The sequence below is a fragment of the Anser anser genome, assembly GCF_964211835.1.
Source record: "Anser anser genome assembly, chromosome: 1".
NCBI lineage: Eukaryota > Metazoa > Chordata > Aves > Anseriformes > Anatidae > Anser > Anser anser.
Window position 1 is genome coordinate 83727595 of NC_139720.1, and position 288358 is coordinate 84015952.

The window sequence follows — 288358 nt, forward strand, 5'->3', positions numbered from 1 at the left end:
TGTGAATTAAAGCTAAGTAAGATCCAGGGGCATTTCAGTTTTTGTTTACATGTGAGTACTTAACAATCAAAACTATTGTACAGAAACAGCAGAATAAGCTTTGCCTACTGGGCATGGGTCCTGTTAATTCCATGGTAAACATTTACTGACATAGAGGACACTGTCACTCACAGCTATTGAGGGTAAGTAGTGTACTACACCAACCTGTTGAATTATCTTCCTCAACAATATTCATTGTCCTTCCAGTCTGCCTCAAAGACCATTTCTCATGTGGGAAATGAACACTGGTTCTCTCTTTGGATAGGTCTGTCTTATAATTTCTATCCCCTGTGAAAATGGACAGGTAGTTACCTATAACTTCTGTTACCTGTAATGGATGGGTTGTTAAAAAAAGCAGACCCACTTGCAGATGGCATATTTACAAGAACGATAAGTCTTAATGTTAGTCTCATAAAGCTCGAGTGACATGACAAAATACAACTTCAGATTGCATTTTGTTTCTGAAATGGTATTATATAACCTCAAATCCCACTGGTACAAATGTGAATGTCAGGCGATAGGCAAAAAACTTTTCCAAAAAAAATCTTTTCCATGATCTTACACCTGATGATTTGTGTTACACTATAACAAAGTATTTAGATGCTATGATTTGATTTAAACCAGATTGTGCTGACTCTGCAATTATTTATAACTATAAATAAAAGAAATAAATACAATAGGTAAGACTTGTAACTTAACAGGTAAAATCTGTTTTCAATAAGGGTAACTGGACAAATTAATCACATTCCTACACCCATTAAAAGGGCTTGAAGAGCTGATCTTCACCCTAGTTTTTTAATAAGACACCAGGTACCATCATTACCACTGCTATAAAGAACATTTGTCTTACCTAAACAGAAGTTAACTATAAATTTACTAACTTTACTACTACTACTAACTAAAGTTGCTAAGTTATAAAGTAACTTTTGCAGTCTAGACTGCACTGCAGTCACACCATCTCTTACTGCTCTGTTTCCAGTAGCAATGACTGTCGAGGTGAATTATCCTGACATAAAAATAATCAACAGAGCTAACAAAAGCATACTTACAAGTTTATGCACATAATAATATACATACTAACATGTAATGTTACAAACAAAACAAAACAAGACAAAACTACATTAATGTGATGAAATTGAACATTCATCTTCAGAGCAGATTTAATGTGGCTGTTTAAATATGGATTGTAAAGTAGTATATCTTCAGATGGGGACATTTAGATACATAAAATAGTACATATTTTAACATTAAGGCTTTACAGTTACTACAAAACACTGTTACTACAAAATAATATTTTTTATTCAATTAATTAAGAAGATGCCAATCAACATTCTTTACAGTTAAATATAAATGCAGAATTCACACAACACATATAAAAATCTTTTTCCTACTGTGCCAAATTTGTGTTTTACAAGAGGACATCATTGCATCACAATGTCACACTTGTAGTAGGATTATGCTTAAACCTGCGGAGCTAGATGTTGTGTGTGGGCAAGAGAAGAGATGGCCAAACAGTAAAGGAAAGAAAATCAGGTAAGATTGGCACTAAATTAAAAAGATTTCATTTAATAAATTAAAAGCAAAGATTGATTTTAGTTTTGAGAATAAATATTTCAGTTTTATTTTCAATTGGGACATAAACAAAATGCAGGAAACAAAATTTCTAAAGGCTGTTTAATTTGCTCATATTGGGTCTGGAATACCTTGTTTCAGTTTCTTCTCCAGCTTGACAAGTCTCAAATACACTGCTACTATCAAATTCTTTCAATGGTCAGGCTATTAGGCATCACAAAGACCTATCCTTTGTCTTTCATTTTGATTCTGCTCCATTTTTTATAAAACATTTCTATAAGGGAAAAAAAAAATCATTTACTTATGATTTGGATACTTCTTTATGATTTAAAAGGTTATATGAAGCAAAAGGCTCTAGGATATTCACAGATACACATTTAAAATGTCTATGCTAAAGCCATTCATGTGGGAAAAGAAAAAAAAAATCTTGGTCCAAAGGCAACAAATGCTTGATTTTTCTAATCTGGCTCTTTTAACTGATACTCTCATGATTTTGGTCGGTCTTTGAACTTAAGAATTACACTTTAAATTTTTAAGTTTTGAAAATTATGCTCTTTTTGTATGTGGAAAATACAATCTTCTTTTCATTATAAATTTTTTTATGCAGTACACTAACTGGATAATCACTTGCAGCCAAAATATCAGAGGTCTAAACTGCTATTCTTTAGAGTAACGGAACTTTTATATTCCAAAAGAGTATGTGATTTCTTCACTATGAAGAACATCAGTGAGTTGGATATTTACTGCAGAAGAATGTATATTTTTTATTCAATTTGTTAAGAAGATGTTAAGAGCTAAAAAAGTATGTAGGTGTATTATTCATACAAAATGCAGTTTTATTAAACCATTCAAGAAGTTACACTTCTTCTATGAAGAAAGAACAAAATGCCAAATAGAAAAAAAAAAAAAAAGCTAGCTCCAGGAGCTACACCTATAACATAATGTAAAACTTGAACTTCAAAATAAGTTAAGACAATCTTGTCTTCCTTACAATCCTACCTAAAAACAAAAACAAAAAAAAAAAATGTGGTATGTTCAGCAAGATGGCAAAACATCTTAATTAATCTTAATTACTACATTTTTTCACTTGCTATATAGTAGTATTAGTGACAGTTGAGTCTTTCATGTGTAAAATAACATTCAACTTTCCCATCTGATCTTTTCCTTACAAAAGCAAAGATGAATCACATGCTTTATTAATGTAATTAATTAATTAATTATCTATCTATCTATAGCAAATACAGGTGACAACATGGAGAAAATATTTCACAGATAATGAGAATTTTTCTTATTTTAATCTTCAGATTAGAATATGCAACTGTGACATTAATTTTCTCTTTTTTTATTTTTTTCTTTTTTCTGCAACTTCTGTGACATAACTGTAGTTCATTTTTTGGAAAATACATAATGGAGTAACTTTCCTGGGCTACATTAGATATCTCTGGGACATCCTATCCTGTTTTTCCCTCTCTTTCTTATCTTGCAGTGTGGCATTGTAGGAGACACACACTCACTATCAAGAGACAATGCTCAGTACCAGGGAAGTTAGTCATGTCTGCTAGCTGCTAAACTGAAAAAAACTTGTTGGCAGTAGATTGTTAGATACTTTGTCAAAAGAAAATTGAGGGAAAGAGAGAATGATCAAAATAATGATAGTTAAAACAGTTATGATGACATGGAATTACCTTCAGGGTTGGTAATGACTCACCATTTTTTAGATTTCTAAGCCTGTGTTCCTCTCATTAGACTCTCACTGAAGTGGAATTTGCAGAGAGTGAGGCTTTTTAGATTTCTCCTCATAACGTAATCCAATACATTAATATATATATATATTAAAAATTATGTGGTATTAATTTATATTAAAAGAAGTAAACACAGATTCGAGGTGTTTTGGACAGAATGTTTTCCTAATTAAAACTGCCATCCAATGCCATATATATATACACTTACATTTTCAGTTTTTAAATCTATATGAGCCTAAGCAGTTCATAAATAGAACACCTTCAAGGATCCAAAAGAGCATTGCTTCTGTAAGAGTTCTTGCAAGGTGTACACGTTGTTCATGTTGCTAGGATTATTTGAAAACTGCGTGTGTCCTCCTCGAAATCTGAAAGTATGAAAAATAGTCAAAAAAGAACACTTCCACCACTGATGTCTCTAAGGGATACGGCTGTAGATAACTACCTCCTGGTAAGAGCAATAACAGCTTCATGTGTCATTCAAAGGCTAGTTATATTCAATACTTCTGAAACCTGCTTCTCCCAGAATGGTGTTGATCGGCTGATATCGTGCACACATCACTTGTTAATGAGTTCACATGTAGTGTGGTGCCAGCTGTTTGATCTGGAATGACTATACCAGGAGATGAAAGTGAAAAGTGATGAGAGTGATACCTGAAGTGAATCCAGATATAGAGCTATGCTGTTCAGCTACACTGAAATCTCTGAAAAGAAACAACTGTTAATTCAGTGAATCCAAATCTGCTCCAAATCTCACGTTGCTGTTTAGATGGTGTCACAGCATTTTATCTTTCTGACTTGTGCGTTCGACTTCACTCCCTTTTTATCCTGTTCTCTTCCTTCTAGTCCTGGCTACCTCAGAGTCTTACAGTTTTCTAATTATAAAGAGCAAAACAAAACATTGCTTTAACAGAGCATTCAGAACATTGCTAGAGAAGTCTTCTGCTAAATTCCTGAGAAAGCACTGTTCATCCAGATTAGTGCTTAATGAGTCTGTTAAATCTGTTCTGAAATATGGCATATGAGTGCTGGACACAACTGTAGCTTTCTGTTTGGCTGTTATATTTAATATTTATAACCAATATTTCTTATAAATGAAAAGTTTTTGAAGAGGATTATGAGGAATTCCACGCTGCTATATAAACTCAGAAGCAAACAAGGAATATTCTGGAATACATTTCCCTCGGGAAAACATACTATATTACACAGTGGCAGGTACACTTGAGACTCTTTGCATTAAAGATCTCTGAACTTGGCATTTATCAGATGCTATGACAAATCAGGCTCTGGGAAGTCTCCTGGTGAACCCTGCAGCATTACAATGGTAACTGAGAAAGAGAAGGAGAGCATTATAATGAGAAACAAACTAAGAGCTTTCTTCCACAAAGGATCAAGATACGACTTCACTTATTCTCCATTTCAAGTTATTCACAAGTAAAATGGGAATAATGCACAATTCCAAAGAAAGAATGAAATCTGTAAGAATGTCCTTCTTGCAGCTTCTATGTTTTATGCTGCTACAATGATTTTCTTTTCCCTGATTATTGTTCTTACACTAAGATCTGGTTTCATTAGTCACATAATTTTTTTCATGATTCATCTAAAGCTTTATAAAGATTCAAAATGAACACTTAGTGATTTTAATTTTAACTAATGTGAAAGATGATAAAGAGAGCTTCTTTAGCATACAGAAAAATCCCTGTTAACCTCAGAATCACAGGTATGTCTATCTTCATCACAACTGTAAATCACTTGCAATGTCACAGAAATTGACAAGTGCACAGATGTCTTCAATCTTTTTAAATGACAACTTCTTAATTGATAAAACAAGTAAATACCTCACCGTTTCTGAGATGTGATGAATATTTGTAAAAAAATTTAAATATATTTGAAAAATTTGATTACATAGTCTAGGATTTTATCAAATTGCCTTTCTTTAAAAACAAAAGTAATTTCCATATTGCTAAAAATTCAGTTATGCAGTAAGGCTGTGCTTTCATTCCTTCTGTTGCCCTACTGTTCTCCTAAATGTTTTGAATTTTCTTTTTATGTAGGGTACGTCTTCATTGTCTTGAAACATTGGTTATATACACCTACACTGCAAAGATCAGAAGCGACAGGTCTGATTGAGGCAGGAACTATTTGTTTTTATGTAATCAGTTCAGTAGGCTTTTTCACCAGATTTTCAAGAAATGTATGCATACGTTCATTCAAATATATTTTATATATAAATATATGCATGCAGTCCATGCACTTTGTAATAGTGCATTCATATATTCATTTATATATACTGTGTGCACAGAAACACACAAGTATAAATATAAATTAGCCTTTATACATATCCATACCTGTTTAACATAGCCTATCTGACCAAAAAAAAAAAAAAAAAAAAGCCATTCACAAGATATGCATTTTGTCCTATCAAGAAAATAGAAGATAATAAGTTTTTGAATTACTTTTCTGTTTTGTTTTTCACTCTTAACAATTTCTGAGTGACTATGTGCCAGTGAACAGTGGGTTCTTTGAATAATGGTTTCTTCTGTTTTACGTTTGTGGGTAGTTGGAAAATTCTGTATATCACTTCTACAAGCATGTTCCTGGTGAGCTATTATCCTAGTCTTCAGTTTTGCCTATAGAGCACTTGACCTCTACTGGAGAAGAGCAAAATATATTTTTAACATTAATTTTTTTCTGGTCAGCAGCTCTGGTATGGTGTTTTGATGTTTTTTGCTCAAGCTTTCCAGAGATGCTTTGATCACTGGCAAAATTGCTTTTTAATCCCATTTTTAAAACATCATTTAATACACAGAATAAGCTTCACCACCAGGTGCCATGATTTTCCTTCACTGAGATTTCCCTAAGGACATTCTGGCCTTTGTGTAAATCTTCTTGTGACTCCTTTGTTCTTCTTCAAAATGTAGGGTGTGCTGAAACTCCTAATTCTGCATTTGGAAACCTTTCTTCTGTGATATTTTTTTTTCCACGCAAGATGCATGCCAACACCTTTCCTTCTTCTACACAAATTAGAAATGCAGCTTCACTGGCTGTCTTCCATAGCCAAATTCTTTACCCTAGGATTTCCCAGAACAATTTTCCTCTGCTCAGATTTTGCCTCCTGCTTTTTACTCTGTCTTTTAACTGTATACATCTAAATGAAAGCTTTGCCTGTACAGTAATGCAATCCTTCTCCCTCTGAGAGACTTTATCTTTCTATAATGTATTCTGTGTGGCTGAGCATTCCTGAAGTAAACTTCAACCTTCTTCAAAGTCATAACTGATTTGCTCTCTCTCATCTACTCTGTTGAATCTAAGTGGTAACATGTAAAGCAGCACTAGACACATGGAACAGTACACAGCTAGGTGAAGATGTTTGCTCAGGTCTCCAAAGTCCAAAGGTCATGCCAGCCCAAGCAAGGCTGAGCAACTGAGGTTCAGTACACTGGTGTTGTCTCAGTAATCTGTATTGCATGTGTCCATTGCTCTAGGTAGGCATATTATATGGATCTGATTTACTTAACTAATAATTGGTAACATTATATTTTCTCTTCTAAGGTGGAATATATGACTCAAAATACTTACTGCCACATCTGAGGCACTAACCAAAAGGTTTGTTTTCATGCACAATGCTTAGTCTGTGCTACTAAAAAATACCATAGTTGGCAATACAATACACAGATGAGGTTTTTTTTGCACATCCTCCAGTACAAACACACCTCTTTAAAAAATAATTAAAAAAGGCCTTCATTATGTAGGATGAGAATTAAACTTTTGAAAAATTAAACAAAGGACTTGCCTTTAGGTATTAATTAACTTTGAATCGGCTGTCCTGGTATTGACTGAGATAGAGTTCATTTTCTTTATAGAGGCTGGTATATGCCGGGTTTGGACTTAGGATAAGAATAATGCTGATAACTAGCCAGTGTTTGAGTTGCTGCAGAGCAGTGCTCACACACAGGCAAAGATGTTTCAACTCCCGGTGCTGCCCTGCCAGCGAGGAGGCTGGTGGTGCACCAGCAACTGGGAGGGGACACAGCCAGGACAGGTGGCCTGGGCTGCCCAAAGGGATGTCCCATGCCATGTGGCATTGTGCTGAACAAAAAAAGCTGGGAGGGTTGGCCGGGGTTGGGGAGGGGGGAGGGGTTGGGGGAACACGGCTGCCTGGGGTCTGGCTGGGAATCGGTTGGTGGGTGGGGAGAAATTGCATTGTGCATCACTTGTTTTGTATATATTATTGTTACTATTTCCCTTCCCTTTCTGTCCTAGTAAACTGTCTTTATCTCAACCCACGAGTTCTACCTGTTCTTTTTTTTTCCCCAATTCTCTCCCCAATCCTACTGGGGAGAGGAGGGAGTGACTGAATGGCTGTGTAGTACTTGTTTGCTAGGTTAAGTCACAATATCAGCAAATCCTATCCTGTCAGATGCCTTAAATCTGTTGGTTCCATCTGTTTTAATTCAGTAAACCACTGTCAGCACTCTTGTAACTTCATTAATAAATGAACTGTTCAATAAACTTGCATTCCAAAAGCAAATGGATTGAAACATGTACATTCTCCTAACAATAGTTACTTCTAGGTATTCAAAGTGAACAAACCTCCCTCACTGAAATTACCATTGCAATGAAAATATTGATTTTACAAAAGTAGAAAGTTACATTATTGAAATCATCTTCCTGACCTACCCAACCCAGAGAAAATCTAGGAAATTATAAGTGCATTTTGTAAGGCAAAATCTTGATGTTTTTAAGACAAGTCTGATAAGAAATCATAATGTAACAATTTATGGGTCATAAAATATGGAGTGAGCTTTTCCAGAGACTCCTGCAGGAATTAGCACAACACAATTTACAGAATGCAGTCTCAGCATCCTCAGCAAACTGAGCCCCCTAATTACTGCCAAAGCCAGGCTTTGGTCCCTGAAAGAGTACTGTCTGTCAGCTCTGTGAAAAAAATCCAGAGTCCAAAGCATGAAGATCATGAGCCTCAACAAATGTTAGCATTTCTGTTGCTGCAGAGTTTTTCTGTGTAGAAAGAAAACAGCAAGTACCACAGCAGTGCTTAGGTGCTGAACGACCCATAAAGTTTGTACAGTGACTATTAGGTTAGCTGGCACACAGGTTGTGGTTCTCCTGAGTTAAGATCCTGCAAAGCTGCATTTTGAACTAAAAGAGCTTTGTGAGCCCTGGTGCAATCTCACTACTTGCAGCAGCCTGATCCCACGGGAGCTATGTAATACCAGTGAGTTACATGTTTGCACCTTTGAAGGTTACTCTTAGGGACTCTCTGTCAAAAGCAGAATACTAACACTTTTTATTCTACATCCTTCAGGTTCAGCACATGTTGCGAAGAGAACTGCCTTGTACTTGTGAATACATCTGCCTGCAGGTGCAAGAGATTTCCAACAGGAACAAGAGAAGAAAAAAATGTGAAAAAAAGTCCACTTCAGAAATGATCAGCCGCTTGGGATATTATACCAATAGGCATGTGTTGTGGATTAACCCAGCAGGCAGCTAAGCACTGCAGAGCCATTCACTCACTCACTCATCCCCTCATCCCCTCACACCTAGTGAGATGGGGTAAAAAATCAGAAGGAAGAAAAAAAAAGTGAAAACTCATGGACTGAGATAAAGATAGTTTAAAGTGAGCTTATACATATATACATATGTAAACAAGTGATGCACAATGTAATTGCTCCCCATCCACCAACCAATGCCCAGCCAGACCCCAGGAAGCAGTCCCCCTGCTCCAGGCCAACCCTCCCATCTTTTATTGTTCAGCACAATGCCACATGCCATGGGACATCCCTCTGGGTAGCCTGGGCCAGATGTCCTGGCTGTGTCCCCTCCCAGCCTCCTCTCCGGCAGGGCATCACCAGGAGCTGAAACATCTTTGGCTCTGTGTGAGCACTGCTCTGCAGCAAATGAAACATTGGCATGTTATCAGCATTATTCTCATCCTAAATCCAAAACATGGCACACCCCAGTCAAAACCAGGTCAGCATGAAACAAACAAACAAACAAAAAAATTGCATTAATACTCCTGTAGAAATATCAAATATTATTTTACTGATGCCCAAATGTTGTTGCACTTGGATACCTTTGGCATTTCCACATAATATGGGTATATTATAGTATATATATATAGTTGTATATATATATATATATACATTATATATATATAGTCTATATATAGTATACTATATAGTATGTATATATAGTATATATATTATAGTATATATATATAGTATCTATATAGTTGAGGTCATCTAAATCCTGCTTCTGTTTCTTCCAGTTACAATTTAGGCAGCTTTGGTGGGTTTTTTTATTTATTTTTATTCTTTTAACTCTCACATACATCACAGTGTACATAATAGCTTTAATGTAGAATTTTCCAATGTTGTTCAATGGACATGTTTTCAAGAACCAGTAACAATAATAGCAGTGTATTAGGCTAGGAGAAAGCAGTTTATAATGAGCTATGGCACAATGAAGATGGAATTCTTGCTTTTAGGTGTAGGAATAAGGTGCGTGAAATTTCAAGTGATAGGAGAGTGTGTTGCTCTGAAGTAATCAATAAGAACAAATTTTAGCTTTGAAACATCTGCTTGTTTTTATAAAATTCTATATTAAAAAGATAGTAATATTATAAAGAATATAAACTGTGCTAAAAAGAATTAAGGGAAGGAGGAAAATACGGTTTATTTTTTAACTCCGGTGATATAAATAGTGAGTGTTCTACTGGTGTATCACCTAGGTGTGTAGGATGACTGATGTATTTTACCCTGAGGAAATGAATATATTATTACTGTCACTGCATGCATTTTTCACATTTTCATCTACATCACATGGAATGAGTGATTTATATATATATAGTACAGATAAGATAAATAAATGACATAATACATTACTCACTTTAAAAATCACAACCTGTGGTATGCTCCTTTGCAGTTACATGAAGATGTAACTGAGTGAATAAAAGCGACATTAAAATGGATAAACCAGTAAAAGAAAATCATTTAAATACCCTTTTTCAAAAATAACGGTTAAAAAAAAAAAAAAAGAGGTAAGCTATGTTAGTGCTTACAAGAATATGCATGTGTACACAGTACTTAATGACAAGTTGCAACTGTACTGCATTGAGAAGACATTCAACTATAATTCAAAATAAATATAAAAATGCATTAGAAATCTATTCAAGAAAGAGATGTCAGTTTGAAAAGAAGTTGAAAAGACTACAATATTATGTAGGGATGCTGTTCGTGTTTGTAGGGAAAAAATTCGTATGGCCAAAGCCCAACTAGAGCTGAAGCTGGCCATGTCTGTGGGAGACAATAAAAAAGTTTTTTTTAGATATGTGAACAGAAAAAGGAAAACCAAAGAAAACTTAGGTCCGCTACTAGATGGGGAAGGTCTCCTCACAGACAATGACATAGGCAAAGCAGAGATGTTTAACGCCTTCTTTGCCTCTGTCTTCAACACTGAAAAAAAAAAAAAAGAAGAAGAAAAAAGAAGAAGAAGAAGAAGAAGAAGAAGAAGAAGAAGAAGAAGAAGAAGAAGAAGAAGAAGAAGAAGAAGAAGAAGAAGAAAAAGAAAAGAGAAGAGAAGAGAAGAGAAGAGAAGAGAAGAGAAGAGAAGAGAAGAGAAGAGAAGAGAAGAGAGAAAGAAAGAAAAGAAAAGAAAAGAAAAGAAAAGAAAAGAAAAGAAAAGAAAAGAAAAGAAAAGAAAAGAAAAGAAAAGAAAAGAAAAGAAAAGAAAAGAAAAGAAAAGAAAAGAAAAGAAAAGAAAAGAAAAGAAAAGAAAAGAAAAGAGAAAAGAAAAGAAAAGAAAAGAAAAGAAAAGAAAAGAAAAGAAAAGAAAAGAAAAGAAAAGAAAAGAAAAGAAAAGAAAAGAAAAGAAAAGAAAAGAAAAGAAAAGAAAAGAAAAGAAAAGAAAAGAAAAGAAAAGAAAAGAAAAGAAAAGAAAAGAAAAGAAAAGAAAAGAAAAGAAAAGAAAAAAGAAAAGAAAAGAAGAACTTATTTTTGAAGGATGGCATAAAGTCGTGGTCCTCAACCTAAAATTCCCTCTTAAGGCAAACAAGATGCTGGAGAAGAAAGGTGCAAGTTAATTACATATTGTGCTGCCTCCTCTCCATGGTAATCTGGAGTTTGTGAGACCAACACAGTTTTAAGAGACTTAATTCATTTTTCCTTGCTCCTTGCTCAAAGAGCCTGAAGAACATACATCCTCAGCTTCATTGATGGTATCATGACCTGGAAAGCATATCTGACTCAGTTTTTTAGGGCACAATGGTGTGTCTCATCTGCACTGGCTTTGCAGCGTAACTCAGTAAATTAACAGAATAAAAAGAGGAGAAACAACATGATGGAAAAAATAAAAAAATAAAAACTTCACCAAGACACCACAGGGAAAGGATACTGCTACAGGAAATACATTTGTTTCTTAATTCTGATGTGTAACAACAGCCCTAGTGGGGCCCCTTCAGTGAGGCACTGAAAGAGGTTGCTCAGAGAAGCTGTGGATGCCCCATCCCTGGAGTTGTTCCAGACCAGGTTAGAAGAGGCCTTGAGCAACCTGTTCTAGTGGGTGGCATCCCTGACCATGGCAGAGGGGTTGGAACTAGTTGATCTTTAAGATCCCTTCCAACCTGAGACATTCTATGATTCTATGATTTCTGCCAAACAAGGGAACAAATTCAGATTTTACGTGCAAGATGCACTGAATGTAATAATGAATTTACATGACTCTTGCAAGAAGGTTAATGGAATTATTGGCACCATTTCTGAAGAGAAATGAAAGGATGTGAGGGAGCTCAAAATGGCTGGGGATTGATTGAGATGTTGATTTATGATTCTTGGTTAAGGTATTCACATGAATGGTGGAAATTATTTAGAAATATTTGGCTCATGATATTTTGTTATGGCAATAAATGAAGCAGACATTAAAAGAAATCGGATGTAAGAGCACAAGTAGAAAAGAAGACAGCACACTGCTAAATATAATATAATATAAATATAATGAATACATTCCTTAGTCAGGAAAAAACAGAACACAATGTAGCAGGAGATGTTTCCTACTTATACATTGGAAATAGAGTGGTAGTATGAACCCCTGATGAGTCTTGGAATGCCTTTGCCTTGGAATTACTTGGTAAAGGTACAGAATAAGACCATATTACTTTCATCCCAGTTTAGTTTCTTTTACAAAGAACTAATGATGACAGATTTCAGGCACTAGTGTCATGTACCATCATAACATCACAGAGAGAAAATGAATATTCTCTAGATAATGTAATGAGTGTGTTGATAGAAGGATCATGTGAAACATTTCCAATGGATTTTAATTACCTCAACCAAGGCCTGTGTGAGTAAAAGATAGCTGGTTCATCTGGGACTGGATTCCAGATGCACGTCCTTCCTACTGAACAGAGTGTGCTCCCACATCAATGAGGGAAACTGTTCCACTATGTACAAATTGCACAGACACTGTGAAAGGAAGCACCAGGAGATGAGTGAGACAAGACCTAGGTCATTCCCATGAGATACTTAAAACACTTAAAAGTTAGTTCCTTTCCAGCAAATGTTTATTAGTTTTATGCATGTTTAATTTATTAGGACATGCTAGTCAAGGTTCAGTCTTATAAGGGCATTGACAGAGGTTCAAAGCAGAAACTGTTTCCAGAGAATGACTAAAGAAGCTATGCATCTGTCCACGTTGATCTATATTGACATGAAATTGTTAATAGTTTTAGAATCTTTTTTTTTTTTTTTTTAATTCTTGGTACAGTTGTCAAACTTAACACTTTCAGAATATTCTTCATCTTGCTTTCTTTCTATTCTAATATGTAAGATAAGGTTGAGTCTGAGGTGAAACTGTTATTACCATAGGATGGTGGTGCAGTAAATAGAGATTTAATTTTGTCTACCTTCATATCAGCCATCTATGCAGTAGACACTGTTGCTCAGGATTCATTTGTCCAGAGCTCCCATGTAGTATGAAGGACACCCACAGTGGAAGAGAAACATCCTAATGCATAAAACAGACCTATAAAGGCAACACAGAACAGGATGATGAAGACATCCATAATCATCATTGGTTATGTAAGAAGCATACCTTTGGGTATGTATTTTTGTTGTGGATTTTCTCTCAGTGCTAAGAAAAATATAAGAACCTACCTTTTATTAATCTGGCTTTGTTGCCTTTCCGTGGGGATGGGTTTTTCATGACTACTACCTTTGAAAACATCTTGTACATGTCAAACAGAAGATGACATGACATTTTATTTCTTAAAAAAAAAATAAATCATTACTGTCTTTTTCAAACAAAAAAAAAATCTGAGGAAAAAGAAGTGAGAAGGAAAATGCAATTGATCCATTTCCTCTCTTTTATTGATAATTTCTTTAAACTTTTCTCAGAGTGAGTAGCTCACATGAGTTAGGAAAATAAAGGAAAGCTTTTGTGAGGCAATTTTTGCCTTTCCCTAACGTTAGTCTTCTTTTACTTTTACACAGCAAAGGCCCTGTTAGCATACTGTCACAAAATGGAGGTAAGTAATATACTGCAAAAATTATGCAATTAACAGTGAGATATGTTCTGTATCTGCAGCAGGGAATTGTTTCCCCTTAAGTTTTTTGTTTTGTTTTGTTTTGTTTTTCCCTTAGACTTGAGGTGTCTATCTTCAGCTTACATACTGCTATGATAACCATCCTTTCCTTACTCATAACTGTTGACTCCAGCACCAGATGTCAGCTGCAAAGAAGGGGCACATCTTCAGGCTTTGCTTGTAGCAAATGAATTAAAAAAGAATGTGGTCTGGACTAACAATAATATATTTTCCTTTATGAAGTTAGGCAGCTAATAGTGAAATGCTAGTAAGGAATATGGAAGAAAATTTGCACCATAAATGCAACTCAACTGGATATGAAGTTTCACTGGCTTCCTTTCAGAGTGTGTTAAAATAATGTCTGTATTTCACAGATGAACCTGCCTGCAGACCATGTAGTTGATTTTAATATAAAATCAGCTTTGTTTGATGGACACTGAAAATGTACCTGCAAATGTAATGACATCTTAGAGTCATTATATCTCTCATAACCCCAAATTTCCTGGCTTTCTTAGAGACAAAAGCAAAAGGTATGACTTATTTGGTTTGGGTCCTTGGAGAATACTTCAGAACCACTTACATTCTTAAGAGACTGGATCATTCAAATAGGTATAATAGGAATATTAATCTGATTAGCACTGGTCCTGACAAATACAGCTACAAGTTCACTAGGCCAGTTACTGGAGAAGACAATATTTTTGTGTCAGAATCTGGCTTTAAATTGGTAAAATGTGATTTTATTTTTCTCCCATTACTATCCTGATCTGTCAAGACTCAAACTCTGATTTTGAGTCTTACACAGTTTGCCCTCATTATATGGCCATTTGCAATGGTCTGCATCTCTCTTGCTTTTGGGAGACAGTCTGCGTTACTTTATACTGGTTTATGGTGCTATATGAGCACTGTGACACTGCCTAACATCTAGTCTGTAATGTTCTGTGAAGCTTTGCAAAATACGGCCTTCTGGGAGGAACATTAATCCAGCAGCCAGCAGTCCTGTACTTCATTCTCATGGTCTGACGCAACTGGGACAATGACTGTGACTTGAACTCAGTACACCTCCTAACCTTCCTGTTTCTAAACACACAGTGTCTTATGAATCAGCATTCAGACAGTCAGTCAAAGTTCATATAACATTTTGTAATCTCCATTTCTGCTGCTATGATCCTGATTTTATGTAAAAGAAAATTAATATAAACTGTTTGGAGAGGTCCCTAAGTTGGTTAAATGTTTAAAATTTGCACAGATCTTCTTCTCAAATGCACCAGATGTCAAAGTGGCATGAGCATAGCCAGAAACACAAGATGAGCAAGATAACTGGGGTTTTATGACAGGATGGTAAGTGATAAACTAGTTAGCAGCATTACAGTGTAAATGGTAATGGAAATAATTGGGCTTCATAAATGACACCCTATTTAAATTAATAGGTAAAGTTCATGTATTTCTTACTCTGTTGCTGAAATATATGTGACCTCTGAAGGAGATGGCACATCATTTATGTGAATAAATAAATAATTACTTTAGAGCAGCTAATAAAGTGGTTTTTCTTTTTTTTTTTCAAATTATAAATGGTGTTGGTTGTCATTCTGTGTTTTTATTTATTCTATTTATTTTTTAAATATAGGAAAATTTTAACTAAATACATCCCTAAAAATGCAATAGCCTTCCACAGACTTCAAAGGAGACAGACTGATTTTGCAAGTTAAGGACATAGCGTACTTGATTTCTATATTTTCTGTTTCTTATATGTTTATTTTCTCCAGTCTGTTTTATCTTTATGAACAGAAGCCTTAGACAGCTAGACAATCCTTTCTACAGGTTCATATTTATGCTCATCCCCCTTGCTTTATGGTACATGTTCATTTCCAAGTAGCAATATAACTGAGAATTACTGAAAGCATATTTTGTGACTGTTATGCATGATTTACTGTTGGAGATAATGAGAAAATATGACTCATTTTAATTAAACAACAATAAAATAGTACTGACGATTTACTGAGGATAATTATTCATTATTAAAAAGTAGAGTGCAATATGTGTTGCTCTTTTCATGCATCATCAACTTCTTTCTAAGCAGTCAATCTTACACTTGTATGGTTAGTGTTTGCTTAGAGTTTGCTGTAAGGCTGAAAACAACCAGTGATTAAAAACAGTGTCCGCTATGTTTTTGAAGAAGCTAATGGCCCCCTTTGGAGTTGCTAATTGGCAAGTTCTGCAACTCCAGCTTTTGAGGTATGGTTGCCATGGAAAAATTGCTTTGAAGTTGGCAGTTGTGAATATCTGACCACAATTTTTCCTAGTTTGGAAACTGGATGAAAAGCACTGTCATCTCTCCCACAGGGCAAAAGATATCTGGAGAAACTGTGCAAAATGATTACCCATCAGAATGGGCAGAACAGTGGCAGATGATGACAAACAAAGTTTTCCCAAAGGATTTCATTTTCCCTGGCTGTCGCGTATTTGTTTGGAGCCTTTGCTGTTTCTTTTTTCTGTTGTTCTTGTATGGGGGGAGGGGGTGTTGGTCAGTCTTTCATCTTATTACAAGAGCTGTGCATGAATAAAGGTTAATAACTTCTGTTTAACCTAAGCATTTGTAAAGGAAATGCACCATCCATCACCAAGAGATAAGCTGACATTCTTGCAGTAATATGTATGTATATATAAAACAACATTCTTAAAAGTTATTTTGAGAATTCACATCATCTATATTGGGAAAAAAAAATCAGGCCAGCTTATTCAAGAACTATTGAGATGACTGAGATGTATTTTTGTATATTGCTTTTGTTATATGACAACATCAAGGAAAACAATATACGGCTTACTCCTTCGTGCAATATCATGTCACAGTTTGTGATGTTGTCCAATGATGTATCAGGTTGCCTATTGTCTGCCTGACAGATTTTAAAGTAATCTTTTTTTAAATCAGTTTGCCAGTTTGCACAAAATTTAAGGTGACAGTTTTTGACCTTAACCAATTTATGCCCTGAATGCAGTAAGTACAGAGATTGATGTTACATATGAGAAAGCAGCTTCCTCTTGTTTTTCTAACATTATTTTTCCTGTATTATTCTCGTAAAACTACAAAAGATGTGTTGATATCACTGGACACAGGTGAATTGTGGTCTAAGAGTTTTGTTTTTACTTCACTTTTTACTTCAGTTTCCTCTAAACAAAACTACCCACTATGTTAAATTGTGTGCTGATATGGATACTAGGTACCAACCTGAGCAAAACAAACCCATTTCATGTTTTGATTGAAGCTTAATTTTGAGAAACTGTTTCAAGAGGAATTAATAGCTTATTGTGTGTGGAAATATTTATTTATATATCATTAAAAAAAATCTTTTCATGGCACACTGACAGAGTGCTTATGATTCTCGTACATGTAGAAGATGAATTTTGAAGAAATGTTTATAATAGTCACTAAAACACTAAAAATGAAAGAAGGATCATGTGTTTACATGATATAAATATTATCACAGAGTCACAGAATGGCCAAGGTTGGAAGGGACCTCTGAAGACCATCTAGAAGACCCCCCTTCCAAGCAGGATCACCTAGAGCACATTATGCAGCATGTCACCCAGGAGGGTTTTGAATATCTCCAGAGACGGAGACTCTACAACCTCTTTGGGAAGAGAAATTATGTGATGATAAAGAAGAGAAAAACTTTTTTTTCCAGTTACATATTCTAACCTAAGGCAAATCAGGCTTTCCAAACACCTCTTGGAAAATGCAAAGTTTTTGAGGTTAGGAAGACTATGCTGAAAATTTAGTTACAAGTAATAAAAATGTATGCTTTTATAAAGAGTGGAATTCTGATGTAAATTTCATAGATGTCTATTCTCTTTTTGTTTGATGTAAACAAGGCTTAGTTCTGGGATGAATACCTAAGGTTCCTGATACCAAAAGAAAATATCCAAATGATTACATCAGGGCATGGATTTTAAACATATTTTGGGATTTTGGTATTTAAAATAACTAGTTCAGCTCTGTCTGGTAGAGTTGACTGTCTTCTTGGTCACATTGAAATTTGGCTTAAGATATTGCAATCCACTTTACTTACTTTTTAATATATAATTCTCCCCTAAAAGGGCTGCTTTGTATGCTAAATTAAGTTTTATATATTCTTTTAAGTCACAGCAAGAACTCTTTCATGGCTCTGTGGCTATTATATAACATTGATTAAAATTAACCCTTCCCTAATCTTCAGTTCTATCCCACTATCTGAGTGGTAATGTTTAGTATACAACTTCAGAGATGTTAGTATATTTATACACTGTCACGGAATATTTATCTACAGTAAGTATTTATAAATCAAATAAACCTATAAAGAAAATGAGTCAACTTTTAAATCTGGCATGGCACACCAGTATTGCATATCACAGCAAAGAAAAAGAACAGTGTGAGTACTTGTGCATCAAAAGATATTATAAAATAGATAACATTCAATATTGAGATTGTATAGTTTATATATTAAGTATGAAAGAATGAAATTACAGATTAAAGAATTAGAACCTGATCCTAAAGCTACTGAAGTCAATGCAAAATACTCTTATCTCTAGAGCAGCAAAGATGACATAAAATAGAAAGACCACACTCGTAGTTACAAATCCAGAACTCTCTTTGGCATGTTTCATATTTTCCTCTTTGGTATAGGAGATGTCAAAACCCACTATTTCTGCAGACGAGGTGTGAAATGCCACTCATTTCTGTGTTTAAAAAAGGGTGAAAGACTAGTTGATGGTAAAAGTAGAATGAGCCAGAGAAAAAATATGTTCCTCCACAGGAAGCAGATTTTAAGGGAAAACTCACCCTATATTTTAGTCTGACAGTAAATATGCTAGATTTAGGCTATAAATAAACTAAAGGTGTCATTGCACTTTACAGTTTCTTCATTTGCAATATGTTTTTTCTTTACTATAGAGAGGACCATTTCATCAAATTTCTCACTTATTTGCCATGTAAATATTTGTAATTTGTTTTAAAGGACTGGACTCTTCTCAACCATGACATAGTATTCACCATGCAGGACCCTTGCATTTCTTTCCAGTGAATTCTAACATCCCCCTATTCATATTGGCAAAACATGATCTGACTACCAAACTGTTTATGGGAATGACAACTCCTAGCTCACTGAGAAAAAAAAAATACGTAAAGAAAATAAAAAATTGTGAAGTGATCATGTCTCTTCAACATGACATCCAGGGCAAACTCTGGAAAAAGCTGTGGGCTCAGCTTACAGGCTCATCTCCAGGGACTGCTAAATCATTATGCCTGATTACAAAAAATTCAGAAATGTTGTACGAACATAACTGGGTCCTTTACAGGACATGTCATCATCATCATCAGACTACAGAATGATACATATGCTTGCACAGTCATCCTTGAAATAAAAATCATTAATATTTTTATTTTAAGAAAAAAATCTTCAACACGCAGAATGGGAAATTCCCCATCCTCCCTTAATAGGTGCATAAGCACTGCTGAAGTTTCCAATGCCTTGGTAAATTGATCATTTTTCTGTGGCAAGGAATATTTGAGACTACTAAGCAAATGAGGGGATTTAAACTGGGACCCATATATTCTACATGGCTATTCTAGCCACTGGGATACTCCATAAAAATAAATAAATACAGTAATTAATTAATACACAAACCAAACCAGACTCCATCTCTTTCTTATTTTAAAAGAAACCAATCATGGTCATAATCCTCAGAGAACTGCAAAGGATGTGCATGATAAACAAGAAGAGAATCTGAACTGTGAATAACAGGTAAACTGAGACACATCTCAGTAGGTTTTTTCACTTTTAATGCTTGTCATAAGGAATGAGATTAAAGACATTACTCTTAGTGGCCTCCATTCAGCTTTAGATGGCTCCAGATTCAATTATTTTAGAACTCCTTCCAAAACAAAGTAACCCCACAAGCCTAGGAAACATCAGAGAGCACATGGAGACTAGATATTTAAAATTTAGGTGTTTCTGCATTCAGTGTTACTGTTTGCTAAATTCCTTTCTAAGTGTAGCTTAGCCACATAATTTTTTCTTCATTTTTTAAATGTCTATTTTTCTCTCTGCTTTTTCTTTCCTGCAATATACCATAGGTTAATCTTGCAGGTTCTTTATTCCTTTTAATTTAAAATATGTTTTGAGGAAATTATATTTTGTTATTTTCAAAATGATTTATATTTTAAAGAGTTATGTAAAATATCCAATTTTCTTTGGGCTCATTTTATTTTAGTGAACATAGTGGATTTGTATGCAATATATATACTTGGTTCTACATCTACAATACATTTTGCACAGCTCTTCTTTCTCTTTCTAAATCAACACAGCTCCACTAAATTAATTGAGGAAGGATAGACAATGTTATTCAAGTGCAATGCCACATCAGTGCTTTCAAGATGTAATGTTTATTTTTCTTTTCCAACAGTAACTCAAGGCAGGCTAATAATAGGTTTACGAGAATTTAGCAGGCAGGGGAGGTGAGGCCTGCAAGATACCATAAGCACTATTGATTTTTCTTAAGTGCTAGAGCTTTTAAAGAGGTTCCCAGAAAGAAGCATGCTATATAGAACAGGACTCTGTGCTCTGTCAATTTAGCTGGACATTGAAAGGTAGATACAGACTAGAAAAGCCAAACAAATGGAAAGATCTCTGGAGTTAATAAAAGTGAAGCTACGTTCCTTCAAAATTGCTTTGTAGGCAATTGGAAAGACATCACAACCATTCAGCTTCACTTCAGTGGAGCACCTTATGTGGAAGACATTTCAGTCCTAGTCTTCAAAGGTTAGAAGAGAGAGTGAGATAAATTGCAGGTTAAGTTATGCTTCAGAACTCTTCAGACACCAGGCATATGGCCAATTCACCAGTTATAGCCTCAAATCAACATTGACCATATGCATGACAAAAATATCTCTCACAGTGTCAAATACACAATTAATGTGACAATACTAAATGATCATTTTCAGCCATCCATTGCATTTGCTGTTTGCTTTCTGACAGATTACTGCATATGACAAAGTGTAACACAAAGAGTATACTTTCCCAAGGCCAATTGCTGAACAAGAGATCCATCAAGGCTCTTGAAATGCATTTTCCAAGTTGAAGTGATCTGGTGATCTGTTGAAGTGCTTTTCTACACAGAAAACTGAAGTCAAGAACATAGGAATTTAAAATGAGGGGTAGAAAGTTATTTATAACATATTCTTCCTGTAATATCAAAAGCACATTGTGAGACTTTTTGTGAATAATTCAGCAATTAGAAATGATTAATAAATGAAATTGAACCAACTCACTGACTTTTCAACTTCACAAAGGGAAAATACCAATCAGCTTTCAATGCTGAAAATCTGAGTATTTTGCTCCTAGACAATTTACAAGTAGATTAAAGAGATGCAACAGCAACCTAGAAACATGGTGCTTAGGTAGTCTACAAACAAATTCTTCATCAGTTGAAAACAAGCCCAGATTTTTGCCTCAAGCATGCTTTAAGCTGTATAAGAACAGCAATTTCTGTTTTGGTTTTGCAAAAAAATACAGCACTACAGAAAAAGATATCGTTTGTGTAGAAATTCATGTTTCTTAACCTCTGAGGGTATAGAGAAATTTGCATGTAAAGTGAAATTGGGTATTTTCAATGAACCAGTAAACATCAGAAATTCACACATAACTTGTTTTTATTTTATTTACTTTAAACAAGAGCAAAATTCACAATTTTTCAGCAGTAAAGTATTCCAGTAAAATCTAAATGCTGGAAGCATTGTGTAGGCTAAGCAGACAGTTTACTGCATGGATTTTTTCCCTGATCAGCTGTAGAGTACTGTAGGAGCTATTACTGAAGTTTTGAGTATGTAGCAAGACTGTGTAAACTCTAGGGGAGAAAAGGTTAACACTCATAGGCTGGTTAACTTCCATTTACCTAAATTTTGATATATAATGCACATAGCAATGAGAAGCACAAGTCTTGAAAATATCAACGAACTGTGGAATTAGTAACCTATAATCACCAGACTATGGAGCTGGACAGGCTGCACACATTCAAATGTTAGATGAGAACATGAACAGCATGTATCTGGTCATGCAGCTGAAGAATGTAGAGGTAAAAGAAATGTTTATATCCTGGATAAATATCATGATATCTGAAATTCTTACTGCTTTTCTGAGAAAATTGATTTTATCTTAACAAGTTAAAAAATGTCCAAAGACAGAGAAAAAAAAAAAAAAAAGTACTTCCTAAAAAAAAGGTTTTTAAGGTTTTTATTCTCATATATAGCAGGGAGCAGTCTTTAGCAGAGAAAAAAAAATGAAGAGTGGCTTCTTTAAGATTTTGTAAGCTAAAATAAAACTGAAATTAGTTTTCTAATTAGAAAAAAAATGGGTTTAAATTAATCTGTTTTTTTCTTTTTGATAAAAGCTTTGCCAACAGAATGAAAACTCCATTGTTAATGTCCTCCAAATTATGGAAGAGTGTGTACATATACACTTGTATGTTTCCTGTTTTGGCTCTCTCCAATTATCTCAGCTGTACTTTGGATCTTTGACACACCTACCTTATTTTCATGGGGAAAAAATAAAGAAATAATTGTTAAGAGGGCTACAGTAGAAAGGAGTGCCAATCAAAATGGAACATATTGAAAAGGTCAAATATTTTCCATTAATACATTCAGAGTCAGAGCTCTCTTTGTTCTTCAGCTTCTTCAGTGCTACAATTAATTCAATTAAACTAACTCTGAAGCTAAGAAGTATTGTCATAGATCATAACCTTTAAAAATGTCTGCATTCCCTCTTACACATTTACCTTACTTAGCATATTTTAATGATATCTCAAGGAAGAACTGTGTTAAATGTTCCTGGCTTTTTTTTTTTTTTTTTTTAAGCAGAAAGAGCTTTGGAGGTATTGTATTTAAAGATCAATACCCATCCATACAGTGAACTAGACATGGAAAGATAGAGTCATAAAAGAAATACTTCTCAAAATTCTTAAATATATATCATTTATATATATTCTGCCCATTCCTTCCCTGTCTTTGTATGTCTCAGGAAAGGATGATGGGTTGAAGGAGATAATAGTATGAAAAAAAAAAAAAAGTGGATGAAGCATATATTTGAGACTTTGGGTGGCTGTCGTATCGGAACAGCTAACTTCGTAATATAATGCTCAGGGATCTTTCAGAAAGTCTGAGGTAGCTTTGGGTCATTCCATCATTTTAAACAATAGTAGCATGGGAAGCCTGTATGACAATCAACACCTAAAAGATGGTAGAATAAATTGTAATGCAGGCAACATACTTATTCTGGTCCTTGCACCCTTATACAGGTATCAGAAAATGTTAATATTCCCAACTTATCTGTGCAGAGATATTTACTAAACTGCAATAATTAAAACTAGTTTCATATTCTTTTCCCTTTCTGATCTTATAAAAGGAAATTACTTCTGGTATGGGTCTCTTGCCTTGTCCATAGATAGACTCTTGTACCTCTTAGATGCATAGACTGGTCAGTGAGTAAGCTCCTCTAAACACACCTCTGGTCTTAAAGCAAATTTTTTACATTTTGGTGTTTGAACTCTGGAGAAATATCAACCTGTCACTAGCAACCAACATTCAGATAGTCTCTCTACATATACTTGTGTGTGTGCAAAATTTGAAGCTCTTCCTTTTCGCTTGCAAGAGTAGAACCAAAGCAAGTAATATTTTTATAATCCACTCATATTTCTCCTGTAATCGTGAGTCTATAAACTAGGAATGCGCAGTACAAAAAATATTGTATAGAACCAGATGGTAAGTTATCTTTCATAGCTAATGTCATGTCATGTTACTGATATTGATACACAGCCTAGATACACTAGCTACTAATTTAGATGTTTCTGCTCAGTCCTGAATCGTACTGAATTATAGGTGTACACTGAAAATGCCTCTTTTTTTTTTTTTTTTAATGACCTGTCCCATTCAAACTGGACTTGATGTTGATATAATAGAGTTTGACTCTAAACTGTACTTATTAAACAAACTTTTGTTTTTTTGGTGTGTGAAGAAGAGGCTAACTTTGGGGCTAGACATACAAACAAAAGTAAAATAACCCATCTTATAATTTCTGTATGCAAAGAAGGAAAGAAGGTTATGGTTTTGATCTCAAGATACTTAAGATGGTTCTTGAAGGTGGTACTTCAGAGGAGCAAGAGAAAATAAACAGTGTTGCAGGACAGAACCACATTTCCAGTAGTCTCCTCCCTAAAACCACACCTGGAAACTCACAATCCCCAAAACTTCCAAGCTGGGCCCAAGGCTTGTGGTCGTGCCTGGGATTAGCCAGGCTGTGGTTGACCTCAGTCATCATCCCGAGCCCATGCTGTCTCTTTGCTGGGGCTGCAGGAGGGAGGCACTGCACCATCCTGCAGCCCTCACCACCTCAGGCCTCACTGCGCTGCCCCTGCCTGCACTGAAGTAAGGCTTCAAATTCAATGAAGTGAATCAAAAGCCTCAAAGTGAGGCTTCAATGAAGTGAGGCTTGGCATTGCAAATAATTACAAAATAATGCTGAGGCACCTGTGAGGAAGGGCATTTTGCTGTCTTAGGTCAGGTTTCAAAAAAAAAATTAAAAAATAGTCCATACCTCAAACATCACTGTTAGACAGATGAAATAAAACTAATGTTAATTTAAACCCTTGTTGTAGTCCATATTCTACTTAAAAACTATCACTGAAGCCCTTAATCCTGTTTTCTTGTCAGAACTCTAACCCTCTTGAATACTAAAGCTTCTGAAAATATTAGATGGCTGCTAGGTGTATGTGCATAGATAACTCATATATTATGAGTTATGAATTTATCCCACTAACCTGATGACTTAATGAACCCCAAATCTGCCAAAACTGCAAAAAAAATCATTTTTCATGCAAGTATTATTTCATATTTAGGTGAGAATTATATCTAGTTGTATTTAAATACATAAGTAGCTTTTTACTTCCCTCCACTATGCCAAAGCCCACAAAGCTCCTGAACACCAAATCAAAACAAGATGAAGTATGGATAATTATGCTCATTCTCTGTATTTTTTAGAAGCAGAAGTTTTTTTTTTTTTTTTTCCTGAGCACTTTTTTGGTACAATTACCAATAAAATTTACAACTTACACAAATATACCACTATTTGTTCAAACATGGCATTTCTGCAAGGCATTAGTTCAAAGATACTGCATTGATTTAAATTGAAAAGAATTACCTTTCAGGGAAGATGCATTAACTTCAGTGAAGAGACATGGCAATGAATATAAATGAAAAATATATATATATATATTTCAGTAGACTATTTTGGCCTCAGTTCACATGAATTGTTTATTTATTTATTTATTTATTTATTTTGTGAAATAAATTGAATCCAAAGCAACAGTAGCTTATGACAATGTGTATGTATGAATTTCAACAAGGATTAAAAAAAAAGAAATAGAAGAGATATGAAATATGAATCAGATGGCCTTAAGGTCCCCCTTTTCCCCAAGGATTTTACCTACCTGCCTTTATTTATTGTCTGATTTAATAGACACTTGAGGAATTTTATTTTATTATTTTGGGATAGAGAAGAGTAAATCAATTTAAGCACTTAATGGGATTTCTGATTTAAATAGTCCTGTGAGCAGACTGATTAATGCTTTTTATTTTGTGTATCTTCCAAAGTAATGCAACCATGTGCATTACCTTGTGTCCTGTATTGCTTCTCATATGAAATATTTTTATGAGCATCCCCAGTAAAGAATATATTTTTCATGTCAGGATTTTTCTTTATTTACTAAGACTGTATTTGCATCTTAAGTTTAGAAGTAAGTCCTGTTGTACCAAAACCCACATTTTTATTGTGAGAATCACAGAACAAAACCAACAACAAATATATGTATATATAAAAAATACATGTATGTACATACACATATATGCATATAAATCCTTTGGGGTAAATATGATTCACCCACAAAGGTAAAGTGATTAGAATATAGTGACAAATGTGTACTAGTCAAGCAAAATGTTCAGCTCTATTGACTTTCATCAAACTGAAAAGGACTAGGGTCTTTGCTACAATTTAGGTCATTATACAGCCACTGTATTATACTGTAAGTTTACCTGTAATTTTTGTATTGATACATATAAATTCAAACAGTAAACATCCAATATTTCCTATGTGCTTCTCAGCTACTATTTTGACAACATTCTGATGCGTCTGAATTCTGTAGTTCCTCTTTGGTCCACATAAATAGTATATTTAATTGATTTCATATTGAGTTTCTTTTCCCTAGGTAACCCCTGTTGGAGGCCATCCAAACAACTGGGCTCAAGCAAGCCCTGAAGCAAGAAGCTCTGTCATGATGCTGAAGGAGAGTGGCGAGTTATCAAAGTCATTGCACTAGTTTTGAAGGACTGATGACAGCAAACAAAAAGGTGATGTGATTGTAGAAGAGGAGATGAAGAAGTCATTTAATTAAAAAAATAAGTTAAAGAGAATCTCACACACTGCTGGAGAAAATGCACTCATAGGAAAATTGTAAAATATATATCTTGGTACTCACAAACCAGTCATGGACTAGAATCATAGTTGTAAGAGTTAGAAAAAGAACTTGCTTGCATAAATTTTTACGGAGTATTTTAAAGACAGTAGCCTACTGTAAAACACATCAAACATATTTGTTATCTTAATAAGTATGTGTTGTCATTAATCTGGAAAAAGCAGTTAAAGTTGTAGATATTAACTTGTTAACACAGTTGCAAAAATGCTATCAATCAGAAGATAATTATCACACTCCATTTTCCTTACAAGCGCACACTAGCTGAGTAGCCAAGATATATTTTAACGCAATGTAGAAGAGAGTAGTTCTGATGATTTCATACTGAGTGTTGTTTTTCATCCCAGTGTCAGTCACTTGCATTTGAACTCTACCACAAGAGTGAAATATGACTTTTTTTTTCATTAATGATGTTTAATGATACAGAGTGCAATGATACACACCCTAATGATAGACCTAAAATTTAGATTTTCATCCATCACATGGAATTGGGAATTCACTAATGTAACAGAGAAGGTAAGGTGTTTTTAATATTACCTGCTAGTAGTTCTTTGCATTATTCTCTACCCCAACATCTAGATTGTACCTCTATATTATGATATTTGCAGGGATCATTTATTTAAAAACTTGTCACCATAACATCACAGAAATATTGCTCTTGATGCACTAATGAGGTGTAAATAAGTCATTGAAATAGAAATGTTTAGAATTAACATTTCTGTCATTCAACATATGATCTAGATAGAGGGTATACATAATTACATTATTATCCTCTGCAGAAACATAGAGTAACTACAGAAAACCTTCTTTGATGTTTGCTCTCAAGATTACTTTTAGTTAGGCAACTTGTCTAAGATGACAAGAAAGAACGAAAACTATTGGTGAGGAAGGAAAACTGGCAACAGCAGTGACTGTGAGGAAGAAACAGAAGAAGACAGAGGCTTCTTTGGTTCAGACATATTTGGCATTGCTGAGTAAAATTTCTTTTTGTTGCTATTAGAGACTGCGAAAATATATTGTGCACTGGTCTGGAAAGTTTTTTGTATATATGAAAATGAAGATTTTCTGTCCAGTACTATGATTCAGTTCATCAAAAGGATGAAAGCCTTTCAGTAGTGCAACAAAGGCCCAAACCCTGCCTTACTTAGAAAGGTCACTTGTTAAAAATGTGATGTATTCAAAAGTGAGATATTCTCTGAATAATATTTGTGCACATTTCAGTAACACTAATAGGTGTCTCTATTTCCATATATAAGACTTCATATGATTGTAATGTATGGCAATAAATGCTGAATTAGCAAATATCACAGGAAAATAGATGTTGGATTTAATGAAAAAAAATCACACAGAATATGGTAATTTCTGAAACAAATTTTTTAATTTATATTTAAAAATTAAAAATAAAGATCCAGTAACAATTTTTATTTCTATGTTGAACTGTAAGAATTGCTGAAGATAGACCAGAGCTCTGTTTTTCGCTACTGATTTATTTCAGAAGGAAAAGAAAAAAAAAAAATCCCTTTCAGTCAGATCTCCCTTTTTTCTATCTCATTTTACTTTGACTATGTACAATTTCTCCACTTGAAACCCCTCCAAAAATTCCTTAATAAGAAACCATCAAAAAACTTTATTACCTGGATCTTTTGAATTCTTAGAGGTGTATTGGGGTGAGGGTAGAACAAAGGCGTTAAACTTGCCTTAGAAAGAACGGTGACACACTAATCTTGTAGTGAAAATTGTGTAACTAGGCTTTGTACACGGAGAAAATGAGAGTTTGAGAAGGGAATGTGAAGATGCACCTGTGATTTTCCTCTTCACCTTCTGAATTTAAGTCTTGAAAAATTTCTTCAAAAATTGCCCAAAACACTCATTGCTTTCTCTTAAAATACAAATTTGGGAACAGCTAACTATGGCCTTTCTCCTTCTTACTGAAAAGAGGATTTAAACATGAAGTTATGCAGCCAGGGTTGCTATAGCTGAAACATCTTACACATTAATGAAAAACACGCCAGCTTCAAAAGGAGGAAATGGGAACTTTTTCCAAAGCTGAAACATCACCTAGTAGACTGACAGAATTTCCAGAAACTAGATTTTTGAATATTGTCAGGCAGAGAATTAAAATGAAACTAGCAGCCCACATACTCTAAGAGAGAAATTGAACTAGTGAGTCATTGTTTAAATAACTAGCAGATGGAGGGGGAGGTAGCCTGCCATGTTTCTATTTAAGAAAACTATTATTGTGAATCATGGGACAGTGACTGTAAGACACACTCAGAAGTTCTATTGAATTTATCATTTCAGGAGAAGCAGAAAAGTACCTTGCTTGCTTTTTCTACCAGGGCTTGTATATTTACCTGCTTGGGGAACTAGGGGTTTAGGAAGTTGCACTCAGAAGCAGAACATGGGGCAGCTGGAGAGCTTGTGTCACTAAGACCTCCAGCCATGCTCCAGATCAGATATAAACTCCTTTAAAGTTTTGCAGGTAATCAATCTAATTACACACTACTTAAGCATGTAAACTTTTTTTTTTTTTTTTTTTTTTGAGTAGGGTATGAACATCTAATTATGTGTGGATGTAATATCACTTGACCACCAGGGAAAAGATTTTTTTCTGACTGGTGTTTTGAGAACAGATCATTATCTGGTCATCTGGTCTAACTTATCATTGCACAGTAACTTCAGTGTAGTTAATAGCAATTTGTGGAATAGTAATTTATGTGGAATATGCAGCTCTGGTGGCTTCATATGCATACTCACTGTGTATTTAAGCAATCCACTTAGCTTTGAAAAGCAACTCTCTCTGGTCACTCAGCTGCCAAAAGACTACGATACCTCAGATATAGATGACTGACTTGTCTGTGTGAATTATCATTCTTTAGCAAGTGAATCAGCAGTCCAAAAGACAGTCAAACTGATCAAAATTTAGTACAGAACATACTAATATAGAAGAAAATAAATCACTCTAACCTTTAATTTGGCATTCTGGCTTCCAGTGGGATCTAACTTCAGCTCCTTCACTTTTAAAAAACTTTAACTAAGAGCTTGTACCCAAGCTAATGAAAACATGACAGGCTGAAAGTTGGCCAAACACAGCCAGACTTAGAATAGCAAGACCTAAAAAAAAAAAAAAAAAAAAAAAGACTATTAATATATTTTATATTAATATTATTATATTAATATATTTTTATTTATATGGCTTTATATTGCTTTTCCTGTCCATCCCTTTGATTTTGGTTACAGATGTTTATCAGATATGCCAAAAAATATATATAGAGAAATGATTGGGCTTTGGCATCTTTGAGAGTGTAACGATGATGATCTTTTACTTACCTTTAAGCATGCACTATCTTCCATGACGAGTATGTAAATGATTTAGTGATCTACACAGCACAGACATTGATGCACTTTCTCAACTTTTTTCTTGTCATTGTAAAAGCAACTCAGAAGAAAGAATAAATTAATGGCCAGTTATATTTAAACTGAAATAGTGTCTCTAAAAGAAATACATAAAAGCTAATGGGGTTGCTATTATTAGTTTTACTTTCATTAAGGTGGCTTTTTTTTTTTAACTGTAGTTGTCTGCTTGAGTGTATTTTACTATTGTACTTCACCTATCAAATGTTGCAATTAACATTTTAAAGAGCAGATCCAATCTAGGCTATAATTAATGCAATGGTTTAATTCTGGCTGTCCTACTCCAAAACATAAGATTTACAGAAATGATACAAATTACAAGGAAAGAAAAATATCACTGCATTAAAAACAAACAAAAGCAATAATGTATTTTAGATCTTGCTCTTAATGGGCACTATACTTAATGGTCTGTCAGTATTTTCATTATAAATACAGTTATTGAACGGTTTATAACTCAATTTTATCAGTGTCTAGCTGAAACTGTGAATCTACTTTCTGTACAAATTGTCAAAGTACATTTCTGGCGGGGTACAAATTAGAATAAATCATTATATGTAAGTTGTTGGGCTTTATTTATTTTATGATTCAAAAATACAGCTGATGTTTTCAAGACAATTCATCTTCAGGCCCTTTACAAAAGAAAAAGTAAATGGCAGTCTTCTACCCTGGAATTTTTACTAAAATAAGGATGAGCAGTAAATGTGCTTGATAATATCCAACTGTCATTTAGCATAAGATAAAGTCAATTTGAGTCATATCAGTTTCTGCTCAGCTGGGAACTTGTCTTATTTTTTCTCTCCAAAATTTATGCTATACGGCAGTGAGCAATTCTACACACAATATATTTAAGCAATAAAAGCAGAAGAACAGGGCTTTTTCTGAGAATTAACCACCTCCTGGGAGCCAATGATCCATAGCCCTGGAAAGGGTCATTAACCCCAAAGAAATGTCCACTGTTGCAGTTGTTATTGATATGAGCTGAAAGAGTGTACACATTTTTTTTTTTTAAAGGGGGGGAGGGAAGGTAGATTGTTAGGAATTTATATTTTTATATATGAAAATATCCTTAGTAAAACAACTAGATGATGTTCATATAATAAGAAAAATGTATTTTGCAACAGTTCATCATATTCCAGAAATTTTAGTCAGTGGTATAACGTGATGAAATGTATTTGATTATACGGTTCTTGAAAGACTCTAGTAACATGACAGAGAGAAAAGGTTTAAGAAAAGAGCATAGACAAGCAAACTAAATAGATGATGAAGCAACCTGATAAACTGAGAAGACAAAGGCAGAACAGGGAGGAGACTAAAATTAGAGACAGCAAAGAAGTTGGAGAGGAAGAAAAAAATAAAATTTGTCTAAGTTTGTCTGCAAGTGTTTCACACTTTGATAGTTTTTTTGATAGAGTGCAAAAACAGAGGTATTCAGAAAGCTAAGATAAAGAAGGGCCTAATAGATATATTTCAGATGAAGTTTATGTTTGGATCACTGACTCCATTCCAACATTATCCGTGTGGATAAATTTAATATGCTATTTATTTATTCATTTATTTGTTTTCTGGGAACAGTGTTTTGTCATGGAGAGGTAGAAATTCAGCAATTTCTGCAAGAAATTGGAAGCTACAATATACTTCACAGACTACTGAGTTGAGGTAGACAAGCAGAGTAAGGATATGCTTTGTAAAGGGCAGAACATTTAAGAGGTATTGTCCTTCTCTGTATGGTTTATACATCTGTTCGGTTTATACCTCTGTTTACAGTATCTGAGGGGTTTTAGGCATTCAGAAGCAACTTTCTACTGGATAACTGTTTTTTTAAACTCCAAAAATATAGAAACTTTACTTCTAAGCAGAAGTTATGTCTTCAATAAAGGCTTAAATTTGAATTTTTGTTGTTCAATTTCTCTATAGATACTGTGAGATGATACTCCAATGCAGAACAGGAAGCTAATATGTTGTTAATAACTGTTTTTCCTTTGGTAACTATGGGATATTGCTCCACCTATCTAGAACAGATTTAAACTCTTTGACTCTGGTATTTGCCTTAAGGGCATTCTTTCAGGTATTATAGAACTTCAAGGTCTAACAGCCTAGTTTTCTCTAGTGTTGAAGTAAATCGCATATTGGATGCAATGTCAAACTACCTAATCTGAGAGAAAAACATGATCCTAGTTTTTTTGTTCTGCCTAGGGCAATATGAAAAAGAAAGCTCTAAGACTAGACCAAGCTCCAACAAAAGCTGTTTAAATAACTGGTAAACTATTATGTTTGATATTATGAAGTCCAAGTTCTTAACATAAAGGTTGTAAAAGTGCAATAAGAAAACAGTCATATAGATGGAAAATGTTTTCCAGTAAACATTAGGCACTGGATAAGACTATTTTTATACATTCTATGCATTACTGTAGTACGATACAGTATATGATATCAGGTGTCACACATTTTAGAGTCAAATCATTTTCATTCAACCACATGCAAGGTTATGACCATCAGTACACATACACATGGCTATAAAAATGTCCGGTAAATAAATTGCAGATTTAATTTCTAGTCGTGGTAAGAGTAGTATATATTTTACCTAATATATAAAATACCAAGCCTTGGAGACACAATAAAGGATATTAGAAAAAGATAAGCTGTTCAAAAACCTAATGTTTTTTATGGTTAATCATAAACCATGAATAAAAGCATTCCTGTATATTTCACATTGCTTATTGCCACATCACTAGTGTTATCAGTTAAAGTTTTGTATCAGTAAAACCTAAACATAATTCAAAAAGAATCAGCATGAATTTATGGTCACTAATAAAATAAAAAAAAAAAGTGGAAAATGTAATTTTCTATCATGTCTCACAGGATTTATAATTAATTTCAGATAGGAAATGAAATGAAATTAAATTATAGCCAGTAGGTCATTTTTTCTGAAGGGTATATTTACAATTGCATGTTGATGAAATACATGCATTCTAATGCAAATATAAGTTAAAGGATCTGGAGAGACCTGCAAGAGCCATGGTCTCTTCACAGTAAGAGCATTCAGACTATATATTCTTAAACTATCAGGCACCCTTTTCATGAAAACATAATTACAGGTGCACTAAGGTTCTTGTGAAGATTATTATTACTTTCAATGGTTTTATACAAGGCCTTGAATTAACAGAAAAATCTTTTATTACAAGGTGCAAAAGACTGTTCCTATCTTATTTACTCTCTTTTTTTTACAGAATAGTTAATAATTTAGTGCATAATCAAATATATTTTTCCTGATTTTACATTTCAGTCTAATTCCACTGACTTGAGTGAAGCATATCCTGATCTATGCTGCTGTGAAGAAAGTTATCAGAGCACAAGTTTCCAGAACTTTTGACACGATTTTGGCTTATTTCTCTTCTCTTAATTTTCTGTCTTCTACTCATTCTTACTGTATAGCTTTCCATTCTAAGGTTGTGCTGTAAGTATCCAGTAGAGTAATTAAGTTTAAGAGAACATTAAATATGACCTTATTATTTTTAGAGGACGTAAACATCCTTAAATTGGATTAGCCAAGAGCTTCAAAAAGGTGCCTGGAAATAAGCTTTTCTGAACTGTGGCTTAAGGCCCAAGCATTACACGTAACCAAGATACTATCAAATTCTCTGTCTCTGTTTTCTGTGCTTGAGTTACTTCTGGGGGAATTGTGCATAGCATACTTATCTCGGAAAGTCTCACTTGGCCACTTCTCCACTGAGTTTGGGGACAGGAACTGCATGTCCAATCCATCTGCAGAGTTTGGTCTGTTTTGAAATGACATCTAGCTAGCTAGCTATATGCATGCATGTGTGTACTTTTCCCTTTCACAGGAGCAGGCATCTCAAGTCCCACATAATCTCTGAAAAATTAATTTTATGGTTCAAAGGATTCTTGAGCCACGTTCTTCCAACTCTGCAAATAAACGCTTGTCTGCTTGTTTGAGCAGGAAGAAGAATGCTTGCTAGAAAGGAAGTGGGTTTTCGATGACTAGTTTAATCCCTCAGTTTGGAAGAAGTTGGTCCAAATTCACAGTTCTCTGAGTTTCTGAAGTGCTCAAGAGTTACAGAACCACGGATGAGTTTACTGATGATATTCACAGAAGGAATATCTTTCTTTAGCAGAAGAACCTGAAAGGCCAATTCTGCCTTGATATTTCCCTCCTAGTATTCTTTCTACCTTCTCTTCTTCATCTTTTCTTCTATTTTGGGGGGATTTCATTTTTTTTATTATTGGAATATCATCTTCTGTTTTTGTATCATTTTTGTAAAAAAGCACTTTACTAAATTGTTGTCCAAGTTCTGAAAGCATAAAGTTCTTATGATGGAACAGTATAAAAAGCATGCGCTTATACTACTTAATATGTTGCTATTCCAGCAGAAACAAACAAATAAACAAACAAAAAACAAAGGAAAATATTTTTAAATAAATAAACAACTATATAAATAATAAATCTAATTCAATTTACACCTTTTGAGTATGTGAAAGCATCTACCTTACTAACATATTTTTTATATGTCATTTATCATTATTGGTGAAAAGAGGAGGAATATTTGAGGTTTGTATTTTTTAAGATTTTCTAGAACTGGCAAGTACTTATGTATAGTGTGTACATTTTAGTATATTCTTAACATAGATATCTTTTACAATTTTTGTAGTGACAAATGTCATTTTCTCACAAATGCCAGAAATAGGACTAACAGCACTGAGACTATTACCAATTCATTCATTAATGTGGATAATGCTTTTCACTTCCTTCTAACTAAAATTTATGTAAAGGAAAGGTAACTTCCTCCTTCAGGTCCCCTTTTTCTCACAACTCCAAAACATTCACTGTTTCATATTATGCCATATTTTCTTGATAACTGATCAATCTTTCTGCTTTTTTCCTGACATTATCTAATGGGTCCAAAGTTTTCTTTAAATATAGTCCCAGAGCTAGGCAAACTACTTGTGATGTGTAAAGGTTGTGGAAAGGTTATGTCACAGAGCTGACTGACAAACTTACATTTTATATTCTAGTAGCATGTCAGTCTTTCTGAAAATGTGACATTGTCACACTGAGGTTTCACTACATTCTCTACTTACAGGTCTTTTTTGTACAACCAGTAATGTTGCAGAGGTAACTATTCACAGTGTAAGAATTTATTATATGCCTATGCAAAGGGACTTTTTTTTTTTTTAAATAAGCCATACATTGTTGGTTTTTTTCAACTAATTTCTCCATTCTGACAATTTGAACCAACTTCCTAGAGGGTTGCCACCTTACAAAATGTTTGGTATCTGTAAAATGAGCAAGACTATTCTATCAGTCAGCTCATACAAGAATATTGAGGCTCAGAACAAACTTTTTAAGAATTATCAATATATTATTCCAGTTTGATTGTGGGTCAATTTTAAGTGCTCCTTGAGTATGCCTTTCCAGCTGTTTTTTTAGCACATTCGGTTGGGTCATATTTTCTTATCTTGCTAATAAGTACAGCAAAAAAAGCTTTACTGAACTCAAAACAAAAACAACTCATCTTCTCCACGGTCCTATAAGCTACCACAGAAAGACATTGGATAGATTTAACATCATTTGCTCTCAAACAATCTGTATTGCCATTTATTGTTGTCCTAATTACCACTGAAGTGATTACTTTTCTCAAGCATTTTTTCCAGTATTTCCCTAGAAACTGAAGATAAGGGAAATATAATTCTGAGGGTCTTATTTTCTTCCTTTAAGATGAAACAGGCTATAGTTGAAATTTTGCACTCTTTCAAAATTTCTGAGAGGTCTTAAATATTTCTGCTTTAGATAATTTTATAATTTAAGTGTGTTGTATTAAATGGTACCATTTAAAAACATTCAGAATATCTGAGTACATTATACCTATCCTTTTTCCTACCTATTTCCACATCTTTTTCCCCTCTGTTCTCTGTGCTGATAAACTGCTCAGAGTTGACCTTTGAAATGTGTGATTTATGTTTGATTAACACTTTATTTTGTTATTTATATTTACTAGTCAAAATTAATACTTTTGTCCTTGATTAGAAGTTTGATCCATGAATTGTACCAACTCAATAAATAGGAACAATGTGGATATGGTATTATTTAATGTCTATTTTTCCACTTAAAATGACAGAATGTGGTCCTGAATTTTAGATTTTCTGAAAAGGGAAAAATTATTATTTTTTGAAAAATTCAACTATGCACTTAATTCATTAAGGATCACTTTTAAAACTAGGTTTTGGATATATTGCTTGGGCACTTGGCTGTCAAAATAAATAAATAAATAAATAAAATAAAATCTTTTGGATTTCCAAAGGACAAAAATATTCAACTCTCCACTTTACCTGCATTTAACACATTCTTTACACATTTTATTAACCCATCAGAAGGAAGAATATCACTGGGCCTCTTGCCTGATTAAAATACTCCCCATCTGCTTTGTCTCCCAAGCTAGATTCATTGGAGAATTTTCTGTCCTTTTTATTCAAGCAGCATATGAAAATTATAAATCATAAAAACTGTTTTAAACCTGTTCTTTTACCAGTTCAGTAATTCCACCAGAAAATATTTTATTAGCCATTTTGCCCTTTATCTTTTAGCTTTTAGTCAGCTTTCCCTTATTCTCTCATTTCCTCTATGCGAAAAAACTGCAACCTTGACAATAACATTTTTGAAAAATACTGGTAACTTTTACTTAACTCATGCATTCCACTCATAATTCAGAAGCAGTCAATTCAAAATAAACTATTCTCTTTGGTAAAAAAATAAATAAATAAATAAGTAAATAAATCTGGCCTAATAAAGGCAGTTTGATATCTTTTACTGATTTTTTACTGTAATTTATAGTGTGGCTTCTGAAAATTTAAGTATGGTAAATTGTATTCTCATTCTTTCTACAATAATCATATTCTCTTTGCAGGGTATTCTAGGGAAGCAGTGAAGCATGATAACTCATCATGATTTCTTTTTAAACTATACTAAACATTCAATTCACTGAGTGGAAAGATAACCTTAAACTGTATATACTGCAAAGCTGCCTTTTGAGAGGAGGGATGGCCCTCTGGAAAACAACAGTCGTGTAAATATAACCCTTAATTTTTGGACTGGATTTCTGCAAACTTTCTTAGATTCTGATAAAACTTCTTCCAGCTGGAAGAGAACAGAGAGAGAACAGAATGTTCTTGAGAGAACAGAATGAAATAATGAAAAAATAGATTACAAAATATTTTCACTTAAATTGAAAAGGAAAATTAATCTCTAATCTAGCAAAGACTTGAGCAAACTCAACACTGATTCACCACAGAGAAAAACCTGAGAATGCTACCGCTTCTTTGCTCTGGTGCCATATGATTTTAAATTTGATAAAATTCTACTCAGGACAGGGACATTAAAGCAAAATTTCAATCAGTACTTCCAGTCTCCTTGAGAGAGTGAAATATTTCTCAAATGGATAATCTATTTGAATTAAATTAGGTGAATCTAACATTCATTTCAAAATCTTTTGTTTCTTTTGTCAGCCTTGCAATGTAGGGAGCATAACTCTTGTCTTCTGGAAGCTGTTGCTATCAACATAATTTAGATCAGTGTAGATGACTGTTGTTAAGATGTACAAATGAAGCTCAGCTAGCCTCAGGATTGAGGAATCAGTGCTTCTTTTACCAGTTTGGCTCTATTTTCTTCCCCATTATCTTGTAAAATCTAATTTTAGAGCACCAAATGGAGTAGCTTTTATCATTTCTTTTTTATTTCATAACTCCACAACCTCTCATTCTGAATTTTGTGTATTTTCATAAATTTTCCTTTCTTCTGCTGTTTATGCTTCCAAATCATGTACAAAATAGTCTCTCTTCTTGAAAGTCCCTTCAAATACTGAATTTAAAGGTTTCTCCATAAACCTAATCCCATTTTTTCACTCAGAAATCTGTATATACTTTGTAATTAGGCCAAGTGGCTGGAAGTGTGCTGCTTGCATCATCATTTATTTATTTATATTGGTATTCACCAATTTATTACATATATATTATTATAGAATATTATTACAGAATAAGTTACAGGAGGTTCATAGACTGCTCACAGAAGCAGGTTGAGCCATGGGCGCAAGGTCTCTCCTACCTTGATCTGCCACTTCTGCGTGGTAATCTCTGGCGGAGCAGACTGCCATGTATTCACCCTAAGATGCCAGAGCAAGATGCACTGGAATTAATTTGTCGAAGACCATTTCTACATGATAAATGCAAGATTAATACTCAGGGCTTCTTTGTGGGAGGACAGTTTCTCTGGTGCTCTGGAGAACCTAATGATGACAAACAAAAAATTGTATGTCACCAAAGTACTATGCAAATAGGGCAAAGTAGTTTTTCAGACAAAGTAGAAATGGTTCTGAGTCAGGAAACTATTTGAAATTAAGCAGTCTTTAATTTACCTGGGCAATTAATTTAAGCTGCCATAATTATAACCTATTGTGTCTGAGAAATGACTTTGCTCAGATGGTCGTATTTAAAAGTGCTAATACAGCACAAGTTTAGAAGAGGAAAATTTGCTTGGAAAGATTTAGAACTAGCTCTTTAGCTGTGACAGATAGGAACAGTTCCATTATTGCCTGTAGTTAGCTGGATTTATACCTCGCAAGGTTAAGACTGACAGTGTCTAACATGATTTTCCAAAGCAAAATTGTGAATTGTGATCCTTGTCTTCTCCTGATTTTTTTTTTCATATGCATGCTTTAAGATTTCAAAATGTTATTTATTTATTTATAATCTGGATATTTATTCTTTTTTTTTTTTCCTAAATCAATGCATTCTTGTTATAAGCTTTTAAAAATCTGTTCAGAAAAACTGTCACATGCAGCTGCTCATCAGATCCATCCAAGTGCTAGAATGCCAAATCAACAAGGTTACTTGTATTAGTAGAAATATTGTAGATCATTTCTACACCTACAAAAATAGCACTTGAAGACATTATTCTATTTGAAATGTAATGAATATCTATATATATTTTACTTACAAATGTTTTAGAAACAATATCTGCATGTGTGTTTCCATTCACAGATATGTACATGTCTGTGTAACAGACAAGGAGAGGAATTTCATTGTTTCCTTGATTTTAGCTCCATATAGCTAAGTTTGCTAAAAAGATAGTTTTAATTAAGTTGTTTTATCAACCACATAAAAACATTACTAATTGCTAAAATAAATAAATAATATAAATAATTTAAATAAATTCAAATGCACTTTGAAAACTAATCTTTATGCATAGTCTCAAATTTCATGCCATAATGTAGATCCTGTGTGCTGTATGAAAAATGTTGATATGTCCTTCAATTCAGTTCAAAATTCTGAATCAGCAGATTGTTCAATAGAAATCATATTCATCTGATCCAGCTATGTACAGACGAGTCCAAAAAATGGCTGAATACAAACTTCAGGAAAATGTTTATTGTGAAGAGACCATCCTCACTTAAAAAAAAAAAAAAAAGTATTTTTAAATATATTTTTTAATGTTTTTAATTAATATTAAAAGTGATCCATTTTACCTCTTTACCTCTTTACATTGACTTAGTTTTTTAATTACATTTTCTGTAATATAACAAAAATTTGCTTTTTGGTCCACAAGACACTACAATGTTTTTAGCATTAAAGACATTAGGATACCTTCAAAGTTGATAAAGTGTTTTTCTAGAAAAATAAAGCATTTTAAGGACAATGTTGACAAGTATGAAATATGCTGCTATATCCAAAATGTTTACTGTCATTTTCCCGTCTATATAAAAGCTAAATGATTATCAGAATAAATTTGCCTTGACAAGTTGCTAGGTCTACACCTCTACCAGTCCAGCTGGAACAGATAAAATTAATCTTAAGACATCCTCCAGTTTTATATGAGATACTACTGCTGTAGCATTCTCTTTCCCTTTCCTTTCTCTTTTGCATAAGAAGTGCAAACAATAAACACCAGTAACTCTAAAAATTACATATTTAAGCTCCTCTGAATGTCTTCTGTTATATGGGAGAAATATCATAATACTTATTTTTAAATGTAACACCATTTTATGCTAATGAACTGAGTTTTTGTTCTTCACTGAAAATTAATATCTTCATATTGTTCATAATTTTTAACCAGTCAGATTCCTGTCATTTTAGAGAAATAACATTTTAATGTTAAAATGCTGTTTCAGGTGGTACAGCATTTCAGGGTGAGATTAGGATATTAAATGACAACTAGGCTATTTATATACAAAATAGACATATATGATATAAGTAGCTTTTTGTTTACAATATATTTAATGATATGCATTGTACAGTAGATATAGCTTGAAGTAAATATAATTTAATTTGTATTTGAACTGCCTGAAGAATTCTGTGGTAGGTAATTTCAGTATCAGAAATTATGTTTTACCTTAAATAGTTTCTTACCTTAAATAGTTTCTTTCCATATTGAAAAACAAAGAATGTCTTAGAGAAACTTCACTTCTATAAACAAAACAAGACAAATTAGTAGAGGACAAGCCATTTTGCTAGTTCTGGAATGATTCTATCATACTATTTTCTTTACAAAGATTTCCAATCCTAAACAGTTTATGAATGAAAAAGAATGGAACAGAAACAAAGATGGATATAAAGAAACAAATAAAGATGCAATTCCATAAAAATAACTATATAATGACAAAATGTAGTGCCTAGCATATAAATGCATACTTCAGGACTATAGTTTTTTTTCTTTCCTTCTTTCCTACAATTTCCTTATGGAAATTGATTAGATGCTTTTAATGCTACAGCTATGTGTGAGAATATTGAAATATATGGATAAACAGATTATTGTCTAGTCCCTAAAAACATGACACAAACTACCTTTAGGAATAAAAGTACTGTCTGTTTGTAACAACCATCAAAAGATAGAAAACTGATTAAATATATTCCAGGACTTAGTGATTCTTAATCCCTCTTAACTGAGTTTTAAATGTATCTATCTATAGATGGCACTCTTTTAAATAAGTATTTTTGTTTTGTTTGTTTGTTTGCTTCTAATCTTTAATGCTTCTGTTTTAACAGACCAAATATCTAGGAGATAATTATGCAATTTACAATCTGTGTATTGTCTAATTTTCCCCATAGAATAATCTGCTTCATTGAATTCTATTGTTCAAAGAGCAATTTAGTACTTATTCCACTTCTTCATTATTAAACATATTTATTGTCATTATCAAGTTCAGAGAAAAGTTAGACAATGATCCTTCTCTTCAGTTCATCAACAGTAAGTTATGATCTTACAGCTATTTCTGTTATTATGTTATTAGTACTTTTTTCTTTGAACTTCCCAGGTATGCTTTGCTATAAAAAAAAATAAAAAATCTCTCTTTAGCATTACCATGTTTTGGAACTCTGATGTTCTCAATACACATATCAAATTGTATTTCTGACCTTGGGTAAGTCCTCTCTAGCCAAGATAATTCATTACATGTAGTGAAAAATATATATAATTCTTTATGTGCTAAAAGAGGGAGAGTGAGATAGAGAGACGTGACTCTGGTCCTCCTCTCACTTACAGCGTAAATTTCTAAAAAGTGCTTCCAGCAAGTCCCTGGAACCAGCTTAGCACATAATTGCGAAGTGGGCCAGCTGGCTGGAGGTAGGAATGCTGCATCCACTTGGCAACAATTAAAATTTCAGAAGAAAAAAAGCAGGCCAATTTTTCCACATAAAAATTCAGGCAAGTTTTTGATATTCCTCGATATCAAACCAGCAAGTGGAGACTGACTGTACAGCATACCTAGCAAGTCAATGAGTTATGCCAGATTTGAACTGAATTCTGGGGGGCCTTCTTTGGATTGAGAAACGGCAAGAAGCCTCAAAGGGAATTTATTCCTTATTGACCAATAGGTAAGGTTTCAATTTTGTCAGAATGATTTATACATAATTTTGTGTAAATGAGAGGTTAGTTTCAAACAAACAAACAAAGCTTGTTTCCTTATGAACTTCACTAAATAGATTTTACCCACATCTTCCCACAAACAGTATGGATTATTGCATCCTATGGAAAAGAACATAACCTTTAGGTTAATTATTACTGCATGTGACTCTTCTCTCAGGTACATTGCAACAATGCATCTTACATTGGCCTTTGAGTGATTAGGGAAAAAAGGGAAAAATATGTAATTTGATGAAACTGATTGAAGACTTCCTTAAGATGTAAGCACTCTACTGAAATTTAGGTTGGATATTAGGAAGAACTTCTTTACCGAAAGGGTTGTTAGGCATTGGAATAGGCTGCCCAGGGAGGTGGTTGAGTCACCATCCCTGGAAGTCTTTAAAAGCCATGTAGATTTAGAGCTTAGTGATATGGTTTAGTGGAGGACTTGTTAGTGTTAGGTCAGAGGTTGGGCTAGGTGATCTTGGAGGTCTCTTCCAACCTAGACGATTCTGTGATTCTGTGATTCTGTGAAATTTCTGTAATGTAGCATTACTTGATTCACTTCTACTATCGGGTTGAATTTGATAACAGAAGGAATGGCAATTTTCATTAAATTCTAACTGTTTGAAATCCTTTAAAGAATCCCAAACTCCTGACAATTCAGGAGATAAGGAGAATAATAATAATTAGATCTGTTCTTGATGTCTTTTAGTCCATGACCTTGGGCTTTGGGTCAAAATGGTCCTTCAGGTCAGGAGGGATGCTGTCTGGTGTTGGACTGTTGCACGCTGAAGGCAGCTCTGGTTCCATCACCACAGAGTTTGTTGTGTTCTATCACCACTGCACTTTGCTCGGTTCCATCAAAATTCATTCTTCATCAGTTTGGGTGACTCCTACTGTAATAACATTAACAGAGTAGTGATGACATTCAGCATTATATAGATATAGCAACTGGAATATTATAATTCAAATCACAGGCTATTCTCACCCCAAATCAAATCCCCTTGAGGAACACATTGGAATTCCCCATCTTTCTGCATTACCCACAAAGTGTACTTGGGTCCCTGAGCAAAAGCAATCCCATGGATGTTTGCCTTTGCCTGAGGCTAAAGGAGCAGGAGATCCTGCTCCGAAAGGTGCTTTCAAACCCATTCTCTATATTCTTGATCATAGAATCATCCAAGAAAACAAATTTACTTAGTGATTTGGAAAAAAAATAAAAAACAAACAAAAAACAAAAACAAAAACCCCCAACCAACCAATCAAATAAATAAATAAATAAATAAACTTTCTATTCCAAGTATAAAAAATTAACAAAACTGAAAAAGCTGCATAGATTCAATAACTAGACTTGCACAGACTTTTCAAATGAAGTTTTACCTTTGACTGGCATGTTTAGTAAGATAGTTCACATTATAAATTACTTTTGTATAAAATACAAAATACAAAACAAAAATACTACTTTTGTTCAGACAGGCTAGGAAATATGGGCTGAAGCTCTTATTACAGCTGAGGTCAGGCTACCACTATCCTACTTGACATTTTTTTAGCTATTTCCTTCAGTTATGGGCCATCCATGGTATGAAAAAAGAAGATGGATATACCAAAGCACCTCCTGGGTAAGCCTAGATTGCTATAAAGATTTCCCTTCTTATCTCTTGACCCTGACTTCTTTGATTATTGTGGAAATTTCTCATGTTCCTAAGATGTAGACTGGTATTGTGGTATAACCTGGCAGGCAGCTAAGCACCACACAGCCATTTGCTCACTCCCCAACAGCTGAAATGGGGGTGCAAATTGAAAAAAGGTAAAAGTGCCTGAGGCAGGAATAACCGAGTCTTCCCCCGTATGTTTTTTATGTGCAATACAGGGACTTTATCCCCTTCTACAGTACATAAAAGTTTTGATTGGGCAAGACCAGCTTGGTTGGCAGATCCTCTAGTGGTGATTAACCAGGTGGCCTTTGCTAAATGGGTACTCCAGTATTTGAATGTCCCATCATTTTCAGTGTACTCTTTAATAGTCCATTATATTGTTCAATTTTCCCAGAGGCTGGTGCATGATAGGGGTACCCACTCAATGCCATGCTCTTTGGCCCAGGTGTCTATGTAGTTATTTCAAAAATGAGTCCTTTTGTCTGACTCAATTCTTTCTGGGGTGCTATGTCACCATAAAACTTGTTTTCAAGGCCCAGGACAGTATTCTGGGTGGTAGCATGGGAGAGGGGGTATGTTTCTAACCGTCTGGTGGTTACTTCCACCATTGTAAGTACATGGTGCTTGCCTTGGCGGGTTCCCTGTATTTATATTTCAGACATCATCCTCCATACCAGAGAGTTTTTAACCAATTGGCTTGCTTGATTGTTGTGCATATTTCACATTCATGGATAACCCATGCAATAGTGTCCATGGCCAGGTCCACCCCTTGATTATGAGCCCATCCATATGTTGCATCTCTGCCTTGATGGCCTGAGGTGTCATGGGCCCACTGAGCTATAAATAATTCAACCTTATTTGGCCAGTCCAGATCCACCTGAGCCACTCCACCTGCTGGTTGTTTTGATGTTCTTCAGTAGCCTGACTTGGATACATGAGTATCTACATGACATACTTTTACAACCAGGTTTTCTACTGGGGGGGGGGGTGGGGGGGTGGGGAATATCTTGCCACAATGCGGCAGCCCAGATGGATTTGCCTCTGTGCTGCCAGTTGCTCTACTTCCATTGCTGTAACTACCCACAGAGGGCATTGGACATGAGTCAGTATAGAGCTAGATCACTGACCACTTTTCTCATTCAGCAATATCTAAACCAGCTGGATGGCCTTCAGTTCTGAAAATTGGTTTGATTCACCATCTCCTTCAGCAGTTTCTATGACTTGTCATGTAGGACTCTATACAGCAGCCTTCCACCTCTGATGCTTTTGCACAATACAACAGGACCCATCAGTGAACAGGGCATATTGCAACTCATTTTCTTGTAGTTTATTATAAAGTGGGACCTCTTCAGCATGCGTCACCTCCTCCTCTGGCAATATTCCAAAATCTTTGCCTTTTGACCAGTCCACAATCACTTTCAAGATTCCTGAGTGTCTGGGGTTTCCTACTTGAGCCTGCTGTGTGATCAGTGTGACCCACTTACTCCATGTAGCGTCAGTTGCATGATGTGTAGAGGGTACTCTCCCTTTGAACATCCAGCCCAGCATGGGCACCAGGGTGCCAAGAGGAGCTTGCTTCAGTAGCACATATACTAAAATTAGAACCATACAAAAGAGATTAGCATGGCTTCTGTACAAGAATAACATGCAAATTCATGAAGCATTCCATATTTTTCAGTAGAGCATGAGACTCTTGTTCTCAGGGTTGGGAGTTCAGGCCCCACAGTGGTGCCAGAAAGACTGTTGTACCCAGCGGGCAGCTAACCACTATGCAGCCATTGGCTCAGTCCCTCCCAGTGGGATGCCAGAGAGAATCGAAAAAAAGTAGAAGTGTGAGAACTAATGGGTTGACACAAGGACTGTACTGTCAAAGGGCCCGTTACAGAGTTGAGACATTTAGGCCCAACAATACTATATAGCACACATATATGGTTCTTAGTATCATACACTATTTTTATGAGAATACTTACCAGAGAAGATTTGAAAACGCTGAGTATGTTTCATAATTGTATTCAGATGGAAACACAAAAGAGTATTAAGAGAAAATAGTATCATTCTGTACATTTAATGGGTGTTACATGAGAAAAAAGAAACCAAACACCTGGACCTATCTGTAGCCTTGAAAATTATCTGATAATGAATGAAGATCACTGTTCTCTACGAAATTGATAGGTCAGGTCCATTTTTTCATCCATGAAAAAAAAAATGAATCCTTTTAGCTTCCACTGCAGAATTCATTCAGACGATTTGGTCTCTTCATGTATCTTGCTAGGGAATAATGAGACGTAAAGCCTCATAAATTATAAAGCAAGCATTGTGTTTTAAGTGACATGACTTTTGAAATGCTTGTAAACTGTCAGAAAACAAACAAAAAAACAAACAAACAAAAAACACTCATTCTACTCATTTTCAACCAAAATCATGTATTTTTCTTACTTCATGCTTCAGAAATCACTTATGAATAGAACATTTTGAGCCTGTGTGGAGGCACAGAATTTTGTAGATTGAGGCAGACTAAGGGTCCTGTAGTTCTGTACTATTAACATCATCCACTTCAGCTCTTCAGTCCTAAATTTCCAGATATTTAGAAATCCTGCTTAAGGCCCTTATGTCCTGAAGAGATGGCAGAGTTTAAATGTGTGGTGTGTGCACAGAAACATGCAAGAGTGCTCCAGTCCTGCCATGCATGCCTTGTGCTAGATCCATGTGTGATACACTTAAGCCCCTTGATTATCTCTGTTTCACAGAAGATTATTTGCAGAGTCAGTCTATGATAAAGATGCATTGGATTCACCGTGCACATGCTAGTTATTTGCCCTGTACAGGTGTAATAGTTCTGGTCTATCTCTGTACGTCGTTATGTGCAGGATTTTCCAGAAAGAAGGATGGAAGGTCTCAGCACATAACTCCCCATCACATCATGTTGCACTCGTGTTTTGTTTCACTATTTGATAGCTATGTGTGCCTTGGTATTTTCACTTTCATTCTTTTGTTCCGTCTCTGAAAATACAGCTTTGAGGACTTCATCCATCTGGAGATAATTGGATTTTCTTATTGTCACTATTTCTTACTGGAGCATACCGAGCTTAGAAAAACTGAAAGAAAAAACAAAAGCAACCTGATAAAGCAGAATTAATATGGATGTGGGGGTCATGGACTTTATTTAACTTTTATGGACAGTTAAGAATGAACAGTTCTGAGGACACATCTGAGTAGACAGCCAAACTTTCAACCAGTGAAAATGCTGGTAACAAAAAGAACCCAGTCAGTTTAAAGAGTTCATGCTGCAATGAAAGCCGAAATCTGAGAACTACCTTGAGCAGTGTTAAAGCCAGAGCCAGTGATACTGGGTAAACAGCCTATTGATACCTAGAAAGGAAATTACTGGCTTTGCTCTGTTGTATTTCTTTATTTCCTGCTAAATTGCTTTCAAGTGACTTACTAGTGTTAGTGTATTGAATAAATGAATATATATAGCACAGTGCTCAGAATTACCAGTTCAGTTTCCCTACCTTGAAAATATTTATGTTTTGTACAGATTTCAGCTAATTAAAAATGATAATTTATGTGGTTACTATGGAGCAGATAGGCATGGTGATAGCTGAATTTTCCAGGTGTGGATCACACAGGTAGCAAGGGACTGTGGTATAGATACTTGATGTGATACTTAAAATAGAAAGATGTCTACAAAACTAACTCTGGAACATGAAGAAAATCTAAGAAAAAGACTGGCAGATCAACAGGAGATTAGATTGCCTAAGGTAAAGCTGCTCTTTGAACTATGGTCTCCAAGCCTACAGAAACAATCTTTGCGTAACTTCTTTCTAACTGAGAAATTATTTTTCAGGGACTCTTCACCAGGACCTCTAAAAGAATGCTGAAAAAAAAAAAAAAAAAAAAAAGAAAAAGAAAAAGGCCAAAGCATGCAGTACCATGTGTATACTTATTATATAAACAGAAAAACTTGGCTTTTCATTTCTTACTGGAAAACTGCTAAGTTTCCATAGACTTCTCAGTGTAGATACACTAATAGTATTTTGATGTTTTTTTTTAAAGCCCTTTCAATGAGAAATAAACCCTATATGAAACTGTGTTTCTTTTTCAGATTAATCTCAAGCTAGAGTTCAATGGACTATTCAGAATATTGTAGCCAATGCTGCTAAAACTTTTCAATTAATATAGCTGTAGCAATTCTCATCTTACAGTCAGTTATCTTGTTTAACAGATTTCTCTGTTCTGTGCCAGCTCGAGAAACACTACAAAAAATACCACTCCCAGGCTGTGTGGATCTCTGTAAAATAGAGCAGAAAATAATTATAAAATTATATTTATATATCTAAACTTCTAAAAATTATAAATTTATATCTCTGTAATATAATTCAGCAGAAAATAAGTATATGTGGTAGGAAAAAAGTTAGGAAGTAATACTGCACTCATGCATAACAAAGCCCTATAGACCTATAGAATAGCAGATGTTTATAACTCTGAAAAACTAGATGGAATTGATTGGTACAATCATGCCACTGTTTTCTTCTTACTACTGTAGTTCTGAATGCAAGTCATACTTGCTTTTCTGCACTCACTAGATTAAAAAAAACAAACAAACAAACAAACAAAAAAACGATTACCAGCTTACTGTTTTACTAAACCCTTCATAAACATATCAAAGTGTTTTTTTGTGTATTTTGTATTACCCTGTTTCTGAATGTTCCTTTTCACCATAAGAAATCAAATTTCAGTTACCAGTAATATCTTCAGAAAGAGTCTTGATAGAACATAGCTTACTCAACTACTGAAATTCTGTGCTGAGCCTACAGATAGACTTTCAAGTAATTTAACAGGGAGAGAAAAGATTTAATACATGCCTTTTCCCCTTTCATTTTAGAAATAGTTCAAGCAGTATCTAAATCAAAATTTGCTTTAGCAAGTACCTGTTTGCTTTCTATTCTCCATCTGAAAATTTCTGTTTAGCTGCATATGTCCCCTTGGATTCTTTTGTCAATGAAGTATGTTATTACAATGGAAGAAATAAATGCAAGCCAACGGAAGGAAATACTCAGATGAAAAAATGTCTTTGAAAGCACAGATTGAGTATATGTAAACACAAATAGAAAATATTCCCTTGGAAACTTCCTGGAACTGGAGGCCAATGACCTCCTAGACCTGGAATCTTGCAATACTGTAGTATCAGGCAAACAAATGAAAAATACTGTGTGGTAAAAAAATCAACAACCCACCCCCCAAACCCTGAAACAAAACACAACGTAACACAAAGTTGTGAGAGTGTATAGTATGCTGGGGACACCTTGTGATTGTAATGTAGGATTTGGAGGAAGGACATTAAGTCAGAAGTTAGCATGTTTTAAATATTAGTATGCATTCCGAAAATATAACAAAATGACACACAGTATGATTGGAAGAATCATCAGCATGATCAGTTTCTGCAGTGTTTTTCTGTTTTTTCTTTAACTGAAGTGCTTGATTTTAATAAGAAAATGATATGTTAGAGAGGAAGAAAAATATATAATATTGCCATTCAAATATATTCTACAATAGTAGTCTCTTTTACACAAAACCTGTAACGTAGAAAAATGTGGCATAGGAAAGGTCTTTAAAGATTTAATATTTCTCAGGTGACTGAGGACCTAATAGCCAGCAAAACTTGACAGCCACATTCTGAATTGTGTACAAAACTTCTACTTCTTAATCCACTAAGTCCAACTGTGGGATACAATGCAGAATTGAACAAGCATAGAAGAAAATGACTCACAAAGGAAATTAGAAATGTTGTGAAATTCAGCATATTACTGTAAATGATTCGTAGTGTAACCTGATTCTTTCATTGTGACATCAGTCATTTTCAATACTGGGTCTGCAGACAAAGTGCTACATTTTTAAAAGAAATATTGGTAAATCTGAGTAACATAGAGACTCCCTTTCCTGAAACAAGGGCTGCTGGAGCACTATGGAGTATCTCCTAAACTAGGGGTGCAAGGAAGAGCTCTCAGAACCTCTTGGGTGGGCTCAGCGTGGTGTCTCAAGTTGTAGATTCCCATGTTCCTGGACTCTGGGATGCCACCAAAGGCTGTTCTCCTTACACTGACCCTAGGATCCCCCCTGGTGTTCCCACAGAAAGCTTCTGACAGTTTAATTTAAATATGTCAAACTGCAGTGATCCTAGCTCACTGAGACAAAGTTTGTATGCCTAGAGGTAGAACCATTTTTCCACTACTTATTTTTGGAGCTAGGAATATCCCACACTGAAGATCATCATTTGCCACTAACCAAGAGAACAGTTCTCTAATATTACCTTAATTAGAAAAAGCCACTGTGTCACTGTATGTGCAGCAAACATAATTTCTAATCTCTCAATTGCCATTCAATGGCTGTAATAGAACATCGTTGTTCACTACTGCAGACTGGTAAACTGCATGTGGCAGCTTGTTTTTCTGCCACTCATATTATATTTGGCTTCAGACAATGCTATAAGTCACTTGCTCCCAGAAGCACAAAAGCTGACTTCTCTCACACCAGTACAGGCTGGGAAGAATAATTTTTTCCTCCCTGGAGATTCAAAACATGAAGTATAATTGGTGGTGTACAAGGACCAGGAGAAAGCCTGACATTTGATTATTCCATTTTATGTTACTATTATGTATCATTAGTTATTTTTATTATTTTCTACTATATATTAATCCTATATGGTTATTATATACTACATCTATTGTTATTATATACTTTAGATTCCAATAGGCATTTAGAGACAGAGGTAAGTACTGCTAAAATGAAATATGAAAAGAATCCTTCAATGACAAATAGAGGTATACCTTAAAAGGATCTTTGTTTCATTACACAAATAATTTCAAATACATTATTTCAAGGCCACAGTGTGGAATAAGCTTTCAGGCTCTAACCTGCTGCACCCAAAATTCATTTCTGCATGGTCTTGAAACTTGGTACTGTGTAGCCCATCTGTACAACAATGACAAGCATCATAAAAAAAATCATACACCTAGTGCTACGAAATACGAAAATACTTTTGGTCCTAGAGGTTTATGAACTGTAATTTACTGAAGACTGCAAAGAGTGTTCATGGAAGGTATCATACCATCCTCGTCCTCTTAGACTCTTTGTTAATCACGTCTTTGCCTATTGCTGGAGACAGGGCAGTCTTAGGCACACCTGGTTGGGCTATTCTAGTGTGGCAATCATTATGTTCTTCCATTCTGGTGATGATGACCAGTAATAGTGACAGTCTCACCAGGTGGTACTACAAATTGGGGGTGAGAGGCCATAGGATCCAAGAAGCAAGCAGTGAGTGAACAGCTATTTTGTGTCCTAAGACTGTCAAGAGACACTGGATTTCCTTCCACTTCTGCATTGGTTTTAACAGTTTTGTTGAAAGAACCAAAGAGGAGGCATCATAGCTAGACAGGCGAAGATTAAAGCAAAAAAAACTTGTCCCCCTTCATTGCAATTAAGGTTGTCTTCTGTAGTAATGCTACCATAATGAATTCCTTTCCTTTACTTCATGCTTCTCATTCATGTCCAGACTTTACCAAAAATACTGGCCAAGCTAATAACTCTGATCAGAATAAAATGTTGAGACTGAAATCAGTACATTGACCTGTGATTTTGTAAACTATGTTAACCGCTATATGGTAGATGAAAACTACCTGAGGCTGTCATTTGGTGAGTCAGTATTGCTGCTGGAGCCAGCAGATTGCCCCCTAAAAAAGACAATTCTACATACTGATTTGTTCTTTCTTAAGAAAAATTCGGAGGGTTTTGATGGAATTTCTCTTACAGAATTACCCCGTGTTTGATATTGTCCTCTTTTTTTTCCTCTTTTTTTTTTTTAATCTGCTTTACTGATTATTATTCTCAAAGTGTGTCATAATTCCTATTTTCCATGGGCTTTTGCTGGCCCAGGCCAGGACTTCAAACATCAAACCTGGTTAGGTTCCTTAGCAGGGTCTAATGAAAGAGTTACGATAAAGACACTGAGCCAGCCATCCATTCCATCATGATTAGGAAAACTTTGCATATTTATGTATATTTCTGAACTGAGGGCTGTTAGTAAGAGTAGAAGTGCAACTGGCTAATGAGGTAATCCAATGCTTAAAACTTAAACATATATGCCAGTGCTATGCTGAACTGAGACTTTGTCAAGGTGGATGATCAAAGTTGGAATGAAAGACACAAAAAAGGTGATGGGATGAAAGCAGAGAATGACAACAATTACAGTAGGAATGTAACATTAAGGAACTTGGTGTTACGATCATCACAGAATATAATATTTCTTGTGTGAGTTAATTAGATGTCGATTGTAATTCTTCAAATCTCTCAAAATGTAAATATTTTATAAGGTCTTTTCCTATTGAAATGCCACAAATCATAGTTCACTCACTTATGTAAATGAAGAATACACAGATGTCTAAAAGAGAGCTAGCTCACTGCCTCTTTCATTCTGTGATTTGGGGGGGGGGGGGGGGGAACAGAGGGAAAACACAGAATTCTGTCATGCAGTTGAGAAAAGAAGGTAAGCAAAGAAACAAGAAAAGAAACAACATGAAACTATCTCTAGATACTAAATAAATCCTCTTAACTTCTTAACACTGGTTACATTTATCACTTGGTGAAAACATTAGCAGACTTATTCTCCCAAATGCAAAGTGCACGTAATTTCTGCAAACAGATAATATTAATAATAATACACTGTGGATGAACATATGCAACAAACAAAATTCTGATCCGTATTCGCAAACTACTGCTAGTCTACAACAGCTATTTGACTACTGATTTCACTAAAGTTTTTGAGGTTTTGCCCCCAGACAAGCAAGAACTGTCATATAAATGACAGTGCATTTATTCAAATGTTTCTCACTCTTGTCTTTTCCGAACACACATGCTTACTAGATAACAGCATGTTGGGACGGAAGAGCAAAATTTTAGCTTTCGTGCTGCACAGAAAACCTGCTTTCAGACAGCCTTCGTTCTGCTATCTAAATAACTATGCGGTACATGGCAGAAGGATACAGCAAGGACAAACTTCTATACCCACTGAGAAAAGATCCATTTTCGCTTCCACTGAGGCCTTGATAATGCTTTTAGTGCTGCTTAGCACACATCTGTACAAAATTATGAAACTCAAAACTACAGAACCACTCATCTGTACGCACAAATGATTTTTAAGTCTGTTTCTTTTACTGATAAGCTACTTCAGCACAGTAAACATACCTGGCTGATGAGTCATTCTGGTGCTTATTTTCCAGGTTTGGAAAATGAGATTCTGTGTGTCCTTGAGCTAACACAAAGCTTCACTCCATTGTCCTGGTGGCAGTTATCGTCTGCTTGTCTGGACTTCAGGGAAAGTTACGCAGAATCGTCAGAAGTCAATGTGTTCAGCTTCAAGGAAGAAAAAATGTACTTGATAATGGTCTAAAAATTTAAATTATTTGGAAAATAAAACAAAATAAAAAAGTGTATTAGATGCTGGTGGTGACATAGTGCAGTGTGGATTAAATTAAAAGACTTAGCTATAATGTGAAGGTAACAATGCATCACAGATGGAACCAGTATAGATATTCTTGCATACATAGAACATGGACTCTGGTTCAGCAAATTACTTTAGTGACATGCTGAACTTAAATCATATGTATAAAGTTAGCCTCCATGAAGCTAATCATAGCTTTTGAATTAGACACGTGCTTAAACTTCTGAGTCAATCCCTAGAGAATTAAAAAATAAATATATTTTTTTTAAAAAAAGCTTTTTATAGGAACATTTTCTTATTCAATTTGATACACAAATATTTTTATAAGGAACTTTCTCTAATTCAATATACAGAACAGAATATGATCTGTTTAGAATGATAAAGTTTTCAAAAATCTTTCTCATTGCTTCATGTTCATGATGTATGTGCCAACGTACTTTGCAAACTGCAGTTAAAATCAAAATTTCTGGTGTTTGCAGAACTGAATGTACCTACTGAATAATTTGTTTAGGCCAGCTTTACTTACTGACGAGTCCTTCTCATTCTGCTCGTCATCCTTACGGAAAATTAAACTGCTTCCACTTAAAAAAAAAAAAAAAAAAAAAAAAAAAAAAACCCAAAACAAACAACAACAACAACAAAACACTATATAAGTTACTCCTGGGTTTGCGATTCTTCTCAGATTTTCTTAAAGGAATCCCAAATTTATTATCAGCTTTTCAAAAGCCAGATGTTCTTGGCAAAGAAGCATGCTCTCTGAGTCCACAGAGAGCATGCTACATCTGATGAAAGGCATGCTGGCATGTTATAATTTTGTTTTGGCTTGTTTTCCTAGCTAAAATAACCCTAGAGTCACTAATTGTCCTGATAAACATCTCTCCTGAACCCTTTATTATGAAAGCAAACAATAAATAAAAAATTACCTACCATCCTAATGCAAAAAACAAGGTGTAGTATTGCTACTGCTAATTAAAAAGATCACTTTGGCTCATATCAAATGATTAATCATTAAATATAATTATATAACTGCATGTAGATAAACAGCAAAGGAAAGCTTGGAAAAGACAGGGAAAAAAAGCTTTGAAGCTTTGTTGTTCACTGTAAATGAATACTTAAGTTTCTGAAAATGCAAGACTAAACCATTTTCCAAGTAATTCAGTGACTATAATCTTGTTTACCATACCTCTTTTCTGAAGGTTTATATCTACAAAATATTTTGAATACATACAGATACATTTTGTGCTGCAAAACAGGGATAGAAAATAATAAATATCTCTTTCAGAAAGGAATGTATTTTTTATAAAAGTAGAACCATATCTACTATCTAATCAGGGTACACAGACAAATGTGTTTATGCTCTGCACACCTATTTCATTCATAAACATAATCCAGGACTTTATTTTCATGTTAATTTTATATTGCTGCAGCTAGATGTTCAGTCAGGCTAAATATAAGTAAAGAGTATACATGTCTAATGTAGGCAATACCTTTTCCCTGATGTGAATGTCAAGTTGCTAGATGTACCTACCTTTTCATTTACCGGTGTATCAGTGGGTATGATTCTAGCAATTCAAACATTAATGAAAGAAACAAAAAAAATGTGTAGAGTTAATCATAATGTCACTTTTAGCAATCTAATAGATCTGTGAAACTACTATTGTTCCTAGATCACATGTAGGTACAACAAAGATGTGTACATATCTTAATAAAAAGTTCTGCAAGGAAATTTGAGGCAGTCTTCACATACCCAGTTAATAGATTCATGTCCTTGACACTTCAAAAAATCTAAGTGTAGAATTGCTGTCTTACAAATACCAATGCAATAAAGGTAATACTGACCTTCTTCATAAAACACAGCAGCAGAAGTGTGTCGGCGTTGTCACTTTACCCTGGTGGTGCTCTCCCAGTGGTGATTAATACTCTCTAAGTCAGGAGCCATAACTCTGATGAGCCTTTAATACAGTAAAACAACAGAAGCAGTTAAGGGCATTGTCTGAGAGAAACGGAGAGGAATTTAATCAAGTTGCTAATATACTTTGACCAGAACTCTCAGGTACTCTTAACTGAAATTAAAGTCTTAAAGGGACTATTACATTTCAGCTCATGCTTCTTTAGGGGCTAGTTACTGTTACACCCTGCTGAAAACAGAGAGCAGTACCTTGGTAAGCATCCATCACTTTTGGAAAGAAAAATAATTTTTTGCATTCACATGAGTATTCCATTTGGGTTACATCTAAGCTATGACTGTGATAGGATGAAGGACGGAGGAAATAACAGCAGTGTTCACAAAGACTAATTTAGTTTAGCAAAGTTAATTTCCCTTCCTATAGCTAGTAGTCCATAGAGAATTCTGCACAAGGGATAATCAAGCTAAAACCTCCACTCTGTTGTTAAAAATGATTTTACAACTGAACTAGGAACAATAATAGGGATTGTGCAAGCAAAGCATTGCCTCTAATACTGAAAACATTGTAATCCTGAAATGTGACAGCATTGCAAATCCAGATCCTCAGCACTCACTCATCCAGATGGCCAACAGTTTATGGAATAAAATATTAATTGTATTCATTTATGCTTATTAACTAATTGTGTTTGGATCTTAATGTCCAAAGATGAAATATTCACACATTACTCCATGCTGGCCGCTGCAAAACAGCATACTGGCAAAGAAAAGACTTCAGATCTGTCAGGAACATGACCTACATTTAAATAGATATATGTTGTACATCTAGCTGTTAACCTCTGTTCACTAATTCTGTTAGAGAATACACTCAGACACAAAAATAGCCAACATTCACTGACATTGACAATACACAAATAGCAAGCAGTGTTAGAGACACTTTTTAAGGTATTCTTTACTTTTTTTTTAGAATATATAAATGATCCCCCTCAGACTGTAAATCAGAAGGGGATTTGAAAACCGTCCTATTTCCCCTATTGCCCTGGGGACATTTTGCTAATTAAAGTGGTACATCTTAATCAAATTACTTTGTCCTTTTCTCCATTGAATACAATCTCTGTTTATACAGAGTACAGATGACTCACTTATTACTAAATACTAAATAATTCTATCAAAGATAATTTTAAATTTTAAACTGCAAAAATGTACTGAATTAGCAGGCCTCAAAGTCATTGGCAAAATTTTCAGCTGGGATCTATAAGTGAGCTCTGCACAAATGATCTCTTACACATCTTCTATGACATTCTAATAATGTTATAGTTATTCTCAATGGATTTCAGAAAATGAGAGGATTAAATATGGGACTTGTATGAGACTTTGCATGGTAAATCCTATTATTTAATAAACAAATCGATTTACATGTCTCTTCTTTCAATGAACCAGGAACAGATTCCTTGTATTGTTGAAAATTTGCTTGTAAACCATTTGCTAGAGTCCAATACTCTTTGACCAGCTTCTTTCAGATATTCCACATGTGGAAGGTATAATGTTTAATATCAAATTCACTTATTTGAAAAAATTTCATGTTACGTGGGATTTTTGATTAGCAGATTGATAGAAAATATACTGAAATGACAAAACAAGTGTAACACTTAGCAAAATATAGTGATTGTGATATGCAGTTAAATCACAATACCTATGTCATCCCCATCATTGGTCTCCACAATATACTCACCATCATGATACCGGCTGTTCCCAGTCACCAGGAAGGAATACATGGGTTGAAAACAGCTCAAACCCATTGCTCTCTTAAAAATTCTTCTGCTAGTTGTCCTGTTTTTATACTCTATGTTGGGCTGAGCCAAGTATACTACCTTCATACCGTCTGGTTAACTCAGGGAGATATTCACAGCCTTTTAATGAAGTCAGGAAGAAACTTTTACACCGCTAGCTGCTCCACTCAAATGACATAGCTGTTTATCTAAAGCAAAGGCCACCATCCAGTTCCCTCTATGTCGATACAAAGTCAGCTTTCTTTGCAACAGCTCTGGTCAGTCACACCTTACATTATTGCCTGAGCTTTTTGGGCACATTGGCCATTTCCTCTGAGCCTTCTTCCATTGTAGGGGTCTATTGGTCGGTCACACCATAATATGAGATATGCCAGAATTAGTTGCTAATCTAAATATCAACCTAGTAATCAAAGAAAATGAAAAAGAATGATTAAGCTTTTGCAAAACAAAAATTTCTTCCTCCCTTTCTTTATACTAATATGAAAAAATTTCTCACTATTTTAAACAATTTGTTACCAATGTTTAGTAAGTGAAGATAACAGCACTTGTTCAAAATGCTTAATTATTTTTAGGAAGCAGCAAAAGCAGCCTGCCTTAGAAGGGGGACAAGTAGGAGCTGAGGTGACCCCAGACAGGAGCAAGTGGGGCCACAGCTGCAAACTGCCACCCCTATGGGCACTTACTTGTTGTCTCCTATGGGACAACAGTTCTGGGATGAGCTGAAATGGGGTCCTGTGTGCACGGGCAGGGCTGAGGAGGCCCCAGGGGAGCCTGGACAGTAAGGCTGGCTGGTGTCTTTAGGAACCTGAAATGGTAATCATTTTTATTACTTTGACAATTACATTTTCATTTGTCAGATATGGTATAACAAACATATGACCTGTTTTTTTTTTTTTTTTAACTACAGGCCTAAATCCACAGCTAAATCTACAAAACTTTAAACCTTACATTCTTCAATAATACTGTCTCAGCTTGGACAAATTTAGGATTATTCAGGTGCCTAATTGCACTGAGGACAAATATTTTCAGAACATTTTTATTTAGAATTTAAAAGCCTCGATAACTCACTAGTCAGGCAAGGGTCTTACTCTGCATGATATATAATACATATTTTTTCACTGAAATATAAGAGATCAAACATGAAAAGGTAAAATCACACACACACAAAAAAAAAAAAAGAAAAGGAAAGCTTCAGCTAAGTAGTCAATATCTCTTTAGGCTATTGACTTTGTTAGCACTTCACCTTGTAGACAATAAGTAGACTAAATTACTATACTGTGCAGTTCAGTTTTGTGAAGTCAGTTTAGCTCTTCAAAATGCCTGCCAGTATTTGAGGGGCAAGCTTGTCACTCAGTTGTCAGTGCCTTGCATAAATTGAGTGAGACTACCAAGAATACTGTGAAATACTTCATTGTTATGGTGATTTGTGTGTCCCATGTTCATTCATTCATCTGTCAATCTGGTCAGCAACATGGAATGTTTCCTTCTCCCCACCATATAGGAGACTCATTCCACCTCTTTCCACCATATGCACAAAGTAACCTCTTGTTTCTTATCAAAAGAAATTGAGTAAGACTTGGATTTTACATCTTGATTAAAGTACATATATGCCTAGCAGAGTACATTGGTTCAACAAGTTTCCACAATTTAGATCCTGAAGAATCATTTATCATAGTGTATCATATTCATCTGGCACAGAAAAACGTAACTTTCTTTTATTTTGAGCTGTCTTTTAGTTTGAGAAAAAAATAATGTGCAACTGAAATTGCAAAAAGTAATGATTACAGTTATACTCTCCAGTAAAAAACAAACTCATCCTAAGCCTGTAATCACCAGAATTAATCTAGAATTAAGCCATTATTAGCTTTGCAGAATCAGACACTCAAAGGTCAACAGAATTTATCTAAAATCTCTGAAATTCTAAAAGATATCAACAACTTTTTTTTCTGTTAATTTTGTTCATGAGATACTAGAAGTTTAATGTGGAATAAAATTCTTTTTCCTTAAAATAACATTCCTCATTCTGTACGTTTAAACTAGCATAATAAACATATGCACACATGCTTAAGTGTTATCCCTTATCCCTTCCTAGGAAGTCCTTGCTTGTTTTAGAAAAGGAAGGATTTTATGCTTGTTTTTTCTCATCCTTGAGAAACAAAATATTTTCTGAAAAACAGACATGAAAACTAAATAAACTCCTTACACCTCTTGTACTTGATTGAAAGAAGTAAAAAAAAATAAAAATAATATCTTACAATCTTTAAAAATACTTAGCGGGTTGTTATATACTTACTCCTCATTATAATAGCTTCGATGGCTTAAATATACTAACAAAGTTAAAAGTGTGGGCTCTACACATAGTTCTGCAAAAAAGGCTAGTGGGAATTTTTGGGATGCATTAGAAGTGTTGCCAGCAGGCCAAGGGAGGTGATCCTTCTCCTCTCCTCAGCTCTGGTGAGGCTACACCTGGAGTGATGTGTTCAGTCCTGGGCCTTCCAGTACAAGAAAGAAATGGACATTCTGGAGAGTCCTGTAAAGGGCCACAAAAAAAAAAAAAATAAAAAAAAAATTAAGGAACAGAAGCTTCTCTCGAATGAGGAGAGGCTGAGACAGCTGAAAGTGTCCAGACTGGAGAAGGCAAGAGGAGAGCTTGTCAATGTATACAAAAACACGTAAAAGAAGACAGAGCCAAGCTCTTTTCAATAGCCCCCAGTGACAGGACGAGACGCAATAGGCACAAAATGAAACACAGGAGGTGACAACTGAACATCTCAGAACACATTTAATGTGAAAGTGACCGAGCAGAGGCACTAGTTGTTCAGAGAGGTTGTGGAGTCTCTCACTCTGGAGACAGAGGAAAGCTGTCTATGAACATGGTCGTGGTAAACCTGTGCTAGGTGGCCTTGCTTAAGCAGGGGGATTGGACCAGGTGACATCTAGATATCCCTTCCAACCTCAACAAGTCTGTGCTTCTGTGTATCTGAAAAATGCCAAGTGATTGTGGCAGTTTTACACTCACATGTAAACATGGCAGTTTTACACTCACACCATTATAGAATCATAGACTATCAGTTTCTTCTCCATTTTCATTTGTTCTCACAAGCAGTTCTGTCTTCAAAACATCAGTGACATTGCTGAGGCCCAACAGCAGTGCCTCTCACTTGCTCCCTGCGCAGCCACAGCTGTGAGGGGGAATGTCTGGGCCTGTGCAAAATGGCCACCCAGGCTGTGCCAGTCCATGAAAATCAATGACAACGCTGGCTGCAACACCACAGTCATCCTGGGTTGCTGAGCTGGAGAGACTGTCCCACCAAGGACACTGCCTCTCTTGGCAGCGGGCTGCTGCACAGGACTTTCTCTCTCCTTTCTGTCTGTCACATCCTGTCCGCTTCTTAAATCCAGAACAGGTCATCGCCTGCCACCAGCTGGGAGTCCCATAAATGCAGTACTGTGTGAGAAGACCTCTTTGAACGTCAGTGGAGGAAGAGCCTTCTTGTGACCTCATCTCACAGCTCCTGGAACTCACAGTTCCTTGGAGTGGGCAGCCAGCTCCTGCACTTGGAGCTGGAAGAGGCTGAATAGACCACCTGTTTGGGAGGATAGGCACAACACCGTCTACCTCCTCGAGCACTCCCTCATTGCCTAAGAGAAAGCGGTTGAGGCATTTCATCTCCAGGCAGCAGCAGAGGTGTCACACAAGGTCATCCAAGTGCAGAGGACAATCTTTCCATTGTCAGGCTTGTCAGGGCTTCAACCAGCTGTTCGCCCATCATACTATGTCCTTGTCTAGCTGTATGCTGGATATTTTGTCTGGATGGATACTGTGAGAAGCAGCATCAAAAGCTATGCTGAAATCCAAACAGATTCCATCAACTGGCTTCCCTTTGTCACCTAGATGGGTAACCTTGTCGTAAAATGAAATTAAGTGAGTTAAACAGGACTTTCCCCTTGTGAACCTATGTTGGCTATGACCGATGAGTGTGTTGTCTCTGAAGAGTTTTTCAATAACTCTCAGAATGGTCTTCTCCGTAATTTCACCTGGCACTGAGGTGAGACTGACAGGCCTGTAATTAACAGATCTTGGGCATAGTCTTTGGCAGCCTGCTCTAGGTGGCCTTGCTTGAGCAGGGGGGGTGGACCAGGTGACCTCCAGAGGTGCCTTCCAACCTCAGCCAGTTCTGTGTTTTGGAAAACACTTCCCTATTCTGTGGCAGCAGTGCACTCAGCACCCAGTGCCCATGTTCCCCCATAAAGTTCTGTGCAGACAAAGTCAGAGCATTTGTTTACCCAAGCTATTTATTGGCATCAGTGCATAGGCTGAAGCTCCTGGAGGGAATGGACTCTCTACAAGAGTTTGGGTGCTCACTGCCTGGAAGAAGTTGAGCAGTCCAGCTGTTTGGGAGGCCAGGAACAACACCATCCATCTCCTCAGGTACCCTCTCGTTGCCTTCCCTCTTGAGGAAGTGGTTGAGGCATTTCTTCTCCAGGCAGCAGCAGAGGTGCCGCAGGAGGTCATCCAGGCGCAGGGGGCAATCTTTCCTTCGCCAGGCTTGACAGGGCTGTGGCTGTCAGGTGGTGAATCACAGCCGTCTTCAGGGCATGGGGGGAAAAGCCTTTGCTCACCAGCATACGGGCGCAGGTCTGCAGATGTTTGAGGTGGAAGCTGTGGGGTCGGGCATGCCTGGCCGTGTGCCCGACAGACTGCATCTCTGCCACAGCTCAGCTCTTTGGCGGCGCCGTGCTGCTGGTGAAGCTGGCCGCGGCTACTCCAGGCTCAGGAAGGTGTCAGAGTCATCTAGCCGCACCCCAAGCGTGATCTCAATGGAGAGGGTGCTCTCAGAGGCGTTGGCCAGCCTGAGCTTGCAGGAGCGGTGGGAGGGCAGCACCGTCAGGCGGCAGTGGCGTGACTGCAGCAGAAGCTCCCAGGCTGCTTTCACCAAGGCCTGGAACCAGCGGGTGGTTTCCTCCACATCCAGGTAGGAGCCGGTGCAGAGGGTGCGCAGCAGGCTGGGCTCCTGTCTTCTCCTCAGCTCGTCCTCGGGGTGGTGGAGGAAGCACAGCATGTCCCCCACCAGCCGCTCCCTCGCGCAGGCGCGCTCCAGCTCCACGCGCAGGCCAGGGTTCTTCGCTGGCGTCTCCCCTGCGGCGCCCAGCTCCGTGTGGAAGGCGTGCCCGGGGGGAGGCCTCAGGGGCACGAGCAGGTGGTACAGGACGTTGTCCTGCCAGGCACTCCAGCCTTCATAGAGGCAGCCTATGCCAATGGCAGGCTGCAGACGTGGCTTGAAGAGGGATTTCCCGGAGAGTCTTTGGCAGGCACCAAGAAGCTCCTCCACCTGCTCCTCCACCACCTTGCACTTGTCAGCCATGTACGGCACTGGCCACTGGGTCCAATCGGCCCAAACCCTGCCCAGATCCCAGGTGTCATCGGTGTCGCTGTCGTCTTCATCCTTCTCCTTCTCCTTCCTTGTGGAGCTGCCCTGCTTGCTGCTGCTGCCTGGCTCACGATTCCTTTTCCTGAGCCACTGGCAGAGCCCAAAGAGCAGGACAAGGAGGTCAGCAAAGGTCCAGAGCTGCCACTGCTGCAAGGCAGTGAAGAGCAGGGCTCCCAGGGCCACCCCGCTCTGCTCCTGGCTCCTCTCCTCCATCTCATGCAGCAGCTGAGCCATGCCTTCAATCAGCTGCTCTGCATGCTGCTGCATTCTCTCATTTACATCCGCATCCATGTGATCATCCACCAGCCACGGCTTCTGGGCAATGCCCAGCACAGCCAGGGCGAGGAAGATCAGCCAAGCCATGGCCTGCAGGAGGTGCGAGCTGCACTCACCGATGGCCCAGGCCACAGTGTGGTGGCGCTGCCTGCTGCTGGCCCTGATGACAGCTCCCCCGCTGTGACTCACCCTCTGTGCTGTCACAGGCACCACAGACGCATCACAGCAATCCCTCTCTCCTCTCCTCTCCTCTCCTCTCCTCTCCTCTCCTCTCCTCTCCTCTCCTCTCCTCTCCTCTCCTCTCCTCTCCTCTCCTCTCCTCTCCTCTCCTCTCCTCTCCTCTCCTCTCCTCTCCTCTCCTCTCCTCTCCTCTCCTCTCCTCTCCTCTCCTCTCCTCTCCTCTCCTCTCCTCTCCTCTCCTCTCCTCTCCTCTCCTCTCCTCTCCTCTCCTCTCCTCTCCTCTCCTCTCCTCTCCTCTCCTCTCCTCTCCTCTCCTCTCCTCTCCTCTCCTCTCCCCTCTTTGCTTTTTTTCCCCCTTGGCTCCCCCCCCCCCCCCCCCGTTTTCTTCTCCAGTTTCATTTCTTCTCCATTTCTTTTCTTTTTTATTTTATTTATTTCTGCAGCCCTTGCAGAATATCACCATGGAGCAGATATCCACAATGCAGCCAGTGGAGTATACTGTGCCTGAACACGTGGATGCTCCTTGAAGGGCATTGTGCACGTGGAGACCCCACTGCTGAGCAGCTTTATCGTGAAAGACCACAGTCAATGGGAAGGATGCTCCCACACACCCTTTTAAAAAGCCATATACCATTCAAAGCGCATATACCATTCAAAGAAGTGCAGAAATATTCTTTTCCATTTTGAAAGTTGTACTAGTTTTTATTTTTTGGACAATCTGACAGTAGTAGCACATTCTAACTACGGTCTTTGATTACTGCAATTTTGACTTTGAAAGTGTAATTTCCATGTTTGCAGGTTGACTACTAAAATAAGCCTTCTAAAAATGAGTGGCCCCGTAAATAGGAAAGGTATTTTTAACACTGATTTGATAAACCCTAAAACACTAAGTTAGTTCTGCTTAAATTGAGACCTTTCATTGGTGTAAATACTGACACAGATCATTTTTTACATATCATTCCATGCTTCATACCAGTATCAGAAAATATTTGGAAGCCATTCAAAGAGCTATGAAATGGGCCATCACATAAAATCCTGCCTGTCCTCTCTCAGTAACAATAACAAAAAATCTAATTTCATTCCACATTAAAAGTTAAGATTTTTCCTTCTGCTTACCATGACTGGATCTACACTTATTTACACTGACCTTTTATTTCTTAAACTGAAGCCCAGGCTTTCTTTTCTTCTCTGAAATGCCGATGTTCTATCAAGTCTGTATTCTGTGTGTGCTCAGATTTGAACTAGTCTGATTTAAAAGCTTATGTAGAGCCTTAAAAAAAAACTTCAAAGGTTTTCATATGAAGAACATCATGTCAGAGCTCTGGATTAAGAAAATACTAGCTATATCATTTTTTTAAACTTTGCTACATCTCTGAGAAATTGTCACTGTGATGGGTTGACCCTGGCCAGCAACTAAGCACCCACTCAGTTTCTTGTTCATTCCTCACTCAGCGGGATGGGGGAAAGAATCAGTGGAACAAAGTAAGATAACTCAAGCGTCAAGATAAAGGCAGTTTAGTAAGTGAAGCAAAGCTGCATGCTCAGTCAAAGCAAAATAAGGAATTTATTCACTATTTTCCAGGCACATATTTATACGTTTCTTGGCAAGCAGCGCTTCAGCATGCATAATGTTTGCTTGAGAAGTGTCAACAACTAAGTGTCACAACCATGAATACTCCTCCTTTCTCCTTCTTTCCTGAGCTTTTATGATTGATCACAATGGTACACAGCATTGAAGACGATTCGATAAGTTCAAGTCAGCTGTCCCAGCTATTTCCTCTCCCAGTTTCTTGTGCACCCCCATCCTACTCGTTGAGGGTCAGAGCGAGTAAAAAAAGAAACTCTTCATGCTGCATGCACCACTCAGAAATAACAAAAACATTTGTGTGTTACCAACACTGTTACTGCCCTTCTGACTCCAATCTGAAGAATAGATTCAGACACAGTGGTTTTATTTTCCTAGTGGTAATTAAGTATGGGCTAAATTCACAGGTGGAAGAACTCTCCCCACCTTTGCTAAAGCATCCCAGGTTAGGTATCAGAGTCCAAATTTTAAGTGCCATTTAGGTCCTGAGAGTCCTTTCTTGTACTAGTTCATAATACTTTTCTTTATACAGGAGTAATGACCTGAGAAACAGCTGCATCAGCAGGACTTTTCTCTAAGGTGTAACTATGTCCTTGCACTCAGCTTTTCCATATACAACTAATTGTGAAGAAACAAAATGTATATTATTACCTAAAGAAATATATTGGATTCTACAGTACACATTGGGATTTATTTATTTGTTTGTTTGTTTGTTTTCCTGAGAAAGAAGGATTTTCAGTTCACATGTTTACTGCTGAAGGGAAATGAAGCTTAGCATAACAAGAAGAAATAGTATGTCCAAACTCTGCAAGCACTATACTAGGGAACAGTTTCCCTAATACAGGTAATCTTACTTGCTGTAAAAGCTATTCACTGAAGTAAAGCTAGACAACAATGTAAATACTTGAGTGATTACACTCTGATAGTCACTCTAAGTTTCTATGAGTATTTTCTATACACATGATACTGAGATAGATATCTTTTGGCTCTAGCACATGCTGACTTTTCAGTTTCAATTTAAATGAGTTTTTTATGTCGAGTAATATGACATATAAAGTCAAAGTATCTGTGAGTGATTTCCACACAATTGCAGTAAGAAAAGGAGAGAAAGTATAGATCAGGTTGGTAAGACTAGCAGTTTGTGTTCTGGGGAAAAATATATATATATATATATATATATAAATATAAATAATTGTGGAAATACATTTCAGATTAAGTTCAATGAATTCATAAACCATTAAAATGGTATGCAACATCAGCAAGAATAATTTTTGCTGAGTAGATTGCTAAGAAAATAGTAGTGATTCTAGAAAAATATATTTTAAAATACACCAAAAGCGAAATGAAATCTGTTTCCTGCTGACTGTGTGACATCGTACAGTTTGAACAGAATCAAAAGAATATGTGCTATTCAACTACATTGAATCAATGAGGCCAAGAAACTATTTTAAATCTATGAATGCTTATCTTCACAGTGTCCATATACTTATTAATTTATAGTATTTAAATATTAATTTTGCTTCTTCAGAGGTAGTACTCTAGCAGACCACATTTGAAGTGTAGAATATCTGCAGAACTGCAGCCAAGATGTATAGTATACATATCATCTCTTAATCATGCCAACCCAGGAGTATAAAAATCATTTGCAGATGGAGTCTTTATTCTTGATACTGGAGTCTGAAAGTAACCACTATACAAATTGATATATGTCATATCTCAACGTTGGATTAAAGTTTCCTGAATTACTTGGCCACCTGTAAATTTTGGTGCCATATCTGAGTCTATCATCATTAAGTACAAAGAATCACAACATTAAAAATTGTTACTGAAGGCTACCTTCAATTAAACATTCAGGTCCCAATACAAAAATGTATCCATTAAAAATTAACTTCTACTTCTGCAGTGTAAGAAACTGATTAATGTGCATCTACATATATATATAGTAGTACTAAAGGTGTTTCTAAGGTATTCATTCAAAATTGGTTTAGTTGTAAATGGAAAAAAGCCTCACAAATACGTTAAGACATGAAGCATTTTAAGTGGGATAGACGACTGAGCCATTAAGCCATTAATATTTCACAGACTAAAAAAAAAAAAAAAGAAAAAAGAAAAAAAGAAATACATATTTCTATTCCTGTTCCTGTATTATTTCTAAAACAATGGCTTTCTACACTTTGACCACTAGTGTATAGTCCATAACGATACTCAAAATGCGTTTCTATCCGTATCTGTGCCATTAAACCCTTCATAATAAGTTAATTTACTTCCACCATAGAAACGCATCAGCACTTCTTATCTGCAGAAGACCTGTCCATCAAAGGCAAGTGGGGAAGCCTCTGGAAGAACTGTGCTCTGAAAAGCAAGAAAGTCTAAAGGCTCAGCAATCACTAGTTTAGAAGTGGAGAAACCCTAAGAAAGTCTGTTAGTGTTAACATGGTATTGTATCTACTGAACTTTGCAAATACAAGCTTAAATGTTGTGGGACTCTCAAGTTGCTGAAGATACATCTGTAATCACTGGCATCATCTGGAATGATTTAATGGGCTTCTTGGACAATGATTGTGGATCCTGATGTGGCAGCAGCTGTTCTCTCTCTGTCCAGGGAAACACTGATGAGGACAACTCTGTCTCTGCTGCCTGCCAGACCTCGTATCTCCAGACTTCCCTACCTCATCAATACCAGCACCTTAACCTGTCCACATCCATGCAGATCTCTTTCCCATTTACCAGCTGTACCCCTTGAGGTCCTGGGCAAAATCCTAAGTCATTGGGAAGATTGAAGGTGATTGAATGAGAGATTTCAATCATCTTTGATTATCAAAAGCAACTGATGCTACCCAGTAGATTAATCAGGTAAAGGAACACAAAGTTCACCACCAAGTAAGTTTGGTAACACTCACAGAACTGTCTTTACAGCTCATACATGCAGGTACAGACTCTCTTCATGAAGCAGTATTTGAATGTGTGAAAAGTCTAAATGCAGGCATATAGAATTCATAGTATATATACATTTGAAAAATGCGTCTCAAATTAACACTATCACTATTTAACTTTCACATATATTTCCACTTGGGCAGAGATGCCACCTAACCTAGTGGGAGATGTATGTCCCTGCCCATGGCAGGGGGTTTGGAACTAGATGATCTTTAAGGTCCCTTACAACGCAAACCATTCTATGAATCTATGGTATACATCTACTCATTTTGTAACCTGGTTGTTCTTCTGGCTATCATGTATTTACTCATAGTAATGCACAGATTTTTCTTCTGTGCTAAGAATGTCGTGAATTGAATACAAATGTTGCCTTCTCTTTTAAAGAAAGCAAGGGTGTTGTTCTTCTGACTCCTTGATCATAGCATTTCTCAGACTGGAGAAGCATTGTTTTCCATATATTTAAAGAGAGGTGAATAACATTTATATGCTATAACTACATTAGGTTAGCATCAGGATAACAGTTATGTCTAATTTCTGATTCCAGTAACTTATATTAATATAAAGATATGGGAGCATGATTTAAAACCTTTTTGAGGAAGAGGTTTTCTCAGCTATAGTGTGTAATATACCATTTTAATGCACAGTTTCATGTATATACCTATCCAGTAAGTACTTAATACTCTAGGTAGTTTATTTCAACTATATCTCCTAGTTATTAGCATGATCATTAATTAATTTGCAATTATATTAGCTACTGAAATATATTTTTATGTAACTCTGGTTATTGTATGGATAAAAAATAAGCTGAATAAATGTGAAAATTTACATGTGAAAGACAAGTAAAATACAACTTTAATTCACTCATTCTGAAGGAAGGATTGTCAAAATTCATATTCTTGTTTACTACAAAGTTTAAAACTGTATTCTCAGAGGCTGCATTTGAGGTCAGTAAATATAGTCCAATCTTTGTCCCCAAACCTAAATCCCTGCTGTTCAGACTGGTGATATATGGGGAGCTTTGGCTGTTTCCTCTTTGTAAAAAATGGGGTGCTAACAGATCAGCCAGGTTGGGCATGGCCTACACAGTATCAGAAAACAGGCTAACACTGCTCATTCAGAAGAAAGGAATATTTTATCCATTTAGAAAATAAATAGATAAATAAATTTTATTTTCAACTTCTATGGCTGCATTTCCTATTTTTGCTGTTGACGTACCTAGCTATTCAATTGGTAGAATTTGAAATCTGTATTTGTACAGTACCTGTGTAATACGATCAAATATTGTCCGTGTTCTATGAGGAAAAATAATAATAATAATTGTTATTATTATTAACAGTAACAACATAATGAGGTGCTTCCTTGAATTGAAATATAAAACAGAGTTGCCTGTCTTATTTGTTAGGGGCAAAGTTCAGGAAGCACTTCAGGGAAAAGTTTAGAACAAGACTCAGAAGTAAAAAAGTACTGAGCTCTTCTGACTGAGCAGTGACAGTAACACATGAAACTTCTGCATGGATCCTGCACTCAGAAACAGCCTGCCCTTTCCCTCTCTCCTCCCCTCCCCATGCCCCAGCTCCCCTGCCCAGCTAGGCACTAGCTGGATAAAAATTATATTAACACAGAATTTTAAAACTCCACTTTGACTTTGATATGGGTCACTGGATAAAATTATGCTAATCAGAAGAGATGCATCAATTTGCCGTAAGTAGAGCATCTTCAGAAAATGAGGGAAAAATTGTCTGTTTACTGCTGAAATAACTTAAAACATATATGAATACATACATACATGAATGAACTTTGCTTTTAGTTCCATGGTTGTTCCATGAAGTGATAATGTGTGACTCTAACAAGATGAAAATGGAGAATGTAAAGGAATGGGGAAAAGGCTGAAACTGTATCTGCTTACCACTTCCTCCCTTCCCCCCACCCCCCCAAAAAAAAAAAAAGGTTTTAAGTAATTGCTATAATGTCACTCACAGAAAGGTGGCTCAAGTACAATCTATGTTATCCCACTATGAACTAGAAACCCTCTAACTCGTGATGAGAAAGGGTTATGAAAACCATCTTTTCTTTTTGTGTTCCAGTTGATCATTTCAGGTCCAACTGCCTTTTCCCTCTCATTTATGCAAAGCAGAGAAGATTTTGCTCTGGTTAGTGGCTTATTTAGCATACAAGGGTAGCGAGTGACTTCTATTGCCTACTACTAGAGGTCACTAACTTTTATCAGTCATACTTATATATAGTCTTCCTGAATCCTTAAGTTTATTATCATCTTTGCCTTTTTTATTTTTATTTTTATTATTTTTTTTATTTTTTTTTGTAGAATTCGGGTTCCTCTGCAGCACAGTTTATTGTGTTCTGTCTCATTTACTCCAAAATTTCCACTTTTCCTTTCTAGGGCAGCATCAGGCTAACCAAGTACTATAGTAACTCACTTTTGCTCCTCCAGCCAGCTAGGGTTGTTATTAGAGGCCAGAAGCTGCATTTTGTCTATTTGGCCTAATCAGACACACCACAATAATCATACAAGATCGGGTTTGAATATCATCTCTTTTGGTATCCTGCCTTTGTCAGCAACTTTTACCAAGCTATCAGAAGAAATATAGGTGAAATACATAGAATTATTAGACATTCTCCCATTTTGTAGACACAATAGAACTTGGTCATCATGACTAACCAGTAGTTTGACTGTCTTAACAGTTAACTTCAAACTGTATGCCTAAACTTTCATTAAGAGCCTCTTAAACACTACTTGAAATTACTTAGGCATATAAGGAGGAATTTGCAAAAAGCAACCTACAAAAAGTGAAACCAGCCTCCTGGTTTCTTACAGAAAATTTCAAACAGGGAAGGTTACTTAACTTTTTTTCCCCTTTTTTCCTTAACTTCTGATTTAATTGCAGCAAGGCACTTCCCTCCATGTCCAACCCCTCAACCCAGTCACAGGATTATGTTCCCAAACAGTTCTTCATTTCAAATGACAAATAGCTTATTCGCTCATTTTGAGATGTAAAGCACTTAGTCGTTATTGCTTCAGGAGAATCTGTTTTTACAGGAAAGTGCCCTAAACATTCATTTATGGGTGTTCCAATGCAACCGTCTACAACCCACTGAAGCTGTCACAGGCTGAATGATGAACTTTATAGCTGCAAAAAGAGAACAAATTACTATTACTCAACAGTCTAGCAGTTAGCTTCTCTTTCTTGGATAGGACAATCTTTTGCAATGAATATTTTGCTCTTTCATAGTAACTATTCACGATTTTTTTTAATGTAAGTAATGCTACCCTTCTACAAATGAGGAAACAGAAAGGCAAAGTGATTAAAAGCTTGCTCTAGTTCCAAGGCTTAGATCCAGAAGGCTGAAGCAGCTTTGCCCACTCTCTGAGCTGGCAGAATTTGAGCCATTTTGATTCAAACATAATTTACACACATTAGTTTAAAGCACCCCAGCAGTTAAGTCGCCTATCAGCTTTTCAGAAGATGAGAGTCAACATTCATTTTCTTAACCTCTCCCATAATTCTTGTTAGCTTTTTGTTCTTAGAATTTAAAATCTCCTTTAGTTTCTAATGCTCTACATACAATATGTATGCAGCAGACTGACATCTAAAGCTTTCAAGTATCTGTTCTGTTATCAGTTAATTTTAAAATTTGCTCTGCGTGTAATTATCAAATACATTTGCACAATGAGAGTTTAGCCAATGTCCTGTTCCCTGAAATCTCTTTCGTGTTACATATAGATTCTATGAATATACAACAAGTTGAAAGATAATTGAAAGTGTAGCATAATAGACCCCATTTCGGGTATGGGATTTGTTACAGGTTGCAAAGCCAGATTTAGATACTGTAGCTTTTGACATCTATGAAGGTAGTTATAGTTGAAATCCAGTCATGGTAATAAACTAAGTAGAAAAGCAACATCCCAAAGAACCTTCAATAGCAAAGCACAGTGATCTGACAGGTTTGGAAAGGGCCTATTAGCAATTTCACACACACCAAAAACAAACAAACAAACAAAAAAAGGATGAAAAATTAAGTAGGGGGACTTGTAAGTTAAAAGGAAAGTTGTGAGCCCTTCCCACACATTTTCTTGCTTTCACCTTCTGGGTAGAATGTAAGAGACAGGTTCCCAGAGGGTGCATCCTTGCCTCATTAGCAACCTCCAATGTCCAAGGTACTGATAAGTGAGTCATTTCTTCCAAGTATTCAACCAAGACTGCACCCAAGTTACTGCTCAGAAATAGACAAGGAAATCAGAACCCCCTGGAGACTGCATCTCATCAATTTTTCTACATTTTTTTTTTTTAATTTGTAACCACTTATTCTTCTCTTTCATTCAAATCACATTTGTATTTTCTCTGTTAAGCCTGGAGTAAAGCTGACATACACAGTACATTATTCCTCTAGGAATGATAGACCTGTTTAAACCAAAATATCAAACTGATCCACCTCCATATTCTCCTCTTCTAGAGGGGCTTCCAGCCTTGACCCAGGAGTCTCAGGTGCCTGAAGAGTCTTCAGCCAGGCTCCAGCACTCAGTGCTCACAAGTCTGCAGTTAACAGGCTGTAGGAGAAGGCAAAACAAGTCTCATTTCAGTCTAACAAGGAGACATTGACTATGCTGGCCATAATTTCAGACTCCTCTCACATCATCACAGTGTACCCATAATAGTCTTGAAGGCGGCTGCCCCAGTGGTCTTCATCTGCCTATACTCAAGAAGTGCATGTATTTCTTTCTATTTTCTGGTCAGCTCTGCTTGTACAAAACTAAGTTTCACATAATATCCTGTGCACTCTACTGTGTCTCATAACTTTGGATTAATGATGCTGTTGTCTTCCAGACCAGAAAAGGCTCAGGTTTGATTGGCTTGAAATCTGAACAGAGTATAACTGTGTCCACCATATAAATGAAGATCTTTCAGTGTCATGATATACCCTTGGCAGGGCCAATGGAAATGTAGTTCTTGTAGCCCATGCCAAAGGAAAGCAGAATGGGCTGCAGAATCGTTTGGCAGTCAGCAAAGAAACATGTCATAGACCTGCTTTTCAAACATGACGTTACGTAGCCCAAGTCATGCTACCCCTCACTTATATAATGTGCAGCTCAGAAACTCTGTAACAAATGTATTGATTAGTAGATGGTAAGAGTGAAAAGCACCATTATGAATTCACAGTCTGACATCTTCTAATGGCACCAGTCGTCAAACTTTCTGCAGTGACTTCTGCCCTATGTTCGCACTGGAAAATGCCTTTTTTCTCCTTTGGGGGAAAAAAAAAAAAAACTATATGTGAAAATTGAGGGAGACATTCTTTCCCTCTTGAAAGCCTTAATAATTAGCCATTAGCTTTGATAAAGCCAGAAATCCTCCTTTATCTCTATTTTTTTTTCCTTATTTTACTTTTGCCCCTTATGAAGTGGCAAAGCCTCACATTGCAGAATTTTCCCATAGAATATTCTATAAAATAAGTTCTCTGTTAGGAAATGTACTTTATGTTCACATGTGAGCAAGAAAAGCAAAAACCACCCTATTATCACACTCCAGAATGCTACAATTTCAAGAGCAGATTTGAATTGCTGTGCACAGCTGAGTAAAACTGAGAGGAGACAAGGAACAGACAGGGAGAAGGAACATACTTCTGCTCACATTGTTATCATTGGTACATTTGCACTGACATCCAGTGAAAAAGAGTTGGTGTTTTACACAGTCCCATTCATTATACTTACAAGTCAAATTTTACTTGGAAAGATAAAAGTACGGTCTTTGTTTTTTGTTTTCTTACGTTTGCTTGGCAATATAGGAGTTACTTGGGAAAATATTGACTGCAGTTTAAAAAGTGAACAATGTCCACCCCAAACAATGCCTCTCCACATCTCTTTTCCTTTGTGTCAAATTCATTTGGTCTAGTATTTCACCCTAGGTTTACTGAGGATGGATGACTTAATAGATTACTGGGATACTGATATGATGCAATACCAGTATTACAGATTTTTATCCTGATAGCTCTCTGATTTCACACCAACCTAACAGACAAAAGAATCACTTTCACAAACTCAGCAGCTGATCTACAGTAACTGTCCACTGTGAATTCTTTTAGCCCATGGCAAATGCAAAATAAATTGAGTTTGCTTAGCCTTTTTTCATGCTAACTTAAATTAAGTTGCATTTGCCACAGGCTAAGAGCACTCAAATAGATATTTATTGTGGACCTGCCAGCACACAGTAACTTCTTACCCTGCAGTAATGTGTTTGTTTGATGTCTCAGGCAGAGAAGTTCTAATGTTGCATGTTTTCATATTATGCAATAAAATTAATAAACCCTTTACAATATAGTGCCAGGTCCCATCAAGTGAGGCAGGAAGGGGAGCCTGGGTAAATTTAAATCTGAAATTCTGAAGTCCTTCTGCAGTAAGGGGATGCAGAAGCTAAGCTGGTAACCTGATATCAAACACAAGTCTATTCAATTCATAAATAAAGGGAAAGTAAGGGAAAAAATAGGTATTGATTTAGAAATCTTTTAAAAGTTTCCTTATTTGAGTATTTGAAGTAAATTTTGGATGATTATCCAAAACTGTTAATGATATGCTTTCTCAAAGTGTGGTTGTATTCTCCTTTCAGAAAGTAAAAATTCAGTGACCGTTTTCTGCAAAAGTAGTCTGACACTTTATAGCATACCTTCATACTCCCATACTTCATCCTCTCATACTTCATACACACTTCTCATACTTCACACTCTCCCAGATTTCTCTAAAACTGTTAGATAATGTCTGATCTCTAGATCTGTGCATTTAAGAGCACAATAGCCTTCATTACAGAACTTCAAATTCAATAGCATATTTCAAAGCTGTAACAGCAATTTGTTACTAATAAAAAAATAAATATTTTTTTAGGAGAGATTTACCATCAGGAGGTTTTATGTAGACTTGTCAAAATCTACCATATTTTTGTATTGCTTCTTGAGCAACTCTGAGCTCTGTTCCCTGCCAGTTACTTGGCACATGGACATGCTTTCTTGGTACACAGAAGAACAATGAGAATGGTGAAAGAGCTTAGCTCCCTCCACTCATGAAAACAGATGAATGGATGATAGACTTATATTCTTTTCTAACCTTTATATTCCACTGGAGTCCCAAAATCTGTGGGCTTCTTTATAGAAGTTGGCTACATGCTGTGAATTCATAATTTTCCATGACCAGGTTAGAAAGCCTGAAGCCCCAGAGAATAACTGAGTTATTCAACAAGGTAAACCAGCAGAAAAAGAACATACAAGGAACAAAACTTTTGTTCTAACAGCATTGCAGCTTTTGTGTAGCTTTTCCACAGCAAAGATTTATGTTCTAGGGCATCCAGCCTAAGAATAAATAAATACTAGAACTAACCACAAAAAGAGACAAAAATATTTAAAATAAATATATTTATTTGAAATTGCATGCTTGTATTTTTTCCTGTGTACTTATAGCATGACTATATTTTTCCTTTTTTGGAGGAAAATTTGCATTTTTGGAGAGTGAAAAAAGTGGTTATTATGTTTTAACATTCTCAATAAATATTGGGAGAACTACTGTGAAAAAAGCAGATTTTCCCTCCTTTTCATTTTAATAACATTACTCTCTTTTTACTTTTGAGCATCAAGTTTTATTAACTTTAAGCATGATCCAATATCTAGAGATCTATGCTTAAATCCTTTCTTAGATAATCACTGTTTAAAAAATATCTTTATGGGAATTTGAAGAGTTCTAAAGTAAGACACTTGACCTTTCTCAATATTGCTATTGTAAAATGTTACCCTCTGGCTTAGCTCTATTAAATTAGGTGAGACTAACCAAGTAAACAAATCATGCAGTGTCCCCCAAATGCCTAGTAACCTTGTATGGTGAAATTGAAGCCAATTAACAGTTCTTTGCTGTGAGTGCTCACACTTGTGTATTCTGAGTTATGGGAGACCAAATACTTAGGTTCACTAATAGACAAATGGAAGATTTTATATGGGGCTTCCTGGGCTATTCCTAGATTTAATGAGTAGCATCTGTCTGTTTATGAAACAAACAATTTATCTGTGTATGTTTTTTAAGAGTAAAATGAAACTTAAAGCCGAATTGGTGTGCCTCTGATATTTCTCCTTTTAATACCGAAAACTTGTTGTTGCCTTAGACCTCCTTAATTTTGATTTCCTTTTTTTTTTCAATTAAAAATAAAACAGGATAATACAAGGAAGACCTTCTCCATGTTGTTTCTTGATGCTTGGATTTGGTATTTAGCACAGCTTATTCACAGCACAGAAGACAGACTTTCTTCCCACCTATTTTTACTGTGTTACATACAGGTTTTTTTCTAGTAGAGTTTTGAATGTTGGGTTCAAGAGAAGGACCACAGCATTAAAATTTCACAGAACTCAGTGAGGACTTGGGGTCAATCTGCTCATTTCCCCCATTGGGCTTCCTATTAGAGGTGAATTTGTTTTCTGAAGTTATCCTTTTCCAGCAGTGCAAAGTGACATTATTAGGCTTGAGGTCATAGCTCTCTATATTTCCTATTAAGTGGCATAAAATGGCTCAAAAGCCCACAAAACAGGTATTATTCTTAATGGGGAGGTACTTGGTATGATTCTAGAAATTTTCATGATCTGTAGAAGCAAAGTCCCATTCACTTTTAAGGGATAATCTCAAGTTAAACAAATTAAAATCTTAATTATTTTCAACTTGTATATGAGATGGTCCCAGCCATCCATGAAACATTTATAACTGCTTTGTGTGGGGATTTTTTGGCATTTTCATCTTGCAATATTCAGAACTGCCATTTTGCTTAAAGCAGAACTAAAATTCATCTTTTCCATGTGGCATAGATTGGCACAACTTTGGCCTCAGCTGGTGCTGTGTCTCTGCTAGAGAAATTGCTGTTTCCTTTCCTGATACTATTGTGATGTGCCAGCTACAGTATGAATTTGTCAAATATAAGTTCTCACTTCTTTGCTTACAATAGTTGTAATTGGGATAACCATGATAATCTTTTTAATTCTAAGTTCATTAAGCCATTCACAGTTTCATAAATTCTAAATATTGGTTATGCAATAACTATTCCTTTCAGATTAAAAAAAAAAAAAAAAGCGTGTGTTGATTTTAATCACTTGTTTCTATTTTTTCTTACCCTTGAACACATCCATAAAGCAAATAGTATTTTATATCTACATGTATTCCCCAATGGATATACCCAGATCTGACAAGTTCTCTCTGGATACATAAGTGATGCTTTAATCGGATCCTGGGTGGCATCATCCTTTCCAACTGTGTTAATATGACAAGCCAATTTTCAGTTGATATTTGCAAGTTATCCCCCTCTAGGTATCTTTGCTAGCTGCTACTTAAACTAAAACAGCTCCTTCCTGAAGTGACATGATTTCTGCTTTCCAAGGCAAAGGGAAAGTTCAATCTGCCAGTCACTACTTCTCAAACTCTATGCAAGTCCACTTTTCTCAGCCACAACTTGCAGAGGCTTAATTCTGTAGTGCTGGTGTTGAGAGACTCCTTCCAAAGTTTCTCTTTCCAAAGAGTTTTTGCCTACTCACAAACTTTCTGTTGTTCTAAATTGCTCCCCCCCCCCCCCCCCCCCTTTTTTCCCAACAGTTTAATATTCATCTATCTGATGTTAACACTAGCCTTGAGGAAATAACCTTGTTAGGAACACCATGTCGGTGTTCTGCAGTGACTGGTTCATCCTTGTTTCTGTAAAAACATTAGCATTCCCTCTACAGATCTCTCTGCAAGATATTCACTTCTTTTCTTTCTTTTTCTCCCTTACAGCTGGTGTTTTGACTCCACGAAGTCTGCTAGAATAGTAACAAGTAGCCAAGCTAAGGCACAAACAAAAGAAACACAGCAATGGATCTAATTATTTACACAGCATTCTAGATAGGCTCCTGCACAACTGCAGTGACACAAAAACAAGATTTGCCTCAAAAAATTCCAGGGAGCATTCCCAGGCACTGGAATGTGGTCCACAGTGGGCATCTCTGCATTAGCATGCTAGTTATTATCAAAAGTCCACTTTTCAAACAAAACTTCCAGTCATCCCCACCAGCCACTCTTTGATTCTCACTGTGGAAAGCAACAGGAAAGGGTGAAAGGAATTTTTTTGGAATGAAATTAAAGGTGGGTTTTGGATGCCAAGGGACTTTCAGTTCTGGGGACCAGATACTAGTCTGGTCCAGATGACTTCTCTGACCTTGAAACCCATATGATGAGGAAGTCAGGTCCTTGCTACCAACTATTCTTCTCTATGGACCCTTATGTTGCATTGCTTCCAGAAATTGCCCAGACTTAAACACTCTTTTGTCATGCCAATAATCAGTTATCCATGTGCAAACAATTTGGGGAATATTTTAAGAGACTCCACAGACTAAGGATCACTGTCAACAAGCAGTTTGCGTAAGGCTGCCCTTTTTTGGGGGAAAAAAAATAACATGGACCATTTCAGTGCACTGGTGGATGGATTCCTCACTTTGCAGTGACAGGGAGGAGCACTTTGCTGCAAGAGAAATACCACTTCAGTCAATGTGACTATATCTTAAGATGAACAAAAGCAATGAAAAGTGACCATATATTAACTGAAAAATGCTCTTGGATAGGTGATGAAAAATATTCTAGGTACAAATCTAGAAAACTCTTCACATTTTTCATCCGTCCTCACCACAATGCAGAAACCTGCTGTCTACCTTGGGTGACTCAAGTATTTATAGCATCTTATAGTCATTCTCTAAATTGTGTGGGACACATGCCAGATTAGCAATAGCAGAAAACTTTAGTGCATAAGCCTTATGAAGTGTTGTTGGCACTGATGGCTAAGGCACTTAATTTAATTAGATGAGCTTGCCATTGCTGAAACTGCTGAATGTAGTATTTTCAAGAGAGACAAGAAAAAAATCTAATTCATTAGACCTCTGAAATAGTGTTCAGCTCTTGTTGTTGTCCTCTCTCACAGCAACTGCACCATTTTGAATATAAATACAAAAGGCCACAGAACGTAGTATTTCACTCTTTGAATTTGTACATATTGCTGTAAATTCTCATGCAACAATGAAATACATTGTATTGTCTTCCTGGCTGCCACAACATAGCATGTGGTTATATACCTGATACCTATAACCAACAGCAAAATACACAGTTATAACATGTTACTATTGTCCTCTGTAATGACAAATAACAGCATGATTTTGCAGTATGACGACTTGTCTCTGCTAATATGGAGACACATTTCTAAGAAAAGGAAAATAAAAAATATATTGCCATCGTTAATAATCGTACTGTGAAATGGGGAAAAAATAGATGATAGCCTTTAGGAAAAATTATCAATCCTCTGGCACACGCATTGATCCATTTATTTTGTAAGAGAAAGCAGACGTAAAAGAAAATTATGGCTAAGACAGTGAGGAATTAAAATCTGAAAATTTATGGAGTTGAATATTGTCGTATTAAACTTCTGATTTAAGATAACAGCATTTCTTCATAATATGGTACAGTATTTGTCAAATAATATTAAATAAGAATATATGGCTAGACAAAAAAAAAATAAAAACATTTCTTGTATAGAACCCTGCAAACAGCCCAGTCATAACTGCCTCGGTTACAGTTATACCTCCAGCAGCTTTATGGTAGTATAATTCTACCATAACAGAGGATGAATTGTGTGAACTATACCTGCAGCTTTTTCAGTTTATCTCACATTTCAGTTGGTCATTACTACATTATATCTTTAGAAAATTGAAGGACAGAAAATCAGTGTCCCACATAAGGGGATGCAGGAAGTCTGCACCTAGACTGCAGTGAAGTTCCATCTGGAGGCCAGCCTCCGCACTCTTTAAAGTTGGCAAAACTCCTAATCCTGCCCTTTCAATCTGTCTAATATTGTTTTTAATTTGCCTCCCTTGCGCAACTATTCCTTATCCTACCAGACACTCAGTATCTCAGGAGTTAGGTGCCTCCCAGAAGATAACACAGAACTTCAGATTAATGTACAGCACCAAAATATTTTAGATATTAAAGGTTATTTGTCTCTTTTTCAAAGTCTTCATAAATCACTTGTTTGCCAGTTGTGACTGTGTGCGTATTCCAAGGTTTGTACTGCTTATAAGATTCTGACTTCTGGCTCACACTATATGCAGGGTATGGTATATGCATGCTGTGCTCTCTTTACTTCCTGTCTGGCTAAAATGTTTAGAAAAAGAATACAGAAAAATCAAAATAAATAACTCACTTCATCACCATATTTCTGAGATCTAGTTAAAGACACTCATTACTCAATGTTTGGAGATATTTTTCAGACCAGAAAGAACCATTTTGTTTAGTCAGTGAACTTAACACAGAGTATGCGATTGACTTTGGCAGATAGAAGTGGGATCCGGTAATGTCTTTATGAGCTAGGATAAAAGGTTGTTATCTAGTGCTATCTTATATAGTGCTATCTATAACAGCCTCATGAACTCACCAATGCATTATTTGCAAAAGGGCATTAGGCTGATCCCCAAAAAGAGATGTACTGGTCTCTAAAAGTTCCTGCCATGTAAGTGGCATCACTTACTGGTTAGCTGTTTAGAGCAGAATCCTACCTGGAAAGACAATTATTTTTCTATAGTCACTGAAATCAAGGGCCTCCCACAAGATGCCACAAAAAGTTGAGTTCTCCCATGACACTGCTAGTAAACAATAATATGGAAACCATTGCGTTGAAAGTTATATGCTTTATCTTCCTTTATTAAGTTTTCATTATCTTGTCTGTTAAGTTGCCTTGAAAACTTAAAAACTTCCTGATAGTTTTACTTTTGAAAACATAAGACCAAAAAATGTGTATATGTACATACATATCAAAAAATTTTAACCTGGGAACAATGTCCAGAAAGACTTCCAAATGTGCTTAGATGATGAAACCCCTAATATGCAGTAAGAGGTAAATGCTAACTTCCTTAATACCTTATCAAAATGTTTTGTATTTAATAAGTACCTTATCTTCCTTGAAATAAACCTTCATGATTCTTTTTCTCTCTCAGTTCCTGATTTAAAATATGATAGTTGAGTTTCACTTTGATTTTTGAGGTACACTAAAATATTCTGTAGCAATTATGAAGGGCCAGAGTTGAGTAAACCTACAGAATTTTAATGAGTTTGCGATGGTAATTATTTTTAATTGCTTTCAATCTCATTAGAGTACCAGGTGGCAGCTATGTAACCTCACCATGGATGTTGATTGTCTATATGGCCAAGTATTTCTCTGCAGAGACTAATGAACAGGCTGTCCAAAGCCTCAGTAGTGGTCTACTAACAGCAACTTGTTAGTTCCTTTGAACAAGAGGAGTCTGATTCTGGCTTTACTTGCACTACATAACTGCAAATATATCACCGCATATGAAATATGGATATGAGATATACACTTTCAGCATACCTTTTTAAACAAAAATATATGAACATATAAAGATGTGAATATATTATGCTTCATTTTCTACTATAAACTGTTTAAAGGCTTTTACATTTATGTATCACTTTAGAAACAGTAAGAATTGTGTCATTTCCTGGTTCACACAGGAAGATAACAAAATAGGAATGGCTCCCCTATACTTGCTTCTCTTCTGCTAGACTTTTGTCCTAAAAAAGTATTATTACTAAAAAGAGTTTGTTTCTTATGAGACTGAGAGAAAGAATTTTAAAAGGACAGTTAAAAGCAATAATAATAATAAAGTTTTACCTTATGCATCTATTGAATGCTAGAGGAATTCGCATGTGGTTCTTTCCTGAGCACAATCAAGAAAAAGAAAAAGTGAAAGCAAAAAGGAAAACAGAGAGGGAAAAAGAAAAACAATAACAACTAACTTTGGATTAAAAAGAAAATATGACACTGAAGTTAATTCCATAGCTATGTAAAAAGGTATGGCTCTGCAGGATCAATAGTTTTTAACATATATTAGAGACTTGATAATGAAAACAAATACTACAGAAAAAAATCTAATCAATCAAAAACCCTTTCTTTTTACTACTGGAATAGAATCTTTGCTACACCCTGCTAAGAGTGTAACGGTTGTTCTCAGACTGCTAAGAGTTCTAGCTTCAGGATGCTTGAAATCAAAATGATCTATATTTAAATTAGATGGTATCAATGAAAAAAAAAATTAGATGTATGCTAAGTACAACCTTACAGTATATAACTACTTGTGATGAACTACATGTAAAGTTCTGACATTTCCTCCAATATTCTGTAACAGAATGAAGCTCTAGGATATAAAACTTGTAATACAACATCATCAGGGTCTCTTCTTTCAGTTGTTGACTTCTTCATACTGTTTTTTATTTAATAAATTCAACAGAATATCGATCAATTTATTCAATGTGTCCTTTTTTTTTTTTTTTTCCTTAGCTGGATCTTTTACTTTCTTCACAGATGTTTATTTCACATACCTCAATTGCAGAGTCATAAAAATTATGCATTTTACCTGTATTATATTAATAATAAACAAATATTTTCTGTTCGTTATCAGCTTACAACTGAGCTGTATAGACACTGCTTCTTTTAATTAAAATACTTTCTTCCTTGGTACAGTGGATAGCCCAAAGTAACAATGTCTCTAAAATCATAAGTTCCCACAACAGATATAATTTAGAAAAAAAATGGATTTTATCTTGACCTAGAGGATTTTCTTAGGCTCTAAACCGATTATCTAAAACTGGATTCTTTAGTCAAAAATGCCTCCAGCCTCAGAGTGTCTACACTATGACATGACCAAATAGCCAATGGTGTTTAAAAAAAGCTATACACCAAGCTTCTGGAAATCAAGTTGTAGCAAGCTGGTTCTGTTACCAGTATTTAAAACAAACAAACAAACAAAAAAAATCTTTGCATTTTTTGTTTGTTTGTTTTATATTGACTGAAACTATATACTTCCTTTCAATACTGAAGAAACCTTTTGATTTTTGTATATGCTGTTTTTTCATGTCAGGAGTATTAGAAAACTAATCATAACAAACTGAGTTTCTTGTTACTTGACAGTGGTCTATAGGATAGATCTGTCAAATGTGTTCCTCTTTATCCAAAAGACTAAGTTAAGCAGTGAAGATTAGATTAATTTTCACAGCAATATTCTTTTTACTAATTTTAGTGGAGTTGGAGAAGAGAAAAGGAACATGTGTGAACTACTGGAGTTAAAGATGGCTTAAAACAAGAAACTCAAAAATAGATGTTACCTAAAAAAATACAAACAAATAATGCTGGCTGTCCCTATAGTAAGATTAGCGTGGGTGACATTTAGTAGCTGTCTTCACAGCCTAGGAAGACTGCCTGCATACTCAGGCTTATTGTCACAACCTACTTGATCATATCAACGTAATTCATCAAAACTGTTAATTCATAAACACAGATAGGGATAACTCCAAACTCAGACAAATGTTAAAACATCCTTAAAGCCAATCAAACAATCAATCAATTGATTTAGCTTAAAATGCTCACACTTTAAATAATATTGATGTTGATATGCATTAAGAGACTTAAAGTCTGCAATTGAATATTCTATGAAAGAGGTTTGGAAAATGTAGTGAAGCTTCCATATAATAGACTATAGGTGCATTTGCATTAATCATGGAAGGTTTCATAGTTCAAGCACTATTCTTTCCTTTGCAAGCACATACTTTTTCTGTTACTACCTTACAATTGTGTCAGGACTTTCTGTATCAGCACAGCTTGAACTCATCAGTGGCTAAGCTTGTTATGGATAATCTTATTTATTCTACCACCTCTCTGCAAGATAATCATATTATGGTTTTCTCAAGGGCTTATCACCTTGAATCCACCCAGGACCTGAAACATGCACAGAAAGAGCAAGAGACAGAAAGATATACAGATGTATGAAAAACTTAGCTGAAGTTCTTTCTTACTTCTTTATGCTCAGAATGATTTAATCAAGACTAAAAATAATTACCGCATATATTAAATCCTTCAGAAGAATAGATTTAATTGGCAGGAAAATTAAATAAAAATGTTATGAATGACACTTTTGTTAAGGAATAAGCATTTACATTTTCTATTAAAAAGTATAGAATATATTGTATCAAAAACCTCTTATCTGTACTGAGTTAAAGATAATCACAAAGAGTATAGATATGAGTTCTGTAAGAAGACCAAGACCATATTTGCCTTTCAATAAGGTGCAGTATGAAACGGATATTTTCCTCCAAGGTTTTAATAAGCATATAAGAAAATGCAATTCATTTGCTGAATTACTGAAAACTAGATATTGAAAGGAACTTTAGAAAACACACAGAGATGCTGGACAATGCACAGATATTTGAAGAGACAGAATTACCTATTATTGCATCATTTGGACTTTTAACCTTGATTGGATTAAATGTACTGCCCATAAGACAATCTTCCACTGCCAAAGAAATCTATTGTGCTCCTATTTATACAATCTAATATTATGTACAAAAATATATCATAATTGTTATGAATTAACTGATTTTCTTCAAATGCATACTATATGAAAGTGTCAGAACATGTCTCTTCATATACTCAGGCAATATTTGCTTTACAAACTTAATCCAAATTAATTTTTGCCCAGGGAAACCACTGAATCCATTACGGCTTCTCTCTGAAGAGAGACTTTGACCCTTTGAGTTACTTGATCCAATATTATGACTAAATCAGTGAAATTAAGCAATGGTTCTAACTCTTCATTGTGTTTACAGATTGTCATCTCACTTGCGTCTATTAAGACCACCTAAAATACATCAGCTTAGCTACACACAGTTCAACACAAAACTATCATGTCCACTTTTTGTACATTGCTAGTCCGCTGAAGTTCTCTGAAATGGGGGATTCAGTTCTGTCTTCAGATGCACTCATGCATCAGTGAAAATTTGGTGTCCCTATAAACAAAAGATAATCCTTAAAGTTTGAAGCTTTTTATTTGGCTGCAGTCTTGTGACCCACATGGGTATTAGTTTTTATTAGTAAGTGTCAAATAATTCTTCATTCCCATGCATGTAACTGCTTCTTAGATAAGCACAAATGTTAGCACACCCTGTGCAGTGTGGAAGGTGATTAAGTATGAGGTGCTGTTTTGAATTTCAAGTGGCTCCTTCTGCATGAAGTGTAACATGCTGTGCAAACTAAAAAGATTTGAGTGTTTGATTTGGTCTTCATTTCTTTTCTCCACAGAGAGTTTTTGCTGTTGAGAAAAGAAGGCACTCGCATGTCTTAAATCAGACACAAAATCATGTTACAGAATTTTTCAAAAGACATTTTGCACTTTATATGTAACCCTTTTAAATGTTTATTTTCACAGTATTCTCTTGTGACGTAACTGTTGATATATGGCAGAAAAAAATGTGCAATAATGAAATGAGATTCTTGGGATTTACTTTCTTTCTTTTTCTAAACATTTGCCAGGAAAAGAAAAAAAAAAGTATCTAAAAATTCATTAAATTTGTATATAAACAAAGGTGTGGAATACTTATACAGTTGAGCTAACATGAATGGGACCTGAAAAACTGGATGTTAGAGTTAAGGAGTCAAAAATTGTGAGATACCAGCGTAACTTTAATTCACCTTCCTTGTGCACATGCATTATTAGGCTTTAATTTCATATTTTCATTTTGTATTTTCCACTGAATCCACCACTCATTTTGCAGCTTCTGGGAAGGGGTTATAACCACCTTATACGCATTTCATGGAGAATGACTTAAGAAACATATAAGCTTCCTAATTCATTCATGGTATATGAGCATCTCACCTTACATAAATTATTGAATTTTTTTTTCTTTATTTGGTGGATCTCTGCCCCTTGTTAGCCCCGTAATAGGAGAGATGAACCGTCATCAAAACTTTATAATTACAATTGGATACTTAACAGCTTATTCGTGAAAAAAGTCACTGACCCTAACCGTATGGCTCTCTCCCCGGGTGCAGAAATTGGTTATCCCACATCTAGGTTACTGAGCTTTAAAATAAGGCTGGTAACATTTATAGTACACTCTAAGAAAAGGTAAATTTAGCATTTTTGAGAAGAAGGATCTTGACTTTTCAACCCAAAAGAAAGATTTCCTATCTAGACTTCACTACTGAGAAATGAAAATGTTGGTAAAAAGAGCTAACCTGCCTCTCCACCTTATTCCCCTGTCACAGTATCTCACTACTTTTCCTTTAGGAAATGGAAAGTCTGAAGTGACTAAAGGGATTGTTAAAGAATCATTTATAGATCCCCCATATGCTCCACAGTGTACTTACCTTCTCTTTTTCTCTATTGAAAGCTCTTTGTTCCAGACTTCACCTTCATTCTCCCCTCTACTCTGCTCTTGAGAGACCCCACCTGGAGTACTGAGTTCAGCTCTGGGGCCCCCAGCATGAGAAAGACACAGATTTGTAAAAATGGGTCCAAAGGATGGCCACAAAGATGGTCAGGGAGCTGGAGCACGTCTACAAAGACAGGCTGAGGCTGAGGAAGTTGAAGATCGGTCTAGAGAGCGGAACGAAGACCTTATACTGGCCTTTCAGTACTTAAAGGGGGCCTACAAGAAAAATGGGGAGAGACTATCAGGGAGTGTAGCAATAGGACAAGGGGTAATGGTTTTAAACTAAAACAAGGTAGGTTTAGATTCGATATTAGGAAGAAATTATTCGTGATGAGGGTGGTGCAGCATTGGAACAGGTTGCCCAGAGAAGCTGTGGATGCCCCATCCCAGCAACCCCCTCTAGTGGGAGGTGTCCCTGCCCATGGCAGGGGTGTTGGAACAAGATGATCGTTAAGGGTCCTTTCCAACCCAAACCATTCTATGGTTCTATGATTACATGATCTTTGGAGTCCCTCCCAACCCAAATCATTCTATGTTTCCATGATTTTATGATTTATGCCTGGAAGTAAGAATCCCAGAAATAATTTCAGTAAATAAAGGATACGTTACTATTTTTACCTGGTAACAGTTGTAAATCCTGTGGTACTCTCCATCATGCATCAAACATTATTGTGACTACCTGTTGGTCTGATACTGCTTGGTGCTGTAAAAACAAAAATTCATTAGGCTTTGACCTAAATTAATGGAACTGTTTCCTTTACTTGGGTCCAATCTGCTTAATATGATTTAAACAGACCAATTAAAACCAAGCAGTCATTCAGGCCCTTGGTTCTTCATCGTCATTTATGTATATTTCCTCCTATAACCAGTATATACAGTACTTATGCGGCTTCTTTCAGCTACTAATCTGCTGAATTTCTGTGAGAAGGAGAAATCTTCAGCAAGTGAAAAAATTAGTAACATATTACAATCAATATGGCTTTGTACTGAAGTGTAGATTGTTTATTTTGAATCTAACATTCTCTCAGCTCTCGTTTATTCAGAAGTCATTTCCCATTTTTTTCCATGCTGTAATCTAGAGTAACACCATTTCATATGCTATTATTCAGTATACTTTGCTCACATGTTGATATATAATGCTGAAAAGAATTTAGAAGGATGAATATAATTAAAAATAAAATGATCTATTGTCACTTCCAACACTTGAACTAAAACAGAAACATATAAAATATATACACCCAAGTAAGTTTTTACTAAATTTGGTGGTGTAAAGTGCAGAATGGTAACTTTTACACAGATTTTAATGTATGATATTCTTGTAGTTCAAATGTTTTACTTGAATATAATACTTATGTATCAAAAAGGCCACATCTGCCAATGTGAATATTGTCTCACACCATAGGCATATGATTGATCAGAATTAATAGTCTATGCTTAAGAATTTAGACGTTTCTTTAGTGAAATTCAGAATACACTATTTTTCTTGTTTCCAGAAATACATTTATTTAATTCACATATGCACACGGCTTAGAAATCTTCTCTGCAAATATATATATGCATATGAGTGTTTACAGGTACCAGTTAGGGAAATATCACTATGTCAAACTTTTATTTTTGGTACCCGTTATTGAAAGTACCCATGGCAATCACAGGAAATAACTGCAGTTGCTGTGCAAGAATACACTGAAGAAAGATCAGCTAGAAGCCTCAAATATTGCTGTAGTCTCCTACAGAAAGGAGAGCCTCCTGGCTCCTTTATGTAAATATTGTCACATAAAAAAAGCAATATGGGTCATAGTTTAGTCTAGAAGCTGTGAATTTATAATGGATTCTGTCTAATTGAGGGAAAAATCTCCTTTGCTTCTCTCCTCCCTTCAGACACCTTTGCATATCAGCTCTAACGCATAGCTCATAGAACCTTGTAAGGTTACATACCCAGGTTTCAACACTATCAATCATCCTGTGTACTCTTGCAAATTCTGTGTCACCAGAATAGCCTCTAAATAAATAAAACAAATGAAGTTCCCAGACTGCTCTTAAGGTGGACCTTCCTCTGGGGCTGCTCACATGTACTGGTGGGGTCTGCATGATTACCACAGTTAAAACTGCGGGCTCTTACAGAAGGAATCTTGTCTGTCCTTTGCATCCTATACACAATTTAATACACTGTCAATGCTTGATACATAATTAATAGCAACATTAACAAATTAAAAAGCTTGACTCCTTAGTTTCAGTATGCTAAATAGGATGCTTTAATTGGTCACCTTGGATGAACGAGGAGCAAGCAATGCTTCTGCTCTGCATGTTTCCTCTTTCTGTCAAGACTGCCAACGGATTTTCTCATCTTCAAAACTGAAGTGCTTAGGCAATAAAAGCATTTTAGACTGATCTAGTCAATCCATAATTAAGTAATCAGTAGGAAATATTCTTGTACTAGCAGACAAATGAAAATTACGTCCTTTTCATATTTTCAGTCTTAAATGTAGCACTCTTTTCCTCAGCAATGAAATTTTTGCGTGGTAAACAACCACATTGATTCCATGTGCCTAGAAGCAATTTATTCAAGGCATTATTTACAAATACTACATCCTCTTCTAAGAAAGACAAAACCAAGTCCCACAAAAAAAAAAAATAATCCAAGACAAGTGACCATGTTTTAAAGTAAGAGATGTCAATTACTTCCAATATTTCTTAAATTTCCAATCAACAGTAGACTGAAATTTCCACCCAGCACCTAGGTTTTTATAGATGTGACTACAAGTATCAAAGCACAACAGGATGTACTATAACAAAGAATCATCCCTCAAGAGTGATATGGCCTACCAATCCAGCAATCCAGTGACAGATGTGGAAGAAACCTGAGTGATTATTTGGCTATGATCCTTGCTGCCTTGGGATAAGATTTCACTATCTCTTCTCTCTGGTTCCACTATTTCTTGTCTACTTAGATTACAAAATATTGGCTTAAAGACTGTCTGTTACTGGTCATCTCTATTGCATCTGACACAATTGCTCTACAAGCTCCACAGGGGTCCAAAAGAAACAGTGCATAAATACACTATTTAAACCTAATAATAAAATACTATCTATATTGCCTTAAAAATATTACAGTAAATCAAAGATCAGAGTCTGTCAGAATTTGATAACAGTCCCAAAACAAGCTCCTTTATAGTAAAATTAGGAAAGCATTTAGCATGCATTAGAGGGTTTACTATCAAGGATTACAGATTATTTTCTATTTTGATCCAGTAGTACTTTACTGCATCTGAGCTTTTTATTCTCTAGGTTTTAGCTCTCTGTGAATCTGTTGATAAGCTCTACTGGATGACTGTGCTAAGACTCCAGGTGTTAGTGTGTAAATTGCTAGCCCACTCAGTGGTGCTTTTAAAGGCATATCAAAAGCAGAAGTTTTAAATATTTTGTCTGTCTTTTGCATTTAATCTATTAAATATTTTTCTTTCTATGGACAACCATACACAGGGAGGTGAAACCACATCAAAAAATATTACCTTAGATTTTTTTTCAATTATAATTTCATGTTTCACATAGAAAAGGTCCTCAGTGACATATTTCATTCTGCAGAAATTTTATGTTTTTGGCAATCAAGTGCTCTGAACTACCTGGAGAGTTGTGGTGGGTTTTATGCTTGATTTCAAAAAAAAGGTCTGTACAATATAACTAGGACATAATCCATGAAGGTGAGGGTAGCAGTCTATACTTCTTTACATCATCAGAGAAACAAATCTTGAAGACTGAAGACAATCCGCAAACAAACAAGCTAATAACAAAATGCAATTTAGCCTAAGCCATATAGGTTTGCAATGTTTCAACAACTTTTTTTAACAGACCCCATCAAGTCACAATCACCTACTCAAATCATTCAAAATCTGTCACTAGCACTAGAGTATAAAAATACTGCAATCAAAATTCTCTTGCCATTACTGTGGTTCAGAGGTGGAAGAAGAATTAATGAAAACTAAAACTGATCACTTTCACAGCCCCCTAGCTGATATCTTCAGTATAAACCTACATAATTCTGCTTACCAAACTACAACACAGACCAGTTCATAGTTACTTAAGATCAGTCATCTAAATTTAAGGATTTTCTAAATATTTCTGTTATTTTTGGTGTATGGATATTTCTGTGTATGTAAGCAAGCCTAGCACTTGTGAACAGCAGACTAGTTTGTTCTGTAACTTACTATTTAGGATTACTTCTGCTAGGATGTAAACTTGATGTAAGAAGTTTTTTGTACAAAGCCCTAATGGCAAAAATCCATGTATCATTTAGCATACTTCATTCACAGAGGTAGTGCATTTACTATACTAAGATAGCCTTTTAAGGAATTACCCAATTTAAAAAATTGAATGAAGGAAATACAAATATCTGGCACTTCAATTTAATTGTAACAGAAAATGCTGTGTTAACTGCTGATCCTCAGAGAAATCCAAAACCAGCAAGAGGAAAATATTACCACTCAATAAAAGTCTTGGCAACTTCCCACTGAAACACAATATGCACACATTAAACAATCACTAAGTTATTGGATCATTAGGTAAAAGCTGAAGTCATTTGAAGAGAGTGCTGCCCTCTTTAAAGCAGAAATATTTCCTGGTGAAATAAATAAAGCAGAAAAAAATAATTCTGCATAATAGGAATTCTTAAGAATAGGAATTAGTTAGGAAGGCATCTGCTAAACTTTCTTGCTTTCAGGTTTATTCTGAAGTTAACTTTTCTTTTTTATTATGCTCAAGAAATTTTACTAATCCAAACAATGTTACTTTTCTATTCTTGCAAATCCAGAAACCAGATTTCCAAGGACGTGAAATTCAAATCTTTCTCAATGTAAATGGAAGAATGCAGAAGGAAAATAAAGTATCATCTGAAAATGTTCTTGCAAATACTTTCCATTTCATAAATGTACAAATAATTGCATTTTTTTTTTCTATTTTTTTTCTCCCTGGTCTTTAAGTGAGCAGTGTTTTTTACCTATAAATGGGAGTGAAAACACAGTTGTGTCATATCATGTAACTACCCTAATGGCTTGAATTAAGAAGAAAAAAAAATAATAACAAAAAAAAAACAGCTAAAAGATGAACAGATGAGTAACTTTGTTGATTTGGTCATAACATAAGACAACATAAAGATATGCTTACCACAGACACTTAGTGAACTGGTTTATACCTAACATTCACACACACAGAGACTTTTTTATAATAGTTTTGGCTCCACCTCTGTTGATAAAACAAGTCTGTGAACCTGTGCTTTACAAGGAAATTTACACTGGTGGAACCACATTTCATGCTGTTTTGACCTAAACTAGGTTTTGGTCTAGAGCAATTTTCTGTGACTGCAAACACTTCACTTAATCACACCTTCAAATCAGACGGATTTCCATTCCTGTAAGTTTGTAAGAAACCACTTTGACAGTCTGGCTACGCTTTTTAAATCCTACAGCTTAAGTGATTGGAAGTTCATGGATGACACTGCTATGGCATATGGTAGGGCTGTACAGGGATGTTTCACAGAAATTTGGATATCCCTACAAATCATAACTTTCTCATTAAAACCAACCATTGGCTCTGTGATGGGTTCACTATACTCCCGCACTTGATCTAAGTCTTGCTCAGGCTTATAAACCACAGTAGGCCTTGATGGGACTGCTTCTTGCACATCAGAGTTCCAGAACATGGTAAGGAACCTGAGTTTGACTATGAGCCAATGACCTGAACTTGTAGCAACTGAAGAAAAGCCAATTTGAGCTCTCCAGGGATCACAGCAGGCTGTAACCCTTGATCTCTGTGGTGGGGTAGCCTTTCCCCCAAGTCAGCTATGGTTCAAGATTGATTAATGTTATATCAGTCCTCCATTGTCAATGGACAATGTCCATAACAGGTGAGTATGAGCAGGCACTCCCTGATTGCATCTCCAAACCTGCAGCCTGGACAGTAGCCTGATCTGGGGAGTACCACAACTGTACATTCTGGAAGGTATGGGAATAGCAGAATTGATGAAAAATACCAAAATTGCCTTATCTGAACAGTAGCCAGGATGGAAAAGTATGAACAGTTGTCTCACAGTCCTATGAATGGTAGTCCTAAGCAACTAGTTGCTTAGTAGCAACTAAGTAGTCCTAAGCCCTTTGAGCTTTCCAGGGACCACAGTGGACTGCACCCTCAATCTCCCCTTGAGCCAGGATGCCTCTCAGGGTACCCCTGAGGGGAAGTGCATCTCAGGGCTGACTCCTTGAGGAACAAGCTTTTCTGTGGACAAAAGCTGACAAGAGAGTAGAGTGAGTAATTCACTCTAAGGGGAATTTTGGAAGCATGCAACTGGATTTAGAACCCTCCCTAAGGACCCTGCAAAAACGATACAATCTACACTTGTTATTTATCATAAAAGTATAAAATAAATCCTAAATTGCCGCTATATTAAAGTTGTGTAAAAACAATTCCACAACATGCTCTTCTCAGGGTTTGCTACATCTATACACCAGGGTATAACTCTATATTATGCTGCAATTATTTAACTCCATGTAGAATAAAGGCAGCATCTCAAGAAACAGAAGAAATGCTCTATCTCTGTCCATCACCTCCTCTTTGGTATGTAGCTTCTTTTGTTTTTCACTTTAGAATGCTTTGTTCCTGCATGTCCCCTTTAGTGGTTTTCTTCTTATTATATTCCTAAATTTTCCTTCCCTCTGTCCTGTATGTTTCTGTCTTAACTCTGTCCTAACTGAAACTAGGACACCCCTTTTCTCTCCTCACCAAGTAATCTGAATTTCACACACCCCAAAACATCTACTGCTGTTACTACTACTATTACTATCTATCTTCAGGAAGCCTTCTGAATTTACTTCATTGATGCCTTCCAGTCCCTTGTCCTTACTTCCACTCCCGTTTAACAACTTAGCATCATGTACATTGCACAACAATTTTGTTTCTGCCTCCAATTCCCTTTCCTGACTAATTCCTCAAGCTCAGTTTCACATCCTTACTCTCATGCCTCTTCTTCTGAGTATTTTTTCCCCTCTCTTCTACCTCCTCCCTTTTTCTCCTTGCTGCTCATGACTGGGAGGTGAAGATAACCTCTCCTCTGACCTAGGGAAGACAATCCCTGAAGATCCTCTCCAGGAAGACAGTCATATTACAGCAAATCAAGTAGTATCTCAATGAGAAGAAAAGTTCCATTTTCCCTCAGACTTACAAATTTTCCCTGAAATTCTTTTAATGTTTCTGCTAGACATCTACATTAAAACATACAAACAAAAATCATGCTGAAAAACTGTAAGAACTAGATTAATCAGGGATCGGTAACAGAGAGTGCGTGATGAGGTAAAAAATTCCCTGGCTTTTACAATACACTGTATAGGTCAGCTGGTTTAAGTAGTTGTAGCTCTATTGACAGCTGGGGACCTATGACAATTTATGCCAGCTAAAGAACTACTCCTGTATTTGCAATGAAATAAATTTTTTTTAGCCCACACAAGTCCTGTTTTAAGCCAAAGTCAAATAAAGGACCTACTTTCAACAGCATTCTTTCATGCAGAGCCAGGAACACAGACATTTTAGCTGCAAGCAATTAATGTTTTATGTATTTTTTCTTCTCAAAGAACAACTAAATGTGGGGCTCTTACATAGCTCTCATTTAATAGTTGTTTTTAATTTGTATTTGAGAATTTACTTCCAGAAGAAAAAATATGAAGTGAAAATACTACCTTGCATATATTTATTTTAAAAGCAAAAACTATTTGCTATTCATCCCACACTGGTAAACTCCTTGAAAGCTCTAAGACACAAGTGACACATAAGCTGCAACATTACAGCATTTGAAATTAACTACATTTGCAAGACTTGCACAGAGAACAAGGAAGTGTGCAATATTTGAGTCTACAATTAACTTGACTATCACTGTGTGCATCTGTGAGTATAAATCTTTACTTCTTTATTTTTTCTTTATTTTACTTCTTTTTTGCTGGGGGACGACCTGCTGGAGAGGAGCTCTGAGGAGAAGGGCCTGGGGGTCCTGGTGGATGACAGGTTGACCATGAGCCAGCAGTGTGCCCTCGTGGCCAAGAGGGCCAATGGGATCCTGGCATGCATTAAAAGGAGCGTGGCCAGCAGGTCAAGGGAGGTGATCCTCCTCCTCTACTCTGCCCTGGTCAGGCCTCACCTGGAGTACTCTGTCCAGTTCTGGGCTCCCTGGTACAAAAAAGACAGGGATCTCCTGGAGAGTCCAGCAGAGGGCCACAAAGATGATAGGGGCCTGAAGCATCTTCCCTATGAAGAAAGGCTGAGAGACCTGGGTCTGTTCAGCCTGGAGAAGAGAAGACTGAGAGGGGATCTCATCAATGTGTATAAATACCTGAGGTGTGGGAGACAGAGGGATTCGGCCAACCTCTTTTCAGTGGTTTGTGGGGACAGGACAAGGGGTAATGGCCACAAGATGGATCATGGGAAGTTCCGCACCAACATGAGAAAGAACTTCTTCACGGTAAGGGTGACGGAGCACTGGAACAGGCTGCCCAGGGAGGTTGTGGAGTTTCCTTCTCTGGAGATATTCAAGGCCCGTCTGAAAGCCTACCTGGGCAGCCTGCTCTAAGGAGCCTGCTTTGGCAGGGGGGTTGGACCCGATGATCTTTTGAGGTCCCTTCCAACCCCTACAAGTCTGTGATTCTGTGATGTGTTGTCTATTACACCCTATTCACCAAAAACCAGTCACATTAAAATGATGGCATACTCATCAAGTTTTCTTCAACTTAATGGTGAGGAAAATGTTTTCATCATCTCATCCTGGATAAAGAAATTGTTGGGATATGAGGAAGTATGACAGATTACTTGCACATGAATGTTTCTGTGGGGTAATTTACGGTGATTGTGTATGCTCAAGAAGAGGTGGGTTTCAGAAAATTGGAAGAAGGACTTAAGCCAGGTTTCTTTCTGTACATCTGGATCCTGTGTTACAGCACAGTTCAAACGCAGGGGGCCTGACTGAGAGACGCCTAAATGATGGAATTATTCTTTTTTTGGCTTCTGTTGTTGTTATATGGGTCAAGGAATCAAAGAGACCACCTACTCAAAATAACTTGGGAAAATCTGGGGTTTACATCTTCTGAATATGCTCTAAAAAAGAAAGAAAAAAAAAGGTATTTGTTAGGATGCTTTCACCTCTTCATTGTGCAGTATTCTCTTTGTCACAAACTCAGTTACACTGCATGGACACTCTCTAGGTGTTTCAGTGTAAAGTCTTGCACTTTTATTTAAAATGTGATAGAAGTTCTCAGTCTCCCAGAACCTTCTGTAAGGGTTTAGGGGTGTTGATGATGCTCAGCATCCAGTAGAGCTACATATCAAAAAAACTTCTCTGGAATGCTGTGATTGTGGGCCTCCAGCAAGGAGATCAATAGACACCAACATTGCAGGCTCTTTGCCTTGGGAAAAAAAAAAAAAAATCACATAAGCAGAATCAATGGCAATGTAATATGGATGGCATTTTATGTGACCAGGGACAGGGAGAAGAACAGTTATTTTTATGAAAGTACATAGCCAACTGGATTTTATTCCTCACACGATGTAACATCATTCCCTTTTATACTGTGCAATGCTGTGGTTTTGATTTTTTTTCCAGACAAAGAAAATTTATCTTCCTTATCAATCACTGACATGCCAAAATCCCTACAAATTTATGAGATATAAAACATGGATGTAAATTTGCAGTTTAGAAACATCTTCGATTCACGGTACTCTTTCTAGCTCCCCAGATGCAACATAAAGTCAGACGGATGTCTCTAAATCAAAATTGCATTTTTCTGACACTTCATTTCTTTGTCATGTTGTCTCCTCATAATAGCTGTGCTACAAAACTCTGCTTCTTTGCCTATTTATAGCACCATAGGACACACATCAATTTTACAGGTAACAAGACTAATATATATAGAAAAAATCTTATAAATCGCATTTGTGGGGAAGAAAACTGTGTTAAACACAACAGTCATTTAAAGAAAACCAATTTGTTTTGCAATTTTTTCAGCTGAAGTGTAATATTTTGAAGTGTCAAATCGGGCTATGTTGGACATATTTATTGTGATGCTATATATGATATACAATGTATACTAACATTGACATGTGATAGTGCATCTCTTTCACTTGAAAGGAAAACAGCCTGGTTACAACCTCAGGTGCTGAAATACCTCTTTAAATACTGTCTGGTGATCTTTCACCACATTTTCCTTTTACCTTTTGCACCTTATTTGTTCCCTCATTGCCAAAAAGGGGTAAGTGTCTTATAATTCTGACAACTGCCTTCTTCCTCCAAATACCTTCTATGAATTTGGGTCCTAACATCCTTCCTAATTGTGTATAGCACTGTGAGTGACTCAGTCTCTCCATATACACATATACATATGCTCTCTTTCTGCTGTTATACAAATTTGAGACAAAGGATATCACTGTTCTCTACTTAGTCAATTTTAATAACCCAGAAGACACAATAACACCAAACAATTCTTTTGAGACTTGCTCATTCAGAAAAGATTTCACCCCTCAAGAATATATTCCTTTTAGCCTTCATTATAAAGAAACATGTAAACTGGATCAAAAATTTTAATGTATCTTCATCATTTGTATGCTCATAACTCAAATGAGTCTAGACAGACAAGTTGAAGTTAGCACATAAAACAAACTATCCTTATTTTCAGAACATTTCAATTAGCCAAACTGTTTCATGTATTCTACTGGTAGTTCTATCAGGATAATGATTCCACAGAAACAAGCATGTTATAGAGAAGTCCCTGGACTAATAAAATGGAAACAAACAAACAAACAAACGAAAATTAAAAAAAAAAAAAAGACTTTCATTAGCCAATCCCAGATAAGAAAACACAGATCTGTCCCCTTACATTTCAACTAAACCTGACAGACTTGCATCTTGAAGCACTTCATTATTCCTTTTGGAAGAAGCCATATCTTTGATTCCATATTCAGTTTGACACCCATCCTTTCATCCATTATTCCTCTAGGCTTGCCTGCTAAACCTCCACAGAAAGATTAAGAGAATATCTTCCCATTCTAGTAACGGCTAGCACAGTATTGGACATAATTCTCTGCCACTATTAAGGGAATATTAGGTTGGATTTAGCGGTCTAGTAAATTAATGTGTTTTATGTTACTGTTTGTAAGACCTATGGTATTTGTTGTTTCTACTTTGCTTCTTTAACAATATTGCTTTGCATGAGTGTATACACACTTGTATCCTCTAATATTGCTCCTCTGGAAACGTGAGGCTGTCATCAATCAGTAAAATTCTCAATTAAATTAAGTACTTTCAAAAGCTGAGGATCTGGCTTTTTGATGTGAGGCTGTTGCTGGTCTGAAGTCTTAATAAGAGGTTATGATAACACACAAAAAGCATGCAAGAACATCAATTTTTAAAAGAGGAAAAATCGTAAAGACTATTGAAAATGTAAATTACATTCACACTCAAAGTCAGTTGTTCTCTGAGTTAATAATGAAATCCCAAATCTGAAGAGCCTTCTGATGTTATAATTACCCTTTAAATCTTTTTGTATAGCTGTTATATCCTGTGGAGGGGGAATCTGTTTATCTCAGTACAGATGCACAGCAAAATAACACATTTAAATAACACACAGGGTTCTTCATACTAGTCTAACTCTATTGACATTCAGGTCATTAAAGTCAGGTCATTCATACCAGTGCTCATGGCCTGCACAAGACCCAGGCATCACTTAAATCCTGCTTAAGTTCTCTGAATGAGACTTTAAAAGGATTTATGAGGTGTGCAGCCTTTTAAGCCTTCTACACAAAAGGTGAATGTCACCACTAATTTGCTCATCTCTGCAAATCCTTAAAGCAAAGTTACAGTAACTTCAGCTGCTGTTTTTCCTGAAACAGGTTCAGCAAAGTTTGGCAGGACTCTTATGCTATCTGAAGAACTGTGCTTGATCTTATTGCTGGAGTATGACATGAAACAACATGACAAGATTTTTAAAATTTGCTAAAAAATAGCACCTAAAAGAACCACTGGTATTTTTATAGAGTGAAACAGAACATGAGAAGAAATAAATAAGCCATTTGTGAGTACTTATTTTACTGCAACATCCTTCAGTTTGTGAATAAAAAGTCTTCCAAACATTTTTCGTTGTTATGACTAATTAGATTATATTGTATTACAATTTTGAATTGCTTAGTTAAAATTTTTGGGACGTAGTAGCTTCTGTAGTCTTTCCTGTGGATTATCGTTTGACCTTTGCTCTTTGCTTCATGTTTGCAGAGCATGGGAGCTTTCAAACCCATCTTATTCTGCTTTTCATATTTTACACTGTTCTAAGTTGTTTTGTTGTTGCCATTTGGTTTGGGGTGTTTTTGTTTTTTAAATACATCTTTCTCCTTGGATTCTGTACTAGTTATCTAGTATAAGACAAGAACAATTGATGGCCAGTCATTGAAAGAGTAAGATAGAGACAGCCATTTTTGAATCTGCCTTGCCTAATTTAATTTGTCTCATTTCAAACATAACCTAACCAAATCTTCTAAATGCAACTAATAGCAAAATTTAATACCTTTTTGGATCATGCAAATATAGGCTGATCTGGCAAGCTATGTATTTTTCATCCTTGATGAAAATTTCAATCAACATTTCCTATTAGTAAATGACAGATTCATATATATATACTCTTCTATGGGAAATCTTTGAAAATTTAAAAAAGATTTCAATCACTTGAACTTGGGATCAGATTATGACCTTTTATGCTGAGGAGCTGTTACTCACCTGACATAACTCTTTGGAGTAAATAGATTGACCTATTAATGCAATGCTTTATCAGTCAAATGAATCAGAATATTGGCATTTTCTAAATTTGTGTTAGCTTTACGTATGGTCTTGCATGTAAAATTCTCTACATAAAATAAACACATAATGGAAGAACAGTTTCCACAGTTCTTCAGTATTCACTGTCTTTTAAAAGAATGTGTGATGACTTTAATCACCAGTACCTATACATACTTAATATCAAATCATCCTACTTCTTTTTTTTTTTTAAGAAAATGACATCTACACTAAGAAAGAGAAAATTTCAGAGATTTTTCTTTGTAAATAGGATATTTATCAATTGAGAGATTAAAAAGCTAATTTAATTCCTTCTTTTGTAATCACTGCTACTGGGGCTCTGGACCATATCAAGAGGGATTCTGACAGCTTAGTATTAGAGGGAGAAGGAAAGAAAAAAAACTATCAGCAGTGAATGACTGTATTTAAGGCTGACAATGATGAAATAGTAGAGGCCGTGCTACAATTTCTGCTCCTTCATTTGTCTTTGTTGATAAAATGAACACTGTCAGAGGCTCAAGCTCACAGCAAATTTAACGTGACTCTGTTTATCCCTGCACTGAACAAGGTTTGCACATGATCAGATGATAAATGCACAAAGTTCTGGGACATCCTTTCTTTCTGCTTAACAAAAACAGGCAATTTTCCTAGCTTCTTCTTCCTTGACGGAATAAAGATGGTGAAAAGCTAAATAACATTTTCCAACAAAATATCTAATGTAGCACGACATCCAAAATTAACACAAAAATACACTATAAGCAGTCTTTGAATACCATTCTTCTAAAATAGTCTTCTGTCCTTGTTAGAAAAAAATACCTCTAAGAAGTGAAATATGCCAGGCTATGCAAGAGAAAACATTTATAACCATACGAAGGTATGAAAATTGAATTTTATTCATGAAATTTCTAATGACGGAAACAAGCATACTAAGATCCTTTTAATTATTTCACTGAGCAGAATTTTCCACAATAAGTTGAATTCTTTCATGACATAAGACTCTCCACAACTTCTAGTAAACTATGAGTACGAGTACCCTGATTATAAGGTGTTTCCAAATTTGTTTGCAGAGAGAATATGGCCTCAACTATATTTCATACAAAATAAAGGTTTAAATTTGACTGGTATTTAAAGTAGTGTAGCATGCTAAAACAAATTGTCTTTATGTCGTACTGTTGTTTATATCATGTCATGGGAAACTAAAGTAAATCAAAGAAGCAACTCAAACCCAAAGTCCACTTATTGTCTGCTAAAATTTGTATTTTATTTTTTCCTAAAAATCTTTCCTTTTGAAAAAGAGCTGAAAGCAGTGACTTATCAGGTAAGTTTCACTTTTTTTTTTAATTTTAACTCTAATGCAAATCTCCAGCTGAGTAGTCATAGTCCAGGTATCATATGGTAACTATGGCATTATAGCTGATAAATTACAGAGATAATACTAGTCTGAAATGAAAGGAGTTGGTCTTAGAATGGGTTCTTGTCCTGCACTGACTAAAAAAGTTATACTTCTGTAGATTAACAAACTACTTGAATAGAAATGCTTTGCTTTATTTTCTGAGGAATGCTGGCAGAAGAATCTTAAACAGTTGTAGTACCCCCTGATTGTAGTTCATCCACTGTCTGAATGCTTTCCTGCATCCACAAGCCTCATAACAGTAACTCTCTTAATATGTGCAGCGATTCCTACTTTTTAATAGACTTTCTATTCCACACTATAAGCTTCTCACCTTGTATTTCAAAGGCCCCCCTTCAAAGTATAGGCTGAGAAAAGGTTGCTGAGAAAACTGAAAATGATAATTTGAGAGGGACCTAAACTTAGCAGCACTTTTTGAAACAACACAGAAGTTTGAATTCTGGACAGTCTCTTCATCACACAATTAGATTTTGCTTTATGCAAAACTGATTTTTCCAAAACTATTCTATGGCAAAAAAAAAAGTCATAGCTAAAAGATAGATGTTTAAATACCTTCTACATGATACATATATAAAGATACATAGGGAATGTTACCCAATTTCATTAACAAAGTATGGAAGTACATCAACAAATACTGTACTTACCAGATTTCTATGATATTCTGCAACCCTTGCCCTTCATAGCTTTATGCTGATCAAATTGTAACCTGAAGTCCACATGACTTAATACTCAGTAATCCAAAATTCACATTTCATACTTGCAATGTCATTTTTTCGAAGCATTTTTCAATGTTAGAACATGACAAGGTTGAATACATTTCAACAGTGATATGATTTGAAGCTGCAAAAATAAACTATCTGAATTCACTAGAATTTTCACCAAATTTTTCCTATGGTGCATCTCTTGGATTAGAATGTTTGAATGTCAAACATTCAAAAAGACAAGCTGTCTTTATAACTCTCTCTCTCTCAAAAAAAAAAAAAAAAAAAGTATTAAATTGAACCACATCAGAGAATTAGTGTTTTCATGTTGTGAGAAATAAGTATTTCCTAATCCTTAAGCAGAAAAAAAATAAAGTGCTAAATTACTAGTCTTATTGATTCCAGTACCCTCCCTGAAATAATATTCTTCCTGATTTAACAAATATATTTCTTGTACTTCTCAGATACACAATTTTATCAGGAGATGTGAATCTGGAGAGAATAAAAAAGTAGACCCAGCCACTTTTTTTCAATAGCATTATACTGACTGGTCCTGCTAGCGTAAGCCTTCCTCCAGGGCCCACCACAGCTGGCCATGCCATGAGAGTCATTGTGGGTCATTGGTCCATGTTATTAAGTCAGTTTTACTCCAACATCCTTTTTTCCAGTGAGCTGAAATTTATCAGTGATGAAATTTTCCCTTATTCCTCGAGAACCAGCACCTATTTCATGTCTCATTTACCATTTACTTTCTTGTAAATACCACTATTTGTTAACACAATTGATCTTTCTTTTACAATTACAGTAGCAATAATCCTCTGATTTTTACAGGTGCACCAGCAGATGGAGAAGAGTCAAAGGACGTATATAAACTTAAGCAGCTTTGCAAGAGAAAGCAAGAACTTGACATGTCAGCTAAAAGTTTACATCCTAAGATGAGACTCAAAGGGTCTTCAACACCACAAAACAGAACTTAAAAATAGGGTAGACGGCAAGGCAGCATGCACAGATGAAACTAACGTGGGAACCTGTACGTAACATCCTTATCCGAGCAGCTGCTGCTCGGCTCACACACTGCACCCAGAGGCCTCAGCATGGTGGTGGCCTTGGCGTGGTGGAGGCCGTGCCTGGCCTCCTCCCTGGTGGGCATGGCACTGCTGCTACCGCTTCCCGGGCAAGCAGTGCCCATGCTGGGAGGCAGCCTCCGCAGAGCCCCTGCGCTCGTGTCAGGCGAGCAGAAGGCTTTCACTCATCTCATCCTTCCTGTGTTCATTTCCTTAGGAAAATGTTTATCCCAGGACAATCCTTTTCGTTAAAATACTAATCTTCAGATTTGTTATTTTTTTTTATTTAGAGATGTTATCATTCTTTTCCTCCGGTTTAATCAGTGAGGAATGTCTCTGGCAGCAAAGCAGGTGGAGGGCATAAATTTACCTCTTAAAAGTTTTTTCCATAGAACACTGAAGCTTCGTTATCTGTCTTTGCTATTCTCTTAGACAAATTTAAAGAAATCTCTAATACAATAGCTAGTGAAAAGGAGGAGCTAAAGTTCACTTTAAATCCTTTTATGACATGATAATAAACTGACATGACCATAAAAACTATCCTGTAGCACTACAAGTTGCACTTATGAGAGATTTAACACTGAAGCAGTGCACCAGTGGTTGTAGAAGCTGAGGTATGTGCTTCAGCAACACTGTACTCCCATACATTTGTAGAGAGGGCTTAAAGTAGCTCAGAGGAAAAAGATGGTTGGTTCCTAATGGTTTTACTTCCTTCATGTAGGCTGGAAAAGGGTTTGCCATGCAGCTCAATCACAGAGCAAACAAGTAGGGTTTGTCCCTTCACTTCCTGTTAGCTCTCTTTTTACTGCACTTGGGATTGAGCACAGCAGCAGCCCCCAGAACGCAGTCCTGCCAGAAATCTCCCCAGGGCCAGGCAGTGCAGGAAACTGCAGCTGAATCACTCTCCAGCTGCATTTCACTCACTAGTCACAGGCTGCAAATCCCCAGGGTAAAGGAACAGGTAAAACACCCCTTTAAAGCTTGTTTCTATATGTTTTATTTATACATATATATATATATTCTAAAGCATATATATATATTCTTTAGAGTAGACAAAACTGCTGTATTTGGAAAATATTAATGGAAATAGTGTGTTCCATTTGCTATAGATACTGCCTTACCTATATGTTAATATTGTTTAAAAGACAGCACAGACAAATATTCAACATACTGAGAACTCTCCTGACAGGTTTAAACACCACAAACTACACATATCATTTCCATCATAATCAAAGGGTTATTTTTCAGGATAAACTGTCTAATTTTTGGTACTGCAGACAATTTTTAACTAGGAATAGTGAAGTGTTTGGATTTGAAAAGCAAACACAAGATACAATCTGTGTTAAACAATATCCTCTAACACAAATACTAACCAACTAGAACAAATAGCTTCAGGCAAACTAGCAGAGTAAACAACAGAAAGCAAAGAGAACAAGGAAAGACCAGAGAGAAGCTGGGTTGCACTTTCTTTGGAGGTAGAGGTCTTAGAGGGTTTCAGAGACTCCCAGCTCCATCTGTGTACATGAAATTATTTTTTGCCACTGGCATGAGAATTAAAATTCTACTGCGGGACTGGGAGAGATGAAGTTCATAGGGCTTTATAACTCCTTAATTATTTTCTCTCCTGCCAAATAACACAGCATCAAAATATTTTAGTAGCCTCAATTTCTCAGTCAGTCTTTAGGATTTGATTTTGCAATTTAATCCACTGATACCAGCTTCTTTCCTGCTGATTTCACTTGAGCTCTGTGGATGCAAGAATCAGCTCTTATTGATCACTTTGCACAGCCAGGGCTTTCTTCTGTCCACACTTTGCAGAATATTAAACCACCGGCAAAGTAATATAGCTCCTTCCACATATATGCTTGTTTTTGTTTTTTGTTTATATGTGTTTATCTACTAGAGTGCCTGCTAGTTAGACTTTTGTCTTGAGGCACTTAACCATCAGTCAGTACTTCATTACTCTTGCTGTTCTGGTTTTGTTTCATCTGAGATTAAAATCTTTTTCAAAAGGTGGGCTGCCAACTTGTAAACACATATGCTTAAAACACTATTGTGAGTTAAACTGGGTAATCCATGGTTTTCTATTTCTTTAAGAACACACAGTAAGAAACATTACCTTGATTTCCATGAAGCTTTGATGTAGAACCATTAGCTTTTTCAAAAAAAAAAAAAAATCTAGAACACACAACTGAAAGAATTGCATATATTTTAGTAGTAGTAATGTTATATTAGCATGTAATTTTGTGTGTATTTGTGTTTGTGTGCTACTACAGTCAAGAAAGCTTAGTTTTGAAAGACATTCAGCATCTTTTAGAAACACAAGCAAACCAGTAACAAAAGGTCTCATTATTTTCTATCTTTTCTATTTTATTTTCAGACCTAATGATTTTCAGATGTCATTGGGGTTACTAGGGTCAATAGACAGTGTAAGAGTGCATTAGGTGTAGAAGAAAAGAGAGCTATGAAAAGCATCTGCAATGAAAGACAGAAAGACAGAATTATCCATCAAACATTAGGATCATTATTAAGAATAGATGCTGTTTTAGAAACCAAAGCATCTGGTACAAGGAGAAATATTCTCACATTCTGCATTGGCCAATTTGGACCTTCTTTTTTACCTTTTAGGGCTCTGGAAAAAAGCTCAGCGTATGAATAGGAAAGATCTATTTACAATCAAAATTCAGATTTGTATGAGCAGAAGTGGGCTATACCCACTACTTCATCTCCTTATTTTCCCTGGACTTTGCAGTTTGGCTCTACAGCCAGCCTATGTGATGGTGGCACATGGTATTCTTCCTTATACCTGCAAACTGCCTTGGCTCTTTCCTATAACTTGGCCCTGTTCTTTATAACTAGACTTACAAATTACATCCAATCTGCCACTCCTTCTTCCTCACACTTCTTCCCTACTCTACCATGGTCTCTCCAGGGGCTGCAGGACAATCTCTGCTCTGGCAGCCGGAGCACCTACTTCCTCGCCCTCCTCCTCCTCTCCCCTGGATGTCCTCAGGGCCGCTCCTCGCACCGCTCCCCTCACCGCCCCCTGCCATGCGGTGTTTGCTGTCCCTTCCCCAGACTGCCCCCGAGGCACCGCCATCTTGGCTGCGGGGCCCAGCCATACCCTGCGGTGGGGCCATTGGGGCCAGCTGGGGCTGGCATGGGGCAGCCCCCGCATCGCCTCACGCAGCAGCCCTGCAGGCCTCTGCCACTGTTTGGGCACTTACATGCAATACATTAGTTCTGAAGATTTTATGTTATTTCTCAACTGAGGGTGGTCCTGGTCACTTCAGATACAATAAATCAAAGTTTTACAAAACCACTCCTCTAGCAGGCTTTTCAGCCTGATGAACTGCATTGGTAGGATCAATTTTTGTAAGGGACCAGCTTTAGACGTTTCCAAACACAGATGTGTGCTGTTCTCCAGACACTGCACTGTTGTGCCTCTGGTGGGCTAAGCCAGCAGCCTAGATCACTGGAATGATAAAACGTTTTAACCATTTTCTCCCTCAGTTGAGAGAGGAGGAGGAGCTACTGTCCCTACAGTTTCTGTGATTTGATTGTCAGTACAGCCACAAGAACAAGTTAGGGCAGCAAAACCAAGTAACAGGAGACTGTAATCACAAAATCACAGAATCACAGAATCGTCTAGGTTGGAAGAGACCTCCAAGATCATCTAGTCCAACCTCTGCCCTAACACTAACAAGACCTCCACTAAACCATATCACTAAGGGCTACATCTAAATGTCTCTTAAAGACCTCCAGGGATGGCGACTCAACCACCTCCCTGGGCAGTCCATTCCAATGCCTAACAACCCTTTCAGTAAAGAAGTTCTTCCTAACATCCAACCTAAACCTCCCCTGGCGCAACTTTCGCCCATTCCCCCTCGTCCTGTCACCAGGCACGTGGGAGAATAGACCAACCCCCACCTCGCTACAGCCTCCTTTAAGGTACCTATAAAGAGCAATAAGGTCGCCCCTGAGCCTCCTCTTCTCCAGGCTAAACAACCCCAGCTCCCTCAGCCGCTCCTCGTAAGACTTGTTCTCCAGACCCCGCACCAGCTTTGTTGCCCTTCTCTGGACTCTCTCCAGCACCTCCATGTCCCTCTTGTAGCGAGGGGCCCAAAACTGAACACAGTACTCGAGGTGCGGCCTCACCAGAGCCGAGTACAGGGGCACAATCACCTCCCTAGACCTGCTGGCCACGCTGCTTCTTATACAAGCCAGGATGCTGTTGGCCTTCTTGGCCACCTGAGCACATTGCTGGCTCATATTCAGCTGCCTATCAACCAGTATTCCCAGGTCCTTCTCGGCCAGGCAGCTTTCCAACCACTCATCTCCCAGCCTGTAGCGCTGCTTGGGGTTGTTGCACCCCAGATGCAGGACCCGGCACTTGGCCTTGTTGAACTTCATAGAGTTGACCTCAGCCCATCGGTCCAGCCTATCCAGATCAATGTGTGCAAGGAAGGAAGTGGGGACAGAAAGAAGAAATGAACTGCTGCCTTTGGGAGGTGGCTGGGACCTCTTGAGGTGATTTTGCTGTGAATGCCAGCATCCTTTACAATTCACATCCACATTTCCTAAAACTCTTCTTGAGTTCCCACAAGAGGATGGGAAGCGATTTGACAACTCATTGCTACCAGTTCCTCCACCTCCTTTCCTTTTGCTCTCCCTGCTCTGGCTACTTCATACCCCCATCACCCACAAGAGCTTTCTGTGAGCTAATTTGACTTGCTAAAGTTTGTGAGGAATACCTGCAAATTAGACTCTTTTAATTCACTAATACTGAAGACACAGATCAGGTCATATAACGGTCAAGGGGAACCTCAGATAAGGAGAAAAAGTGGGGGCAGGACTGTTACCAGGAACTGGGAGAGAGGCATAACGAGAAGTGAGAAACTCACCTCTTCCAGGAACAAGGAGTCATTAGAGTACCCATGCTGTCCTGAGACTATGCTCCTTCATCATTCTCACTCTACCACTCCTTTGAGGTGGCAGCTGGGTTTTAAAAACACTTAATGCATCACCACTTTTCCAAACATACCACTGCATCATTTGGTTTATTAAACAAAAATCTGTTTCCTGTGTATAGCCATATTAAGTGACATTTGGATCTTTCTTCATTCACTGAGTTATCATGAGCTGAAAGCTCAAGTTTTGCTTGGATATACTTTGGGAACAAAGTTTCTGTTCTTCACACTTCAAGGAGTACTCTTTTTACATTGATTTTGCAGTAGACTAGGTAGCATTCATTCAGAAAACATGACTTTTCAGAGAGATCTGAAATCACAGACCAAACTTACCTCACTGAACTTATCATCTATTTGTGAACACTGGTGATCTTGGAAACTTTGCCTGTGCAGATGTATTGCATTTCCTGCTTGTGGACCTACCATTAGCACACCTACGTGAATATTATTCTAATATATGTCAGGAGGCAATGTGTGTATAAAGACAACAAAGAAACAAGATTTTCAGTTTAACAGATGTCCAAGCTATGAAAAAAAAAAAAAATTAGAAAAATAAAAACAAAGGCCAAATTCCAAATCTCTGTCTTCTTTCTTTCTTTGACCATTTGTTATAATTTGTGATCATTCTTTTTGTGAACTGATTGCTGCTTTTCCATGCAATCCTCCTATGCCAAAATGACAATCAAGGATGGATGAATGCAAACCACTCATATTTTTCATGTGCTTTAAGTACAGCAAGGCCAGATTTCTCTACATTAGGAATTAAAAATGAGGAGAAAGAAACAGACTTTGTCATTTTTGAAAAATTATCAAAACGCAAGTCTGAGGCTGTCCATCCATTCTAAGAATCCATTACTAAGTACTAGATTAATTCTCAGTTGGAACTGAGAGAACCAATGCACACCAACCTCTCATCTGAAATTCAAGCTTAATATTTATTTTTTGAAAATGTTCACCCATTATTCATAATTTCATTCATGGTAGTTTTGCAGCAATCCATATTTCCCAATAGCTCTGGGGCTTGAGCACTGAAATAACATCCAGCAAAGATTTTTCCTCTCCAACTTTCAGGCCAGCTGGATGTAGGATGCACCTGGGCAAATTCCTATAAAATACTGTGCATCCCAGAAGATTTACATAGATTGGATAAGCTTCAGGTAAACTTTTGAACCAAATTTTAAATCTTTAGAGGATTACCTATAAGCTATTATTGATGATTCCACTGACATTATTAATGCATTGCATTATATACAGTTAAATTCTTTTGTGCTTTTATAATGGAAGAAAAAACAATTTATTTAATTTTGCGGAAAGGTTGTAAAGGACTGAGCACTTTCTGACTATGGGGGTTATGCCCTAGGTTATTTGTCACACAGGAGCTGAACCATGTTGGTATATCCAGAGAGGTGAGACAAACAGGAAAAGGAGTCAGTGTCAGCCTTATTGTTAGGGGAACCTTTGCCAAGTGTATAAGGTGATTTCAATCACAGGTTGCAGTGTATGAATCACAAGAGAAAGTAATACACCAAAATGCCTGGATATCAATTATGTCAAACACCTGAAAACATCTATGCTTGCACAACTCTCACCCATACTGGTAGTTCATTAGGTCAACATTTTACTGTGTTTTCAAGCTAAGCAACTTCATAGCTAGATAATAAGGTAGATTTGACTCCGTTATCTTGGTTCCTGTTGCTATTGTTGAAAAGATTCAGATCTGAAAGCTGAATGCATGTCAGTCAAATGAGTAAAGGATGCAACATAGCCAGTTCAGTTCAGCTCCCAAAGCAGCAGGACTGCATTTGTTCAGCATTTTTCCTTTGACTGCTTGCAGCAGTGATAGACAAGCAGCAAATTAATGTTGTCCACTCACAGCAGCAAATAATTTCAACAACTTGAACTCTAATTCAATGACAAATCCTTTTGGAAAGCCCTTTTCCTTCCAGCAGTAGGTGCACTGAAGTAGAGCGAATATTTTTCTGACAGCCAAACTACACACAAAAAAACACACTAATTTTTTCAGATTTACTAACAATATTTTTGTCTGTTACACCTGCAATTAAAAAAAGAATTAAAAAAGAAGAATTAAAAAAAAGAATTAAAGGAAGGTGCTCTTGTACTGTAAAATAACTAGAGGGTAGCATTGTATAGTCTAGTTGAAGCAATCCTAACTAGAATGCTTCACATTTACTTATATAGCTGCTGAACTTCAAGGAAATCCATCACGAGTCAATAATTTCCTAGATTTCCATGACAACCTAATGAAAACAAACGAGATATTCAGAAAATTATACTTGGATGCATCAAAAGAATAGCACTAATTACAGTAGCAACACATTATTGGAGGGAAATGTTGAACTGTATAAACAATCAGCATCCATTTGGTGTCTTATAAAATGCTATGTTGTAAAGGGGAAATTCAACAATCAAACCTGCAGATGTACGTCTCTGACAAGTAATTTAAGTAAAGCTCATTGTGGTCTCTGAAACATTAAATGGATTCTCTTTGGGAACCTCTTAGGCTCCCAAATGTACTTACCTCCAGATGCAATATTCAGCTGGTGTCTCCCGGGGAGAATGTGATTTGGGTAAAAATGGTTGATTTTAGCACAATTCTTTTTTTATTTTTACCACCTATCCCTTCCTCCCTTTATCACTGTGAGGTTAGATGTTGAAGCAGGAATGGGAGGAGAAATTGCAATAAACCAGACTACGTTCTGGGGGCAGCAATTCCATTTTGTCTAGTTTTTAAGCTGTTAGACCACTGATACATTACAGGAGAGCTAAAAGGGTACCAGAAGAGGGAGATATGTTTTTTAATACAGAGTGCACCAAGAAATTACACGATCTTATCAGATAATTTGTATTACAACTACTGTCTCATTGTAAGTACTATTATACTTCACGAAAGGATTCTGGAATATATATCATTATATAACGATTTAAATGCCAGCCTACCATGAAATACTTTTCGGGAATAACTCAATCTCAAATGGAGATAGAATTTTCTTAATCTGTTCCTCTCCAGTATACTGCATTTTGATAGCGTCTGAGAAACAAGCCATATTACCAAACAGTGTCACATGAGCAATGCGCATTAGAGTTGCATCACAGTATTCTTTTCGTAAACGAATAAATAGATTAAAAATTCAATGCACTTTTGCTTGTAAGTCGGGTTTTGAGGTAACTCAGACAAATTCATCTGAATTGTGCCAATTTCTGGGTCAAAGCAGAAACATTACTTATTTCTGTAGCTAACATACAATATACATTTATGGTAAAATTTGGGGAAAACATTTATCTCTATATTTTATGTGCTTTCCATATGCCCAGCCCCATTTTAAACAGGTAAAATGATAAATTGCTCATTACTATTCCAAAGCTCTTCTGTGAAGTATATGCAGGAAATAAGATCTGTGATTCAAGGAGCAAGACGCATGTTAATTCTTATACAATGGAGAAATCAATATTAAAATCAGGACTGCATTGCTTCTGAGGTTGTACTCCCAATGATAACAAAATATTGACTTACTATTCTCAGCCTGGAGCAAAAAACTAAGAGAACACTGAACTTTAACTAATACACATATAATGTAGTTGCAGCTTATGTTGACTGCCTCCCCAAGAATACATAAAGTTATGCCATACGTTGACATTTATCCAGACTTTGAGGGAATATTAAATCAAGTTGCAAGCTTTCTAGGGCCAGGACCCTGTCTTACTGTCTGTCTATATAATGTCTGGCATGCCTGTGGCACCACATAAATAATCGTAACAGTAAATGAATATGATCAAACAAACAAGCAAAAAAATCATCCAATCAGATTCTTAATCAGATCAGATCTTTTAATAGTTTAGCCACTAACTCTTTCAGAGTCCCTACTGCTACCTTTATCCAACTGAGCTGTCAAGCCTTACTAATCTATATTGAAGAAAGGGCATACTGCTGGTGCTTGTAGACAGTTTGCTTCCGAAGATATGAACCAAAGAACATCTCAGTGGCCTTTTCCAGTGGCAGGACAAACAATTCAGGCCATGTTCATGACCAGCAAATCTACATGCATTAAGTGTAGACAAAAATGCTAAAGCTGTAGAACTTAGAGCTTCTGATCACACAATTGGGCTAGCGTTTTCAGAAGATACTGGTATTAGTACAGCTCAATTTCATAAATATGTGACCCTGCATAAACCTGTATATTCTACAAAGCCATTAATCAAAACATTATTTTTTTTTTATTGCTATCTATCCTAATTCACACCTACTCAAAGAGAATTACAACTATAGGACAGAGTCATCAGTCACTAACAGCTATCACTACAGCAAATTTCTGTGCAATTCAGTAGCATCTAAAATCTGTTTATAAAATAAAAATAACAAAACATCTTAATTCAAAGAATAAGCCAACTGAGATGAATAACAAATTTATATAAATCATGATTTGATTGCAATTTCTCTAATACTAGGGGGGAAAATAAGGATAAAATTTTTTTGAGTGTATTATTCACCATGTATTATTCACTCAGTTTCACTTAATCATCCAGTCTCTGTAGGTGCCCAAGGAAACCCTTCAAACCTTTGATTTATTTTTGGTCTCATTTAGAAGCTGTCATACAGTTGCAATGTATTAGTTCCAAACAGCAACAATTTCAGAAACATGCAGAACAGAACTGATCAATTCAGTTACCCTCTATTGGAAGAGGAAAATACCCTAAGATGTGTGAAATGTTTGAAACATGAGATTGAACATGCCATAAATAAATTAAATTCAAATTGAATTATTTTTAAAATATTCCTATAGTTCTAAGTCTACAGTTCTTTTGATTCCCTGTCTTTAGGTTTTCTAGACATGAATGGGAATTCTTACAATACAATAAACTTACACTTCACCAAATAGGTGGTGTTGTTTTTTTCCTTCATTGCTAAGTCTCTGCCCAAAATAATATTTTCAATTTTTTCCCGACATGCAATACAACCTCCTATCTACATTATTTAGTGTTTAACCTATTTCTTTTCCTTTCTGTAATCTCCATGACTAAGTACCTCAAATGAAACTCATTTAAGAAATGCAGAGGGTCAGGAAGCACCAACTAGGTTTTGAGACACCAAACTGCTAGGTAAAATTTTGTTCAAGGAACAAGGTCAGCAGTATCACACAGGCTACTTTTTTTTTTTTTTTTGGCTTGGGGGTTTTATCTTTGAAAAGTTTTATCTGACTTCCAGCCTTTGTCTTTTCCCTTGAGATTTCTACACAGGCTGTAATCCTGGTTGAATTAGTTCCAGATATCTCAGCCAAATATTCAACAGGCATGTAAAGATTATATGGATGTGCTAGTAAAGATCTGGTCCCTAGGCTCCTGCTCTTGTGTAGTCTGATACATTTGGGAAGCTATGAACAAATTGCACATGTATCACACAGATGGCTTGCACATGGAAATCCAGTAGAGAAATATGGAAAATATAAGCTCCATTCCTTCTTTTACCTCAGATTACACTCATATTCAGTTTCCAGGAAAACACCTTTGCCCTGCACTCTTGTTATTGGGAGGGAGGGGAGAGAGCAACCCTTTCATCTAGTAGACTAGCTTTTTTAATTTTCCTTTTCTGATGTAAAATGTGCAGGATATAGAGCGGCAGAGAGATGAAGTTTGCTTAAAATGAGTATTCTTCCCCAAAACACAGTGGAATGATCCCATTAGTCTAAGGGGATAAAATATACACTTGAGGCAAAGGCATTTGTCTTTAAACAAAGGGCTGAAAATGGCACCCTGCATGGTCTGCAGCTGCAACTCTCATCCTGTCTGATTCACTCAAATACTATTTACTCCAGTGAGTAGGATATTCACTTGAGAAGCAAGTTACCAGGGTTTCTAATTTCCATTCCCTGTGACTACTCATGGTACAGAAAAAAACAGTGTCAGCTAGTGAGATTTATGGTGGGTGGAGGAGTGTAGCTGGGATGCCAGTGGGCAGGGGACCATCCTCAGATGGAGGCAGGAGAAGAGGTGGGTATAATCTGCCCCCAAGGGCAGAGGATGGAACCACGCTTCACTTCCAGCATTGGATGCCAGAGGGCAATCCAAAGCTCTCCATCTCTTTCTGGGGCTTTAGATCTTGGGGGAAGAAAAGGAGAGCAAGATAATGGTTTTCTTCACAAAAGCCTTAATATGATTCTTTTCCATGCAGAAGAAGAAATAATAAAATTAAAAAAATAAAAATAAATAATAATAATAAAAAAACATTTCAGGGAAGGGAAGCATGGGAAAGAAAAGTAACTTCTATTCATATTAAACTAAGCTGGAGTTATCTTCCCAGTGTCTTAGTTCAGATGCCACTAATGGCTTATTTGCCTAGGCCTGTGATTCCTTGACTTAGGGCTGAAGAGACACTGTGAAAATAAATACATAATACTTATTTCTGCAGCATGGAATATTGCATTTGACTCATTTTATGGCTTGGCCCCAACTATTTCACAACTGGTATTTGACAAGAGAAGATCATACAACTAACTCAATAAGAGGGGTGTAAAATCTGACAAACTGTAAGATAGTGGTATAAGTACAACAGGGTTACGAAGAAGTGGGATACCAAGTCCAATAACCCAGAAAGCTATTCTTACGGGTACTGAATGAAGCACGTATAAGGTTCCTGAAGAAGTTTCATACATTCATAAAATCTCAAGTGATGGACTGTAAGTATTGGAAATCATTTTCTCTGATTGTTCTGGCTGTAGGAAAAGAGAACTCACATGATGTACTTTATTACTGAAAGAGGCCATAGCTGGAAAGGTGGAGGCAGAGCCATGGTAACTCAGCCCAGGGTCTCAGCCCAGGCATCTGGTTCTCTGGTGAACTTTCTCTCATTGTTTATACCAGCTTACCTTGTTTAATTAATTTTACTCACAGTTTGCATAATCACTGACAACTATACATGCTTCCCCCATGACAAATTGAACACACGTCAGCTTACTATGATGCTTTAAATATATACATATATATATATATATATATGTTTATGTGGTGGTAAGAAAGAGCTCACATCAGAAGTGAATTTCATGCCACTTGAGACAGGGAGAAAGTCAACTACAAGAAGAAAATCAATCCTTGAAATTTATGTCTAAGAAATGTGCTTGGCAAGCCACTCGTTGGCCAAATCAAGCCCCTTTTGAAGCTTGACCATCTGCAGCAAGTGGGGATATCTGGAGTAAAGCACATTTTAGAATACAGAAAAAAAGCCCACAGAGCATCAATTAGACATTCTGACCCATAACATGTTTTAAATCAATTTTCAGAAAGTAGCATGTGTGATATTGACAGTAGAATTCTGCCCATATGGTTTAACATTTGGTTGCCTCCAAAGCAACTTAGAAAGTTTAAACTATTTGGTAATACTTCTGTAATGTTATCTCTCCCTCACATTTATTTTTGAGAGGTAAGCTTTAAGAAGTTCTCCATTTCTTCAGCTGGAGAAGATGTATTACACATGGTTTCCGGATATGGAAACATACCTGAAAAATATGACTGTTGTACCTATGTGATTTCAAGTAGCTTCAGTTGCTTCTTAACAAAGAAAATCTCTTTTTACAGGAGCTGAGAAAGAGCCTAAAAGGAAAATTATCCTTCTGGCCCCAGTATCTATGATTTTTTGCCCTTTTCACTTTTGGGGTGATTCAGATGACAAATATCCCCAGCTGGTCCTGCTACAGTAAATTTTCTAAAATTAAGTTAAAACCAAGCCTGCTACACTCATATTTATTCTGTAATGTTATGCTCTATAGGGGCACTGGCACACAATTTTATCTGCAACATTATTTTTCCGGCATTTGTGACAAACTATAAACCACAGGTCTGAATTTTTAAACGGAGGATTTTCTCATTATGAAGCAAGTGAAAGTAGGATTCTGCTATTGTAAACTAACAGCAAACTTGCTCTTAAAGCATATTTCTAGTGGTTCTCATTTTACTGCAAACGTAAATTCAGAGAGATGGATGTTTCTATCAACCCAGCACCACCACAGAATTAAAATATCAGCAATATCCATGAATTAAATGGGCCTCATCAACACTTTTTACAGCAATTGAGATAGCATTTTATATTTTTTGTATACAAACAGCAATAAATATACTCATGAGTGCTGAACTTTATTATTGCTAAGATTTATTAAGCAGCTCTTATGCTCTTGACCTTGCACAAAAGAAAAAAATCACGAATTCTTAACAAGGAGTTTCTACAATAACCACCACTATATTTAAGAAGTCATAATCCTGAATTTTTGCAAGGAACATATTGAACTATGCATTCTTGGGTGGACATGAGGACGTCTGGGAACAAATTCAGTGTAAATGTATCATGTTATTTGTGAGTTCCAAAGCACCTGAAAGATGCTATCTACTACTACATGTATACATCTTTTAAGACTAGACCTCAGACCACTAGGAAAGGGCCTACCCTTAGGCGGTAACAAGAAAGTAAGGATGCCCTTTACTCTTTTCTGGCTTGAAAAAAGTAACATAGAATTTGAAGGAGTCTGTTCTTACCTAGGATGCACTTAGACTACAGGTCTCTCTTCTGAAGAAATCAGGACCAAGCTTCCATGAACGATTCCCAGGAGACGGATATTCACTGAACACTGCAACACACGTATGCATTCTTCAGAAGAGATGACAGAAGCACAGCAGATTCAGAATCATTCCACTGATTTTCAGAAATGGAAAGATTCTCTACCTAAGGACTAAAAGGACCAAGGAAAATGCCAAATGGCAATTAAAACACACATTTATTTTTTTTTTAATCATCTTTTTCTCTTCTCCATTCTATGGAATTTTCTGATACCCACATAACAATCTGGGAGCATTTAATTGATGATCTATCTACAGGTTAAAAACAAACAAACAAACAAAACCCTGAAGTTTTCATTCATCAACTGATCATCTGTTATCTGGACGAGTTTATACTAAAAAAAAAAGAACAAACAAACAAAAAAAAACCACAGTGGTTTTCAATAAGGCAAAGCTTTGGCTCAAGTTCTCACTAATTTTAATGTGGCATGACATACCAGTAACTAGAGGCAGAATCTGATCATTAATTTGGGATTAAAGCCAATTTGTTCTTACTTTTAAGTATTTTATGCAGTCTCTCCTGTCCAAAACATTATACCAGCCCAAATTAAGTTGGTTCAAGATTAATTTAGTTAAAGTGGTGCAAAACTCCTGTGTAGATACACTTAAATTGTTTTAAAACTGAAACATCAGCCTAGGTTAAATTGATTCCTTTTAAGATTAAACAAAATCAATATATCAGCGATCTTTAACCTGTTTAATCCACTAGGTAAATTAGTTTTAAAACCTAATAATTTAACAGCACGTGTGAGACTAGTGTTTATCATGATGATCACCATTCTCTTCCTATTTCCTGGTAGCTGCCTGCTTCTCAGCCTGTGTCCATCTGCCATATTTCTTGCACAAACTCCTGTCTCCTTTTAAACCTGTAACTTGGACCTTGTACAAGATCTGGTATTGCAGAGGTGCTGTCAATGAGAGGGACTCCGAGGGATAATCATGACAATCATAGCATTAAAACTGCATAACACTGCATGCAATGTTGGCCTGTTTAGACAAAAAAAAAATATATATATATTCTGAATTGGTGGGAAGAGTAAAATAACTTGCAGTCTTCTTGTCGGTGTTTTTAAATTGCTGTCTCTAAACTATAAATCCATATATGGTGAATTAAAGATGAAAAAATGACAAGAATCAGTATGAAGGTTTAAGCTTCTAATGGATTAAAACAAAATATAAAAAAAATCACCATTTCCAAGGGCCTTATGTTCAGAGAGAATGAAATTACAAGTAACTAGATGATTTGTAACTTCAAACAGAATAACGTTTTCCCAATTAGGTGCAAGAAAGCATACTGTTTCTTGTAGTTGATTCTCAAGGTCTCATTCCTTGTAAGTGCAAAAACCCACCAGATAGCAAGAACTGTGAAAAGGGATCATATGAGTTTGACAGCTCCACTAAAGAAACATCATAAAATTGCTTTCTGGTTGCCATCTTGTAGCTAATAACCGGCACAAGCTTGGGAAGGGGAAAATAATTAAATTCTTATGATAAAATCTAAATTTGATTTTACTATGGAATAACTTATGATTCAATTGCTCTAATCTTTACACTACCACTGTAAAAAAAAAATAGAAAAAAAAAGTGTTATATCTTATTTATTTCATATTTTTGAAAGCAAGAAGCCTTTTGAAGATATGCATGAGTAATTTTCAATATTGAATTAGGAAACTCTTGTCTTTGATAGCCACATAATAAGTGAAGGATACTGAATCCTTTTGCATGACTTATTCCAACAAAATATACCAATCACCAATAAATTCATGCCATCAAATATTTCTTTCTCGCAACATTTAAAAGCAGCCAGCAACTTAAGGAAACATGGCAGGACAGAAATATTAAACTGTAACATTTCAAAAAAAAAGGTACTAGGAAATATTTTAGGAACATGGTAAACGATGAGAAGAGCACGAAAGCAGTTATTTCCCAGCTAGACAAGCCTGTACTTCTTGTAAACATTATGCAGACATTGCATTAAGATGTCTCCTGTCATAGCATGGAGCGATTGATAAAAATGATTCAGGGTTCAGACAGCAATAGTACAGAGCAAAAAACATGTGGGGCGGGGGGCGGGCAGAGGGCAGAAATCCTTTTAGATTGACCTTTAACTGATAAATTGATGATGTCCTCATTAGCAGCAACCCTGCTGCTTGCCCTCAATAAAAGATAATGTCCTGCTGTTAACACTATTCCCGTTTCTGTGATTTAACACTACTATTACAGTTCAGATTCTATTTAAATGGATTAAGGTTTAAATTAAGATAAAATATTGTTGGGTCTGCAGCGTTTGTCTCTGAACCAAGCAGTATGCTTTCATTGCCTGTGACTGGAAATCAGCAAGCTATAGGGGCATTTATCAGATGACATTAACGCCAAGGTTTTCACAAGGTAGTACCTATACAATATCCAATTTGTTTAGTATGCTCTCGGTAATATATCACAGACGGTCTGTTTATGATTAACTGTTTAATGCATAGTTACCCACAGTTTAATCCTTCCTGAGGGAAAAAAAAATACTAGAATTCCAGTATTTTCTTAGAATGCAAAATTTGTAGGGTTCACAACGTAGTTAGATAATGAATCAGATTACCTATTATACATAATGGAAACACCACGCAATTTTTTATTTTGCATGGTTATCAGTTCCATCTGCAATGATCAAAAATACAGAAAGAGATGTGCCATTATTAATATGTGACTTGATTTAGCAATGCATTTGTGATTTTTTGAAAAATCATTTTAAACAAAGAAGCCTAAGCCTTTCAGTTTTATCCCCAGATGTGCTTACCTTTCAAAACAGTATTCTATAAGTCAATTTATATTTTAAAGACAAAGGACCAAAATTCTATAGTATAACAAACATATTTAGAGATTTGTCTAATTAAACATAGTTATTTTAATTACTTAAATACATGCTGATCCAGTGTCTAGGCTTACTTATTAACTCCAGACAGATAAAAATTCTCTACATTGGTTTGGGTCTCCTATATCTTAGATAACATAGGGACTATCTCTACAGAATGGAAAGTGTTGTGGTTTAACCCCAGAGGGTAGCTCAGCACCACACAGCCACTCACTCGCTCTCCCCAGGTGGAATGGGGGAGAGAATCGCAAAGGTAAAAGTGAGAGAACTCAGATCAGAGTTCAGATAAAAACCATTCACAACGTAAAGGAAAAGCCACATGCACAAGCAAGGCAGAAGAAGGAATTCCTTCGCTGCTTCCCTCTGGCAGGCAGGTGTCAGCCACTTCCTGGAAAGCAGGGCTCAGCACGTACGACGGTTTCTCGGGAAGACAAACGCCATCGCTCCGAACATCCCCCCTTCCTCCTCCTTTACCCCGTATTTGTTGTTCAGCACAACACCACGTGGCGTGGGATATCCCTTTGGGCAGCCCGGGCCAGCTGTCCTGGCCCTCCCAGCTCCTGGTGCACCCCCAGCCTCCTCGCTGGCAGGGCAGCACCAGCAGCTGGAACGGCCTTGGCTCTGTGTGAGCACTGCTCTGCCCCAGCTGAAATATCGGCGGGTTATCACCGCTGTTTTCATCAAAAGTCCCAAACACAGCATCATACAAGCCTCTACAAAGAAAATAACTCTATCCCAGCTAAAACAGTGACAGAAGGCAACATTGTCACAGGAAAGAGCTGCATGATTTTAAAAATCAGATCTTTATTTCAATGCTTTTCTTTGTTTCCACTGGTATATATAATCCACCACACAATCTACCCACTTTGATCAAATACAAATACACAGACTAACCTGAAGGACACAATCTCTTTCCACAAGACCTCTGGTACACCTTGTTTAGAAATTGATGCCATCCCAAGGGCAACCTTCCACTGTAGGGAGGTTCTTGCATATGAAATCTGTTTCCAATTCAAGAAAATAAATATAAAAATATTTTGGTTTCCAGCTATGTACAAGTGAATGGGTATTATCCCGATCTCACAAGACATGATATTGTGGTCCCTGTTAGCACTAATTGTCAGTGTGTTTTTTTGGAGCTGCTGGGAGTGACCACCTGGGTGATGACACAGGGGCACTTGTGGGCCCCACCCTGGGAATCGCACTGGGGACAAACAAGAGGCAGGTTTCCTTCACCCTGCCCCTACTCACTGTGGGGAAGCCAGAAGATAGGAGCCAGAGCTTCAGCATCTGCCTTCCTTGGAAGCATGCTCGTGACCATACGGTGCTGAGAGAGACCAGAGCGGGAAGGTCAACGCTCAGGTGGTGGGTGGGCTCCTGAAGTGCTCTGGCACAGGGTCTTGCCACACAGGGGTCTCCCATTCCCCTTGTCTTCCTTCATGTAGAAGAGGGGAAGGCAAGTGACCTCCACTCTCTCTCCAGGCTCCTTTCCTACGGTTTTATGAGCCCTTGGTCCCCCTGGATCAGCTCCCACAAGTGCCCTTTCTCTTCCACTATGCTAAGCAGGGCTTTAATCAAAAGGCTCGCTACTTCATCCCGGATTCTTTCAGGAGGGACGAAGGGGAGGGTGGGGGTGGTGGGAAATCACACGTAATTGCAAGAAACAGCTGTCACTGGAGAAAGGTAGGCAAGTAACATAGGGAGTGACTTGAATAACAATATCCAAAAGACTTGAATAATGTGAAATTATTCAAAGTGAACTTTCAAACAGAATTCATATCAGTTGAGAAATTTGTGGGGTTTGCCTCTTATTGTAAATTATTTTAAAGAGCATCTTTCCTTTCTTCGAGGAATTTGTACCTGTCATTGGGCTTTTTTTTTTTTTTTTTTATCTTTTTTTCCAGACAAAAGCAGAGAAGCTTTTGCAAGTGTTAGCAAGTAGCACATGTTTGCAAAAAGCACTTGGGCAAGATTATACAGGATTCATAATCCCATGAAAGTTTGAGAAACTTCATTAAATTCCATTTTGCCACTTTCCCAGGAGAATTTCAGATGCACATTAAATGGTCTAGTACTGCTACTGGATGTGGAATAAATTTATCAAGAGGAATGGCAGCAATCAGTCTTTTGGTGCTGAAAACCAGAAACTCAAAGTCTGCATAATCTGAATCAAAGTTTTCATTTAAACTCCTGTTTGACTTTTGCAGGTATTTTGTGAACCTTAAGCAAGAAAGTCTATTTCTGTCCCAATCTAAGTATGCAAAATATATTTATGTAGCCCCACAGAAATTACATTTTTTTTAATATTACCTCAAGCTGATTGCAACATTTACAACTACATATTCCATGCCATGTGTATTCACATGTAAAAATTGTATTTATTCTCAATATCCGTCACTTCAACTAGTATATAACTGACTTCACTTGCATTGCTTTATATATATATATATTCAGGAAAAAGAGTTATTAAAATAAAAATAATGGATTAATAACTTAACCTTTGAAAAGTTAATACAGTGGATTAAGAGCATACTTTCAATTATTCAGTTACATACACATGATTTCTTTCACACAGTTGTTAACAGTAGGAGGCTATTTTATAATTTTATGAGCTTAGTGGGAATGAGAAAAAAATTATCTTTAGATTAATACTGTAATTACTATCTCTGTTCTATTTCTGTAGTAACTCGTTATTTTTGTTCGTGAAAAATAACTTGAAAATTTCAAATATTTTGATGTTGCAGCTTTTTTGAAGCTACGAAACTTTATAGTGCCTTTCAGCTCTTCTGTCCATAAATGTCAAATAGTGCTAAAAGTAGGAAATTTTAGAGAATGTGTAAAATAACTTTTCAGTGTTAACCTGAATCCCCAGGGAACACTTTTACAGGTTCTTTACTGTTGTTTGTTTTAAAAGTTGATGAATACTGTAATTAGTGATAATTTTTGGAGGACTGCATTGAAAAACACCTAGTCTTGGTTAAATTAATATTAATTTGTATGACTAGTCTTTTCAGAAAGCATTACTGAGTTTAGTGTGTGTCAGCAGGAATTAAAGATGTTCTGAACTGGTTTTAAGATCATCTAAGCATGCGTTATAGTCAGTATACACCCTGGCTCCACAGAAATCACTAGCAAGATTCCCACTGATTTGTTCTGTTCGTGCCATACAGTTCTTTATTCCCTAATTGTTCTGCTGTTGGAAGTCTCTTACTGTAAATGCTACTCTTGCCCTTTCAAGCAGAGTTGAATGTATTCCAGTTGTCCTTAATATTTTATTATTACTTGTATAACTCCATCAGCATGGGGTGAATTTCCAGTCGTTGGTTCACAATGTCATTTACCCACACTCAAATTCTAGAAAGCATTTGATGGGATTTCTTTGCTATGTAGGATTATGGGTTGTGAACACAACATCAACACAACTAAAGGTCCTCAAATACTGTGATGTACTATTTGTCAGGTACTTTAGCAATTTATGTTGTGGCCCTTCTCATTCTTCTGCAATTATTTTTGTTTGAGTGACTGTTACATGCAAGTTGGGTAAGCTTTACAACATGAGAAGACAAAAGGTATAAGAGTAAAAGCAGAAAAAAAAAAAAAAACACAACCAAAACAAACCTGTCTCCACCACCTCCCCACACATCATATAAGAAACCACGTAGCTACATGTACATTTATACTGGACTTGAAAACCCAGACTATTAGTAAGGCAGGGTGGTGCTGTACTAGTTTAGGGTAATCACTAGTTCATCAGCTCCATAGCAGATTGCCATCGTGGTAACATCTTCAAGAAAATCTGTATGCAGAGGGAATATAACACCACAGCCACATCATCCTTCCTTGAGCTATGGAAATAACACTCTGACGTGTGAAGAGGGGAAGTAGTCCAATAGTCATCATGTTGCAAAGGCAACATTTTATAATAATTGCTAAAGCAGAAGGAAGCAGACATAACTCACACTTAAAGAGGTCTCTGTTGAGATGGAGGAGTAGGAATGCAGGAATATGTATAAGAGGACATGCAGATATGAGTTTGTTGATGTAAGTTAAATACACAAGAGCTAAGAAAGGCATGAAAATATACGAATTTAAATATTTTTAATTGATTATACCTACATTCTGCAAGGATACAGCTATTATCCAGGAATAATTGGCTATAATGTTGAACACACATATGACAATAGCTCCTGTTTTAGATATTTTAGAAAAGAAACAAATATGAAGAGAGCAAAGAGATCAAGAGGAATAAGAGTAAAAAAAAAAAAAATCAGACAACTCACTTTATTGTGTATCAGCAACAAATACTTGAAAATATTAAATATTTTTAGTTATGGAAGGTAGAAAATATTTTTTTTCTTCTCTTCTTTCTCTTTGATGTCTTGAATCCCTTCTGGGTTGCTTCTGTGACATTAGTCTACTAATTCAGCTGCAGCACTTGAATTTCTATTGAGATGAGTCCTTAAAAAAGTTGTATGTATATGCATGTACTCTGAGTACAAGATAGGAAAAACTAGTTGTTGTGGTTTAACCCGGCTGGCAGCTAAACACCACACAGCCGTTCGCTCACCCTCCCCCCTCCCTCTCTGGGATGGGGGAGAGAAACGGGAAAGTGAAGCCTGTGAGTTGAGATAAAGACAGTTTATTAAGACAGGAATATAATAATAACAATAATAATAATAGTGATAATGATAATAGTATTAATAATAATAATGTGTAAGAAAACAAGTGATGCACAATGCAATTGCTCACCACCCGCTGACCGATGCCCAGCCTATCCCCGAGCAGCCGGCCCCCGACCCCGGCCAGCCACCCCTATATATTGTTTAGCATGACGTCAGATGGTATGGAATACCCCTTTGGCCAGTTTGGGTCAGCTGTCCTGGGTCTGTCCCCTCCCAGCTCCTGCTGCACCCCCAGCCTGCTCGCTGGCAGGACAGAGTGAGAAGCTGAAAAGTCCTTGGCCTGGTGTAAACACTGCTCTGCAACAATTAAAACATCAGCATGTTATCAGCGCTCTTCTCATCCTAATCCAAAACATAGCACCCTACCAGCTACTATGAGGAAAATTAACTCTGTCCTAACTGGAACCAGGACACTAGTATAATAAATGCTGAAGAAAAACAGAAATCAGAAGTTCATTCTTTGGAGACAGAGTTCTATGTTCCAGTGAAAATCACCTCCTCTTTCCTTATATTTCCTTATAGTTTTTTGTTGTTGTTGTTTGGCTGGGGGTGGGGAAAGGTATTTGTTTTAACCAAAATATGTCCTCAACTTGACCAAGATCATTAAAAAGACATATGGTCTTCTGAAAAGATAGCATTTTTGGAAACATAAAGGTGTTAGATTCTTTCTCTCTCTAGAGTTAGTTTTGGAGATTTAATTCTGATGCTGCATTAAGTGTTTCAAAGGTCACAACACCATAAGCAAAAGCAACAATCCACATGCAGTTTTTTCCTAACAGTTGCAGCAAAAAAATCTCACCTATGATTCACATAGGCCTGTGAATCCTTATGGAAAACCCCAAGCCTCATATGTGAGCACCTCCTGAGGGAAAATTAGTCATTTCACATAGCGCTAATGATAGCTTGCCAATGTTAAATTAATGGCATCCTTGGGGAAAAAGGTAATAACATTTTTTCTGATTAACCTAACTGGCTGCAGGACTCCACTGTAGTTCTGTTCAAATTCATCAGCAAAGCCATTTTTTGTATAGTGCCTTGTGTTGGAAATCTCGATTCTCAGAGCTGAAAGGGCAAATGGCAGTTTCTGGTGTTCTGCTGTTTTCTGTAATTACTTATGATCACAAACTACATTTATTCTCATAAGATTTAGCTAAGATGTAAAATCCAATGGTATCCCATAAATCCTCAAAATAACTTTTTACATCAACAAGTCATTTGCTTGGTTTTCTTAAGTCCATCAGTCACTTCCAGTATGAAAGACACTGTAGGAACTGAAGATGAATTAGGAAGCTGAAACACGAAGCAGTACACACAGGTTACAACAATGCAGTTGTCCAGGTGAAGAGTTTATATACCTATTCATTTAATATGCACTGCATTTTTACTTCACAAGATTTCAAGATTCTTATTAGAAGAAACTGAATAAAAAAAGAAAATGAGTGCGAACATTTTCTTTCAGAATTTTCTTTTTTATAATCTGCTATGCTATTTATGTGTGCACAATCTTGTATAAAAGGAGTAGGCAAAATATTCCTAAGGAATTCTGTGCAATATGATGGTAAAATGGAAACAAAAGGCGTACATGACGACAATAACAATTAAGATTTCAGAATGCAGTAAGGACACATTTGTTCTTGTTCCCTTCAAAACATCTCTGTACTACAGTTCTTTAACACTATGAACTAAGTTTTGTATCAATTTATTATCAATTATAATAAAGTTTATAGATAGATTACGACACCTGATGCAGAAAGTTGCATCACACGAAATATGAGTGTTATCAACAAACAACAAGGTTACCTGTCAGAAAAGAGAATTGAAGATGAATTTTATAAGAGGAGTTAAATCCTACTCTTTTTTTCTGCTGAGGACAGATCCTCTGGGCCACATCCTCTTTCTTTTACTTTGTGTTTGAGACTTCTTTAGGACTTTGCCTACACAAAGATGAAATACAAGCCTCAGCAGTCAACCCACTTGATTCAATTACAGCCATTACTGAAATAAGATGAGCAATGCTTAGTCCACATGTGAAAAGTGAGCAAAAATTTACTTTGGTGAAATATAGTACCACTACCCAGTTTGGAACTCGATGGTAAGAGTGTCAGCTTTGTATAGCAATATAAACTGTGGGAACATAAATGAAACAAGACTTCTAACACTAACTCTGGAGAGGTGTATTTAGAACTTTAATTCTTTTATTAAGCTAATTCTTTGCTAAAGCACCTTGCATTTTTCTTGATAAGTGAATATGAGTCACTTCACACCCTATTACCCATGAAAACTCCATTTAAAATTCATGGGAGACTACTATCTAATCATTCATTTCATTAATAACTCGTATCCCTGGTTTCCTGGCCACAAATGCTCCAGACTCTGAAAGCTTACCCCAGTTGTTCATAAGAACATTTTAATTGCCTCATTTTTAGCAAACACGGAAGACTAGATCAGTCTCTGAAGTTCACGGCAATTGTGTCAGAGAAACCTTTAAGTGCGTTCAAAGAGAATCCACATGCACTGCTGATACAGGGTTGTCCCTGCTGCCATCCACAGGAAAGCAACGTCTATTTTAAACTGTCACCTCATTTTTTGAATATATAGTAAGAGAGGTAGCAACAAAGATTTGACAGCTGCAAATATGAGAAAATGAGAACTGATGACAATTTAAAGAATGACAAGGAGGCTAGGCTCAAAAGACAAAATGAACAAAACCTTAACCATGATTCTCCTATAAGTGCGGATAACTCAAAAGAATTTTTGTTTCCGTTCTCAGGTGTGTACTTCTAAAAGCAGAGCTTTGTGTGAAGACTATCTCAGTTAATGCCCAATTTTTGATATACGTAGAACTATCCTGATGTGCACATATCCATGCGAGAAGTTGACAGATCAAGGTTACTGCACATACTTAATACCTGAAGCAAAAAAGCCCCAAGTGCTTAACATTGTGCATTCCTGCAGATGGTCTCAAGGATGACCCTATAAAGCACACCGTGCTGTTTGGGCCACCACTGCAGGGAGCTCTGCATGCAGCAGCTGGTGTGACTCCTAACCAGAGAGTAGGTTGGGGTTTACAAATACATTCCACCTGATCCAGGGCTTCCTTTTACTGGTAGGTGTTTAAACTATCTAGTCAGAGTTAATTACATGTTTAAACTCAGAATTACCACTAAAAATGGGCTGAGTGAAACATCTCATATACTCTTTTCTGTAGCAAACATAGCAGTTCTGCTTTCTCTGCCAGGAAGTACAGCATTCACTGCAAGTTTTTTAAAAAGATATACAGAAAGTTCAGTCATGTTACTTCTGAGACAATCTCATATTTGAAATTCCACTTAACTCTTATAAGATCATCTAAAGACAGCCCCAGCACAGCATGTCATGAGCCCCAGTTTTCCAAGCTAACAGAAGAACAGAAGTCTTCTGAATGTCACCCAAATGACATTTGGATACTGGCGAGGAACTCTCAGAGGTGGTATACCAAATATCCTTTTCATCCCTCTAGTCATTTTAGAGGTGACAAGATCCATTTCAGTCTGCAGATCCATTTATGTCTTCGAAATCAACTGAATACGCAATGCAATAAGCTTTTCAAGTGGACGCAGTTTAGATTTTTCAGTGGTGCTGAACGGAGCCCCATGTACTCTCTACTTTGTATTTGGTCAGGAGTTAGATACATTCTGCAGACTTTCCCTTCTCTTTCATTTCATGTGAGTTTCAGCAGATTATCTAACTGAATAAGTATGTCGTTATTCAAAGAAACATAGTTGTAACATGCAACAGTTATATTTATGCAGTGCAAATAAGCTGGATAAAAAGCCTTACATGGTAAATGCATTTGAATAACATAGAAAAAGCACGAGTATTCAGCCTCATCTTAGGTATCTAACTGAAGCTTCTCATGATGCTTCATTCCCCTATAGTAACTCAAAAGTGAATTAAAAGCCAAGAAATTACTGTTTCTAAATAAATCATTTCTGAAAAAGACCGTCTCATAACCAGAGGAAAGTCATTAAGCTGAAAATCCATGCTGAGCTGTAAAGTGCATTATATATTCCTTGATGTATTATCAGCAAAGGAGTTATTAAAGCAAAGTATCATAGAATATTCAATAAACTCTACATCAATAAAATTTACATTTTTCCCCAGAATTGAATGCTTAGAGAATTTTTCAAATTTATTTATTAAGAGAATTTAATCTTAAACACAAACAAACAGTACATAACTATTTCTTGAAGGCAATACAACATCTTGGGGGGTGAGTGGGTGAGGGGGTGAGTGGGAATTGGGGCAAAGAACTTTGGGGAGCTATGTGATATACATATCAGAAGAAACAAATCAAAAAAAAAAACACAAATGAATCTTCTTACCTTCACAATTAATCACCGTCTGAAATCATTCTAGAGGTCTATTTGGTTTTTGTTTATTTGTTTGGTGTGGTGTTATTTTTCCCTAAAGAAAGAAGAAAGTAATTGTTTTCATTACTACTTCTCAGGAAACGTTATGCTGTTTAACAGCAGGAACATTATTGTTTATTGATCTTTCATTTAATTTAGAGATATACTTAAAGACAATTGATTTACGTAAAAAGAGAATAAAGGAAAGAAAAAGAAAGAATAAAATCGTACTCTGGTTTCCTTCCATAGTTTGCACATCAACCATGTTCTCCTTACAAATGAATTAAAGCATCCCAACTCTATAACTTATCTTACCTAGAACTACTAAAATACAACTGAAATCTGTCCATTGTCATCTGCTGGAAAAAAATAAAAATAAAAAAATAAAATAAAATAAAATAAAATAAAATAAAATAAAATAAAATAAAATGTTGTTTGTTTGCTTATTACACCCCTCCACACACACCCTGACCTTTGAGATGTATTCACCTACTAATTGAAAAATGACACTAAGTTACAAATCTCAGATGAGAAATTTCTCTTATATAGGGATACCAAAATTACATGACTGAGATACTTTTCCTAAACAAAAGGTGTACTGCTCAGTAATGCCTTTCATGTAGGAAGGCAATGTTCTTGTGTAAGAGAACTCATTTTGCCAGCTTGGAAAAATAGCACCCCACTCCTACACATAGTCCCTCCTTCCAATGCCTTCAGAAGGCATTTGGAAATTATCTGAATGCCCTAGAAAAAGCCTGGAAAAAGATATTTTTCTGTCTATTACATTCAAAGAACTCTTAAAACATACACGAAAAGATGGTGGGAAGGAGTTCTTCCGAATACTTCTCCCTCCCTCTGCTGACAGCCTCATCTAGCTTCTAGATGAAAAGTTCCTAAATGATAGCTTAGAAACCAAACGCCCTCCTAAGCACAAAGGTATTGTTGTGTTTTTTTCCAAGTTTTAATAACTTGTTTCAAAATTCTTAATCAAGCTAAATTTTTTATTTAGTTTAATATTAAATAATAAGTTTGATTCTATGCTGTCAAAAGTTTGGGCTAGTAAACCCCATGCTCAGCTATATGGAGATCATAAGTCCAGTTTCAGCATTGGATGGAAGCAACCCTCCAGCAGGCTACCAAGCAACATGAATCACTGCAAGAGCTGAGCACAATGGAAGCATTCTTTACAGAGAAGATGGGAAGCAGGGAGGGGGTGGTGCAAAGAAAAAGTAGAATTTTTAAGTTCTTTGTAACTTGTCAGATCACCACAGTCTATGACACAGGCACACTGTTCAGACCTTCAGAACACATATAATAATACCTGGTAGCGACGCCCACTGTTAATGTAGTACTAGAAGTCTTAGGTGAATTTGGCCCTACGCTTTTTGAGTTCTACATTTAAGTAGAATTATGAAAATGGCCTTTTATTTCTTTTTTTCTCTTTCTATAAGCTTATGCTATGATTTTCTATCTGAAGTCAGAATTTTGTCAATAGACTAGTAACTTTATGCTTAACTGTGCCACTCAACCTAACATTCAATGCCTGTTATATTCTAACAACAACTAAAAAGAGACATAAAAACATTAAGATAAATATACATATATTTCTAAAGCATATTTTGGGATACAATGAATTAAAAAAGTGAGATATTAGAAACCCCAAACCAAAAATTCTTTAAATCACAATTGCATCTGAGTTACTTTCCATTTCTACATTAAAAAAAAAATACAAATGACTATCTTCAAAGCTGCCAGCATAAATACATAAATGATTATTCATTTAATTTTAGTAAGTGATTGCATTGTAACCAGTCTGCACAGAACCTGAAAGCAACCTTTTTCCTCTAGCAGCAGCCAGAAAGGGAAGAACCAGCCCTACACCAATAAAACCTTCAACAGTAAAATGTCTGCTGATCCAATTCCCTTCATCCCCTTGTACCAGGTGGGTGAGAAATCAGTGCAGACGCTCCTCTCTTTTGAAGATGTTCACTTCCAGCTGAAATTTGCAGGGTGCTTAATTTTGGCTAAGTTACACCCTTTTCCATGACTCCTTTTGTACTTTTCTCTGAAGTGAAGTGTTTGAACATGACTACAGATCCTCTTATTACTGCATATTTAACATGTATCAGGAGAGATTTAAAAAGAAAATAAATATGTAGTGCAAATGAAAGAGGATGAGGGAAGAGGCAAAGGAAAAAAGACTAAGTTGGTATTTCAAGGGTTTGTTTAGACTTCACCATACTTGAGTATGGTAAAAAAAAAAACTAAATATATATTTACCTAAATATTTGCCTTTGTTTTGAAAAGGTAACATGGAGTTGTACAGGCGAGATGCTTGCAAGTAATCCTTTACTCAATCTTCAGTCATTGCTGGTAGGTCTCTTCTCTATGCCTCTCTCTGAGCCAATCCCATGTTAGGGTTCTCGGCACGTGCACAGCAGAACCAGGAACAGACCCAGCTGAGGTACATGGCTCTAACTGCAGCAAAAACAGAGCCACTGAGCATGTAAAAGAGCCACATGCATATTCAGCGTGTTCAGCTTTTCAGGGTTTACATTCAAGATACAGTGTACAGGACATCATAGATGTTGGGTCTATGGGAGCACTCAGGGAATCCTTGCAGACTGGAAGATCTGGTTATGTCACTGACAAGTAGTTGTCTTAAAAACAGGGCTATTTGTCAGTAAGTAAGAGTAAACCTTTACTCTTTGAACAGAAACCACACAGCAATGTTACAGAACACCGTATAATGGAAAAGACAATAAAAACGAAAGAAAACGAATTATTATAAGATGCATCCAAACTCTAGCAGAGTCATAATTAGGACTTTCTCTGACAAGACAGGAAAAGAAAAAAGATATGTAATTATTTTCAGATTGCGTAGCTGATGCAGAAAATTTCAGAAGTAATTGTACATTTATTAGTAGTTTGTAAGAGCAAGAAACTGCAACTCCATCTGTTTTTTTTTGTTTTTTTTTGGGGTGGGGGTGGAAACTGCCTTCACTATCAGATTTTCTTTTCCGAAATTGTGGGTACATTTCATAGCATTTTATACATTAGAACATATTGCATGCTAAGCAAAAAACTATTTTGTAGTGTGCATATTTATATTCCTCATGTTTGTATTGATGTGTTTATTTGTAAAAGAGATGATTTCAAATCTATTTTTCTTCCATATATTGAACACAAAAGATCTTATTGTTGTGCTCCAAGATAATAAATTTTTATACATTAATTTTGATAGTCTATCAAAGTCTAAAGCACTTAAATTCATTTTAAATGAAAAGAATAAATAAAAATATTTAAAGCTAAAAAGGTCTTAAAGATGAACAGATTTTTTTTGATCAATGCTTATAAAATTATTATTGTCAGTCAAACGTGTGATTTTTATCACAAGATGAAAACCATACAAAAGATTTGAAAACATACTTCAGCTGCAAGTAAATGACAAATCAATCAAAAGATGATATAAATGAGTGACCAAGCTATAAGGAAAAAAAAAAAAAAGAATGGTTGTACTTTGTCTAACTTATGGATGCTTTTTTTTTAATTAATTAATTTCTTAAATGGAAAAGCTGACCATTCATTTCATCTACTTTTGTTGTAAGTGGAGAAGTTTGACTATTAGAAGTCTTTGTTAAATAACAGCCTTGAGATCACACAGCATTAATACTCTCAATATATTTGCTTAAGAGAAAAAACATAATGGGAGCTGGGCTTATCAGTATGAAAACTAAATATTCTTAGGCAAATACAAACCTAAGTGCCCAATAATATATTTTAAGAGGTTAAAGTACCGTGTCCACTCTAAAAGCTTTTAAAGAATGTGAAAGTGTATTATGAAGAACTGATTTTCTTTCTGTAGTTGTATAAAACAGAAGGCCAGTCATCTTATTCACGTTACCATAAAATTGGCAAGTCCTACTCTTGGACCAAGGCTAGCACTAAAGAATACACAAATAGCTTCAGAGGAATGAGAAAAAAGGGGAGAAAAATTTTGGCGTCTAAGGTCTGTTTTAAATGCAATTGCTATCTATCTACATTTCTTAATTTATTTTTTAAATAAAGGATCTTACTGTTGTTATTGTAGTTGTTCTTACTCTTATTAACGTTGGATGTTTCCATCAGATCCTTGTCATGCTCTATTACAATTTCATGCAAGAAGAACAGGAATATTCATGGCAACTTCCCAGGGACTGTGCACATAAGTACAGTAGTCATTAAACACTTGATTATAAATTTATGATCCTACTAAAGTCAAGATTTTACAAGGACGGAGAGCTGTTGAAGGTGCATGCCATTGCTGAAATGGAGAAAGAGGAGAGAAGAACTAGGAGGAGGTTGGTAGGACCCTGGTGACTGAAATGCAGGGAAACACTAGTCAGAAATGAGAAAAGTAAACTGCATGAGTTTTGTGTCATTTTGTCATATTTAAAATGCAATAAGTTAAACAAAAGGTAAGTTGTTTTTTTTTTATGTTTATTTTAATAAGACCTCACTGTCAAAAGCAGTCACAGAGAAAAAAATTTAAATTGCCTTTGTGGGTTACTTGATCAAATAAATCCTAAAAAAAATTGAAACATTAAATAATCAGCAACTGTTCACATTTTTAAATAGTCTTTTTGTAAATTTCTAGTAGATGGAACACGCAAAATAAAAACTTAGAAATTTGATGTCAAGGCTCAATTTTACTGTTAATGTGCTACAGTTTGAAGTCACCAATACTGAGAAATCTGTCACTGTGTTGGAGCATATCACTGTATTCTTGAAACTATTCCTCTATGCTGACTTTTACAGGTTTTGAGAGCACCATTTTTATATGTGAAGTCAGGAAGTGTTATAGATCCTTACTGATTCTGAAAATCAAATCCGGTACACCTCATGTGAGACACCTAAACTGAAGGAAAGTGAAATCTGCTATAACTTTTGGAAAAAAAGTGCTTAATGAAATATGTTTTACTTTATTCATCTGTGAAAGACGTATACCACTGGGATCAAAGACATTATGAAACTTGATGTTATAAATATATAAAAATGTTTTATTTTCTTATTTTATATATATGTATATATACTATAAATGCTTATTGCACATATATGTTTGCATTTTGTGCGTGTTTATGCATATGTTCTGAAATATTCAACTGGAACTTCCCAAATGAACAAGTACAGATGGGAAACCAATCGTTCCCTAACTATTCCCTAATTTTTAAAATGAGGTGGAAAGAATTCATGAGGTGTTTAAAGTTTGAATTCCTCAGTTTTATCAGTAAGTTAAAGAATGATTATTTATGTCAAATACAATGTGTATGGGTGAAGACTAGCCATATGAAGCTATTTTTGCTTGGAGTAAAATACCAGCTACGGTTATAAAATGCAGGTTTTGAGCGTTCTGCTGATTTCTGTCGTCAGGTGTCCCTACTGAAATTAATCAGTGTCAGAAAGAAAGAATGCTACCTAACATGAGTCAGGGCTCATACTTTATCTCAAAATACCATTAAAAGAAGAACAAAGTAAGCTTTATATTTTCATGTAAGAGTTCATAATCAATATTACAGGTGGTTTTGCAATAGCAAAACGATAACCTCGAAACACTGAAAAATGTGAACAAAAAGGATATAATGCAATTCTATTATAGAAAAGACAGAATACTGTCATTATATTTTTGTTGTTTTTATTTTTTCTTTTAATGCACTGTTCTAAGCATTTGAAAAGCAGCTAAACTGATAGGGAATAACCTTCTTAACAGTCTCCAAGGACACAGAGACTGCAAAAGAGCTGTCTTCTTTTTCAAAGAAAGAAATCCCCAGACTTGCCCCAATGCCACAAATTATCTAATTAGTGAATCTCTTTTAAAACCAGCAGGAAAAAAAAAAAAAACCAAAAAACAGTGCTTTGTATTGTTTATACAATAGCTATGGAAAGACCAGTTAAAAATCCAATATATAGACTTGTGAAAAAAAATAAATTAATTAATGATGGGCAGCACTTACTAATGATGATACCCACTGCTTAGCGTGGGCAGTACAATGTGCAATTATATGACCAATAATGCTTTCTTCTTTGTCTCTTTCTCCTCATAGACCTTTTTCTCTGGTATCAATGAACAGAAAATACCATATATAATGTGTTTGTACAAATGATATCAGCTAAAGAAATACAGATTATGAGAGGTTTTTCATTCCTCCTCCAGACAGTAGAGATTAACTACAGAGTTCATAGGTCACACACAATGCTTTCCGAATGCATTATGGATTTAATCCTCTCCCCCAGTGTCCAAAGTTGTAGGGTAAGATAGGGTATAATGATATAGCAAGGGACTGGCTTGTTGCTCAGTTTTTTGCTTGAAAGTGCATGATTGAAATCACAGTGTCACAGACTAGGTCAGCAATAATTAGCCATATTTTCGTAGAGCTCAGTACAAAACACGAAGAAACAATCCTTGGAGCATCTCCCTTATGGAGGCATAAAGGGCATATGTTCTGCTTATGTTTTCAGTGACATATCATATGTACTGCAGACAGTAGAGACAATTTTGTTTTAGGGAAAACAAGGTAACAATCTACCAAGCAAGAACATACAAATACCAAGCAACAAGAAAATTGAACTGTTTTTCCTCCTTTATATTTAATTAAGCTGATTTAAAGCTTAAGCTGTAAAGACCTCTAAAATGATGTTATAATTAAAAAAAAAAGGGGGGGGGTGGGAATTGTGACATGTATATAGGCTACAGAAACAGGCTAAATTAAATCTATATGAATGACAAACATAAGAACTTCCATGGAAATAAAATCCAATTTAAGGCCTTGCAAACTACTTCAACACAGCAGGAAATCAAATTTTTCTTTCATACTGGATTTTTGTATAAATTGTGTCAGAATGCTCGAGCCTACTGGAAACATTACATGGGATGTGGATCCGGCAATGAAAACTGAGATTTGTGTAGCTTAACTGCACAGCATGGACCTTCTTGCCTGCAATATTCATTGGTCTGCTCTCATCATTCAGGATAAACAAGGGTTCATGTGTATACCAGGGGGCAGATTCTCAGCTGATGCAAAGCAGAGTAGCTCTGCTGGCTTCTGTAACACTATGATGATTTCTATAATTAAAGAGTTATGACTCTATTCCTTTTAGAACCTAATATTTTTATACTAAAAATGCTAGAAACCCTTTTAAAAAAGAAACTGATTAGACAATATGAGAACAAAAATTGACGTTCTGTTGAGAATTTTCACACATTTCCATATCAGTAAGATAGTCATTCTGTAGATGTTTCCTTATTTAATGGTCTTGCATGAATACTCTAGCAAATCAGTTTATTTGAAGGAGTTCCAAGGAAACATTATTATATTCAGCAAATACCAGACAATTTTCACAGGCTACATTTGAGACATCTAAACGTATTTTTATTGGAAAGCTAAGGTACCTGTATATATAAGAAAAAAAGAAAAGCACTTCCTTGCACTAAATTTTCAAACAAAGGTCTTGAAGGGCAGACGTTGTCATACCAATTAGTTAGAAAGTTAAGTCTAAAAACATTGAAAAGAGGGAGTTCTGCTTAACCTTCTAAACCTTATCACTTGGTCTCCACTTTGTCTCCTTAACATCAAACTACCCTCTGGTATTCTCCTTGCTACCACATACTTCAATCCACCTCTGGAAGCAGTCAGGGGCAGGAACAATTTCCCCCTTGTGCCAGTATGGCACAGGGCTCTTTCCACTTCTGGAGTTTGCATTCACACAGCAGAACACTGCCTACTTCTATATGTTAATGTAATCAAGAATAACAGCAAAAAACAGACACACAAAAAGTATAAAGAAAGAATAAAACAAGACCCGCTTGGCAAACATTTAAACTTAGATTCAAGAATGAAGCTAAACTGAGTGGCAACTTTGGCCTGACATGGCAATAAGAAAAACAACAAAAAAAACCCTCCCATTCCACACTGCAAATGGTGTGAGATTTCTGATTTTTTTCTGTCATACAAAGCCATGGCTGGGCTTGCGGGTGGAAGCACTAGAGTTCAAGATGTGCCCATATAGAACGCAAAATGGCTGACATGGCATTCCCAAGTTGATCCAAAATAGTCAGAGGCTATTCACATTTGGTATAAAACCTGTATTTTCACATGGCTTTCTCAGTAGAATAAAATAGTATCTGAACACTTCCTGCAGAGAGAAACTCTGCTTGGCATCTATTTCTGAACCCTTTTTCTAAGTAGCAATCTGTTCATAACAAAACCTTCAGGAGAAAAAATAATGGACAAAGAATTCAAATCCAAATACAAAAAATACAGAAAATCCTGTAGTTTCATACAACCTACAACTAAGGAGAGGAATTCCTTTCCCTAGATAACAGACAATGCCAAAACTTACATAGATTCAAGGAGCAGCAGGACAAGTTCAAGAAAGAGGGCTATTAACTACATGAAAATTATGTCTTACAAAGAAATTTCCTAAGCTGCAAATCAATGTTAGGGGAAAGAATCATAGATATTCGCTCTGTTTTAGGTATCTACTTCTGGCTACAGCACGAGACAGGCTTATGGGTTAGGTAAACTCATATAATTCCTTATAACCCTATTACTGACCAAAGTTTTTTTACATTTTTCTTTCTTTTTTTCCCCCTGCTTAAAATGAGGTATTTTCAGAATAAGAACAACAACAACAAAAACATAGCATATTTTAGGTTTTTCTCTTAAATTCCAAGATTGCACTAGTGAAATCAAACATTTCCTCCTGATTCCATGTTTTGTACAGCTAACTTGAATTATTTGCATAATCCAAAGTATAGGTTTGGAGATTTTATCTCATCTGCATTGCTGTATTATCAGCAAATAGGACCAGGGAATCTATTCTACCAGCCCTTCTCCCCTCCTTTCACCCAAAGTTGGTGCAAAAAAAACTTTCCCCCAAGTTTGTGCAAATATAAAATAATACCAGAATTCCCCAGAAGACTGGTGTTGCTCCTGCTAGCTTTAATAACTCCCCTACTAGCTACCAATGAAAAAAGACAGTTTGTCTTAATTAGAAAAGTCTAACCAACAAAATTAAGGGTGGAAACTCCATGCTATGAAGTATAGAACTGAACTGCAGGCATCTTGCAACCACAATGATAATCTATGCAAGAATTTTCATAACAAACATGCCAGAAATAATCATAATCTGCTCAACTGAAATCAATAATCAGAAAGAGAAGTAAAGAGTAGAGAATACATTATTTTTCTTAAATTATTTATTTAGCTCCAGTGAGAAAAGGAACCACCTTAAAAAGTTCAGTTCGTAATGGAAAAACATCCATGCCACAAGGTTTCTCTTTTTTTTTTTTTTTTAGAAATTTTTTATAGTATTCTATTGAGGATATACAAAATAAGTAATATGTATATATATTTTATATCGTTGTGTACCTGAACTGAAGAATATTGTTTGGATGTAACAGAGCAGTTTGGAGTACTTCTGCCTCTTTGCTTCTCTTCAGGCCTATTCACCAGGCCTATTCAGTCAGCACTTTGCAATTGCTTTGAAAAAAAAAAAAAAAAAAAAAGTTTCTTTATCTTTTGCTTCCAATTCTAGCAACATAAAAAACACAGATGATCATAAAGTTTGAATTAAGTGTTGATTACTACTGACATAAGCAAAGAAAGGCCAAATTTCATTTGCAGTAGCAAAAATTATCAAGGAAAAAAATAGATGATTTCCCAAAAGCCAAAACCATTTAAGCCGGTGTTGATCTTATTGTCAAAAAAAAAGAACAATGACAGTCTAAGAAAGCAAAAAAGCTAACAGTAGCAAAAATCATACAATTCTATGGACTTCCTCTCACCCTCAGCTGCTTATAATGGATGTTGTAGATGCTGAAGATCACTCCAACCTCATGTAAAAAGTTTTAATTAACTTTAACCTAGGATTATGGCATATTTTCTGCTGTTTTTTTGTTCATTTGTTTGTTTTCAACTGCATTATGCCTTTTTTAAAGTTTTGAACAAAATGCAAGGAATGGGAATTAGAGAATAGCTGTGACAGAGTGATGGATGAACCACAGCAGGTACAAAAACAAATACAAAACAACAAAACACACAGAAGACCTTTAAGATTTTTCCATACAGGAACATTTTATACATCAACTATGAACAAAGTATTCAGATGAAAGGACAGAGTTGTTCTGCTCTTGACTGTGGGATTCTCTGCAGGAGTCACACTCTAAAATAGCAGTAGTAGAAATGCTTTTCTGTAAAGCTAGAGCTCCGTCAGTAACATGTTATTTCTGTGTTAATGGTCAGCTGCACCTACTTTCTTTAATAGTAACTCTCAATGGAAACCAGTGTCCTATTTGCTCCTGAGTCACTGTCTGCCGGGGGGGGGGGGGGGGGGCAGGGGGAGGGTAAAGCATCAGCAGCTTTAAATACCATATTTTTCTCCAATGACTTTCCACAACCCTTACCAAATTATTATTCAGGGACATCAGGAATGATTTTCTTTCCTTCCTCCTCAAGGCTAGCCTTGAGTCATTTAAGTCCCAATGATAACTTGATATTGTGGTGTGATGCTACATCAAAGCTCTAGCGTGATGTAGGGACCTTTACAGGACTGTAACTTCCGACTGTGCTAAACTGCACAGTTCACCCTCACTGCACTAGCTGTTACCTTTTTCTGTGTTTCCTTCTATCCTTTTCTACGCCATTCCATGAGTCATACAAGTTTAGAAGCTGTCTTCAAAATGAGCTACTGAATGATATCTTCATGTGTTTTCACAGTGGAATGGGCTGTTGCCATGTCTTTTTTTTCACCAAGCTTCAGCTCAGAAATTGGAAGATCTCCTTTAACTTCTCAAAGCAGCACCTACAAGGGATAAAGATAGTGTATACCTAGACAGAAGCAGCAATGGTTGAACATACATTAAGGGAGGGAAACTCAGGTGAAGATCATATGAGTTAGACTGAAATTCTTTCTATTTCTAGACTTGACGTAAAAAAAAAAAAATCTGAAAGAAATGTGCATGTCAGATTTTCTGACTTCTGCCTCATAGTATGGTGTACACTTCTGTACTTCTATTTATGTGTACCCTATTTACAAATTCTATATTCCAGTGTTTGCTCTTCTAGTATACTCTACAGAAAGGTACAATCATGTTTGACTTTTCTCTTTTTTTTTTTTGTAACACAATTACGCATTCAGATTTCAGCACTATAAAAAAAATGAATTAAAGACATTGAAATGGAAGTTCTGCTTCATTATACTTCTGAAAAAATTTTATACTATAAAAATGAGGGAAAAAAATTACATTTTTAAAGATCGGGAAAATTAAGACAGATTTTAATCCACTTTACAACATTTCTTGTCAGTTTTAGACAATTCAAACTGTCAAGAATATCCCAATAAATAAAACCTAGAATGGCAAATTACCATTTAAGATGAAATCTTATTACTAAGAAACCGTGGTCACAAAATAGTTCTATCTGTTATATTAAAAATTAATGAAGCAATGATTCTCTTGTTGCAAGAGTAACACATGGTTGAAATCCACAATCTAATATAGTTTTAATTTATTACAGTTGAAATTAAATATTTAGATTATACGATGGAATAAATAATGCTGGTGAATTCTCAACTGTATGCAATTACATGTTCAATTATGTACTGAAAGAGCAGTGGGGAATCAAAATCCCCACTGTAAATCCAATTGAAAGCTTTTTATAAAATAATTAGTTGACCACAGAATTTAGCTTCAATGTCTCTATTGTTTTGAAAAAAAGCATCACACTTTGAACTTACGTATATAGACGTATGCACTTAGTATGAGTATATAGACATACAGATACATCATTTTTCTATTGCTTGCATGAGCTTTTCTCAGTGAAGGGAAATCAGCTTCTGAGTAAGCTGATTTTATTTTTTAATGTATTTTAAACAGCAGTACGGCACAATTCAAGACGTTATTAGTTCTCCCAGATAAGAACTAATAGTATAGTTCTCTATGCTACACATAGCCATGAGAAGTAGAAACTCCACTAGTACTCAATACCACACAATTCCATTTAAAGACTACCTTTGCTCTGGAGATCGCACTTGCCAGTAGAGATGTATTTGTCTAAAAAGCTATGTCCATTAATTCTCAACAGAGCTAGAGGATTGACTTCTGTTTGCTAGTTTGTATGGATATATATAACTGTAGAGATAATGTAGATGTTACCTTGATTATATTTCAGCTATTACAGTTCAGATCTGAATTGTAACAAAGAAAAAAAAAATAGGACTGAAGCATTACTGACACAAAACTGAATAAAATGGAATTCTATTTTATAAACAAATACTTCAATAGGTATTTAATAAGATTTTTAATCAATAAATAATGGTTAAAATTACTGAGGACTTGAATCATCTAGTCTCTCCAAAAACAATCCATAAGTCCTTCATATTCCACACATAGGGGAAAAGAAAATTATTGGAAAGCATTTATAAATATATAAGTTAGTTTGCAGATTAAAGACTATTTAAATAGCTTATACTGAAAATAAGACCTGAAGAGAGCAGCAGCTATGTTACTGATTCAAAAACTTTGTTTCAAGAAATAAAAGTATTTCAAAAAACTTTGGTTAATTTAAATGTTAAAACAGGAATGAGTTAAACCAAACTATCTAGATTTGATATAAAAAGCATGATTCTGAGTACTTTTTCCATATTATTGGCACTCTATTAAGGCTAGTTTCCTGTACGTTATACAGGAGGTGTTAAACCAATAGAAGCAGCTCCTGACACCTCTCCTCTAGTGCCACTTTCTTCTATCACTTTTCTATGCACCTCCTTATTTCCGCAGAAGTGGCTGGGTGACCATATGGTGAAGTAAAGCCCATGCAAACTAGAAATAACTTGAAGGGAAGAAAAAAAATCCTAGGTGAAGCTGTACAAAAACTATGGCACAAGGATGAGATCTTCAGTGATTTTTTTAAACTAATTAAACTATTTACTGGGATAATTCTTTGTTTCCTTGGAAATAATATTTAATTTCTTAGTAATTTAAGTGATACTTCTATATAGTATAAAAACACCTAAAGCTTGAATTCTTTGAAGATATGGCAGTGTGAAAATGGTGTAAATGAGAACAATTTAATTCCTTTTAGAAACTACACAACCAGGTGAAAGTTTATCAACAAGCAAAGATGCAGAAAAGTTCAGAATATGCTAACACTAGAGATGTGAATTTTTTAAAACCCAGTGGTACATATTATAATAAAGGGGCACACCTGAATATAATGGCATTAATACAGGTGTGTGTGTGTGTGTGTGTTTTTTGTTTGTTTGTTTTAATCTGTACAGCAATTAAATCTCCAACTATTTGGCAGCTTGGCTTATGTACCTCTTGCTCACTTTGTAAAGAAGATAGCGTACTTTAGCTTTCCTATAAGCTCTTGCTAAAACTGCAGGTTCCCAGGAAGGAATGTGGAGATTTTGCAAAGCCATCTTACCTTGACAAAATGGCTTCTTTTTTCTTTAGATCAAAACTCCTCTTTTTTTTTTTGAACCTGAGGGATATTAAATAAACATATATCATGTAATGTTTCAAAGCAAAACAATGAATAGCATGGCCTTTTAATGTACTCTGAATTATTTAAAATTATCTAAGAAAGTTACAAGATGATAACAGTACCACTACCATTAGCTACTGCAAATTCAATCAACATCTGGTTATCTTCAAACAGACTTTGATCTTCAAACAGACTTTTGTTTTGTTGTGTTTTTTTTTTTTTGTACCCCGAATAAATATTTCTAATTCATGTTTAAATTAACTTCTGTGATTAAGCAAAACCCAAAACTGTATCTTTGGTAAGACATGATAATATAACTCCCAGGAATTTAAGTCACAGTTATATTATATGCTGTGTTAACACAAGTTATGTTCTACAATAAACCCATTCGTATTCAACTTTTTCTTTGTTGTTAATTAAATTCCTAACTCCAGTGTTTCATGGTGAAGAAATCAGGGTCAGTCAATGCTGACTTTCATTTCTGCTGGAGAATAAAGAAGGAAACTGCAGAGCAGAAAGATGGTCTTGTAACTTCAGCTGAAACAACTATTTGTTTGGGATGGTGGAGAGGAGGAAAAAAGGATCTTCTACTGAGAAACTCCAAACATAATCTCTTCCTGACAATTTTCACTAGGATTTTATGATGTGACAGTTAGGCTTTGAACTTAAAATCAAAACCTGAATTATCTCTTGCTGTGGTAATATAATGGAGTGGTTGCACTATGCTGAGGTGTATGGGTTATCCCAGCTTTTAGAGAAGAGGATCTGTGCCAGCACATTTACTGCAGTACCACTCCAGCCTTCAGGAAAGTTATAGGAGAAAATTACTCTACAAAAATGTTTTAAAAAAACACAAAACTCTGTCCTCTGACTGAGTCAGACAGAAGTGAGAAAGTCAGTCTTTTTTTTCCCCTGACCTTAAATGAAACAAAGGCAGAAGAAAAGGTTTAAATTATGACTAAGCTAAAATATTTTAGAATTATCAAAATAATAAACATAAAAATATAATATACATATACTATATGTATATTATTTTATATACAGAGACAAAGAAGGTTGAGGAAGAAAGTATTTTCAAAGATGAGGTATCTCAACAAAACCAGATTAGAGATTTTCAGTCTTCACCTACATTAGAGAATAGTAGAAAGAAAAATGTATATTTCAGTATTTAAAGGCTAGTAACTTTCCTGAGAAGGACAGACATGAACTTTCAACTTAGAGAAATGCTTGATGATGAAGCAGGCTGTCAGCTCTGTGGAATTGCCACAAGATGACAGTTTTTTTATTACATGCAATATTACATTTATTTATTTATATTATTTTTAGCCTTTGCAACTAAAGGCTGCGGTAAGATAGGTTACACTGGAGAAACTGCAGTTCATGTGCAGCCCTTCTCCTGTGAAACTGAATTACTACAAAACTTTAATTTTACTATAATATTGTGAGGGAGGTTAGTCCTCAAAGATTTTTATTTTTTTTTTACTCTCTCTTTATAAATATAAATATATATCTTTTTGTAGACAAGCAGCCCAAGAAGCAGGGAACAGTTCAAAACTACAGTCCTCTGTGTGCAGGGTTTCTAAATAAACTACTGTGTGTGAGAGGCTACACAAATCAAGGTGCAGAGCAGACTTACAGCTCCAGACTGGTAGTTCAAAATCAGGCCCTACAACCCATTACCTTGAATGACTTGATTTTGTAGCCTTGCTAGAACTCTTCCAGAGGACCTATTTGCTGGAGAAAAAAAAAAAAAAGAAAAAAGAAAAAAGAAAAAAAGAAAAAAAAAAAGAACTGGTTACCATTGTCACTGCAAGTAGGCTACAGAGGACTGGACTTGGCTGTTTAGTGAAAGAGAAGGAAATGAAGTTGATAAATGTAGCAGAATCAAGATGCATCAGGACAGGGCTAACATGGTCCTGCTTTTCCTTCAGTTTTTTGATCCCACACAGATCCTTCCTCCTTTTTTTTCACCACAGATTACACCAGAGTTTTAGAGACAGGGATGGTTCTGCAGAAGGATGCTGAGCTCCCCTGCCTGTGGCAAGTGGGATGGTCATGGATGTGGGCAGCCAGTACAGGCTTGTGACACTGAACATTTGAGCAGACAACACCGAGCTGAGCTACAAGTGTATGGCATGGGAGCTGATGGTTCTGAGGTAAGAGGAGGTTTGGAGTGGATTTGCCGGAGAGAGCAAATTACTCAGAGGAAGCATGTTTTGGTTAGACTGTAGACTTCGGTTTGTCAAGCCTTGGAGTGGGACAGAGGAGGGCTGTGAAGATCTCTGACTGGAAGCTGTAAAGGTGAAAAGGATGACAGGGGATTAAATAACGCTGCAGAGCTGCGAAGAGGGCTTGAGCCTTTTTGGAATGGCTGGAAACCTCAGGAAGCTGCTATCAGGAAGGACTGGGCCAGCTACTAGGAGCTACTGACCCACCTGGGCACCTTCATCCAGAACACTGCTGAGAAAGCAAGAGTACTTGCTGTCTCCTTGGCCTCGTTTGCTGTCAGAAATGCAGTAGCTGCAACATAAGTCAGCTCTCACTGCTAATCCTCTGAAATTTGGTTTCTTAGACATTTAAGCAATGAGTAGGAAGTAGACTTACATTGTTTTAACAATTTGTGTCTAAACAAATCTAGACTTACTATCATAAATCCGGTGCTTTCTACAATCATCATCCTCTTATTTTCCAAGAGCTTGAAGTAAGTGTTATAACGATTCATCAAACTCATTTAATTTTGGGATTATTTTTAGGCACTGGCAAGTGAATTTATGAGGAATATATGTTGATACTATAGAAAGGTGAGATGCAAAGATTGGAGAGAGCCATTTAAAATCTATGTGCTAGCCAGCATCTGTGCCATATTTCAAAGGCATATTTAAAAGCTGCAATAAATGAAGTAAGATTTGCTGGATTTTGTTGTCAGTGGTAATAGGCTTAGGGTTTACGTATGTGTGCATGTCTAAGACGAAAAGAGTTCCTTGCCAACAACAAACTGGGAAAAGAACTGTGCCTTCTTATATTTGCTTGCCAATATAGATTACAGCTAGCTTTACAGGTAGAACAATCTGGAAATCTAGGAGTGGCATTTTGGCCTCAGAAGCAAAATTTTATACAATCGTATACAGGTATGTAATCACACAGATGAGACTGCTTTATCTACTTGTTAGTGCTCTCTCATTGAGTTCATTTATTTCATTTATGCTTCAAAACTGAAGAATATGGTTAAAAGCATTCCTGAACTTTAGTTATATTTCTATCAAATTTGCCAAAATGGGGAACTGACCCATGGCAGAGTCTCATAGACAAACATTTTGCTCAAATAAGAATAATACCATGGACATTTAAGGCAATCCAACTGTGTTTAACACTACTTAGGATCTGATTTGTAGTGTATAAAAATTGGATATGCACGTTGAATAACCCAATGACCATAAAGATATTTTTGAAAATGAATGGAAAAATATGCATATATGAAAGATAGAAAACAGACCATGAAACAAAATAAATGAAAGAAAGTGGAAAAATTAATAGAAAAGATTAGTATAACCTTAAGGTGTGAGAAGCAAAGTCTGTTTCCAATAAGGAAAACATGCTTTGTACTTTTGTGGTGCATTGTTCAAACCTCATTTCCTGACAGAATATTATGCTGATGGAGATTCTCTGTTCTTCTCTTCACCTAATCTGTTGTCTCTCCTTCTTGAAATAAACAGAGAAACATGAAGTCACGGTACTGATCACGAAAATACATATTTCAAAAGATTAAACAAGCAGGTGATTTGTGAAATCTAGTTACATCATTTCTCCCCACCATCTGTATTTCTAGTCTTTTCTCTGGAATGATGCCTTTCAATGATGCGTTTCTCTCGTCTACCTCCTCTTTTTTTTTTTTCCTTCCCCAAAAAAAATGAAGTAACGGAAAAAAAAATCTAAAAAATATATCTTTAAAATTTTATCATCACTACATCTTCCTTCCACTTCATAACCATGCCTTACACAGTCTTTCTGTTTTGCGTTCTCATTAAAAAATCACCCCAAAGTAGTTTGCTTGTTGTGGTTTTTGCCACTTTCCTGCAATCATAATAATGTGTACTCATGTATTGCTACAACACCTTATCACTGCTGAAGTGCTTCTGAAAGCACAGCCTGCACTGAGTTAAATCTTCATTGGAATTCCCTCAGGAACAGGCTACTCTTTAGGATTTATAAAAGTTCAGCCCCTATTCTCAGGTCTTATTCAAAAGTAGCATTTTGAACTATTATTATTCACTATTTGTAAATCTGAATCCAACTGCATTTGAGCCAAATTGAGCATTTCCAATTTATTCACTGGGATTTAGCTCAGAAGCAAAAAAGTTCCTGTTCAACACTGAATTTCAGACTCTCTTAACACATTTTTCCAATAACAAGGTCTTTCATACTTTCAAAGGAAATACAACAGTTTCTTCTACTAATGCTGCTGCAAGAATTGCCTTTGACATGTCATCTCAAAGTATATATTATAAATAGAAGAAGTTGTAAACAAAGCTACAGTAAAGCTGCTTGATAGCCTAAAATCTGCACTAAGCTGTAGAAGCTTTACTATGGGAGTTTCAGCTCTCCAGCTAATTCAATTTGTGAACTTAATACTGAATATTAATATGAAATAGAGCATTGTTCTGGTGTATACTGTATCTTTTCAGTTCAAAAATCTTCCAAATATTCAAGTGAAACCAAATCAAACTGTCGCTCTGTAACTTACAGCTAAATCTTATCCATAATGAAATGAACTGTGGCACATATATTAATTAAAATACATCCTTATTTCTCTATTGTCAGTGTTGAAATTAACTTGGGAGAAGCGAGAAACAGTATTTACATGCAGCTGTAGTAGTGATTTTGCTTTCCATTTGCATATTAAAACTTGCATTCCAGCAAAGCAAATGACTTTGATAGATTGCCTTACACATAACTATTGAATATTTTTACACACCTTAAAAGAACTCAGATAACTTTTAACATAAATCTGAATTTCCACACAGGGATAATTTTTATACCCTTTAAATTTTTAAAGCGTTTTCATTTTCTCAGTGAGAGTTTTAATAATTATTGTCATACACTTCTAAATTAAAAAGGTTTTGAAATTAAAATTTAATAATTCTTTTTTCACTATTGACTGATACCACCTCAAAAAATATTGAATATACTGGATTTGACTACTGAATATTAGATTTGTGGTTTTGTTTATTTGTTTTTCTTTTTTTTTTTTTGCCTTATACATAACCTGACTGGAAGTTTATGTTCTATGTATGCCGTCCTTGAGAATAGCCACGTACAATGCTATGTTATGACAGCATTTCTGGTATCAACGCACAAACTTTATTCCATATTCTCTTTGCTGTTTCTGAGCACTCAAACCAAAAACTTGGTCTATCTTCTTGATGTCTTCTGCTAGGTGAGAAAAAACGCAGCAATAGGGTGAAACCAAAGACGTATTTAGCTCCATAACCTGTCTCCACATACTCACAACAGAGGATTTCTAGCAGACAGACTCCTCTCCTAACTACATCTCCTTGCTTCAGAAGCCTCAGCTCTGGACATTTTTTGTTGCATTTCCCTTGATGTACTCAAGCTCTCGCCTTGGAATTGACAGTGAAGGATTTCCTCCCATTCACTTTTGCTGTCCCTCCCATGATTTTATAAATAAAGATGTCATATATCTGCCTTTACATGACTAATATGGACTTTTTATCACATTTTTCTGTCATTTTTTTCCATCTAACAAAATCCTAGTCAGAGTAGCCATTCCTCCCACAGATGCTGCTTTGATAGAGAAGTATCTTTGATACTTCCTTTTGCCATTTCTATCATAACAGTTCTGAATACGGAAAGCAGAACAACATGAAGTAGCCAAAACGTAGGGGCACAGACTTATATAGCACCGTAATGATGTTATTTGCTCTCTATTCCTCTATATCCTAGCAATTCCTAGCATTTTGTCTGTTTAGACTGTTTTCCTGACCTCTAATGAGGGTAAGCAGTAATCCACTGGCTTCCCTGAGTGTTACTAAAGCTCCTACACAGCTTCTTCATTATCAGATTTTCCTGTCCCAATCCCATTTGGAAAGTGGGCAGCAGCAGAACAGATTGTAGCTCACTCTGGTACACAAAAACAAGGGATTGTTCTGATGTCGCTGCATTACTTGCCTTTATGGGCAGGAAAGCACAAAAAAAATGCATGGGTCTTACAAACAACACTCCTGAAAAAAAACTGCTTCTCCTGTTCCTCAACAAGGCATCCTTCACACCCTCTCATGGAGTGAAGCCAAAACTTCCTCCACAGAAAGCAATTGCTCTTTCACCTGTCCTCTCCGCTTGATGGAAATACATGAGAGCTGTGACAACTGTGCAGTAGCTGACAATCCTGGACGTGTCTTATTTTGGTATTCTTCCCAGTAGAACGTCAGTTATCTCAAAACTGTGCCAACAAACCGAATCTCGTATCAATCTCCATTGTAAAGAATGAAATATTTATTCAGTTAAGAATTGAAGCAACTGGCTTGTGTCATCCTTAAAGACACTTCACAATCCTACATGTCTGAAACAGGGAAGGAAAAAAAATACAGTACTACAATTTTTCCCCTGAATGTTCTGAAATGTTGACTGACATTTTGCACATACAGGCATTGCTTCTGACCAAAAGTCTTTAGGACAAAGTCCTTGTATATTGTAGATTTCTGCCTTTCTTTTCTTCATTTCCTTTGTCTCTCTTAAATCCCTCACACTTCTGTCTCTGCTGACATTTTTTCTGTGGCCTAAGGATGTCAGGAAACTAATTTTTTCACTTTCAGCTTTTCCTGCATGACTACAAATCCTGTCTTACACCCACAGAGCACAAATGGATTGAAAGGGTCTAAACACAATGATAAAAGCTTAGACAGGAATAGAAATTCATAAACACATGAGAAGAAAATTTTCAGGGGTCTTTTTAAATAACAAAATTTTAAACAAAATGTCTCAATTTTTTTTCTCTGAATGCAAACTAATCTTCAGAGGGTTTTGTTGTGTTATTGTTATTATTATTATTATTATTAAATTGTTAACTTAATACTTAAGATTTGATTCTTTTCAGATTTTGGCTACACAGTCAAAATCGCTGCTGGTAGGATTTCTACATCCCTCCTTAGAGATATCCAAGAAATCTCTAACATCTCCTTCTCTACCCTCTCTTCGCTAAACATTAAAAGGTTGTTGTCAGTATGGTAATAGAGATGTCAAAAATGAAAATCAGTTAAACAGTGTCAAAAGTACAAAATTTGTGATGTCAAAACTAAAATCATGACATTTAGTTTCTATTGTTTGTAGGAACTGAAACTCATAGACATTTTATGGTACTACCATTTTCTATTGCAGGTCACATGTAGATAAATCTTCTAAAAGATGACTTCAAAGGCTTAATCTTTGAAAAGGATTACTTTTAGTTAGGCTCTTTCATAGACATTGTCTAATCCAATCTGAAAAATGCATCCAATACTTTAGTGCGAAAACTAATATTCTCACACAAACAAGTGCTTAGGTCATGGTTTCTCTTGCAACCACTTTTTCCCCTCAATAATAAACAGTAATTTTAGTACACAATTTTTCACTAATAGGTGTAATCTATAGAAGGTTTTGCACTTGAAGGTTCATAAGACATACGGGATATTGTTCTCAATATTCTGTGCACCATTTTTAAAAATTAAAAAAAAAAAAAGAACTAGATGATTTGTAAACTTTGCTGGTTTATTTTTTCTATTTTTCTGAGAAAGTTATTTTTTCATTCTTCTTGTAAACTCCTCCATGAAGGGCAATGAGTTATTCTGCATTGTTCATCAAACATACTAACTTTTCCAACAGAAAATTTGGGAAGTGCCCCCTCCCTGCCTCCCCACCCTTTTCCAGAAGGCCTATGTACCCTAACAAAAACAGTCAGTATGATAGCCTTTCTCCTCTCTGTCACCAGACTATAGAACTTGCCATTCTGATTCAAAACATCCTTTCCAGGACTCATTATTTATTTATTTGTTTACTTTAATGATGGCAATAAATAGATGCTTTGGGAAAAAGCAAATTGATGTTAGTGTATATGACACATCCCTGAGTATTCTTTTCTTCTCTGCATTTACTTACAGAGGTTAGGAGACTTACTGAATCTGGTAAAGTCTAACTATTTAGTAACTTGGGTAATGTCATTCTTCTCCTTTAATTCTAGTGGAAATCTGCCATACCAGTACTGAGCAATATCATCAAACATATCAATACAGCATTTACATAAACCAGAAAGTTGCAGAACATGAGAAAGGTGCATTGCAAGGAACAGCATGGACAAGGCATTGGTAATATGCTGGACTGGCCAAATACATCTATTTATAATACTGCACATAGTCTAATAGCACACATTCAATTTTGGCAAACAAACTAGTTCTGTACAGAAAAGCAGTGACAAGAATACTAATTTTAAAAAAAATGGTTGTTGACGTCTGGCTTATAGAATGAGTACTGAACTTTTGTTATGTTGAATTAATTCAGGTGACTGTGGAAAAATAGAATGCATATGTACATACATAACCACCCTGAGAAACAATTTAGAAAAGTCTACAAATTATGTCAAGCCATATTAATTTGAATAGAATTGGATGCAAATTTCAAGCACAATTTTTTTAATGTAAAAAGTAGCTATCATCATAGGTAGACTTTTCCGTGAGAGGTAGAGACATTTATTTTACCTCATAAGTAATCATTGTGTTTTCTTCAGCTGCATTGTCATAGCAATTATAATTCAAGATTTACTGCTCTGGCAGTGTGTCACAGTGTGCCACTGTGAGGGCATTGTACCCCTCACAATTTCTGCCAAATGTTGGTGTTTCAATGACATGAGAAATTTTTTCAATTTATGAGTGTCAAAAGCAGTTCTAAAATCTGACACAGGAATTTCCAGTGTTTCTAAATGTTATTTGTTTAGAAATTAACAGACTACAGGTGAGAAAAAATAGTAATTGTACACAGGATTGGTACAACTTTGGTTGGGAACCAGGTCCAAATTAAACAAATTTTTTTTAGATTTATTATAAATCTAAATTGGGAACAAATTATAAAACACTGTCAGATTAATATCACTGAAGCTGAACAGGTCTTTATTCAGAAAACAGGTAATCATGGGCACGCTGGCCTGCGTATTGAGGATGAACACCACCTGTCTCTGGAGGGAAAGTTCAAGCATCCCATCTATTTGGATCTTGTTGCTACTTCTGAATTTCCAAGAAGAGTGCTTGTAGGACAAAGTTGTTGTTGGACATGTCACAGGACATTCTGAACAGCTACCCATGTGAAATATATGGCCTTGTTCTACTAATGCAGGGAAGATTCCTGTGCAAAGAAATTAATCACTAATTGATTATAAATGCCGTAGAAATTATGGGTTTTCACAGAAATGCTAATGAATGTATGATAAGAATTAAAACCGAGTCAAAACCAAGTCTTCTTCTGAAAGAACAACAGGATTCAACATCAGCTGCTATCCTCATCTCAGATAACCCAGCACTACTTCTATATAGTAGCCATATTAACAACTTCTTGTATTAACTGTGTCACCAGAGGGCAAAGTTTACACAGGCTCCTAATTCCACAGAACGACTTTTCTTAAACAGGATGAAAACATATTCGGAATTGACACCACAAAAGAGTAGCACAATAGAGGAACAAAAGGAGAGGGGGAGCAGTTGGCTTCCATCACTTTCATGGTTTCTTGGGGTGCGGGCAGAGCTGCTAGCAAGCCCCAGTGTTTCTGGGATAGACACCAAATCTGTGCTGAGAGAAGAGTGGTGGAGCACAGGGACAGCCCCTCTCCTCAGCCGTGGCAACACAGTTCCCTCGGAACAGGGAAAAAGAGAATAGTTAGTGTATCAGCACTGCCTCAAGGAATGGGCACGCTTTGCTCAGGGTAATAACATTGCTCTTTCAGCATCTTGGGTACCGTTTTTCATGGTTATCATCATGAATGGAACCAATCTACAAACTCAAAATCATTTTTTTCACCAAACATTATAAATAGTGCTTCCCCTTCAAGAGATATAATACATCCAACTTATTAATTTCTTGCTTTGAATATGTGTAATTCTTGCTTGCATCCTTTATGCTGACTCCTTCATAGTCAATGCTATTTATGCAACATATAGGCTTATGCAAATGAGAAGAAAGTAGTTTTGCACAGGAGAAAGTGGACTCACTGAAATGTAAATCAAAACCACAAAGATAAAGCATAGTTTGCACCCTCTTCAGGACTTTCTACAGAAATATGGAGGGCAGAAGCACAATGATGGCTGTTTTTATTGCTGTTTTTTTTTTCTTTTCCTCTGTGACTAATGCCTTACTGTTGTGAGTATGTGATAGGCTGCTACTCAGAAGTCAGCATTCAATGTTTGCATTTAGAGTACAAAATAAAAGTGAGGAAAAAAATCAAGTAGTTTATGATTAGGATAAAGATGCAAGTTTTTTTTGTTTTTTTTTTTTTCCAGCTCTGCTTTTCAGTAAGAGGGATGATACCTATGTGACTGAAGAAAGGAAAACATAGAAGGAAAAAAAAAAGATTTTGTATGCAGATTATGTATGACAAAGAAACTTTTTTCTTGTTTTCTAGTATTGTTCCTTTGAATTCTTTAGTAGTCTGACCCATATATGCCGCAAGAATTATTCATAGACCATTCTTTATGGAAACAAGGAATAAGAAGAGCATACCCTGACTAGAAAAGAGCAAAAGAACACATTGTTGAGATGTCTATATTATTAATAAAATACGTTATATACATCAGCTAAACCACAGGTAAAGATCCTACCTTGCTTACCTCCCACAAAGTCAAACGTCTTACTGGAATGGCTTTTCTCCAGCACTGTTGCTGATTTAAGTGTGTGTCCTCCAGGAAATTCTGACATTTTTACTTTCTTTTCATTTGAAAATCAGTAAGAAATCAATGAAAGCTGGGATTCCATGGTTTCCTGTAGACCTGATTCCTCTTCTGGGCTGCAAGATGACTGGATCCTGGTTTCCAAGATTAACTGTAGAACAGATTTTCGAAGAAAATGATGATTTTATTGATGGAAAGTGATAATGGAAAGAACGGTTACATTCAGTAAACAATCCAACAAAAGCAGCTTTTGACAAGCTCTAAGCATTATTTCTCTCTGGCCCACTGTTTCTTTGTTCCTACTGTATTTTCTGTGAAACCATGCCTGAAAGCTATTAAGTGTAATACACTTAACAGTCATGCAATTTTAAACAGAGTTGTACTGTCTAACAGCTTTGAGAACTTAGAGTATGTCCATGACTTATGAGATAAGCAGTGCAAGAGACATACTGCACCTTTCTCTTTCTGTGACTGTTATTTCTTGTTAAGGTACATACGTATTCAAAAAGAAAAATCATCTGATGTTATTTCTGATACTTGTTTCTGATATTAATTGCTCATATATTCAATAGTAACTTACAATTTCATTCCATGGCATGTGAATAGAAATTTCCCTTCTTAAAAAGGATTTTTTTATTATTATCTATTTATTTATTTTTGGACAAACTAGAAGTAACCAAACCAGTCTTGTCAATCACAGTGCATTTTACCTGTCACAGAGGGTGAATTTAATTGCTTTAATTAAGCTGGAAATCAAACACAGATCTGACCATATAAGGGAAACAAACCCATTGTTGTTAAAACTGACAAAGTGTGAAGGTCACAACTTACATATTAATATATTCTTCCATGTGACCTTCTGTTGTAAACAAAGAATATTAAATGCTGTTATTCATCTTCTTCTAATGAACATATATTACTCTAGAGTCTAATGAACAGATAAAACATCTTTGTTCATCAAATATTTATTAAAGTAATACTTTCTATGCTTACCAATTAGAAGGGTATTTTATTACAAATTTAGAGCATGCCAACTTCGAAATCCTTGGAGACTAAGTGCCTGAGAATGCCAAGAAACAAAGAATGGTCTTCAGCTCATTATCTTCACATGGCTATTTTCAATAAACAAATATGAATATATAATAATAGTAAAACCAGTGTTAGGCCAAGGGAATAACCAGTGGGTTTAGTAATTCCTTTTTCAATTACTGGTCTCACAATAACCAGTTATCTCAGTGTTCTCTGAACATGTGTAAAAGATACCCTGCATCAACGCTATTTGCAAAGAATTTGTTCCTGCTGTCATCCTGTTACAGCCATTGTCTAAATAAACATAACACAATGCAACAGTGTTGTTCAGTAAATACGTACAAATATATGTGCACCAATAAATAGTATATAATGTCATAAAAGCATATGGTATAATCTTTCTGTGGTATATATAAAAATATTCACATGCACACACAGTTTGTATAGCCCTTCCTGTTGACCCTTTGTACCTGACAACAGTTAAATGTCTTAGGGGCACAAGGGTTCACATCTCTACAGCAAGCTGAAATACTGGTGGTAGGCACTATCTACCTACACTTGCATGTTAATATCAAGGAAATGCAATGAATATTCTATGTGGATGTTCTTAGCTTTTGCAACCTTGTCAGCTTCAGTTTTTGGAGATGCCAGTAACATGCACAGATTTCAGCAATCAAATACTTTCTCCGGTGTTTTTGTTAGTTTTTATGAAAATTACTGTCACATAAGTCACTATTAGATTTTTCCTACAGATTCATTAAAACTTTTAGATTACTAATAAATAGAGCATAAAATATTTTGCATGTAGAATAACTACTTTTCTTGGGAAAGAAAGGGCTAAAAATTCACAAGCAACAAGCCATTACAACTGGATTATCTTTAGCAAATGTGTGAGCAATGTATTTTGATAAACAACAGTTTAGACATTTTTCTTTTTTCTTTCTGGCATCTGATGTTGGAAACTGCATTTCCATAACAAGGACTTATCTGAAACACTCAAAATAGCCAACCTTAAAAATCTGTTAAAACTGACATATTGCTTTGGTTTTCTTGCATTAAGCTGGTAAGAGCAAACAAGGATTTATTGTACAATTTACATAAGGGAAAAGCCTTTTTTTTCTCCAATGCAGGACATTGGTGCCCTCTGCTGTCAGTTTGCTGAGTATCATGGGCTTGTTTTTTTCTTTCCAATACCAGTGAAATTGCTCTTAAATTGTTATTAGCGTGTCAGAATTATGCTTAGAAATTACAGTGAAAATGTGAAAATAAGTGGTTTGCTTTTTCTTTCCAGCTCTTACAGACTCCATCAAGAGATAAACGTTGCATACAAAGATCTAATTTTTCTGCCCTCTATAAACAGTTTTCCATTATAGCACGCAAACATAATACACAGCAAATACTTAAACATGCACTCTGGAATTCTTCTGTGTGTCCTGAGATTTGTTTGTAGCCTTAAGAAAGTAGTGGGTGGTATTGTGGGGGTTTTACTCATGTGGGTGACCAAGCTCCACCACAACCGCTCTCTCACTCCCCCTCCTCAAAGAGGAACGGGGAGAAAATACGATGAAAAGGGCTCAAGGGTTGAGATAAGGACGAGGAGATCACACGGTAATTATCATGACGGGCAAAACAGACTCAGAATAGGGAGATAATAAGATTTATTGCTTATTACTAACAAGCTAGAGAAGTGAGAAACAAAGGAAAGAAACCAAAAGCACCTTCCCCCCATCCACCCTCTTCCACCTTCTCCCCCCGAGCGGCGCAGGGGAACGGGGGAATGGGGGTTATGGTCAGTCTATAGCGCTTCTTCTCTGCTGCTCCTTCTCGGTCACCCTCGTCCCCTGTGCTGTGGGGTCCCTCCCACGGGATGCAGTCCTTGCCGAACTGATCCAGCGTGGGCTGCCCACAGGCAGCAGCTCTTCAAGAACTGCTCCAGATATGGGTCCATAACACGGGGTCCATCCCTCAGGAGCAAACTGCTCCAACCTGGATCCCCCACGGGCAGCAGCTCCTGCATGGGCTCCTCTCCACGGGCTACAGGTCCGGCCTGGAATCTGCTCCAGCAGGGGTCTTCCACAGGCTGCGGTCTCTGTCAGTGCAGGTCCACCGTGCTCCACCGTGGTCTCCTCCATGGGCTGCAGTGTGGAACCCTGCTCTGCCATGGTACTCCATGGGCTGCAGGGGGACAGCCTGCTTCACCATGGTCCTCACCACAGGCCGCAGGGGACTTCTGCTCTGGCGCCTGGAGCACCTCTCCCCCTCCTTCTTCACTGACCTTGGTGCCTGCAAGGCTGTTCCTCACTCCTCTCACTCTCCCAGCTGCTGTGTGTGGCACAGTGGTTTTTTTTTCCCCTGTCTTAAATACGCTGTCACAGAGGCGCAAAACAACATCGCTTATTGGCTCAGCTCTGGTCAGCAGTGGGGCCCTTACCAAACATGGGGCAGCTTCTAGATCCTTCTCACAGAAGCCACCCCTATGGCGCCCTGCTACCAAAACCTTGCCATGTAAACCCACTAAAGGTATGTGGGTTTGAAACCTTAGTAAGGATAGGTAACATTCAAAACATTCTCAGTACATGAAGAAGTAGCTGTGGTTTAACCCAGCAGGCAGCTAAGCTCCACACAGCCATTCACTCAACCCCCACCTCCGCCTCCACCCCTCAGTGGGATGAGGGACAGAATCAGGAAAAGAAAGGTAAAAGCTCTTGGGTTGAGATAAAGAATGTCTAATAAGACAGAAAAGGAAGGAATAATAATTATAACTATTATATAATTATAACTATTATTAATAGTAATAACAGAAAGTACAAAGCAAGCAATGCACAATGCAATTGTTAACCACCTGCCGACTGATGCTCAGCTTTTCTGCAAGCAGCAGTCCCCCTCAGCCCCATCTAGCCACTCCACATTTATTGTTCAGCATGACACCACGTGGCATGGGACACCCTTTTGGGCATCCCAAGCCAGCAGTCCTGGCTGTGTCCCCTCCCAGCTCCTGGTGCACCACCAGCCTCCTCACCGGAAGGGCAGCACCAGGAACTGGAACGTCCTTGGCTCTGCATGAGCACTGCTCTGCCCCAACTGGAACATCGGCAGGTTATCAGCGTTATCATCACCCTAAATCCAAAACATCCAAAAGCATCATATCAGCTATTAGGAGGAAAATTAACTCTACCCCAGCCAAAACCTGGATAGAAGTCAATGAAAGCACTTCCAATGATGTTAACATACTCTGGACCTGCCTCAAAAGCCATCGCTGCATCCTACAGTAAGTCTGTCTGCCCATCTGCTCACCTAGTTAAGGGTAAAACACCCTCCTCCAAATTTCAGGGCAGCCCTGCTGCTGGTTAACTCAGTGGAAGGACTGGTGTAAAGCAAAAGGAAAGATGTGGCTGGGATTTCATCCAGAAGTCTTGAACTTAAGAGGAAATTTAAGTAAACTACCACACCTGTGTCAAAATGCAGAGGCAGAGTATAGGCCACAGCTGCTGCTTCTTTAACAGCTTTCCTCAGATAACAAGAGATTATTACTGAGTTTATATACATGTTTATACATGGTACTCAGACAAAGTGATAATGAATGTGGCAAAGACTGCTTATGCCCTATTCCCAGTAAAGTATGAAAAGTTAAGAAGCAGGCAAGCGTGTGTTACATCTAGTAACTACTTGTCCTGGCACCATCTGAGTTTTTCAAATACCTGAAAGTGCAGCTAACTTCATTCTTGAAGGAAATTATGTAAAGTGTAAGAATCAACAGGATATCCTGGGTCCAGGACTGCAGGTTGGAATTCTAACCAAAGCATACAAAGTACAGAGATTTTTTAAAAATAGAGGAGAGCAGCAGAGGAGATTATTCCCTTCTGAAATTCAATATTGTTATTATTAAATTAAAAGAAGATAATTTATTAGTTACTGTTCAGTAGCTGGAGTTGCCCTGTCCTTTGTTTGACTGGAAATAAAGGCAGGTCAAAAGACTCATGAGCAGGATGTCAGGGGTACCGAGGGTTTTGGCTGTCAGAAGAGATTACCAGACTAGAGGCACAGAAAGGCAAAAAGAAACAACAAAAATCTGTATCTTTTGCTTAACTAAACATAAATTAAAGGAATAACAAATTTAGAATTTTCTTTCATTGTCTTGAACATTTTCTTTCAGAAGTAGCATTTAATGGCATTTTTTGATTCAGGTTTATTCTGAGAGATGCTTGCACAAGAAGCCTTCTCTTGGACTAAATTCTGTCTTAGAATCCTTCCTTCTATTCCCTTTATATTTTCATACATTTATTACTAAAAACCATTAAGTCTATTCAAGATAGAACATCTGTCTACCTTTTACCACCTTACCTCACCAAGATCCCCACTTCTGCAGAGTACAAACATGTGCAATGTGTCTCTCCATAAGAACAGACAAGGATCCTGAATTCAAAATACATATGATACGAGAGGCAAACTAAACAAAACCATCCTTGTATCTTCGAAAAACTCATTTAAATTTCCTAACATAACAAAGCAGATGTGAATCTACTGCCTGGAGGTACACTGTGGCACACTTAACACATTGCCAAACAGATGCCCCTATTTGAATCCTCAGATGGCTAAAGTTGTTTTTTTGCAACATACTGCTACCTTTGATGCCTCAGAAAATTGTTATTGAAATCACTCTCAAAATAGCCAAAACTGTCTAGGAACTAACAAGAGCGATGAAATTGTACATATTCTACCCAAGAATATTCCACTTAATTTTCTTAGTATTCACCTGTTTGTGTGGTCTTAAATACCCCAGAAGTTGTTACTTCCTTCAGGATTTACTGTTCCTGGAACTTCAGTGTAATTTCCTTCCAACATCAGAACAGGCAGCAGCTTTAAATGACTGTGACACCTCCTGGGCTAACCAAAAATCTTTTCACAGACATGGTTCCCTGCTCTGTTTAGGTATTTCAGATGGGTCAGTACTTGTAATATTCAGAGCTTAAAATTTCTTATGATGGAGGAGTGTTGGGGAGAATCCTCCCTGGTAGGTTCCCTGGTGCCAATTTAGGCAGACCTCTAGTTTCCCCTGTGGAGAGAGTCCCAGACTGTGCACTTCAGGGAATGCAAATCTCCCCTAAGAAAACTAGGGTTTTACTCACAGCATGAGAGGGTGACTATTTTTTATCACCAGGTCAATATGAAGGGTAAGGTCCACCATCTCCTTTACAAGAAGGGCTCAGGGGCAACACAGTTTAATAGAATGGACTTTCTCTGCAAACTCGATAGGACCTTTTCATGCCCTGTTTAGTGAATTTGTGAACAATGCGGCCATATAACCTGCACGACACATTTATTACTCCCTCATTGTTATACAGCTATTCTTTATCATACGTGCATACACACACATATATATTTCCTACCCATTATATTATGATATTGTAAAAGAAAAGTAAGACCATTCATTTAATAAATCACTGTCCACCTTTGTCTGAATCATTTTTTCTCTCTTTTCCACAAAACAATCCTTTCCTTAAATACACTTTCCATGTCTCTCTATATAGTTCACATTTATTATTCAGAATCCTGCTAACTGTTGTTGAGTGTTGGGTCACGTGGACTGAAACATTTTGCTTTCTCAGACTGAAATATGTTGCTTTGCATTATTCCTGTTCTCCACAGCTATTGTTATTGGACATGGGAGTTTCTTTGGATGGATTATTGATTCTTTTAATAGCATGGGATAAAATCCATAGCTACATTTTCCATAATGATCTCACGTAATGTTCACTGCCCAAACTGCTAGAATATATCAGGCAATCTGTGATGCCAGAAAAAGGGGAACGTGAAGGATCAGAATTAGAAATCTCATTAGGTGTCTTAAAGCTCAGAGATGCATCAGACAGTTTATTGTTTCTTTCAGAACACAAAAGTCAAGATACAGTATTTCAGCATTTCTGAATATAAATAAAGTACTTCAAAAATATTTTAAAAGCTTTTTGTTTGGTTGATTGGTTGTCTTCTTGGTTTGTGGTTTTTGTTTGAATCTTTAATAAGGAGGAAAGACAGTAAATTTTGGATCATTACAAAAGAAAGCATTATGGACTTTTCTTGGAAAAGAAGAAGGAAGACGGAAAAAGGAAGAAGAAAAAGGATTTATTTTTTATTTGCTGTACCAGCTCACATAGGGATCAAATAATAAGTAGAATCAGTGTAAGATTGGAGGAGAGACTGGAGGGAGAAATGGCCTCTGTTAGTGTCAGTTAGATAGGCTCAGCTGAATTGTGAAAAGTCGGGGGGGGAGGGGGCGAAGGGGGGAAGAGTGCTATTCTGCAATGAAACAATGGATAAGAAAAAACTATATTTCAAAATTTTCATTTTAATCTGCCACACCCAGCAGTTTCAGGTCCACTCTACTAAAAAATAAAAAATAATATAAAATAGAACTTCCTTTAGAGATTAAAAGCCCTTTGGTACGTTTTGCTGTTCTCATATAAAATAAAATGTCCAAGTCTCATCAGCAGGAAATCCATCCCATCCTTCACTTTGTTCAAAATTTTCCTTCATTAATGAGATTTTAGAAACCACTTTTAGTGCTAAAGATTTTTAGGAAATGGGCACCAAAATCTTGTGGATGTTTTCTCAATCAACACAGAGTAACATGAACAGATAATTTATCCAGTCAAGAACAGCTATCTTGGGGAGGTTCCAATTATGCACATTTTTACAATCAATCTACAGAGAGGACAAGAACTGAAGAGTCACTTCAGAAATTTAATTTAAAGGAGTTTCCACAGTCTGAGTCACTGTGATACTAATTCATACTAAGTAGTTGGCACTAGCATTTTGTTGTGTGCATTTGAACTTTTTAAACTGCTGTTCACAATGTAAAAGATCTCTCAAGCCACACACAGTTCACCTGAACTTTTCTTCTTATGAATGGAGGAAGGTTAATGTCATGAATGCTGGATGTCTGTTACTTCTCAAACAGCTGCTTGTGTTAGAGGAACAGAGCTTTGAAAACACAGTTCTTGCAATCTGAAGGAATTTCCAATCACTTCTTCAGCACCCTTAAAATTAGTGTTTTTTGTTGTTGTTGTTTGTTTTGTTTTTAATGGTAAAATAGTGAACACCTCAAAAAATAAGGCCCTGTGGAAATTATATAAAGACTGAACAGGTGGAAGCCTTTGCCAGCTCAAGGCTGAAAGTTTCTAGCATTGCACATTTAGCTTTGCGTGTGTTGAACAGCTGAGGTCTATGTGGCACTCTCTGATACAAAGGTGCACCTCACTTTTTGAGAAGCTGATCTACTTCGAGAAATATTTGGTACAACCAAATCCACATTTTACTCTGTCATTTTTTTTTTCCTTCAGGCAAAATGCCCCATGCCGATAAAAAGTCCTTTTTCTTATATCATATCAGGTTTTAGCAAGGTCAAATTTATGGCAAACTTGAAATTTTCTACTGTAGGAAAATAAAATGGAAGTAGAAGCTAAATGAAATTTTAGTATTTAATCTGGTTAACTTTTAGAAGTTTAAACCAACTTCAGAACTTTAAAACTGCTTTTAAGAGATTTTTTTTTTTTAATTTTCACCTATTATTCACCTATTATTCTTCTGTTCTGAGAGTAACAGAAACAGCAATCTAATTTTTGTAGCAACAGGAAACTAAATAGTAAACTAAACCTAAGCTAAAGTGAGCAACAAATGAAAAAGTTTACATGGTAATGCAAACACTGGAGGGGAATAAAAAAGCTGTGAGGATATTCCTACAATTTACTGTAAAAGCTTGGGGTGTATAAATGACAAAAACAATTATCAGAATAGCCATGAGAATGACAATTTTGAAGTGGAAAGAATATAAAAAACCTGCCAGACATAAATTCAGAAACCTGACTTTATTTACAAATCATTGTTTGTAAGCCCAGCGTGAAATCTTTGGATACAAATCAGTTTGGAGGAATTTGATTTGACACCCTACAGCTGGGATGATGATGTAAGTGATGAACAGAGTGTATTGCATTGCAAACACAATTTGTCTTTTTTTGAAGCACTCAGCCATGCTCAAATGTAATGAAACCTATAGGGCCATGTCTGTTGAGATTTCAATGAGTGTGATACTCGCCATTACACTAATGCATGTAAGCTTCAAACTGAACTTCAAAGGAACCTCTGGCTTAGAGGTAGTTCACCAGACTCTGTTTCTCCTCATTAAATCTTCTAGTTAACAATGGTGACTGGAAAGCATCTATATCATGGTAAGAAAGGAAAACACTGTTTGTTTTTTTTCCTGAAAGAGCGCATAAGTAATTGTACTCTGTATGGTATAACTTCCTAAGACTGTTTATTTTGAAAGAAATTAGCTGTTCTCTAATTTTCTAAAACCAAGAAAGCAAAACCTCCAGTTAAATGTTCCTACTCTGCCTCAAAAATGCAGTACTTATGAAAATGAAATTATCGGCACATTACTTAGTGCACAGAAAACCAAACATACTTTCTAGTATGATTGTTTTTAACTTTTGTTGCAACTACTACTGACATTAGACAAAAGAAAATTGCCTGCATGCATCATAGCTTACCCCAGTTCATCTCATAATCACCTTCAAGCAAGCGACTGAACATTTAATTCTAATAAACTGCTAGAGAGTGTGGTGGTAAAATCTTTTGGCTTCATTGCTCACAAGTGTTCTCTTGGCAGTACAGCTACTTCCAGCTCTCCTGCTGTGAAATGTACCACTATTAAATCTTTCACATGAAAATCAAAGAAAAACAAAATGAATGACAATTAATTTTCTTTAATATTATTAAAGTTTTGAGTTGTTTATGACTTCTCCTTCTTCCTGGTTATCACTTACTGTAGTTATATAAATGTTCTAATTTTCAAAACAAATTAAAGCACTTAGCTGCTTGCTCCATCCTAGTCCTCCTGAATGACTAACAACCACTCCGCCAGCATGCCCTTGTCTCTCCTCTAGTGAAATGGTGATAATACTTCTTGGTCTCACAGAGCTGTTCCTTTATATTTATGCAGATGAAAAAAAAAAATATATCCTAGAAGCTTGCCTATTCTAGGCTTTGTGAAGTATCCATGTCTTCTTTCTACTAAGATCCAGTTCAGATGTTCAAATCCAGTCAGTATTAGAGTATGGGACATGGGAGGAGCAGTGGGGTGCAATACCAATGCCATTTAAAACCTCGTATGTCTTGACAAATAGTCTCCACTCAGAAACCCATGACCAACGAGTACTGCAAATTGTGGAACACTGACTTCAGCCGCAAGATGCACCAAACGAGCTATGCATCCTCTACCAACTTTCACTTTCAAAGAAACAATTCCATTTTGCATTATTCTAGCTCAGAGTGGGCCCTGTGGTGTAATCTGCAACACTAAGAAAAGGTTCTGCATTCCTAGACAGAAACTGATACTACATGATTACCAGGTCTCCACTGTAGTATCATCATCATTAATAAAAGTGGCTTTATAATTACCCTGGAACCACTTACAGCTGAGAGATCTGCAGATAAAAAAGCAGTATCCTACAAGTATGCATAATGCCTCTCTAAGAATCACCAAAATCTGCAGTCTGGAAGGGACCTCTGGTGGCCTCTATTCCAATCCATGGCTTAATGCAGGACAAGTTAAAGCAGGCTACTTAGGCAGTGTCTAGTAACATTTTAAGTATCTCCAGGGATAGAGAACCCATGATCTCTTTATGCAACCTGTTCCAGTGCTGACTGCACCCAGGTTAAAAAAAAAAAAAAAAAATCTTACATCAAATTGTAATTTCCCATATTGTCACTTGTGTTAATTCTATCCCTGTACACCCCTGTCTGGCTCTAACACCCCTGAACCCTTCCTGCATTAGATAGGTAGAGAGAGAAATATGAACTCCCTCAAGTCTTCTCTTCCTCAGGCTGACCAAACCCGACTCCCTCAGCCTCTCCTCCTACCTCCTGTGCTCCATCCCACCCAGCCATCTTTGTGGCTTGCCACAGGACTTGCTCCTGTATGTCTCTGTCTGTATTGCATTGGAGATGCCAAAAGTGAATGCAGCACTCCAGATGGGGTCCTACAATTGCCAAATAAAGAAACAGAATCAATTCCCTCTACCTACTGGCTGAATTTTTGTTGATACTGCCCAGAATATGTTTGATCTTCTTTACCATAGGGACAGACACATTGCTGACTTGTTGTCCCATAGATCTTTTTCTGAAAATCTGCTTTATAGCCATGGGCCCTCCATTGGTACTGTTGCCAGGGATTAGTCTATCCCAGATGCAGGGCTTCCACCTCTGTTGAACTTCAAGGGACTCCTGCCAGCCCATTTCTCCAGCCTATGTCTCTCTGTCTTTCAGCATACTTACTGTTTCTCCCAATTTGATATCGTACCAAGCCTCATGCTTACAAAGAACAAACTCTGCCCCATCATCCAGGTCATCAGCAACAAGTGGTGCCTCCCTGATAACCAGTCACTAGTTGGACTTTGTGTCTCTGAGCCTGATAATCCAGCTGGTTTTCTGCCCAACTTATCCATTCCACCAGTCCACACCTCACCACTTTGTCTAGAGCGTGGGAAGTGGTGGGAAGAAAGAACAAAAACACTGGGAACAGAGAGGAGAGAGGACACTGTCCCTGCCAGAGCCTGTACAATGGCTGCAGGAGAGCAAACCCTGCTGTTTTAAAGAAACATTCAAAACTTCTGAAATGAATCTGAACTTTGGTCTAGGGCTGGAATGGGAAATCACAACAGAACAAAACACCTCTTGATAGTTATTTTCTGGTTCATTTGGGAGTGAAATACTGCAAGTACCTCATTTGGTTTGCCACTATTTCTGCATCTGCAGTATGATGCAGTCTCAGAAATCTGTGTAAAGATGTGCACTGATCCTGATCTGTTAGTAATCAGGATAGCAGAAATTCAAGAAGACATCCAGAATCCCATGAAAAAAAATAACTTTAAACCAGCACACTTTCAGAAAGGAAAACTTTGGATCTTATTCTGATGTTCAAGACAGAGAGCTGTTAGTGGTTCATTTTTATCCAAACCATTCCACACATCAATGAGAAAGGCTGCTTGGATCCAAGTATTTTATGACATGTCTACTGTAAGCTAGGAAGTGAAAAACCATTGAAACTTATTCTTTTCAAACCTTCAGTTTTAGTTATTTTAAATCCCAGGCTTCCAGTGTTCTGAAGTCTGCATCACTTTAATCACTTGTCAAAACTTCTCTTTCTCCTGAAAGTTTTTAAAAAAAGAAGAGAAGATGCTCTACAGTTTGGCACTTTGTTGAAGGCTTTCTGTTGAAGACATGGATATAACAGGTACTTCAGAATAATACCTCTTACTAAAAAAGACTGTTTTGCCATAAATAGTTAACTCCTGCTGAATGATTTTACTTTGATTCTCTTCCCAGCTGCCTCCACTGTAAGTGGAGGCAACCCTTCTAAAATTCCTGTCTTTTAGCAGTGAGAGGAGAATGAGGCCCTAACAGCACGTAGAGAGATTTTGAAAACATAAAATCAATTGCTGACGTTAAAAACCAAAACAAAAAATCCACAACACTTAGGGCACACAATGGAAGTTTTGCCATAGTAATGTTGGGACTTGGCCTCATAAGGCAAGATAATCTACGTAATTGGTGAACGTGTTTTGGTTGTTTCTTTTACAAGAATGTTTGCAGGATGAAGGCCATTACCCACAGTAGCAAAAAATGCATCTTACATAGATTTGCCTTCCACAAATGCCCCTGTACATTATTACAAAGTGAAAATGTGGGAGAGTATGTCTGCAGTATGAAAGAACTGAAGCGGCATGCATCCCTAGAGGAGAGGATGTGCATATGTGGAAAATCATCATCCCTACCATCAGAGGAAGCTAGGAGATCCCCAAATCTGGAGCTTCTTGCTAAAATAAAGCAGCATCCACTTGCAGGATGGAAGCAGGACACAGCAACCAGATCTACAGAGCCACTTTTCCTAACAGCACATATGTTACTACTGGTGGCTAAGATTTGTCTCAAATTTGGAAAGATACTGTTGATTAACTGTAGCAATACTAAAACAGTGATGGATTCATTTATGAAGTTGTAATTTATTTTTGGAGTTTCCTTGAGTAAGAAATGAACCTGGTCTTAACAGCATGCTATGTAAAACAAATAACTGTGTTTTGCAGGCATACAAAGATAGACTCGGCCTGTTTGAGAATGCAACCAGAGGAGATGAAAAATATGCCAGTCTATTTTACAGGATCTCTGCCTTAAAAGACATAACGCTGTTATTTCAGTGCTATGTTAATTTTGCAGTGAAGCAGTGTGGCAGGACACAGAGCTGCTCTCTCAGGGAGCAGCTAGGCACTGCAGCCAAGCTGCTCTACTGCCTTTTCAGCCAGACAGCCAAAACAGCAGGGCCTATTTCACCTTCTTCATCTCCTCCACCCTTCTCTTCTTCCCCTCCCCTAACTGAACACCACTCACCACTTCCCCTACATCAGCTTTGGTATCTAATGCCACAATAAAGCAGCCAAGCTGCAAGAGCTAATTTTTTGCTAGCAGCTAAATGAATCGAATCAAATCAGCTCATGATGAAAAGCAGGTGGATGAGAGAACTGTCACAAGGAGGTGGTGGGGTGATTTGGGGGACAGGGATGAAATGAGAAAAAACACACCTTTTGAATCGTGGTGAGCTCAACAGTTGCAGCTGAAATTGCACCTCTGAATCAGAAACACCTAATGGTTTTTTCTGACTTCTAGAGGCTGAGCAGAAAGCGAGTGTCACTAATGGCTTGCTTTAAAAGGCCAGCTCTGTAAAAGCCTTCTATGGACATACTCTCACACATATTTGTGCCATTAAGGGCTTTTTAGATAATGATTTCTGCAACCAATTATCCATGGCATTGTACATTTGATATGTACTAAAAGATACTGTTAAAAAACACTATCATATAATGTAAATAATAAGCTCGCAGATTTTGTGGTTATTTAAGCAGAATGATCGTTAAATAGAGCTCCTTAAAAGATCTTTCTGAAAATTAATATGTTGAAGAGTTTTAATAACTCCAAATGCCAAAGATGATAGGAATTGTATTCCCTAGTATCAGGATCCATTTTTAAATATCTGCATACCTACTCAGCTCCAGTTACATCTGGTTATAAAGTATTTAAGAAAAACAAGGTACAGCAGTATTTTGCAATTCTAAATGTATGTCACCAGGAAATATCTCTTCAGGTGACAATTTGTACATGGAAAGCATTTTCAAAAGCATTAGTAGCCATAGAAGGACTTTCTTCCTCATGACCTAACATTAAAAAATTGTGATATTCTGTGAAATTGCAATGGCAATTTCCTCTTTGTTCTTTACAAAAACACAAATCACATAATTGCACAATGATATTCACAGTAATCCATACGGCAATAGAAAGAAGAACAATGTATCTCACCTTTCATACGTTCCTTTTTCTGTTTTTTTTTTTTTTGTTTTTTTTTTTAAATTCTAGGGAAAGAACAATATCACATTAGGTACAGAAATAATGTAGGGATAGTGGAGGTGGAGGGAAGAGGGAGCGAGAGACAAGGAAATACTGGAAACATTGTTTGAGAATAATAAGGCAAGGGATGCATTGGTTACACAATTATGAAAAAAAAAGTTATTGCTTTGAACTACATGAAACATGAACTTGTATCTTTGGAGGCCTCCAATCAAAAATTTTCAATTTCAGTCTTTAACAGACAATAACCTGCCCAACTCTGCAACCTCTACTAGACACAATATTAGCAACCAGACAAATGCATAACAGGAAATAATTCAGCAATAGGTGTTATTACAAATAAATTCCACAAATTGTTTTTGCTGATAATTATGACTGTTCCAATTGATTTTTCTGAGAACAGTTATGCCAAGGACGTTTTGTTATCAGCAATTATTATTACTCATTAAATGCACTGAGGAGGTCTCAAAAGTTCAAAATAATGAACATCCCTAGCCTAAAATGTCTACAGACTAAAAGACTGTTCCCGAGGAGGAAAAAAAATCAAAAAAAAAAATAAAATCTGAGGGGTTGTTTGTTAGTCATGACATTTTATACTCATTTTGCTTCAGTCCTTTCCAGGGAACCAAGTTAGATGCAATGAGCAAGACTACGTGGGTAATGCCTTGCAGAAGAAGAAACACACAGAAAACCGAATCAACAGAAATTAACCACATCAGGAAAATCTGCTGATTCAGGCATTACAGACAACCTGCAGAAAATTACTTAGTCCTTCCCTCTTCTGTACAGAATGGACCAGGATAGAAATCAAATCCTATTATCACATCATACATACGTTTGATGTGTGTTTTTGTCTTGACCCAGAGACATACCAATAAAGTATGCAAAAGTATTCAGACACCAGTTTTCAACTTTTGGCAGGTATCTAGGCCTCTTAGTAGGTGTATCTCAGTACTACATAAAATGCCCATTTATCTTTTATCTGTGCACAAATAATGAAATTCCCTATAATTCTCCCAAAATACTTCTGTTTATAAAGTTTAGATGATTCAATGAATGGAAAGAGGCATGCCAGGTGATTCAGGTGACAAATCATCCACAGCTAGGGACATAACTGCAAGTTAGAAAATTAACTTGAATGTTTGATTCCAGGGGTAGGAGCTGCACGACCCTCTGCTCCCTAGGGCCAGGGTCTACACATACCAGCTCCAGCAATCACTGCCAGAATAGCAAGCAGCATCTTGGCAACAGTTAAATTAAATGTATTCAAAACTCTCACTGGACAAATAACAAGTGCATTCATAAAAAAGTCACAAGAACAGTATATAGGTATTTCCAAACAGAGACAGGTACCATACTTGCCTGACAAAATATGTATAATGACTTGTACTCACGCAGCTTTATCATATTTTTTTTTCATCTCCATACAACTCCTTGAAGGGAAAAAATTCTAACTACTTATTTTTCATTTGAAAATATCTCAACTGAAAATAACTCTGTTCCCAGACTTCAAATGTGAGATATTTTGTTTAATAAGGATGCAGTTGTTCAGTAAACCACTCATTATTCCTCCCAACCTACAGAGATGCATGTTTGTAGGAGGAGATACGCTTTTACTGGAGAGTAGCAAGGGCAACAGCTGTTGGGACAACTGTGTACCTACCTCCTTTGACAGAAAACAAAACAAAACAACAAAAAAAGGCAGTTTAATGACAGCTGTCAAAAAAAATCAAACTAAAGGAAGCCAGAACAGATTTTATCTTTCTCAGCTGAACAATTCCTTCTTATAAGAGCATAGCTTCCAGCTAGCTCCTTCAGGAGGAACTCCAAGTGTAATGCTGCTGTTAAGAGCTCACTGTACAGAAGAAAACAGATTTATTTCATTCCTCTATGTGAATTTATTTTAATCCAACAGGCAGCAAAATGGGACTCTCATATGATTCATCTTTGTATTGCATACAGAATGTGTTCAGTTACTATTTGTTTTCCCTAAAGGCTTTTAAATAGAAATGAGAAGAATTAAGATATTTGGTTATTCATTCCTTAGTTTAAGCAAAAGCCTTCTCCATGTAGAAATAAGAAAACATTAAGAGATATATCAGAAATAAATGCATGATTGTTGGATATAATTATTAAAATTTGAACATTAGAAAGATCACTTAAACTTTATGCAGAATAATTTGGCTTTTGGTAACATGCACAGAGAGGCATTTTGGGAAGAAAAAGGTTGTGATAATTAAGCAGTGGCTAAAGACCAAAGAGAAAAAAAAAAAAAAAAACTAGTGAAAAAATGAAAGGGGAATATCACCGAAGAGTTCAGATTCTTAAAACCATGTTCTTTAGTGCCTAATTTGATTTTTGGACTTTTTTGACTGAACTTCAGCCAGTCTGCATGCAACTGCAGTCTAGCTATATTCAGCCAGCAGCTGCACCTGAGACACGCTCAGCACTGTAGTTCTCCTTTCCATGTGCCAGGTGTGATAGTTCAATTTTCCATTATTGGTCTCCCACTATGAACTATATTAGTTCTCTTGGTGCCTGGCTGGGGAAAGATCCCCAACCGTACGTGCAGGCCTGGTAACTGAGCCTTGGTTTGGATCACCCTGCAGTGTCACAAGAACATGGCTCATGTCAGACCAGGCCAACACCCACACAGTCAAGCATGTGCTTTCCAATAACTATCAGGTGGATGCTTCGTGAGGAGTTCAAGAGTCAAGGAAGACCACAGTTCAGGAGTGCCAGAGATCATTCTTATTTAGCACCTCACTGAAGAGCAGAACTTCCCAAAACTTCCATCAGTGTTACCCTCACACATAAAATGCTTTTTCAAGCGAAGGATACAGAAATAAGATATGTTAGCATACCAGCTAATTAAATAACTTATCCTTAATGGCTCTTAACATCTAAATTAGCTTGTCAAGTACGTCTGCTTGAGTTGCAAGCATGTTTGGATCGTTGAACAAGGACTTCTTGAAATCTGACATCAAAGTCAAACAAGTTATTGTGACTTCTTCCTAACCTTGGTTGCAGCCAGGTTTTCAGAGCTTTCAGACATGTAAGACTTCAGCAGCTGTAAATGGGACAGGTGGGTGTTCAACACCTTGGAAAATTGGGTTACTACAGTTTAGGTCAGAATCAGAAACGTGGGTGGTACTGGAGAGCCAGGATTCTCTCCTCAGGACTTTCTCTCTTCTGAATACAGAAAATTGGCCAAGTTAATTTAAGGCCCTTCAGTTGTCCTACAGCATGATCACTACAGAGCCAAATTGTATCAGGAATGTTTTAGCCACTGTCCATCTTAAAGATTTATAAATGAAGAAAAGGATTGTCATTTCACTTCAGGGTAGGTTTTTACAGACTATAAACTAGGAACTGAGGTAATTTGAGAGTAACTTATAGAAACACTGTCATCCTTTCTATCACACTTTTGCAACATGTTTTTGCTTGCATATTCCTTAGAATAAACTACAAATACAGGAAGAAGAAACGAACAATAACAGTTGACATTGTCAGTAAGGCAAAACACAACTTAAGGTCATGGTGAGGAATGCTATAATTTCTATTTAGTATCACACTTAGGAATATGCTGAAACATAGTTCTGGATGCTGACTCTTTCATCAATCTTAGCTCAGTTTCTAAAAGGTAAAATTGTCAAAGTCATGATGATTCAGCACTGCTACCATCCTTTTAAATCCCACAAACAAAATGAATGAGTTAGTGCCATTTCATTACCAGTGTATGTCATTATTACACAACACTTACTGGCTATAAAGCAAAACTGTAGACAGTCATGTTTAAAAAATCCCTTTTCCTTATGCTCCATTTTATGTAATAAACAAGGAATGTACAAGGAATATATCTTAAGAACCACCTCACATTTTTGCAACTGCTTCCCTATGGAGGATTCAGTTTTCCATTTTGTTTGTGTATCAGTAGCAAGCTGACAGCCACTTGAGGGAATTCCACCCCATCTCTCAGCATACAGAACATGTTCTTCAGTAATTTTTAAATAATACAGTAATGAAATGCTTAAAGCATTTTATTTATAGATATATGTTTATTTATACATATAAAAGATAATGAGAAATATTCACAATCAGGGATCCTTGGCACATTATGTAAATACATTATGTAAAAGTCATTCCCAGCTTGGTGACTCTCTTCTCATGGGGGCACAAACATTCATACACTATGTACATGTGTATGCTTCATGATGATAATTAAACAACATTGCATGTACCATATTCTCCTTTTTGAATTTTTCATTATCGGGTACTTCCTATAATTGGTGGAAACCATATTACGATTAGTTATCATTTAAGAATATCAAGATAATTCAATTATGCTTCCTAAAAATAAGCCTCATTTATGAGTATGACCAAGAAAATTTCCACTTCAGAGATCTTAATTCTCAAAAGATATTAATGTTATGTTACTTAATGAAAAAACACACTTAAGCTAAAATAGTATAAGACTAACTGCTGTCTTAGAAAATCTATAGGCAAAAAGACTACTACAGAAGGTAAAAGTCAGTGACATGTAGATCCTACGCCACAGATAGCTGGAAAAGAGGTCAGCTCTAACACAATTAAGAAAGGAGAGAATTTCAAAATCTTGAAAAATTGGCTCTCTTAAATTACGTTTGGATTTATAGTGGTTCTGATACTTTGGGAAACTGATGAGCACCTCCCATAGCTAAGATCATCACAGGAGTTTTCTCTACCACTTCATCAGGCAGCGAGTCCTTTAAACGATTTCTGAGGTGCTAAGCCATTGATTCTAAACAAATAATAAAGTCACATCACGAGCCCTGTGTGGGAGAGCTAGGTGGACTGAGGAGTTGGAGGGATGAGAAGAGATGGTTTCTGTGCAGGTTAATGAGTACTCTTGGTAAAACCATCGCTGCTGTTTCAAGAGTTGGCTTTAACTGTGGATAGCACAGAATGCTGTTGTGGTTGGGGATATCTGAGGAAACAAAATGAAACACATCTATGCACACTGAAGAGCTCATTTGGTAGGATTTAACACCCATACACAATGCAAAATTTTTGTAGAACCACCCTTTTTAGTCAGGACTTGTTGGAAATACTGAATTACTTCTTCGCGTTCAGACAAATGAAAAATGATGTTCATCTACCCAGAACTGACAGATGAAATCATCAAACTCCGTCTGAGAGCTAGGTCACACTACAGTCTGAACATAAAAGTGAACTAAGTTTAATTCATTAGAATGGGAGGAAAGCACAAAATAAAAAAAAATATAGGAATGTGTAATCTTATTTGGCTCCCATATTGCAGGTTATAATATATGTTTTATTCCGTATTTATTTTTTGTTCTAATGATGAGGAAGGAGGGAAGACTGTAGGAACTAGATAAACTGTAAATTAAAAAGAAAAATACACTCAAATATAGATGAAAAGATCTGTATGTGTGTATATATATATATATATGTATACACACACACACACATCTGTAACAACAGAGTGATAGCAACCAAACCTAGTCTACTAAGGAAAACATGTTTGCATCAATAATATTATCTAATAGTTTATTACCATTATTTTTTTTCTGCAGCTTTCCGTATAACACTATTTTATATGCTGTTTTCTGGAGCAATTTGTGGTTAGATATGTTTTGACTAACTATTACTAGAAAAAACAGGAGAATAAGTAATTGATTGACCAATTATTCAGGAAGTAATTTCTATTCTTATTTTATTACTACAAAAAGCGTATGTTAAAAATAGAAAGATGAAATGTAGACAATTTTTAAGCTGGTAAATAACAACCAAAATGAATCTGTGTTTTTCTGTCATACAGCTGTTTTCAATGCAAGTTCTTGGTAAATTACGATGCTTTCAGACCAGTGCAATGTAGCTGATGGAAATTTCATCAGAAAGGTGCAAATGCTCAATATTTCAGTTTAAAGAACGGTATTTCTTCAAACAACTTGTAGGGGAGGTTCTATGTGTGTTCTTACTACATATAGGTGTATTAACATAATATTTGCTCTGTATTAATATTCATGGTACTGACTATGCTCCTTGAGATTCTTTTCAAACATACCTCTTTGTAATTTGAGGTTTGTCAAAGCGTGTGGTATTTGTTCTTCACACCTCAGGCCACATCCTATTACTTTACTTGCATTCAAATGTTGAGATATCCTTTTCACTGTGAGTTTTCTGAAGACAACTAACAATGACTATAACCCCCCCACCTCAACATTTTGCAGTTAAAGCTAAAATGATCTAGTGCCTAATTGCCATTGAAAAGGTCAGTTTTTGGCCTGGTATTTCTGCCATTCCCATCTCACCGGAGCTGCCTCCAGAATGACATGACTCAGAGAATCAGTGCAGTGTGCACTTTTCATCTCTTTCTTTTAAGATTGATTTTTGGCTTGTTTAACTCCCTGGCTCAGTTCATCAGAGAGTCAGAGAAGCACCAAGGGTGGCTTAAAGTGTTGAGAGCTGTAATGTGTAACCATACTCTAAATGACACTTATAGGTTTAAAAAAAATCAGTTTTAAACCAAGCCACATAAAGCGGCAGCTATTACCAACATTTCTTCATGAAAGACGCTTGAAATCAGATTCTTTAAGTCAAACATTTGTTGCAACTACAAACAAAGGAGAAGGGGTGGTAAGAAAAGTGTAACTTGCACAGAAAAAGATCTACCTTCTAAAAATACACTAAAGGAAAGTTTTCTCAAGCAATGTCTTCCTTAACTGTGTTCCATAACGTTTTCGGTCAACTGAATGACATATATATTACTCTATTTTTTTCTGGCTTTATTTTTGACTTCACTGAAGTTTTAGTCCCACCAAGTTATATGTAGTTTTGTCTGAAAGAGAACTGCATGGTAAAAAAAAAAAATTAAAAACAATCCATTCTATTTAAAATTCTGTGTCAAGTCTGTTTACCTTTTGTCAGCTCTCTTCTGTGCCTGACACACACCATATGTGTTTCATTATGATAGCAACTTCACTCATGTTAGCATATGGAACAATTCAGAAGGCACAAAAGTTTGTATGTGAAGTGTATAAATAAGGAAATTTCTGGCAGTTCTAAGAACACATGGGGAAATGAAGTGAATTCAGCTGTGTATGCCAACAGTTTCCCACATCCCTCTTATCATCTGCTTGAATTGTATTTTTTTTCTTACTTCAGAAATAATTTTAAATATCTTTTGCTGGAACATTTGAGAATATATCCTCACCAAGTAGTCTGATGTGTAGCATCATAACATCACAAAAAAATCCACATAACGTGAAATTCTGTTGAACAAATCAGTATCTAATAAATGAGGTACAGTTATAAAAGAAGATATACAATTTTTTTGAGTTATGTTAATAAATCTTGCCATACTGATGGTAAGAATTAAAAATCGGATTCAACAGACTGAAAGTGATAGAGCAGTTCTGGCAGTTAGAATATAAGCCTGTAGTCACAAAGAAGCTTTTGCATATAGAAAAAACACACAACTGGAAGACACTGGAAGGAGGTATGCATACATTTCTTAATCAAGGGGTCACTCATTTTGTATGCACAGCATAAGCCACCTGAAAAAGCAAAAGGGTGAGGAACATAAAGAAATACGGAAAGACAGAGAGGTAAGAAAAAAAAATAATGAAACGTATATTTTATTAAAAACATAAACGATAGTTCATAAACACCCATATCTCTGATGAGGATTTTTTTTGTTGTTTATCAACAATGTTCACACACCCATGGACATTTCTAGCTTTATAATTATGTCTGCATTATGTTCATTATGATACTGCCTTATCTCAGGTCCTTCCGGCTTAATGGTTGCACCATGACTGGGCTGAAAACCACTATTACACATTTCCACACCTTTCTTTTTGGGTTTACAAGTCTCACTCTTCTCAATACCTTATAGGTATTATAGGGCAAACACATCTGAAACAAGTTGTGTAAAATCAGAACTACCCTCTATTTGCAGCCTGAAAGATCAAGAAACATACAACTGTACACCATCACCTTTCATTCATTACTCCATTTGAGCATACAAGTAAAATTTAAGAAAGCCAAGAATCATTTTAAGAAAAAACTCTTTATGGTGACCAAGGAGGGCTTTGACTCTTTGATACAAAACCAGAAGACCTTCTGCAGCGCTGTGCTACTTCTCTACAGGTGTGCCTTTTTGCACCAAGATATAAAATTTGGTTTCCTCCTTATGAATGGTCTCCATGTGTTCCAAATCATATTTAAATGTTACATTGTGACAATGGCAAAAACTTCAGTTCTCAGAAGTGCTACCCAAACATAAACCTTTTTTTTTTTTCTCTCAAAAGTGAGAGAAAAAATTTATCTCCATTTGTGTTATTAATCTATCTTTGATATAGGTAAATTACATTGTAGAAATTTCCGGTGTGAGGCTTGATTTTGTGCTTGATTTTCTTTCTGCTTGTATTTTTTTTTAAGTAAAAAAAAACAACAAAACAAAACACTAACATTGAAGACTGCTAACATCCCCTAATTGGGTTGTGTTTAATCAGCAATCAAAAACTGCAACCCATTTATTTTACTTTAATAGGCAAAGACAGAAAACTATTCAGCCATTCTACCTTCTACCTTCTCAGCTGTTTCTGATGTATTTACCTGCAGGTGAAAAGTGTTCTAGAATATTATTTCCTTTCTAAGAACATTTGTTTACAACTTCAGAATTGGATCAAATCTGAAAATCACCATGAACATAGAAGTGGATTTTAAGAGATCACTGAATAGGGGAATAATGTTCTTTCCTAGGATTTATTTCCATAGCAATAGTTCTATTCAACAACAGCACGCTACACTCAGTCCTTCCACATGCCTACAGACTATACTGATCCTACTTAAACTGATTTTGAATTATTTCCTAGCCATTGCTTAGCCTGCCAGTGGGAAATAAAGTGTCCAGAAATTAGCAGAGAAATTGTGACATCACCTTTTGTATAAAACACAGAGGCTGTCTAGTTTTCTTGCACTGCAAAGGAAGTCTTCATTTCTCTAATTCTCTGGAGGAGCCAGAACTACAAATGAAACAGGAACTAAGTGGGAGGGACACAATCACCATCAGGAGCTCGGACAGTCAGCTTCCTCCTCCACTGCTGACTGCCCAGTTCTGCTACCTCCCAGCTCCAGCACGAGCAGACAGTCTTCGGGGGTTCACTAAACACATATGTGACCCCTTCCCCCAGCTACATATGTTCTACCGTCAAAAGGAGCCAGGAAAAACCTATAAGGGCCAATTTAGAAATACATTTTCATTTTTGGACTTTTTAGAAGTAATATAGACCCCCATATTCTTCATTTCCTTTTCTTATCCTTTCCTCAGTACTGTATTTCGTTACAAGAGAGGGATTTGTGGTGGTTTTACTTGGGTGGGTGACCGAGCTCCACCACAACCGCTCTCTCACTCCCCCTCCTCAAAGAGGAACTCCTCTTTCTCCTCCAGGAAGAAAATACGATGAAAAGGGCTCCAGGGTTGAGATAAGGACGAGGAGATCACACGGTAATTATCATGACGGGCAAAACAGACTCAGAATAGGGAGATAATAAGATTTATTGCTTATTACTAACAAGCTAGAGAAGTGAGAAACAAAGGAAAGAAACCAAAAGCACCTTCCCCCCATCCACCCTCTTCCACCTTCTCCCCCCGAGCGGCGCAGGGGAACGGGGGAATGGGGGTTATGGTCAGTCTATAGTGCTTCTTCTCTGCTGCTCCTTCTCGGTCACCCTCGTCTCCTGTGCTGTGGGGTCCCTCCCACGGGATGCAGTCCTTGCTGAACTGATCCAGCGTGGGCTGCCCACAGGCAGCAGCTCTTCAAGAACTGCTCCAGATATGGGTCCATAACACGGGGTCCATCCCTCAGGAGCAAACTGCTCCAACCTGGATCCCCCATGGGCAGCAGCTCCTGCATGGGCTCCTCTCCACGGGCTGCAGGTCTGGCCTGGAATCTGCTCCAGCAGGGGTCTTCCACAGGCCGCAGCTTCCCTCGGTGCAGGTCCACCGTGCTCCACCGTGGTCTCCTCCACGGGCTGCAGCGTGGAACCCTGCTCCACGGTGGTACTCCATGGGCTGCAGGGGGATAACCTGCTTCACCATGGTCCTCATCACAGGCCGCAGGGGACTCCTGCTCTGGCGCCTGGAGCACCTCTCCCCCTCCTTCTTCACTGACCTTGGAGCCTGCAAGGCTGTTCCTCACTCCTCTCACTCTCCCAGCTGCTGTGTGGCGCAGCGTTTTTTTCCCTGTCTTAAATATGCTCTCACAGAGGCACAAAACAACATCACTTACTGGCTCAGCTCTGGTCAGCAGTGGGGCCCTTACCAAACATGGGGCAGCTTCTAGATTCTTCTCACAGAAGCCACCCCTATGGCCCCCTGCTACCAAAACCTTGCCACGTATACCCACTACAGGATTTCCAAAAGCAGGAGTAAGCAGAAGATACTGAACTCTTGATGAAAGCTAGGTAATGACTTTGCCACACACTTTTGCCTTTGGGGTTTCTTGGACTAACCCTATTACTTCCCCCAAAATTATCTGTGAAAACACCATCTTCCAATTTGAGCAATACATAAATATAACTTTATATATAATATATATACACACATACAGATATATATCTATACCCACCTCTTTTACAGACATGCCAGCACAGTTTACATTTGTCAGAGCTCAATTTCTGTTATTATATACCCCACAATGTAGACATATTCATAGGGGATATCAGACACAGGCAAGCCTCATTATGCTCTTCGCTGGATAGATACGAGCTCGATTTAACCTGGAAGCCTTATAACTACCTATATTAAGGCTACTTTGCAGCTGAGTTGATAAGACAGAGAAGATGGGAAAGAGAATATTGCAGTGTAGAGTTATCTGTCCTGCCTGGTCCATTTTGGACAATGTCTCTGGATAAAATTTCCAACTGAAGGCCACCAGTTTCTCTAATATTATTTTGGAAGATTAGAAAATTTGTCTCAGTTACAGAACTTCTCAGAGAGCAAAGGCATATTGCCTACAACCTCAAATGGGCCCCCAAAATATACTTTTCCCCTGAGCTTGCAAAGGACCATATCTAGTACAACCTGTATTTCTCTCTCACAATGTATCAGCTAACATACTAATTTTCCATAACAAACAAAATGCTTCTTAAAGGCTAGTCAATAAGGACCTGCTTAGGCAGCAGAGAGCTATTTCTAGTAACTAGGAAAATAATTATTTTTTTCTTGCTAAACTAATATTAATCAAGAAGTTGTTCTGTACTAAAAGGTTACCATGTAACCCAATGTGCATGATTACACTTTCCAATTACATTTGTAGGAATCAAACGATAGTAACATGTTAATGTACTAAATTAAGCTTAATGCAGTAAATAGTTGCTGTTTTAATCCTTTCTTGCAGACAAGTCTTAGAGATTACGGAGCCGCCTTATACCTTCAGAGAACAGTATACAATATGTGAGATTTGAATAAGGCTTTTGAACAAATACAGTGTTTTGTTTTTTACGGTGCTTTGAATATGCCTAGTTTGAAGTGTACCAGGTTTGAACAGATACAGTTGGTTGCAGTTTTTAATGGATACAACAGCTGAAGTCTCAGAAGATGATGCTATTCAACCCAGGAATACAAAAGCACTGCAGTTCTTTAGAAGGGCAGAAGTAAACCTTTCTGTCCCTGGAGACTACAGAAACTGCAAGGTGTTCTGCTCCCAGTGCTTCCTCTTTTATTCTCCTTCCCAAACCACAGTGTGATATTGGTATGCACACTAGCATCTTACCAAAATATGGCTCCATTTCAAGACTGGAGGAAGAATTCACCACAATAGCTTTTTACAGCAATTTATTTCACATCCTTGTATTGCCTTGGCATGCCTATAAAACAAAACAGCTACGGAGACATATTTTGACATATTTTTAGTTCCTTGTAAGCTTCATAAATGATTGGGTTTACCCACTGATGGTGCTCAATGGATGTTCATGGCCATGGGAGCAGAGGATTAACACTGTAGAGCAGATGAAATGCTAGCACAGTGGCTACTGATATAAACGTACTCTACAAAAACTTGGCACATTTGAGCCTACTTTAGAAGCAAACACAGGAACTTGAGAGTTAAAGCACTACACCTACTAATATATATTTCTGAACATGGCCAGTATCCAATATTTTAATGGAAGATGGAAGAAACCACACAGTAGGAAAAAAAATAAAAATCAATAATTCTGCAATGTAACAGGTTCCTTCCTAAGTATATGATGAAAAGCTCTGTTATGGGCATGAAAATTCTCATATAGAATTTTGTGCATCAGATGTAAGTAGTATTACATTTATCTATCTTACTGTAAAACTCCTGATCAAGTCATTTTGTTTATTCAGATTAATTCCATGATTCAAGTTCAAGTACCAGTGCGCCCCTTACTTGCCTCGTAGACCAATGAATGATAGAAAGCCTAAGACAGAGTTGAGTTCTCCTCCACCTCAAGTCCATGGAGATCATTTCAGAGACAAAGATAGTAGCAAGACATAGTAGGAAAGAGAAGATATTTTTTTTATCCCTATCTGAGAAGCCATGTTTTTTGAAACACCATCCACTGAGCTAGTGAGAACTGGAAGAGAAAAAGACAACAGATTACAAAGATAGCACGCAGACATAGCTCCCATGCAAAGACTCACCTTAAACAGATAAAAAAATGTCTGTCTGTCCCTCAATACTACTATAGCCTGTTTTTATTTCTTTCCTTGGTTATAACAGTTGCTTTCATGGTAGTTCATTTTCTCTCTCTCCAGACTGCACAGCTGTCTGACAAACAATTACATTATTTACTGAGTTTCATGTTTGCCCATTATTTTGCCACTGACTCTGTCTCCTGGCCTGCAATTATCTACCAACTACAGCAATTCAGAGGAACACCCAAAAAGAGACCTGCAAAATCACACTAGTCCTCAGTTAATACACAAAAATAGAAAAAGAAAAAAAATTGCTTGTCCCCAAGCAGGAGAAAACAAAGCCAACACTCTTATCGTGCAACACCTATGCAAACACAGCATGCACCTGGAAAATTAATAAATAAACAAACCCCAGTGCCAGGAGCTTGTGCCACTACAAGGGTAACAAAGGAACTAATGTACATAATAATGAATGCTAAATCTCTTCCCCATTATATTTCAGGGAAGAGAACAAAAGTAGCTTTAAATACGTCAAACATCACAGAGAGAAACAACAGCAGCCTCAAATCATTCCCTCCTCAAGAGGCTGAACTTGTAAATTGGCCATCAGAAAAGCTAGAGTGGTGGAAAATGCAGAAAAGAAGAAAAAAGCTAAACCACCAGGGAAAAAAATGAAAGTATTACTATTTAATGAGCAACATCTGTGATTGCCATCATTTAATGGTCAGAGTTATTGCACACATCCAAAAATATTTACCACTTTGTATATTTTGAAAGCTAACAAAAGAATCACAAACTGAAACACACTCAGATGTTTATGTAGCATCCCTCTGTTTAATGAAATTGGAATCTTGCTATAATGACCTTATTTTCAAGAAAGTTAGGTTATTTCTTCTTGATATAGCTATATATGTAATATATATATAATATAATACAATATATACTATATTATATATAGTATAATATATATAATATATATATATATATAACATATATATATTTCCTCCTGCTGTGCCCCCCATGAATTCGGATGTTGCCTCAAAACTGAATCAAGCTACAAGCTTTCTCACTGGGAGTATTATTCCAGAGCTACAGATACCTACCTCATCATCCTGAACTAGCTTGAATACGCCTAATTAAAGTAGAATTCAATTGCCATTGCTCCTTTTTTAAGAGTAGCTTTCCTAATGCGTTTATACAGCAGTTATACCTTAGAAGTTTCTCCCATTGCAAACAAAACAGAACAAAACAAAAACAAATAGAAAGCCATAGGAATTTGAAAGATACTTCCCACCACTTTCCAAATATTTATTTCTACTGCCTAGCAGGGAAATCTGCGAGACTCCTTATTTTTCAAGACAAGAAGAACTATCAAAGGAAAAATCTCTGTAGTTAAAAGAGGAAATAGTGGAAACAATGTAACTGATGAATTAATAATGCAAAATGCTTACTGTTAACGTTAATTCACTTAACCTAGGTTTAGTTCAGAACCTACCTTGAGGTTTACAGACGCTGTTTCACGAGCACAGGATGTGCCCAGAAGAAAGCCTGTGCCAACACTCCTGCTCCAGAAAGCTTCTAGCCAAGGAACACGTGACAAGGACATGAGACTGGGACATGACACTGCCATGAGACAAAACTAGTGTAGACAGTATATAGACAGACTGTAGACAGTATGCTTGTCAGGTATGGTGAACGTATGTAACATCACTCTCCAAATGAATTCTTCAAAGTATTTTTTTTTTTCCTAGTTTTGTATTACCCCTGGCTGATGCGTTGGCTCTACCTTTGCAAAATCCAGTCCCCAAGACAGCAGCAAATCCAATTTGTGAGAGCATGAAAATGACAATCTAGAGAACTAGTTTGGAGAATATGCCAATTGAATATAATGCCTTGGCAGACTAACACCTAATGCTTGCATTAACACAACCATTTCCTACTTACTGATACATTCACTCTTGGGCAAAACTGGCAATACTCAAGATGTTTTTCCACTTTTACTTATCAGCAAAAGAATTAAAAGCAATTTGCTTCTGAACCCTAGAGTACTATGTAATTCCATTCCCGTGTTACATCACTTTGAAGTCTACATAAGAAAACTCAAGTTAAACGCTACTGAAAAACCAAAACACATCTTTCCAACTAATTTGCAAACCACTATCAGGTGTTTATCAGTAAAACCCCAGTTACAAAACAAGTGCTATAAACATCACAGGAGGTGCATAAATATTAGTACTTGCTGGTTCTATTCCTTTTCACAGCTCTCAGCTCAGCAAGCCTCGTGACTATCTACCAAGAGAGCCTACATTGTGGCTTCTTACTGTGGCTTCTCTGGCAAACCAGAGATTTCAGCATGCACAGGCAACAAACTGAGTCTGCAGAGGGGAGAATACTCAGTTTAAGATCAAAACTGATTTGTTTATTGTTTTTGTTTCTGTTTATTGCCCCCAAAATCCACTAGTATTATTACTACAGTCTGGGACAACAGTTATCTTGATTTCACCATACAAGAAATGTGCCTTTGAATTTTCAAGCAGACTTTGGGAAAGATATCTTAAAAAGATATCCTCCATCAATACATCTCATTGAACTGCAACTGAAGAAAGATATTATTCGTTTAACTCAGCTTCTCTCATTTCTATATAGCTGTCTAGCTAAGGAATAAATGGGGTTATAAGGACTTAATATACTTAGAGCTTGCTCAGACATTACAACATCCTTCCCTCTGCTTGACCCTAATAGTAATCCCTCCTTTTCCCCAAGGAAAACACAGGATTTTCTGAGGAAGGGGGTGTAAAGAGATGGAGAAGGGAAGATAAAAAGTCTGTTTATTTCTTCCTCATACACACATTTAAAACCCCTCACTTTTGAGTGTGAGAAGAGTGCTGGTCAGTATTAAAGTCAATTTTATTTTTGTTTCTCCCAAATGCACAATACTTTTGCTGTCGTATTTTATTTTAAATGAAAAACTGGAACAAAAGGTATTTAATTCTTCATTTATAAGAACAATGAATCCTGAAGCACTTCTAGCCAATATCAGTAAACACTACTAATATTTTTCCTGAACTGATCAATGGACAAATAGTCAACAGTGTTGAAATTTACAGTATTAATATCAAACTAGCAGGTTGATAACGGCAAGTTCTTCCTATCCAAGTATTCTTTCTAGTTGAAGATTTAGATTCAAATACCTAATACCTATTAACATACATTTAATAGTCAGAAAGAAGCCTTGCAAAAATAATTTAAAAAATAGGTTTTGTTTTTGAAGGGAGAATCTCATATCTGGAAGCACAATTATATAGTTCATAGAACTGAATGATCACACTACACAAAAGGCATTAGGTATTTTGCTCTGATGTCTCTTTTCAGAACAAAACCTATGTTTGTTTCTGTAATGCTTCATGGTTTTTGAAATGCACACTGGTTTGTTAAATGCTAGGAAAAAAGTCGTCTTGGCCAGTGTGAATATTCCCCAGCTTGAAAAGAACAAAGAGAATCAACGTGCACAGGAAATGCAGTAAAACAAAGTTTTTATTTATCTCAATGCAAGATAGCTTTTTTCCCCCATAACTATGGTTTAAAATCCAAACAGTCTTTGATTTACCTATTGAGAAGATGAGAAAGGAAGGATGAAAGCGCATCTTATCATAAGGTAAGATAAGCCGCTGCACCTCATCTATGCCACGCTAACTGCCTTGTATACACTCTTATCCTGTGGTAAATGTGAGTTCTATAATCATTACTCTGAACTGCTGCTTTATTAGTTTACAATATATTTCCAGAAACAACAATGAACTATCTAAAACTGGTAAATATTTATTTTCTGACATCTTCTTAGCATGTATGGCAACAAATAACCAGCTTAAATACCATTTAAATTGAGATTAGAACAATGGTGTTTTTCTTCCCTGTTTTGGAAAACATGTGGTAGGATACTTTGAAATCACTGCTTGAGGGTATCATTCGTACTTGCAGCCTAAGACCTTTATATGTCATTGACTGGACTTCATTTTGGCATCTGTTACAAGCTCAGAAAATACAATAATAAACCGAGTGCTTTAATATATAATGTTATTATTATTTGAGATAGATTTGTCATCCTTCATGATGAAGTTTTTCTAAAAGAGAAAAAGTAATTGAAATACGTTATTCATTGTGGTTTCAAGAAAAGCTATACAGGGTTTATTTTCACTTGTTTAGGTTAGTTGGCTGATGGCAAAGCTCCTTGGGAATTAAAAAAGGAAAGAGCGCAGCGGGGGGTGATCGGGACCAGATGAACATGTTTTAAAGGCAACAACAAAACATTTAGATACCATTCAGTTTGTATATATGAATTATACTAGTAGCTTATAATCCTATGATCAAGGTAACTGGAGCTTTAGAACAGAAAATTTGAGCTCAGATATCCAGAAAAGGAACTGAAGAAAATATCAAACTCAAAATGTGAAATAGCAAGACTAGTTGCTCCAAGCTGCAGGCCAAACTTAACAGTTCTGGCTGGTTGTCTCAGGCTGCATCAGTTGACCTGTTGGTATGCACTGAAATGTTGTGTAAAATAAAAAAGAAGTGCCAGATTTATCTTCTCTGATTTAGCTACCTACTGGCTAATACTAGATAAAGTAAAAATTTGATTGTTATTTAAAGCCTGTCTAATTCCATTGAAATTGAGATGAAATAAAAAGAATATTTAACACAGCTGAAAAGGAAGGAAATCTCACCCACCCTCTTTACTTTCTTTCAAACAACTACTTCTCTCCACTTCCGATATGCAATAAATGCCATGCAGTAAGATAGATAGCATTCATATGTGTGTGCCACTACTATTAAGCACTGCAGGTGGGCAAGATGTACTACAAAATCCACACTCCAGGAAACACACCTTCTGCTCTCTTACTGGATCTGTTTGTGTGGGCAGTAGTAGTCCAATTTGTTTACAAAAATGATTGCTGTGTTCTGCAGTTCTTCTTTACAAGAAGAGACACACCTTGGAAGATAAAAAATCAGATAAGATAAAAAATCAGATATCTTTACTAGGTGAAAGAGAACAATAGAGGGTACTAAGAACTGGGGAAGGAGGGAAGGATTCCCCCCCCCAAAAAAAAAAAATCCTACAAACAGTGCTGAACAAACATGAGCTTAGAAGGGAAGAAAGGAAAAGAGATAGCCAAGTCTAAATGAAGTCCGTACTATAGAAAATCTAGTTAGATGCATAGTCAGAATACACAGTTAGCTAGGGTCACATTGTTAGATATGAATTAACAGTATCAAAATTATCTTTATGTAGTTCTGGTTGTATTGAAATGAAATTATAACTTTCATCCCTGAGTTACGTGCAGCGACCACCAGCACAGAAGTAGTGCAACCGTGTGAAGCCCAAACAAGATTTATTATTCCATACAAAAGCATCACTTTTGGAAACCTTATGAGAGCTTATTTCGGTTTTATTTGGCTTTTACACCTCAGAGGGAAAAAAAAAAGAGTCAAGGGATCAAGTTATGAGATTTCAGTGTAGTTTCAGTGATAAAATAGAAGTGTCATTCTCATTCTGTATGGCAGTCTTCGGGTTAACCTGGGACTTCAAATTTCTGTAGGTATTGTTCTAGCAAGGGTATTAAGTTTAGAAAGAGCAATGGTGGCATAAGAAAGTACTGGATGAAAAAGTCATTTTTTAGCTCACTATTTTTAATCTCCAAGGCCATCTTGATTTGTAAAGGTTTAAACACCCTACAAGGAAAAAGAACCTACTCAGCATGGCATATGGGGGCTGTTTTGAAAGCCATAGCTAATGATTATAGAATTAGTCTGTGTAAAGAGCTACAAATACTTGTGCAAACAATTCACCAAACAAGCAAATACAAAAGTCTCTGCAAAAGCTGTGACCTCCTTGGGGCTTGTTTACAAATGGTAGAGATTTGTTTACTTAATCACATTAGAGCTGTCAGCTAAAATAACATTAGAAGCATATCCAAAGTTCCTCCAAAAAAAAACATACTGAAAGTTCTTCTTGTATGGACTGCTTATAACCTAATGAAAGTTGATGTATATGAACATGCGTACTTTACTCACATCATTTGATTTTATTAATTTTTAGTAGAACTAGCCTAAGGATTAAAGCGATAAGTGTGAGAATAGCATTTGCAAGAATGACGCTTCAGTAAGCAAGCTTTAGAGAAACTGAAAATCCATGCAATACACTAATAAGGCACCACCTGCCTGACTCCCATGGGCCAGCTGCATGCTCCAGTGATTTTCCGAGGTGGATATGATGTTAACTACATGGCAGAGAGCATGCTGGAGCCATCACACAGTAAAGCAGTGATCCATGTCTTTGTTGTAGCAGAAAGAAAACAAAATAAGAAAAATGAAGTTTCAAGTCTGTGAGTACCCATTCTCACCCTTGACACAGTGCTCCATGCACTATTCTGCATATTATACTAGAGCAAATGGAGTTCTCTGAATCCTATTTGCAAATAAGAAAGAGCGATTGCAGCAGGAGCCTGGGCATAGTCAGAAGAGTGAGACAAACCAATACTGCATTCAGATTGATTTTCATGCTTTTGAAGCTGTTAGACACCTGCTGCCACATCAGCATTTTAAAATGCAAAGGGAGGGGAAATAGCATTTTTTCTCCTCCTGGCAAGTGGCTGCTGATGTTGCTCACCTTAGTAGCAATCTCTCCATTTGCATCAGTAGATAATCATTTGAGGAACATCTTTCTCAACATCCTCTTCTTTTAAAGCCAAAGCAAGGCATTTAATTTGCAAATAGAAAACAAAATATTGTGTTGTGCAGTTCAGCTTAGGACATATAGAGAAATTAATTTGTATTAGAAGCAGGCCATTATATACAGTTTGTTAGAAATGAGTTTTGGAAAACAGCTGTACTAAAATACAGTGCATCTGTTTGTGAGAAGGGGAAGAACTATGCTTTACTCACACAGGGAGATGGAGGTCTCAGTGGAAACATCCCAGAGCCAGAGGTCTGCACAAGAACTGGGCTCTGTGATGCTACTGGGAGCACCCAGGAGGAACACCCACCATCCTCCCACACAGCCCCAAGGACCCTTTTCTCACCTCTCACCCTGGCTAAGGTCCCTGCCACCCTGTCACCTCCCTCGCAAGCCCTCCGCATGATTTCCCCATAACAGCAGGTGATGATAGCAAGGAATTACCCAGTAGCAAAAGTAGTTGAGTTACATCAGTGAAAGATAACATAAATGCTTAGGAGTGTCCTTAACCCCTCCACACACATGGGGCCTTCATTCAGCTTAAAAAAATCTGGCCAGCACTCAACCTAGTAATCAGGTGATTATTTGAACATGGTAATGCCAGCAGGATTGTTAAGTATAAGGATAAATTCAGCTGTTCTTATAGGGTAAGACTTAGAAAAGCAAAGCTGTTCCCTATCACCTTGTGTTGCTAACCAACTGGAAAGGTATTTCATTCTTCCTGTGAAGTAGAAGATATAGGTTCTCTTTAAAATATGTAAAAAAAAAAAACAAGATAAAAGTAACATGCAGAACATCACCTTTTTTCTTGTCCAAATTTGCATTCTTACCAGGATTTCTTTTATTCCTAATTAACTTAAAACCTACTTCCCACTGCCTTTGAAAAAAAGAATCAAAGGACCCTTGGAATGGAAGTACCAGTAATTTTCAACTGAACTTGGGTGTGTTTTGAAAGTTTGCCCTAACTTAAGGACTCTGTGGTCTATTAGAGGAAAACCAGAGTTCTCCATGATGGGACAGATGTAGGTCAGTCAGTAACCTGTCCTCATTCAACACGTCACTGAAAAAAAAATCCCCAAAACACAACAGGACAAAGGACTGGCCTGGGTTTTAATTTCTCTGTAAACTGAAGAGTAAATATACATACACATATGTATATACACACACGTGCTCACATGCCATGCACCCCCCATCTGCTCCACTGCCCCCTTTGGTTTGTGCTTTATATGCAGGACCAGTATTTTTAGACAATGTACCTGGGGTCTCAGTCAAAATCACCCTTTTCTGACAATGCTTTTCACCCTCATTCATTCAGAAGTTTTTTTCTTTGCAATTCACATAAATGAAACTGACAGATATTAAATATATATAAATATATAAATGACCTCTCTACAGACAGACAGCATAGATACAAGGAGAGTGATTTCCTTCATATTCATTATGGTATCTGTGCAAAAAGTAGATAAAACCACCTGCATCTCAATCTAGCGTTTTTAACATGAGAAAACTTCCCGTTTGTGTAGGTTATATAAAAGGTTATGTAAAGGCAATTATATTACATGAGTTTAAAGTATATAATAACTACACATGACACATTCCTGACTATACACACAATTCATCTTCCTACGTGAAATAAGCAAACACCTTCCTGCTGAAATTGTGTGTATAAGGTATTTTAGACAGCTTCTCAAGTCTAAGCTTTTTTTTTTTTAAAGAAGGACGTATACTGAATCCTGCAAATGAAATAAAAGCAGTAATTGAAACCTTATTATGCAAGAGTCCAGTCTGTTCATGAAGCTTAAAGGAAAATTGAGAAATATTTCAGAGCTTATGTACAAGTCAGCCTTGGAATGAGATGGTAGATCCATAGTGGACAAGATGGTAGGGTCTTTAAGAAAAGATTTAAGATTTTCCTAAGAGATGAAACTGAAAGGTCACAGTAATGATTTGATAATCCTCTAGTCTATTCATATTTCACAGTCTACATAATCTTCAGTATTTCACAGCATTTGTTGCTGTGCTGTAAGAAAACATTTAAAATCTCATGTTTTAGGTCTTCCGTCAGTTGATTATACTGTTTTTCCTGCAGTTGGTCAGAAGTGGTTTCAGTTAAAAACTGATAATAATGCAATAAGAGTCCATTTACCACTAAAACAAGAAACTTCGGATGCTACCTAGATATGAAATACCCAGATTGCAGGTCAACGTAGTCAGTCTTTGATGATCATGATATTTTGGACCCAGCAAGAGTCTTACCTCATGAGGTAATGGTACAAATTTGAAAGGAAAAGGAGACAGAGTGGAAGTAAGAGGATAAAAAGAAGATTTTTCCATTATCAGAGGCATGGGAATTGGGCTGACTGCTGGGTCAGTCATACTAATAACCCTTTGCTGTTGCTAGACGTGACATCTAGTGCCACCTCAGCCTCAAAGACTGAAATGCATTAAACCAAATAGTCACTTGGCTTATAACAAGTATAATTTAAAGGGCTACAGTATCCGTGAAGCCAGATCAAGTGATCCAAAGATCCCTTACCCCTTAAGTTCTGTTAGATCTAACATTCAGTTTGCGTATTATAATAAAATGTAACCAAAAAAATTAAGCAAATGCATCTTTAAACATTTTGATTTTGTGACTGACAGGCTTGCAACTGCTAGTGATATTAAGAACCCAAGTGATATACTTCACTACATCTTTAAATTACACTCACATATAAACCACGCTTTAAAAACTGATGCATTAAATTATTAATTAGTAGATTACACTCATACAATAATTACGGAATTTGGATATTAAATGTACTATAGCAGAGGGCTGTCACATCAATAATGAGTTGTAACTGATTAAAACGATTTTCTAGGTCTTGGTTAATAACTTTCCCTTCAGAACTAGATGTCATTAATATACCAACTGGTCCTTAGACCAAACTCCATGGCTCTCCATGTCATGTAGTAAGTGTTAGAGATAACATTTAAGGATTCATTCATTAAGCTTTTACCTCCAAGGGATATGGCAATTTCTACAATCTCCCAGGAGAGTTTGGTGATGATATTTTGTCAATATGTGATAAGGCAGGGTTAAACTGCTTTTCTCACTGCTGCTTTTCAGCATATATCTACTTAAAGCACACAGTAATAGGTAAAGGTTATCTTACTCAGACTCGGAAACAGGGCCACAGTCATATCCATCATTCCTGAGCCAAGGGCTGAGAGACATGAGAAGTATTCTCATATTTTTCAAAGGTTGTAGGAAAGAAACCATGCTCAAGGTTTTTGTTATAATTTTGCAGTGAAATGCATTTTGCTTGTGAAGCTTCAACCAGAATCTGTAAATACAGACACTTGAAATTGCATGTCATTTAATTTGAAATGGGATATAATTCATACCAGCACATCCTGATTGTCAGCCACCAGTGAAATGAGCTCTACATTTTAATACACACATAAAAAGAAAAAAGAATTTGCACTGTGACAAACAGCCAATAGGACTCAGATTATCGTTTAGTGACATCACAGATGCACAGTACAGTTTACCTATGACACCATTTGCTTTGGTCCTTCTATACATAAGGGACTTTTTCAGAGAATTTCAGAGATAAGGTAAATTCCAATTGGTTTCAAGAATAACAGTGAATGTGAGTCACTTTTTTAAATAGATATGTAAAAGAAAACAGTATGGACTCTGGACAAATACTGATGTCTCCATGTGTTGATATTACTTTTGTTAATGTAAACTGTTGCAGTCAAACACCATCCTTAGATGGCAACATGAAGCAGTAACTTTCCAATTGGAAGAGAGGAAATTTATTTAGTTTTCTATGAGCTCCCATTCTTCCCATGAAGGAAGGAAATTAATGAAACCTACAAAGCTTCCCATATGCCATACAAACAGATATGAAGAGGTGATGGTCTTAGCAGATGTACAAAACAGATCACTTAGTAAGAAGAAAGCCCAAAATTTAAGTATAAACATGCTTTTCATTTCACAGATCTGGAAAAAAAAATGAACATTATATATTTTAGCACCAACTATAGAGATAACATCACTACAGTAGATTAATTTTCTTTCTGTAGCAAGAAGAGCATAAACCCTGCAGAGTGTTTGAGAGCTGATGTGATGGATCACAGTGCAGTAGTTCTATTACGATTGTATTATGCAAATGTTTTTATGCCATCCTAAAATGTGTATGACACATTTGATGATTCACTGCACATAAAGACAGATTATTGACTTTATACAACCCCAATGACTTCTGCAGAGATGTGTGGATCTATTAAGTAAATAAATATGTTTACTGAAAAAAAACAAAAACAAAGAACCCTATTTGTGAGAATAGAAGATCCAACAAAACTGAATACATTCCTGAATACATTCTATATTCTTGATACTAACAACAGAGCTCATAGTATGACTCCTCATTCTTGCTTGCATAAATAAACACAAAGGCAGTAGTACATAAAGCAGAAGTGTAATCAGCTTCATAAAGACCTCCAAAATGACCTTTGTTTAGGGCTGAGAAGTAACTCAAGACAATCTCATGGTCAGCAAAGCACTTCTGAAAAAGTGAACCTGGTAGCTCAACCCAGAACTCGATTCTCTCCTAGACCTGACTATGCCCTGTTGGGAAAAAGCGTAGTTAAGCATGTTAGCATGTTCAGCAAGACCTTATGGGGAAACAAAGTTGCATCATTCTTTGTTTCTATTATTTGTTCTTCTCCATAAGCTAAGTTTAAGCACATCATGTGTAATCTAAAGACACAGAGCACTAAACTTGTTGGAGACCAATCTGAAAGACATATTCATAACCTTCTTGGTTAACATCGAGGAAGTAAAACTGTGGTTTACTACTCAATAGAGCAGATCAAAAGTTCCTCAAAATTTGAGGAAACGTTGAAGATCAAAGTGCCAGAATTGAAACACTTCCTCAAAACATCCAGTTTGGCTTTTATTTTAATAGTATCTTGTATCATGTCAAACATCTATAAAATCATACAAGAAATTGGATGGAGCAGAGTACTCAACATTAATGCTGTGACCCTGACAGTGCTCAGAGTAGTGTTAGGCAGTGGCAGTTCTACTTAGGCCCTTGCAAGCACCTACACTAACACAAGTATCCGATTTTTCACTTGCATCCTGATGCCTTACCATGACTTCAACCCCTTCAGTTATGAAGGGGGATATCATCTGTACTCTAGATCAAAATTAACTCAGAGCCGATACAACTCAATTTACAGATGTTTAGGAATTGAGACCTGAACTTAAAAGGTAGAAAGAATATCTTCATTAGTTAAATTTAAAATTAGATGTCAGCTAATGCTGTAAGAACTGCACTTAGTGACACGTTTGAACTTCTGAGTACTGGAGGAAGAAGAGACAAAGAAAACTTCCTCCAAATATCTGTACTTATTCACAATAGAGCTGGTTATAGTTTCCTGTCACTATAAACCTGAAATAGATTTAAACAGCTGAAAGGCTCCATATTCCATTACAAAGCCTTCCAGTCCTTTCTAAAAAGCAATCTGCCATGCACTAAATTGAAAGTACTGTCTGATTTGCTGAGACATCAAAACTTCATGATTCCAAAAAGTTCTTAGAGTGACAGCCATGATTAGCTGTTTGCAGCAGTGGCTCATTGCTGTAGGGAGGAGAGCAAGAAACTGGGAAAACAATACAAAAGGAAGGTCACCAAGCCAGGAGCTAAAAAAATATTTAGAATAAGACAGACTTGCTTTTAAATGTCTCTTTACTGACACCAACTGTGACAGCAAATACTTAAGACATACCCACGATGCAACTGTTGAGCTCTTCTATGCTTAGGCAGTGTATGCATAAGAGCATGCTGCTCCAAGCTGTTACATATAATTTCAGTTGAAAACTTATTCAAAAACTGATTCTTCTGACCATTTGCTAAAGGAAACAAATGTATGTGTTCAAAAATCTCATTTCATGAGGTGGCCATTTTAGAAAGTGAATATATACATAAATATAAAATTGACACCTATTTGCAACTTGTAATTGAAGTACAGTAACAGTAGACAGGATAGATCTTCAGTAGCAGATAGCTATCATGTGGTCTGCAAGTGGAAATATATTTGATCCCAAATTTGTTGTTGTTTTTGTGTCTAAAACACTTTGACATATCCTCCCATCAATTGTCTTCTTCACAGTCCTCAGCCTGAGAGCAAGCTACTGGGCAACTTCCAGTGCCCAGGCCAGCTGCGCCTCGTGGACCCTGGGGTCCCCACCAGTGGCTCACCTGCAGCTCATGGATCCATGACCCTTGCTATCTTTGCTGTGGTTGGGACCAGTGCCACCAAGGAAACAAAAGGAGGTATTCCTGTCTGCATAAGGGGTACTATATACTATTTGTTTTGTAAAAGCATACCTGTCCACAGAAAATAGAAAGTAGGATATTTTTATTTTACTGTACCCTTATCACAAAGAATACATTCTTCTATTCCTTTAGTTGCAGTCTGTCTTTTCTCAAACTTCAATTCTTTTTTTTCCTTCCAGCAGAAAGTAAACGTTTCAGTAGTCATCAGCATTTTAAGTCAATATTATGCTAGATAAATTATTACATCATACTGTAAAATAGGCATAGTTCTTCTGTTTTCATTCTGCTTCAAAATCAAGAAGTGGGCACACTTTTAGAAGTGCCTCTGGAGGGAGACACAGCCCAAAAAGTAGCTTGTGCCTGACATATGAAGAACAGAATTAGTGTGTTCTCAAAAATCCAAAATATACCTATTTTAAAACATATCCAAACATACACAATAAGACTAATCTGTCTAGATGTGACAATCTAAATTCTGCAGAATTCCTTTAACCCTTCATTTATCTTACACTATGAATTTTGCTGTAGAGTTACTTAAAAGGTATATTTAAAACTTACGAAAAAATGTTTTCTGGATTTCAACAGCAATGATAACCAGTATACTAACAATAGGTACTGTAATCATAAATCCTTTTTCTTCCTGAGATTACTAAGGTATTCTTTAATGTTCACATAATTATTAAATCACTTGGGGTTAATCATTTGCATTTTGATGTTAATACACCACCCTTAAGCTACAAGAGCTTTAAACACTATTACAAAATTTAATGTTATACATACAAAGACACGCAGATTAAAAAAACATAGCTTATTTAATGCATCAAGTAGAATCTCACTACAGGTTGAGAATTACAATAAACCACAGCCAGGAACAAATCCAGACAGAAAAAAAATTTAAGTAGTACTTTTTACCATGCAAAGTCTTGCTGCCAAATACAGGGTCTGACTCTGCCTTCATTGAAATAAACAACAAAAAAAACACTTCCCCACATATCTACATATACAGGACAGTGGCTCTACCTATACTACACATTAAAAAAGTGCTCCTAAATAAAAAAAATATATATTATACAATTGGTGTAATTAGCCCATACCTCATATACCCTCTTTACTCTTTATCCTTTTTTGAAAAACAGAGCATTTTGATAAAGCCAAATCTGGGACACATGAGATATATTGCAGAAAATAATTAGAAAATAATTAGTTACCTTATTTGAATACTGCTTTATTCTACAATGTGCCAGTAACCATTCATAAGTTTACCATCAAATGTTTAATATTTTATCTTAGAAGCTCCATTTAACATACCAATGTGCTAGGTGAACAATTGCTCTAACACACTTTCAAACTCTGGAGAAGCCAAATAGTCCATGCACAGGCCAGTCTATGAAGTCTCAGACACATTTTGACAGACTGTCTTCAGGAGAAGTACTGGCTAACAGAGCTCCTGCCTTGTGCCTCCCACCATTCTTTACTACTCCAAATCTCAGCAAAATGAAATTTTGCTGCTGTTTTCTTTTGTGGACAATGGACACTTAATGGAAAACCTTTTTTGTTGTTCTTGTTTTTAAATTAAATCTTTCAGTACAAGGAAGAAGCTAAGTTCCCCATCCCCCTCACGCAGGAAAAATTGTCTCACATTCAAAACGCAAGACAGTCAATAGATACATTGGCACACCTGAGGCTATATTGTAGCTAATAGAAATACTGCACCACCCTGCCCCAACACTTCTCAAAACTCTTCATTCATATACATATAACATATGCATAATATTTTCTGAGGAACATGCAAGCTTAGAGATTGGTTGACTTACTGTTCTATTCCCATCAATAAAATACTTACTAAAAAACAAAAATAAACAAGTTGGTCACGAGGAGACGTCTAGGGAACAGAAAAAATAGGCAAGTATGAACGATGGTTCTTGCTAACTAATATTTTCTCAGCCCCTTATCACATCTACTTATCCTCCACTGAACTTACTGCTGTTTGTCTAAAGCATTTTTCTTCCAGGTATTCGTCCAGTCTCCCTTCACACCCTCGTAAATGATTTCCTTTAGCCAAGGTCATCCACAAATCTATTGCTCACTGTACGAAGAGCCATCTCCTCTTCTTCCCTTTTAATCTGATTGCCACTGATTTCTCCACTGGGGGCAAACAGGAACATCAATCCCCACTCACCTTCTCCATTCCAGTCAATAACTTTGCAGACCACCATTATAGACCTTCGCTGGGCTGAAGAGACACAGCCCATCCAATCATTTCTCATATGGAATTGCTCATCCTTCCAACCCTTCACTGGACCTTCTAAAGTCAGAATAATTTGGGTTAGAATGGGCTTCATTACTCAACCCTGCCTTCTCAAAGCAGGTCCAATTAGATCAGATTGCTTAGAAAAATTGTTGGATTTCCATTCTTGGAGGCAGTCAAGACTCAACTCTGCAAGATGCAGAGCAACCAAGTCTAATTAGAACTGCTTTGAGCAGGGGACTGGACTAGTAACCTTCGGATGTCCTTTCCAATCCAAATTACTCCGATTCTGCTGCTCGTTTTTTGAGATTGCCAGACCAAACCCTCACATAGTATTCAATATTCTAGCAAACCATTAACTCACACAGAAAAATAATTATGTTCTCTACTTTGCATCTAGTTCTTTTCTAATAATTTATTTCATTAAAGTTGGGTTTGGGGATGATAAGATTGGAGCTGATGTTACTGTGGAATTTTTCATCACAGCCCCAAAAATTCTGCTCGAGAGGCAACAGTTAGCTTCACATATAAAATGATGAGCTCTAAGCTAGAATTTGTCTTCTCCACGTGCACCATTTTAAATTTGTCTGCACTATACTTTGTGCCAGTTCAATCTTCTTGTAACTGAAGCTAACAGAATTATCATATGGACAGATTGAATATAACAGGTACAGCTATACTAACTATATACAACTATCCATGCGTTTTTCAGAAAAAAGATCTAGCAATTCATTTTAAGTGTGCTTTGGTAGTAGATTGCATTCTCCTAACATTTTAACTTTGCCTTGGCTTGAAGTTCTTATCGCTTTAAAAGCACTTTCACACAAAAAAATAATTAAAAATCACTAAAACATTTGTTTAATATGTGAGTCACTAGGTAATTTGGCTATTTTTATAGCATCCATTGCATTGAAGCACAGTAATAGAATAACTAAATAGAGCTATATTATCAAAGATAATTTCCGAGACATCTCTCTTGTGGTGGGTTCACCTTGGCTGGATGGGCCAGATACCCACCCAGACTAATACCCTTCCTCAAAAGGGCAGTGGTAGAAAATAAGGTGGAGAAACTTGTGGATTGAGATAGAACAGGGAGCTAGATCACTTACAATTACACTCATAGGCTGAACAAACTCACCTTGAGGAAAAAAGTTTAACGTATTGCCCACCAAAACAGATTTAGGTATTAAGAAAAAAAATATAACCACATTCCCCACTCCTCCTTCCCAGGTTCAATTTTACCACTTTCTTAATTTCTCTACCTCTTTTCCCTGAGCAGCACAGGGAGATGAGGACCAGGGGTTGCCATCAGTCCATAGCAGCTTCTCTCTGCTGCTTCTTCCTTCTCACACTTCTCCCTTGAACAAGCACAGGTCCTCCACGGGGTGCAGTCCTTCAGGAGAAACCTGCTTGCTCCAGTGTGGGGTCCTCCCCAGGCAACAAGTCCTCCTGGAAATACCCACACTGCAGCCCATGGAGGACAACACACCATAGCAGGAAGTTATCTGCTCCACCATGGTCCTTTCCACAGGCTGCAGGGACACACCTACTCTACCATGGTCTTCACCACAGGCTGCTAGAGAACCTCTGCTCCAGCACCTAGAGCACACCACCTTCCCCTTTTCCTCCTTCTGATCCTAGCCTTCAAAGGGCCATTCCTCACGCCATCCCCTGCCATGTGAGGTTTGGCCTCTCTTCCCCAGGCTGTCCCCTAGGTGCTACCATCTTGGCTGTGGGGCTTGGCCATGCCCTGCAGTGGGGCCACTGGAGCCAGTTGGAACTGTGTCCAGCACAGGGCAGCCCTAACCTTGCCTCATACAGAAACCCTGCAGCCCCCCTACCACTGCCTGGGCACATGAGTCTAGTAAGTCATATTTCAAGCTTTCTTAGAGCCTTAAAAATCAACCCAGATCAACTTTAAGCTGCTTTTTTAAAGCAGCTTTACTTTTTCAAACAATTGATTGAAAAGCCAGTACATTCCAAACATAGAAAGATATAATGTTCACATTATAAGCTATCAAGACAAAGCATTCCTGAGAACTCAACTCATTCACCCAGAAAAGAAAGGTGTTCTTGCCCAACGTACCTGAACTTATTCTTTCGTACAAAGGTGCCCTAGAGAACAATGAGATGAAAACACTGCAGGCGAGGAGGTAGTGAAACATATAATGACTCTTTCAAAACAAATACAGGACTCAAAATAGGACTCCAGCCCCGTTAGCCTACTAGTTTCTGTTGAAGGACTAAGCTTTCCCTAATTCTGTGCATGGCTAAGGCATACCTGGTGCAGGGTAATGGTAAAGCATATCCACGTGCTCTTTTCTGTGCGCATATCAGGCTACCTGCCTATAAAGACAGACATGAACAGCTCACACAAGCTGGAAGTTCCTCAAAGTTGCTTTAATTTGCTTCTTTTAAGGCATAGAGACCCTAATTTAATTTGCTCCTTTGACAAGCCTGAGGCATAGAGTTGGAAGTGGCAGAGTACTCTGGGAAAAAAAAAAAAGTCAAAGAGACCCTTGTTCTAACCCTTGGGGGTGATGCCAATAACCTATAGTATCCATACACCATCTAGAAGTTCTCCTACATGGTGTCAATTTACAATCAATGTTTGGAGAGGCTATGATCACACAAGGAAGTCAATGGGCTGCAGAAAGAATGAATCCAAGAAATAACCAAATATTTGAATTTAATACATAGTATTAGGCTTCTTTTAAAAGAGATTTGAATCCCAAATTTCTCTTCCAAAATTGAAGGAATTATGTGGAATTAGTCAGCCTTGAATAACAGAAGTGGGGGCATTTTAGTCAACTGCAAAATAAACAGTGCATGATTCTACCTGATACAAAGCAAAGGACTACTGATTCTTTACAGCCATGCTTTGTAAAGCAGGAATAAAATGCTAACCGCTTTTGTGATACCCCATTACGCTTTCTTTGCAAAAAAAAAATAGCTTCATAATGTGCAAAATTCATCTAAAAATGGAAGATCTAAGATGAAATGGACTGATTCCTCACTATCTGTGTATAAATATTTAATCTGTTCATAGTAGAAAGGGGAAAAAAATCATTTCAAACCTCAGGACTAATGCATCACCAGTGGTTTGCACAAACTCAGGATAAGAAAATAGAGCAAAAAGCAGCAGAGAATCAGATGAATTCAGAAAACAAAAACAGGGAAGTTGAATTCTGACCTTATTTATGGCTTTATGCTAGTGAATTTCATCCAAACTCCCTTGTATCCTGGTTAGAAAGTGAACACATTTCCTCTGCTGTCTAGATTTTTCCAATTGCAATTAGCATATAACTGCCTGCAGTACCAGAAGTCCGGTACCTGTAATATGTAGAAGTTGTTTCAAAGATTAAACCTACTACAGAAAATTATGTCCTTTTTCTGAGGAGTTTCCCAAAAAAGAACAACAGGTTCACAGTTTCTGAAAAACGCTGATTTTTAGGAAAGTTGCGTTCATGAAGGGAAGTGGCAGGCAAATGCAAGCTATAGTCAACTTAAATAGCCTATGGAAATATTAGTGGCACCACATACAAGCACACCTGGTGCAGAACAACACCCCGATATTGTAACATTGAGCATGTACCATGCCAAGCAGGTCTTGCTCATAACCTGTCCACTGGCTAAGAACCTGTGCTATTGACAAAAATCTGTTCACAATTCCCCTCCCCTCAAAAAGAGGTAAATATACTAAATTAGGCTTTCAAAGCCTGATTTATATAGATTTCATGTGATATTCTGCTCATACAGATAAATGGTAGACAAATAACTGTGTGATGGACTCATAAGATTAAAGTCAGCCATGATAAAAGGCTAGCAATGGCAATACTTGGACTAACCAGAATTACTTCAGTCTGTTAATGTTAAATTGTTGGATATCTTTCTGCACATTTGCTCCAGATCAATAAGGTGTTTTGGAGCAAGCCCAGTATACATTCATCAGTTGTCAAAGAGCCACATGAGGCTATGAAGACATGTAATTGCTCCTAGTGGAAAAGTAACTGCAGTGAAGAGTTACAGTGCTCTGATTTCAACCCCTCTAACCCACCTCTGTTGCAACCTGCACAAAAAAAACATCTTTTTTTTTCCCTTCATTACATGGAATTACGTAGTATGAATATTAGATTATTTATTTCGCAAGGATGCTAATATGCTGGAAATTATATAAATACATATCATAACACTCATCCTAATCACAGTGTACGGTGGAAATAAATATGGGGAGGAAGGAAATAGGAAAAGCAAAGATGGTAAGCTAGGAAAGAGACATACAAGAAGCACAGCAACACAGTAGTAGCTGTGCAGGAATTACAACTCAATTTCTTACTCTAAGGCTCTGCCAGTTAGGCTAAAAGAACTTTACCAGCAAGACTATAGCTTTGAGAAATTCAACAAGTCTTTAAGAAATGTGTATTAATTTTCTTATCCCTTTGATCATGCCTGGGACTGCTTGCCATAGCAAGAGCCACACTGAACCTTCTCACTGTAATATAATGCAGTATTTACTCTGTGTATATGCATTGCACAATGTGCCTTGAATAACCTCTGGTAGTCTCTGAATCTTTATTTGCATTTCCTATTCAGTATATGGAATATGCCCTTTCCTTTCCTACTCTGATCTTATCATATCCTCAAATACATCAGTTAACGGATGAAATCCTCATACACATTCCCTGTGCAGGAATAGCAGCCTGACAGTTATTGCGAGAGGAATTCAATATCTACGGAGAATGAAGATTTCAAAAGGATGAGTGAGAATTTGTACCTCAAATTGCATTTTCTATTAAATACTGAGCTTCCTAAAAATATCATGACCCTGAATATACGATAACCTCTGATTTTTGTGTGCGCTTGTATTTTAGTGCTGGAAGATTATTTCTTACTTCCTCTCCCCCCACCAAACCCACTCATCACCTACCTCCTACGCATTGCATCCTTCAATCAAGTTTTCCATTTCACATTTCCTGACCTTTCCTCCCTCCTATTGCACATCTCCATTCATCCAACTTTATCTAAAATGTATTTTGTTTCATACCTATCGTAAGCCTTAAACTGGAGAGCATTAGTCTCCTATCCCCATTAATTTTCTGAATGCGTTGTGGAGGAGGTACTGGAATCTTTGCCTATCGCTGGTGAAAGCTTTGTCAGATGGATTCCCTGAGCATGAATCATCATCTCCCAAATCATCATTTCCTGACTTTCAGTGAAAATATAAGCTGGTATTTAATTATAATGTGAAGTGTGAACTTTTTAAAACATTTTGGTGGAAAGGGGCATGGAAGAAGAAAAACTGAACCAAGTAAGGTTGCCTCATACTTCAGTAAAGCAAACTGGAGCAAGGGTTGAAATCCACTGTCCTATAGGTCTCATGGCCATTTAGTAAAGAATCTGCTGCATTGTTCTGCTTCTCATTTCAGAATAGAGCTTCAACAGAAGTGAAGGAGTCCCATGTCAGGCTTACCCTGACAAATAGGGTTTCTCAACTGGCAGATTCAAGACCAGCATGCTAGGATGCATGGTAATTGATTTAAAATAAACAGTATTTCTTGATAAGTGTAAAGCTATACAAGGTTGCATCTAAAAATGCATACTGGTTTTTGGCTAGAAAGGAATATAGTACAGGATTCTTTGTGCTGCTGGCACTGACAGCATATGGATAGTTTGCGGCCACATCCAGAAGTAGTCATTTAGCTACTCGGTACAGTCAGATGCCTCAAGTTATCAGTAGTAATTATGGCTTGAACCTGGAAGATTTGAACCACTGCTGAAGACCAAAGTTACTTAATCTCTGAAGAGGTATGCACACAGACTTTAGCCACTCCCATGACAGGGATGATCATAATTGTCTATTAGCTTTAGACCAAGGACACAAGGCCAAGTATCAGCACAAGCATGACTATACCTATACAGTGTGAACCTGTTGCATGTAAATTATGTCTTGTAGTAGCAGTGTCGGCCTGACTGAAGGACTGTGGATTTCTAAGAGAACTGCCAACTACAACCTGAGCTAACATTTACAGACTAAGGTTTTGCAGACTTACCCTGCTCTCTTCTCTCTGCAGATCTATGTCTATTGAGATTGATAATAATGAGAATGGTTAGGCTTATTACAATCTCTAAATAATATATCAGCTATGACTAACAAATAGCTTCATTGTAGTCTAATAGCTATTTATTAACATAACTAAAATAAATTAGGAGGTAGCTTATTCATGCAGTCAAGAAAACGAGCAGTTAAGATGAGAAAGATGAATGGAATTTCTGATTTACCTATTTTGTTGAGAGAGAAACAGATATATCATCGCAATTAATGTGTCTGTTGCTAATTAAAAGCAATGTTTGCAATGATCATTTCTGATGTAATTTTACATTTGGGTGGCTCATACTTGACTAGGGAAGCTTTCAAACCTGTAAGCTAATTTTTTGCTTTCCTTGCTTTTCTCTCCTTTGTGTTTTATGATTCCTATCATCATCACTACCATTAGGTATTTCCCATGTAGCATTACTTTGTACAGTACAAGGACTTATTTTTAAACAGCACTTTCTTATATAATACTGTATTCCACATTACACAGCAATTTCACTCAACAATACCAAAACCTACACAGCATGAATGAAGGAAAACGGTGAATTAAGGTATTTTCTGTGGCTGACTGAAGAAGTAGAAGCATTAGGATGGAGGTCAGTAAAAAGATAAAGACAGATTATGGAGAAGAGACCGACTTTCAGATGCATTGCTGCATTGCATATCATAAAAATTAAATAGCAAATGTGGGAGTAGGTCCTTAAAAAGTATAATATCTAGTTTACATCAGGTAAATTATGACAAACTGCTTAAACTGAAAACTTGCTCCCTCTAAATTTGTATAATTTGCACTACCTCCGGTACCAAAAAGCATTTAGTTTTGCTTATTCAAAGGTTGATCTAAAGGTCTCTGGTATCAAGAGAGATTGAACTAGAGATTAGCAGACCTAATCAATATGTAGTGTTTTCTTAAATAAAATTAGTCTACTTAGGCTTCAGATTTTCTTGGGAGACTATGCCAGGAGTAGAAAAGCAAGAGGATTAGGATGAAATATGGGAAATAGGGAGTGCAACTGAACTCTCAAACAACCAAAGAAAGCTGACAATTCTAGGAAGTTTTCCTTCCCCCCCCCCCCCAGTAGTTCGAAGGCAAAGGAATTTTGTCTAGGTCTGGCCACATGTCAGTTCAGCCAGTGGAACAAATATATTTTAAAGGACCAATGCAAAACATTTGAAAGTTATCGAGGTTGTTTCTGTTGATTTTAATTAGTTTAAATCAACCTTTTAAAAACTCATTGATACTTCCCATCTGACATGAAAGTGGCATATTCACCAATCTCAGTCTCTCCGCTTAGCTTTCTCTTTTTATTTTGCAGTAAGGGTTATTTGCTGTTGACAATCAAACCACTAAAGCCTCATTACACCAGGAGAGGGAAGGTGGGGGGTGGACACTCATCTATACATCTCTGCCAGTCAGCCTCTTCAGTGACACACACAACAGCTTTGCTAACACCCTTGTTGGATAGAAACTCCATTGTGTGAATCTGTAAAGGTTATATTGTAACATCGCATGAAATCCACTGAATACAGGTCCAAATTGATGTTCACTTATGAGTTTGAAGAATTGCTGAGCTTGTTCTCAAAAAAAAAATCAGGAACTTAATTCACTAAATTTCTCAGGAGTCCCTGGTTCTGACATTTAAGATTACTTTTGCTATTTCATATGGAATAGTTTTGAAATATGAAGAAAAAAAGTACTGATACCATATAAAAGTAATTCTCACATGCTTGTTCCTTTCTCGTTTTTACTTACCAGATTGGCTAGTCAGGGAGAATATATGAAGACTTGAAAGGTTAATCTGGACCTAGTTCAACCTTTTTCTTTTTGTGTACCTTTTAAAATGATAGGTCTGGATTAAGTAACATAACAGCAAATAGCATTTGTCTAAAAAACCACTTGTCTAAAAGCAGTATTTGTTGTAAGAAGTCATCAACTGGGAGAAATCTCTATGTCTAAATAAAAGAAAGGGAAGTAGCAGTAACACAGAAAAGGTACACACTTCCTTACCTAGAAAAAAAAATCTGGCTTTAGACCTTTGATTAGCTTATTCAGAGAGAATAGGGACAGCCAGAGAAGCTTTTTTTTTTTCAGTTCTGAAGTAGTAGTTAGAGGAGCTCTGAAAGACAGGAAGCACTAAGGTTATCTTTAGAGGGACTCAACCTGAGAAGTCTAACAATGATGGACTATTGCTAGTGCTGAATAAGGATGGGTAGTAACTCCCTTACCTTACTTGGAATTCAGGTTAAGTTGTAGGAAGTAACCTCTTCTGTTTTCATGAAGAGGGAATGACCATCTGTTACAGGACCTTGTTTCACACTGGATGGTTTCTTTCAGCAAGAAACCAGCTTGTGTTTAAAAACAAGCAAAAAGAAGAAACAAAACTTTACCTTCAGAAAGACAAAAACCCTACCCACCAAAAAAAGTCCCCCATACTTCCCTTTCAAGCAAACTTTCTGGTTCTACAATTTTTCCAAGTGCTCTCAACTTTGGCTTATAATATAATAGGAGTGCTGCCAGAGCACCTAACTCCAGCAGCCTGAACAGTGACCAGGATAAACACAGAGCTTAATGGCAGATAACTCAACTTTCAAGCAATTTCATCAGGCAGAAATAAACTGCTTTCTCCTCTTGCAGGCACCCTTTTTAAGAAAACTATATTGATTTTTTTTTCCTCAGATGGCCATACTGACTAGTAAGACGATGCATTCCTCTGTCTGCATGGGCATTTTGAGCAGCAATTGATTTTTGGCTCTATGGGAAAACAGTCACTATTGAGTGATAAACTACAAAAAAAAAGTGTGTGCTTCTTGCTCTACTGACAGAAGCATAGAATTAACATGAACAAAACCTAATTTAAGAGAGAACAAAAAAGTACTCCCCCCAATAAAGCTTTCAATTTGTGACCACAGGAACCCATGGTAGAAGACTAAAGACATCACTAAAATTAAAAAGAGAAGTGTATTTGATCATTGTAATCTTCCATTAACAAGTCTATCTGTACAGTAACTGCACAATACAGCCAACTGAGGTCCCTTTGTGATTGATCATTAAAGATCCCATGGCACTTTTCATAAGGCTAGAGTTATCTTCTCTGTCCTTGCCAAATTCAATCACAACTGATAATTTTCTTCTGCCTATCTGTATGTTCCCTGCAGTTTTATCTGGATAAGACTTTGCTTTTCATTTGCTGGACAAAAATTGTTGTATAATATTTCTGTGTGCTATTAAATAGCTGCAGTTTTCCACCTTAAAGATTACAGTATTAGATGAAATGATTTCTGTATTATGGATATGACAACATTATCATAGTTCTTCAAAAGCCTGTGGTAATTTGCAGTATGAGAGTAAGCCAATTTAGTGGATTGGCTCCTCAGCTGAAGAGCGGGACTATGGTAGGACAATTGCTTTTTCCTGTTTTGATGACAGCAGTTTTACAAACCTTGCCACTAATAGCAGATTCAGGCCTGCAGAATCAGCATTGCTTGAGAAGGTGCTTAAGCAGAGAGAAAAAATTGACTGCACTGGAATCGCAGTGCTGCCAAATGAGCTGAGCACAAGTTAACTTTTTTTTTTAAATGCACCTGTATGCATCAGAAAAGTAATCTATTATATGGACTTCAAGTTTTGAAAGGAATGACAATTATTTCTTTAGATGAAGAGTTAATCATGCTAGATAATAAAATTCCATTCAGTGCAGGGCTAGTTTCTAATGCAAGCTGTGTAGTCTCCATGAAGGAAGAACTGGAAACAGAACTCAAGCCCAGACTCACATTACAGCCTGGTTAAGAAGTTCTTGACTTACTACAGCTTCACAAACCATACAATGTAAGTCTTATCAGAGCCACAGTAGATTCTAGTAACCAATCTTAGTTTGAAGACCAGGTTGTAATTGATTTGGAGGGGTGGTGGTGTTATCCACCCACTGAAAGAAGGCAGAATTTTTCTGTTTTTAAATAGTTTTAGTAAGATTCTATTTGTTTCTAACAGTAAGCTACACATAATTTCTTAAGTGGTATAAAACCCCCTACAAACTGGTTGATAAGCCTGTTTCTTTCCCTTTGCAAGGCAAGAATTTTTGGCTAAAAACATGTCTGTATTTCTAGAAATTCATGTTTAGAACATTTTTCCTTTCATGTTTTCAGGATATTTAGTTTTGCTCTTTTTTTTTTTTAGGGCAAACTACCCCCAAAACTTCTATCAGGTCTTTTCTTCTGGGAATTTTCTCTATGTACCCTCTTATTAAGATGTATACATCTGTAACTTACGATTTTTGTCTCAAGTCCACCATGGTTCTGTGGCAACATGTCTTACATTAATGTACCAAAACCTCATACTTTTCATGAGGTGGTTCCCATGAATTGCTATACAAGCCAGCTATTGCAGAAACTAAGAGCAAGAAGAGCTTGTGTTAGCATTTCCAAAGGTTCCAAAGAACTGATACCAACCTGTATGCCAAGTTCAGGGCTGGGTTCTGAACAACTGCTCTTGAAGATTAGGAAGGTTCAAGATGCTGAAGAGGAAAGATCACAAAGTACAGGTGCTATTGCAGTTTCCCACTCTTTTTGGATAAATGGGAAGGGAAGCAGGTTCAAAAGCCAGCCTTACTAAGCAACACTGACGGCTGTTTGACATGTTCCTCAGCATTATTAAGACTTGCTTTGCATGGTATTTATCACCATTTCCTGCCCTAACTCAGCAGCTGCTTTAATATGAGAAACAGAGTTAACAACAAAGCTTTACTGAGCGCACTCAGATGAAGTCACAAAGGATAGAGAGGCAGAAGGGGAGCCAACTTGGAACCACTTCAGCATTTTAGAAAGATTTAGAGAGCCAAGGTTCCCTCTTCCAGTAGCCAACTTTTCCCCATGTCATCCATAAGTTTGTAGCAGAGCCACTTCCCACCATAAATGGAGATTTAATAATAATTTAAAACATAACTACTGAAACTGCATTTCAGCAAATCAGAAAACTAACTTACTTCCTAAGCACTTCAGAGGTCAACTTGAGATGTTTCTTTGGCAATCCCCTACCACAATTGATTAAACCAAAAAAAATAAGAAAGTTTTTTAAAAAAACTTTTCTTTGCTTCTTTTTACTGGCAGCATAACATGAATAAAAGCAAGTCTTATCAAAATAAAATGAAAACAGTTTTGATTAGAAAAAAATCATACATTTAAGTCTACTCATACCTCAGGAGATTATTCAACTAATTAGTATATCATTTAAGTAATTAGCAAGACAAATGCTCTGATTAACATGGAAAATAGCTTATGTTTACACAATGAATTTTTCATATTAGAGGTTCTTAGAAATCAAATACCTAAATTCCCACTTGGGAAAATGTGTTCAGTTTTGTTAGAGTTTGATTACAGTTTTCTAATTTCTTGAAGATTATACAAGTTTAATCAACTCCTGACCTTGTTAGAAGCAATGAGATAATACTATTTCAAATCCTAAACTAAAACTACATCTGCAATTAGACATGAATTTTCACTCTCAAATTTGGATCTCCAAACACTGATTTAAATCAAATGATACCTAATTCTTTCAGTAATCAGCCCACAACAAACTGAAAATTTAATAAGATCTAAGCTCTGGGGGATTTCTTCATATCAGACTATACAAACCAAGTATATTGGTTATGCAATTAGACTGAAATGGACAGTTTCTGAAGTAAACACCCAAACGTCTTTCTACTTTATAATGTATTCAGGATGCCTTTATTCTTTATGATCACCCTTCCTCCCCAGCCCCACTACAGTCCTTTCTATAGTTCAAGATCAACTCTAGTTCAAACTATGATTTTGCTTGTATTAAGCTCTAATACTCATGTACAATTTATAGTATGCTGTTTTAAGTTACATCTTATCCATTTGTCCCATCACAGAGCATGCCGATTGTCTGAAAATACTGAAACTGATGGAAAGGCTCACTGGTGGCATACACCAGCCTAGAGATGTCATGTTTCAGGTGAGCATTGCCAAATTATTTTCTTCTTGTTCATTGACAGAATTACTTTCAAGAAGCAAGTTTTTTTTTTTTAAAATCTATCCATCTGCCAGAATGTTTTCTACCAACCATTGATACTATTTATTACTAGAAAATGAAGTTAAAGAAATACAGCAACTTTAACCTTCCTAGAACTAAAAAATCATACAGATCTCACTATCATTCAGCAAAACATATCAGATTACAGTAATGCATCCTGTTAGCTATAAACTGAGAATTTCTGTCCCTTGCTGTATTTAGTTGCAAAGTTGAGTCTCCAGTGGATATCCCACACACAGGACAGACTCTGGATTTGTTATGACAGAACTAGTGCTTGATTTTTTTTTTTGATCAAAGTAGAAGTCATATTTGATCACAAGGATATTATGCATGCTTTTAATGAAGTTAAATAATGCATAGCTGCTAGAAAAAAGAGACACACAACTAAAATCCCAGGTGCATGAAAAAGTTGCACATGCAGTCTCCTATTTCAGAACTTTGAGTGTTTCTGAATCCAGCAAGTTCATTTAACATAACTGCTTTATATAGCAAAAACTAAGTTCCAGACACAGAAGAGTTAGAAAGGGGTTATAGTTTGGCATTACGTGTCCAGCAGAAACTATTCCTGGTTCAGAGGATAGTTCTCTATACTTACGCAGCTGACATATGTTGCTTTAGGTGGCTGGACAGTGGTTGTATCTCTAGCAGCTGATAACAGGGAAGCTAGTTGTTTGAAGTAAAATAGTGAAGTTTAGATTTTTTTCCAAAATCTATTATTAGATTAGGTTTAGAAAAAAACAACATGCCTTACATTATGTTTGTATACACACACACCTTTACATATTTACAAACTCATGGAAAAAAGTCCATCCCAACTTGCCAGCTACGAACATACACTGCTTGGTTCAGGACATCCATGAATCACACTTTGTTGGACTCAAGTAGAGCATCCAAGTAGAAATTTCATTATATGATTACCTCACTCATATTTAAGCATCTGTTTTGCATTGCTGCTGAGAAGAGAGTACCGGGCTGAATGGACTTTTGCCCAACCTATGTTTTTTAGTCCTTAGTTACTAAGGTACTGCTAGCACCCCAGAGAAGGCCAGAGCTGCCCTAGGTTGCTCTGGGGCAGGGACAAGCATGGGCTGCCTCTACAAACAAGAGTTTTGTAAAAGTCTTGCTTGTAGATCACCTTATTCAGAGGGAAAACAAAAGCCATAAGGAACAGCTCTACCCAGATATGTTGAAAATCATGTTAGCTAATAACATGCAACCCTAGGGGATCATTCCTGAACTTTTATGCAACCTATGAACAGCAGATCTTGCATGATGTTTAACAGTTTAACTTGAGATAATCTAGGGACATTAATGCTAGTAGTGTCACATCATGAATTCAGTAAGTCATAACATGCCATGTGATCACTATGACAAATATATGTATATGTACAGTAGTAGGAAAAATAACCAGTAAAAGTCTGAACTTATTGGAAAACAGTTACATGCATTGGTACATTGATTAAATAAAAAAGCAAGTGGTCCTTAAAAAAAGAAGTTATCACTGTATTTATTCATTGTCATTTTATTAATGCCAAGAGAAGCGATTTCTTGAAATGCCTCAAACTAGTAGCCAGAATAACTTCTCAGCCAGTTTTGTTCACTTTTGTTAATATGGGTGCTAAGAAATATCCAGATATTCACACTCCTACTTCATTTCCTACTCAGCAGGTCTTAAATACAGTTTCCTCCATGCATTGACTGGGGTTGAAAGAGGTAATTAAATGCCTCATCCAAAAGTCACACATGGGGCAAAGTTAAGCTTGGGTTTATACTGTGGGACGCTTGTGGCTTAAAAGTTATTATTTTTAACAACTCTGTGCACAAGATTATGCAACTTTTTGATTTGCTCTGTTTGGACCCTGAAGTAGCTTGATAAGATATATTTACGGGTGAAGGTAAACGCAAATACGCACGCAGCCCTTCTACTCATTCTGCAGCGCTCCAACATATTACACTTGCCAACAGAAAGATATCACATAGTTCACAGACTGTTTTTTTACTTAGGATCATTATTACTATTTATGTTGTATCAACACTGGTTAGGAAAGCCTGCCAGCAGTGTCTGTTCTGTGAGGTACTGTACCAATAGTATTGGCTCAGGCAGCATTTTGAAATTAAGCAGAGAGTTAAATGATGCTGAGTGAAGTTGTCCAGCAAATGAGAATTATATCTACTACTCTCTACCTTTAAAGTAGGCTTTTATACCTAGGGTGCTGGTTTTACTTGAATTCACTGGGACATATGTGGTTAACTCACCAATTTATTTTTGAAGACAGATATAGAGCGGCCTTTAAACACTACCCTTGCTGTCATTAGGAGAGTATTAATGCTTAAAGCTCACCTGCTCACCTACAGTGTCAAAACCTACAACAGCACCTACAATGGTTTGTGTAGCTGGCCAACATCCAGCAGAACTTTCCTTGTTTCTAATGAACAAACTATATTAGGCTCTTTTAAACATTGACAAGAGGATACAAGGAAATAGAAACAATGCAATACGTTCCTTAAAGTGCCTCTAATTCAAAACTACTTTCAAAACAAATCCACAACACTACTGTCCCTTTGAGCTCTGTTTACATACTTATTTCAGAGTACATATTTTCCTAATTGTTTCCATACTCTGGTGTGCAATTTGGACATGCTATTAACATATAACAACCATCTGTTCAATATTCTTTTTTTTCCCCTTCAGAGGACAAAGTGCAACAAAAACTTCATACTCTGTAGGAAAATAGAAGTACTGGATTTTTTCTTTTTAAAGCAAGTTTACATTTCTGAAACTCAGTTAAGTAAACCAAAATTCAAATACTTGTCAGAAAGCATTTTCCATGTTTGTATATGGGAAGAATAGAAGCTATTGATTTTAAGTTTAAGAGTCTTGATTTTGGGGTCACACTAAAAAGGATAAACACTGCTGAAACTTCCTAGCTTGAGTGTAGCAGCAAGTGAATGAAGTTTTGTTTAATTTTAGTCAATTACAGTTTCAGAACCTGCTGCACATAGATCACAGTTCACACCTACAAGAGAAAAGCCTGATTTACCACTAACACTGAGATTTTTCCTTAAGTTAGTGTTCAATGGAGACAAGTAAAGGAGAGGGAAGAAAGTTTTCTTGTGTTTATGCCTGAAAATTCCTCAGATTGATCAGAATCGTCTTATAGTCCATACTTATTAACCCATGAGACTTTTACATACAAGGCCTGCATTTTATATAAACACAGCTTATGGTCTCCTGATTCAAGAGGCTTAGGATACAAGGTGAGGGCTTGGGAGAGCATCTACAGGAAGCCCTTACTGCATTCTTGTGGCACACCTGAGATTGCAAGTTCCTACACTACTCCAGCATCATTGGCTGAGGACTAGGAGGTGGTGAGGGTAGTGGAACCTGGGTTCACCCATCCACCCAGCCAAGCCTCCATCATCCCTTTTGAAATTGAATTTCTACTTCAGACTAAGCAGTCTGGGAGTTGAATAGCATGTTTGTCAAAAAATGTGGTTTATGTTCACTTATGGATTCATATTAAATTAAGTAAATACTAGAGAGAAGAAAAAATTAAGCATTTTGTTTTGACACTATTAAAATATATTTCAAATGTATGAAATATTTACACCAACTTGATGCCAAGTAGAACAAGAAAACAGCTGGAGAGAAACATTTGCCATAACAAATAGCATATATTAACTTAGATTAAGAAACAGGGTTTTTCCTAAGTTGACTAATTACACTTGATCTTTATTTGTAGATTTTTTCTGGCCAACTGCTGAAGATGTAAGTATTCTGTATAACTTTTATCCCAAAGCAGCTTTTAGACCAGTGGATACTTCCCCCACAGTAAGTAGTCTCATGAGTAACAGCACTGGGGGTCTGCTACATGAGTAATAAATCTGGGTGGTCCGCTAACCAGAATATTACACATCTTTGTGCAACTCCAATCAAGTACACCCACCTGTCTTTTCTTAACATTGTGAATTTCTACTCCACACACAGCATCTTCAATTGCAGCCTTTTTTCCTTAACACATTCTCTCCTCCTTCACCACTATGACCTCAACCTTCAGTGTCCCCTTGAAACCAGCAGAGAAAGTGACAAAGTCTATGGCTAGTGCAAGGGATGGACTTGCACTCTTGCCTCTCAGCAGAGCATTCAGTACACACAAGAGGATTACAGTTTGAGACCAGACTGAAGATTGCAATTTAATGAGGGTACTCACTCCAATTCTCAGTTCTCCACCCCCCTTTTCTCTCACACATTCTTATTCCCTTAGTCCCCTCATGAAATTGCCTCATTAAAAAAGATGGATACAAGAGCATGTTGAACTGCAAAAATAAGTTTCTAAACATTTTAATGAAAGCCAAAAATCCGATTAATAATATATATAATATATAATATCTATAACAAATATCATCAAACAAGCTTCCCTAACTGTGCAGGTATTTATTCTTACACCAGACACCAATGCTTTTTAGTTCACAGTAAGAGTCCTCAAAAAAGAGTTCCATTCAGTTAGTCAGCTTACTTAAAATAATTTCTGTATTGTATTTTGGGGGGGGGAAAGGAAACAAAACAAGCTTTAGAACACAAAACATAAAAGTGAAGTGGAACTTTTCAGCTGCTCAGCCAAATCTAAACAGATATTCAGCACATTAGGAGTGCACAATTTTCCTGATCAGGAATATTCTGCTCAGTATCAGAATTCTGCTATAAGCCCTAGATCTGTCAGTTCTTTAACTAAAACAGGCAGAAATACTCCCAAAGTGAAAGAAATCAGGGAACACATCTATACAGCATTCTAAGATTACTTTTCCTTTAACAACATGAAAAGGAAAATAGAAAACAGTATTTATGTAATATCACACAGTCAGGATGTAATCTATTAATATCTTAAGACAGAGCCAGACTTATTTCAGAAAGAAGAGGGTGCTTGACATACTTCAAGTAGATGGAAGCATACATAGCTACAGAACTGGATACAGTAATTTGGCTCACACTGACCCATAACATTTTCCCCAATGGGGAGAAAGGGGAGAGGCTTGGAAAAACAGCACATATTCTCCAGGTTCTTTTCTAATGTAACCAGAAAGCTAGAGAAGTGCATCTGATTGACCCCAGACAGCAGTAAGGCACACAGCTGCTCACTCACTTTCCCTCTCTCCACTCAGGTGTTAAAATTTTAGCTACAAATCCAAAACAGCAACAGCTGAGGAAAAGCTGGCTTGCACTTAACCACAAAGACAGTTATTTGTTTATATATTTGTATCCACCTATCTCCTGATAAAGGTTAAGGCTACTTTAAAACCCATGCTAACACTTTAAACCAACTACCACAACAATAAGGAAAACAACAAGGTTAAAATGCTGATGCCCCCCAACCCTACAATCCTGACATTTGAGAAAGAACCCGATGGTTCTGTAAAGCTTTAGACTACAGATGAAGCATTTAGAGAAATCAAAATAGTAGATAGAGAAGCTGGAACCAAACCAACCACCAAAAAAAAAAAAAAAACAGGAAAAAAGCCAACCCAAAGCAAACCCAAACCTTGAGACTTGCATTTTCTTCCCACAAGACCACTCCAGCCCTACTTGGTCCTGGCTTTGTCCTTTTAGAAACAAGGGCAAGAATTAAAGCTCCCTCAAGCAGTTTGAAGCCCCAGGTGGTATCCGGTCTTTCCAGCAGTAACCTAAGCCATCTTTTAGCTTGTATTGTGTTTACATGACAAGGGTTTGGTAGCAGAGTATGGCTGCAGGGGTGGCCTCTGTGAGCAGAGCCCAGCAGCTGCCCCATGTCCGGTCAGACCCAGCTCCAACAGGCTCCAAACGGGACCTACGACTGGCCAGAGCGGAGCCACAGAGTGATACTGGTTGGGCCTCTGGGAGAGCAGACTGAAGGAAGGAAAAAAACTGCTGAGACACAGCAGTTGAGAGAGAGGAGTGAGAACCAGCCCTGCAGACCCCAAGGTCAGTGCAAAAGGAGGGCAGGAGGTGCTCCAGGCAGTCAGGTGAAGTCACTGGTGACTGGAAAAAGGGAAACATGACTCCCATTTTTAAAAAGGGTAGAAAGGAAGACCCAGGGAACTACAGACAGATGAGCCTCACCTCTGTGCCTGGGAAGATCACAGATCCTCCTGGAAGCAGTGTCAAGGCACACGTATGACAAGGAGGTGATCCAAGACAGCCAGCATAGTGCAAGATGTACCTGACCAATCTGGTGGCCTTCTATGATGGAGTGACTGCATCAGTTGACTAGGAAAGACCAACTGATATGATCTACGTGGATGTCTGTAAGGACTTTGACCTAGTCCCACGTGACACTCTGATCTCCAAATTGGAAAGGGTGGACTACTCAGTGGATAAGGAGTTGGCTTGAACGCCGCACCCAGAGAGTGTGGATCAACAGCTCTTTGTCCAGGTGGAGGCCAACGATGAGTGGTGTCCCCCAGGCCAACTGCATCATGGGCTGCGTCAGAGACATGGCCAGCAGGGCAAGGGAGGGGATTATTCCCCTCTGTTCTGCCCTCACGAGGCCCCACTTGCAGTCCTGCATCCATGTCTGGAGCCTCCAGCACAAAAAAAGATGTAGAATGTTAGAGTATGTCCAGAGGAGGGTCACAAAGTTGATCAGAGAGCTGGAACACCTTTCCTGTGAAGAAAAGCTGAGAGAGCTGGGGATAATCAGCCTAAAGAAGAGAAGGCTCTGGGGATACATCATTGCAGCCTTTCAGTACTTAAAGGGGGCTTATGAAAAGGATGGAGAGCAACTTTTTACATGGGCAGATAGTAACAGGACAAGGAAGAATGGTTTTAAGCTAGAAGAGGGGAGATTTAGATTAGATATCAGGAGGAGGCTCATTACTCAGAGGGCGGTGAGGCACTGGAACAGGTCACCCAGAGAAGCTGTGGATGCCCCATCCCTGGAGGTGTTCAAGGCCAGGCTGGATAGGGCTGTAATCAACATGATCTAGCGGGAGGTGTCCCTGCCCATGGCAGGGGGTTAGAACTAGATGGTAGTAAGTTCCCTTTCAAGCTATTCTATAATAAAGACTTTATATTTTCAATAATATTCTGACCTGAAAGAAGTCCACAGGAGTTCTACCGCTGAATTCAGTAGAGCCAGGATTTTATGCAGTGAGTTAACATAATCTAGATTAGTTTTGTAGGTTGCCCAAAAGCTGATTCAAAATACAGTTCAAAGGGAACTATATTGAATTAAGTTTTATTCAATTAACTGTATTTAATTGATTTTAATATTAGTTAATCCAATCTCAAGTCTTTCTAGGAGGTAAGAATTGCTTCACTACAAATGCTATGCCAAGTTTGATGATATTAAGAGATATGTTTTAGCTCTTGTACATAAATTTTCAGTAACAGGTTGGTTTTTTTTCTTTTAAAAAAGGAGTGCTCTCATTTTTCCATGAATAAAAAGAAGAGCTGAGTGCTAAGTTATCAACACTTAGCAACATTAACTTGATAGGATTTCCAAAACTTCTACCTTCCTACATTAACTAAGCCAGCTGAAGTATTTTATATAATCTTACAATATTTGCCCTCTATTAGAGATGGATGTCCCTTACAGGTCTAATAGCCATTTTTATTAAAGCTTGGTTGTTAGATCAGCAGTAAGTTGCTATTTCAGTTATATGCAGACAATCCAGTTTTCAGTTATTTGATTTGAGAATAGATATTGCATTTTTCTAACTTCCCCATTGTACTTACATGCACAGCACAGAGTCGGTGTACTAATTTGTTCTGTTTTCTGACACTATTAGCCATTCCAGAGTTTTTCTGAAAGCATATCCCTATAATTATGTTGCTATAGAAGTCACGTTATAAACTAAGATTAAATGCTTCTCATTTAAAATCATCTGACACCAAAATACCTCCAGCCCCTCAAAAAAAAAAAAAAGACAATTTGAAGGTATCTTCCACAGAAATGGCTGTTACTAGACAACGTGACTTAACTCCTATAAGCAGCCTAGGGAGGGCATTTAAGGGACAACAGCTTAATACCACTGGTATACTCTGGTATTTACTAACTATATAACATTCCTCCAAATCAGAAATACACTTGTGTTGATTTCTATGCTTTTTCTTGTGCAAGTCCAGAATCTCAATTTGCCATTAATAATTCAGGACTAAGGACATCAAAGAACAAGTATTGCCTCAATGTACAGATCCCTGCTTTCCCTCCTCCCTGTGTGCATTCATACACTAAGAACAACTGACTTCAAGCACTTCTGGAGGTTTCTTGGCTCTGCTACACTGGGTTAAGCAATAAAGACGGTATTACCATATACATACATTTTAAACATTCACCATACAATTAATTCAGAAAGTAAATATAGCCATATAAATTAAGAGCTTTTATGAGGAATAGAACTCGTCAATAGAGTAACCTTGTTAGTGTGGTGAAAAGCAAAACTTAAATTCCACAGAGAATGAAATAAATTTATGTTCAGATACAATCTATTCATTTTCTTTTTCTGCTCATCTATATAGATATTTCTCTTCAAAAACTCTGCAAGAATTAAGTAAGTTAACAGCAAAGTCAAATCCATTTCAAAGTTCACTGACTTGGTGTCATATTCCAAGCCCCACAAATGTTATCGCTGCCGGTCCTTGGGTATTTCTGCTTGTATTTAGCATTTATGACGTTTTTCACTGTTTCAAGAGGTTATTCATCCCTCTACAGGGACCTCCTCCAATCTTTATCATGGCAGGAGATTACTTTCTATTTGAAAGCCAATTGGCCTTGGAAGTCAATTTCAAAAGGAATGGATGTGTCTTACACAATCACATTTGGGGAGACCTATGTTAGAAGAATGGTAAGAGGCTAGAAAATGAGAAGAGCCATCTCTAGACTGCCCTGTCCATCCTCCCCACAAGTAGCAGCATCCGTGAGGAAAGAATATTCACTTCACCTACCACTGCAAAGAATTCAACGTGTATTTCTACTATGAACCACTGATTTATTTTTCAATGCTTTTGCACAAGACAGCTTCCAAATGCAAAATGCTCCAGGAATCCCTCTAGGACAGAAATTTCCCCGAAGTTGGATAATTACTTTTTACAGAGCTTTAGACTTCTAAGACAGATTTTTACTTAAGTTTCTTCCAACACTACTCCACAACTCTGTATAAAAGTGATGTGGTAATTAATTAGTTTTTCTTTTTCCTGTTTCTAAGAGACTGTATCATCTAGGTTATTAAGCAGTAAACTTTTGGGGTTCTACTGCAAGAAGTATTTGCATTGTCTGGTGTTCTAGGTTGCTTATGGCATTAATTGAACATAACATGCCATGAAAAGTAAACCAAGTACCGTAACAACAAAAAAAAAAGTGGCCTTGCCTTCAAAAAGATGTGAAATTAGGAACCTGTTCATCATGCTCATAGCTTTTTAGTTTCTCTCTGCTCAAAACAACTTATCATATTAGGCTCTACAGGCTGGAGTAGGCACCCACTCCCTAGAACACCTTATTCAAAGCTTCGCCTCACATTTTGAAGGTCAATGGTTAAATAGTACAAACTCAATGTAATACAACCTAGGACAGTCCACATCCTCTGTTTTCTTCTCAAAAAGAAGCTCTTTCTTTGAGGATAACAGAATTTGAAGATTACTACTTCTCCTTTCTTGTGTTCACTCTATCCATCACAAACAATATTTCTATTGTCTACGTAATGCCTTAGATTTGTTGCATGAATACTTCTCCACCTTCTTATTTTAGTTACATAAAGCAAGGAGAGAAGAATATTTACATCAGAAGTGGATAGATAACATTCAACATATTTACAAATAGTACAGGGAACAGCTAGCAATAAAAAGGATAAAAAGCCTATGTTTCTCAATATTCACTCTCTCAAAGGATGATTGGGGGAATGATGCATGCAAAGTAACCTAAGCATATGGTTTGATTCACAATGGAAAACTACGTTAAGCTAGTCTTATTTATGTAACGTAAAACATTCAAAGTAAAGTAGAGCACATCCCACGCGAAAAGAAACACTAAAAAGATATAAGGCTTTATGGTTTAAATACCCTTACACCTTTCCCCAAGGCATTCATTTGCCTGATGTTGAAAAAACAGATCAAATTTATTGCTATTAAATAACATACATTGTGAGTTAACTTTGACTATTGTACTAGCTGAAAGAGGCAAAGTATATCAACAGTATATCTACTGACATTAAAAAAAAAAATACTATCTACTTACAACATTTGCTATTAATATATTTAAGACAATGTTTTGGTTTTTAGAAAAAACAAGGATTAAAATACTATCCAGTCTACATAAAAACAGTTGTTATAGTAATGAAAATTTCTTTTTTTTTTTTTTTTGCATTCACATTCACTAGAAGCAACTCCACAACTTTTATAAAATTTAACAGGAAGAAACAATTAGGAATAGTAGTTGCTAAAGTATTTCCACCAAATGCAGACTTGTTTTTTCAAGTTCACAACAGCTTAATAATTTGAGTAAAGTATTTGCAGAACTGTAAATACAATAAATAGTTTCAAGAAGTGGGCAGAAAGATTAAATGGTCTTGTACAAAGTGCATACAGTACTTTGTTATGCACATTAACAACTGTATAATTACAGTCTTAGTTTGATAAAACAGATTTAGTAAGAATATGATCAAATTTGATTAAAGTTGTTGCAAGTTAATGGCAATCACATCTATGTACTTTCGGGAGTTAAGTACTGTAACACATATTAGCTTGTTCTCCTGACATCTACTTAATGCTTTTCATTAATTTGTTAGATTTCTATATAATAGGCACTTTCCACCAATAACACAATGGAAAGTACAACAATTCACAGTAGTTTTTCAGCTTAACATTTATATATTAAGCATTTATTTATAAATTTTCATAGTGTCCAAGCATTACACTGATTCACAAATGAATTATATCATAGGAATGAAGCAAGCGGGAAGAATATTATTGATATTATCCAAGAGGGCATGCAATGCTTGTTGGAAGATTTATTTCAGTAAGGCTTGCCACAAACTTCATCTCCAATCTTTATACTGCAATTAGATCCAAACCTCAGAAATTACTCAGGCAGCTAGCTGTCAGTGAAATCAATGTGAGGTAGTTGCCTAAAAGAAGGAGCTGAAAGTTTTATGCCATCATTCCTCTGACCCCTAATCTATTAGATAAGCCATCTCACCAAGTTACACACTTAGTTTAGTTTAACTTTTAAGTCTCCCATTTTAGCAAGAGTAAAGTAGTAAGTGAAATGGCTTCCTCATTGCAATTTTTAATCCAATGACCTCACAGAAAAGAAAGTTAAAGAAACCAGTATCCTTGAATACTTTTAGTTAAAGACAAGAACTTCACACTCAGTGTGTATCTTTTTTAAAAAAAAGAAAAAAAAGAAAAAAAAATTTCAACTAAGGATACCTAGATTTCACTACCTCACATCAGTATTCTGAGACATGCTTCAAAACAAATAAGAGATGTGTTTAGAAAATTTATGAGGTCCATACACATTCTCACATACTTCAAGCAGAAAAGAATCTACCCAGCTCCAACATGTTAACAGGATCCCAAAACCACTACACAAATAAAACTTCCTAGGATATTCTACCCATAGAGAACATAGATCAATCATTCATCCCCAGAATACTAAAATAGAAATATCTACCTAGCATGTCCTCTCAGGAATAAACCTTCTTGTTCTCTCTGATCCTGAATTCATTCTTAAGAAGCAGTCAGAGCTATGAAAATATGACCCTTATAAAAGCTTTGAGTCTTTGTAATGTTGACCTTACAAGAGCCAGGATTACATTGCTGGGATTACATGCCACTTACCAGAAATCTATAGCAGCTGTTTTGCAGGTTCTGACTCTCAATTTTGCGACTGATTTACTCCTTCATGAGGTTCCCTTTCCCTTTCCCTTTCCCTTTCCCTCTAAATTTCTGGTTAGCTTTCAATTCACATGAGCTACTAAAAGGCATTATCAACCTACAGGTGCAACAACAGGAAATCCAAATACATATTAGGAAAAATAAATTCATAATAAGGGAGATCAAACAATGCAGCAGGTTGCCCAGAATAATTGGGAAACCTTCATCCTGGGAAAGAGAGTGCTTAACTGACTCTGAGCAGCCTGATATAACTTGATAATTGCATCAAAATAAAAAGCTGTCTCTGGTTTGAGTGGGAGCTTGAGACGGGTGACCTCCAGAAATCCCCTCAACCTTTGTTGTCTTAGGATTCGTTTCTATCTTTGTCAATTGTTAGCCTGTTACCTAATTCAGTTCACATTTTCATTTATCAGTTAAAAAAAAAAAAAAAGAGAGAGGTGGTGACCCTTGAAATCAGTTCAGAATCAAATAATGAAAACATCAGTGCTTGACACAAGTACATAAAAACCTTAATTCATATGAACTTGACTGTGTTTCAGAAGGAGTACACAATTTCTTCTTTTTTTTCCCTATCTCTACATTTACACATTCAGTTGATTGATCCTTCTGGTGACTCAGAGTACCACAGGTTTTCTAACAGCTATCCAATGAGATATTTAAAAATCTCTGTTAATTGCAGAATGTATCCTAATTTCCTTACCCTATTTCAGACATATCAAAACAGTCATTTTGTTTTGTTTTTCTTACAAGTCAAAGAATTCCCAGCACCTCGAACTCCTGTAGAACAAAGCATTTCACTTGATCTGAAGAAGACATTTTGTAGGAATTTGGGGAGAGTTTTATCTCACGAAAAAACAAACAAACAAACAAAACAAACAAACAAACATACAGTACTTCTAAATTACAGTTTGTTTTGTTTTGTTTTGTTTTCTTTCCTGGCTACAGAACATGTAAAATGAATGAAAGCTAAAATAGCCTTTAGTCTTAACAAAGATAGAACAATTGCCTTTGGGGGACTGCCAATCAACATGAATTTTATATAGCTCTTATTGGCCCCAGTCCTTCAGGTACTTGAGGATTCTGAGGTTTTCAAAGTCCCGGAGGTTAATGATTAGAAATATTAATAGGCTGTAGAGAGGATTTTGTTTCAGATGAAACTGTTGCTAAATCATAACAATGTGTAAATCTCAAATTAAAATAAAAAAAACAACTTACTTTCTACTTTGCAAGTCCAGTACATAGGCAAAAAGAACAGAATTTAATCCAAGAAAATTGAGCTCTGCTTTACTTTGAAAAAAAGTGATTAAATGTCCCTTTAACTATCAAAGAGTTTATTCCTGGTCATTAAATAATGACAAAGAAATGCTAAATTTTGTGACTGCTTTTTTTGTTCATGTTTTAAATACATGGCAGACTGAATTTGAGGTGCTTATCCCCCCTTTTTAGCACTATATTTAAGAATTTAAAGTTGACCAGGAAACAAAACAAAAAACAACCCCATAGTTAGATTGAAATTAAAACATTTTTACTGGGGATATAAGAATGTTAGGATTTTTAATAAATATATATTTTCTGTACTCTTAATCACTGAGGATGTTAATACTTTCCATCTCCTTTGTAACTGAAGATTATGTTAAATAATGTGTAAAGGAAAAAAAATACGTTTTTGTACACATAAGCATGTCAATTAACAAATATAAGCAATTCTCTCTCAGAATTCCTAAATTGCCATTTAAGGTTTCAAGGTCAATACATTGTTTCTCTCTCGGAAATACTAGAGAAAATTCTGCAGACTGGAGCAATGTCCCACAATGTCCAATTTCTTGTTCCCGCTTACTCTTTTCCTTCTGTTTAATCACCCCTCCTTTCACTGTTTTTGTGAGGCCTCCATAGAAAGTTTAGAAATGCCTCTGATTTTCTGGAAGCCTGCATGTCATGAAAAACATTATCTCAAGGTCACTTGATGCTCCACTTAGCAGCACTAAAATAGCATTAGGTCCATGTTAAAGAATTAAGAACTTTATGACAGACCATGTAAAAAACCTTTAAATGGGGAAATCAAATCGAGAAATCCCTCCTTCACCTCCCCACAATTTTAATCGAGATTTCTGGATCTTATATATTTTTCTTCCTTTGGTATCTGGAGGTACATGATTAATAACCAAAAGCTGTCTATAACAAAAGTATATTGGAAATAATTAAGAGGATCTGGCAGGTCTATAGGATGTAGCTTCATACAGAGAGAGATGCTATCCTGCAAAAACAACTACCCTGGAAAGGATTTAAGGGCTGTGAGGGTTAGGCAGTAACTAACAAGAATTCCCGGTGGAATTCTGAGATGGATGGATATACAAAACTAAGTAATGAGAGGGATGGGGGAATGATTTTACCTCAGTCTGTGGCATCAGCAAGACCAGTGCTGTAATACTACATGCCACTCTTTGAGCCCCGTAAATAGAGACTATTGAGCAACAAACTTTAGAACAATTCAGAGCCAGAGAAAAAAAGCCTATTTAGTCAGTGACCAGAGGAACTCAGTCTGTATAACCCGTAACAAAAAATAATTATAACATTACTGTATAATTATCTACACACAGGCATGAACAGAGACGCAATTAATGGATATTAACGAGCTAAAATATATAACAATGACAGTAACTAACCAGGGAAAGGTCTGGATTCTTCATCTTTCAATAGGTTCAAAATCAGACAGATCTTCCTGAACTGTATGTTTTAATAAAACATCCACAATTGGATTTCAGACAAAGCTGACATTCAGTGGCCTGTAACACACAAGAGTAAGAGTAAAGGAGCCCAGAACATCTCCTGCTCTTTTCTATCTTTAACCTCTATGAAGCTGAACACCCTTACACATTCAGAAAATTTTAGCAGCTAAAATAAAATTTCTGAGAAAATGCTTGCCTTAACAGAGAAAAAAGTGAGGGAAAAATATTCACCATATTCTAGTGGGGTGACATAAGGCTCATAATGACAGGTCTAACACCTATCTTCTGGGGAAAAGGTAGGCATCAGTAAAAAATATGTATTAGTAAATGTGCAAAAGTCTTCAGCAGTCAGGAGAGTGATTCACTGAAAGGGCAATTTCTTTCTCAGAGCTCCCCCGGGGCCACAGGAGGTTGGGCTGTGCAGGCTCCATGCTGCCTCCTGCTCACCACAGGGAAGGAGGTTCCCTAAGCTTCGTGCTTTCCCCTCCCAACTGCCTCCCAATGGCACTCATGCAACCTATAAGGAAAAACATGCATCCAAGAATCAAATACTACATTTGTCATCTTTAAATTTCCTTTTTTTTCTTTTCTCATTTCATACATATTGGAAGTAGAGTGCAAACATACTGCAGACACCAACTTCAGGTTTACGGAGAAGGTTCCATCCTGGAGCATAAAATTCCTTTGGAATTATTCTTTATCATAAGGTCTTCTCTTTTCCCTGTATTCCTCATGGTTCTCCCCAAAGAAGCTCAAAACCCTATCTGGCATTGCAAGCTGAGAGGCAGACAGTTGTTCCCCAAAATGGAGACCTGCCCCAGTGGCTTGCTGCACCAAACTATGAATCTGACTGCTGAACAGCACTGATGTAAAAATAATTCCTACTTCTTTTTTTTTTTTTTTGCTGCACTTAAGAGGTACTTTTCATTCAGATCATTTTAGTGATCTTGCTCATGCTGCAGTTCAACAGTTTTTTGTACAGGTAGAATGGGTAGGCTCCTTGTGATAAGCGAAATGCAGCTTGGCAGAATGGAGAACTGCCAAGGACTTTGTAGGGTGGCCTTCCTGCTGAAATCTGCTGAGGAATGCTTGCCCCACAAATGAAAATAAATACACAAATAAAGAAATTGATACCTGCTGTAATGTTTATTAAAAAAGACTTTTCCTAATGATTCTTTTTCCAGCAGTAACAACTGGCAGCAATATGGCTAACATGTTCATTGTGAAAAATTATGGAGTTCCAGTCCTCTAGATATGAACAATTCATGAAAGGAGATGTGATAACGTCTAAAGTCTGGGACAAAGGCAAACAGAAATCATGCAAATGAAAGCTAAATATAGTTATATGCGGTGATTTTTCTACCTTCTCTCTCTCCCATTTATACTTTTTTTCAGAGGTAATTTAGAATTTAGGCTTTTGCATCCATATACTTCCTTTCCCTGAGTTAACATTGGTGATGTGTTTCACAACTAGCACTAAATTTCTATCGCCCTTTTCCTCACTGTACATCCATTCCCTTGTTTTTCTTAACCATTTTTCTACTCCTTTTTTGAAAAAAAACAGCCCCTTTCCTTCAATTCTCAGTGGTGCTTTGTGCCTGTGTTCTTTGGTAAGCACAACAGAACTCGTTACAAGAACACTTCTCCTCTATTATACTTGCAGCACGCATAAGAACATTACCTTATAGCAAGCAATATTACATTATGCTTGATCTACAGAAAACTATTCTGCCTCCAGATAGAGACAAAACAGAAGAGAAAACGTCTGCTAAAATGAGAGACCTTTCCCTTCTCCCCACCAGTCCACAGCTCTTTAGAGTACAACCACACCTTTTCCTTGAAATGCTAGTGTTGCCATCTCTGCATGGAAGGAGCCAGAACCCATTTCCAAGGCAACAGGAAATTTGGTGCAAGTTAACTAATGCATTTCATTTATGCAGTCTCTCCTTTCCAGCTGTGCTGTATGCTGTCTGTTTGCTACAGCAGCTGAATTACTGAAGAGCTGCAAGACACACGTCTGCCTTGCTCCATCGCTGGCAACCACAGGTCTTTGCTAGGAGCTTGTTTAACTCCCTAATCAGACAGAAATCTATCCAGTTACGTCTCTAAGTAAATTATTCAACGTGCTAACTAAATTAGCTCATAGATAGGCCCTGTGAGAATAAGAACCAGTACAAAGTAAGCATCACATGTGAATAGTTGGGATAAATGGTGGCCTAACCAGGACCCTCTCTTTTAGCAGCAAGGAGATGAAAAATTGTCACCCTGTATCTCACTGAATCCTATCCTGAACAACACTAATTTAACGATTCCTACTTCTATTTTTATTCTCCACTTTTCAAGTGGCACTTCTCATGCAAATCATTTTGGTGATCTTAAACAATCACTGAATCTTAACAGTAGCAGTTGAAGCAGATCCCATTCCCTATTGCTCTTGCCTGTCCCCTTGCCATCATCATCTGTTAAAATTGCTTGTTCAACCACTAAATGAGAAATGAACCTGGATTTAAAATTAGTACTTTTAATCCAGATTTTGTTCTTTGGTAAGTGAGAGAAGTGTCACTGATAAAAGATATGGAATAAAATTAAAATGAAGGTGCCTGAAATAGACCTGCATCATTGTAGTCCTAATATTGATTACACTTAGGCTTCGCACTCCCTGGACCAACTCCAGTGGTTTCAGAGTGACTTGGGGGAAAGGGTGGTAGAGGTGCCTAGAGCTGAATTTTGTCATTCTAGCAGAGAGAACAAGATTAAAGTTTAAGAGTTTTGTGGGGTTTTTTTGTTCTTTTTGTTTGTTTGTCGTCCCCCCCCCCCCCCCCCCTTTTTAACCCTAATATAACTTACAGTGAAAGGCACCTTAAAGTTAATTCTCTCCTGAAGGTGCAGAGATGGAGACAAGAAATACACCCAGGTCAGAGGTCAGTTTCCTTAAAACTAATAAAACTCTTTTTTTTGTTGTTAATTAAAATCCTTGGTTTGCTTCTGATAATCACGTATTGATGACTAAAGTATCTTTCATGATATCAGTGCATCATTAAAAAAATTAGAAAAGTAAACATGGAGATGACACTGTTGTAATTAATTCTGACAGCGTTTCTTCCCAATTTTTGCTTGCAACTTGAGTATGTATGTATGTGGATGGGGATAGTAGTGTGTACAAGAAAGAGAAACTCAGATACAGACACTTTACATTATCCTATGATCTGTGAAATGATATTTTCTGCTGAAGCTTAGTGATTTGTGCCTACAGGAGACCTTCAAGAGCTCAATATGCCAAGATGATACGGTAAGACCTACGGACAGGTCTTATCAGCCACCCATTCATTTTCATTTGCTACTTTCTACTTTCAATTTATTAAAAGTGGCTACAATTTTGTCTTCTTAAGATCACTGCTAATTTATCCTGCTTAGAACAAGGAAGAACCTAAAAGTCTGAAGGTCACATTAGTAACCCTGTTATTTGCAGATTGCTAAAGAAAAAAAAAAAAGAGTGTTTTGCTTCAGCTGAACAGTCAAAATAATGAAAGAGAATTATAAAGCCTGACAGGTAAAAACAATAAAATGTAGAAAGTAATAAAACTGTCACAAGGGAAAGACAAGAAGGAAGATTTAATGAGGCAGAATGGACAAGTAAGTAAACTATTTATTTGAAGTCTCCATTCAGACATGACGTGCTTCACTATCTCTCATTAAGCCTATCACCCATGCATAGGCCTGACCTGCTGCACTGGGTGTCCTCACTCTTCTGTTTCCCTAACTATATGACATTTATTGCAGACTAATCACGAATAGTTCTTTTAGTGATAATTTATTGTCTTCTTCATGTTGGCCAATACTGATAGACTCAGCCTATGCTCAACGAATGAATACCTGGTGAAAAGCCTCACTATAAAGAATGATAAAAGGATTTTTTTCCTGCACAGAGATCACAGGTCTTCAAAAGGCATGGTTCAGCTGATGAGCACGCAGTCAGAAGATATGAATCATAGAATCATAGAATATCCTGAGTTGGAAGGGACCCTTAAGGATCATCAAGTCCAACTCTTGATACCACACAGGTCTACCCAAAAGTTCAGACCATGTGACTAAGTGCACAGTCCAATCTCTTCTTAAATTCAGACAGGCTCGGTGCAGTGACCACTTCCCTGGGGAGCCTGTTCCAGTGTGCAACCACCCTCTCGGTGAAGAACCCCCTCCTGATGTCGAGCCTAAATTTCCCCTGCCTCAGCTTAACCCCGTTCCCGCGGGTCCTGTCACTGGTGTCAATGGAGAAAAGGTCTCCTGCCTCTCGACACCCCCTTACGAGGAAGTTGTAGACTGTGATGAGGTCTCCCCTCAGCCTCCTCTTCTCCAGGCTGAACAGGCCCAGTGACCTCAGCCGTTCCTCGTACGTCTTCCCCTCCAGGCCTTTCACCATCTTTGTAGCCCTCCTCTGGACACTCTCCAACAGTTTCATGTCCTTTTTATACTGTGGTGCCCAGAACTGCACACAGTACTCGAGGTGAGGCCGCACCAGCGCAGAGTAGAGCGGGACAATCACCTCCCTTGACCTACTAGCGATGCCGTGCTTGATGCACCCCAGGACACGGTTGGCCCTCCTGGCCGCCAGGGCACACTGCTGGCTCATATTCAACTTGCTGTCAACCACGACCCCCAGATCCCTCTCTTCTAGGCTGCTCTCTAGCGTCACATCGCCCAGTCTGTACGTGCAGCCAGGGTTTCCCCGTCCCAGGTGCAGGACCCGGCACTTGCTCTTATTGAACTTCATGCGGTTGGTGATCGCCCAGCTCTCTAACCTATCCAGATCCCTCTGCAAGGCCTTTCCACCCTCATTCGAGTCCACAACTCCTCCAAGTTTGGTGTCATCAGCAAACTTGCTCAAAATACCTTCTATTCCTACATCCAGATCGTTTATAAAAATATTGAAAAGTACCGGCCCTAAAATGGAGCCTTGAGGGACACCACTGGTGACCGCCCGCCAGCCTGACGCAGCCCCATTTACCATAACCCTTTGGGCCCTGCCCGTTAGCCAATTGCTCACCCATCGTATGATGTTTTTATTTAGCTGTATGGTGGACATTTTGTCCAGTAGGATCCTATGGGAAACCGTGTCAAAAGCCTTGCTGAAGTCCAAAAAAATCACATCAGCTGGTTTCCCTTGGTCCATCATACGGGTGATCTTATCATAAAAGGAAATCAGGTTAGTTAGGCAGGACCTGCCCTTCACAAACCCATGCTGGCTGGGACCAGTGACTGCTTTGTCCCCCAGGTGAGCCTCAATAAGTTCGAGAACCATCTTCTCCATGATTTTACCAGGCACTGACGTGAGACTGACAGGCCTGTAATTGCTAGGGTCTTCTTTCTGACCCTTCTTGAAAATCGGCACAACATTTGCCAGCTTCCAGTCTACCGGGACCTCTCCAAATTCCCAGGATCGTTGAAAAATAATTGAGAGAGGTTCCGCGATGACGTCCGCCAGCTCTTTCAGCACCCGGGGATGAATCCCATCCGGACCCATGGACTTGTAGGGATCCAGGTGGAGTAGCAAATCCCGCACACGTTCAGGGTCGGTTGGGAGTTTGTCATCCCCACCGTCCCAGTCCTCTAGCTCAGGGCACCCTGGGTCCCGAAGCCCATCATCGGCATTGAAGACAGAGGCGAAGAAGGCGTTAAGCGTCTCTGCTTTGCCTATGTCATTGTCTGTGAGGAGACCTTCCCTATCAAGGAGCGGCCCTATGTATTCTTTAGTTCTCCTTTTTCCATTCACATATCTGAAAAAGCCCTTTTTATTTTCTCTCACAGACACAGCCAGCTTCAACTCAAGGTGTGCTTTGGCCACACGAATTTTCTGCCTACAAACACGAACGGCATCCCTGTATTCTTTCCATGACACCTGGCCCTCCTTCCAGTAGCGAAACACTCTCTGTTTCCGCCTAATCTCCATTAGAATGTTCCTGGTCAGCCACGCCGGCCTCCTGAAGCTAAATTTCAACTATTTTCACCTAAATTATTTACCCTTGGCTAAAAAATATATTCAGATACATTTCAGAAGCTCCAAGAGCAGAGGCAAGGAAACATAAACAATGGATTACACATGAGTTCCTCGAAAGTCACAGAATATACATGTGATTGGCCTTCTTGGATGGCAAGATGGGTAGAGATTGATATTGTAGATGTAATGACAGCAGCAGTCTGGGCTCTGCTTCTGCTCCATTTGGTTCAGATACCTTACAGGCAACCATCTAGTAGCAAAAGGCTGGGGTGTTCAGCTGGGCTTTAGTATGTTCAGGCAATAAATTATCACTAAAAGAACTATGACCGAAGAACTAACTCATTCTGCATTTTAGATTTCCAAGCACTAGCATGTCTTTTTTCATCTAGCCTACTGAGATATCAGGAAAAAAAAAAAAAAAAGTGGCAAATGATTTTTCAGACAGGAAATCATTTAAATGAGTTAAGACTTATTGCATGCTGAGTTGTCTAGACTGAGGGGACAAGCCAGAAAGAAATTTGCTGCTTCGTTCTGTTTCATTTGATGATTGCCTGACATTTTCTTTCTAGCTCCGGGAGCTACACTGATGATACATTTTGCCTATGGTTTGAAGGAAGGTTGGGAGCATGAAATCTGCTAAGAAGACTGAATCCCCATTTCCAGTATTGCACGGAAAACTAGTGACCATTTTATATCTGCAGTGCTTCTTGTCACAATGACTCTGCCTAGAATACCTTTATGAATTAAAGCAATTCTAAGCAATTTCTTTAGCCCAGAAGCATGGTGAACTGCTAGCAGAGAATACATCACAAATTTTACATAGCATGTTGCTAGTCTTTAGTGAACCAACTCTCAAATCAATTACGTCTGCTGGCAAGGAAGCCTTAACACTGTAAATAATTTAAAGTGCAAACTGTGTGGCATAGAACTCCTTTCATCAGCAGAAAGATTGATTTCACCTTGTAGTATCTCTGCTCTACAGAAATGGCCTTTTTTAGTTAAGTTTTCAAAGTTATCACAATAAAGCAGTAAAGTCTGAAGCATGTAACACAAGTTACAACTGTTCTTCTTGGATCTGATAGACAGTCATTAGTCAGAGTAAAAATTACTGAGAAGGCAACATTAAACACTCTTCTGTTCCCGTTATAAATTTGCAAAAGGAGTTTGTAGAAAATATTTTATTTTAAACACTGACGAACTGTAGAACTTTATTCAGGATCAAATGCAGAAGGAAAAGCCAATGATTCTGGAGCACATTTAGAACCTGGTCACAATAAATTCAGTCCATTTCATTTGTTACGCCATTTGCCATACAGATCTGTATGTGCCTAGCTATGTAGATCTGCCTTTTTTGCCTCATCTGACTGTGAGTTATCTGAACCCAGTGTCCAGGGAGCTGAGAATGGTTTTACTTCTGGTGGTTCTGAAAACATTCTCCCTTATCCTCCCCAGCTATATGTACCAAAAATCCCTCCTATTAAGAAAGCCTTTGCCAGTGTGGTTTCCCCACTTTTGTGCCTGGCACTCAAATGTAAAGACAGAAAAGGTCCAGAGAGACAATCTTCTGAGAAAGGGAAAGGGAGAGGGAGGTGCCGATCTCTGCTCACTGGGAACCGATGACAAGACGCAAGGAAACAGCACAAAGCTGAGCCTGGGGAGGTTCGGACTGGGCATTGGGAAAAATTTCTTTATAATAAGGGTGGTCAAACTCTGGAACAGCCTTCCTAGCCAGGTGGTTGTTGCCCCATGCCTGTCAGTGTTCAAGAGGCATTTGGACACTGCCCTCATTAATGTGCTTTAACTCTAGGTTAGCCCCGAAGTGGTCAGGCAGTTGGACAGTATCTTCCTAGGTCCTTTCCAGCTGAAGTATTCTGTTCTAGTCTAGCCTAGTCTATATCCTTTAGTCCAAAGTCAACTTCCATGGCTAAGTTGACAGCACATTGCCTTACTAAGGAATGTGCTTCCTACAACTAATCTAAGCAGACTTAAGGAAAAAACACATTATTCTTTAATACACACTGAAAAAATGCTTTTCATTAAGTCTATAAAAATGGAACTAGCTTTTCAATTATAGAATATGCAATTGTCTTCAGAAGCCAGAACAAAATAGAAAAAAAAAATTGTTTAACCCACTTGTGTTTAGGATTATAGTCAAGGGCTCTAACAAAGTACACATTTCTCTGCTTATGGAATAGCCTTTGAAAGCTGAGTGGTGAATGTGTTTTACTAACATATTCTGGGAGTCCAGAAAAAAATAGATTTCATTAGAATTGGAGCTATATGGCTACTTATTCCATTACTAGATCAGAAGGGCTGATATCGTGTATGCATAGATTTTTTAAAAATTAGTTTTGGGGTGTTTTTTTTTTTTTTTTGCAAACCTTGCAGATGTGAAAGGATGCCCTTGGACAAAGTCAGAAAGGAATTTCAGCACAGAGAACCTAATTTCCACAATGTATAACATGTTTTATTTTGTGACTAGCTTGCCTGCACAATACCAGAATTAGAATCCAATCTGAGGTATCTCATTGTAGACAACAATCTATCCATCAAATCCAATCTTTGAATTTGGCCCTTTTTACAGTAACTTAACAGTAGTTCAAAAGGAATAGAAACCTGAACATTTCAAAAAATGCCCCCAAACCAAAAAGGATTATTCAATCACTTTTGTCAGGCCTTCTATTTTATTTTTCTACTTACCTTCTATTTTCCTTCTTTCAGATCCCATGCTCAGCATACACTGTACTCTTTTAGGCTTAAAACACTTGAAAAATGAAATTAGACAGAACAAAGCTGCTTTTTGTTCTGTTAATACTGCCATAAAATTCTTGTGTCCTTGGGTTGAAAGTCCAAAATCAAACTCTATACAAGATCTAAATAATAAAATCCATAGGAATTCCACAAAATTGTGAAAATTCAAATACAGGCCAATACTGCCATATAGCCATGTACACAAAAGCGATGCTGCCTGTCTTCCATCTCTACACTCCGTGTCAGCTGAACTGTACTGTTTGAAGACCAGTGACCTCTATTTATTCATCATAACTACACAGACTTTCTCTTTATCATTCTGTATGAAGGGCCAAAACAGAGCATTATTCAACAGCTGCAGCGCCAGCACGCTACATGCCTGCAGTTTTGACTTTTGCATACACTAAAGCCTTCACATTCTAATCTTAGACCTTACACCATCATAACAAACTAGAGAGCAACTAAAAATCAAACTTCGTGTTCTAAAACATGATTTTAGCCATATATGTCCTTGGGATTGCAGAAGTAGATGTTCACTTTTGACTTGAAGGTAGAGCCTCATAAAGTTATTGCTACTGTCATTTGTTTTTCTGAGCAAAGGAAGAGAGCAAAAACATTAAACGAGCCTTTCAGGCTTCCTGCCCAGTCCTGTTTACTGTTCTAAAGAAAATACCTGTCAGTGTCTTTGTCAGTGTGAAAGGAGACTTCACCATCTCAAAAAAGACTGCATGTGTTCAGCACACTCATGATCTAAGTTTGAGAAGTTTATTAATTTCAGTGGATTCCCATTAAAATCTGGATCATTTCACTCACAGCTCAGAGGGGCTGATAAATGCAGAGCTGTTTCCTGAAACTGTTTTCAAATGTTTGTTAATGCAAAGATTGTGATCTTGGAAAAGGCTGCAATGATTTAATCCCAGTTTTAGAGAGGAAGAAACCTTTGGAAGAAATTTAAGTTTTTATTCTAACTCCAAAAATACATAAAAATGAAAGATATTTTTTCTTAGTCACCATTGTCTTCGTTCCTTTATTTGCTTTTCTCATTTAAAGCAAATTGTCTTTCTGCTTAGAAAGCAAGGAAATTAGTACAATAGTAAGTCATACATCTGGAAGGCATAATTCCACCTGTTTTACCCAAGAATGTCTCCAAAATTAAATAATATTATTTACAGTTCATGGATGGTACCTCTTTATGGCTAGTTCATGGCTGAGTCCTCAGAGAGAAGAATTACCTCTGGTAGAGAAAACCTACAAATACAGCGGTAGGCTACAGCTTTTTTGCATGCCTGGTCTTTTCACTCTCTACCACAAACTGAATGTTTTGAATTTTAGCACAATAACAGGAATGACCTTGTAATTTTGCTTTGCTCTATCCTCTCATGAGATTTCAATAACTACATGGAATTTGAGTTGTCTTCTGAGAAACCAAAGAATGCCCTACAGCAGTGGGATTAGCTCTTAGGCAGCAGGCTTCTCAGGAAGACACAGTAGTATTTTTTTTTGCTCCAGCAGTATCTTTCAGATGAGGTATAAAATAGCCTCAGAACCTCTGGGTATCAAAATTTCTACAGACTGTTTTGCAAGTGACAGACGAATTTATTCTCTGGAGGAAGACAAAAGGAAAGCAACTCTTCTGTCATTGGAGTGGGTTGAAGGAAGGATGTGCAAAGGCTGTTTATTTATTTATTTATTTATTTGTGGGTTTGTGCTTTGGGGGTATTTTATGGCTTGCTGACAGACTCCATAAGTTAAAAAAGAAAAACTTTTTGATTGCACTTCGAGTCTTATTTACATATATACTTACTGAGACAAAGGCTGATTGAATGAAAAATAATGCCCTATTCCAGCTACTCGATTTCTCTAAGAGTTAGCTTTACAAAGCCTTACCATGTGTCAGCTTAAGCTTGCTAAAAGGCAAAAGTTTGTTTCAGATAAAAGGCACTATTTAAAGCTGCCACGCTCAGCTACACCTCTGCATACATTAAAGACAACACCAAGATTGCCACCAAACTTGGACAGTTAAAAAGTAAGCACTGAAAAATCCACAGACATTCAATATTTTGAGTCACAGTTCCACAGAATTCAGCGTGAGAAATTCAAAAGGAAATTACATAACGTGCCCTGATACAGGCAAATGACATGATTTTTATCTAGGCATATACAAATACTTTATATATATACCAATACATGCAAATTACTAACTTACATGCAAATCTAACTCTTCTTGCTATGTACTGAATTTTCTATGATGCAACTCGTGTTGCTTCATAAAATAGGGTTTTAAAAAATCCTAAATCCTAAAATTGGATTTCAAAAAAAAGGTAGTTAATTTTTTTCAGGTGGTAAAAATAGTTTGTAGTTCACTTTTCAGGGGGAAAAAAAAAGGTGCAAATAATCTTGTGGTGGACAACAACTAGACTAGAATGGTAAAACCACTTATAAAAGGCTTCCAGTTAGTCACTATCTTCTTAGATAAATTTGCCCACTTTCAATCATCTCTACCATAGACATTTTCTATATCCATGCAAATGCTTGCTTCTTATGAATCTCACTAAGCTGTAATTAACTTTCTCTCACAGCAGCAAATCTGAAAGACTAATAAAATGTTTTGCAAAATGGATCTTTTTTTCCAATGTGAAATGTATTGTCCTTCAGTTTCATCGACTATTCTGACAGTGTATGAAGCAGTATTTGATTTATGTTCTTAACCTCATCCTCCTTTAAGTTTCTGTTCATGCAAAGCCTGACTTACCCACCAGCTGCATTAATTAGGAGGAACTGCATTTTCACAATCATATAGGTTAAACCTTTTCAAAATACACAGCAGATTTAGAAATTCTTACTTGCAAACCACGTTTTGTCTTACTTCCTCATCATGAGCCATTCTTGGAGGTTTTAGATCCTGAGGCACCAGCACAATCTATAGGAGGAAGACAGTTCAACATTTCATCAACTTTTACAAACAGCTAGTTTCTCAAAATGCCAGTTTGCAGTCAAATTGTTCTGATTGTTTGCTTTCAGAGTAAATAGTATTGCTATTTATATTCCTATGACCGTAACACATTACTAAAACAGTAAATACAGTTCTCTTCACCTACTATTCTAATAAACAAAAGCACCTGTTTCTTTTTAAATCTACTACTTAACTACATGGTTTTACACACTAATGAGAGCAATTCTCAAATTTAACAATGCAGGAAATATGTCAGGAACAACAAATAATATAGGAAACAAAATGTTTATTTGAAAAGGCAAAACCAAACCAAAATAAACTGTTGTGTAAATTATTAATCATTTGCTTCAGAGCTTTTCCATTTTTGCATATATAACCTATGGTTTTCTCACCTGGGAATTCACCTGAAGCTGTCAGAAGAAGCCTGTAAATGCAAACTGACGTAATACATATGATCTGACCTCAGACATATTAGTAAAATTAGATATCATGGGGATAAGTTCGCTTTTAAACGGGAACTGTCTGTATCTTTTAAGTCAATAAACTCCCTCAGGCTAACACCGCCTCTGCTGCTCAACCTTCAATTCTTCACTTGAACTTCATAGACAAGGGATGTGAATTACTGCACAGATGAATAATCATTATTCACCACAACCAGCTTTCCTAAAAAACAAGTTGTCTCACTGGACAGGACATAAATATTAATAAAAGCCATCATTGCAGGAATCAGTGGCAAGATCAGAAAAATAAGAAGTATCCACAACCTCTGTAGTAAAGCTTGCCTAAGGGGAAATGACACTACCTTGGCCATGGTGAATCTCTGTATCTATGATGAAGGTAGAGAGTAAATCTCAGTATTCAAAAAGGGAGGAATTTACAAAGGTTACTGATATTGTCTGGTGTAGTGTGTACGTGTGGGGGAACAATTTACCTTACCATTTTAGACAGTAAAATGGAGTTTTAAACAAACAGAAAAATCAACATTCCTTTTGTTCAGCTGTTAGATGGGAATGAGGACATTTGAAACACTGGAGTATGTTTAGCTAGCACCTCTAACCATGCACGTTATACAGCTGGTTTTAGCACAGCAAGGCACACATTGTACCTTGTGCCAATTGCAGCAGAGGGAGCACCAGCAAGTGCCTGTTCATTGCCCTTACTCTTCTTCCACCACATTTTTCTACTCTCCTCTAGCCTCTGGATGCTGAGAACAATTTGGAGAGTTCTTAAGCTGAAATAAAAGTTACAAATTCCCTCACCTCACCACTGTGTCAAAAATCCCTCCCCCTAATCCTCCTCAAAATGCTCACTAATACAAGACAAGGCCAGAGACTCTTATAGGTCTCCCCACAGGAAAACAGAACACTCCAGTAGGAGCTGTTTCTGAATATCTAAAAAAACTGACTGACAGAACTATCTTCTGGGATATGGAAGACCCAAGTTTAAATCTTCCCTGCCTTACCTGATCCAGGTATTATAACACAAACTTTGTACCTTGAATCCTTTCTGGAACTGAATCTTCCCTTCTGTACACCTGGAACTGTGTGATGCATCTGATATTCCATCATAAATAATTGATACATCTCTGAGTAATTTTGGAAAAACTGAAATACTAGTTATCAGAAGATTTACAAGCAGCCTTAAAAAAATTCCACCTCTAATCACAGTTAGGATCATGCCACGTGTACATGCCGTTGATTAACTCCCTTGGCCTTAGGCCCACAAACTATTAATTAATTGTAAAAAAATATTTTTTCAAGGCTCATTTTTTGATACTTCTGGACAAGTAAATGGCAAATTTTGTCTTTATGCCATTCCTAGGTAGAGAAAAAAGCATAATTTTCTCTTCTCTCTATACAGGTGACAACTCTGATCTTTATACACTGGATGCTATACTGGTTTGGAAAGTTAAAAAGGTAATACATACTATTATATGTGCTGGGTAGCTCTACAGGGAGAAGAGATTCCAACAGAGAAGGCAAAAGTACTAGCAGTATCCCCGAGCATCAGAAATGTATTCTGATGAAAATGCCACGAAATGGGATAACATTAGTAAAGACCAAGTACATTTGGATTGTAATAAGCAAAACCAAAAAGTATGTGTGAGCCTGAGTAAAATTTAGGACAGCTGGAAGATAGGTCGTAGTTAGTATTACGATATCAAGCTAGGTAGTGTGCAAGTGAGACCATTATTTCTCTGCCAGTAACAGTCTGACAGAATCATAAAAGCCAGTATGCTCTGATAGAAGTGGGTCTGTATTTCAAGGGCACCTACATCTCATCTTCCTTGTAACCTCAGACTCTTTTGGTAGTTTGAATTAATTTCATGTCTGTTACTAAGTTGGCTTTAAGCTCTGGTGTGCTGCTCATTCAGCTGTATAATTGTAAGAAACATCTGAAATCAGACAGAGTGCCTCAGTGTTACGTCCCAGTAATGACACTGTGTCAGCTGCGTGAAGATACTGGAAAACATACAATGCTTGCAGTTTTGTTGCTGATGATCCCTTTCCATGGTATAACCTTTCTGTCTTAAATTTTGTTTCAAAATTCCATATTTTTTTCTACTTCTTCTAAATGACTTTTTATCAATTGGAATAACATTTTGTTACCAGGAGATCAGAGGGGAAAAAGGGGAAGGGATTGCTCTCACATAAATGAGCTTGACATGGATGGGGATACTAAATTACACAGTGTTTTAAAAGGAAATAAAATATAGAGCAGCGTATGGGAGACCTTCGGAACCTGAAAAAAAACACTACAGCAAGAATTAGCAGTTTGATAAAACTAGCATGTCATTTACTTCATGAACTCAATAACCTTTTGCAATATGAAGAGATTAATGACTAACAGTCAAGAACATCTCAAAAGGCCTGGCAATATAACATTATATAGTTATACTTGTATATACGAGTAAACTGATATTGAAATCACGATTTACTCAAATTCCATCTTCACATAGACAAAATGCTTTAATTTTCTCTTTACGTATGCTGGGGTCCACTTAGAAAATGGGACAACATGCCACAAGAAAACCCTATCATATGGACAGTGTTACAATAAATTCTCCCGTGTTTTGTTTAGTTTGTTATTGCACCATGGCTCAACACACACGGACGAGTTACAGCGCCAAACAGGTAGCAAAAAATTAAGCATCACCCATAAAGATAATTTCAGAAACCTGAAAAAAACATAGTTATCACAATTTTAGTGTGCAGTAAAATCAGGCCTGAATATTGGAATCATCAATTATTCTGATTTTTGTTCCTAAGTACTTTTAAATGTTCTTTAACTGTTCTCAAATATATTAAGAAAAAAAAAAAAAAAGAAGTAATTACTTTACATGCAACATCAATAGTGTGAACACCTGGATTTGGTACAAAGTGATATTTAATTCAACACAATTTTTCTGTCAAAAATTTTTCCACAGACAGAATCAAAGGTTCTAAACTCATAGTTTGCCAATGGCTTATTTAGGAGAACTCTTCCTATTTGCCAGCTGGAGACCAGAGTAGTAAAAATAAGCATTAAAATTAAAAATGGAAGAATGAGAAGATCAAGTATTGAGAAGGTAGATGTGAACATGTGAATAAGACACATTAGATACTGAAGTATCTAAAGCATTTTGAATGGGTTTAAAGGAAGTGAGATGGGAACAAGCTAGTATGAAGGTATGAGACAGTAACACTTTTCTGAAGAGATTTATCATTACTCTTTCCTTTCCCCTTACAGTTGTCTTTTTGAGGTATTGTGTAATGTTGAATATTGTGTAGCCAATTAACCTTGTTGATGAACCTTTAACTTCTGTAGTTAAACTTAAGCTCTTTCTGAATGTATAATTGGCAATGGTATCTTTCTCTTTTTGTTCATTTTTGTTATATTCTATATGAGACTGTAATAAAGTGATCTGTACGAATTTAGCGTACTAGATGCACTTGCATCTTCAGAATATTTTTTGCAGATGTTAATGACAGGTATTATATAAAACAAAACACAGATTCAATTCATGAAGATGGATTTGCTGTTCACTCTGTGTTCATTTAGACGCATAGTTACAGTGAGCTGTTCACTCTGTGTTCATTTAGATGTGTAGTTACAGTGAGCATAAAAGAGTTTGATTGGAACATTTTGCATTTGCATTGAATTTTCCATAAATTCAAAAACAAAACAAAACAAAAAAACAATCATTGACCTACCTGAGGAGACATTACTGGGAGTTCTTGCAATTCTCATCTCCTAGCAACAGAATTTCTTCTTCAATTGACCCTTGCCATTTTGTGTAGATTCTCTAAAGCTCACGTAGACTTTTTACAGAATTTCGATGTATCTTAGTACTAACTCAACTTGTATGTTTGAATTTCTATCAAAAGATAATTTTATTTTGTGAATTGACCAAGTGACTATAGTATTAGACATAATAAAATCGTAGCTCTTTACTGTATTAGAATTTCAATAATCTATTTAAATCAGAAAGTGACAAAAAGGGTATTCCTTTGAATATTTGCTAAAATATCATTCTGATGATATAATTTTTCAGCGTGCTTCAGAATACCTATTTACAGGATGGCAGAAATTAATGTTTCTCTGCAGTTTCATATAAGGTCACTTCAGCTTAGTTTAAGACCCTAATTCTTGGTCTAGAATAACATCTTGATAATATATCAACATATATACCACTAATGTCTACAAATGCTGCAAGGAACAAGCTGTTCTCAGAAAACCCTTGGAAGACCTTGCTCCCAGTCACTGTACAGCAACTTCACTGACATCTTGGTCTGGAAGAATCCCAAAGGTGTATTCAGAAATATGTAAAGGAAAGAGAAAATCCAAGAGATTTTTCTTGGCTCTTGGTGCTTAGGCAGTCATTTCTTTGGTCTACATATTCAGGGCTTATTCTGTGTGACTATCCCTGAAAGACAACATTAAGGATTTTGACAGAAAAAAAAAAAATAAAAAAAAAAGAAAAAAAAAAGAATGGGATAAATGAAAATAGAGCAGATTCTTAAAAATGTAATTTAGGTGTTGACCAATGGCCTTTGCTGTCATTTTTCGTCCACCTACGGTGCTAATACACCCATGCACATTCAATATAATATAGATATTTATCCATGTTAGAGCTGGATGGTTTTGAATCAGTGTGATACTCCAATTGTGGCAAAAACAATTGGAAAACATTAATTTGAATTTATTTCAATTCACAGGATTTATTGCTGTCATATATAAGCAACAAAATGTATATATAAACTGCCAGCCCAAAATACAATATGAAGACTTCAATTCATCAAACATATGTGCGTTACACGTCACATGCCATAGTTTGTTTTACTTTGCCTATTTTCCTTACTAATAGGCAATACAGATAGATTATCTGACAGGTGCTAGCATAACCCATGGAGACTCAAGGAAGGGAAAACAAAGGTGCATATATTCTTTACCATTTTTATATCCTCTTCAGCCCTAAGAAGATATAAAACTGGTAATATAAAGCTGATATGGGAAAGTAAGTGCTTTAAAACTTTCATTTGACAACATCGCCACCATTATTACTTATCTTATATTCACTTAGAAATATCTTCCATATTTTCAGGGATGGGTCAATACTCACTACTTCTGCTTCAACATAGCCTTTACTCTCAATTTACTCTCAAACTTGCGAATAAAGGCCATTCTCTTAGGTTACATTTTTTTCTACTACAAATAAATAGCATGGCTGTGTTCTTTGCCTATGAGTAAAAGTGATGAGCAAATACAGGATTTCTTATGAATAATCTCATGACTAAAAAAAAATAAACAAGACTATTTGCTTCAAATGTATTCATAACCCACTTGTATTCACTAAGCTTTCTGAACCACATACTTGTCTGAACTAATGTGCTCAGAATACACTAATGATTCCATTCAATTGATTTCTGGAGCTTGAAAAAGCCTAGGAAAATGATATCATTTGCAAAACTCTTTTTGAATTCCAAATACTCTGGAGCTCAGTAGCAATGTTCTGCAGGAAAAGACAAGAAGTGGCCTACTTGCAAATTCCATAAACTAAACAATCTTGGATCTTTTCTGAAAACAAAACAAAACCAACCAACCGTTTTCGTGTTTTTGTTTTCTTTTTCCCCAGATCATTAGAATAGGAAACTGAATAAAAACAAACAAACAAACAAACTGAAAAACCAAACATAAAGTGCTCTCTCACTTAAAAAAAAAAAAATATCTTCTTATGAGCATACCTGTTCCTGGCAAGACTGTAATGTTGGTTCTTCATCAGTAACCGGCCCTGTGGGACACGCTGTGCCTCAGCAACTTCACTAAAAGTAGAGTAACAAGCAGGGGGGAGTCCAGCCAAAAGCTACAGTGATGGCAAGGGAGCCACCGCAAAAGTGACATGGTAACCCTGCTGACAAAAATGGGTATCTGCTTATCCAGGGGTCACCGAGGAATCCCTGGTGAGCTCAGCCAAAACCTCCTTGATGAGGAGGAGAAAAACAAAGTAAATTGTAATTTTGTAATTAGTAAGACAAAGAAACTGCAGAACAAAGAAAACTGTGATAATGAACGGACCTTCCAGGAAAACAGGAGTCAGCAAACTCCCTTGCAGGAACTGGTGACCTACACCCACTACCTGTACAAAAAAGGTATTAAAAGGAACTACTTGTCTATCCAAGATGAGCTTCCATATAAGAACTTCTATGCAAGAGATCTGCACAGACCAAACCCTTGCTGTGGGCATCTGGATGACACCAGACTCTGTGCCATTGAAGAGAGACTTTTCCATTGTCAATTAGCCACACTCCTGGGAGCAGTTTTGCTGGGTGTTGTACTGGTAACACCTCACATTTTGTATATATGTTATCATATATATATATATATTATATACACTATATAAATATAATAATGTATATATATAAATACATATATATATATATAAGCTGTTGGTTCTCCACTCTTAGGGATTGTCACAACTCAGCTGGACAAGGCTTTGGCCACTCTCTAACTTCGTTGAAAGATCTAAATTTGAAGTTGGTCATGGTCTGAAGAACAGGCTTGACCAAATGACCTACAAGAGGCCCCTTCCAAACTAAATTATGCAATGATTCTTTTGAAAGTGTTTAAATATAGAGCACAATCTTTCGGTATAAAATAAGTTAGACAGATCAGGGAATTGAATTTCATTTCACATATGCCAGATAACAACCTTGTGCCACTGAGAACAGAGTTATTCAAGGTAATTATATGTAAATCAATTTTTAACCACCCTGAATTATCCACTTTCACTGCTCAGCCTGGAAAAATCAACAAGTGAGAGAAGTAATTTTTCTTTCTACTTTCTGCTGTCCCAGTAAATGAAGGTGGGTTTTTAGCCTTTTTTTTTTTTCTTATTTTTTTTTTTAAAAAGACTAACCAAAGGCATAACGAAGTTCATCTCTCCTGAATCTAACTGGAAGTTCAAAGTCCCATGATACCAAATCTTTAGGTTTTAGGCCTTTGCTTTTGTAAGAGCAACTTTTTCCACTGTGGTGGTGATGCATCTGAACTATTCACTGTGGGAACACAGTTGCTAAGATTTTTAGTGTAGACACCACCTGAATGCCTACTGAACTTGACGAGAAATTGTATATAGAGTTCAATGAGCATTACATCCAATCTGCAAACAGTTAGGTTCACGATTAGACTTCCTGGACTTGGAGTAGCATCATGGTGTTCAATCTGACTATTCCCAACACACAAGGTTGAATAAATTCACACATTTCCCAGCCCCAGGTCTCAGGTGGCAGTTTTTACAAATCACTGGTCTTCTTGCCTGGTTTCTTTACAGGTGTCTTTGCCAACCAAATTCTTTGTTCATAAAAAATAGTGATGAATTAAAATGTGACAGAAGGAGGCAGGAAAGAAAGTTAACAGAAGTTCACACTTCAAAATATCGAAATACTCATTCTATAGGTTTATATTATTATAAACTACTCATATAATATTTATAAATACTTCTAACATTTACAAATATGGTTATAACATAATAGAAAATTACATTAATGTTTATAAATGCACATGCATTATATTGTTTAAAAATACAGTAGTATAAAATGGTTATGTTTTAAATGTTTATATTATTCAACACTATTGAATTAATTACAGTAATTCTGTACTCACAATGCTCACACTTACAGCAAAGATAATGATGAAAGGATAGCAAATTTGTGGTCACAAATGCTATTGCTAATGCACAGTTTACACAAGGATTTTATATTCTCCTTGTGTGCCTGAAAACAGGCATGCTACTACCTTTCCGCTGTGTGGATTTCAAAAGAGGTTTGTATTTTTCTTTTTATTATCTTTATTTGAAATGAACATGTAAAAGATAATATGGATTATGATCAGAAGGGGAGCTATGTTTTTTTCTCAGCAATAGCAGTCTCTTTCTACTGTGAAGCAGATGACTGGTTTACCTGTTAAAAATTTGAATTATGGCATCAGGGCTTTGTTACTCATAATTTTTGCTAGTTTATTTCATAGTAGCATGTCTCAGGTAAAAGGTAACATGTTGCACATTTCCAGGGGAAAACAAAACCAACCAACCAACCAACCAACCAAACAAACAAAAAACACCAAGACGACCAATCCCTTAATCAAAGTGGAAAGATTTGTAAAGATTCACAGGATATGATGATTGCTTGCATTATCTACTGTTTGCCATCTCAGTTAATTGTTTGAGACACAGGAGAGAGATGGATTTGTACGTTATCTTTTCTGTGTAGGACCAAAATGTACCGTCCCTGAAGGGCTCTATATAACCTGGAATTAGAGCTCAGGGCCCTGATCCATCAAGCCAGGTGACACCATCATATTGTATTCAAAATTACATTTAGAGCTGAGATTGCAGTTATTCTGAGAAATTACAGGCATATAAAAAGGCATGATATTTAAATCATTTTCACACGTCTATTAAATCTCATCAATGTATGAGTACAGATTATATAATGTTAGCTAGCCTCTTCTCTTCCTGCTTAACCAGTAGCTGGACTAAGAGACTACTGGCTGAGCTCAGAGGATCAGCAAAGCAAGCAGAGGTGACTACAAGGTGGAGGGCCAGTCTAAATAAAAGCATGGTTGTCTAGATTCTGCTCAGGATATGGCATTCAGTGTGAATTTGTTATAAACTAATCTTCTTCTGAGAGTCTCTTTCTTTATTCTTTAGGGTGCAGAATTTTCCAAATAAGCCTTATTATAATCCCAAGGGTTTGCTTTCTATTAATTCATTAATTTAGTAATTCTGTTTTAAAAGGCCATACCTTCTTAGTAGATTTTCCACATAGAAATTATTTTAAATAATTATTATATACTAATATATTATTTATTATATTATTATATATTCTACAATATATTGTAAATTATTATATAAGTATAATTTTTATTTATATATAGAACATCTATTTTCTAAGTAAACCTGGTACTCATTAAGAATTAAGCAAAACATGCTTTTCTTTTTGTCATTAGCACTAATGAGGCAGTAATAATGGCATTATTATTAACGCAGTTCTTTGCATCTGTTGCCATTTTAAGGCTTAGCCAGTTCAATTTCACTTACAGCAACCTACCTAGACTATTAAATCACTATTTTCTCCACTTCCTTTCCTACTTTTCTATGGACCTGAAAACATAACCACACTTGTTTATGCTAAGTTTGTCTGTTATATTTCTTGAAGATAAGCTTCTGCCTTAGTCACAGTGGTGAACATTCACTAACAGGAGGATTCAGGAGAAACCTTTTAGTCCCACTGTAAAGCAATCTGGTTCTTAATCTGTTTGCTAATTCCCGTAGTTATCATTACAGATTCCTTGGTTTTACGGACATCTCAGAGCACTGTAATCTCATGTACCACAGATACAGAAATACTGTTTTGTAATCGCTGAGATATGAATTTAATAGTTCCTTCATACTTTTTCTTCCCCACTAGATGTAAGAGGCTGATAATTCTTACAAAGTTTAAATCTATTTCGGAGGCAATTTATTTCAGTAGACTTTCTTTCTTTTTTTTTATTAGTCCACAGCAGTTTAATTTAAGATTTAGAAGCTGAAAGTGCACTTTCTGTAAAAACAGAAGATAGATATCTATAATACATCATAACATAGCCATTAATAAACAAGCATGTGTATTCACATGTACGAAATCCACCTCTAAATTTTATTTATTTTATATACACAAATGATACATATGCACAGAGCTGCTATATGAGTGTCACAAAAATGTAAAAGTAGGTAGCAAGATGGTACATTAAAGCAGATTATCAGCATTTACTGAATTTGTGTCTGCCTGGTTAAAACCAAATCATGCTGCTCCTCTGGCTTAGTTTTATATTATTGTTGCCTTTAATGATGATAAAAATATTCACAGAAAATTTCCTTGTAAGGAAATATTTAATAAAAAACACACATTTCTTTTCTCTGCTTTGCAAAATTTTTCTGCAATTTAAAGTTTGAAAATGGTTTGAACTTCTCAATTTAAATGTGACACAGAAGAACAAACAATATTCATGAACTCTTTGCCAATATTAACACCTACTGAAAAATAGCGAGGAAGAATTTTACATCTGTGTAAAAACTGCTTGCAGTAATATATGACAGAATAGGAAAAAAAATAAATCCAAACAGGTTAAAACAGATTTTTTGTTGTCATCAAGTTCTGTTTCTAATAGTACAATATCTATTTAACTGTAGATTAATCAAGACCTATAGAACAGAAGTGTATCATTCCACTGATTTCTTTGCCTGCAAATCAGGTGATAAAGGGAAGAAACAGTGTTATAAATATACTTAATTTATGAGACATTTGGATCCTATTATTTTCATGCAATATTAATCCAGGCAATTCTCTCATCCATGAACTTACCTTCCGTAAAATAACTTGAGGGACTGTGATTCCTCACATCAATTGTTGCCTTTTTCTCCCCCTAAAACGAGACAAGAATTTTAGTTAGGAGGTTATTTTTGTCTGTTTATCTGTTTTCTAGTTGCAATTTATGTATCACCAATGTATATCCAACTAAAAATAATATGTTCCTGTATTGCCTTCTAGATTGTTCATTTAGGTTCTCTTCTCCCGTTTTGACTTAGCATGTAAATGGGAAACCTTTTAGTGCCTCTCTACAGAGATAATAAAAAACACCATGATATACAACCGTTTCTTCTTTACAGAACTAGTTGTATATGGTCTTATAAATGTAATCAGGCACATTTGTATACAGTTCCAAATTTATTTATTGAAAGAAAAAAAAAAATGTAATTTTTGTCCATAACCATCACACAAATACCAAATATATGGTTTGTTTCAGCAACCTAATATTGAGAAATTGCTCACTTTCCAGCATTATGTCTCTGGTAGTATTTTGATAGATGAAAACACCAGTTAAAAATAGAGTTATGAAAGGTTTGCCCCAAGACCCCGTCCTGTCCCCACCACTTAGCACTTTCGTCAGCATTTTGAGAGTCCCACTCAGTAGTGGTTATTCGGCTTGTTTGTTCTTGGTCCCAGGTTTTGATAGCACATCTTTTCTCTAGTGCATAGATTACACATATTTTTAAGCTTATGTGCTTCACTGTGCCAAGCAAAGTTAAATAAAGTAAAAATATTTAAGTAATCAGGTTCTACCACTTTGGTCTGGCAGATTTTGAAGGATCTTCTAGTGTTGCAGGATTATGTTGGTATTTGTCTTCCAAAATGTTTGTGTTTTTCTTTCCTTTGTGTATTTTGATGTGGTACTAGGGCAATTCTTGATGTGTATTTTCTCCCAAATTTTCACTTACCACACTTCATGAGAATTACTGAAAATCAGTGGAATTCATGAGTAAAGGGAAAGAAGAATTAATCTAATCATTTTACTTATAAACAATGTTGATTTAAAATATTTATTTTTTTAACACTCACAAAATGAACATGACACGATTTGACATATATTGGCAATGCTACAGGTAAGTATGACTATGGTAAATATGACTTGAGGTACATTTGCAGAGTTATATTTATTACCTGCATATAATCAGGTTAGGCTCTAGCCAATGCTACTTAGTTTTTGCTTTCTTGATGGCAGAGAACCTGATCTAAAATCTACTGAAAGTCTAAATGAAATTTAGAAATTAAATCGATAAATTAAATTTAATTAAGTTAAAACTCAGTCAATTGCTAGTCTTGTTTATTTATTTTTGGAAAAAAATAGCCAATCTATTTATCACACGTATTGGCCTGAACTCCTATCTGGTGACTTCTATGATTTGATAACTTATTCTGAAAATCTCACTCAGTGTAATAGACCATAACATCTCTACCAGATGGAGTGGAATATTAGAGAAGCAAATCTGGGCTGTTCTGTCACCGATTTAACATTTCCTGAAGTCCAGATAAACGAAATTTCTGATAAAAGCTTAGAATTGCAAGGCTGAAGTCTCTTGATATGTATGGTGTCATCTTTACCTCTAAGAAGATGAATCAAAAAGATTCACTCTTTAAATGTATGATGTGGTTTAACCTGGGAGGCGGGTAAGTACCACACAGCTCATAAAGACAGCTGAAGAGGACAGAAAAGCAAGAAGAAGAAAGAAGAAGAAAGAAGAAAGAAGAAGAAAGAAGAGGAGGAAGAGGAGGAAGAGGAGGAGGAGGAGGAGGAGGAGGAGGAGGAGGAGGAGGAGGAGGAGGAGGAGGGGGAGGAGGAGGAGGAGGAGGAGGAGGAGGAGGAGGAGGAGGAGGAGGAGGAAGAGGAAGAGGAAGAGGAAGAGGAAGAGGAAGAGGAAGAGGAGGAAGAAGAGGAAGGGGAAGAAGGGGAAGAAGAGGAAGAGGAAGAAGAGGAAGAAGAAGAGGAAGAAGAGGAAGAAGAGGAAGAAGAGGAAGAAGAGGAAGAGGAGGAAGAGGAGGAAGAGGAGGAAGAGGGGGAAGGGGAAGGGGAAGGGGAAGGGGAAGGGGAAGGGGAAGGGGAAGGGGAAGGGGAAGGGGAAGGGGAAGGGGAAGGGGAAGGGGAAGGGGAAGGGGAAGGGGAAGGGGAAGGGGAAGGGGAAGGGGAAGGGGAAGGAAGAGGAAGTGTGTGTATATATATACACACAAAACAAGTGATGCACAATGCAATTGCTCACCTCATCACCCACTGACCAATGCCCAGCCAGCCAGGCCACAAGCAGTGGCTGCCCCATCCTGTCCAAATTCCCCTATAGTTACTGTTCAGCACAACACCATGTGGCGTGGGACATCCCTTTGGGCAGGCCAGGCCAGCTGTCCTGGCTGTGTCCCCTCCCAGCTCCTGGTGCACTCCCAGCCTCCTCGCTGGCCGGGCAGCACCAGGAGCTGGAACGGCCTTGGCTCTGTGTGAGCGATGCTCTGCCCCAGCTGAAACATCAGTGGGTTATCAGAGTTATTCTCATCCTAAATCCAAAACACAGCACCATACCAGTTATTAGAAGGAAAAATAGCTCTATCCTAGCTGAAACCAGGACAACATGGTTAGATTTGCTAATAAATGGTCTTGCCTGGTTTTCTTCTCAAAAACTTACACTGCAAATATGAAACTGAAAATGTCATAGTGAAGTTAGTTCTTCAGTTGTTCTGGATTAAAGAAATCACTAGTTGACTCAATTCACAGTAAGAATTTATCCAATTTTGTGCAATCTCAAAGTTTTTTTTTTTTCTTTCCCCTCTATGGACAAACTCTTCATTCTTTAAGACACGTCTTTAACACATGTGAAGGAAATATTTTTTAGCAGAAAATATTGTAAAATTTAATTAAAACTCTCTGCATACTAATAATTATGGTATTTTTAATATAAGCCTTTTAAGATTGTATCTTGTATTCCTCATCATAATAGCTTCCATAATTATTTTTATACAATAATTTGAAAATAACACATATGACTCTCTCTTCATACCATCCTATAAATTCCAGGTATTTCAAGTATTATATCAATTTAAAGAAAATATTTTTATGTTATTTTAAAAACAAAAAAATCCTCATCTATATTTATGTAATTCTTATTAATATACACTTACTAGTATAAAACATATAACAAAACTCAAACGTGATTGATTACTTACATATCTTTGAAGACAAATTAGATGTTTAGCTGTGTTAAATTATTCCTGTAAGTCTTGATAACCTTCCATAGACTTCCATGGGAATTGCATCAGCCTTTAAATGAGTGAAAAGAGAAGAATTTATGACTCCCAAAATAATCTTGAGGTTATGTGTGATTACTTGAACTGCATATACTTGTAAAAAGGAATATTCCTTTAATCCATTCTCTTCAGATAAAATGTACACAAGCAGAAAAAAAAAACTTCAACACAACCTGTTTTTAGAGTGTTGATGTATTATCAGGATCACAAAAAAGAAAAAACAAAAGTTAAGAATTATGGCTTTAGGCCACATATAGAACTTACAACACAAAACGACACTTGCAGATGGACACAGAATGGTCTGAGAGAAATACTTCTTTGATCAGAACTGTTTGTAAGGATATTAATTGTTTTCCTCTCTCCATAATTACTTTTTTTTTTCCTGCACAAATACTGGTATTATTTTCATTGAGAGTTCAACGGTACCTGACACTACTGATACCTAGGGGAATCATTTAATTTCCTTTGGTCTTTTCAACTAAGTGCTTAATAAGAGACATAATGCTTTAGTGTTAGTTTATTTGGGCTTTAAAATATCTGTCTAAAAGTAAGAGTTCCTTCTAGTTTTATAGCTATTTACACCATACATGTTTAGCCCAAACTCTGTCTTCCTGGGAGGCTTCCCAATTCCATGGGTTGTTTACATTGTCTCTTAAGTCCCTAAAACCAACGATAAAGTTATTTACTACAAATTCCAGATCTGTTAAACAATGATCCATGTTGTTTATTTTAATTAAAATTCCTGACAATATTTATTGGAGAAATATTTTATTAAAGCAAAGGAAGATTTCCACTGTGGAACAGGTACTTAGCTTGATAAATCACATTATAGAAAGATTCCCCTGATACCACAGAGTGTAAATACACAAGTGGCAGTGATTTAACAGTATTTGTGTTCCAGTTGGGAAAATAAACAAATGTTACTGCATTTCTTCTGTTTAGTGTTCTGTTTAGTGGTTAGGAGACTGGCAATTTTACATGGCTTTTTCTTCTCTTTGTCTCTCCTCTCTCCCTCCCCCCACCAATTCTCCTCAAATTTGGGGTTTGGGGAACAATCATAGTAGTTTTCAAGAAAAGAAAGGCACTCTAAAAACTATAGTTGAAGTCAAATACAAAGGACAACATACAGGTAAGATACGTCATGGTACATAGGGTGGTACAGCACCATAGAGAGAAATTAACTCCTTTCAAGAGCAGGGCCAAAAATTCACAGTTGAAGGCACTGATGATTGATGATCAAGTATTACAATTTTCCCTCCCAAGCTCCATTTCAGCTAATTGTACCGATACTTCCAAATAATTTCAGTTAAAATGACTGAGGTATATTTAAATATAGGGGTTTTTTTTGCAACCCTAAAGCACTGTGCCTGGCCTGGGCTTGAAAGGGTTTTTCATGAGGTTGCTAGCTGATACGGATACTAACCTCTAGCATGGAGAAATCATAAACCATGGTGGATGGGGCTGGGGATTGATGCCATCTTTGTTCAGCACAGGCAGATACGAAGAACATTGGTCAGCAACAACTTAGGACCCTATGGCAAAGAAAGAAAAGTGTTAATTAACATGAGAGTTACATCACAGACACTAACATACTTTATAGATAAAAGGTAGGAATCTGATTTGGGTATGGCAGATACTGATTCAAGCCTAGCATTTTTTCTTTCTTATTTTGACCAGAGAAGTTTAAAAATCATGATCTGATTTTTTTGGAAACAAAGTAATTTTTTTTTTTTAAATTAGTATGTCTTTTGACCAGAAAGATGCTCATTTTTTTCATAATTCATTCAGGATGGAGCAAATATCTGTGAAATAATGGAAGCCACATGTAGGACTGCAAAGAATTTACCAGCTTTAGTTCTTTACAGTTACTCTAGAACATAGCAATTCATGGGAACTGGCTTCTTTATGGAAGAACATCATCTTACTTGATAAAAAATTAATCAAAAGTGCTTTATGTCAAAGGTTTCTCCCATGTTCTGGAAGTCTTTAATCAGACATTGGGTCTAAACACTTACGTGTCTTTTTGGATTATTTCTCAAGCAACTTTCATTGTCTTCAAATTAATATCTAAGGAAAGATAGGATTAACTTGCATTCACATGTTTAAAAAAACATATAGGTAAGAATGTATGTTTTTTTTAACCAAAGGATCAAAGGACGGCATCTCATACTTAGTGGAATCTTGTACTGGGTAAATACTAGTTGTACACTACAGCAGGGATGCAAACAAAAAATGTCAGATATAAATACCATGCACTACTCTTTTTCTGAAAGGCTGCCCTGCATTTTGTCCCTTTTTCTGACTAGCTCCATGTACTCAGACTGGCCTGAGGCCCTCCAAGGGCCGAGCACATGAAGAGGAAAGAGGGGCAGGACTCAGGAAAGGAAGCATGCTGGGAAAGGTTTTTTTGTTTGGTGGTGGGTTGGTTTGTTTGTTGTCCTTGTTGTTTTGCAACAGAAAGCCTCGAGTGTACTTAACAAACTGAAGACATCTTGAGACATTAACTGTGAATTTCTTTGGTTGAATCAATGGCATTTTTAGCTACGACAACTAGTTCCAGCAGATATATGCATGTTTAATATTGTGTCCAAATAAATGAACTTCTGTTAACTACAGTCCCTTGAAAGTGGTCCTGCAGGAAATGCTATCTTTAAAGTACCTATAGATAGGATGATTCCTGAGCATCTCAAACACAATCACAGATGAAGCAGTCTCAGAGAAAGACTCATTTTTATCACTTCTTAGAATTTATAAATGTGAAGTCCGGACAATGAATTACGAGACTAGGCCAATATGATAGCATAGGCTTCACAGAAAAAGCCTTTGGAGAACTAAAGTCCATGTGTCATTTTCCTCTGATGACTTGAGTGTTATGTATCAGGGCATTGCTCAAACACCACTGTCAAGTTTAAATAAAACGCTGTGCTCTCTCTTACTGTCTCTGTCTTCTGATAAAGCCTATATGCATTATGGGTATACCAAAGCCTTTCATATGAGAAATAAAAACCAGGCATCGTTTAAGGTCACTGGAAAAATGGTATCTCCCACAAGTCCAACTCCAAAAATAGCATTAAAATTAAGTCAAAATATTTTTCTGAGAAACGGAGTTTTACTTTGAAGAGTGGCCAAGAAGTGAATACAGGGCTAATTGGTTGCAATGATAATTACCAGCAAAGTGGATTTGCTAGTAAACACTCATTCATTCCAGAGGGGCTAGCCTGCTGCTCAAGCGTGGCAAATCTGTACACATAACTCCTCTTTACGCTAAATCTTAAACACATTATGACTGAGCTTCTTCCACTTTAATGATATTTGTGAAAAGGCAGCGATGGCACAGAGTAGCAATAATGCAATAAAATACCTCCGCAATATTCATTTGCTGTCTACAAGAGGGGATATATGTGGTGTTTTGTCTTACCACAAGTTATATGCAAATATAAGTTTTAATTCCCAAAGAAAAGAAAACAGATCAGAAGGGAGAGTAGCTGCTTGCAAAACAACTCTTCCCTAACAGTTCTTATAATGATGTGAAATTTCATCTCTTAACACTGTGAAGTGGGCAATTTCCAAGCCTGGCCTGTATTTTGCTGTGACTGAAAAAGAGACAATTTTTAGGTGTCAGGTAAGATAATTATATTTCATAGCTCTGAATAGAGATGAATCTGTAGAAGAGTCATTTATGGGATACAGCAGGAAGAGGTGTCAGCTAGGTAGGCTGTCTACTTTTAATGTGAAGTGAAGAAGGGAACCTCGTCATCACACTCAGAAGCCAAACAAAATAAAACCTAAATGAAAAATGTTAGCATTTGAAACAGATTTCCTCCAAAAAATTGAAATTCAGAATTTTTCAACAGATCCCTTTTTCCACAGATTCACGTGACTTTAGTTCTCCAGACTAGCCAAGCTGATGGGCAGTCTTTTATCAATACATAAGATTGTTACTTTCAGAGGATTTCTTCTAACACAGGAAATTTTCTGTCACCTGCTGAGGAGAACAGAATGGCATCACCCTGGTTTATGAAGTCCCTGTGCCAATTGAGTTTCTTTTGTTAAATCTGGAAACAATTCCTTAAGCAGAGAGATGGAAAGATCAACTGTACCACATTCAGACTGAACACTCTGATCACCATATTTCAAAAGCTTTTTGTTGTTTTTTACAGAACAATTAGGAATTCATATAATCCATTTGCTATTTTCTAATCACATCTTACGTGTCACAGACCTGTGTGGGAGAAAGGTGGGATGTGCTCCCTAAAGATGTTTCTTTTAGGTTAAATATCATTTGAAGAGTAATTACTGATGCTTAAGGTGGAATAATAATGGCACTCAGACCATTAGAATAACGTATGAACTTTAATAGTATCATGAACATTAATACTATCCAAGCTTGCAAGATCATTAGGACTTAACACATTAAGGAAAAAACACGAAAACCTACTCATTCAAGAGCTCAGTGGCGACCAATTTATTCCTCTTATCTTAAACTACAGTCTGTTAGGAGACTGGAAAGGTTAAAGAGAAACAGTAGAGGGAAAGATTTGCTTTGTTTATGGAAAACCGTGTACTCCAAAGCTAAATAACATACAAAGTCATTTGAAAGATTCTCTCAATCTAATTTTCTCTGTTTCCATACATCAAAAGAAGATTACAATTTTAAGACACATGCTACAATTACTCAGAGAGCTTATCTGTAAACGAAATTCAAGAACATGACATGAACATAATGTGCTGCCAGAAGACACCACGACACAGCTAATCTGCCTCATATCACACTTCATGTCACTGTTCCCACTGAGAAGGGAGACTACCCTTGCTTAAAGATATGTTGTGAGCACAGTCATGCTTTCACTGAGATCCCTAACTAAATTTTCCTCACTTCAGCATACAGCTGCACATTTACACTATCTATTGTCTTCTGCGGTAGAAGTAAAATAAAACCAAATAAGACCTGTCTGGAAAATACTTTTCTATGCAGCTTTTATCAGAAAGGTATTGGCATGCAAACGCATACCAAAAAGGCCCCTGCAGGTCCTCAAATCCTTTGTTATGCACAAAAATACATCATGAAATCATTAAGCAAATAGTAACAGATTTATTCCTCGTTAAATACAAACACTACAAAAAACATCATATAGAAAGTTTTCCAGATGCATTTTCAGAGAAAACTGAAAATGGGAACACAGACTTATAGCATACCTGTGTTTGCACACTAAATAGGAGATAAAAAAGAATGGCAGAGACCTGAGCTTTAGCATGTCTGAGGGTCTCAAGTAATCTGCATTTCCTGGAGAATTTGCACTGTTCATCAGAACAACTGAAATCCCAAGCCAGTGCAATTTCACTGCAGTTACCATCTGTGGTACAAAGGCAATGATTAGGCTTTTTTGCTTTTTATTTTTTTTTAATGTCATCAGAAAGGAGTCCTTCTGCAATAAAAGCGAGCAAAACGGTGCTCAAATGAGCTCTTTCAAAAAATTCAAATTTAAGGGAATTCCACCTCTAAGCTGGTCTCAGGGCAAAGGAGCGTTATAACACAGCCCAGGAAACATTGTTTAGGACTTTGCAAAAAGATCACCACAATCAGAAAGTCCAGTCAGAAGACAACAAACAGACAAACTTCAATGCATTCTCAGCAAACAAGCTGGCATGTTTGATTTCTATTTCAAGTAGATTCCAGATGCATTATCATTTCAGAGCAGCAAAATGATAGAAATTAAGCAAATGATAAAGATCAAATCAACTTTTTGAATTTCCATGATATACATTTATGTAATAAACAAGGAACAGCTGAACTAAACCAAGAGAAGTATTTACATTGTATCTCAGATGATGAGCTACTCAGAGAGTAAATATTAAAAAGAAAACAAACCCTGTATCTAACCATCTTTGTTAAGGGATATTCCACCACCAAAATCATAGCAGCAGGACTACAGATCTCCTTCACCATTATGTAATTCTAAAGTCAGAAAATGTTGTTCTTGGTATCTGGGGAAGAAAGACTGACCATTTTGGAAGGAAAACTCTGGTACAGAAGAGAACTGAACTCAAATCTTTTTAGACCCAAACCAGCCCTCATTACACTAATCTTGCTTGTTTGGCATGGACTTGATATTCTAGGGTATTGCAAAAGCTCAGGCAGGCTTGAGGTTGGTTTGCCTATGTAGTTTGCAGCAGGTTTTAGAAAATAAAATTGTTAGAAAATACATTGTTATGGTGTACATATACACAAATATTCAAACTCTTCTGTATCAAACTTAGCATATCATGAAAAGTAGGCAACAGTTTTTCACAACTTCTCTTTTTTTATGGAAAGTTGCCATAAAGTAAATACTGCATTCTAGATATATTTCTTCTGTAAACAGTAGCCTGAAAGGATTCAATTTTCATGTTTTTGTTCCCTCTACATTTTAAGATTTCTGATGACACCGTGTGAGTCAACACACGCAAGCAGCAGACCCATGGCTAAAATGCAAAGAGATTTATTTTCATTACCTTGCGAGCTGGGGTATCCCCAAAGCAACACCCCAGCAGAGGCACATAAGTGAGGATGCAGGCACTGCTAAGCTCAGTCCATGACAGATCACCAGCCTGCTGTTTACACCTGTTTTTATCCAGGGTTCACGCAGGCACAGTTTTTACCACCATGCTGTGATTCTCACTGTGCTTCTTTGATCTTCTCTGCAGCATCTTCTCAAGCGCATCTGATAGGGTTCCTCCAAGTCTACCAAACACCTGTGTTATCTATACACACATGCGCTACTTGCCAAACAGAGCACAAACAGCATGAAATGCAATTTATGTGCTTTCCTACATTACTACCCCCCAGACTTTATGCATTCCCAGATGCAAGGTCACTTGAGTGTATTTACAGTTCTTGCCAGTCTTCTGTTTGATCCCATCCTCCTTGCCAATCTTCTGTTCTTAACCTATTCCTCCCAACAGACATCCATGATGATTGTCATTATGACATTCTGCAGTAGTCTGAAGTAGGTATAGAGTAGCTACTCTCAGTAATTTCCTCTTATGTATATATACATATTAGAAGTAATGTTTTAGTGAAATTAAAGGATAAAAGCTGTGATACACACCAGGATCACCCAGTAGCTTCTCTTAACAAATTGTCACATGAAATATTAAAACATTTCTACTGTATCCAGCTGTTACCTGACAAGAAATCCCAGAAAGAGGTCCTAAACTAGATCTCTGTCAACAGTGTAGTCTTATTTGTGTATTGAAATATATCTTGAGATTTTAATGGAGCCAGTTTTGTTACCTTCTGATTTTTTTCTTAGTCATAATTTTTTGGTCAGGGCTGACATGATTTTAATGTTCAGAGACATTCTTATTGTTTTGTCCACCATTGAGAGCAGCCACTGATTATCTGATCTATGCATACTCATACCTCTTTCAAAAAAGCAGCTAATTAAAATCTCAGCTGTCCTCCTCTGTTCTCAAATGCTAATATATATTTACAGGAAAAAGGCAACAGGAGGAAGGGAGGAAAACTTCTTTGGCACTTCATCTTCTTTGGTAAAAACAGGCCAGTTGATCGTTTCTTCCACCTTCCCTCAGTTCAACATTAGGTTTGGGAGAGGAGAAACAGAAACCTTGAAAGCTGGAAGAACACAGCTGACATTGGGACGTACATAATAAATATTCTTCTGAGTAATACTAAGGCTATGGAAATACCAAATTAATTAATTTGAATTTTCAGGCTTTGGAACAAAAATGGAAAAAGTATTCTCATGCCATTAGAGAGAAAGGACAAGAGAGCTTCTGAAGTGGAGCAAGAAGATTAACTAACTCAACAGTCATTAATTTAATAAAAAGTTCTTTATGTATCTTCTCATATGGCTGCTACTTGTGAATGTTCTAATAAATTAAAATTCCTGAAAACCAAATTAATATGGATTTTTTAAAACATATATTTCTTTCCATTTGCTTCCTGCTTTTCATTCTGGCTTTAATTACTGCATGTTTGTTGTACTACAAGCAGACTATAACGAAAAGTTTCACCTAAGTTGAAAATGTGCAGTCCCTTCCTTCAACTACAGCTCACAGTACTTCTTGAGGCTTGGATAACTTTTTTTTTTTTCAACAGTGAAAAATTAATCATCTAAAGTAAACATTCAGTACATTGCCTTGCCTGTTTTAAACCCAAGCTGCAACATCTGGTTCTCTGTCACTAGTGAATTCTATCCTGTGTTCTCCGAATTAACAATACCTACTTCAAGTTCATTCTTTTTGTTCTCAGATTTTGTAACAAGACATTAAAAGGAAATCATTCCCTTCCAAATTGTTAACTTCTCTGTCAACGTGTCAGATTAGAGTACTTAAGTAATCTTACTCTAATACTATAAATGTCCTGTTTCAACAGTTCATTTTCATGCACTGAATTATTTCAACCCTTGTAATGGTCTTTAATTACTTGGGCATACCAAGTTTAAGCCACAGTAGGACAGGAGTATGTCCTTCAGACAGCAGACCAAAAATGCTGCAAAGCAGTAAGCCTCCGATGGAACAGCCTCCTTCTTTGGTATATAGGAGAATGCAGCATTTGTTTCACCTCTAGGTTTAGTGCTGGTATGAGAGACACAGAAAGTACAGAATATATTAAAATACATTGTCCACAATCTCCCTAAGCAAGAGCCTTAAGTGACTTCCAATTCCTCTGTTTGAACAAACAGAACAAACAGACTTTGCAGCCCTGTATCAAAAATACCAGGATGCTTTCCCCAGTAAATACAAAGCCCTGAATATGCTATTGAATGTGTTAGGAGGGCTTCTGAATTCAATTATATCTCCTGAGGAAAACTTATGACATGTTTTTTGACTAAGGATTACAGGCCCAAGCTGCTTGACATAATGGTCATTTCTATACAGATAACAGTATTTTAATTGCCAGGGCAATGAAGCAATTTGGTTTAGTACAGATGAGTGTAATTCATCTTGACTAGTCTCTCAGCTATTCCTCTAAATTGCCTCTAATTTCTTTAGAATTAATTGTGCAGAAGTATAATATAAACTCAGTTGTTTTTGTCACAGCTCACCATTCGTGGAAATCCTCCAATGGCTGACAAGTGGTTTTAATGAAGCACCTGACCTTTAACTAAGTCATCTCCTAGCTTGTTAGCTTTCTTGCTAATGATGGAGCTTGAATAGATATTATGTGTTCAGGGACACGTGCACACACAGTGCTACATTTAATTAAAAATATCACCACTGAGATTATAAAATAAAATGTTCCTTAGATGGTAAGTCCTAGAACCATGGTTTAAAGGCAACCTTATTTTAATGTGCAGACACAAAAGAGGTACATTACAATTTAATTGCGGTATTACTCTTCATTTTTCCCTACAGAACTGAAGTCACTTACTCATAACAGTAAACATTTTATTGCAGTCAACGATTACTGTGTGATAGTCAACATGACACACTTTTCATACTTCAGTTTGAAAATGGAGCTATTAATTACCTTGAAGAATTTTTGTATTTTTTAGTGCTACACAATGAGGGTCTGTGTTATTAGCACATCTCCACAAAATGAAGATTGGATTCTTCAACTTTCCTATAAGAAATTGAGAGAAACTTCAATGATTTAGAGTCATAAAATCATGGAAAAACACGATTTGGAAGGGACCAATGAGGATCCATTCACTCAGAACCTCTCCAGGGTGACTGTTGCAGAACTAAACAGAGTCAAAAGCCATTTGGACATAGAATCATAGACTATCCCAAGTTGGAAACAACTCACAAAGATCATTGAGCCCAGCCACAAGACTGTCCAAAAATCAAACCGTAAGTCTGAGAGCACTATCCAAATGATTCTTAAATTCCAGCAGACTTGGTGGTGCGACCAGTTCCCTGGGAAGCCTTTTCACATGTCCAACTGCCTCTCAGTGATGAACATTTTCTTAATATGTAATATGAACCTACCTTGATATATCATTTCGATACATTTGATGAACATGGGGAGGTCCTCTTCACCTTTGAAAAGCAGAGCAGAGGAGGGGAGAGGGGGGGATTGCTGTGATGCGGCTGTGGTTCCTGTGACAGCACAGAGGATGAGTCACAGCGGGGGAGCTGTCATCAGGGCCAGCAGCAGGCAGCGCCACCACACTGTGGCCTTGGCTGTCGGTGAGTGCAGTTCGCACCTCCTGCAGGCCATGGCTCGGCTGATCTTCCTCGCCCTGGCTGTGCTGGGCATTGCCCAGAAGCCGTGGTTCGTGGATGATCATGTGGATGCGGATGCAAGCGAGCGAATGCGGCAGCATGCAGAGCAGCTGATTGAAGGCATGGCTCAGCTGCTGCATGAGATGGAGGAGAGGAGCCAGGAGCAGAGCGGGGTGGCCCTGGGAGCCCTGCTCTTCACTGCCTTGCAGCAGTGGCAGCTCTGGACCTTTGTTGACCTCCTTGTCCTGCTCTTCGGGCTCTGCCGGTGGCTCAGGAAAAGGAGTCGTGGGCCGGGCAGCAGAAGCAAGCAGGGCAGCTACCCAAGGAAGAAGGAGAAGGAGAAGAAGAAGGATGGTGTAGAAGACGACAGAGACACCGATGCCACCTGGGATCTGGGCAGGGTTTGGGCCGATCGCACCCAGTGGCCGGCACCGTACATGGCCGACAAGTGCAAGGTGGTGGAGGAGCAGGTGGAGGAGCTTCTTGGTGCCTGCCAAAGACTCTCTGGGAAATCCCTCTTCAAGCCACGGCTGCAGCCGGCCATCGGTGTGGGCTGCCTCTACGAAGGCTGGAGTGCCCGGCAGGACAGCGTCCTCTACCGCCTGCTCGTGCCCCTGAGGCCTCCCCCCGGGCACGCCTTCCACCTGGAGCTGGGCGCCGCGGGGGAGACGCCAGCGAGGAACCCCGGCCTGCGCGTGGAGCTGGAGTGCGCCTGCGCGAGGGAGCGGCTGGTGGGGGACATGCTGTGCTTCCTCCACCACCCCGAGGACGAACTGAAGAGAAGACAGGAGCCCAGCCTGCTGCGCACCCTCTGCACCGGCTCCTACCTGGATGTGGAGGAAACCACCCGCTGGTTCCAGGCCTTGGTGAAAGCAGCCTGGGAGCTTCTGCCACAGTCACGCCATTGGCGCCTGACGGTGCTGCCCTCCCACCGCTCCTGCAAGCTCAGGCTGGCCAACGCCTCTGAGAGCACCTTCTCCATTGAGATCATGCTTGGGGTGCGGCTAGATGACTCTGACGCCTTCCTGAGCCTGGAGTAGCCGCGGCCAGCTTCACCAGCAGCACGGCGCCGCCAAAGAGCTGCGCTGTGGCAGAGATGCAGTCTGTCGGGCACACGGCCAGGCATGCCCGACCCCACAGCTTCCACCTCAAACATCTGCAGACCTGCGCCCATATGCTGGTGAGCAAAGGCTTTTCCCCCCATGCCCTGAAGACGGCTGTGATTCACCACCTGACAGCCACAGCCCTGGCAAGCCTGGCGAAGGAAAGATTGCCCCCTGCGCCTGGATGACCTCCTGCGGAGCCTCTGCTGTTGCCTGGAGAAGAAATGCCTCAACAGCTTCCTCAAGAGGGAAGGCAACGAGAGGGTACCTGAGGAGATGGATGGTGTTGTCCCCACCCTCCCAAACAGCTGGACTGCTCAACTTCTTCCAGGCAGTGAGCACCCAAACTCTTGCAGAGAGTCCATTCCATCAAGGAGCTTCATCCTATATATTGATGCCAATAAATAGCTCGTGTGAACAAATGCTCTGACCGTGTCTGCGCAGCACTTTGTGAGGGAATGTGGGCACTGGGTGCTGAGTGCACCGCTGCCACAGAATTAGGAAATGTTTTCCAAAAACACAGGAGCCACTGACTGGCTGAGGTTGGAAGGGACCTCTGGAGGTCACTTGGTCCAACCCCCCCTGTTTAAGCAAGGCCACCTAGAGCAGGCTGCTTAGGACTATGCCCAAGGCCGTGGTATTTGCAGGCGTGTCAGTCTCACTTCAGTGCCAGGTGAAACCACGAAGATGACTAGTTTGAGAGTTATTGAAAAACACTTGAGAGACAACGCAGTCACTGGTCGTAGCCAACATGGGCTCCTGAGGGGAAACTCCTGTTTAACTCAATTTCATTTTACGACAAGGTTACCCATCTAGGTGACAAAGGGAAGCCTGTTGATGTAATCTTTTCTGGATTTCAGCATAGCTTTTGATGCTGCTTCTCACAGTATCCATCCAGACAAAATGTCCAGCATACAGCTAGACGAGTACATAGTACGATGGGTGAACAGCTGGCTGAAGGGCCAGGCTCAAAGGGTTATGGTAGGTAGGGTTACATCAGACTGGTGGCCAGTCACCAGTGGGGTTCTCCAGAGCTCCATTTTAGGGCCAGTTCTCTTCAATGTTTTCATAAATGATCTGGGCACAGGACTTGAATTCACACTAAGTAAGTTTGTAGATGATTCTAAATTAGGAGGAGCTGCTGACTGCCTCGAGGATAGAGAGGCCTTGCAGAGAGACCTTGACAGACTATCATCGGCAATCATCAGCTGTGTGAAGTTCAACAAAAGCAAGTGCCAGATTCTGCACCTGGGAAGGAAGAGGCGATCTGGAATATATGTACAGACTGGGGGATGAGGCCGGAGAACAGCCCCGTGGAGAGGGATCCGGGGGTTCTGGTTGACGGCACGTTGAATAAAAGTCAGCAGCGTGCCCTGGCAGCCAGAAGAGCCAAGCGCACCCTGGGCTGCATGAAGCCCAGCACAGCCAGTCCGGGGAAGTGACTGTCCCTCTGCCTTCTGCGCTGCTGCGGCCTCACCTCGAGTGCTGCGTGCAGTTTTGGGCGCCACAATGTAAGGAGGATACAGACCTACTGGAGAGAGTGTCCAAAGGAGGGCCGTGAAAACGGTGGAGGGTCTAGAGGAGAAAGCGTATGAGAAGCAGCTGAAATCCCTTGGTTTGTTCATCCCAGAGCAGAGCAGGCTGAGGGGAGGCCTCTTGGCGGCCTGCAGCTCCCTCACGAGGGGAGCGGAGGGGCAGGTGCTGAGCTCTGCTCTGTGGGAACAGCGACAGGACCCGAGGGAACGGCATGGAGCTGCATCAGGGTAGGCTCAGGATGGATATCAGGAAAAGGCTCTTCACCATCAGGGTGGTTGGGCACTGGAACAGGCTCCCCAGGGCAGTGCTCATGGCGCTGAGCCTGACAAGAGTTCAAGAAGTGTTTGGACGACACTCTCAGACTTATGGTTTGATTTGTGGATGGTTCTGTGCAGTCCCAGAAGTTGGACTTGATGATCCTCATTGGTCCCTTCCAAATCAGTTTATTCTATCATTTTATGATTTCTGTAACTTCAAAGTACAACCATTAAATCTTTTTTTCCATATTTTTTTTTGAAACTTGCACAATTAGCAATTTACAACTTAGAAAAAAATGCTGTGCTTGGTTATTTTTGTTTTCGTTGATATCACTTCTATGTAAAAATAATTGCATGGAAATTTTGAATAGATTTTACGTGTACATTGTAATGAGCAAAAATGATTCACTGGTAAAATCCAACTTCTGCTTTGTTTTGGAGTTTCCAGTATTCCCACCAAGACAACAAAAATTTAGTGTGGACACACTCAAAATCAAAAGGTAACCAAATATTTATATTTGGCCATTCTCAACCTGCCTTGCAAACCAAGTTGTCTTTAACTGAATGAAGTAAAAAAAAAAAGACAAAATCTTTCAACATGTTGAAACAGGGAACCACAGTAACAAATCAGAACTAGAATAACATTTTAGAAAGTTATCACTCTGACCAGTATTAACTACGAAATGTTTCTGAAACATCCTATCTTTAGTTATACACAACCCTATTTTTATTATTTCCTTATTGATTTACTCTTGGCTTTAGATGTCATAATTATGTCAATTAAGATATTACCTAACATCAGTCACGGGTATTCTTTTTCTTTTATTCATTTTACCAAATTTACTTTCCTAGGATGGATCAAGTTAAAAAGATGCTAAATAAATAAATGTATCAATTTATGCTCACAATTTTTCTCTCCAATCCGGAACTACATTTGAAATAGGAAAAATGAATGGTGTGAGTCTGAGAAATGAGAAAAATTTGCAGAAGAGAAGAGAAAAAATTGACACCTTGTTGGGCCACTATGTGCCATGGAGGATTTAGTATAAGGTTCTTCTAAAGCAAGCTCTGTGTAACAAATATTTTTCCTCATTCTACAACAGCGTATTGAAATGTCTAGTGTGTGTCATGGTCTTATTCCATCCTGAAGAAGTGATTGTGTCAGAAATAACATGGATGTAAGGTATTTAAATACAAGTGTCACAGGCAGTCAGTATGTTCAGTGGACTGCACACTGAGCAGGATCTCAGATCTCAGGTCTACTCTTGGCTATGACACCAGCCTGCTCTGTGACTTTGGGCAGGTTATGCTCATCTCTTTTTTTTTTGCCCCCTTTTTTTTTTCACTTGTGTAATTGGTCTTGTCTGGTTACATTTGTGAAGGTTCTTTGGCCTAAACTGTCTCTTACAACATTTTTACATTACTGAAATGAGAACACAAGTAAATATCAACACCACCGTGTAACACTGAAACACATATGACAACTCAGAGGATGTACAACTCTTAATTACATAGCTGCTGAATTAAAAAAATCCAAGCTCACTAAAATTATTTTTACCAGTTGTATGCCAGCATCCTCAAAGAATTTGTATGATGCATACCTATGGTGACACCGTGAAACACATTATTACTTCAGTAGTTCTTAATGATCTTTTACACTTGATTTATTACTTAAGCATGTAATGTGCCACTTACAGAAGTAATATATTTGCCACTAGATTTGGTTCAACTCCTTTTTACCGTAATAGAAACTGAAGGAACATGGCACCTTCTAATTGTTCAGCACTTCACTACCCTGAACCCTTGAATAACCTTGGCAAGTCTCTATGATTCTGTGTGTTCCACTGAGAGGAAACTAAGATTATGAAATGGAAGAGTTTTTGAAGTCTATTTATTACTTATGATGTTACTTGAAGCAGGCATGTAAATTATAAGTATGTAACAGTAATAATTTCAGAACCACAAAAATATAGTCTATGAAAACTGTAAGAAAAACAAATATAATTTTATATATATGTATGCACATTCTTACAAACATACACACACAAATATAAACATAAAATCCAGATAGTAACCAGACTATTAACTTACATTTTCTTCTCTTAACAGTAGGGTAGCTCAACTCACAAATCATATTTCTGTTCGAAATGAAAGGTGCACTGCTGCCAGCATTTTGTAAGAAATAATGACACACTTTACTACCTGTAAGTGCTGACTGAGTGCTTCTGCTTTTCCTTCCCAAGGTGACTGTAACACAGATTGATGAAAGATTCGGCAGGACTACAAAGGTTAAAGATGCAGACCCAGAGCTAGAAGGCAGCCCTGACACTGATGGAATACAGTACAATGAGAGTACCCACATTATTGTCCTATCCTCTGATAACCAGTGTAATATGAAAACTGACTACAGGAGAAGGGAACAAATTAAATCCATTAATCAAGCATATCTGTGCTAAACAGTTGTTCTGAAGAGATGAACAAATGAAAAATTTACTGTTTGTTTCCATGCTTCCTAGCACCGGAGAAGAAAATTAATTATAACACTGTGGCTAAACTATTAGTTAAGTTTTTTTCTTGAGGAAACTATTTATTGCTTTGTCAAAGAACAAATGAACCTCATTAGTAAGATTAGTTTCAGCTGATCATTTTGCATTAGGACAGACTAATAATATACCCCTTAAAGATACATTGAAAGAAATAACTCTGAAGAAACAGAATACATTTTTTTACCTCTTACTGTATTAGACTGTTAAATCAGAAATGTAAGATTTGTTATCCAGCTAAAAATCAACTCTACTTTCTTCAGTTTGTTCTGATCGAGTCAAGTATATGGCTGTTGACTATAGTTAGCTGTTTGTCAGTGATTCACAAATGGAACTCTCTAGTCAAGGGGTCTCAAAATTCACTCATAAAATTCCGCACTTGAAGTGAATTATCTGAAACCTAGCTAATTCTTAAACAAAATGAAAACAATGAAGCCAAACAACAACAAAACAAAAACCCTTAACAGGGAATATTTGAATATTATCTTTCTTTCTTTCCTTTTTTTTTTTTTTTTTTAATAAAATGAAACAACAGTCTAATACAAACTCAATGAACCTCTTCTAAAAGCTTGCATTGATGGAAGCAAGATATACAGAAGTTCTCCAATCTACAGGGCAAACAGTACAGGATGTTTTTTTCTACATTGCTGTGTCATCCTTCCAGAAACCATTATTAAAGTAGTCACTCCCTTTTGGAATGAACGGAAACTAGCATTCTATGAACTGTAAGCCATCATAGCAAACTATTACTTGCAGTTGGTCAGAGAAATTACATACCTTTGCAGTACATTTATGCTGACATTTTTAATCTCTTTTTCAAAAAGGAAGTACTTCACGGTGAAGCCTCTGGTTTACAATGGGCTCTGCTACAGTGCTGGATTTCTCATGATACAAACACTTCCCATGGGGAACTGAACTGAAATCATGCAGATGAAACAGCCAAATGTCAAAGAGTAATTAGCTCGTCAATGTGCAATTGACCTGATTCCCACTGGAAGTCTACAGGCAAAGTAGTAGTTGTCAAACACTTTGGTTAATGAAGTCTGTTTCCATTGGCTTTATGTCTCATGAGTGCCACACATGGTGGGTAAACCTACAGGAAGAGCTTACAAAGCTTAAGACCTTTGAGAAGTGCTTTCTCCTGCATAGCCTCCTCATGCCTCATACTGCACAGCAATCTGCTGTTATTCTTCATATTTACAGTATTGATAATGTCTGTTTTTCTGTCCAGTATCTTATTTTCATAAGCCTTGAATTCAACTGTATTTTGTCTGTGACCTCTGTCAAACATAGCTGGAATTGAACAACAAGTTATAATGTTACTGAGGGGAATGAGGAGAAAAGAGTTGTAACAGCACATGGAAACTCATAAACCCCAATTACATAGGTCTAATTTTCTTCTAAATCCAACTAAGAGTTGCTATATCCCAGATTACCAGATTAGAGCCTTTTGTTTTTAATATAGCTTGTTTAACCGTAAGAAAAATCTTAAACAGGATTGAAAATCTGTCCTACTGTCTCTGCTTTCTATTGCTCAACTGTTTTAGCTGGTTTTCTCTTTCTAGAGTACATAATGAAATGCAACAGTAATCCAACAAAGGCAGCTGCTAAGACATCTTGGTATGATGGGGACAAGTGATTTCTGAGGGTAATCTTCAAAATTACCTCGAAGAATTAACTGTAGACCTCACACCCTTATCATATGTACAGGCATTCCTGTAGTTTAAACAAGGCAACCTGTCTTTACACTGTTTCAACTCCATTTTGGCAATAAATCCATCCAGCCTTAAGCTATTTTAGCAGGAAGGAATGTATTCAATACAAGTCTCACATGGTGTTTCAGTGTTTGCCTTTCATAATCCAGCTACATGATGGGTGTCCAGAGGTTATCTTTAACCATATTTCTCTTTTCTATGACAGGATAAAATCTTTGACATTATGTCCTTAGTAGCAGATGACTGCATTAGCCCCTATTCCCCAGAGTAACATTTGACAGACTGAAGTGCAAATGGTGCTATCTGGAAGGAAATGTGGTGTGGGCATAAAAGACCGTGATTCAAAACCTCCCTTCTTACTCTTCCACTGCTGGAGCACTTAGCCCTAGTAAGAACTGAAGTCATCCTTTGTGGAAACTGCACTTTAAAGATTAGCCAGAAGAGCCTTCTCCTTTACTGTAGTAAATCTTCTGTGAATAATGGGGAACTGCCTACCATAAAAAGACAATCTTTTCTTCCCCTGTACAGCCTTTGATGACTCTGGCCTATAGCTGCACTCATAATTTTGACTGATAAAAAAGTAGTTTATACTTTTTGCGTGAAGGATGTGTACTATATTGTATAGACTGTGCATACAGTAAACGGAGATGGCACATTACAAAACTATCTGAAATCTCTATTACTGTGATAGAAGTTTCTAAGTCAAGGTAGACGAATAAAGAATGATAATAATGTCAACACTAAGTATTTTTGAAACACAATGGAAATTATACTTTGGACTATTGGTGCTTAGCTACAAATGATAAAAAACATGTTTAGATTTCCTTCTAAATGATATAGGGGACTGTCTAAGCAAATGAAGTAGAAAATGGATAGCAGATGCTATTATATCTACGGTATTTCATAGCATCAAATTATGAATTAACAGAAGATATATATTATTAAAATGTAAATAATTTATGTTCTTTACTCAGATTTCCTACTGAAAGTAAAAGATTAATGAACAACTGAGAATATGCAAACAGGATATTGGAATTTTGAAGACTCACAATAGATTACCAAAACAACTTAGGGTTGTTTTAAGGTCAGCTTGAAAAAGACAAATTCCAAATTAAACCCCTACTAACAGTGCCACTGTATGTGATGTGAAAGGTTTGAATTAGTGGTGTAAAACAGGCAAATCCTAAAACTGTGTCCCATTTTAGAAAGTAGTTGCTTCATTGTTTAATGGAATCAAGTACTTTCTTCTGTTATTTTTGACGAAACGCTTCAAAAGGTCTCTTCTTTTCCTCTGAGTCAGAATAAGGCAGAAAAAAAAAATTTACAATTTTTTATGAATAGATTTTTTTTTTTTACTGGGCTGGAATTGCAGAGGAATTACACCATGTTAGATGAGACTTTGACTCCCTGGAACATACCTATTTTTGTCCCCTGCCTTACCACGTTAATCTTGTTTCAGAAAATTATGTTGACTTGTCTTTTAACAGCTTTGTTCACTGAAAACTCAAGGGTGCATTTTTTTCCCCCCCAAGATATATAATTGATTCTGGGAGAATGACCTCTCTTGAGGCTTTCTTTATTGTTTCTGTGATAATTTTGTGTTTCTTAAAGTGATACTCTGGACTTTAGTCATTTTGGCTGCCTGCTAGTGTAACATGGAGTCTTCAAAAATCTTTTTAAGACTAAATTTTTGAGACAATCATCTGATAAATATGCTTGCATCATCACTATTTTATCAAAAAGCTCAAGTGTTACCAGGAAGCATAATCAACCTGACTTCAGACATTCATGATTTGGAAGCAGAAAAAAAAAAAAAAAAGCGCACAAAAAATAGCAAAACCTTATCAGCTTTGTAATAAGCAGTTAGAAGACAAACAGTTAACGTATTTCAGTTAGGTCTCTGGAGACTCCATATCCCCAGAAAGGGTCTTACTGCAAGCACCTGAGCAGTACCTCTGGAGTGCCCTCCTAGCACCACCATATGCATCTGTACAGACACAGAAGACAGACTGCTCCTCTTTATGTTCTCAGAGCTATGAAGAAACTCAGCAAGGCCCAGGCTTTGATCATATGAACCAAATTAAATGGTAAATACATGGTGACTCCTTGCAAAGCCTTATTCCTGACAAGAACTAGTTTAAGCTCCTATACCAGTCAACAACATTGACCATTAACTGCTCTTTGTTACAATAAAATTAACTTCTCTGTCTTCAAGACTTGTTATATTGCCTTCAGATATATCTAATCCCTAACGGTGCTGAGCTACATATTTCTTACCTTATTAAACTCTTGCCTCAATGAGCGATGAAAGCTGAATTATTTGAAGAACCAGCCACAATCTTCTCTATTAAGTAGTTTACTTTCCTGAAATACTTAAATCCAACTTTGACCAATGAAGGCATTTCTCCACTTCCTGTCCTAGACCTATGATAGAGAAACATAAGAAAACATGAAAAACAAAAAGAATTTCTCATGTCTCACAAATTATTCTATTCTAGTTTGTTCAGCAATTTGAGACAGTTTCAGTCCAGGTTGTTTGTTACTTCAACAATATAAGAAGCCATTTCTCATACATTAAAAGATTATTCCTACGGAAACAGTGAAGTTACTGTATGCTCATCTACAATATTACAAAAACTTTGCAGCCAGTGTTATCAAATGTATGATTTTCAAAAAAAAAAATCCAAAGTTCAAAATTTTCTACATATTAAGCCAAAATCAAAAAACAGAAGTACGAGAAAGATTTTTGTTAACTAGATTTGTTACATATAAATTAGATAACAGATAAAGAGACCAAAACAAAACCAGATTTCTTTCCCTTAGAACTTCACGTCAGAAAGTATAACTCCATATCTGATGAGAAAGGAATAGAATTCAGAAAGAAAGGTCAAATAAAATCTCTCTTCACTGCTAACTATCAGTATTTTTTCCACTTCAAAGAGTTCCTTCTACAAACAGAAGTTTTGTTCTCTGGTTAAACTAAATTATCAGGGACCAAACATTGATTGCAGTTGCTCCCATCTGGAATGACTCAATTGATTTTAATGAGATAGACAGAATAACAATAGCAAAGACTATAGTGTTACAATTTAAGTCAACATAGCTCATGGGGATTTATACTGAAGAAACTTGTATCAGGATGTGGACCCCATTCACCTAGTCAAAACAAATAAACAAACCTCCCTCTCCTTGGTAAAAGGAAGTCTTTTAAAAAGAAAGGGAAGTTGTTCTTGTGAAATTTCTATCCCCTTAAAGAACTTCCCAAAATAAATCTGATTCTACCCAGTCATAGGGCCCAGTCTTGTCATTTCTATCTATCATCTGTTGTGCTCCAGTTCACATGGTTCAGTAACTTTCACGTAACAACAGTATTAAAAATTCAGTGTAGTTTTATTCATTGAAAGTAAGCAAAGGACAGATGAGTTTGGGGTTAAATTCTGAATCACCAGATAGATTTCAGATATACCTGTTTGTCCCACCCATTTTAAGACCTATTCAAATTTCCAAATTGCATTGGTTTCTACTGCAACTAAGTGAATTTGCAAAAAAGTAAGAGTTATTAAAAAAAAAAAAAAAAAAGAGAGAAGAAAAGAAAGAGCCCATGTCCCTGGGATGAGTGGAAGCTAGCAGGAGCTCAGCATTTTGCAAACTTGGGCCAGTGCCTAACTACAGGTTTCTGAAAATCTTAATCACAGGATTTATTTCTCTGCTGCAACAGAGAATAGAATAAAATGAGATTATGAAACCCATAAACTGTTCCATTTTCACTTGGTTGGATTTCTAGACAGGTAAAATAAAGATAAATGTTCTCCAAATCAAGCTTCTCACTTTGACACTCTTATTACAAATAATATAAATTGTATATGAAGCCCTCCCTCAGATCTGAGGGAAAGGGCTTTCACGTAAGGCTTTGCAAATTTATGATCAGCATTGTTGCTGTGTGTGTGTGTTTGGAATGGTAGTATTTCAAATATTTTTTACTGGAGATAAAGATCCTCTATTTCTCTATGCGAATACTAATTCTTCTTCAAAGTTTTACCACCCAAAACTCTCTATCAAGTGTTGTGTTACTTCATATATAACCCACGACTAATGCAAAATATATTACTAGGTACGCCTAAGTTTGACAGCTTTTCCACATTTCTTTTTATTATCTGATATTGTTCAAACACTAGATCTTTGTTGTCTGCTAGACTACCACAGTATAGTTCAGTTTAGCTACTGCCATGACAGTGGTATCAGTTATGGGAAAAATCATGAATTTTATCTGCTTTCTGCTGTATTGTATACCTTACTCTGTCTAGTAAGTCAAAATCTCGTACTTTAAAGCCCTTCCAGAACCTCCTGGATTAATCACAATCACTGTCATTTACTGACTTTGTTATAATGACATCAATGCATGAAAGATAAACAGCAAAATCTATATAGTAGTTTCAGACAAAAAGCAAAAATCTCTCAAGCAACTGAAAGGACAGTTTACATAGGCAGAACTCAGGTCCTTCACTAGTGCTTGACAACAACGCACGTTGTTCCTCCTATAATCTTTGACAATTTCAGAGTTTCAATAGTCAAAAATTAGGGATTCCATTCACGTTTTCTTTAGTTTTGATTTTTTTTTTTAACCTCCAAACAGACTGGCTTTCAAATAGCATAGTTGTGTCTAGCACCATGAATGTTCACTATTGACTAAGAGAGAGAAAATGGAACTGTACTTCACAGTTACACAATTCCTGGCAGTAGGTATGTTGTACAGGAGACCTCCACCAGCAAGTGCAGAACAGGACTGTGCCTTTCCCTTTCCAAAGGGGCAGAGTGGTTCCTGAGATCATGCTGTATCTTCAAAGCCTTCTTACAATTTTCTCAATTACTTCTTTGCTCACTACACTGTTTTTCCTTTAATAGCTGGTCTGCCTTCTATGTTGATAAACTGTGATCCTCTACTAAATGGTCCCAGTTCATATTATGCTTATGCGGCCATCTCCTTATTCAATAGAGTCAGTATCTTCATTAAGAGAACTGCATTCATAAGCACAGTAGAGACCACTGAAAACTGATTATACCTGCAAAAAGGGATTTACATAGTTTGAGAGGACCTACAGGGAAATCAAGGAAGCAAAATTATGTATGTTGTTCTTTGCTGAAGAGAATACTGCAAAACCCTGCAGGAACCCCTTAGAAAAGTGAAGTGTTGACAAGCAAAAGATCATTAAAAATAGTATTTTGACATGCGCCTTCTAATTTTTTTTTTTAAACTCATATAAAAAAAAAAAGAAAAAAAGAAACTTTTAAAATAGATGCGTGAAAAGAATGAAATATTCAGATAAACGTATGGGATAGAAACCATAAATGTAAGACAAGATTAAAAGTTCTTTAAAAGAATACAGTACTACAATACTATGCAGTAAGCAGACAAGAAGATAAATAGAGCTTGTCATCCTTTTATTTAGAGCATTATTAATGGTTTAGGTTGACAAAATTGTAAAATAATGCAATTCAAATTTCAGGTACGAAAGGAAAAAAAAAAACATTTGAAATCACTCTGCACAGTATTAGAATAACATGGTAGGAATACTTCCTACTTTTGGAAGCAATCATTTATCATTTTCACATTAAGTTTAGTTTTGTCCCTCTACCAATTGATGCACCCTCCCTGAAGGGGTACAAGAACAGATATTTTTCCTTGGAGAAAATAAAACAAAACAACAATGCACTAACTGTGTTGAACAAAAAGAGGACAAAACCTGAATGAGTAACTGCCTTTCTGTATCATTTCAAAAATATAGACTTCATATGTATGTGCACAGATACAGAGCTTGGGAGCTGTTCAGAAGTCTGCAAGTCTGTTCCACAAATACTCGGACTGACCAAGGAAGAAGTTCCCTAATTTGCAGAGGAAGCTCAGGTTGTCTGGCTGACACCCTAAATCTGAAGAGAATATAACAATGAACTTCTGTCATGGCAGGAAGGGAGGAGGTGCAATTATATGTAATCTGAGGACAATAAATGTAAACAAATTTGAAAACTACTTCCAATGTTGCCACAGGTAGTTAGATACAAGCAGATAAGAACGTTACATATATAAACACAATATTATTTTAAGGAACTATTTTGGTGTATAGTAAACAAGCAACAACCCTACAACGTATGCAAAATGAAGGACTGTCACACAGAGGTCTTGAAAGTATGGGCTATGGACAAAGGCCTATGACTATAAATACAGGTGGCTACTTATTGATCCACCTGGACACAAACCAGATTTAGGGCATAACAAAAAACACTAACAAAACAAGGCTTTATACATGGCTTAATTGTGCTACTGAGACCAGTAGTTATCTTCACAGAAAAACATATATTCTGAAGAGTACTGAAATCTCCTAATAGAGAAAAACTTGACTCTTGAGGAAGAATTAGGAACAGAAGGAACTTCTGCTGAAATTGCCTACTCTTTAAAATGGCACAGAATTGCATTTCAACCTACGAAACCTGTACATATCTAACAGCGTACAGGTTTGTCTTTAGATCGTGTGTATGAATCCACAATAAAAACCACTGGTTGGGCTGGCACCCTACTTCAGCATCAGGTATGCAGAATTGATCGCTCTCATATCGCACAGCAGTATGTACGTAAGTATTATTTTGGTTGTCAGTAAAGGAGAATTATATTTTCATTGCTTGCATTTGGTCTGATACTCTGCCCTTGAAGCTTGGTTTTCATTTTAGATGCAACAGTGAATCACTGGTAGCAAGCAATACAAGAGAGATTATTTTTTCTGGCTCATACCAATGGAAGTTGGGGAGCTTTTATCTTCAGGTTTTGATTCATAGATAAGGACAGAAGATATTGTGAATTTAATAATGCAGATAATGAAAACAGAGCAGCACTATATCAGTGCTGACTTTCACTGGATGTATTACTGCAATCTCTACCTCTTACATTTCTAACTTTTCAAACAAATTAAATCAGTTCTTCACTTTGAATACCAGCTGGATTTTAACAGTTAAAAGATGACAAGATGGCCATATATTCCGTATAACACTAAGACCTTCCTTCTGGAAGTTTTATTTCTGTAACTGTGATTGCCTGAAGAACTTAACTTCCATTAGAAATAGGTAAGAGTTTGTGTGACCACATCCTAGATTAATTCTCCTTAATGCTGGAAGGCAACTATGGGCTGTCTCATCTCTGATTCACATTGAGTCACTACAGTGTCTCATGGTTTCAAAGTCAAAAACTTCCAATCTAGATGTGAGATGTATTTAATCTTCAAATAAGCTTCAGTACAGCCTGGCTCTCTTCTGTCTTTATCAGCATGAGCTCAGTGACACCTGGCTCTTCATCAACATTAACAGTGTCTCCTGAGTGAATCACTAAGATGTGAAACGAAGGGAACTGAAAATAAAATATGCCTACCTAGGTAGCCGGTCAGAACATGGAAGTTTAGGGAAGATCATGCTGCTTTGTTAGAGTCATCTCTTTTGGATTAGACAAAATAGACAGGGGAAAGTTGCTTTTTTGTAGAATATTGTGTAGAATCATGCCAAGGTTATAAGACCTCTGCCTTGGGTCCTGACACTGAAGAATTGTTCTTTACTGTGTATTTTCCACTGTTTTCTCACATAATAAAAAGTCCTACAGAGGATTTGATCATACCTTCTGCTAAGACTATTTTGAACATTTCAACATAAAGGAGTATTTTCCTCCTAACGTTCCATCCCTTCATTTCAACATATCGATTTCTCTTCTGATCCCAAGTGATGTCTTCAACGATAATCCTTCTCTCTCTTAAAAACTGAGGAATATCTACAAATATCTGAAAGTCATTCAGCTCAGGTCATTTAGTAATATTAATCATTACTAAAATTTCCAGGAGCTTTATTTTTGTTTGTTTTCTCAGGTTAATTGGCCTTTCCATTCTAATGAATTAACAGATAGGTAAAGACAGAAAATGGTTTTGAAGAGAAGGAAAAAGTAGATCTTACCCAAGAGCAGTTTTAGATCCAAAGTCCCTTAATTTCCCTGCTCTTGCCAGATAACCACTTCCCATGCTCCACAGAAACATAAGACAATGTCATCCACGTCCCACGATGGAGGTTCCTCAGACTCTGCATCCTATTGCTTACTCCTGCCACAAAAACGACTGAAGTATTGCACCACTACTCCAAAGCCATTTGAAATTACTTTTACAATGTGAGATCCACAACAGATTCTGTCCCAGAAACTGCAAAAGAAAACAGGTCCCCAGAGAGATATCAGAAAAAACTACTTCTCAAGCACCAGTATTAGCATGCATTGGCACTGGAGCAAGACTACTTTCTGTATAAATAATCCTACCCTTTTATACCAAGGACAGATGGAGATTTATCAAGAAAGTCCACAGAAGTTCTTATGTAAGCATGAGCTTTTGGAAATCATTCTTTACAAGATCAAACTGCTTATCTGTTTTAAATCACAAATCTTTGCAATCAGCATTAGGAGAAAAGAAAATAACTATTTAGTGTTGCATAGCTGTTTTATACAATTGAGATCAGGTATTACAGGCCAGTCATTCTCACCTCTACGCCTAGCAAGATTATGTAGCAGATTCTCTTGGAAACTACACTAAGGCACATGGAAAATAAGGAGGTTATTGGAGACAGCCAACACGGCTTCACTGAGGGCAGACTGTGCCTGACACGTCTGGTGGCCTTCTACAATGGGGTTACAGCACTGGTGGATACAGAAAGAGCAACTGACATCATCAACCTGGACTTGCGCAAAGCGTTTGACACTGTCCTGCATGACAGCCTTGTCTCTAAATTGGCGAGACACGGATTTGATGGATGGACCACTCGGTGGGTAAAGGAATTGGCTGGATGATCGCTCTCAAAGAGTTGTGGTCAATGGTTCAATGTCCAGGTGGAGACCAGTGACAACTGGTGTTCCTCAGGGGGGTCAGTACTGGGACTGGCGCTGTTTAACATCTTTGTCAGTGACATGGACAGTGGGAGTGAGTGCATCCTCAGCTTGGTGCAGCCAACAAGCTAAAGGGAAGGGATGCCATCCAGAGGCACCTGGACAGGCCTGAGAGGTGGGCCTGTGCAAACCTCATGAAATGCAACAAGGCAAGTGCAAGGTCCTGCGCCTGGGCTGGGGCAATCCCAAGAACAATACAGGCAGGCAGAGAATGGATTTAGAGCAGCCCTGATTAGAAGGACTTGGGGATGTTGGTTGACGAGAAGCTTGACATGAGCCAGCACTGTGCACTTGCAGCCCAGAAAGCCAGCCATATCCTGGGCTGTATCAAAAGAAGTGTGGCCAGCAGCTTGAAGGAGGTGATTGTCCCCTCTATCCTCTGCTCTTGTGAGACCCCAGCTGGAGCGCTGTGTTCAGCTCTGGGGCACCCAGCACAAGAAGGACATGGAATTATTAGAACTAATCCAAGTGAGGGCCACAAAGACGATCCAAGAGCTGAAGCACTTTCCCCTGGCTGAAGGACTTGGGGTTGTTCAGCCTGAAGAAGAGAAGGCTCTGGGGAGACCTCATTGCAACCTTCCAGTACCTAAAGAAGGTCTACAAAAAAGCGGGAGAGGGACTCTCTATCAGGGTGTGTAGTGATAGGACAAGGAGTAATGGCTTTAAACTAAAAAACCATAGATTTAGATTAGATGTAAGGAAGAAATTCTTTACTCTGAGGGTGGTGAGGCTCTGGAACAGGTTGCCCAGAGAAGCTGTGGATGCCCCATCCCTGGAAGTGTTAAGGCAAGGCTGGATGGGGCTTTGGGCAAGCTGTTCTAGTGGGAGGTGTACTTGCCCATGGCAGGGGGCTGGAACTGGATTATCTTTAAGGATAATCCAGCCTTTGATTAAGCCCCTTCCAATCCAAACCATTTTATAATTCTGTGATTCTACTTCAAGAACTGCGGTATTCTTTTATGAGAGATGTAACAAAAATTTGAATATTTTAGGTTCTGTTCTTTAAACCTCTTCTTCCTTTATCAGGCTTCTGGTCATTAATTTTTTAAGACCCCATGAAAGGTTTTTTCCAGCCTATATTCCAGAAAAGGTTTGAGCTAATCAGAGGGGACAAACTAGGAGTATCTTTTCTGCCGTTCTGCATTTTCTTCAGTACTGTATTCGTATACACAGACATACCTAGATTTACTTAAAATCTTGGAGACCTGCAAAGCTGATTTACAAATCACATGGGTAGAAGTGAGATATTCTGCCTTCTTGTCCATAAAAGCCAACTTGGTAAGCTTCATATTTAGAAATGAATGGGGAGACAGAAGACAACTGCTGTTCACTGTGACTTACACATGAACTTTAAACTAAGAAATATTTGGAACTCAGATACAGGTTGCCATTTAAAATGCCACTGTACTATGATCTACTTTTCCATAATACATAGACTGGATTTTAATATTGTAGATATAATATTGCTTGTATAAAGAGAAGACAGATATTTAATATTATCTAGTATTCAATGTACATTATATTGCCCTTTGTTGGGGCACATACATTCCTTTTTTAAAGAATAATCTAGAATTTGGTCATGTTACAACCATACAAGACATCAGTAATGATCCAGCAAGCAAAATGCAATGTTAGCATATGTAGACTCTTTCACACAGAAAAAGCACGTAAGAGAATTATTATTAACTTTCTTTTCAAATATGCATTTCATAATCCCAAAATATTGCAAACAGTATTTGAAGTATAACCTTTAAATTAAACCTACTGGATAACAAGGTTGCTTTATCCAAGACTTCCTTACTCAGCTTTGTTCTGCGCTTTCTTTTAAACCTCAGATTAAAGCATTTAGTTTCTGCCTATATTTAAGCTCTTAGAGCTTTCTACCTTTTAACAGTGACAAAAAGCCCTGTCTCTGCCCATAAAATGTTCTGATGACCTGAACATCATTCTAGTGATGGGCTACCTGAAGGTAGCCTCAACAACCTCTCAAACTATACCTGAAAAGTGATGTAAGCATCATACTTCATTTCAGATGCTTGTCTTGGTTCTGATGTATGAAATTACACAATTTAGCAGAGGTAGAGGAAGAACATCTCCAGGGGAAGAAGGGTTGTTTTTTATTTTTAGTTCATTATGCTGTTCTTATACTGCTAAGAACTAGCTGGTCATTTAATAGCACTGAAAGCAAAGATCAACATTCTCAGCACTGTGCCTTCACCCAAGTTTCTTTTCAAGAAATAAAACAATGTAAAAACAAGCACTGTTTAGTGGGAATAATACCTTCAGAAGATATATATGAAAAGCGGGGATGGAAAGTGAACTATGACAGCAAAGATCAACACTATTGTCCTGAAAGGTTCTGTGCTGTTCAACATAATACTTATACTCAGTCACACTTAGTATGTTCAATGTGTGTTTACAATACACCACTGAGCACAAGAGTCATACATACTCTTTAAAGGGGTGAATTGTGAGGAAACAGCCAAGAGACAAAACAATGTGGTGGATACTAAAAAGCTACACAATGCCAAGGGGAAACGGAACAAGTTCACAGAAATGCAATACTGCAATGAATTATTAAATATTCACTTACATACAGACATCCCCGGGTCAGACAGTCCCTGAACAGCAAACTGGTGGAGGCTAGAAGAGTGTTCTGGGAACTATCACTGTGTACCTGCTCTTTTTTTTTTTCCCCTGCTCCCTAGGCAGCCTATTCTGGTCATTCTCCAAGACAATACACTAGATTAACTGGATCCATCCAATGGTTATCAAAGGCCAGATTAATTTTATATATACAGTCAGGCTTTTACAGAAAGTTAGCCCATTTGTTTTAGAACCACTAATAATGGCAGTAAATTCTGTAGTTTTATCTTCCCTCAACCCCCGCCCTTCAGGAAGGAATAGATATAGTGCGCTAGGCAAAACCCTCCAGAATGCAAGCTCTGTGTAACTTAAAGAACAAACTCTAAAGGTTCCAACAAAGCTTTTAAAACTAGAAAGAAAAAACAGCAGCAATGTCATGAAATACTCAAGTTTTTCCCATTAATCTATTCTTGAAATTAACAATAAAAACAAGCTCCAAGCAGAACAGCCAATATAATATGTACCACTGAGGTGGTTCTATGGTTATTTTTCACAATACCAAAAGTCTGAATATTTTTTTAAACAACTTCGGTTTGAGTAATAATCTACAGAAAAGGTCATCAAATATGCATATAGTATCACTGTGTAATCCTGGAATGATAGCTGTCCTAACTAAGTAAGCATGTATTTTATAGGTCACATTGATGAGTTGTTACTTCTTACAGCGTAAGTAATTATTGACATAATAACTGCTAAACTATCTTACTACATATTTAATTACAAACATTTAGGTTTAAACAGTTAAAGTTGTTTGTAATGGGCCATCAAGTATCCTTGATAACCATTCCAGTGCAAGTGAGCTCTAAAGGTCTGTCTAGCCCAGTACCCTGTTTCTTCAGGGTTGCCAGCAGAAGACAGAGCACTCAAATTATACAGCTCCCAGCTTTCTACAGTTTATAGGCCTTCTGAGACAGATTAAATATCAGTACATAATAAAAGGATATTCATAAACATTAGGTATATTTATATTTAATATCCCTTGATTGTTTTTTCTATGTTTGTAATAACTTTAGATGATCACTTTTAGAACCAGTCTAACGCTACGGCATTCTATGACAATGTGATCTTTGTCCATCTGTTATGTGAATAAGGGTATACTTTGTCCCATTTTACAATCACTCCCCCTGTTTTTACGAGGAAAACTTAATCATCTTCACCACAGTCCTGACTTTACACTCTTCTATCATATCCCCCCCCCTTCAGTGCTTTCTTTCGGTGTGAAGAGTCCTCCTATGTAAATTACTCATACGGAAACCATTCCACAACTTGATTATCTTTGTTGATTTTCCTTCTAGCTTCCTTCCTAGAACTTTCTAGTTCTACTATAGCACTTTTAGATGAATAGTCCTGAGAGAAAAAATATAATCTTATGGATACAGTATTAGCCTAGGGATTATATTCCTCTTTCTGTCACAGATCTTATGAACTGTTCAGTCTTTTTATTGGCTTAATTTTGAGTCACCGTTCACTGCTACGTGAATATATTCTTCTGAAACAGAGAACATTTCTACTTCCAGCATGTGGAACATAACTGTTATAAGGTAAATTGACTTGAAATTAATATTCAAGTAGCAATATTGCATGGGGTTAATTTGAACTTCTTTTAAGTTAATTGAGACCCTCACATCTGCTTTTAGATCAAACCCCTACAAAGTCCTGAAGGTAACTCTGGGTATCTCGGTTCTCCAGCGTTCATCTTACAAAAGCTTAGGGAAAGGACCAGTTTACAATGGCACTTAGCCAAGAAAGTCAGGCATCCTCAACCACTGACATATTTACAGATAATAGATTTACTCCACTCTTTAACCTGCAGTCACATCCACTGTGCCAGACATAGCACACTAATGACAATGCTGTATCTTCAGAAGGAGCTGTACTTCAGTGACACTGCACGTTCATTAAATCAATTCCTGTATATGGAATTGCCATTGGTTCTTAGTAATTTTGGAGGAAAAAGAATATGCTTAATTGTTCTACAGGTGTCTTTTTCTGAAACACAAGCTTTTCAGAAACTGAGATTCTAAACTACAAGTAACTCCAAACTATGAGTAAACTTGTGATAAAAAAATCAACTGTTTGTATGATCATTTAAGTCAAAACAACCCATCTCATTTTCTATTTAATTCACATAACTGGTTATTATGAAGGTATAAGAAACAGACAAGCAAACAAACAGTCCTCATTCGCTATGTTGCAAATAAATATTTTATAAATAAAAAATAGCCATTGAACTTCCCTAATACAGAAGCACTGTTCAATAATTCATTTTACGCCCTAAAATTGGTAATGCTGAGAAATCTGGAGAACGCTGGATTTTGTTTTTGCAAGCAAGTGTTGACTTCTCCAGTGATAGTCACTGATTTCTGAAGCATTATATCCAAATAGCATCTATTGTGTCACCTTTCATTGCCAACCTGTCATTTATAAACGAGGCTTTTTTTTTCTTTCCTATATTTGTGTCTATTGAGTAAAGAGAAAAGCTTCAGCATAACTCATGTGGCATCATGCCAGAAAGTCAAATGAGGAGCATGTCAAACTAAATGAAAAAAACAGTTGAACTCCATAAATCCCATCAGTGGATAATCTCTCTGAATTTCTGAACCTTGCTTCTGAGCCTTAGGCACTTCAGCTGGAGCCCAATGAGCCTTAAGACCTTACTCACATTCTCAGACCCATGCCTAATTGACATGCAAAACAGACTAAAAAAAATCTGCTGTAGGAATCAAAAACTTGTAATGAATTTTGTGGCAAATTTGCTATTTCTTTTTCCCAATGCACAAAGCTCAGTGTAGTTAGTAGAGATGGGGAAGTACCACAAAACTCATTTACCTCTCTTCCTTAAGCACTTATTCAAACACACATTCATATATGATGTGGCGCAATATCAGAATAAGTCCTAAGTATTTAGCAGCTACTGATTTATTTGGGAAAGCACTTCCAGAATCACTTTAAAACTGACAAACAAAAAGCAAACAACAACAAAAAATAAGATAGGATTGTTTTCAGTTGCTTTATCTGTGGATGTATAATTTGAAAGACTGTGTGTTTTTTTTCACTCAACGCACAGAAAGTGTTTTCAGAATTCCCCAAACAAGTCAGCACATTCATTCAGAGGTCTTACCATCAGGTCAAGCCCTTCCTTTACAAATGACATGAAAATAAAACGGGAATTCCTTTTGTGCTAAGTGATTTCCTGGGTCACCGTCATGAGACACACTGCCTTTCCCAGCAGGTTTCAACAAAATACTCCAGTTGCTCCATTGTGGGAGGAGGTAAGGCACAGGCAGGCTTTTTCAGCTCCCCATGAGCTGATCATCAAGTCAGCTCTGCCCATGGCAGCAACACAATGTTAATGCAGAAGTCGTCAGGATTCTAGTCATCAAACAATACAGACAAGAACGAACAGAAAAAGAGCACAGAAGAATCCTCCAAGGACAACAGCTTTCCTCATGCACTCACTCCAGCCTCACAGAGGCTCACGGTTTAACTATTCCATCTCCCTGGCTTGCATTTAATTTGATTTTCCACTTAAGGAATGACTGCATTTATTGATTCATGTAAGCCCATCTCTGTGGAAGAGGTGAAGCCTCCAAAATTCATCAGGGAAAAAGCTAAAGCTTATTAGATCCAAGTATCTCACAGACATTGCCTAGTAAAGTTTTACTTCATTTTATAGTGAAAGATTCTGAAACAAAGACTACTGTAGGGAAGCCATAAATAAATAAAATGTTGTGGACGACTGGTTACAGAACTACAGAAGATAAAATGAAAAAAAAGCTCGAGTATAGTCTTATGTAAGGTTAAAGCCTGTGATGCAGCATACATTACAAGCAGACTGCACTACAAGAATAATAGTGATATCAACCGATTTTATGCAATGAAACAAAACATACCGTATAAATGAATAACCACTGTCAAAATTCTTGTATTTTCCACACTTACTCTAAGATGACCCACACAGTGAAGGCTTCAAGATAATTTGATTTGCAAATCTTGCAGATGCTGTTTGCAATTTCCAGGTGTACTATTGCTATTACTTAAAATGAAAGCACAATTAACAGTCATATAATTTGTTATTACACCCAATTTTTTGCAGGCCTGTGCTTTTGAAAACAAATGTGCTTACGCATAGAAAAGGGAATGCACATTTCAGTAAAAAAACTTGACTTAGTGTTCATGGTCAATATACGCAGGAATCATGTTTAAGCAATTAATTACATTCCTGAACTCTGCTTATAAATACCTTCATGCAAATTAAATTTTGCTTCCATCCACACTATGGTTTCTTATGTTCAGATATCCAGATTCTTGGAGATTTTTTCTCCTTCTAAAAGGAAACTGTAAATTTTGTCTATATCTGTTTTCATCCATGCCTGCACAAAGACAGAACTTTGCAGACAGCTGAAGTTTTGTTCTGCAAGATTCTACACAAAGAGCAGTGTGTTTTCTAACACCATCTTTCACTACAAAATTTAGCCAAAATTACTTCGGTCCTCATGGTTGTTTTATGTAATTTTAACTGACCACTACAAACGGCCCTGCTCACAAACCAATACCAAACTCTAAGATGGCATGAACACTTTTAAACAGCCTTCAAGAAAGCAGACAAAGATCATATGATAAAAACCTAAACTGGAAAAACCTCTCAGCTTTGCTAAGGCATACTCATTTTGCACAGACCTTCATTTCCACTGACTGAAAGACTCTTATAAGCAGTCAAATTGATCGGGCTACCTTCAAATCCCTGAATATTCATAGCTTTCAAAAATTAAATTTTGGAATTTAAAATTGAATTTTAAAATTTAGTTTTGCAATAAACAAAAGTCTGGCGTTAGAGGCTTTCAGAATCTACTTCATAGAGGATCTTCAATTAACTGAGACCATCACAATTAATTTACTGATCTTTTCAAAGGCTGCTAACCTTCCTCCCAGGAAACCATACGGCCTGCTTACAGAAAAAAATATCTGGTGTCTGCAGACATTATATCACACACGCTGTACTATGAATTCCCTTCCATACTTGCACCTGGAGCTCAGCACATCTGTTAGTGCCCCATGTCTGCTTACTTATGAGTGTGACTTACAAAGTCAATTCCCAGATCATCTAACTAGCAGCTACTGATTATACATTACTATTATCTATATTAACAAGAAATATTAATGGAATTGTTAGTGTTGGGGAGAATCGAATGGATGTTTTATTAATGTCTCTTAGGTGATGGGTCATACAGTATAATTAAGCATTGCCAAATGTACTTACATTATCAAATACTGGGAAACTTAGGGAGTATACTGAACAGTGAAATGAATCTTTGAAGGGGAACCCTGGGAGGAAACAGGTACAACCTGACCTTGGATAAGGGCCTGGAAGTGCTGAAATGAGTTGAAGCAGAACCAAGGAGCAGAGGGAGCATGCGTCAAGTGAGAAAGGTGAAAAGTTTAGCGGAGAGGAAGACTCCTTACTTCTTCTGGACGACCACCTGGACGACCACCAGAGAGCGCCACGCATGTGCAAAGGGGAGGGGAGCTAATTAGAATGGAATGCGAGGCTGATGTTACCACCTGTAATGAATATGTATGCCTTACGTAATGTTGAATGTATGGGAAGTAACGGGACTTGAAGCCAGATTTGGGCACCTGCCCTGGCTTCCAGCGCTGAATAAAGCACCTTCATATAATCACTTGGTGGTTATGTGGTAGCTACGCTAACAGAATCATTAGTAGTATTACAATAGACAATTAGATAAAATCAGACAATAAGTCTAGAGGTGCTACATTTCTATAGAATATTCTTTGTGTATTTTTCTTTTAGTCTTTAAGTGCAACACCTTCTGGGGTATCACAACCTTTCATTTTAGTTTCTCTACAACAAGGACATCTTGCAATAATAAAGAAATAAAATTGAGATTGAATTTTCAAGTTTGATCCAATGTCTATTCCTAATTGAAAATAAACATTTTTTTCCATTTTCCTTGTAATTTCAAAACATGTATTTATACTTAGGCATTAGAAGCATGGCCATATGGATATCCTGAGAAACACAACAAAATTTCCAGATATATCCACAGACTGCTTATGTCTGGCGAAAGAAAGGTTGATATCTTTATAGCAAGTGCTGACTTACTAAGTTATCTATTTTCATTTATCTTCCAGTGGCAACATTCACTGAATTGGCACGGTTTATTTCCTGCATATGACCTTAATGGGAATCAATGTAAATATTCAGGAACAACAGAATCAAAACATACTCATGTACACACAGCTAAACCTTTTACCAGGCTGATAAAAAAATACGCATTTCCTGAAAGATTTAGTTACTTACCAGGTCAGTTATTCTGAAACTTCTGTGATAAAAGACTTGACATATGCCTTAGACTGAATTCTGCTATTGACTTTTTTTTATTTTTCTGAGTTTTCATAAATAATTACTTGCGTCATAGTTCACCAGTTTAAAAAAGTATATTCAGTTCATGGGATACATTATATACATGTATTTTGAGCTCATCATATAGTAAAACTGGGCTGCATATGTTATTTAAAAATGGAGATTACTTGGTCAAACTGCATGGTGGGATCCCTATCCAAAAATCCACAGTGGTTACAGGAAAAAAAAAAAGACTGGAATTAGGCTCTCTATGAGATTAGATCTCAGTACTTAACAGATGAAAACCAGTCTTTCGCCTTTTCTGTACAGAGGAATAACACTGAAATATATACATATACATATACACACATTTTCACATTTGGAATATTAATATACTAGGTAGGATATTGCCATGGATTTGTCTTGCTTCTGCAATTCCCAGATAAATTACTTACTTATTTACACTATTGTGTATGTTTGTTCACATATATAAATATTGATTTGACATCTATTATCTTCCCTGATTTGCAGCTCTTCACTTGTATGGTGTACAGACTTTCCACTTTTGATTGGCTCAGCCTTTCATTCAGTATTTGCTTGTGTTAGCTCTGTGGAAACGAGGTGTTGCAACACTTCACATTTATATTCATGTATGTAGAATTTATATTTTTTCTGTACTAGTGTTGGTCCTTTTGAGGTTTCCAAAGGAGTTTCATCATCTTTGTTTTAAATGCATGGGACAAAAATACCTATGGAAGATGCAATAATGAGCTAAATTTGTTATTATACTTATTTTTCCCTTTGAAAGATACATAGCCTGAAAATATGTACCTACCTAGGAACCCAGTGTGAAAAAATACAGTGTTATTCCCCATTAAAAGTGCATTGAGTGTTATATATTATATATGCACATACATCTACATAGAAAGTGCTTGTATCTATTTTTAGGTTCTCTAGATTACCAGATTTACTTATCCCTAATCCAGCCTAAACTCGGTGTGTTCACAGTATTATAAACCAGCCACCATGGGCATACAAAAATGGTTTTGGCAACAAGGATTATGTCCACAGTAAGAAGTAATTTGGCATAGACCAAAGCATCTGTGCTGAGACTCCTCAAACCTTCATTTTAGGAGGTTTTCAAAACTGACTTTAGTCTAGCAGTGCAGCCGCTACACCTTTCCACCTGCAGGGCCAAGCACCTGCCTTACACCTTTACTCCAAGGCTTGCTGAAGCTGTCCCACAAACCTTTCCTTCCCCACCTGCAGGTACCCCATGAGGATCTTCAGAAAGCATCTGCATTTTTCTTTAACTCAAGTAAATGACCTTAATACACCCTCATTCCCATCACACCACCATTGCTTGTGTAAGGCCTCAGTCCAAGCACACACTTTCCTCAGTAACTAACTCAGTAGCTGCGACATTACAAAGGACACAGAGGCTGTCTAGCTCCCCTCGCAACATCACATTTGGGCATTATTGCTACCATGGACTGCAGGGGAGAAGTTGTAGACAAGATGCTGCCACAGCTATGGCAGAAGAACGCCTCGAATGGACAGACATCTGTAACACAGGGCTTTCTGTTCTCTGAAGACAAACGGAGAGCAAACTGCCTGTCTGGGAGTCCTTGCCACTCTGACTGCTTTGACCGAGGTTGAGCAGAGGGTGTGGGCCTGGGGCAGGACCACAAATTCCCTTGTACCTTATTTAGCATTCACTGCAGCTAAATCTAAGTTCCGAAAACTTTCCATTACAATTGTTATTAGTAATATGACTCTACCTATAATTCACTTCCTGATATAATAAAGTTTGTTATCAGACTAGATACTATGATATGGCATCATAATATGCTATACAATTTCATTTAGCAAAGCCACTATGGCGTATGCTTTGGTTTTCCAGTTCACCTCTTTTTTCATGGACAATAAAAAAAATATTTTTTTTTTTGTTACACAAATACATGCATGGTAAAGTGTAAGCTGCACTTCAGCAATCAGCTTATGCGGCAATAAGTCATCAAAACACGGCTGACTAATGCATAGTAACCACATACATTAAAGGTAAACTCAATTTTCTATCCAGAAATTCAGTTTAGTAACAGTTCCAAAGGAAAACATTTTGTTTGAAATACATAAGCTTCAAATGTAATGAATGGTCTCTCAGCTTTTATAATGCTTCCTGAAAATTAGATTAAAGTATAGTAGAAAACCTTGCAGGTATCAGTGAAATCATAGTAATTAATAGTGGAACTTTTCAAAAAGTCCAATCAAGTACCCTTCTAAAAATACTCCCTTTGCGTCATTATTCTTGTCAGTGATACCTTTAAATAAATCCCTGCTTAAAAATAATAAAAAGAAGGAAATGTGTAAGTGTATACTCACTCCTGGAGTGACTTCATAAATTGATTAATTTTTGAAACATTTGACTCTGATTAATGAGAAAGACAGCTGAAATATGTGAACTGAAGATATAAATATACTTTAGCTATTTATATTGCCATTTTTCAAGCTGTCTTTTCTAAGGATTATTTAAAATTAAATATCTTTTACTTTGCATAGAATTTGGCCACGTATATATACTTATTTATTTTAAATCATAAGATCAGGACCTCTTGTTTTCTGAAAACAAAGATATTGGTGTATCTATAACTGTAATTTATGTTACATCACATGTATAATACATATGTGAAATTATAAAATTATTTCAGCACCACCTCACGAACACTGTTGTAGATCTTGAACCTACAATGGCCAACAACAAGTGAATCCCTTCATTTGTACTCTAAGGGAGCTGAACTCTGTTCAAGGACTCCACCAATGCACCAAAGGAACACAAAGTTCCTCACCCACAGCTCATTATAGCGTAAGAGTATTAGCTATACTATACACTTCTGTACTACCTTCAGCGTGTGAGAGCACTGCAGATTTCAAGACTCACATCAAAAGATTTAACAAGAGCCTAGCATATGCAGTTAAAAGCCAGAGGTGACTCCATTTCCAGGGGCTTACTTTAAATATTTAACACCTGCTCCGACTCTGGAAAGTATTTAATATTTAAAAATAAAGTAAAAAAGCCTGACTGCTGAGATTCCTTTTACTGTAGATAACAAATATCACTGCTTTTTTTTCTCTTATGCAAAAGTAAACCTGCAATTATTTCAAGCATAGTTTTATCTTCAAGGTTTCAGCTGCAGAGCAACAATGGTAGGAATAGAAACCAATGAGAACTGCAGGTGCTTCTTTTTAATAAAAGCTGGTGCACTGCTCTTTGGCATATTACTTTTGTTGTTGTTGTTCTGAAGACAGCATATCTACAATTAACACTTTATAAAACCTATCAATAAAATTATTATCATTGGTGATACAGATTGAGAATATACACATATATTGAAATTGATGGGAGTTTTGCATGCATGAAAGCTACAGGATATAGCTGCTTATAATTGTCATCTTTAAATCTAATTTCATTTTTTGTATCTTCATAAGGAATTAAAATTCCTTTATAAGGTATTTGGTATTTAAATTCTGAGGGGTGCCCAAATCCAGCAGCTGAAGCTGAGGCTTGAGATAAAATAAAATAAATAAATAAATAAAAAAACATTTTCTAAGAGGCAGAAGTAGTTTGTGCTTCAGCCTTAAATGATCCTGATATCTGATACAATGGAAAAGCTGAAGAAGAGATTAGCCATTTGAAAAATGACCATTTCAAAGCTGTTCATTGATTTCTTAAAGGTCTATTCACTAAAAATACATTTAAAGCATAAATAGCAAAGATCTTACTGGTAGGTCGTTACTTGGACTCAAACTGCTTGTACTCTGCTGCTTCAAAACACTATAAAATATCGGTACTCTAGTAATGAGTTTGCATTTGCTATGACTGTGGGTGCCAGCTTGTGATAGGACATGAAGGCAAAGAGGTGCTACTAAAAGGACTCGGTACAACTGCATGTATGTAAGCCTCAAATCACCCTACAATCATTTCAATACTGTTGAAGATACCTCACAGATAGCATATGAGGTTTTTATTCTACAGAAAGATTATAGTCCACGCAGTGGACATAAGGATGTATCCACAGATCCAGCAGCCAGGGCCACATGCTCACAGACACAATGCCAATGCTGGATTCAGTAGCATGGGTAAGTAAATATGGTGAAGGGAGAGGAGACAGCAACTTAGCTACAGCACGTAACTGACTGCTGGTATATTTGGATTGGTACATTACTATATCAGGATCAGATTATTATTTTGTGGTAAGCTGCTATTCAGAACATTTGATATGTTGAAGACAGATGAGGTTCTAGAAGAAAAAAAATGAAAAAATATAAAGCTTAAATTCTTTCAGGTAGGAAAGGAAGAAAGGAAGAGAGAGAAAGGGAGGAAAAAAATATAGGTCAGGGAGTTAAGACCAGAAAGCTTAACTACATTCTTATGATACCTCAGGAATACTGCGATCAAGGCAGACATTATTAACAGGAGAAGAACCCACGAGCCATGTGAAGAAGCCTCTCCCTTGCATTCAATACTGAGCAGGCCTCTGATGGGTTAGGATGGGTCCAGGAAGTAATATTATGCAAAGAAAGAAGATGCATCTACTGAAACAGTGCAGAGGACAGCCGTGACAAGTCAGTCTAGGAAAGAATGGAAGAAAGGGATGGCTCAACCTCAAGAAAGAAATGCAAGTGTTGGAAAGTGTTGGAGAGAGGAAACGCATCCCCCACATTCACAAGGAACAGGACTACCAGAGCTTAATCCATAGCACAGAAGGCTGCAGTTGGCAATGACAAGAACATGAAGGTCTGTAACCATGCTGGGGACCATGTCGTCTCATCAGTGAGATCACTTAACTTACACTGAAAGTTAAGCGCCCACTCCTCAGGAAGATTATAACCACAATTGATTCTACCTAGGTGTTGAGAACCAAACAAGATGACCTCCTGTGGCCCAGTGAGCCAACTTTTCTGCAGGTTCTATTGTGCTGGTTTCCTAGGATACATTTCACATCATTTCTGACACACACGGAATTACTCCTCAAACAGGTACCCAAATACAAAGCATGAGAAATTGTGCCACTAATAGTATTGACCAAGTTCTGTTTTGCAAGGACTTCTTTGTTTTAAGTGATGAATGTAGAACATTATCCCCAAAATTACTACGCAGCCTGTGAGGACGATTAATTTTTCTGAGAAATTGCAAGGTAGTTAATTAATCTGACTTAAAGTTAATTAAAATTTTACTCCTTTAAGAAAAGAGTTGGTCCATTTAGCATATGTCAGTCTTTTTCTAACGACCTCAAAAAGAAAATATTATAAATTCTTGAACTTACCTTAAAAAGCTGCTGAATTCCTGTATATAACCCTCAGTGCAAGAAAACTGAGTGTTAATTCTTTGTTATTATTTGTTAATTTTTACCTAACCACAGTAAGACTACATACTGATAGGTCACTGTGACATTACAGATCATTGTCAACCAAATTTGCACACAAAACTTCTGCTGCTTGTAATATATTAAGTCTGAGGGAGAATGGGTAAAGGCATTAGAAATGTAATATGGGGAGGGCTCAGTTCCCTTCTCGTGGAATTTATAAATCACATTCCACTTACTACTGGGCAACAGTTCCTTAAAGACTTCCTTATTATACCATTTACTCTGCTGGAAGAAGCAGCACTATCAAGAAAAATGTGACTATATATGCCCATAGAGATTGCAGAAATGTGACTCAGAGACTGAGCTCTCCCTTTCGCCCATATACAACAGATTGATGTCACTGATATTTCAAATTAAGGATCTTATGCATCATCAACATGCTTTGGTTGTTTCACAGTACTGTGGAGATCCAAAATAACCATAAAATCCAGCTTAACTGGCTGGCATGCTCTACTTGCTTTAGTGTGCTGGTGAACCTGCTCTTAAAAGTTGAAATAAAATATAATTTAAGATACTAGATGAAATCAAAATATACAGTAACATTACATTCTTCTTGTATATTATTATTATATATGTTTCAAAAAAATTTTAATAGAGTAAAACCAAACACATTCCTTAGACTATATATGCTATGAATTGGTTCTTCGAGTACAACACATAAAAAGGATGGGATAATCCTCCTGAAATGTGTTACTATAATATAAAAATACCTCTAAACTTCATTCAAAGGACTTTAAATCAGTAGGCAATGTTAACTCTGATGTGTAGTCCTACCACAAGAAAGATTATTTTGAGGAAATGTGAAGGGAAGAAGAAATCTAATTAACTTTAGAACTTTTTCTTTTAAAACAGTATTTGGATCTAAAAGATGCCAATGATCGTGCATCCTAGCACATGCTAAAACTTCAGGCATACAAAGCTATTTTTGTAAATATTTATGTGCATAATACCCAAACTTATAAATATTATTGCTGAGAAATCTATGAATAAACATTCTGGCATTTCCAAGAAAGCCTTCAACACCCTTTCATATTTTATCTTAAGGCACCTTTATCGTTTCTTATTCCATCAGTTTACTTAAACTATTTGAATACAGTGAAGGAAAAGCTGTGGTTTAAATGGCACAGTAAGAATTGGAAAGAGGGTTTTCATTTTGCTTTGGTTTTACGTCTTCAGGTTTTGTTCTTACTTTACTGGACAGGAAAGCAGACAAACTTATCTGAAATATACATAT

The 288358-nt window shown here is 36.9% G+C and overlaps 2 protein-coding genes across 2 annotated transcripts; one reads left to right on the forward strand and one right to left on the reverse strand.

Annotated features, from left to right (window-relative positions):
- Positions 1 to 1557: 1557 nt before the first annotated feature.
- On the reverse strand, positions 1558 to 122632 carry LOC310903694 (inositol 1,4,5-trisphosphate receptor-interacting protein-like 1). The gene is made up of 14 exons (XM_083847405.1): positions 122604 to 122632; positions 114911 to 115002; positions 86004 to 86088; positions 85321 to 85601; positions 58953 to 62181; positions 57343 to 57464; positions 55125 to 57059; positions 54806 to 54918; positions 52711 to 52911; positions 44955 to 47761; positions 40321 to 42711; positions 38021 to 38201; positions 29461 to 29607; positions 1558 to 3718 (listed from the first exon to the last, which is right to left on the reverse strand). The coding sequence occupies exon 5, from the start codon at positions 62023 to 62025 to the stop codon at positions 61423 to 61425; it is 603 nt and encodes a 200-aa protein (XP_083703531.1). The 5' UTR covers positions 62026 to 62181; positions 85321 to 85601; positions 86004 to 86088; positions 114911 to 115002; positions 122604 to 122632; the 3' UTR covers positions 1558 to 3718; positions 29461 to 29607; positions 38021 to 38201; positions 40321 to 42711; positions 44955 to 47761; positions 52711 to 52911; positions 54806 to 54918; positions 55125 to 57059; positions 57343 to 57464; positions 58953 to 61422.
- Positions 122633 to 256384: 133752 nt separating this feature from the next.
- On the forward strand, positions 256385 to 260528 carry LOC310903693 (uncharacterized protein). Its single transcript, XM_083847404.1, has one exon. The coding sequence runs from the start codon at positions 256473 to 256475 to the stop codon at positions 257619 to 257621; it is 1149 nt and encodes a 382-aa protein (XP_083703530.1). The 5' UTR covers positions 256385 to 256472; the 3' UTR covers positions 257622 to 260528.
- The last annotated feature ends 27830 nt before the right edge of the window (positions 260529 to 288358 follow it).

Bases quoted from the DNA above. Each gene is read 5' to 3' on its own strand.
- LOC310903694 (XM_083847405.1), bottom strand. From the start codon at position 62,025: ATGGCTGACAAGTGCAAGGTGGTGGAGGAGCAGGTGGAGGAGCTTCTT.
- LOC310903693 (XM_083847404.1), top strand. From the start codon at position 256,473: ATGAGTCACAGCGGGGGAGCTGTCATCAGGGCCAGCAGCAGGCAGCGC.